A 282197-nucleotide genomic window follows, 5' to 3' on the forward strand; every position below is an offset into this window, starting at 1 on the left:
TCTACACGGAAAAACTGTGAATATTCCTATTTTAAGACTTCCACACGTGATCCTTGAAGTACTGAAGCCTTCAATATAACAACAGCATGATACAGGAGTAACTACAACAGCATATCCATTTACGTTTGAGACTGTCACTGTAGAATGTAGATTTATTTTTATGAGGGTCACATCACTTGAAGGCAAGTTCCAGAAAGCTCTAAAAGTGCAGGTTTTAATTGGCGCCTGTTCCATTTGCACGTGTGTATTTACAGCTTCCATTTTGTCACATCAGCATTTTGAGCCCTCTCGCTATAGTTATGGTGGGTCTGTGCTCCATTACAAACCCCATTGTCTATATTCACTAGGCCATAAAAATTCTCTTTAGGCTGACACTCAGCATATGAAATCTCATCTCTGTTTTGTTTTTAAGTTAAACGGTGACAAAAGCACAACTATTTTGTGGATTTACAGATGTTCCTCCCCTCTCTTCCTGAGGCTGCAATTCCACAATTAGCTCAGCAGAGATGGTCCTTCCACATCTCCACAATTTTTAAGATGAAAGACAGGCCATCAAATTACACTCTGAAATTCCCGCATCATTCTCAATATCTTTTGATTTACTATGCTATTGTAGAAAGACATCCAAGCTTGCTTTCAAGACTTGAAGTTCAGATTAATCCACTGCTTTCCTCAGCAAATACTGGATCCTATTATTCTTTGGTCTCCTTGTCTGTCTAATTATCTGGTTAATGGAACACTTCTTGACTGGAACTAGAACTGGGCACCAGCTTGCAGATGAAGAGCTTGTTTAGTTAAAGTAACAGACTCTAATACCTTCTGGAAAGGAGGAAGAGGTTAATCTCCAGTTTCTATTGATTTCAAAGTAACTCTTGTATAAAGCAGTAGTTCCTGTAAATCCTAGGTAGCATTTTCTTTTTAACAAAGTAGCACATGCCTACAATTTTATCATATATTCTCTGTGGAATTTAAAACAATGAATTTGTATTCACTACCTCATAAAGATGTAGATACCTTGTATACTTGGCCACTGAAGGAGATGAAAAGTCTTACTCAGGAAACAGGAAGAACTCCTACCCCACTCAGACAGGTCACCTCATCTGACGGTCAAAGAACAGAACATCTTCAGCTGTGGTGTGTTAATAGGAAGCCGTAAGGTGGGCTGGCCCTTTTCAAAGAAAGGCTGGGTTTGTCTCTGACATTAGTATTTTGTATTCAAAGGTGAACCTGGTGTTTTCTTCAGGTTTTGTGGAAGGGAGTTGACCATATCAATTTTTCTGTCCATAGTGATGAGCTAGAAATGTAAATTTGGATCTTGATAGTGGGAAAACTGGAATGACCTGCTAAAAGCAAGCAGAATCAGGAGCTCTAAGTGGAATGCTACTAATCTTGGGCTCCCCCTTCCACCACCACCACCACCACCACCACCACCACCCTTGCAGTGCTTCTATCTTTGGGTGTTGTGCAACTTACTGTTTGTAAAATATGTTTTTCTCTGGTGAAAAAGAAATGCAAAGTATTTTTATAGTATTGTACTCTGTACTGAACTGGAATGAATAAAATGGAGGTATGGGAGAGGGGGAAAAGATCCTTCTAAAGAGATGGGAGGTAAAAGTATTCAATGCATTTGGAAAGCTGTTATGGTTTAACCTCATTACACTTGGTTCTATGATTAAAGTAGTATCTTTAACACTATTTGATAATACCTAGACCAAGTTAAGGGCTCATTGGATGTATGTTTAGACTTAAAACAATACTATAAACACTATGCTTTATCAACCACTGTCAGCTTCCAATTACGTGCTGGGTATGTTCCTTTTGTATTACATCAGTGGTGTTCAACCTCTGGTCCAAAGGTCACACCTGGCCCACAGCCATGTTACCTGGCCTGCGGGGCTCCCCACTGGTACAGAAATTTGATGATAAGGAAGCGGTAGCAAAGCTAAGCGTTCCTAGAGCTGTAGCATTTAACACTGCTGCCACTGGGGAGCCCCACAGGCCAGATGATGTGGCCCTGTGCATGAGGAGGCTGGGACTGTAGCAACACTGGTATGTATGCTAAAGCAGCATTTATCTGATCTCAAACATAAAAGGAGTGCTCAGAAGCAGTACAGTAAGTCTATCACCTGCCATCTCAGCATGGTGAGACAAGTGAAAAGTCTGCTAGCCACCTTCCTGGAACAACTGAGATTTACAAAGTCCAAAAAACAAAAAAAAGGCAACACAGTGGGAACATCGCTCTGCAAGGCAAGAATTTCTTATGGAGATACCTATATTGGACCAGCTGTACAGGTGGAGTGGAGTTAGATACACTCTCTGAAGAAGAAAGTCTTGCCTAACTCCATCCTATCCATCCAGTTGATCCAATTAAAGGTATCACCCTAAGAAACCTGTGTCTCTCGCCTGGCTTCTGGCCCACCGCGGCTCCACCATCTCTCCTGCTCGACTCAGTATTTGAAATACTTAGTCCTCCCCGTGTAACTACTGTTATAATCTCATAGCTCTTTCGAACTGCAAGGAAGTGTCAAAGGCAGCTGCTATTAAGTTGAACCTTCCGCCCCGCCCGGCCGCCGAGCACTGGAGTCTGAAAGGGGAAGAGAAGTAGCGCGGAAGCCGAGCTGGCGCTCCAGATCCCGCGAGATGTCGGCGCAAGCACGCTCCGCTCGCTGCTCTCTCGCGAAATTTCCCGGCTCTCGCGAGAATGCGGAAGTGTCGCGCAGTTTGGAGATTAGCTATGGCCGTTGGGATGGCGGCAGCGGCCGCGGACTGAGGCCCCTCCCGCGCGGGAGGGGCCCGGCCGCGGGGGGCCGCTCGACGCGAGCAGGCACCTGCGGCCTGCCCCGGGGCTCGCCCCTCCTCCCTTCCCCGTCGCTGTCCTGCGCCCGCCTGCAGGATGAAGGCGGCTCAGGGGGGCGCTGAGGGTGAGTGTCTGGGGCCAGAGCGAGGCTGCGCCCCCAGTCCCTCGCTCAGAACGAGGCTGCCCGCGGGCGGGGGCGGGGAGGTGCTCATCTCCAGGGCAGGCGGCAGCCCACACATCCTCTTCCCTAGCAAGACAGCAGTTCTGTCCTCAAGTCCCCAGGGGGAAGAAGGACCGTCTCTCCCCTCCCAGAAGGTTTCAGGGCAGCATCCGTCTGTCGTTCAGGAGCATGTCAGGGACCCGTAGTGCATGGGTTGGTGCCCTGTCTGAAGCCATGGCTGAGGTGGCCAGAAGACAGGGTCCTGCTCTTTTACCTGCAGCCAGAATTGGGCACTGTGCTAGTCCAAACCCCTTGGTAGGGAGCACTTGCTGGTAGGTAAGAGGCTTCTGGTGTGTGCTGCTGCACCCGGATGGGAGAGGAGTGTATGTGCCAAGGATGGGGTGTTTCACCTGGGGCTGAGCAGCCTTGTGGTTTACAGAATATGAAGGTGCCCAAACTGTGTTGGTTCAGGTGACCGTGTGGCACACAAGCCAGAATATCTGCCTTGGGTTGAGATGGACCTTCATGTTGTGTGACTTGCAGTCTTATTGGCTGCACCTTTGCGAAAGGTGATGACAGCTGCCATTTGCCCCATCTTAGGCAAGTTGAGTAGATCCATTTAGTTGCTATCATGAAGTCAGTGCAGCTTTAAGTAGGGCAGAGTTTGGGAACATGTTCTGTGCAGTAAGGGAAATGGTTTCTAGAGCTTAGAGTTTTTATATCATTTGCCCCGTATACATCAAATAGGCATGGATTCATTCTGAGGGTTTCAATTCTGCAGTGTTAATTTGTTCAAAGATCTTTTTTAAACGTGTATCAGAAACAATGCACGGACATATTAAACACACAAATATAAGGCATATCTAAATCCAGCTCTTCTGCAAAACTAATAATCCCCATGCTTTCAATATAAATTAAAAAGAAGAACTAAAATTAATAGGTAGTCTGACAGACAGGTTACTTTTCTTTTCTTTTTTTTTTTTTTGGTGACATCTGGTACCAGCTGCTAAGTAGGGATAGTTGACTTCCTCAGTTTCTGAAGGAAATAAAAGACGATACTCTGGCTGAAATTCTGCTTCTGTTGATGTCAAATGCAGAACTTCTAGTGCATCCCGGTGGACCCAGGATGTCATCCAGTATCTGGAAACTTGTACCATCCATTTTAAAGAACTGTTTTCTGCATGTGGACCTACAGATGCGTTCAATATTAAGTTTACGGTATAATATAATTCCCAAACTTAGTTTTGAAATGCTCCTAACCTATTTACACAAGTAGAAACTTGTGCCATTAAAGTTTTAATCCTAGGTTTACCTTGAACCGGACACCTCAGTTGAAGTTGCCAAAACAAACTGGGATGATTTTGCTTAAACTCCAGGGTCTAGCTTTAGAGAAGCCTGCTCCATATCTAGTGAAAGGGACACCAACGTAACACTTTTCTAAAAATAGTTTTATCCCCAGTTTTTACAAATATCACAGAAGATACTCATAACTAGGGAGTAAGGAAAACTATTTTCTCTGTTGTTTCAGCTTGTTTACTTCATGCATTTGATCATACCCTTTGTATAGTCAATAGCAGTGTTTCCGCTGCATCATCAGTTTCTCTCTAGTTTATAAGGTTCTTTTCCATTGCAGTAATGAAGACCAAAGCATTTTTAACACACAGTAAAAAGGCACTGTAACCCCCACCAAATAACAGAGAAATTGAGATGCATAAAACTTGTTCCTTAAGTTTTAACATTAACAGAACCCCATGGAACCCTGTTTGCTGGGAAGTGAAACTTAAGTTCCCAGTTTCATTGTGTTGCAGTATGCAGCTTGCTATCCAAATTCAAGGATACCTCTGTATCCTGTAGGCACCCACCCACAGACGATGCCAATCCATGGGTCACTAGTATGACTAAGATCAGAATGCCTTTAAATCATAGAAGTCCCAGCTCTCTGCAGCAGTGGTAGTTGTTGGCCTGTGTTGCATTCCAACCCTCACTGCCTCAATCAGATCCTTCAGTATAAGTGGGTTCCAGCTGAAGTCTTCATAGGCTAGTGATTCACCCTTCACTGCATGTTATGAAGGTATTTTTAAAAACAATTTAGACCAAAAATGTGAGTATAATGGCTCTCAAGAGTTGGGTCCACAGCTTCTTTCCAGGTGGTCAGTCCACAAATGAAAAATTTTGAAACATAGTTAGAGCATGATTAGGGTTTTGGGAGTGAGGAGGAGTCTGTGCAGAAGTATTTTTGCCTTATAAAGTTCTCAGCAGAACTCAACAGTTGAAAAACAAACTGCATTTGTATGTTCAGTGCCAGGAGATTTAACCCCTCCTCTTCAAAGATCTGTTGCTACTTCAGGTCTTCCCCATGAGCCTTCAGCTGGTCTTTAAACCATTCTATGTCTGGAGAGATAGTGCCCTGTTAATTATATTGCAGTACCAATATTAAACAAGATGGACCATATGCTGCTCACGGATCAGACATTGGGAGTCTCACTGAAGCCTCAAGAAATCCTCAGTGTCTTAGTTGTATGGCCTGTTGTATGTTATTTGTAATATTTAACTTTTTGAAAGTGTGTGTGTATAATCAGCAAACAGATTTTTTAAAGTTGTGGTTTACCCTAACATTGAGATTGAATGGTAGATCTTTAGATGGAGATCATGGGAGTTTGTGCCTGTAAAAGTTTAGTGTTGTTTGAATTAACATTAAATTGCAGCAGGTCCTGACTGAGATGTCTTCTATAATTTGTCCCATAGAAGCAGAGAAGCTGAACAAGATGAGTTCTCTCTTGGAAAGACTTCATGCAAAGTTTAACCAGAACAGACCTTGGACTGAAACTGTGAAGCTTGTCCGTCAAGTCATGGTGAGAGTTTTCGAGAAACTGGTGATATTACATAGCCTTTTTATGATTTATACTTTGTTAGCACCTGGCAGCCAGTTATCTGAATGTACTTTACGAAGTATTAAACTTCAGGAGGAAGGATCCTGTTAGTAGTGCCCACGGGCCCCAAACAAGATTAGGGACCCTGTTTTGCTTGGGGAGAGCTTGTAATCTAAATAGGCAAGATGGCAAAGGGGAAGCAGAGGCACAAAGAGGTAAAGTATATTTATAGCACAGAGGGACAAAATGGAACATAGGTAGTCACATATAGAGTCTCACTTACAACCCCTGGAATACAGTCACTACTGAGAATTGAGGACCCTTAGGCAGATGGCTGTTAGCATGGTTGTGTAGCACAGTCTCACTTAGTCTTCATTTCTGATAAGAGTACAGCTGGTTTTGTGAAATAAAAATAAGACTATTTCAAATGTTAGACATGTTGCTCCTTTCTCAGTTGTACTTGTAATTCAGTGCCACAGCTCACTTGGCATGTTCATTGCAATGGTGGTAATGGGATGGAAAAAGTTACCTAGAGTCTTCATGCATTACAGAACAATGCATGCTTCACTGAATCTCTATTTCTTCCGGTAAATTCTCAGTTTTTGCAGTCCAGATCACTCAGCAGTTTAAGGGAAAAAAAGGGAATGTCTAGAAACCTCTTTAAGTAGGCTAGCTTCCAGAGTGTACACTACTCTCCTTTTAGGGATCTAATTGGAAAAGTAATTTTGAGAGAGGATTTAATTAACTTTAAATTGTCTGAATAAACAACATTTGGCACTGAATAATGGTTATGATGACTCCATCTCACTGAACATTGCATACAAATAGTTGTATTCCCTCTTCTGATTCAGGAAAAGCGTGTTGTGATGAACTCCGGAGGGCATCAACATCTGGTGAGCTGTTTGGAGACTTTGCAGAAGGCATTAAAAGGTTGGCAAATTCCTTGAAAATATAACTATACAGATATATTCGCATGTGGTTTTTTGCATGTTTCACAACAGAACATGGTTGAATTATTAAACATTAAAACAAAACCTTATCAAACTTGTTTCATTTTGTGTTTGGGAGGTATGTGTGGATTTACTTATCACACACGTTTACTTCTTCCGTCAGTCACAGTGCTGCATTGTGAGTACCGACATTATACTTAAGGTAAATATTTTATTTTAGACTATTGTGCATGGTTCCAACCCAAACTGACTTGTCTGGAAACACAGAAGAAAATTTGTTTCCTCTTTATACTTGTGATTCTGGGCAATAATTATTTTTTTTGTCTTAAAAATTGTTTTGCCTATATTTTGAATGTTGTATATGTATACACACACACACATAGATGTCATGTTGCAGGCAGATAATGTTTTGTGTGGGAGTGGGTGGCTAGCTGAGACTGAATTAATGCCAAAGGAGTACACTGGGGGAATATAAGCTCAGATTAAACTTGCCTTTCTGTCTTGTTCTAGTATCATCCCTTCCCGCCATGACAGATCGCTTGGAATCTATAGCTAGACAGAACGGGTAAGTCGTCTTTCATGGCCAAGGCATTTCCTGTGTATCTGTACAGGATCATCGTAATCTCACTGCTGTTTCGATTGTTTTTTGTGTGCATCTCATTGCAATTTTTGTTTTGTTTTGTTTTGTATGTAAGCCTTGGATCTCACCTTAGTGCAAATGGCACTGAATGTTACATCACTTCAGACATGTTCTATGTGGAAGTCCACTTAGATTCTACAGGGCTGCTGTGTGATGTCAAGGTGGCTCACCATGGAGAAAATCCTGTGGTATGTATTACCAATAAAAAGGAGATGGGTAATGTCAAAGACACAGTCTGTCAATTTGTCTCCCCTCAGTACAAACTCAGGGAATTGATTGTGTGGAATATGTTTCTCTTGTCCTAACAAAAAAAAAATCCCCAAAAAACCTATTCTCACTTTCCAGTAAAAGGTGAAACCCTTCATGGAGTAATTCCTTTTGATTCCTAACGGTGTTTATTTAAACTCTGTGCATCTGAATTGGGATTGCTTAAATAATAATAGTCCGTATTATTCTTCAAATTCCAGTATAATCAATTGACAAAAAAAATGCTGTTTTTTGTTGTTCGTCTGTTTCCTTTCATGAGCTGGGAGGATGTTTTCATTATAAATCAGAGTTTTGTGAATAGATGATGTATAAACATGGAAGCCTAGTGTTAGGTACATTAAAAAGTTGACATGATTTTTTCCCCCCTAGACTGCTGGTACCTGTATATTTTGTCTGAACTTCTGAAAAGCAAGACATGTTTTTTAGATGTGTATATATGGATATAGATGTTCAACATAAAGTCCTCAAGTTTGAAAACTGTAGTTTAACTGTAGTAGTAGCTTGAATTTGTGCTGGAAGTGGTTGACAGACAGGGCATTGGAAGCATACAGGTGCAGAGCAGGGAGTGTTAAGTTGCTTCTCAGCAAAAGATGATTTTCAGTAACCTCATTCTGTCCTTGTATTTTTTAGTCATGAAAAGATTTAAAGCAGATTAATTTGGAATGAATGCATTTTTCTTGTTTTTCTTGTTTCAGAGCTGTCCAGAGCTGGTGCAACATCTGAGGTGAGCTTAAACATTGTTCATTGCGTTCCTAGGATACTGATCAACAGCATTGTTTTGTGCCCTACACATTGTGGCATTCAGTAACTGTTTCCCCCCCACACACACACACATACACACAAACACACACGCTACCACCCCAAAGTCTGTGTACTTTACAAAGGGTTTTCTGGCTATATTTTGTTCTGTGATTTCTGAGTCAGATCATCATGCCTGCTTGTTGTATGATGCCACAAAATTGCCTTTGACCATTGTGCTTTGCAGAAAGATTTTAGGATAAGTTTAAAGGACCTTTTTTCTCAGTTACTTGGAAAATAATAATATCACTAAGCGAAATAATGATAGTATACTGCAAAAATTAAAGAAACACATTTTTCTCAAATTCCAGATAGCTCAAGTATATTCCTAACTGATTTAAGAACTGTTTATAAAGGCAATAATTCATAAAAAATTAAAAAAATCCTAATCTATTATAAATTACTTTAAAATTACCATTTTTTTTCCTTCTAGAGAGAAAAATTTTGATGAATTCTCTAAGCATCTGAAGGGACTTGTGAACTTGTATAAATTGCCAGGAGACAAGTAAGAATATAGCATTTACTATATTTAGTATTTTTATTATGAGTGTGCAACAGTTCTGCAAGCCCTTAATCACATGCTGTCGGCTTCAGTGGGAACATTTGTGTGTTTAAATGCATGCATAGGTTTGGAATAAAGGAGCCTAAGTTACAAATCTATAACACATTGTAATGTCATCTGTTTGGCAGTCCTTCTATTGTTTTGCACTAAGAGATTTGCAAACTGTTTTTTATTTTGTTTGCCATCTGTCTCCATGCATGCAGGAATACAGCATCTAAAGGATACTATCAAAATAACTATATTAACATACTTTACTGAGACCCCAATTCTGTTCTAATTTATGTATGTGAGGAATGCCACTGTGTACTAATATGTACATGTCTGCAGAATGAAGGTCCACATTTTTACTGAAGGAATCTTTGTCATCTCATTCTACGTGCATGGTCTGAATTTTCATTCACTTAATTTCTGGTTAAACAATGACGCTAAATTAATCAGTTTCACATTATTTTCTGTTCTGTTTTCTCTCTGGTTCTCACTGCTAAACAAGAGTGTTAATATTTTTTTCATTTGCTCTTAAATGAAAAAACAAAGTTTTCATGATGGGCAAAATTTAAAAAAAGCAAGCTGTAGCTCACACTCCTAAGTCCAAATAAGTGGCTTGGTTTTAAAAGTGCCAACTCTGGCACAGCTTTTGTTGACCTCAGAGAGAATAGGAAGTGCTCAGCATCTTTTGGAAGATAACTTAGAACCTTGCTGGTATAGTCATTAGAGAGTATTATGCCATTTTACATATAAGTCTATGCTCTCTTGATCTCAGAGCATTGCTGTCTAGCAAGGTTGCATCTTCTGGATGAACATATCAGATGAATTTATGGTGAATTACTAATAAACATAAACACTTTTTAAAATTTTCTGTACTGCTGTTTTGTGATTTTTTTTTTTTTAATTTATTTAAGAAGTGAAGATAGGTGCTCAAGTTCCTTTTTCTTACTTTTTTTCTCAAATCATGTAATACACAGAAGACAAATCAAGTATATATACTGACACCTATTTGCTTGATACCCCTTACCTGAAAACAACCATAACAATCAAACCTCCTAATATTTGAGACATCGTGTCATTCAGTTTTCATACATCTTTGCCACAATTTCAATGTAACAGTAACCTGAAAGAAAAATTGTATATTTTCAGTTGCTTTAATAACAGTACTGGGACAATTCAGGTTTTACTTCTAACAGTGGATTTAATCTGTAAAGCTGAGTAACTTTGAATTCTGTGTTATCTTTAAATGTTAAGGATGAGCTTTGTTAGAAAATACTAAAATTAGTCAGCTAGGAGTTCCCCTTGTTTGCCTGCAGATCAGGTTGTGTGTCTGAAGGTACTTACGCAGTTTCCTGAACTCTCATTTCTTTTTTCTCATTTTTTCCCCCAGCAAGCTTAAAACTAAAATGTACTTGGCTCTACAGTCCTTGGAGCTGGATCTCATTAAGATGGCCTCAATGTATTGGTAAGAACCTCTAAAATATGGATTTTTCTTCGTTATGCTATAGGTTTCATTGTCAAGTTCAGTCTCCATTATTGTTACTAGTCATTCATGAGCTGTATGTTGAGGAAAAATTATTTTGTATGGATTTGTGATATGGCAGTCAATGCCTGTTTATTCTGAGTTCCTGCTAAAACTGACACCAAGATTAAAACAATTCAGTACAACTGGAAATTGAGAAAGAATGCTCTAAATATTCATATTCATTGTTAGATTTAACTAATGACAATGTTTAACTACAGAATGAGCAGTTAAAATAGAAAGTGGAGTAGCACAGAAGTTTAGAATACAGATAGAAAAGGGGAGAGAGGGGAGAAGTTGACTAAAGCACTCTCTGACACAGCAACTTTGGCAGACATTGTTACTGGGGTGGGCATTGATTTCCCCTTCACTAATCCAGGGGTTGTCAACAGGGGTGTGCGTACCCCTGGGAGTACTTGGACTGGTTCTAGGGGGGGTGTGCAGACGGGCGGGGACAGAGCGCTACTGCCTCCCAAAAGAAGGGCCAGGGTGGGGTGAGGGCAGCAGCGCCCCTCTGTGGGGCAGAGAAGCTCGCATGCTGTGGCCACCTTCACCATACATCAGCCCAATGAGCTTTCCTGCCCCTCCCCTGCTCCTGGGAGGTGGTGGTGCTCTGTCCCCACCTGCCCACGCGCTGTCCCTGCCTCCCTGCTCTGTGTCCAGCCATACACACACCCCTCTCCACCCCCCCACCCCCCTATTGTCTAGCCACTAAAAAAAGGTTGAAAATGCCTGCACTAATCCATTGCAGAGGGGTTGTCAACAAAAGAGATTGGGAATCCCTAGCAGTCCTTGATGCATTCAGTGGACTGAACACCCCCTATGCTAAGAAGTGAAGTAATTCTCCTTTTTGCCAGTGCTTTTAGATACTTTCCAATTATAGTGCAAAGTTAAAGGAACTCTCTTTTGCTTGACTTTGAATTGTGTCTGTGTGCTAGTGTCTCCTTTAGGGTTTTAGATTTCAGCTGTGTTCTGGCATCTTATAAACCCGTGATTCTCTTTCTTTTTCCCCCCTCTCTCTCTTTTTCTGAAGGCAAGCTACCAACGCAAGTCCCCTTGACAAGATTTTGCATGGCAGTGTTGGGTATCTCACCCCACGAAGTGGAGGTATTTCTTTTCCTTCTGTTTAGCAATACCAAAGGATTTGATAGACAGTTTTTATTTGTATAAACTAGCTTTTATTCAAGTGTATGGATCCATTATAGGAGTCTCCATTGCCATCCATAGACAAACACTAATAATGGATAAGAGTTGTTACAGTGGAAGTGGCAGCGGTTGATATATTTGTAAGAATCTCATTGTCAGTTTTTTTGCCAAGTATTTGTCATCACACTGGCTTTACAATACACAGTTTCTCTTTACTGGCATTGATGTTTTCTGGATGGAGTCACAGCGTCATACTTTGCTGAGAGATGACTTTGGTATGATTGCTGGTGACTATGAATGTCAAACTCACTGGAGCCACCAGCCCACTCATTGACATGCCCATTTTCCACAGGTCACCTTATGAACCTCAAGTATTACATTTCCCCATATGATCTGTTTGAAGATGATACCGGGGGCCCCATTGCTCTACATGATAACAATGGTAGGTCTTAGAGGCTGCTTCTGGTTGCTGATTGATTATCATATGTTAGACACAAGTGAGATTTTTTTTTTCAGCTTTATTCAAAGTTTTTTGTTTACATATTTCTACGAAGTAGGTGGCAAGAATTTGTTAGAAGGAGGCAGCTTTCTTATTGATTAAGCAACTAATTATATATTTTATAGAATTTCCATTTTTTGAGAAGAGTGTATATTCTGAAGGTAACCATGTTTATTTTTCTGTGTAAGCATAGAACAAAAATGGCCTTAAGTGAAGCATTTCCTTTACATAGGAGAATTATGCACTGGATCTTTAGCTGTGTGATTTGGCACATGTGTCTTTGCTGGTTCCAAAAACAAACTGATCTCTTCCCCATTTGGCGTAACAGGAGAGAATGAATATGCCAGGAGTGTTCCAAGAGCAGGACAGATATGGTGAAGTAGACCTCCGGCATCTTTGATCATCCACTGTCAATGTCCATGGTCTTTTATGGACCTTATGGCAGTGACAAAAGTTAGAGTAGGCCCTCTGATACTCTAAGTCTTGTGCTGGGGTTAGCTAGGCAGGGATCAGGGAATTACAGCTATGCACTTGTCACTCTTCAAAATGAGAAAATCAAGTGGCTGAGGACTTTAATAAGTGCACAAGTAAAACCTGGCTTACTCCTCCCTTTTCGTGAATATAATTGCTCTTTGAGGCTAAAATTTACTCCTGGGAAGATGATCAGAATGAAGCCAATGCATCACTTAAACCTCAAAATAGGTCTGGTTCTTTGTGCAAGGATGTGTTTCATCTTGGATGTCCAACTGTAGGTTTATTTCTGCCCCTGTCTTGACAATAAAACGAGGGTTTGATAGCATCTAGAGAAGGTGAAGTGATTTCAGAAAAATGATACACTGGGAATCAGCCAAAAAATGATAAATGATTGTGCATACAGAAACATAATCCATGCTTGCAAATCCATATAAAAGTAACAAGTAATAGACCAACACCCAAAATATTAAAACAGAACACTAAGTAGCACTTTTAAATTAGATTAGACCGTAAGATGCTACGTGCACAAATAACATTTACATGGAAGTAGTATTTAACTCATAACACTCATTATTGTTTGATACATTCTCTTTTTTTTCTTCCCTCCTTTTTCTAGTTCCTCGGTCTTTAGGCTTGAATGTATCAGTAACAATCGAAGGAACCTTAGCGATGTACAAACTCCCCATTGCACCATTAATTATGGGGTCCCATCCTGTTGACAACAAAGGGTAAGGAAAGGAGACATTGCCAGACCTTTAATAGTGGCCTTCTACAAAATCTAAGTGTGTCAGTATTTGGGCCCTCTTACAGTCCCTGGTGCGACTGTGATGTCAAGATGACTGCATGGTGTCTTATCATTACTAATATGATTTTGATGTTGCCCCTACTCTAAGAAATGACCTGCAGTGGAGGCACAATTAAAACATGTTTTTAAGGTGCTAAGTTAATGTCTTAATTTTTCATAAGGCATAAACAAGTTACCTGTTTGGGGATAAAGAATAAAATTTGCACCTAAAATTCAAAATATTTGCTCACTCCAAAAATATTTTTTTTGTATGTATTGTCATACTATCCTGACTCGCACAGCCATCCAACCTGCCTGTAAGTCAGAACATGTGGTAGTCAGGGTAGATACATGCCTACTAATCTAGGTACAGGCAGTCCTCAGATTTGCGACAATTGGTTCCTGAAAACCACATCTTAAGTTAAAATGTTGCAACTCGGAACCAATTTTTCTCATAAGAAACAATGTTATAAATGGGGGATTCGTTCCTAAACCAAAGCCCGATACCGTATTTTCACCAAAAATACCCCAGAATTTTGTACTCGATCAGTTACAGATGAGTAATATAGCTACATTAATGTATTTATATTGTAAATAGCAATCAAATTGATTTGGAAGGACTTCTTTGAGGTGACTTTGCTGAACTTTTAGAAGGGCTCTTGGTCGCGCTTTTTGAAGGGCTCTTGGCTGGAGTCTTCTCAAGAATCTTAGCTGCGGGTTTTTCTGGAGTCTTGTCCACTTTCTTAAAGAAAGTGTCCAAGGAAGTTTGGACAGTTGTTCTCCAGGGATATGAGTGACGCAGCGAACTTGTTCGCTGGCATGGCGTCACATCAGATTAAGCATTGTAAGTTGAAACTGACATCATAAAGTTGAAACGGTGTCAATTTATAAACTTTGTAAGTATGAAACATTGTAACTCAAAACATTGTAAGTCAAGGACTGCCTGTACAATATAATTTTACAAAAATTCACTGTTTTAGGACTCCGTCCTTTTCGTCAGTGACCAGTGCCAACAGTGTTGATTTGCCAGCATGCTTCTTCTTGAAGTTCCCACGACCTATTCCAGTATCCCGAGCTTTCATTCAGAAACTTCAGAGTTGCACAGGTGAGCTACTACTTTGTTATATAATTGCCATCTTTTTAAACATATTTTGTGCATACTGTTGAGAATTGGATTATTCACCTAACTATTAGGTCTTTTCTTTCATCGAACACTGGTCTCTTTAGCTGTATGATTTGTTTGTTGTATTGTATTTGTGTCCTCAGGAATTCCATTGTTTGACACCCCACCAACATTTGTCCCCCTGTATGAGCTGATTACACAATTTGAGTTATCCAAGGAGACAGATTCTGTACCTTTAAACCACAACATGCGCTTTTATGCAGTAAGTATGTCATGATGGTTGGGGAAACTTGAAGAAAGCTAGAAATGCTGGGTGTAGAAACTATCAAGGACAATTGTGTCTGTGTAGTTGTTGGTTAGGGCATGACTTTTGTATCAGCATAATATTATTAATACGCTCCTACTGTAAACAGAGTCATACCATATAGTTAAAGTGGCACGATTTTTGCGTGCAGGCAAGGCTTATGTTATTCTAGCACTGAATGCTAAAAGCCCCACCAAAACACAGTACCACAGTAGCTAAACTAGAAAGTTGTTCTGCTTTGAATGTGGACTTCTCTTCAAGTGGACTGCCACAACAGTGTTTGTTTGCAACTTTGGAATGCTTTATTCCATTTGGTATCTCAAAAAGGTTGTGTACTGCTGTGTCGTACTGTTAGTAAAAATACCCACCAGGCATGTGGTCTGTGTTCGTTGGGTTTTCTTGTTCAGTGCTTCCACTTGGCAAAGAATCATATTAAAAAAAAAAAAATCTTTGGAGTGTATAAGCTAAATTGACCAGCGAATAGCAGCTGTTTGGTTTGATAACATTTCATAAAGTAACTCTTCAGGTTTGTACATATGCTCTTGGAACTGGTTCTTCCAAGGATAGGTTGGCCTTTTTAATTGTAGTTCTAGCTACTCGGTCCTCTCAAAGGTAGTCGAAATTATATAGTGTTCCATATGTTGGCTTTATATTAAATCACTAGATCTCAATATGTGACTGTTCTGGCTAAAGACCTAGTAGCTAATTTATGATGGTAAAAGATTGGCATCTGTGTTGAAAGATGTAGTTTGCATTGAGCTTGCCAGTATTGTCTCAAAATGGCCAGCTAAGGCTGCTTGCAGACCGGGAGGGGGAGGAATATGGCACTTTACTTTAAACTTGGAGTGCTTCCATGCCAAGCCCGGCACATGTCCAGAAGAGGTAGCACATTAGTTGCACACACCTTTCCCAACATCTGTAGAGATCAGGTGCTTCAGTGGAACTTCTAATAGCACCAAAAAGCTTTTCTGAAGTGCCCGATCTATACAGATGCTGCAGAGCCCAGTTGAAGTAACACACTGCTGCTTCCGGTAGAGCATTTTGGGTTTTTTCCCCCATATCTGTCAGCACTCTAAATGTTCGATATTAATGTGGAATTATTTGGGTTTTGAAGGACGTGAGAGTCTTACTGCTGTTCAAATGAACTTTGTGCATTTAGTGCAGAATGAGGGAGGAGTGACTTCTAGTTGCAAAACTGAAAAAAGCACGAAAATTCAAATGTCACTCTGGCCAGAAGAACAGAAGTCTAATAACAAGTGTCCCTGGATTCTTTGCATAGCCCTTGCCCTGTCTCAATCATGTGACTTTTAAATATGCTACTTTATCACTTGGGGTGTAATCCTGGCTCCACAGAAATCAAGGACAACTCTCACTGGTATCAGTGGGGATGGGTTTTCATTTTTTGTGCTTCTCTTTCCCCAACTATGGAAAGGACACAATATTAACAACCTTATAAGAGGGTAGTGAAGTTACTATGTGCAGAAGTGCTTTGAGATCCTCCACTGGAAAACACTATAGAAATGGAAAGTGATGTAATAAATTTCATGGCAGCACTCTCTTGTTCTGCCTGGTCAGGTCTGTAGTCAGTTTATAAAAAGGTCTTATTTTCAGAACGTATGTCCCCACCATTTATACTGTTTCCAACCAAAAAGGTAGCTTAGCATGGCAAGCATTTTGGAGCTGCGCTTTCTTTGGCAGATGTCTATCACTACCTTGTATCCAGCACCAATTGGAGTAAAGCAGGGATTGTTTCTCAGGCTCTTCCAGGGCAGCAGCACTGCTATTTCCTGAACAAGGATGCTCCTCTACCAGATGGCAGAAGCCTACAAGGAACCCTCATTAGTAAAATTGCCTTCCAACATCCTGGCAGGGTCCCTCTCATCCTCAATTTGATCAGGCATCAAGTGGCCTACAACACACTGATTGGTAGTTGTGTCAAGCGAACCGTTTTAAAAGAAGGTAGGTGTCGCTTTGATTTTATTTTAGAGAAAATCTTGTGTTATTTTCTGTTGGTTGTTAGTATCAACACTGGGGAGTGGGAATTAGGAAACCCGGATTGCTTTTCTTTAGTGTTTTCTTATTCCTTCTTCTATGAGGTTATTCAAGTTTGTGCCTTTGTTTATCACTTTTGCTGCATTTATTTACCAGCCTCCCATGTCTTTCAGATTCTCCTGGGATCCTGCAATTTGAAGTGTGTCCTCTTTCTGATTCCTGTTTTAGTGTATCCTTTCAGCATCCTGTGAATGATTCCCTTGTGTGTGGTAAGTCAGGTTCAATAAAAAGCATAAACGTGTTCCTAGATTGATTTTAGAGGAAGACAGGACTTTTCCCGTGACAGTCAGAAGTTTAATTTCTCCCAAATGCCTATTTCCTTGTCTTTCAGTGGTAATGGATGTGCAGGATTCCACACATGTGAACTGTAAACTATATAAAGGGCTCTCTGACGCTCTCATCTGTACAGATGACTTCATTGCGAAAGTTGTTCAAAGGTAAGCCATGCTTTTTTTATACTGCTATTAGAAGTTAGAGTATCATTTACAGAACATCATCACAGGATGCTGATTCTCCAGCTTTCATTCTTCAGAAAGATCAGATTGCCAACTCTTTTGGTTAAGCTACCGTCTCCACAGTTACTTATAAAATACTATAAAAGGTTTGGCCAAAAAGAATGCCTAAATTGCTGAAAACTTGTAGCCTACCAATATTGAATAATAGAAACTGCATCAAAAATCTAAACCAGGGATGCCAAACCTTTTTGCCCCCCTGGGCCAGATCAGCAGGTCTGGGTGCCAGTGTTGGGTCTGTCTGCAGGCTGGTTCTGGCTGGTGGGCCCAATCCAGCTCTGTAGCGCTTTAACGTTTGGCAGTGGGGAGCAGTAGCAGTATTGATTTTGATAATCAGTGGTCTGTGGCATTGATTTTCAGCCTTCTCAAATCCACATATAATAGTATTAAAACCAAACTTGCATTCTGTATCATAACGCTTTGCGAATTGCACTGAAATAGTTCCATTTTTGGGTGGTGTAATCCTAGGAGCAATTTATCCTCTTGTTTATAGATTTGGGTGGTGAGGAGAAGTGAGGCCAGAGTAGTATTAATGCTGGAACTAAGTTTCTGCTATAACTGTAGGGCAGCAACTACAGACCTTAATAAGTACTAATATTCTGAACTCCTGTCTTAGTTGTATTCATTTTCATGCCTCATACTGAAATTACTTTCAGAGTTTTCCACTGCTGGAGTTAAAAGGTCCTGATTCTGACACTTGAAAGAACCCTTTGGACCTGCCATTCACACAGATGTTTTATCACAGGGGTGTCAAATATATGGCATGGGGGTGCATGTTCCACAGATCCTGGGGCACCTGGAATAGGTGCATACTACACATGGTGCTTGCCCTGACTGGACTGCACCACATGCAGTGTCTACTCCAGCCAGTCTGGGACCCACCCTACACACAGCACCTGTGAGTGCCACATGCAGTGCAGGTTCTGGACTGGCTGGAACACGTGCCATTTGTGGTGCGGTTCCCAGAGTGGGTATCACATGTGGCACAGTTGCACTGGGGCAGGTACCACATGGAGTGCAGCACCTGCTCTGGCTCATCTGGGATCTGTGTTGCATGCAGCATGGGTCCCAGATGACTGGAGTCAAGTGCTGGATCCAAACTACTAGGGAAGTGGGGAGGAGGAGGGTCTGTGGTTTTGATCTGGCCCATGGACTGGCTCTGCACCATTCAACTGGTCCGCAGAGCCCAGGTGAGTTTGACACCTCATTTTTATCAGAATTATTCAACTCCAGGCAATATTGGAGGCATTTAGAACCCTACAAGTTGTTGTAATTATCTGTACCTATGAAGAAACTTTTCTTTGAGGTTCTCTTGTGTTCTTTATAAATATTAATTAATGAATTATCCACCTTCACGGGTGCATAGTATTATTTAATTTTACATGCGAGACAGCTTGAGGCCCAGAAATGGTAAATTGAGTTTGCCATGGTTAGACAATTGTTGGTAGCAGAGTGAGGAATAAAACCCCAGGTCACATTACTCATGCTCTTGTGTTTGAACTACAAAAACATTCCTTTTTCTCAGTAGGCAAATGTTACTCAGTCATTAATATATTAAAGTTAAATACTTGTAATAAGAAATGAAGGGCACTGTATTAATCCAGGTAATACAGAGAGGGACTGTTGTCTGCTGCCTGTAAATAGATACAGCCAAGCTTTAAACCCCTAAATTCCAACAATTCTTAACTCTCTTGCTGCCTTGTCCATTTGATGTTGGGCAAGTCTCTTTCCATTTGTATTAGTCTTGTCCCCCCCCCACCCCATCCTGCAAAATGGGAAGAGTTCCTACCTTGCTGGGCTACTACAAGCCCTTTAAAGGTCTAAGAATGCCTTACATGAAAGCTGCTATAGAAGCAAAATGCACGCTAAACCCTTTGCATCTTGTGTCTTGCAGATGTATGTCTATTCCTGTGACCATGAGAGCTATTCGTAGGAAAGCAGAAACCATTCAGGCAGATACTCCCGCCCTGTCCCTCATTGCAGAGACAGTAGAAGATATGGTGAAGAAAAACCTTCCCCCAGCCAGCAGCCCCGGGTATGGCATGACCACAGGCAGCAACCCAATGAGTGGTACCACCACACCAACAAACACTTTTCCTGGGGGGCCCATCACTACCTTGTTTAATATGAGCATGAGCATGAAAGAGAGGCATGACTCAGTGGGCCATGGGGAGGACTTCAGCAAAGTGTCTCAGAACCCAATTCTTACTAGTTTGTTGCAGATCACAGGGAATGTGGGCTCTGCCATTGGCTCAAGTCCAACCCCTCCCCATCACACACCACCACCAGTATCCTCACCAGCAAGCAACACCAAGAACCACCCCATGCTCATGAACCTTCTTAAAGACAATCCCCCTCAGGATTTCTCCACTCTGTATGGGAGCAGCCCTCTCGAAAGGCAGAACTCATCTTCTGGCTCCCCCAGAATGGAAATGGGCCCTGGGGGGAATAAGCAAAAGAAAAAAAAATCACGCATACCGGCAGACAAGCCCAAGCATCAGACTGAGGACGATTTTCAGAGAGAACTGTTTTCAATGGACGTTGATTCTCAGAATCCAATTTTTGATGTCAACATGACCGCAGATACACTGGATACCCCTCATATTACTCCAGCGCCCAGTCAGTGTAGCACTCCACCTACTACATACCCACAGTCTATACCTCACCCACAGCCCAGTATTCAGAGGATGGTTCGGCTTTCCAGTTCAGACAGCATTGGAGCTGATGTTACTGATATCCTTTCAGATATAGCAGAGGAGGCTTCCAAGCTACCCAGTACTAATGAGGACTGTCCGCCCATCGGTACTCCAGTAAGAGACTCTTCTAGTTCAGGACATTCACAAAGTGCCCTCTTTGACCCAGATGTGTTTCAGACAAACAATAGTGAGAACCCATACACTGATCCAGCAGACCTTATAGCAGATGCTGCCGTGAGCCCCAACAGTGATTCTTCAAACCATTTTTTCCCAGATGGAGTAGATTTCAATCCTGACTTACTGAACAGTCAGAGTCAAAGTGGTTTTGGGGAGGAGTACTTTGATGAGAGCAGCCAGAGTGGAGATGCTGATGATTTTAAGAGCTATGCACCCCAGCCTCTAAGTACTTTGGGAGTGCAGGTGTTGGGGGGTGATGGAGGAGAAAATAAATTTAAAGGAAGCAGTCAGGCAGACACAGTTGACTTCAGTATTATTGCAGCTGCGAGCAAAGCACTGGGGTCCTCTGATATTATGGAGCATCACAGTGGAAGCCAGAGCCCTTTATTAAGCACAGGAGATTTGGGAAAGGAAAAGCCTCAGAAACGGGTAAAGGAAGGCAATGGTTCTGGGAGTAGCTTATCAGGGCCTGGGCTAGATGGTAAGCCAGGAAAACGCAGCCGGACTCCCTCTAGTGATGGTAAAAGTAAAGAAAAGCTTCCAAAACGGAAGAAGGCAGACACAGAAGGGAAGTCTCCATCTCACAGTACATCTAACAGGCCTTTCACTCCACCAGCAAGCACGGGTGGGTCAAAATCTCCTGGAAGTTCAGGCAGATCCCAGACTCCCCCTGGGGTAGCTACTCCTCCTATTCCAAAAATCACAATTCAGATCCCAAAAGGGACAGTGACTGTTGGCAAACCTTCTTCGCATGGACAGTATACAAGTAGTGGCTCAGTCTCCTCCTCGAGCAGCAAAAGCCATCATAGCCATTCCTCCTCTTCTTCCTCCTCCTCTTCTTCCACCTCAGGCAAAATAAAAAGCAGCAAATCTGAAGGGTCTTCTGGCTCAAAGATGAGCAGCAGCCTCTACTCGAGCCAGGGTGGCTCTGGTTCAGGACAGTCGAAAAGCTCAGCTCAGTCCGTGGGAAAGCCTGGATCCTCTCCCATCACCAAACATGGCCTCAGCAGCAGTTCTGGAGGTACTAAGATGAAACCTCAAGGAAAACCTTCATCGCTTATGAACCCTTCAATGAGTAAACCAAACATTTCTCCTTCTCATTCTAGACCTTCAGGGGGTTCTGACAAGCTTGCCTCTCCAATGAAACCTGTTCCTGGTACTCCCCCATCATCGAAAGCAAAATCACCTATCAGTTCAGGTTCTGGAGGTTCGCATATGTCTGGGACGGGATCAAGCTCAAGTATGAAGTCTTCAGGAATGGGTTCCTCTGGATCCATGTCCCAGAAACCACCACCTTCATCAAACTCTTCAACAGCATCGTCATCTTCCTTTTCATCGAGTGGTTCTTCCATGTCTTCATCTCAGAACCAGCATGGAAGCTCCAAAGGCAAATCTCCCAGCAGAAACAAGAAGCCATCTCTGACTGCAGTCATAGATAAACTTAAACATGGGGTTGTCACTAGTGGACCTGGTGGCGAAGATCCAATGGATGGTCAGATGGGTCCGAGTTCCAATTCCTCAAGCCATACTATGTCCTCCAAACACAACATGTCTGGAGGCGAGTTCCAGGGGAAGCGGGAGAAAAGTGACAAAGACAAATCTAAGGTCTCTGTTTCCGGAGGATCTGTTGACTCTTCCAAAAAGACTTCAGATTCCAAAAATGTTGGAAGCACTGGTGTGGCCAAGATTATCATCAGCAAACATGATGGTGGCTCCCCTAGCATTAAAGCCAAAGTAACCTTACAGAAACCTGGGGAAGGTGGTGGGGATAGCTTGCGGCCTCAGATGGCCTCTTCCAAAAGCTACGGCTCCCCTTTGATCAGTGGGTCTACTCCAAAGCATGAACGTTGCTCACCCAGCCACAGTAAGTCACCAGCATATACTCCCCAAAACATAGACAGTGAAAGCGAGTCTGGCTCCTCCATAGCAGAGAAATCCTATCAGAACAGCCCCAGCTCTGATGATGGAATTAGGCCTCTGCCAGAATATAGCTCAGAAAAGCATAAGAAGCACAAAAAAGATAAGAAGAAAGTGAAAGACAAAGATCGTGACAGAGAGCGGGATCGTGACAAGGACAGAGACAAGAAGAAGTCTCATAGCATTAAACCAGAAAGCTGGTCTAAATCACCTATTTCTTCTGACCAGTCTCTGTCCATGACGAGCAGTGCTATTCTGTCAGCTGATAGGCCATCTCGGCCAAGCCCTGATTTCTTGATTGGGGAGGAAGATGATGACCTCATGGATGTTGCTCTTATTGGCAATTAATTTTTTTTTAAATTTAAAAGAGGTGTATATACGGCACTGACTGGGTTCTAAAGATAGAAAACAAAGAACCATTCATTTCAGACCTACCACGCTTACCTTAAAAGACAATGTTATAAACGGCAAAAAGTATTGCTGAGGATATCAAAAACCTAAACAGAACACCTGTGACTGCTGATCTGTGATGGCAAATGGCATCTCAGATGGCAAACCACTTTCCTGACTGTGGCCTTGGTCCTGCAGACACTTATACTCATGCTTAATTTTACATGTGTTAATAGTCCCCATGACAGTTAATGGGTACAAAATAAGCATGCGTGTAAGTGCAAGAGCAGACCCTAAATTGGTGCAAACACAAAAACCTAGGTTATTCTAGGAGAATCAGATTTTTACTGCCCCCCTTTTCCTGTTTCATCATAAGTTTTCTTTATTTTTAGGAAGTTTTAAGATAATTATTTTAAGGCATATTTTAATATTTGGGGCTTGGGTTTTTCTGTTATTGTGGGATGCTTTCAGGAAAAAAATTGCTTTTTAATTTTTTTTTTTTTTTACTTCATCATTCAGTCTCTGATTCTTTGAGGTGCTGAGGTCCTTCATGTTCCTCTAGTATCAGCATCAAGGCAAAATCAGACACTGTGTTCTGATGAACAGTAAGATTTTATTCCGGGTTGAATTGATGAAGGATATTTGTCTGTGGTGGATTTTCTTTGTTTTAGCTATTTATTTATGTCCATATTTGAATGCCTTGTGCTGCTCGTTTTCATGCAGTCTTTATGTTTTAATTGTATGATTTAGGGCTCAAAAGGGACTTAGGAAAGTGGGAGTTTGATTAGAATCTGGGGACTTGAAAATCTCTGCACGTGTGCAGCCACTGTAGCTTTGGTGAAGTTGGTAAAATCTCAGGCAACATTGGAGCAAAATTAAGTTGCAAAGCAAATAGTGACCCTCTGGTTTCTATTATCTTAATCTGAGCACTGTTTGATTTACAGCAAATTAAATTCCACAGAATCCCTCCTATATACTTCATTTAGACAAACAGCCTTCACAGCAATGTGTTTAAGGCTGAATCCTGCAAACACTTACAAATATGCTTCACTTACTCATTATAAAAGTCCCATTGAAGTCAATGGAATTATTCATGTGTAAGCATGTTTGCAGAATCTGACCTTATTTTAAAATATTTTTTCTGTTATAATGGTGCCAAGGGCATTTTTTAAACTTTGTGCAGTAGGTTTTTCATCATCAGCAGTGCTGTTAACACGCACAAGCATTCTCCCCCCACTTCTTGGGGGATTTTTAGTTCAGCAGTATGTATGAATCATTAATGCACTGGTGTTAGTACTTAATGCTGCTAAAAAGCAGACCAGCGTGGTCTGTTGTCTGTAACACTTCACATCAATATAAGCAGCAACTTCCCCAAGTGGTGAATTTTCCTCTTTCCTAAGATTTCAGAGCAAAGGGCAGGCAAGGTCTCTTAATCCTTTTCCCTGACAAGATAAGAATGAAGAATTTATTTTATGAACGAAAGCAGTTAAAATGGTGTTCATGGGGAGGAGATGTGGAAAAGCCTTCATGCACTCAAATACAGTATATAAAAAGTACTGTGAAATCTTCTCGCATTAGATCTCATAGGCAGTCACACAGTCTGAAATTCTGGCCCCACTGAGTTTTGACGTTGACTTCAGTGAGGGCAGGATTTCACCTGTGGACTGGAGAATACTCTTTTTGTTTGGATTGGCAGTATGAAAAAGACCTTATTTTGTAGGTTTCCTTCAAACTACTGAAACTTCTAGTCTTGCATATAGTCCAACCCCTTGTCAACTTTCAGGGCAAACAGTTTATCTTTTCTGGGTTTGTCCAAAGCCAGTGGAGCATATATTATTTTGGCAGAATGGCTTCTACTCAGCTAGTTAGTTAAACAAATGGCTTTTCCATTCTTCCTGTCCTCAATTTAATTTTGTGATATATGTTGAAATGCTATTATATGGAAAGCAGAAGTTGTGAATTTCTCTTAACACTTTCTATAACTGGTGATCTCTCCCTTCTCGTATTTTCCAATCTTCATCCCTTGCTCCCAGTGGTCTGCATACCATAGTTTCCCTCTCACCAAAGCTCCCATCTTCATTTACTGAGATGATAGAAAATAGTAAATAAAGTCTAAACCTGGAGCAAATGACATTATCTTATGCAGCATCAGAATCGTATGACTGAGGTGTCTGTGAAGAGGATGTAAGAAATACAACACCAGATGACTTTATCTTGAGACCCTGCTACAGCTGCTGCTTCTCAGAAAAAATACCTGTTCAGACTCCAACAGGTTGTCATCTGTTTTAATTTTGTCCCTCTCATTGAAGTTGCTTTGTTTTAAAAGAGCCTTTTGAATTGTTTTGGTTTGTGTGAAGGCTTTACAGAATCTGTTAGCACTTGTACAAAATTGGTGCAGGATTCGGGATTTCAAAGGGTGCTTAATTGGATTCCCATGAAACAAAGGAGTGATGTTTTAACAAAATGTAGAAGATTATTTTAAACAAAAACACTGTTCAGCTTCCCAAATCATACAGGTTTAAATTATAAGGGTATTTTAACTGAAATGGCTGAACATATTTCCTTCCCTGCTTACCCAAGACCCGAGTTCAATGTTCTAAATTGTTCCTGCAAAAGGTGAGCATTGCTAACACCTAAAGAAATACAGGGAACAAAGTTGCATCCTCTTTAAGCCTCTGTTGACATCAAGTGCTGCAAGAGAAACTGAGTCCCAACTGTGGTTATAGCAGGTAAACAAGGTTTTTGTAATCCATTGTACTGCACTATAATTTTTTCCCTTTGATTCATCATTTGACACTAAGTATGGGAGAAAGATAACTATTAAAAGTCAGACAACAGATGCATGATGCTTCCATTGCACTGATTAGAAATGAGGTACACGTGTCAATATTCCACAGACATTTTACATGTAAAATGCTTGGTCTCTCAAAAATGTTTTATTTTAAAAATATTTTTGCTTATTATCTACAATATTTTACATCTTTCAGTATTGGAAAGATATATGTATAAACAAAATAAAATAAGCCAAACCTTTTAATCTCAGGTTAAGAAATGTACATTGAGATTAAAAGAAAATGGTTCTTTCCTACATGGTCATTATGTAAATATGTGTCTTGAAGTTTGCTTTTTTGTGGGCAACTGTGTAAATATTTCCTGCTAATTTTTTCATTCTTTTTTGATGTAGAGTGTACTTTCAACTTTTTGGAAATATTGCAAAGAACATGTTTATTTACATGCAAATAAATTTCTTTGGTAAGAATGTTTGTGTCACTTTTATTGTTTAAGAGGACATTCTGCCTCCCTACAGCTGTTTTAAGAGAAATGTGTGAGTTGAGGTTGTGAGTTGAGTTCTCACATCATGGGACAGATGCTTTTGCCTCATTTAATGTTTGTGCTTTGCTGTGGCTATACCACCAGAATTCTCCTGTACCCTCAATATGCAAAGTGTAGGGTTGTCCCTGAAGTATCCTCCATGCAGAGGACACGCTGAGAAGAGGACAAGGCACTAAGCATTGGTAGATTCTGATCTGTGATAGTAACCATTGGTAGACTGATTTTATGCCAGGCCTGCAGTGGACAAGAATCAGTGGATGCTGCTACCTGTTTCTCATTTTCCAAGCTATCTGCTGTATTGTATATCCTGAAATCATAGCAACAGGTCTTGGCCAGTAATTTGCATTGCTTTTTCTTAGAATTGCATCCTTAAACTGATATCATAGCGGAATAAAGAAATCTTCCTTCCCTAATGATGTGCCACATTTGAGGCTAGCCCTTTCTTAAGAGAGAACTGAAGGCCTAATGGCATTTCCACCATTTAGAGGAACTTTGTTACTAGTTCTGGTAGAACATGTTGCAGCATGCTCTGTACATGCATGGAGGCACAGCTTCTGTTCAGGCTGGTTAAGAAAAAATCACTGGAAAGAAGATAATCTTTTTCCGATTTCTTAGTTGGCTGAATAAAAGGTATCATCTCTGAACCAAGAGTTCTAGAGTTTTGCATTTATTTTTTGTCTCAGACCAACATGGCTACTGATTACATCCCTGGAAAGGAACTGGCATTTATCCAAGTCAAGTGGCAGCTAGTTAGGTTTAGGGAAGCAATGCATCCCTTTCAAAAGTCAATGCATTTGAAAAGATCAAGTTTCTCTCTTAAATGGCACAAGGCTCTGTTGTGGTTGAAGGGCCACCTGCCTAGAGGCTTGTCAAGAACCACTGGATCATACAACTTGCAGGTGCAGGCAGATAAGAGTGCTCGAAGTATGTGCTAGTAGTGACCCTGTCCTGTTGTGTAAAGAGAACCTTCTGTAGGCCTCTCCAGTCTCAAGTGCTTTGTGGTCATAAGAGTTTACCGTTTCACATCCCAGTCATACAAGTTCAGTCCTGCAATCCTGTTGCCACAAGATGTGCCCAGCTGAGCGGGCTGCAGAGACTCGTCTGTGCCTGTTTCGCCTGTTTCTCCTGTTTGTAAAACGGAGCACGAAGAGGTGGCTTCTGCCTCCAAGCCTACGTGTCTCCCTGCTGCGGACCGCGTTCAACTGACTTCCCCCCGCACCCGCCTCTGCTGTGGTGCAAGCCCCGTCCTATTTAAATCCCCCACCACGCTTGATTTTCCCGCGGCTGTGACATCGTGTCGATGTCACATCCATCCGCCATCTGATTGGTGGCCGGCTCCTCCCGGAAACTGAACGGGGAGCGGAGTCAGGGCAGCCCCGCGGGGCGGAACGTGTCAGCCTGGGGTGGCTCCTCCGCTCCCCCCCACCCCACGGGCAGCGCTTCTCGCACCAGTTGGGGGAGCTCCCCCCCCACCCCATGCAGTAGCGCACGGGGCCGTTGTCCCCGGGGCGAAGCCCGGGGCGCGACTGACAGACGGGAGCAACCGGGAAGCCTGGGGCGGGTTGCGGTGTCCCCTCCCACTCCGGGGCAGCCCCCCTGCCAGCCAGCACGGCCGCCCGCCGGAGGAAGCTGCACCCCCCTCGTGTGTGGGCGGGTCGCACCCGCAGGCTAGTGTCCCTCGCTCCAGAGCGGGCGCAGCGCCCCCCGGGCAGGTGGGGGCGGGACGGCCCGGGGGTGCGAGCGCGCAGTAGCACGGCAGCCCCCACCCCGCAGCAGCCGCTGCCGCCGCGCCCCCCGGCCGCAGCCCCCCCGCGCTGCCCGGCGCCGGCCAATGAGCGGCGCTGTTGCTGGCAGGTGCGGACTGTTTTTGTTTTGGGTGGAAGTTGAGGCCGAAGGAGACGCGGCGGCGGCGGCGGCGGGCGGAGGCCGCGGACCCAGGCGCCTCCCTCCCCCCTCCCCCCGCCGGGCTCGGCCGCAGCCGCCATGAGGAGGGAGATGAACGGGGTCACCAAGAGCAGGTTTGAGGTGAGGCGAGGCCCAGCGCGCGGGGGCCCGGCCTGGGGCGGCGCAGGGCCGCGGCTCCCCTCCCCCCCCCCGCTCGGGGCAGGCCCAGCGCGGACCCCCGGGGGGGCGGCGGCGCCCGGGCGAGGGCCTCGGAGCGACCCGTGCCCAGCTCGGTCGCGTGTGCCCGCCAGTCAGACACACAGGGGAGGTAGTTGTGTGTGTGTGTGAGTGACAAACACGGAGGGGAGGTGGTTGTATGTGTCACAGGCACGCAAGGGAGGTGATTGTGCGTGAGAGGAACAGGAGATGGCGGGGTGTGTGTATGTGTGCGTGCTTGTGAGACAGTTGGTGGCGGTGTCTGTGACAGATGCGTGCACGCGCGCGCACACACACACACACACAGGAGGTTGCGGGGTGTGCGTACTTGTGACAGAGACTGCCAGAGTGTCTGAGGTTGCTGAGGGAGGAGGGTCCCTGCAATTTTAAGGCAGACGGTGTCTGCAGAAAGCACTTCCTTTTCTCCCCCATTCCGTGCCCTGTGGCATTTTCCCAAATCCTCAGTCACAAACTTCCTTTTTAGGGAGGGATTTGGGGGGCGTTGCTGGTCTGTTGCCCATGGGAAGGGGGGTGTTTCCTACTAAATTAATGCAGGGCCTGGTGGGGGACATCTTCCAGTAGATCGGCTGTGGACGTTGTGAGATATTTGATGTTTTGGGGGTGGAGTGGGGGGGCTTGGGAAGAGAAAGGTGATTCGACACTTTGCCTTTTGCTGTTGGTATAAAGTAAAAGCAATTGCTGAGAGAATGTGATTGCTGGGGATGGAGTGGAAGTGGGGAGAGCTGGAGAGTGCGGAAGGAGCACAAGAAGCACAGGGTAAACAATAAGATCTATTCAGAGAATATGGCACGTAATCAGTCTGATCTGGGATAACACAAAGCACCCTATCTGGCTAGGGTTGCTTCCAGCTCTTCATTGTTTTAACAGCTGTCTTTTTTCTCAAGTGGGGGAGGACTAGAGGTTGCTATCGGGAACGAGAGCAACAGCAAGGTTTAGCACTTTTCATTTTATGGGGCTGTTGCAAGGAATCAACTATCCACCAGTTTAATCTTTGAACACTGCAGCTCGTTGCTCCTCTTGCTCTTGGGAACAGCTTGAGTAAGAGGAAAAATTACCCTATAAAGGGACTGAAATAACAGTGGACATGGCTGTCTCCTTTTCCTGTTGAGGGGGAAGGTAAATGCAATCAAGAAAAAATTATCAGTTACTGTCAACCTGAGGAGTGTCTGGCCTCCATGAAATCTATGCAATGAAGAAAAACTGTTCGAGAAACTGACCAATGAATTGAGACAGGTACAAAAATAAGTTGCTTATAATCTCACATTTGGAATTTTTTTTTATACAAAAGGTGATACCAGTTTGATGGAGACATGAGAGTGACTAGTAAGGCTCCATGTTTATAGTGGCTTTAGGTTAGCTATCAAGTAGATAGCTGCTTTTCCATTGCCTCTGTATGATTCAAATATTGAACTGATCTTTGCATTTAAGGGGAATTCAGGGGGGGAAAGGACATGTGCTGAAAGTCTTAGGACTTTGATGTTTGCTTTTTGTCATTTTGATCTGTTCTTGGCCTGTGGTTCTTTATACCAGAGTAGCTTGTCCCATAGTGGAATTTTTTTTTCTCCCGTGCTGTAGGGACTCTTTCCACTTGTTTGTCCAACCTTTTGGTATTAATATATGTTTTTATTTTTAAGATAGCTTCCAGAAGGGTTGTATCAAAACAAGATTAACCTGATTGTATGTTAAAATAATGCTTTTATTGAAGAAGTCAGAACTTGAGGAGTATTTGAGACTTAAATTCACATAGTTTCATGTAAAAGAAAATCTACAATATTCAACAGAAAACTCAAAGACGTTTTGAAACTTTCCAGTGATTTTTATGTTTTAATCAAGGGCATGGACACAGTGCTGTGTTTCTTAGTCCTGGAATTGTGAATCTCTGACCCACTCACCTATATATTTCTACAGAGACATATATCTATGTCCTTGGGGGAGAGTGTGTATGTGTGCATCTTCCATAGAGATAGATGTATATATCCCCGAGGATGGATCTCCCTCTCCCTGAAAAGGAAAGCCATTTACATTTTCTTGAGGGTTTTTTCCCCTAAGGCTTTATACATCTCTGGTTTAGTGTATAAAATACAAAGCTACCCCACTTTCATTCTTTTCTCTTACATTTTTAGTTAGAAAAATACCAGAATTTGAAGTATAAATGATGTTATTTTTAAAGTGTTGTGAGTGGTGGGAAGGGCCTAGAGAGGCTAGAAATGAAGTGTGATAGCAAGAGTATTTTCTCTAGCAGTAATCAATGGCTTTAAGAGTAGAACTTACATTTGTTGACAAGAAAACACTTTTAATATAATAGTTCATATTTAATGTGGCATAAGGACAATTATGCAAAAATATGTTGAGACTGGAAGCTGCTATTTCCTATTCAACATTGTGGAATATTGTAAGATAGTACTGATTTGAATGCTTGTTGATTAGTACTCATCCTACATAGCCCTATTCCATACCTATAAGTTAGACAGAAATCTCTAATTGACTCTTCTGTAAGTGTTTTTCCTGACTCAGGACTGGTAAATGGGGCCTTTCAATGGATGAAGCTCTGTCTTAGAAGGTAGTATGTTGTAGGTAGTAAGTGTTCTGACTACTTCTTCAAAGTCTTAAATAGCCAATGAGTTGTTGACTTTCTGTTCACTTATGCAGTTTAATATTGTCTGTTGAAATGTGTAAGCAGTTTTCTGGATTTATTTATTTTTTTAAATACAGTATACTCTGCATAAAAAGAAATTGATTCCCATACTTTGGCAGCAAGGCATAATGATAATATATGGGCTATATTCCCTATATATGAATTTCAGATGGATTCTTCATACCTACACATAGCCAGCCATTCATTCCAGGAAGAATGGAACTCTTTATTTTAAATGAAAGAATGAACTCTTTGGCATGCCTGGCTGAACAAGGGCATATTCTAAATATGTCCCTTATGGGAGGTGCAGCTACCACAGTGAAAATAACCACTTACCATAGGAAAGCAAACCAGAAAATGAAAAACATTACCTAGATTGAGTCCTAATTTTGAGGGGTGTTTGTTTAATATAGAACATCCTATAATGGATCAGGATGCTTGCCCAAACTTTCTGTCCTGTTTCCTGAAGTAACTATAACTGATGCTAGAGGCATCATGCAACTAGCTATCTGCAGCCATGTACTAAGGAAGGTGTGGGAGAGTTCTTGCTGTCAGGTTGTATCCTATACTATGACTAGTACATATCCTAATATATAACTGTTAGCTGCTTGCCTGGCCTGGATTACAATTCCTTATCCATCCCTTTCTGCCTCTCAGCTTGATCATTTTGTGAAGCCCATGTCAACAAAAATATTGTCTCTACACAACATCATAACAAAAAATAACTGTTCAGGAGTGAATCAGTGTGTCTTGTGGTATTAGCTTGTTCAGGCTGTACCAGACTGATTAATTTTATCAGTGTTTTGCTGTTCACATGGCTCTTACGGTGCAAACAATAAGGGAGGCAGCAGCATGAGCTAGTCTAAGAGACTGTAGCAAAAATACCTACATCTGATCAACATTAGGTCTTTGACCATTGCTAATAGGAATGGGAGCTGTGTTGATGTTAACCCAGTGGTGGGAGACCTCTTGAACATCCATAGCAGAAGCAAGGCTTGAGTTAAGCTGTTCCTGGGCAGGGAGGGTCTTGGTGTGAGACTTGCAGGACTGTGAGCCACGCTGTCAGCACTTAAATAATTATAGCATTTTTTTCAGGCTACAAGTAAATATACTTAGTCTGCAACATATCCTCAAAAATAATAGCCAACCTTTCCAGCTTCCCCAAACCTCCAATTAGTGGGAGTTGGTTTTGGCCTTATAATCCTTCTTTATGGACTAGGTTATTGTCCTACCAAAAAAACGTTTCTATACATATATCCCAGTTTTTTAGAATATCCATAATACTTGAGCAGGGCAAGTACATCAACTTAATTCTCTTAACAACTCTTGTCTCTTAGTATTTAAGCTTCAGAAAATTATTCCTCCCACACATCTTTTAGGCCGTGCCTACAGTCCAATTTGATATGTGTCATTTTGCTTTCTATATAGCAGTTGCTTTAAAAATATAGTTGCAAACTAATAATTCATTCTGTCTCTGTCCAGAAACATATCTTAACTGAATAATCTGAATTTGACTTAATTACCGCCATTCCCTTTCTTCTGTGGCTCTTCTCTCCTTCAGAAATCTTGGTTTTCTGCTGTTTTTTTTCAGGACTTATCTTTGCTTGGTCTTTTTAAAGTCAAGAGCTAACCCCTTCATGGAGTGTCTCTGGTCACTGTGGCATGGCTTCCGTTCAGGTTTTGGTTGCATCCTCTCCCTGTTTTTAAAAATGAATTGTTCAGTGCTTGAGAAATCATTTTTTTCCCCAAACGAAAGACAGCTAACAAAACATTTCCCTCTTTTTAATATTTCCCTAGTTTTAATTAGGTCTTGGACACTGAAGGGACTTTCTAAGATCTTGAACAATATTCTCCCTTTCAGCAGACTAACACACTACATCCCAGACAAATTTAGCAAGGAATTTCAATAACTTAGGCTCCCACTGTGTTCCCCCTTGCTTCTCTACCAAAAAAACCTGAAACTGCTGTTAGCTGATGGTGTGCTTACCACTGCATTTTGTACTTCATAACAGAAAAAGAAAAGGGAAACTGCTGTTGACATGCCATCAACAGAAAGCTGAACCATAGAGTAGAAGTCAAGCCATTGTGTAGTGTTCCTGAATCACAGCAGCATTTTCTTGTGACAGAGCTCCAGTAAGAGAGCTCTTTAAATAGTGAGAAGAAAACACAGTAAAAGTAAAAACCGTGTTTACCAGGGCCTTTCCTTAAACGTGGTAGTTCAGTGCTGCCATTGCTGTTCTCTTTCCCTATATTTCTGTTACCGTGTGTACTTCCTCCTGCTTCAAATATAAACACTTAGAGAGCAGAGACACAGTTTGGATGGCATTTTATTACTTTTTTTTTTTTTTTTTTTGAGGAAGAGGAGAAGGGTAGAAAGGGGGTGGGTAAAGTGTTTGCAGTTAATGGATTATTTACCATCTTTTTTAAGTTCTTCTTTAGAACTTGAAACGTGGTTCTGTCCCTGGCGCAGTGCACTGAGCATACTCCAGTGGTTCTCAACCTTTTTTAGACTCGAGGTGCCCATTGAAAAATGCCAGCTTAGTTTGCACTCATTTTTTTGACTACAGAAAAATAATGGAGTGATTCTTCTGTTGCAAAGAACTTGGGCCACATTGGGTCAGAATTTTTTACCACTCAGGATTCCTATATGAAATGTCTGGTTTTATCATGTTTGATCCCCAACAGTGCTAACATTTTGTGGTACCCCACAACTCCCTTGAAAGGATCTTGAGGCATCTTAGTGCCTCAGTACCCTGGTTGAGACTCCCTGCCATATTTTATACTCTAGTGAAGGGAACAGAGGAATTTGACTAATTTAGAAGCAAAAAATCTATTCAGTTGAGCTAAAAATAATTCAGCATGGCTGTAGGAGGACTAGAAAGGATTAAGCAGCAAAAGTTAGCATTCTGCTGGAGGAGAGGGTAGTTGAAGGAAACCTGAATCACCCTAATTCATCTTCCTTAAGCAGCGTTGTTCTTACTTTGCAACACTGGGTTCCTTTAAAGGACATTTCTGGAGCCTAGGAATTGAATGTAATCCACATAATCCCTCCCCCCCCCCCCCCCCCCCCCCCCCCCAAAAAAAAAAAACCCAACCAAAAACCAAAAAAAAAACCCCAAACAGGTTTCTTAGTAAAGTTTGCACACACACCCAACATGCTTAAATCTTGCTTGAGAAGTTAGTCAACGTAGTTTTTGGTTTGAACTTGTTACGAGTAAAATCCTGTGACCTTTCAGCTTTGTTTTGCAGTCATAGTGGAGGAGTGGCCCTAAACTATACTTAGTATATCCCTGCTGTTAAATGATACACAATTGCTCAGCCTTCCACATACACAGTACAACAGCTTTACAGGTGGTGGGGACTTTGGAGTTACCCCAAGAATTCATTTGGACTTTGTTCAGGCTGGACCCAGAGTCCATGCATGGGGGTCTCAGGCACCTTTTGGCTCCAAGCTAGGACCGTCTTCTGCTGCCAAGAAAGATACTAGTGACCTGCTGACAATTGAAAAACAGACTGTAGTAGTCCATTCTTGGGGAGTAATGTATGCATGTGAGTAGTAGAGTGCAGGATTTAACTGCATAGCTGCACAGAACTGTGCTTTGAAGGACAAGGTTTTGTTGAGTTTGTTTTTTAAGGGTGGATTTTGATGTTTGTGATCTTTCAGAATTTCTTCTGTGCTTGGAAAGATTGCTTTTTTAAGAGGAAAGAGGATTTATATGTTGGAAATTAAGGTCTTTGACTGACTCAAGATAAAGTGAAGCACAGGCTTGTACAACAAGTAGGACTGTTAAACTTTAGTCTGGATTTGGTGCAGAGATGTTTAACACCTGATCTTGCTTCGTGTCTTATTTTTCATGATTCGTGTGTATTAATAGTCACTTTTCTTAATTATTACTGAAATGGTTATTCTCTATATGCTAAGATATCTGTATTTTATTTCTGATTGTTACATCAGAGGTTTAGGTAGATCGGGTAATTTATTGTTTTCACTGCTACCATTTGGCTATTTTTTTAAACTAATGCAGCTATATAAATGATCTTGACCATGCACTAACATACTGTATCATCAGTCTTCGTGTGGCCGACTCACTCATGTCCCTACCTCCACTTGTTAATCTATCAGTCTATTTTCAAATTCTTTTGTCAAACAGACTTGCCTGTTTCCTTGTGAAGGATGTTTACTTTATGAACAGCCTAACTTCCACTTGTTTATTTCCTAGAAAATGCATCAGTAACATCAGCACTTCTCAGGTAAAGGGATTGGAGAGAACTTGTGATCCTTCTGATGGTACTCTGTTGGCAGAGTACACAACAGTAGCCAATACAGAAATGGAGACTGCTTATGGTTTTGCATACTTGAAAGCTAAAAGAGTTGCATTTATGTTCTATCATTTGCAGCCAGTATCTAATAGAAAACCACTAGCATTTTCTTCTAATAAAATCTAAAAAGTAAAGGAAGAAAGGAATAACTCTCTGGGAGTTTAAATACTGTGACACGGTGGAAGGTCCAAAGCATTCTTTGTGTGGTAGCCATGTCCTTGTGAAGAGACAGGAAATTCAGTTGAAAAGGAGAAAATCAAAAAGAAATAGACTTTGGTTGCTGTCTTTATGGATTTTTCTGTATGTTTAAAAACTGTGGAGAAGGGTGTGTTTTTGAAATGTAATTGCATTTTAAACTGACTGGACAAAGTAGGTCACAGGATGCCCTAATGACTGCTGTTAAGGTGTGAGGTTTTTAATGAGGCTGAAGAAGAACTGGTGTAGAGGCCCCTAAACAGCTTTAATAAAGAACACTCTTATTTCCTGTACTTGATATTCTCTCTCCTTTACTTGAAAAATATAATGCCAGCCAGCTTTGCCCTCTACAGTTTTTGGGTATACCAGTTACCTTTGACATGTCTGGAGAATTGCACTAGGTATTCAGTGCTAGACACAGTTACTGGTAAAGAAAAAGCTGATTATCTGCAAGCTTATGCTTCCCTGATTTTTCACCAAGCTGCTTTGGATTTCAACCTATGTTTCTGTCTAGTAGACAACCATCGATCCTCTGGACCATGGTGTGAACACAGAAGGTCTAGTCAGATGCCTGATGAATCCATTTGTGGCTGACAAGCCCAATTCAGAGCAACACAGCTTGTTACAAGTTTCACAGATCCATATGTTGTCTGAGTTGGAGTCCAAATTTACAGCATGCTGCTTTCTTTGTTTTCACTTTGCTTCCATCCTCTAGATCAAAGCTGCTTCATGTTGAGCTGCACCCAGTGCCAGATGTTCCCTCTTCAGATGCAATGGATTCTGCATGTTTCCTCCAGCTTTCTACATTGATGTTGAATGTACTTCATATAATTTTTGCACACATTGTAGTACTGCCATAGAGGGTGATCCTGCTTTCTAGATTTGCAAATCTCACTATACAAAATATTCTTGGGAATGAAGTCTCTTCCATTCTCCTGACATGGCCAATCCATTGCAACCTTTTCTTCTTGATAGTGGTTTCTAAGTATGTCAGTCCTACATGCTCCAGTATTTCTGTGTTAGTATTCTGTCTTCCCACTTTATTTTCAGGATCTTATGCAGACATCTCATGTGGAAGCTGTTCAGTTTCTTGATATACCTAGCATATGTAGTCCACGTTTATGAACCATAAAGCAGGGATGACAGCACACAAGTCTCATAGATTTCATCGTCATCTTAGCTGATAGTAAATATAGTTCCATGCTGTTGACCCAAAATTCTTGCTGCTTTTCCTGTAATTCTGCCTGAAGTTCAGTCTAAAGGTCAAGATTCTTGCTGATCATATAACCCAAGTAGCAAAAACTATCAGTGACACCAAGAGATTTATCTTCCAGAATGATGCAGTATTGGTTCTTCCACCCCTTTGTACATGATCACAGTCTTCTTGAGACTAATTGCCATCCCAAAGCTCTTGCATGATTCAGAAAATCTCCTGAGAGATTTTGTAGGGAAGATTCACTGTGGGCAACCAAGGCCACATCATCTGCAAACAGGAAATCTCTCAGAACCAGTTCTTTCACCTTGGTTTTCTCTCTAAACCTTGCATATGTTGAACAAGCCTCCATCTAGTCTGGTTTGAAGATAAATGCCATCATTGCTGTCCTTGAATGCATGAAGAAGCAGGAATGAAAAGTAGATGTTAAAAAGCACAGGGCTAAGACACACTCCTGTTTCACCCTGTTGTTGATGTCAAAGGCATTTGATTCTTTGTTTTCATACACTACAGTTGCCTTCATACCTTGATGTAATGAGCAAATGATGTTCAACAGTTTGGAAGGACAACACAGTTTCTTCAGAACAGTAAAAAGGCCCTGTGTGTTGACAGTATCAAAGGCCTTTGTCAGATTGATGAAGGCTATGTACGGTGTGATTCATTTTTTCCTCTACATTTCTCTTGCAGTTGCTTGACCCAAAATACCGTATCAATGGTGAAGTGTCCTGAGTGAAAACCCCATTGACTTTCAGGATAGATTCTTTCACCATATTCTATCAGATTGCTTTCATCAGAATTTCACTTGACTTAAATTACACTTGAAACTATTTCTAGGAATATAAGCATATGAAGGCCAGGATCTATTTTGCATATAGAGATAAAATTGTGCCTGGTATTAAATATATCTTTATCTGGATTTTTTAGCCTATTTCTGGTTCTAGGTCAGGCTGCTCTCTGAATTATTTTTTAACACCTCAAAAAGGACAGCACAGCTGTACAAATGCATCTCCTTGATTTAAGTGCTGTTTACAATGTGTGCTGTACAGGCAGAGCTTCTAAATAAATATCTACTGTTCTCACATTTAGTAATGTAATTTTGTTAGAAATGAAATAGAAATTATTTTACAGTTAACTTGTGTTAAGTTCCCTAACCAGAACTGGAGATGATGTATTGGTTTGCTTTGAAAGAGTGTTACTAAGATATAGCAACAAAAACTTGTTATTAGACCATTGTAAATTACTTTTGTCTTTCTAGACTTGTATTTCACAAGCTAATTTTTTCACTGATACAGTCTGTACCAGACTTGTTTATTTATTCCATATGGTCCTAGAAGTTAAAGGTAGTATGAATGCTGGCAACAAATTTAAGTAATGCTCAGTTTTTGCATATGAGCCAACTATTATAAGGCTGAAGAGCACCTTACAAAGGACCCTCATACTGATGTCAGAATTGAAAACTATACTATTTTAATTTATTTACTCAGAAATATCCCTACAATGAAAGTGAAATACCAACTTTTTTGTTTTATAGCCTTGAAGAAATGTATCATAGTTTCTGTACTAGGCCATATTTTTTTCAACAGTCCGTTGCGTATTGTATTGTTCTGTCACTATCTGTGTTAAAACAGAATGAAGTAGTATAGCTGGGCATATGAATTAGAATCTACAAGTCCAAAACTCTTACTAACTACTGTTTTGGTAGTCATGTTTCAGTTCACAATCCACCATCCCCTTTTTGGCCAGATGGCTTTAAAAGAAAGCTCAGTGTCCTGTCAAATTCAGTTTCTATTGATTACATTTAAGAAAGCTACACCATTTTAATGGAATTGAGAATTTAATGGATATTTCATAGGGTCTCTTTCTGCCTTAGCAAAGCACAGTGCCTTAATATAAAATACATATCTAGACATCCAAAAGGCAATCAGAAAAAATAGTGTGCAGCATAGACAATACACATTCATAGAAATATATAATGTCTTCATATACTGTCCAGCCATCTGTTGCACTGGTCTTCTCCTTCTCCTGTTCCTTGAAGCTGTGCCCATATTGTTGACTCCTGAAAACTTAAGCTCCCCTTTCCCACTTGCCCTCACTCATACATATAGACACCAGCCTGCATGTGGTTGACTACTCCATTGTTTGTGGTAGGAATGCGCTACCTTCATTTTCAGTTTGTTGACTGCTTCAGTCTCTCTCTCTCTCTCTCTCTCTGTTGTCAGAATGCTAGAATTTGGCAGGCAGCCACTGTATTGTTTCTTAGTTGGATGAACATTAAGATGAACAACTACAGGTCCAAATGTGACAATGTAAGATAAAGGAAGAACTTGTCTGTTAGCTGTTAGGTCCGGAAAGCTCCACATAAATGGAATAGTTTTTTCTTCATGGAGCTTTTAAATATCTTGCTTTAGGAGAAGAACAGCTTTTAGGTTCAAGGTCCACATCTAAGCTAATATTTTGTGTTAGGTTGTTGTGTTTGGCACTGCTTCTGTTAATCTTACAGGCTTCTGTGATTTGTCTGGGGGGGGAGCCCCCCACTGATGCTGAAGGCAGATGTAGTCTCAGCTGACTGCCAACACGGCAGTAAACACCCCTGACCTTGTTGCTAATGTATTCAACAACTGGCTTGTACTGCTGACTGACTAGTACATGAACCCCCAAAGAGCTAATGTTAACTATTAATGCCTCATTTGTCGTATTTGACTAATTGAGCCACTAACTGAACAGTTTGTCAGAAGTTGTTTTTCAGCCTTTTGATCTTGGCGTACACTTGCAATAACACTTTTGTGTTTTCCCCTTTATGTATGGTGAATACTTTGTAACGTCACTTTAATAGAGGGCACAGAGAATGTTGCACCTCTCAGCTGATGTAGCCATAAAATTGGCATTAGATGGAAATGAACACTATGACCATTTATAAAAATGCACCGTATGCAGATATTGACTCATCTAAACCACACTCCAGTGATAGGGAATATGAATTTAATATTTTTTGCATGTTTGGGGTTTTGTCTTGGTTTTGAATGTAAACTGAAAAAAGTGAATTATTTATGAAGCAGAGACAATGTGGAAGGTTGCAGTTCCACCCTCTGGTCACATCCTGCATTTGTCAGCTTGGATGCTACTGTCTTATTGTCTTGCATATAGGAGAGAGGAGAATCTGGCTGCTGTACTGTTCTAGCTTTATTGTATGTTTTTAGCTATATATTTGGAAGGGTAAGTGAGGACACGCTTCTTTTCAGTAGAAAGTATTTGGTACTTCACAGTAGTAATCTGTCACATACTGAAGATGTAGGTAGTATTCTGGGAATTGCCTTAGTATTTAAAGGTGGTGATGAAAAATATATTTACTCGATTCCAAAACAAGGTTTTTTCCCCTATTTAACATGGAGGGAAGCCCCTTGTCTTGCAGTGGAGTACAAGGCACCAGGGGTGGATGGCAGGGAGCAGCTCTAGTCCCCACCCTACGTCAGGGCTGGACTTGCAGCTGTTATCTGCCCACCTGCCTCTTCCTGGGGTTCCCACCCCCAATCTGCACCCCTTGCTTCTTTGCTCGCAGCCCCCTCTTCTTTGTCTGTATTCTGTAACTTAATGTTCCCAGTTAAATTTCAGTAAACAGTATGAATTTTAAAACGATGCCTTACGACTTTTCTGTATTCTTCTTTTAAAAAGTCACAGTCAAAAGAAAAAGTAAGTTCCTTCTACTCCCCTGCACCTGAAAAAATGCTCATTGCCAGGTGCAATATTTCTAATAATTCTCACTCTTTTTGCCACAGTCTGGAAATAATTATACAGCCAGCTGCCTGATTAGAGTTGGGAATGTAGTTCATATTTTCCTTATTTTTTTGGATGATGTTCAGCTCCTGGAAGAGTGGACCATACTGGTTGTTTAGAAAACTTTCTTTGCATAAATGAGGGCTAGAAAATTAACTAGTTTATAAACAGGTATAAATTCTGTAGGAACTCACAAGCCCCCTTTATACTAAAGAAAAGTGTGTGTAGATTTTTTTCTTTGTGTTTTTTCCCCCCTCACTGTTCCTAAATGGGTAATTGCAGCATGTGAATCCCTCATGCTATATGGATAGAGATGCACATATTTCTGTATTCATGTAACTTTTCTCCAGTTGGAAAGTTAATTTTCAGAATATCAAATGTATAGTGTGCATTTGGCAAATGGCAACCTCATCTATAGGCAAACTATTATACACTTCAATGTGTGTGTGGGTCGGGGGAAGGTCAAATAAAATATACACGCCCATACTTTGGCCTCAGACTAAAATTTGCAGAACCCATAATCTTTCTGTACCCACAGTTTTTAAGAGCCTACCTATGGTGCTACAAATATAGTTTAAAAAGCTCTGAAATGAACTGCTATAATAATATGATTTTATATTCTAGTATATGTAATAATTCACCAGATAAAGATATACTGAGAATTCCTATTTATACACCTTTGTATTCATCATAGTAAAATCTCCCTCTTCACATATGTATATAGGTTGTATTATACACGTGTATTAACATGCATAATTATATGTTCAGATCCTTTTCAACACAAGTAGGCTAATTTTGGCTACAGGCTTGGCAGCACTGTCTTATTATCATGATACCGTAAAACATGACCCAATTTTAAACGTTATGCCCTGTAACAAATTGTTAGTACAGCGAGATCCTGAATAGCAACTTAAGCTTCTCTACATCTCCACTACATAGCAGTAGATGAATATGCTTACCTTGGCATGACCCATCATTTTTTTAAAACGATCCCAATACTGTCGGAGAAGATACCTCAAGTCAGTATGCAAAATCTTTATCATGAAGTGGAAGTTTGTGGGGAGGAGTTGTAAAACTAACTAGACAGTGAGAAATGGTTCACCTGTTACTAAGTGACCTCTGCATAAAACAGTAGTTTGTTTTTTTTCTTCTTTTTTTCCCCTAAGCTGGGTGCTTTCCTAAGCTGTGAGATTTAGATCTAGGTATACAAAGCCCATTCAGGTCTAAATCTGCTTGGTTTGAATGACTCTGACTACATTCTGGAAAACTGGGCGTATTTACTTTAATGTGTATTAGCCTATTTCAATGCTCATTAAAGCGTCACAAAAAAAAGTGCTCTTTAGCTAATGCACATTAAAATAGCCTAATACATGTTTTTCTAGTACCTCCAGTGTGAGGTACTAGGTTTAATGTGTATTAAAACACATTAATGAATGTGTAGACATGCTCACAATGTTTATAGTATCATTAAAATAATATTTAATAATAAAATATAGGCCTTAAGCTACTACCCAATGTAAAGTTCTAGTTTGGGGGTTCTTTATTACCATGGTTATACAAATGAACAAGGAAAGTTTTTCCTGAATTAAAGGGGCATCCTGCAAGCTTTTTGACAGGTGACTAGAGCCTAAAAGATCCCTTCCTTACTCCTGCCATTTATGGAATTGTCCAGTAAAGTTTTTGCTGAAATTGATATCCTTTGTGCACACATCAAAATACTGGGTAAGAAAAATAACTCTAATCATGAACCTAATAGGGTTAGCATTTTTCTTCTTATTCAATGGTAAATGTAGCTTGCAAGCCAATTTAAAATCTAAATATATTGTCAAAATGGTTGATTTAAGGATCAAACTGCACAGTTTAAAAGTGCTATAGGACTGTAAAGTCATGCTGTTAAACACACAATTTCAACAGATTGAATCCTGTATTTTCCCTTTTCCTGCCTGTCTGTTATAATATGGGTATTACTTCCGCATAGAAGCACTGCTAGTCTACATAGACCTAATGCCTGTGAAAATATTTCCAGAGCAGTGAAATGCTTTTGTATGTGAGAGATGCAAAACTGTTAGTTGACACATGCCCTGGAAAATTCCACAGGTCCTGCCAATTTTCCATCTTTGGCACATGAGCTGAAATATAGTTATGGGAAATGCAAGACACCCTAACTAATCAACAACTCCTATAGGTATTGTGATGTTGGCATGTAGTTCACATCTTGGTCATGGTAACAAAGGAGTAATTTCAGAATATAGACAGATATTGCTTGGAAAGTCTAGTAAGAGAACAACATATTTAAATCGGAACATTTTTCTTCAGTTATTTGCTTAGTGCATATATCCTGCTGAATGAAACGTTGCAGACTTTCACCAGGCAAATAGCAGATTCTAGCAGACTATACAGATTTTCACTAAACCCAGTTGTGGGTTGCATTGTCCATTTCATAGTGCATGTTCTAGGACAGTGGTTCTTAATCTTTAGCCTCAAGGCACCCCTCCATGACTGTTGAATGTAGCACACCCTGACTGAGAATCGCTAAGGTAGAATCTAGCTTGTGTTAGGTGAGGGTGGTGCTGTGCACCCCTTTCTCCACTGTCCACCCTTTCCCTGTCTCTCGTCTGTATTTGGGGTGGGAGGAGCGTAAGCCCTGTTCCCGCTACCAAAGCTATTCCTTCAGTCTTGCACACCAGCAGCCAGAGCCATCTACCTTCATGGCCCCTTCAGGCAGCCCTAGGAGCATGGGAGAAATTAGGGGATGCGTGAGACTGAAAACCGTAGTTCTGTGGCCCTATGTCTGCCTGTCTGCAACAAAGCATACCGCTTAGATCAGGGGCAGGCAAAATACAGCTTAGACCAGATCCAGCCAATTTCCTCTGGCCCACAGGTACCCACCAGCTAGTTGTACCCTACCCAGACCTTCTGCCCATGAGGGTGGGAGTGAGGCACCCACATGCTGCCCCCCCCATATAACCTATTGTACCTTGCTCCTGCCCTTGTGTGCAGAAGGGCCTGGCCCAGCCAGCACTTAGCTTCCAGGTAGGGCTGCTGCTGCCACTGCTGCAACTGCCAGGGGAACTTCTTGGCTTCCCTGGCATCCCACTTGCTCCAGGCACCAGCTAGGGAAGTTGGGGGCGGGGGGCAGCTGGGCAGGAGCATGGAGTATGGGGCTAGGGTTGGCAGCAGTACAAACCACGCCCAAGGGGGTGGCATGAGCATGAAGCTCAGGTGGGCAGCGTGGGGGGGTGGGGATCCCCTACACAGTTTGCCCCATGGCACATAGCCCTGCCGCTGACAGCAGCAGGTGGGAGCGCTTGGGGCACTTGTGCCAAGCACAGGGCGCTGCCACCTAGCAGCACCCAGCTCTAGCCAGTGCTGCACATGGGGGTGAGGGGGACAGCTTAGCTGACCCATCTCTAGCGCAGGGCTGCCTGGGGTACATATGCAGCTCCCAGCACTTGTGCTGCACCAACGGAAACCCCGTGTGATAGAACTATCTGCCTTTTGCCACTCCCTGCTGTGCGGGTCCTGGTACTCCGCCAGTAGTGAAGGGGAGACCTGCCCCCTGCTTCCCTATGGGCAGCAGCACCTGAACAGGGCACAAGCACCCTAAGCACTTACTCCTGCTGCTGCTGTCAGTGGCAAAGACTGTGTGCCATTGGGGGGGGTCCCCACTCCCTGTCACATACCCACATACACGCCCCAACATACTCTACTGCCCCCCCACACTACACAGAACCCCCTGCTCCCTCCACACGCAATATACAAGACTAAGACTTTATTTTTGAGTTATGCAGTCATCTCTATATACACTATACAAACAGAAATCATGACAAAAACATGTTTTGTAATAAAATTAAAATATCTTATAGTAGGTGTTTGACTTTTAGTATTTGATTTTTTTTTTTTTTTCTGGTTCCAGGATGACAACCCTCCCTTCCCAAAAGGAGTATTTCTGGGAGTTAAGGGGAGGGACTTCCAGTATCAAAAAAGTCAGGGGTTATGGAGTGGGACTTGTGGTCCCAAGGTGGCAACCAGGGGACAAAGCACCTGTCAAGGGCAGAGCCACCTTTTCAACCCTCAACAGTTCACCAAAACTCATTACGCTGCCCTCGAGCCAAAGTATTGCCCACCTCTGGCTTTGATTGTGGGGTATTGCTGGGTGGAAAGGGGTGAGGGATGGCAGGGGGAGTCTCTTGTAGAGCAACTGTGGACATTGCTTATCTGTGGGTGGATGACACAGACAGGCAGTGGATAAATGAAGAAAAGCACTGACCTCCTCATACATGAACCAGGCACCATGGCATCCTGGTTGAGAATAACTTTTCTAACATCTCTCGTGCAGTTATTTGTTGCCTTGAATCAAGTACTAGAGCATTGCTGCAGTCTCTCTGAAAATAAGCTGTATGGTCTTCTTAAGTTGAATTCTGTATACCAAATGTATTACGTACATCTGATTCTCGAACAGGGTACCTTGATATCCTTAAGGATGCCATGGGATGCTAGTGTTAGCACTGTTAGGGATGTAAACATAATTTACAGGATAATTCCAGATATTTCAAACAGGAATCTTTAACCTTAAAAATACTCTGGTCTACTTTTGTCTTCCTGAGTTAAATGCAACAAGAGAATTGCTCTGTTTTCTGTAGTCAAAAAAGGAGTGAAAACTAAAAGCTGGTGTTTTCTGAAGGATACCTTGAATCTAAATTGGTTGAACATCACTGATGTATGTAGTCTGTCTAAAAGGGGTGGAGGTGATTTTTACGTAATTCCAGTGTTTCATAAGTGCTTTTGAGATTCAGCCATTATGCTTCAAAAAATAATTAGAAATAGTGTCTGCAGAGATGTGTTACTGAATCATGGGCCTACTGGTCTGTTGAGGGGAGTTTGGGAAGTCATTTATGAATGCAGTACTGTCCTCTAATTTCCTGTCCTCTACATTATAATCTTGGTTTTATGTAAGGAGTGAATTGGGGTCAGAGATTTTGGTGGAGGGGTGGATTTTACAATGTACAGAGCCAATAAATTAACACTTAATAAATGCCTATATTTTCTTATGGTCTCTGGCAAAAAAAATCAATTTAACTAGAAAACATCTGGTGTTGGTCATTAAAACTACAAAGAATCAAGTCAAAAGATTTGAAATCTGGTATACACTTGTAACACTTTTTTGTTCAGGTATAACATTTATTCTTGAGGCAAGTTTGCAAGTGAGTCATTCCTCCATAGTAAAATTAATCTCTCTCAATAGCGTATGCATATGACCACAAGTCTTGTTTTGGCAGTAGGCTCTATATGGAAGACTGTAGATCAGTGGTAACCAACCTGGGGATCCCAACTGACAGGTAGATCCCGGAGCCTCTTTGGGTCGATCCTGGGCTGGGGGACAGCTGGTGCACACATGTGCACACCCGCTGGCCCCAACCCCGGCAGGTCAGTCTGTGGGGGAGGGAAGGGACAGGGGACAGATCAAGGCCCCTGTGGTGAGCAACTGACTGTGCAGCCCAGCCAGGGGCAGAGGAAGGTAAGTGGGGTCCCAGCCTGGTCGGGTGGTAGGAGGATTGGAGCCTGGGGGGCTCCTCTAGGGGCATGGGGGTGCTCCCTCCCCATCTCTGCAGGGGTGGAGGCGGCTGCTGCTGCGCCTTGAGTTCAGCTGCAGCTGGCCATGTGCAGGTGCGGCTCAGCTCAGCAGCAGAAATTCAAATGAGAGCAGCCCTGGTCCAGCCAGGCCTGGGAAGATCTGATCGTCCAGGGGCGTGGTGGGGGGTGGCTTCCACCACTGAGCACAGCCTGGCAGAGGCCTCAGGAGTCCAGCCCTCTTCCCCCACCTGTGTTCAGGGTGCAGCAGGCAGCCTGTGGCAGCAGCTGCCTCATCCTGAGCACAGATGCAGGGCGTATGGGCCCCCGGGGCCTCCACTGGGCTGTGTCTAGTGGCAGAAGCCCCCCTATTTTTTTTTATTTCAGTCATGGCCCAATCCCACTTATGGGCCACGACTGCAGTGAGCCACGCCCACCCAGTGGCCAAACAAATGTGGCATCAGGCCCCAGCCTGGCCAAGTCTGGGACTCTGTGACCCAGGGGCCCATAGTGTATGGAGGAGGCTTGCATTCCTAGGCACAGCCTGGTGGAGGCCCTAGGGGCCCATGCCCCGCCCCCGCCATGCTTGGGAAGACATGGCTGCTGTTGCGGGCTGCCCAGGGGCCTGTGCCCCCGCCAACGCTCCAGAGGCCTCGGGGGCCCATGTCCCCTCCCTCCACCTGTGCTCTGGATACAGCAGACAGCCCACAGCAGCTTCCTCCCAGAGTACAGATGTGGGGAGCATGGGTCCCTGGGGCTTCCGCTGGGCTGCACCCAGGGGTGGGAGCCCCCTTCTCCATGCGCCTCTGGACTGTGAAGTGTCCCAGACTGCCTGTCAGCTTGATGCCATGCTCATCTGGCTGCTGGACGGGTGCAGCCAAGGCACGAAAGTGGGATTGGGCCCCAGCCCAGCTGTATCTGGGACACTCCACAGCGTGGGGTGGGGGGGAAGGGGAGGAGTAGATCCTGGGGTGACCTTTACTATTATGATCTACCACTACTTTTGATGATCTTCACCATAAAAAGGTTGGAGACCACTGCTATAGATTCACTATATTGCAGGGGTGTCCAACCTTTTTGAATGGGGGGCTGGATCATGAACTTTTTATCACTCAGTGGGCCAGCAAGCCATATTCAAAGACCTCACAGGAAGTGGTATGACATCAGGAAGTGATGTCACGTGACCTTTGACACCAATGAAGTTGCAGGAAGTGACAATGAAATGGGTCTGGAAATGTGTTTTAAAATCCAAAATAACACTATAAAAGCAAGAATGAAATAATACCAAACATTTGACTAAGATGTGAGCTCTGCTCACTGCCACATACTTCAGCGTGCATGCATGTGTGTATGTGCATGTGTGTGCGCACGTGTGCCTTCCCTTGCATCTCCATCCTGGATGTCCCAGTCTGAGGGACAGATGCAGCCTCTGGGCTGGGCTTCTCCTGCCTCCCGCCCAGCCCGGCTCCAGCAACCACGCCCTGCAGCCCCGGCCCAGCCCCAAGGCGCCCCCAGCTCTACGTGGGAACTTACCCCGTGCCTCTGTCCACCCCAGCCCCAAGGCGCCCCCAGCTCCATGCGGGAACTTACCCATGCCTCCGTCCCCCCGGGCCAGGCCCGGCCCCGAGGTGCCCCCAACTCCATGTGGGAACTTGCCTTGTGCCTCCATCCACTGCACGTGTGGGCCATGCTGCAGCTCCCCCAGCCACGTGCCGGGGGCAAGGGGCGGAGCCAGAGAACAAGCTGCACATGCTGTCCCCAGCTCATCTAAACAAGTGCGGCTGGGGCAGCGGCGGTAGGACCGGGCTCACTGATGAGCCGGGCCCTGCGGGGGTAAGCAGCTCCCCTCCCCTTGTTACCGTCTGGGGCCCGCGGGCCGGCCCTGCCCACCTCGCCTCTGCCCTGCTGCCGCTGCCACACTGTGCGGCAGTGGCGATACCTTGGGCCAGATAAAATGGCTTGGCGAGCTGCATACAAGCCTGCTCTATTGTATATAATCTCTGTCCTTTCAGTTTCTGTTCCTTTCATTCCAGTTGCATATGGAAAGACTGGACAGGTTTTTTAACCTGAGGAATTAGTGTTGGTTCTTCTGTTTGTAATTTTTTGGCAGTATATCAGCATAACTTAGTTCTTGCAAGGTTATTTTTCCCTCTTGTGTACTCACTTAGTATATAGGAGCAAATGTTTTAAATACGTTGAAATAAAAACGTGGTACACACTTTTTAAATTAACTTCTAGAACTTCTGCATAGTGATAGAACTAGGATTCTAGCTGGCTTTTTCAGTCTCCCTCTGCCCTCCTTCCCCAGTCACTTTTAAGTACTATTCATTAGAAGAAAATATCTGGGTCTAGAAGTATACCTTTGAAAGGCAACAGTTTGGGACTCTTTGGGTTGAGGGAGTTCCAAAGCTTAGAATATTTAACAAGAGTTTCCTGTACCTGGTCCCATAGCATTTCAGTCAAGGGGCTCTACCCAGACAGCTTCTCTAGCTTTCCCAAGACAAAGAGTAGTTCCTACAACAGCCAGAAACCAAACAGTTTTTAGGACTTAATTGTTTTGCGTAATTGCCTTGAATTGTAACCAGAATGGTCTTGGAACCAAGTGTAGTCTGCAGAGTCCAGGTAACGTGTTGCCTATGGATCATACAGCAGTCAACTGCATTTTGCAGTAACTAGTTTCCAGGTGGTTTTGAAGCATAGTCTTAATAAATGACTGGATGTGATTGTTACATTGGTCACTATGGTGAAGTCAGAATCTAAAATAAATGTGTGGCATTAGCCAAGTACAGGGGAGGGAAGAGGAGGGGTAGGATGTTTGGCTGCTTCCAGGTCTCATCTTCTCTCTGTTTCAGGACTTTGTGAACCTTGGATAACCTTGAAGCAGGAGTCCTTCCTATAAAGCTGTCTTTCTGCTATCTGGCTTGTTCCTTTGAGTCCCCCTGCTCTTCCTTTATAAGCAGAGTATAGATGTGCTGGTTCAAACAATTTGGAGAAAGAGCACAGTTGCATCTCTTCACTTTTTGCTTTTTTCAATCTTACTTTCACTTCTCCATGAAAAAGATCTACCTCTGGTATTTTGCCATTAGGATTTCATACAGAATTTTCCTCATTTCCTGACTGGGCAGATGAGGCTTATGGTCTGGCAATATACTCACAGAATACTAACTGTATTGCTGCTTTGATAGTCCAGTCAGCCCCAAATTTACAACTAACATTACAGTTATCTTTAGACATCTGGTAACATGCATAGTAATATTTGCCTGAATGAATTTATCCAGAGGAAGACGTTCTTTATTTTCACAGGGACTGAGAGTTGGATTTTACTGAGTTACTGTGGGAGCTGGGGTAGGTCACAAAACTTATATGCCTTAATTTATCCTTCTGTAAAATGGGTTGAGCATTTGTCTGCCTGTTGCAAAAGGGTAGGATTTGCTTAATATTTGTAAAGCAGTGTCTTCAGATGAAAGGGTCACTGCAGGTGCAAGGTATTTATAGTATGTGCATATAAATAAATCTGATCCTGATGCCGCTGTATAACAAAGTAGACATAAAGGAACCTGGAAAACAAGTACTCCTTTTTTTAATCTTTTGGAAGAAAGTGAGGTGCTTGTATATACAGTACTTATCTTTGGTTCCTTTTCATTTTTATGTCAAACTTATCACAAAAAAAAAAGATAAAAGGATGATCAACAGGCATTTGGTGGTAAAAATGAGAACTTTTTGAATATTCAGAGCTCTTCATGTGTGATTTAGTTAAGTCTCTCTCAGCCACTTCATTTCAAAACATAGAGAAGCTTCTTGCATGTCCTCGTATGATGCTAATAAAAGACATGAGAGATATAGCCATTAGGGATAGATTACTGCTCCAAAACTTTTTGTTTCATTTAGAAATGTTTTGATGCTTAGCATAAAATTTTCAAAAGCTCATAACTTGGTATCTTCTATGGTTTGGTAGTGTTGAGGTGGTGATTTTGCCATGTTGGTCCAGGAAAAACATCTATCCCCACCATGCAGTTGGTACAATAAAATGTCACCCATAAAGATTCTTGCCTCTTGCAAAAGCACTTAAATAACTCTAGGCTTAAATCCAGTTTTCAGAAGTTATTGAGGCAAAAAAACTTGACTCACTGAATGTTAGTGAGATTTTTTTTTTTTAAATACTCTTGAAAATGTTATGCTTCAGCTCCCTTTTTGATGCTTGCTTATGATCAAGGTATATATATGCTTGACTTTATATTTTAGTTACAAAAAGAAAACTGTTTGCTGTGGACTTTATTTACAGGCCACCTTCTGCATTACCTCTTCTTGAAAGTGGTGTCTTTGGAATCTAGTGGTTTACTGTGCTAATGTATGACAAATGTAAGGATAACTCAGAGTGTTTCTAGTCCCTGGTAGCATTTTGTACCTTCAGATGTGGTTTTCATTACTTTGTAAATGAGTTGTCTTTATACATTTCAAGGAAAGGTATGATGTGCAGCTGTTCTTAAACACTTAAGATTTTTTGCTGTCCTTTAAATCTTAATCTGGTCCTTTGCCACCTGAAGTGACCTAGCTGATTGTGTGTTAATGTTGGTTTTATTTGCTTTGCATCCATGTAGCCAAACTGGTTCCAAGAAGACCTCTTAGCTGATAAGACTCAACCATTTAAGGTTGTAACTTCACTGCTCATCAGTCACTTTAGGCTTTGCATTTGAGGTACCTAATTTATACATACAACGTAGTCTTATGATATGTTGTGGGGGGGGAGATGAGAAACTTATTAATGAATGAAAAAACATTATTTTTAGACTTGTTTGCCAGGTTTGATACTCTGCTTTACACGGTCAGCTAAAAGTATGCTTCTGTATGGTTAGTATTGGAAACTTTAATGCCTGATACAAGGATATAGGCAATAAGGCTTCAGTGGTTTTGTGTTCATAAAGAGTTCATTCTTCTCTATATTGTACCTTTCCATGTTTAATTGCATTTTTGATGGCATGAAATATTAAGCATTTACAATACATGCAGATATCTTAGAAGATTCAGCCCTTCTGTCTTTAAGATGTGTTAGTAACTAGAAAATTTAAAATTGGGGTCATCCTCCCTTTATAACTGATGAGACTTTTTTAACTTTGATTAACTAGGCAAAGAGCTAGTTGATACTTTGGGCTGCTCTGTCATTAATGTTTAGTAATGAAAGTGTGTGACCAGCTCTAGTTTAATTTCCATTGGAGAGGAATGTAGTTTTTCCCCAGAGTCCTCTCCACCCTCTGACAGGGCAGGAAAGATACCTCTTTAGGCCTTGCTTTGTGATCCCAGTCCTGCAGGTGAGCATAGCTCACAGTCTTAAGCTCATAAAATTGCTTTTTAACCCTTTCACTGCAAGTATATGGGCATAGGTAGCACCCTTTCAGTTAGGCTACTGGATTGCTATTGATACCAACTTCTCACCTTCCCTCCTTCCAATTTCCTTAAGGAAGAAGGAGCTGCACGCACCCTTTCTGACTCTCCATCTTGTGTACATTGTGGCTGCCTGATTCTTCCCTCCTGTAGCCTTTCCTTCCAGTTCTTTTCCTGCACCCCCTTCTGCTCGTGGCACGTGGTTATGTTTGGTGCGTTGTTCTATTTTTCTCTGTGTTTAAAATGCCTGTGCTTTGATGCATCTTCACAGCACTGGAACGTGGATTGAAAGCCCTTATTAGCACCATGTGTGGTCAGATGTTTGTTCATACGGTAAGTTTCATCCTACAACACCTAACAACCCTCTCCCTTCTTATATCTACAGTTTATAATTAATTTCTTTTTATCAATCCATGAAGCATTTTTGGTCCAATTAAACAAAACTCCATTAGGCATAAAATGCCACCCATATGCTGCCCTATTAAACAGCTTGAACATTTAAGCACAACTTTTATTACTTTGAGAGTTTTTGATCAGATGACATTGTTGAAATTGTCTTGCTAACTAGCAGTTTCTCTCCTAGCAGTTATGGTTTGTGATGAAAACATGGGACTAAACAATTTAAACTGTTTCTGTTTGCAGATGTTCTCAAACAATGATGAAGCTGTGATCAACAAAAAACTTCCTAAAGAGCTGCTGCTTCGGTAAGCTACCTTCCAATTTGTGAACTCCAAGCATTTCTGTGTCTGTTTACCACCACTGGCTAATTTAGCTGGTAGCTCATAAATCATGAGCTTGGATTGCTTCATTTACAGAGCCATAAACAAACATGAAGCTGATCAAAGGTTTGCATCAGCAACAGGTTATGGTAAATATTATTAGTTTTTTATGTCCTTAGGAAATGTTAAATTAGCTCATTACCTTTTTCATAGATGACAACTGCATCTAAACAAACCTAATGAAAATAAGTGGTTAGCACAGGCTTGTACAGTATGCAATAGGATTCTGCCTGTGTTAAGTGAAACAGTTCACGTTAAACTAAACATTTAAATTCGCCTTTCCCGAATTCTTAAAATGTGAAAAGCTCTTGGATAGTGGCAGTCAGTCCCAGTTGTTGTAAATAGGACCCAGGTGCTTATCTTGCAGGTTGCTGTGATCATAGTAATATGGAATCTGGAATATTTTTCAGCCTGTTTCTTAGACATTAAGGTAATATTTGCAACCTATTGCTAATTTGCTAACATAGAAGAAGCTAATTTTTTCTTAACCTGAATGAGGTGGTGGGGAAAACCAAAGAACCCTAAAACAAAAACCTTTTTCCTTTTGGTTTTTGCCCAGGCTAGAACATAGCTTCATTGCTAGCTACCATTTGGTACAGCCTGTGCTGAATTCATCTGAATTATTAAAATGAACAATCATCTTAAATGCATGTGATGATTGCTTGTTGATATTCAACACTTAATGGAGGAAAAGGTCTTTGGAGGTGAACCCTGGCATGCAAAAACAGTGCTAACCTCATTTCAAATAAAATTAATAAATAATGCCTAATATTATAGAATGATCTTTGCTTTTTGCCACGTTCCTGTTTCCAAATCTAAATAGCATAACTAAAATGGGAAGGAAAATAATGATTTCTATGAAAGCCTTGGAATCAGAGGCTCTGAGTCCTAAACAAACTTTTCATTGCCAGGTAAGTTATCTACAATTCGTGCATGTGGCTTCTGTCACTGTGATATTAGAATTTAACCTCTGACTCACTTTTCTTGAAGGGGTAGCTGGTTTCTTATTGGTCACTGCTTGGAGTGTGTTCCCTGCTCAAAGAGAATTAACTCATCTACCTCAGCGCTTACTCTAATTGGGTTTTTATCAGATGGTTCACATCAAGAACCATGTTTCCCACAACTCTCTTCAAGGGCATCTCACACCCATCCCAGTCTCATCCCTTTGGAGATCACCTAGCAGTATAATAAATCTTGAACTGAAATAAGGGCTTATTTAAAATGCGTTGTTCTCAACTGTACTTTGTTCTTCATGTTCAAGTTGCTGATAATTTATTTTTTCAAATTGCAAGTAAGAAATTTAATAAATGGCAGTTCTTACCCCAAAAGTTTACAGTGTAATAGACTAACTACAATCATTGGATGGTACAAACTAGAGAACAGGAAAGGAAAAAGGAGTAACAAATAATAGGATGTCTTAGTACAGACTTTGTGTAGTTCTTGACCATTAATAGCAGTCGTTAAAACTCAGCACCAAACCCAAGCCCTTACCTTTGCAGGCTTCTGTATGTGTGGTGGAAAAGCAGAAGCTTAAAGAGGGTAAATGGTGGCTTTTTGGATTTGGCTAGGAATTATTGCATTTATAAGCATGAGTAAATGTGAACAAAAGGTTCATCGGGAATGCCGTTGCCAGTAAAGCAAAAGCAAGAATTGATCTCTTGGTAAGACAGTTTGATGGATAGACAGGCCAGGGCAAGTTTAAGAGCCTCAGTAGGACAAGCAGTGTCTTCGGTGGAAGAGGGGGATCTGGTGGAAGAAGTTAAAGGTGGGGCTGACATACTTAGCAACACTGAACAAATGGGCAAATGGTAAGTTTGCAGGCCCAGGGCCAGCAAGGAGGAGAATGATTAGCATTTGGATGAGATTTCTAGCATTATGATCAGAATGGAAGAATCTTGTGTGGGATCAATAGCCCTTTGAGAGCACAGGGAGATGGTATTGTATAGCATCCCGACTGGTAGTTATGGAATAGAAAGATTTATGCCATGTAATACAAGAAAGGGCTCTTTCTTTTTTGGTTATGTCTACAAGAGAATTTTTTACATACAGAATTTCTTCTTGTGTTAGTCAGTGCAAACTATAATGTAGACAAAACTCCTGGGGAATTAACACAGTTTAGGATGGAAAAACATAGCAATAATTAATTTTCTAATGCTGTTTATTGTTGGTACCTTCTAATGAATAGAGCAAATATTTAGTAGTTTGAACTTTTTGTTTTTAAAAGGGAAGAAGTAGTTAATAAAAATTTAAGTTCATAAGTAATGATTTTGAGAACTGGAATTTACTGTTAGCATACTGTGAAAATTAATTAGTGTAGATTGACAGTGTGGCCTTTGAAAGGGAGACTTGGATGCATCCATCCATCTGGGGAATCTCCAGTAAATGAATGTCACAGTCTACAAGACAAAGACTTTTGTGTTTGAGCACTGTTGCTTTGTAATGTCTTGTTCCCCCATTTGGCCATTTTTAGGATGACATTGACATCTTATGTACGTGGTTTTGAAGTGAAAAGCTGTACTTGAGCCCATTTAGTTGTGGAAGGATGTAGAATATGTAGACAATAGGCCTCATCACCCACAAGGTCCATAAATGTTTGACTTCATTAGCATTCTGCTTGACATGATTTTGGTGAAGACCTATACAACTTTATTCTCCAGGTTTTCCTTACCAACAGGACTTTGAAATACTGTATTTACTTGAATACAAGACAGTCCTGAATACAAGATGACTCCCCTAATAATTAGATTCTATATATGGAAAACTTATAAATTTGTTATAATTTTCTAGGTATATAATCTAATTATTGGAAGTTTGCTTTGAATTTGTCCCCATTCCACTGCCACTGCAGGGAAAATAAATGTGGGGGGTCAGGTAGTCCCCTTTGCCCACTGCCTTCTCCCAGCTGCTTCTCCCTGCAGCCCATTTCCCCACCCCGCTTATTGTCAGACCCTGCTGTCCATGAGCACATGAAAGTGAGGAGCAAATTTAAAAACACTGACCTCAAAATCAAACAGCTCTAATAATTAGACTTAACTCACCCCGAATTGATGCATTTTACCTTTTTTTGAAAAGGCTGCAAGTTTTAGCACAGGTACTCCATAAACACACTTTTAAGCAGCACTTTTGTACCTATTATATACCACTAATCATATACAACAGGCTGAGAGAGGGGTCAACAGAGGGATTCTGGATGAACTGTTTGAGGCCATTTGATGTTTGCTAGACATGTAAGGCTGGTGAAGAAGCAGGAATAATAGGAAATGGGAAAGAAAGGTGCAGCTAAGTTGTGGGAGTGAAGAAGTCAAAATACACGCAGTGTGGTTGCTCATTCTGAATTGAAAATGAGATGGCACTGAGGGGGGGGCTGCACTCAATGGCACTACCATATGTATTATTCAGATGGTTTGTACTAACCTTTCTTCCTGGTGGGTTCTCATCAGCATCTCAGCCTTTTTGGCTTAGATCAAAAGTAGCACATTAGGGCTAGCTCTGGCCCTCCCAGTGCCAGCCTCATATTGTAGTACTTCCAAACCCGGTGCCAGTTCCCTACAGAGGGAACCTATACCCATTTTTGAAAGGGCCAAAATAAAGGTTCCCATCAATACTTTTGGCACCAGGGGAGGGTATTGCAGTATCTCCAGGCCTGGTGCTCATTCCCTCCTGGGGAAACAACTGCCCATTTTTTTTAAGGGCCCTTTTTTTAAGGGCCAAAAAAAGAAAAGTGGGGGAGGGGACGTTTCCCATCAGCATGTTTGTCTGATGTGGGACATGCTCCATACTGGCTGCATTTTAACCAGCTTTATAGTTGCTTACCATTACTGACCAAATGCTGCTTTTGCCAGTTTAATGATCAGCAGTATATTTAATGAGGTTTCCATTTATGCAAATACAAGACGAGTGACTTTTTCACCATGCTGTTTGGGGGAAAAGCCTTGTCTTTTATTTGAATAAATATGGTATATAGGCATGGCTCAGTTCCCTCTCCTATAGATTAGGAAATGGAGGCAAAGATTAAGTAATTTGTCCAGGGCTACGCCAAAACAAATCTGGAATTTAAAAAGAGGTTCTAGTGCCCAGATATCTGCCTAGTTTAAAAGACTATAGTGATTTGAACTTGTTTGCGAAAAAATTTATTAAATTAAAAGAAAGGTTGATTTTTCTCTTTTTAACTCTGACTGGGCGATTTTAACAGTGACTAAGTGTTCCTGCAAAGGCCACATGGCCCGCAGTACTGCTGGAAATATAGTAGCCTGATTCTGCATTCTCTATACATACTTCTTATGTATGCTTGTACAGTTGGCTTCTGTTATCTGTCTTAATTTTGCTGACAAGCAAACTCTATTCAAGTTCCAAGTTGTGTTAACATAGGGCCAGATCTGTGGAAGTATTTAGATACCCAGGTTTCTGATGGTCTAGGTATCTAAATACCTTTTGTGGATCTGGGTCGTAATGACTAGGGCAGGGGTGGGTAATTATTTTGGGTGGAGGGCTGCTTAAGGAGGTTTGGTGAGCTGTCAAGGGCTGCATGGGTAGCCCCGCTCCTTGACTGTTGACCCTGTCTGGGGTTGCCATCTTGGGACCGGAAGTCCTAACCCCTGACCTTTGCGCCCCAAACACCCTCCCCGTGCCTCTCCTCCCCCTGACATACTCCTTGTGGCAGGGGGAGTTGCCATCTTAGAATGAGAAAAAACAAAATCATACACTAAAATTCAAGCACTTACTATAACATTTAAATTTTATTACAAAAATATTTTTGTCATGATTTGTGTTTGTTTACTGTGTATAGGGGTGATTCCATAATAACTTAAAAATAAATTATTAGTCTTTTACACTGTGTGTGGGGTGTGGCTGGGTATGTGTATGTATGGTGGGGGAAGAGGGCATGCAGGGCCAGACACAGGCATGGGTAAACCAGGAGGCTGCCTGGGGCCTGGAAGAAAGGCAGCCCCAAAATGGTAATTTTTTAATTATTTTTTTTTATCATCTCTGGTGAAAGGGGGCCCAATATTAAGTTCTCCTGGGGCCACCAGGAGTCTAGGCAGTGTGTGTGTGTGTGTGTGTGTGTGTGTGTGTGTGTGTGTGTGTGTGTTTGGGGGTGGGGGTTATGAAGTGGGCAGGTTTGCATATGGTAGGGTGTTGTGGGCTATGTATGTGTGTATGTGTTGGGAGATTGTGTGGTATATCTGGGGTGTGGAGGAGGTGTGGGGACCCCCTCATGCTCCCCTCAAGGTGGGGACACTGGTGCCTGGCTCTGGCCAGCGCTGCACGTCCCAGCAAGGAGCACAGCCCCCTGCTGAGCCGTCTGTATCACCAGCACTCCACACACTCGCACGGCATAGAAGGGAAGCGCCGAGCACTGCAGCCGGCTGCCTTCTCCGCCCCAGCCAGCTCTAGCACCTGGGGCTTCCCTCCTGTTTGCTGTGCCAGTGCAGAGAGTGCCAGGGATACAGATGGCCCAACAGGGGCTGTGCTTCTCGCAGCAATGTGCTGCAGTAGCAGGAGCCAGGCACTAAGTATAAGCACCCTGTCCTGCCACTGCTGCTGCCCCTGCTTCCTGCCATGGCTGTGTGCCGTGGGGGAAGTGTGGGAGGGGGGTCCCCTCATGCCCCACTCTCCCTCACACCCAAATCCTGCCCAGCCAAGCTCCATGCTGCTGCCACCCTGGGTGCAGGCTCTGCACTATGCCAGCTGTAGCCCTGCCTCCACATCCCACTTCCCTACCTGCTGCCCGAAGGGAGCAGGATGCTGGGAAAACCTTCAGCAGCAGCCCCGCCTGGTGCCAGCAGTCTGGGCCCTTCCACCCACAAGGGTGGGAGTGAGGTATAATAGGGTGCATTGGGGGCAGATGTAGGCACCTTGCTCCCACCCTCATGGGCAGAAGGGCTGGGCGGTGCACAATTCGTTGGTGGGTGCCACGGGCCGGATGAAAGTGCCTGGCAGGCTGGATCCTGTATTTTGCCCACCCCTGGCCTAGGGATTCTGTTGTGCCAGGCACTGTACAAACATAGAATATTAGAGATTCCTGCCCAAAGAACTTACTTTTCGCCTTTTTTTAAAAAAAATAAGGTGGGTTGGTGGATGTGTGCATGTGACATGGGGGAGGGCATGTAAGTTAAAAGCAAGGTAAATATTTGAATTTTGGCAAATGCCAGTGTTTCCTGATAGTGTTGGCTTTAATAATGTGGGGCAGGGGTTCTACTGGGAGGGGATCAACTGAAAAGACAAAGTAGAAAGGCTGTCGGAAGGGTGGAAGTGGGTATAAGAGAGCATAAAGGACAGATGAAGATAATCTGGTCTGTACAAGGATTCACATGGGAGTAAAACAGTCCACCAGCAGAAGCAAAAATGTCCAGAACACAGCCTTTTTTTTTAAAAAAAAAAGGCATTCTGATGACATCAGAGCCCTTGTTTCAGCTGCTTTTTCTTTGCTCTGTCCAATTGACTTCCTGGCTCCCATCAGATTTCTGAGTCAAGTTCCAATAGGTGGAGTGAGAGGTGAAACTGCATGAAACCCCGTGGGTAGTTCTCCCCTGCCCAGTTCTAGATCCAGGGAGCATTAGGGTTGAGAGAACCCCTGCTGGGTCCTCCTCCATGATACTGTTGTACCTAATTCAGTTGTTTTTATCTGCTGCTGCCAGATGAGTGTCTACAGTTCTGAGGGTGTAGGTTGTAACCATGTTGGTCTAAGGACGTAGGCAGACAAGGTTCTTTGGGTGAATTGGATATTTTTTATTAGATCAACTTAAATAGTTGGAAAAAGCTTGCTAATTTTTTTTTCCAACTATTTAAATTGCTCTAATAAAAGATATCTGATTCACCCGAAGAACCTTGTCTGTCTAAGGTTTTAGACTTCTTTAAAAATGCTTTCTGAATGAGTCAAATTAATAAAGAAAAAAATGCAGTTTACCATCCTCTCATTCAGCACTTGGCTGCTGGGTTTGTATTAGCAGTGAATATAGAAGCTCCATCCCTACAGATAAGCAGCTGGCATATATTGATACTGAAAGGTAAATTCATGTTTTGTTTTGGCTCCGATTGCCTAAGTCAACCACAACTATTTTGCCAGAAAAGGCAATGTGCCTAAAGTTTCAGTATTGTTTGCCATGAGAAGGGGGCATTCATATATTGAGGCAGATGGCCAATTGCCTTTTGAATGTCGGCCAAACTCCATCTGGAAGTCTTATGGTTTCTTCTAGATGATTAGTGGTCTCTACTAGTCTGCTAAGGAATTTTATTCTAATATCATACACCACTGTGGCCTGGTTTCCCTAGCTGCATGGAATCTGCTTCTTTCTTATTGCTTTGTAGGTTGGTTCAGTTGGCTTTAAAATCCTCTTTCGTCCTGCCTTGACCTCTTCAGTTCAGGGCCCATTCTTCTGATCCACAGTCCTCTGTCCCAGCACAGTCAATCACTGGCAGTTACTTTGTAGCAATCAACATATCAGATCTGGCATGTGAGCTCCTCTTGCGCATGCGCCTATCTTCACTCCTTTCGCACATGTTCCTTTCCGCTGTCTTGTCTCGCTCTTTCCGCTCTGTCGTTGTGCTCGCGCTGTCTCCCCTCTTTCTCACTCACGCTCTGTCCCCTCTCCCTCTTTCCCCTTGCTTGTCAGACCACAGGAATCAAATTAATAGCTAAGAAACATAAATTGAATGGTGATTCACTGTTTGATAGGCAGCGCCATAAAATGGCTGGTGTGTGGCTGTTGAGTAACTATCTTTGAAGTCCTCATCCAGCTCACCCAGAAGTCAAAGTTAAAACTCCCAGTGACTTCAGTATACTCTTAGGTTGTAATGTAATTAGGGTGGTGCTGGGAGACAGAAGAGGAATCCGTTCGAAAATCCTGATTGCATTTGAAGAAGCTGGAACCACAAAAATGTGCTAGATTGGGGCAGGCAAAATATGGACTGTGGGCCACATCCTGCCTTCCAGGCAATTTCATCTGACTCATGGGTGCCTACCAATTAATTATATCCTACTCAGCCTGTGCCACTGGGGGGAAGCACTGAAGGATGGAGCCAGCTGCCTTCCCTACTCTCTGCTGCCTCGGAAGCAGGGGCCAGGGCTCCCCACAACTTCCAGCAGAGTCCTGGCATCTGCACATGGTGGCAGGGAGCTGGGAGGGCAGCCAGCTCCATTGCACAGGGTTTTCTCCCCAGTGGCATGCTAGTGCTGGGAGCTGCACATGTGCTGTGGAGAGCCCTGCACAATAGAGGAAGGCCAGCCTGGCTGCATTCCGTGCCACTATGTGCAGCTCTGCCTGGAGTCACTGGGCAGCAATGTCTGCATAGGCCACGAGCACCCTAAGGAGCCACCACCTGCTGCTGCTGCCACCACTGGCACTGGAGAGGTGGCCTTCCAGCTGAAATAATTGTCCACCGCTGTACTACATGCTTCTTTCTAGGCTATATGATGGCTAATTGGCTTGTCTGAGGCCAGTGTTAACCAGCTGGTGACCCAGGGGTTGTGGATCTGGCTTGTTGATGTGATTGTTTCTAGCATGTCACATCATCTTGAGTCAGCACTGTGCACAGATACGTCAAGCTAGCTCTGCACATGCTACCTCTGGAACTGGAAGCAGCACAGCTGCATTCACTGACTAGCTTGGGCACAGCACCACGTGGACACATCTATGCTGTTTTCTTATATGCAACATTAGCATGGTATCTCCACAGCATGCCTGGTAACAGATCACAAGGGTACGCTGTGGGACCATGTAAATGGTTGAGGAGATCCAGACTGGCTGTGTGGTCTGTGCGTGATTGGGTACAGTAGATATTTTGAATAATAGGTTAGGACGTAGGGCAGGGGTGAGCAAAATACTGCCCGTGGGCTGAGGCTATTCTAGGCAGCCTGCAGGGCCCCTGAAAATTTTAGAAAATTAATATTAATCTGTCTGGCTCCTGTCAAAAATGACAGGAACCAGGGACAGTAGGACACGGGGGAAGCCCGGCGGCCTCCTGCAACAGCAAGGCCTGCCCGGCCACCCCCGCCCCAGCTGGATGGGGCTTCTGTCCTGGGACCATGTGACTGCACCAGCTGGAAACTCAGGTAAGGGGTGGGGGGAAGGGCAGGGGAGGATTGCAGGCAGGGAAGGAGCCTGGGGTTAAAGCATCCCCTCCCCCGCCCCATGGCCAGTGTTCCCTGTTGCAGCCACTTGCAGCTCACACGGGGCTGTCCTGAGGAGGCAGCCCCACACGGGCTGCAAGTGGCTGCAGTACAGGCACGGGGCGGGCAAGGGTCTGCTTTTCCCATGCTCAGCACCAGCTTGTAACCCGCCCTCGCTGCCGGCCTGGTCCCTGCACCAGCTCCGGGCTCCCCCATTGGGGCTGCTCACAGCAGCAGCAGCTGCAGCCCCCTGCTTGTCGCATCAGGCAGTGTGTTTACTGGGTAAGCGGCTGTCTGCCTGAAATAATTGCCCGCCCCTGGTGTAGGGTGATGGCCTTGGGGAGCAGTGGATACCACGGGGTATCGGACCTTTGAGTATAAGGTGCCGCTGTAGGATATTTGAGGTTAACCCAGTGGCAAAACAGGTGAGCAGCAGTATGTCTGTGATGGGGAGGGCAGCATCTCCAGGGTCTTGGGGCATGGATGTGGTGCAGTACAGGATAGTACAGGGGCAGGCAATTATTTCAAGCGGAGGGCTGCTTACTGAGTTTTGGCAAGGGATTGAGGGCTGCATGACAGGCAGACGGGGCAGATAAATATTAACTTTTTAAATTTTTTAGGGGCCCCACGGGCCAGATACAGTGGCCTGGAAGGCCACATTTGGTCCACGGGCCACAGTTTGCCCACCCCTGGGATAGTAGATCTGGAGTTGGAAAATAAAGGGGAAAAGAGAGGGTCTCAGCACTGGTTCATAGTGTGGTCTCTGGCAAGCGTGCAGGCCCATCAGCAGTACCCTTGGAGGCTGGAGGTGTACTAACTCTGACCTTAAAGAGTATCCACTGTAGAACAGGTAGCAGAGTGCATCTTTCCCTACCCTGTTATGATTGTACTTTTTGAGCCAGCCCAAGTCTGTTCAGCCCCTGAGTAACTGCTGAAAGATAATTTGTTCCCTGATTGTCAAGTTAACTCTGCCTTAGGAGGGGATGCTGCCTGGACAGTTTATCACACAGGTTTGCTGACCTTAGCTCTGTTGTTTAATGGTAGTCATATTAACTTTGCAGTGAAATGACCTAAACACTCTGACTGATATGATACAGATTTAGGTTAATGCAGATAATATTCAGCCAGATGTCTGTCTTCCTTCAGGGAGTGTTCAAACAAGTTAAACAAGCACAGGATGTTTTCTTCTGGTCGGTCATCTCTGAGGAGGAAAATGCCAAATGCAACAATATAGCATCAAATGTCAGTAGATTTAGTTTATTAAAATGTGCAGGTTGTTTAGAACTTAAACAAAAGAAGCAGCATGATGATCATTTGAAATGTATAGTGGATTCTTCTGGTCCTGTAAAGTAAAATCCAGAGTGTCCAGGTAACTGTTAAAAAAGTTGCTTTTTACCTGCTTGACCATTTTATTCCATCTGATTACTTAGTTCTTTATTAGTCTGAGTGATAATGTTGGGCTATACAGTTAAGTAGGAAAATGTTTTCACCATTTTGGCTGCTGTAGAACAGTTCAAAGAAGGGTGTCTGTCCTCTTCTCATTTTCTCTTTTTTCTTCTTTTTGTTTTTTCTAAATTACTGATGCAAAAAAAATAGGATCCAGGGCTAGCTAGACAGATCTTTTCCAGACTTTATGCCAACACAAGAGTGCCTCCCTGTTGTCAAGTTTAATTTTAAATGGGCCCTTGGATATTAATAAGAAATGTTTATTACACTTTAACTAGTTTTTGGTATATCTTGGTTCTGTTTTTACTGTGCAGACTGTGGAATTCAGACTGGTGTAAGGAGAGGCCCAGCATTTATGACCCATGCTGTGCTCCTATTGGAGGAGGAAGCAAGTTTGATCATTGCCTAGCCATGCAAGGCAACATTGCTTTATCTGTCTCCCTCCACTAGTCTCTGTGAAGAAAAGCCTCTCCTAGGGGGTATACTGAATGGAAAACTAACTTCAGGTCTATTCTCCTCGCAAGATGTTCGCTGTGCTGTTCTCTCCAGCAATTGTGAGATGTTACAAATTGAAGCAAAGTTCTGGAACAACCAAAATGATCAACAGAAGGGTTGACTGCTGCTGGGGAAAGAAAGAAAGAAGACTTTTGTTTTCTGGTTTTGCTGAGTCATTCTGTACTATCTGAGTGAAGAAAAGGATAGAGGCAGTGCAGATAACAGTGAAAATGTCTGTTTTAGCTTTTTGTAACAAAACTCATTTTATTTGTTGTTTAAGCATATGATTTTACCAATGAACCTAGTCATTATCAGACTCCCACTTCCAAGCAACCAGTCAAGTGAGGGCAGTTTGAAAAAACCCATGAGGAAGGCAAAAGGAGGCTATTGATAAAAGAGTAGCAGGGCAAAATGGAATGGCAAATTAAAATGAACACAGTAAGCCTCAAATATATTAAACCAGACTGTCTTTTAGGCATGTGAGAAGTTTTCCCGATTATTTAGGTATATCCCACTGAGGTCAGAATTAACATCCATGGTGCAAGAGGCAGTTGTTAGCCATGTTAGCATCCTTTTCACCAGAAGGCGGGAAGGTAGTGAATTTAATTGTAGTTCAGCAGCCAAAATGGAAGGATAGGAGGCTTATTAATAGTCTGGAATTTCTATGGAGTAGGAAGTATTTTAATAAAAATAGAGAAAATGAATCTGGCTAGTGACTTAGCTGTGGTCGCGTTCCTATGGAGATAGCTATTTGCACTCATGTAACAAAAATGTAGAGGAAAAGTTATAGTATTCCATTACTTCCAACATTTCCATAGTTATCACTTCAGTTCCTGTATGCTGACATTATACTGTAAAATAACATTTCATTCAAGGGAAGGCTTTTTTTTGCTTGGGCTCTATTAATAGCTTCTTAAACAATATATTGTATTGCTTTAAAAAAACAGAATTGGAGTCAGAGCTGTGTACAAACAAAATGCCTGTTGGGACCAGAAAAAGAGATTGAAAAGGTTCCATCTTCCTGTGTATTCTAGAAGTATTTGTCAGTGTTAGGTTTACTGTGTGCAGCTGCTTCATCCCATTGATCAGACTTTTAAGTAATGTCCATGGCCACTTACACGCCAAGTGCCTCCTTGTGCTGCTGCACAAAAGTATAGATTAGTCACCTTGGTTGGTTCACCTAGATTAGTTTTGTAGGGAAATTGTTCATTGTCCTTCACTGTTATTCTTTAATTTGGACATTTCTGCTCCTTTTTTTTTTTTTTTTTAATACATGTATACAACATTCTTTGTATGGTAGAGTGAAGAGTGAAGCACCATGCCTCTGTCACCATGGTAGATTCTAACCTCTCAGAGTGTCCTATCAGTCTTGTGATGGATTTCCCTGGGTAATACCCATACCCAGTGCTTTTTCTCAGTGGGGGAAGGCCACATCCCAAACAAGCAGTGTGTGTAAATCCCTCTTGTTGAACATTTGTTTGTCAAGGCACTATACTTCCTCACCTAATCAGTGTGATTGTCTGAGATCCAGGAGAGACATCCACATCCAAAGAGCCCAAAGTGTTGTCTTCAGTGAGCTCCCTTCCAAGCAGATGTCACGTCCTGGAATCCAGTGGAAAATGAGAGGTTGGGAAGAAAAATAGTCAGCATTGACAAAGTTACATCTACTTTCATGTACTACAGTGTCAGGCACCACTCTTCCAACACCATCACTGCCAGCCTCTTCTGCACCAGTACTGATGGATTTAGCACTAGCTTCTCTGATACTAACATTGTCCTCGAAATCACTTGTGCTGTAATGCAAGGGTGAAAGGGAAGTGTTAAGGAGAGACCAGGCCTGGCTATGAACTCAAGGCTACTCATCAGAGAGAAGACCTTGCTTCTCTAAGCGTATCGTGTATAAATCCTCTGCCAAGGGAGTAGAGTTCAGTAAAGTGTGCTAGATTCAGGTGTTAACTCTTGCCTCAACCATTCTCTCTGTCTCTCTGTCCTGGGTCAGGACTGGTCCATGGTTTTTGACTGGCAGAGTGATTGCTTCCTGCATATTCATCTGTGTACCCCTTGAGACTCACAGCAAGACTGAGCATTACCAGTACCAGATCCTCAGGGCTCCAAAAAATTACCATGTTCACCCAAAACCAAGACAACTTTCAATTTAAACTGGCCCTCCAAGAATTCAATTCCATACATGGAAAATGTTTACATTTTCATTATAATTTTCCACATATAGAATCTAATCATTGGAGGGTTGTCTTAAATTTGTCGGTTTCCCATCCCCACCTGCAGCCACTACAGTGGGAAAAGTGGCACCAGGGAGACTGGTAGTGAGGGAGGCTGGTGGGGGGGAAGGTGGGCAGGCAGTAGGAGAGTCAAGTAGCTTGATCCCTGCCTCCCCCCCACAATCTTGCCTCCCACCCCCAGCATCTGCCTCCCCACATTCTTTATCATCTGCATCTGTTACTAGGCTGGCCTGGGGCTAAAGGAAATGCATGTTCCTTGCCCTGGGCTGGAGTTGTGCTAGAGCTGGAGGAAGGGTAAGCAGTAAGGGGGCAGGCAGCAGCTGCAATTCCAACCACAACTCTGGGTCAGGGCTGGAGCCAGATCCAGAGCCACAGCAGCCATCTTCTCCCCCTACTGCCTTGTACTCAAATCCCAGATGAAGGGGGTTTTTTTCCTCCATGTTAAATGAGGGGGGGGAAATGAATCTTGGATTAGAGTAAATACAGTAGGTATGAAATGTGATTAGCCAGCAGCAGCAATCGTGACATATGTACTTTGTGTTCCTGTTCACTTGCTTGACCCCATTTTAGTGAACTAGAAACAAATCACTTTGCACAACTCTGGTAACAGAGTTTATCTGAGCTGTGATCAATTCCAAATGAGAAGAGGCATTACTGTGTAAGGACAGGTTCAAGTTATTAGAGCCAGTTATTCCTTAACTTGCATCAAAGCTGACTACAGAAGAACAAATTTGTTTCTCAGTGTTAAGTCTCATGTTGGCATGCATGTATAAGATGCTGCTTGCCTGATTTGACCTGTGTTGTTTCCAAGTCTATTTCTCATACAGTAGTTCTCAACCTTCTTAGACTCAAGGCACTCCTTGGAAAGTCCCAGCTTTTAACTTTCACACGTTTTTTGACTATAGAAAAAATCAGTAGAGCAATTCTTCTGTAGCAAAGAACTTAAAAAGATCACAACCGGTCAGAATGTTGTTAATGCTGTAGATCAGGGGTTCTCAAAGTTTTTAAGCTGTGGCCTGGCAAACCGTGGCCCAGCAGTCACAGCTGGAATTTCTGGCTGGCAGACAGGTAAGGTTACCCCCACACCCCGGGCAGGGGTGGTGGACCAAACCCTGTGCTGTTGTAGGCCCTGCCAAAGAAGCCATGGCCTCTCCACCTGGCTCCGGGGGGTCACACTTTGCCAGTCTGCGGCCACTGCTGGTCCGGCAACTGACCATGGTGTGGACTAGCAGCCTGTCGGTTGCAGCCCAGTACCAGGCTGCGGCCCAGGGATTGGGAACCCCTGCTATAGATTCCTGTTTGAAATCTCGAGGTCTCTTTTATGAGTCATGTTTGCATACCTAACAATGCTAACATTACATGGCACCCTTGAAAGGATCTTAAGGTATAGTAAGGTGCTGTGGCATCCTGGCTTGAGAATCACTGTTCTGGTAGGTCTATTCCCTGGGAAGATACCGAACAAAAAATTTAGTGCCCATTGTGTCACCTGTAGAGTTGGCTTGAAAGTTGAGTTCCATAAATACATGCAAAGGTTTCCCCACAAAAGATTCTGTTCACGTGTGTTGCATGGAGTAAGCAGTTCACTTGGACTAATATATTTGATTAGGTTGCTGGACAATATGGAGTTTCACATGAATGTCCTTGTGGACAGGATCTTTTGAAAGTCGGGCTTACGCAGATCACGCTCGCTTTAAAGGTCAGGCTTAATTTTATTAATAAGGTTTAAACAAAACAAAAGCAACTATGCTGGGTGCACCAGTGAGCACCCACTCACACTGGTGTTGTATCTCCGGGAAGGGTCACCGGGATCAGGCGGGTCTGGCGTCCTCCCCTCCGGCTGGCCAGGCCGAAGGTCGCTCCGAGTCGATTCAATCTGTAGGGTATGTTCCGTCGGGCGCGCAAAGACCCCAAAGTTCACAGTGCAATGTCTTTTATACTCTCTGTGATGCAGGGCGGTCTAATTACATGTGGCTCTTTCTCGTTGGCCTGGGGCGGTGACTGTCACATTATTGACAGGTCCTGGACTTCCCCTTGAGAGACCCCCGTGCGGAAAATTCCAGCCGCATGCTGCTTCCACGCTGCAGCCCCAGAGTCTCCCATCCACCCAGCACTTGTTACATAAACACTAAACACATGCGAACATGGCCACCTATAGCACTTAGCAAGTGCAAAATAATTACAACAGTCCTGAGCTCAGCTATCAGGACTGGCCTTGTACAACATTCAAACCTACTACCCTCTGTAATTTAGTGGTGCAAATCTTCCTAGACAGTGTGGTGGCTCTTCACCTGTGGCATTTTCACCTTGCAGTTGGCCTGCAGAGTTATGCAGATCCGTTCTTCTCTAGGAACAAGTCAGTGGAACTGATCCATATTGAGGTTTCAGTAGATGTAATCATAAAGGAAATTGATGAACTATACAGTAGCAAATTACCAGGACCCGATGGCGTTCACCCTAGGATCCTGAAGGAGCTCAGATGGGAAATTGCCAGACTCCTAACTGTAGTGTGCAATCTATCACTAAAAACAGCAGCAGTGGGATCCTGAGTCAGTCAAGGCCATGAGGGTGCAAACTCTCTGCAAGGTAAGGTACTCAGTTAAAGTACAGCTTTAATAATTAGGTATGTGGGAGTGGGGGTGGAGGGAGGAATGCTTCACATGGATGGGAAGACAGAGCATAAAATAAAGGTTTAAAACATCCTAACTCCTAACACTTCACTCTCACACCTGACCAGTCCCCAGCTGGTTCCAGTGGCAGGCAGGAGTTATTATTGTCCCTGCAGCATACTTCCTTCTCAGCCCTGGGGGTCTCTGCTTCTCTTTTGGGCCTCAACAGCTTGCCTCTGCCCTACCACTCCAACCTTTTCACCTGCAGTCCTCTCATGGCAGACTCCCCCTGCCTCCACTTGCTGGAGCTTCACACTGGATTCTGGCAGGCTTCAAGGTGGTAAAGGCACACACGTGCACACTCCTTTTTGGCTCCCCTCTCTTATCTCCCCTCGCCCCTTGCCCCCTCAGCTTCTAAAAGGAGCGTTAGTTCTCTGGAAAGTTCCTTCCAGTGCCATCCAAAGGGCAGAGTGCAGTTAGTTTGGCACCATCCAGCCATTAACTCCTTCCCCTCCAGAACAAAAACCATCCAAAAAAACCACTTGCAATAGGGCACATGAAAACAAACAATGCAACCATATAATCATCACAGTAGCTTTGGTACCAGAGGACTGGAGGATTGCCCATATGACTTCCATATTTAAAAGAAGTTATGGAGGGGTCCTAGGAAATTCAGGTCAGTTAATCTGACCCCTGTTCCTGGAAAGCTGGTAAAAAAAAAAAAAAAAAATTATAATAATAAAAAAGAATTGTTCATCATATGGATAAACATGATTTGTTCAGAAGGAATCAATAAAGTTTTGTCAATGGGAAATCATGCCTTACCAACCTACTAGAGTTCTCTGAGGGTGTCAGTAAGCAAGTGGATCAGGGTGATGCAGTTGACATAGTATATCTGTACTTCCAAAAAGTCTTTGATTATATCTCCCACAGGGTGGATTTGATTTAAATCAAGTTGATTTAAATCATTATTTAAATCATTGGTCAGGCAACCTCAGTTTAATCATTATTTTGTACAAAACGTGCATTCTTGTTGTTTGATATCCTTTATTCATTTAACTTCTTGAAACTGCACTTTTAGAGAAAAGTAAGGGCTTCACTGTGTGTACACAAACTTGCAGAGAGACAATAGGTGTGTTGGGAGCGTAATCAGTAGGGTTGTGCAAAACAGGCCCTATTCCATCTGGATTTATCCCGAATTGGGAACAGTGATTTGATTAGTTGATTCAGATCACTATCCCCAACTCAATTTGGACAAATATGAATCTGAAGATTCAATGCTGATTCAGAGAATCAGCAGTTCGGCCACAGACACGGCTTTAAATGTTTTTTCTACGTACCTCAAGGTACCAGGCGCGGCTTGCGAACACTGTGATGGTGGGATGGATGGAGTGTAAGCAATATGCCAGAATCCGAGATCAGTAGGGCAGCAACTCATTGACCTTTGTCAAATGTTATGGTTTGGACTTGGCCATGAGGTCAGCTGCAAAGTTCAGGAGAGTAGTACTTCAGTTGTTGTTCAGCTGATGAAGTCAGTTGTTGTCAGCTGATGATGCAGCTGGAATGCCTCATTTCCCACCATCCAGAGGGAGATACTGCTTGCTGGTAGCATACAATAAGACCCAAGCTGACTTTTTTTTCAAAGAAAAAAGAATGGTTATTTAACCTTCAGTGGTTAGCGTGCATCTCACAGGGGGAGAGTGTACTGTGTGCTGGGCACACCTGCAAATGCTCTTTTTTTAGAAGAAAAGTCCAGTCGTCTGTGGATGAGGCGTATGCCCTTTAGAATGGCATCTAAGTTTGCTGCAACAGCTCCAAGAACAACAGCTGCTTCAGGTTGAGGAACTATTTTTCAGCAACCTGTTGTGGTATTAATGCCAGCTAGGGATTTATTTGTTACCACCTTTCATATATAGATTTTAAACTTGGAATACATACCTAATCTGTCTAAAGGTAGCATTGTTCATGGTATGTTGTATTATTTTGGATTCTTTGAACAATTAGTCCAAAACTAAGGTAAGTGTTTGATTTCGTGGTTAGCTGTCAACAAATAGATTCAGAATAACTATTTTTTATCTGAGGAACAACATTTTAAAGTGCAAGCAAGCTGTGTTACCATGCATTGCTATAGCTGTGAACTGTTGTTCTAACTCCAGAGTGAGGGTAGGGAGGGAAGGGGGCAGGGTCAAAAAATATCACCTTTTTCTGGGAAATTTCAGGGTACATTTAGTTTACAGCTTGGCACTTTTCAAGGTTTCTGTCTCGGATCAGCTGTTCATGCAGCCCGTGTTGCTCCTCTAGTACAGGGGTGGGCAATTATTTGGGCCAGCTGTGGGGGAGGGAGGGAGGAAGGGGCTCTTGACCCAGCCCAGCCAGGGAAGAATTGGTTCTATCTGGGTGATCTGCTCCATTCTCCACATGTCTCTGCCTGTGGACCCAGAGCCTGTCACAGGGATGTGCCAGGAGCAGATCATGGCTTTGTCCTGGGCCTCAGCCCCACACTGTCCACTGCTCCACAATCCGAGCCGCGCTCACCTGTCCTGCTCCTGGATGCTGCTCCCTGTCTGCCCATGGCCCCAGCCCCAACCACCCTGTCAAGTGTGCTCTGCCTGCAGGGGTCATGACCTGGTCTCTGTAGAGACCCTGCTTGCCCCCGCACCCAGTGCCCCAAGCAGTGGATGCAAGGCAGATGGGCCAAGGTGCCCAGGCAGTGGTGTTGGGTCTGGTCTGGCAGTGGTACTAGCAGAAGCACAGGCAGCGGCAGCTAGGCAGAATGAACCACCACCACAGGTGCTGCCAGAAAGCCGAGTCCAGCTGCCAGGCTACCCCTCCTCTGCTGGGGAGGGCCAGTTAGCATCCCTTGACAGGCCAGATGTGGCCTGTAGGCTGTATTTTGCCCACCCCTGCTCTAATAGGGCCTTAATTAGAGGTATCAACATGATTTCAGATACTCTCCAGCCTAACTCCAGCATTGCTTCATGATGCAGTCTTGCAGGTCCATCAGTAACATTCTGTGCAGTGCCAGGTTTTAAATTTCAATTGAATAGCAATGGCAATGCATATCTGCATGATGGTATCTTCAACAGTTGACCTTCTAACACCAGACTGGTTAGGATGGCTTTGAGGGATGGCAGTGACCATGTGATCTTCCATGCTGTGGGGGAACTCTCATGACTGTGGTCCATTGATGCAGCTCCAGGGTAGACTCTCTGTATGGATCTCTGGGAAAATAAGTTTCAGGATATGGAAGAGTTTCTGCCATTGCTGGTCACCTCAGCACTCCACCACTATCTTGTCCCACTGTTTTATGGTCCCCTCTACACATGCAGGTAAATGTGCAATATGGTCTAATGCATAATCCACACAATCATGCCTTCTACCATGTCACATGTACATGGCAGGAGATGCAATTGTGGGACTGTGGATTAGATTCCGTTATGCTTTATTGCTGGTGCAGGGGAGCCTGATCTGGGGCTCCTCCTGCATCAGCAAGAAACAAACTCCTGTGGCTGGAATCCCCCTCAGTTGAACAGGAGTTTCAGGTACCCCTGAGCCCTAAGGATCATGATTTCCTCGAATCCTAAGGCTTGGGGGAGGGGTGGGTGTCACACGGGGCATGGTGTTCCCAGCCACAAGGGAGACCCAGCTATAATTAATTAAATTAATTATAATTAATCAATTAAAGCTTGATAGCAACCAGTTATAACGTTAGTATACATTTTTGAGGTCTGGTTGGAGCTTTTTATCATGTGATAGCTACTTTGCACTTGTAGCTGGTCATAAGGTATTTGCACAGTTAACCAGTTAATTGTGCAAAATCTGTAATGTGTAGAGGAGTCCAATGATACTTGGTAGAGCCCAGAAGTGGCGTTCCACTGAGAGGAGCTACTGTGGGGAAATGCACTATAAAAGTTAATGCTTGATTTCCTCCTCCTCTAGCCTTATCACTGTTTCCCAAGCCAACAGCCCTCTGTTTGTGTCTTCCTGTATATATGTAGTAGCCTGTTTCCATTGATGAGTCAGGATTGCAGGACTGCATAATGTTTCCTCCCTTCTACCTGGCACCACTTTGAAAATGACATTGATTTGTGTTAAGCAGCTACATTTATGGGAAGCCAGAAAAGACTGGGAGTTGATAAGTTTGCCTGCCAAGTCCCCAAATTCTGGTAGGCATCCCATAATGCACCATAAGAAAAAGCCCAGAATGTATAGAGGCTGGCAATGGTATGCTGCACCATGAAATACTATACAGAAGCCTGGGCATATTATTTCAGAAAAGTGCACAGCTCTGTGGGTGTAATGATTCACAAGGGAAGTAGCTTAATCCAGTATAAACAAAGCAGTGTGGATACATTCACACTATACTGATACATTTGTAATGGAAAGAAAATACCAAAAATATACTCAAGTGGAAAAGGCCTTTCATCCAGTGGTTCTCAACCTTTTTAGACACAAGGCACCCCTCAGAAAATGTAAGCTTTTATTTTTCACTTGTTTTTTTTACTACAGAAAAATGAGCAACTTTTCTGTTGCAAAGAACTCAGGAAGACCACAACAGGTCAAAATGTCTTTAACATTATGGATCCCTATTTGAAACCCTGGGTTTACCATGTGAATTGTGTTCTCATACCTAACAGCGCTTGAAATGATCTTAAGGCACCTGGTTAAGGATCACTGCCTTTAACCCCTTTGCCTGTGAAACACTTGCCTGGTGCTCTGCTGCTAACTCATTCTGTCCTACCCACACACTGTTCCCACCCTCCTTAAGAAAGGTACTTAATATCTACTGCAGAGTTACTGAGCATCAGAGGTCACAAGGTTAATGAAAGCAAGATCTTGAAATCTTACTACTTTTACAGCAAAGCTAAACAAAATGGTTAATGAGATGGCGGTCTTTGGGATGTTGACAAATGAGACCTCCACCAATGCATTGCTCCCTTGTGAATTGATTTTTGTCTCTTTCTGAGAACTGAATGTAATAAATAGCTTATTTCCTTTTGGGATAGTCAGCAGAGTGCTTTTGCTGATGATGATGTCAAGGTTTTTCAGTCTTGATAATGTTATTTGTTATAGCATGTCATGTCATCACACCCCTGCCAGTCTCCTTTCCTGAAAAACTGCAAGTCCATGGCTTGCTACTTACAGATTACATAGTGCAGTGGTTCTCAACCTTTGGTACCTTATGTACCCGCTGCTGATGGATGCGGCAAAAACGAAACTGAAAGTTCCACCATAGCACTTCTGGTTTTGCTGCCTCAAGCTGAGTCCCACTTTTTCCACTGTGGCCCAGGGCAAAGCAGCCTGCATGGGGCCTCCCTCCCTATCCCCCAGCACACTGATGCTGGGGAGCGAGAGCTCTGGCGCGTTGGACATGGCGGGAGGGGGCAGCAGCCGGAACTTCTGGCCCAAGCAAGCAAAGACCAAAATGCAGCACCCGCGTACCACCTGCCCATGTCTCTTGTTACCCCCAGGGGTACGTGTACCATGGGTTGAGAAACACTGACCTAGTGCATATAATTGTAATATCTGTGTATACCTGACACACACCCAGTTTTCATATACTGCTTTGTCTGCCTGATGTGCGTCAGCAGCAGCCTCGATAACTCCTCCCAGTCATGACCTTGTTGTAAAGAACAGTTTGTCATCAGTACACAAGATGTTTATTCCTTATTGTAAATGCCTCTTTCACCAGCTTTACCAGTCTGATACTATGTATTTATTCCAGGCAGTGAGTGAAATACATAATTTATATGAAACATTTTTAGTAATCCAGCAGTATGGTCTGCTCATCATGCCTATAAATCATGCAAGGAAGACAGATGCGAATGATGTCTTCCCAGCTCCACATTTTTCCCAATCTAGGCTTGCCCATCTCTTCCTTTTGGCCTCCTATCTTTCCCTCTCCAATTTGTAGGCTGTCCTAGTGTGGGGTGGACTGGATTTTTCAGGATGTCATGAAAGTTACTTATTCAGGGACTCACAAATGTGAATGACATTGAGAACAATGGACCCCTACAGCACCTGCCTCAGGCTTACTGGGCCAGGCGCTGTGTGTAGCATGTGAATTAACTCTGAGGGCCAGGGGTAGCACTGCAGGCCAGGTGATGGGGTTAGCAGGCCATATTTATGACACCCCTGATCTAGAGCAGCATTCAGCAACTTTTTGAGCTGTGGGCCAGAACAAACCTGCTCAAGTGTGAGGTGGGCCAGTGTTTCGACCTGGATACCACTTCTCCTTGCCCTCTGGCTGCAGTATGGGTGCAACTCCCAGCTACCTGGCCATGGCAGGAGCAAAGTCCTCCACCAGTGAAGCCCTCCAGCTCTGCATGAAGCCAGGTCCAGTTTATGGGCCATATGTTGCTGACTCCTGATATAGAACATTTATGTTTGAAGGAATTTTCAACCTTATTCACGGCACTTTGATACTGCACGGCGGAGCAGTTGCGTTGTCTAAACCTGCTAACCTTTATGCAACAGCTAATCGTTTAAATGTATGACATGTCCACCACAGAAGCAGCCTTAGTCTCTTGAGAGAAACTGAAGCATTCTCCTACAATTCTGGGATTTAGAAGCTGATTTGTCCTGTAGGAACAGCATATGATAGAACAAAAATTTAGGGTGAATTAGATGAAGTTTATTGCTAATATTTCCATCCTTTAAGAAGAAGAAACAACACTTTGAATTAAATTCAGTTGAAAATAATTTCTAAAACCCTGTCAAATGCAGGGAACACAACACCATGCCTAAGGTCAGGGACAGTCTAGTTGGGTAACTTCTGGAGGGCCTGGATGTGTTTAAATCAGCAGGTCCAGATGCTCTTCATCCATGGGTACTGAGGGAATTGGCAGAGGTCATAACAGGGTCCTTGGCATGGCTATATGAGTACTCGTGGTGCTCTGGCCAGGTCCCAGAGGACTGGAAAAGGGCCAGGGTGGTCCCCATTTACAAGAAGGGGAGAAAGGAGGACCCATGCAACTATAGGCCAGTTAGTCTCACCTTGGTCCTTGGGAAGACCGTTGAGAAAATTATCAAGGAGTACATCTGCGGGGGGCCTAGCATGGGAGGTAATGCTTAGGAGCAACCGACATGGGTTCATTGCGGGCAGATCCTGCCTAACTAATCTTGTTTCCTTTTACGACCAGGTCACAAAGTCCTTGGGTGCGGGTGTTGAGGTGGATACCTGGACATAAAAGAAACTAGGTGACTGCAGCATTGATGACTATGCAGTCAGATGGGTGGCAAATTGTCTCAATGGTTGCACCCATAGAGTGGTGGTAGATGGGTCGTTTTCGACCTGGAGGGATGTGGGCAGTGGAGTTCCCCAGGGCTTGGTCCTCAGGCCTGTGCTATTCAACATGTTTATCGGTGACTTGGAGATGGATATGGAAAGCACGCTGTCCAAATTTGCTGATGACACACAGATGTGGGGAAAATTGGGCACGCTGAAGGGGAGGGACAGAATCCAGCTAAATCTAGACTGGTTACAGAGATGGGAGGATGAGAATAGAATGGAATTCAACACAGACAAGTGCAGGGTGCTGCATCTAGGGAGAAGGAACCTGCAGAATACCTATAAGCTGGGGAACTCTCTTCTCAACAACACAGTGGCTAAAAGGGATCTTGGAGTCACTGTTGACTCCGGGATGGACATGAGCCACCAATGCGAGGAAGTGGTCAGTAAGGCTAACTGCACCTTGTTGTGCATCTACAGATGCATCACAAGCAAGTCCAGGGAGGTGATCCTTCGCCTCTATGCCGCACTGGTCAGGCTGCAGTTGGAGTACTATGTCCAGTTCTGGGCGCTGCACTTCAAAAGGGATGTGGCTTACCTTGAGAGGGTCCAGAGGAGGGCCACTCGCATGGTTGGGGCAGCAGGCCAGGCTCTGTGAAGATAGACTAAAGGGCCTGAATCTATTCATCCTCCACAAGAGAAGACAGAGAGGAGGTCTGGTGGCTGTCTATAAACTCACCAGGGGGACCAGCGGAAAATAGGTGAGGCTCTATTCTCTCGGGCGCCACCTGGGATAACAAGGAATAATGGCCACAAATTGTTTGAGAGTAGATTCAGGCTTGATATCAGAAGGCATTACTTTACAGTTAGAGCTGCCAGGCTCTGGAATGGGCTCCTGAGCGAGGTAGTGCTCTCCCCTACCTTGGGGGTCTTCAGGAGGAGGTTGGATAGATATCTGGCTGGGGTATTACATTCCCAGCTCTCGTTCCTGCCCAGGGCAGGGGGTCAGACTTGATGATCTGTTCAGGTCCTTTCTGACCCTTGAAACTATAAAACAAACCAGCAGATGCACAGTTCTTGTCCTGAATCTTTATAAATACAAATATTAACGTTTTCCACTTTCTGAAAATACTCTTTACTTCCACTCAATATTAAAGCTGACCTTTTACACTTAGGGGTATCAGGATCTATAATAATAAATCTATAATAATTTATTTTCATAACTTAATTGCATTATCTTTTGCTATAAGCACTTAACCTTGTGGTTAACATACTTTCATAATCAACATCATAGGTTATAAAAGCTTATTGTGTTAAATCTCTGTTTCAAACTCTTTAATCTTATTCATATAGCTTAGTCCAGGGCTCAGATATTGTTAATAAACTGCTTATTTCCTCAGGAGTGTAAAATATAGTATTTAAGGCTTTATATATACTCAGTAGGATACTAAATAGAAACACTAAGCCCCTTGAAAAAAGAATACAGAGTAGAAGTCTCTTTCTAATGTTCTGATAAAGAGGACAACAAGCAAATAGATTAAGCAGGTCTAAATACTTTTGGGTGTGCCCTCTTGCAAAGAGATGGGGTTTCAAATAGTCTGCTTATTCCTACCACACCTGATTTACACACCTTATACCACTGACACACTCTAAGTAACTCATCTGGCAAGATACACTTGTTCTACCTTTTCCCTGGGGCATGAGGAAGAGACAGCACTTTCAACTGTTTCTCATTTTGCTTATTCAATTATTTTTAATGATAAGAAATAATATATTGGTTTCTGAACTGGAACCTGGCTCCAGGATTTACTGAAGCTTTTAACTTCTTGTTATGCATTTCGGCAGCTGCTGTCAGAGCAATACAACTGTTGGGGAATTTTCACTGCTAAACAGACAGATTCTTTGTACAACTGTTCTCTTGTGTTGAATTGTAACTATTTATTCTGACAAGTCCTGAGCTAATTGATCATTTGACTACTGAGCTACAAGGTAGCATTAAGCATCTGTATTTTGATAAATAATCATTCAGTTTACTCTCTGTCAGCGAATACCACGAGGTATGAGATTAAAAATTTCACGGCAGTTCAATATGTGGGATTCTGCTTTCATTTATTAACTGCTTGGTCTGCACTTTTATTTTCAGTTAAGCTTCCAGCTGAATTACTGTAAAAAGAAGTTTGCTTTCTCCAACTTTTCTTTAAGTTTTCTGTATTCTCTTTATTTTACATGCAAATAATTGAGATGTCTTTGAAGTAAATGTCTTTACATTTTTATTTTCTCTTACAGAATATTCTCTTTCCTGGATGTGGTCACTCTGTGTCGCTGTGCTCAGGTTTCCAGGGTAAGAAATATTTTTTGTGTTTGTTTCCCACCTGCCCCCCTTCAGTGTTGGTAGATTTTAATTATTCATGTCTCAGTATGATTTTAGGACTTTAGGAGTTGTAGGTATTAGTAAGCTTTGTTTATAAGAATATCATTCTCCTTAGTAAATTAGTAATGCCAGGAGCTTCTGCTATCTACTGTACTGATGATTCTACAGTTCATATCTAAATATTTCCATTTGGTAGCAACGAAAGCCCTATCCATCTTAGAGAAAAGTAAGTTGCAACCATTAGAAAAAATTGCAAGAACAGTCTAGATGGTGTTGAAAGGCTGCACTGAGCAGAAGAAATGTATTCATCTTGGCTATGCTAGCTGAAGATAGATAAAATTACATTTTAAAAAGTAAAATGTTTTAGCTCAGATTTATCAAGTTAATTACTTTAATTTTTAATGCTGAGAGAATATCAATGAGCATTTTTTTCCTTTGCTTCAGTTTAGTCACTGCAAAGTGGTGGAAGGAAAACTAGGTATTGAATTCACTGTTTAACTGCTAAAGTAATTTAGGACCATGCAGTTCAGCCAGTGAAGTTCAATCCTAAAATTCCTTGGAAGTAAAATGGATCTTCAACTTCCCCCGTTCAACTGGAGCTTCCCAACTTGTTTTAAGAGCTCCTGTCCAGAATTTCTGCAAGTGGACGTACCACACAACCAACAGACTTTATGTTAATAATCACATTCTTTTGTATTCTGAGTTCTGTACTTACTAGTTTTACTTCCACAGTGTAGCAATAGTGACTAGCCCACATAGTCTTCCAAAGGTGTTTACTCATCTCATCTGCTACTCCCATTTTTGTCACACCCATCCCTTTCCTCAGGGCATCTGTGAACACATTAGATGCTTTGTGACACAGGCAATAAGTAGCTTCTTAAGACTGAGTCATTTGCTCAATCTAGTCTATATGCAAATATATTGTACTCTGATTGGATTCTGTATTAAAACAGGCACACTTCTTTTGTTCTTGCACATTTAATTACTTATTTTCAGGAAAATACAAACACTGAATAGGACTAATCTCCTGATTTGAGATTCTAAGTACCCAGAAATAAGATGATTCTGTTCCCTCAGCTATTGCAAACTCTCTTGCCTTGTACATCCAAGTTATGGCATTTTGTGATACTGTGGTGGTAACTTCAGTACAAGTGTAATTAAAAAAATGAAGTTACAGTTGTGAAGAACCATAGCTTTGCTTTTCCTCACTGCCTTTTTTTTTATATAAAGCTTAGTGGTGGTGGTATTTTAACATAGCTTTTTTGTGTTTAATAATCACAGACAGCAGGTCTTCAGTTCATAGCATAAGTAACAAATATTTGAATAGCTTGTTTAAACACTTAAGAAAATTATCCTCTGTTTTAAAGTGAAAATAGTAAACATACTGCTCTAGAAATGTTTTACAGAGTCCTTTGTAAGAATAAAATGTTTTTGTGAAACAGATAAAGAATCCATTGTCATGTGAGGGCTTTTACATAGTCTGATTTGCGGAATATGACCCCCCTTGTGTCAAGCTGTAAAACTACCTTGAATAACTTTTCCTCTTAAGGGATGGATGAGGTGACATCTTTACTGTGCTCTAAGGGAGAAAATCCCTTTTCTGTCAGCTTTTCCACTGTATAAAGTGACTGGAACGCATCTTTGTTCAGTCTAGTTTAGTTTGGTTTTCTTGTTAGAGGACTATTAAGTACAATTTAGCTGTGTTCAGCCTCTTATTGGGGCCATAAGCCACATAAGGGCTTCAGGAGATGCACCTCCTGCTTGATGATTGAACCAGAAGCTGATTCCTGTGTTCACTGCATCTAGCATCTGAGTAAAACTCTCAGTAGTCTGGCATGGTGTTTGCCATGTCATCTCTTTGAAGCTCCAAGTGAGCCAGGATTGCAAGCTCCAGGCTCATCTAGCTTTAGGCCCTACACCCTGCTGCTTCAGGCTTATAGTGAGTACTGAGACAAGGATCCTTTTGTCTCTCCAGCCTCAGCAGTTCCTTTCTGCCTTGGGCCCAAGCTGTGGATCTTCTTGTTCTTTTGCTCCAATCTAGTCCCTTGCCCAGTACCACTAATAACAGCTAAATCAAGGTACTACAGGCCTATACCTAACATTGCTGTAATAGTTTTTGTGGCAGCATGGAGTTACACTTGCGTTGACACTTGTTATTTATTTGGCACAGTGACCCTTGGCACTGACTCTGGACCTATCTTTCAGGATTGATTCTTCTTTCTTTGCATCACAAGTCCATGAAGAAACTTGTCAGGGTAGAAATGAGGAGAAAGTAGAAAAACATACCTGACAGTTATTCCAGAGAGAGCCTAAGTGTGGTGGATACTCTGGAAAGAATAAGACATCTTAGAGCAGGGGTAGACAACCCCCAGCACAGGTGGTAGAGCATGGCTTGTGAAGGTGTTTTGCTTGACATGCATCTTGGGGCCGACAGCAGGGAAGGGGCTGAGACTGTGCTGTCACAACAAGGATTAGGCCCCTCACAGCTCTACCACAGTCTAGCCTGGCACACCAACGTTTTACAAGTTGAGGTTGCAGATATTTTTGGCACTCTGCTCAGAAACATTGCTGACCCCTGTCTTAGAGGTTCACCAGGATGCTTCATGCTATCTACTCCCAGAACATGACAGATGGAGGAATATAGATCTGATTAGGCAAAACCATCAGTATGTATCAAATATTTTTTAAAACAAAAGAGCCTTCTGTGTCAGTGGGCTGCATCCTCTTAAGAAGTGTTTGAACTAGCTCTTTAATACTAGTTACTTTTTGAGATGCTAATGATGCCTGAGCCCCTTCACTTAAATGGCTTATTAGGAAATCAGTTTCTTTACAGTATGTGCTCACAGTCCAGCTAGAGCAGAAAGACCTTTCCTTGGCTAGTGTGCATGTACTGTGAATACAATGGCATTCTTCCTCTTTCACTCCAAGGTAATAGTAGCGATTTCAAGAATTTCAGTAAACATTTTCAGATAGACCTAACTGCACAGACCTCATCACATGTGGTATCAAAATTTGCTGGAAGCAACAACTGTTATGAAAAGTAATTAACACGCAAAAAAAAATATAAGATTCCTTCTGTGGATTTATTTGCTTTCTGAAAACTTGCTCTGTGCTCAATACTGGTATAAACAGCCTTGTCCAAGTATTTTTATACTAGTAACTTGATAGATTTTCATTCCCATAAATCTCAGTATTGCAGGCTGTCATCTAATGTGGGTTGGGCCATACTCTTATTTAAAAAAGGAAAAAGAAAAAGTGCTTAGTTCATGTCTGGGAATTGGATTATAGGAAAGCAAATCATCTCCTCCCTTCTGTCTTCAGTGAGTGTGTGTGAGATGGTATATTTACTGTTTCTTTAAAAAAGCAAATTTCTTTGTTTCACTAAATACCACTGAGCTGCTGATGTTAAACTTAGTGCTGTCTGGAATCCCACTAATACCTGGTCACCCCCTCCTGGATTTTTAATCCTGCTTAGACCTGATCTCTCTCCTAGCTGCAGAAACCCCAGTCCCAGCTGTACATAGGCTTATTAACTTGTATTACAGTAGTTCCCATGGGTCCCATTTGGGTCAAGGCCCTGCCATTTTTGTACAAATGCATGACAAAAAGATGGTCTAGGCCCTGCAACATTAAAAGGTGTGCAATGAGAACAAGTAGAAGCAAGAACTAAAAAAGAGGAGCCCAGTTAACTATGAGAGTTGCAAAACACGTAGCAAGCAGTTGCCATGTACCTGCTGGACTTCCACATCACAGGAAATGAGCAAATTTATCTGGTTCCATATCTTCATTTTTGTAAAAGTTGGACAACACCTCAGTTTAAGTGTCTGCCACAGGGAGGTTAGTTGGTAGTGTGAATGTTAAATAAAATATTCTGTTTGCCAGCACCACTGCTCCACTCCTCAATTAGGTGCCTGAAAATAACGTATGCCTGAAACAATCTTAGTTTCTAAATTTTAGTATATGAGAAGGTTGATTTATTTTTATAGTGGAAGTTAAACACCTGATTTTAAATTTACATAGGGGAGGAATTTCAGAGTTAACGCTCTGTCCTTGACCTATTCCTTGGCACTGTAATGTGTACATCTGTTACGGGGTGTATTTACTACCTGAGTGAAGTAAGGACAGCCTCACTCCCTTAATCTGAAAAGCAAGGGTATTCAGAGTTAAGTGAGCTCTGTCATAACCCCTGTGGCTCTTCTTTTTGATGGTGAAATGGCACATAATTTGGCAGTGAGCATAAATTCTAATGATTTTCATTGCATGTAGGATGGATTTGCCTTTTGTTACAGTGGCATGTTGCTTCAGAAATCAGATGTAATTGTACGTCATTGAGGGTTGTAAAGTGACTGGGTAAAAGGGAAATTGGGGAATTCCGAGAGCTGCTAATTGAACAGAATTGTTGCTGAGGAAGCAGAAGTGCTTTGAAAATACCCAGTGAATGGTCTTGTGTTTGGTCACAGGACCTCAAGGAGTCATGAGTTCTGGGTTCTTTTCCTGGCTGTGCCTGTGATATGCTGGGACCTTAATTTGCCCATGACCTGATTTTTTTTCCCCCCCAGAGGTGCCATGTACCTGCAGCTCTCACAGCCATCAGTGTAATCCACAGATATTCAGCAATTCTGAAATCAACAAACTAGCCTGTTGACCTGTCTAAACCTCTGTAAAATGCATACATATGCTTGGAAATAAAGCCTTTGGGTGTACACGTGCTCTGATGCATTCTAATTAGAATGCATTGGAGAAGACTTGCTTAAATTGAGTTGAATTAGAACGCTCCAGCATGTTGCAGCATTGCATGTATTTAGTGTCCCACACTTCAAAATGGTGGTCAGAGCATTTTAACTAAAACTCATTAAATGAGCTTTAATTAAAGCACCCCTTCAGCTATTTTGAATATAGGACGCTGAATACATATGTCTGTAGCGTTTTAATTAGAGTGGTTGTCTGGGAGCCAATCTAATTAAAACGCCCCTCGCCCCCACCCTGGAGTATGTTTATAGACACCATTTATTTTTAAAATGCTTTGAGATCCTTGAATGAGTGTTGTTAAAATGCTACCCCTGGATATATTCCCCAGTTGCAAAGTTTTTTCTAAGCACAACATAAGTTTCTTGTATGTCCTAAAAGTGAAAATCTCATTGATGCCTTAGACTTGTCTGCATAAGACTTCTGTGATGTACAAGGATATAGGTAGAGCATATTGTATAAGCAAATACATCCTGGCTGAACCACTGGTATTGCTGACCTAAGGGTTTCATCAGTTACAGTGTTATTTCTGAAAAGGACAAATTGTAACTAGGTTCCTACTGGCATTTTTTTTTTTCTCATTTTAACCACACTGACATTTTTTTCCTTCAATAAAGGCATGGAATGTTCTGGCCCTGGATGGCAGTAACTGGCAGCGAATTGACCTGTTTGATTTCCAGAGGGATATTGAGGTATAGTTAAGTGACATACAAACCTATTTTTCTCGTTAAAATGTAATTACAGCTTGGAATAGATTAATACTCCCAGTATAACCCTTTTTACCTTCTCTGGGGATAGAAATAATTAATTTCAGTACTTCTTAGCTTCAGGGAGCCTTTAAAGGCTTTGCAGTTCATTCAGCTTTTGAAAATGGACAATTATTTATCTATATCAGGGCTGAAAGGCATACATTGTATGTCTGTACTTGCATACATGTACACAGTAAGAAAACAGTTTTTAGTTTCCTGAGAACAGAGATAACAAGGGTAAATATGTTCTGTTGCTGAAAGCTTGCTGATAAATATCAGGCTCTAGATTTTTCTCTTCAATAAAATAATTTTTTTATGTAGTACATTCAAATTTATGCTATTACATTACAGTGTTTCTATGACAGAAGCCTGCTATGGCTTTTTCTCTCCTTTTTTGTACGCGGCCAAATCAAAAATGTGAACCGGGGGATGCAAAAGATCCCCAGTTCTGAGTTGCTTCTAAAACATCTGCCATGGAAATGCCTTGTACCTGTGGATAAATGTGTCAAAGTAAACTGTGAAGGCCATCCAAGAATGTCTGTGTAATTTGCTATTCCAAAGACCAAAAAAGTCTGTGATCCTGGCTAATAAAAAATAAAAAACAAACCAGGATTCAGCCCCTTATCAGATGCTATATTTCCTTTGAAATTCTATATTAGAGGAAGTATATAAAACTAAGATTTGAGGGTTTTGATGGAAGCCGAAAGTTACACTGCATTTTTAGAGGGGAGTATTTCAGTGCTCTTCGGGCCAGGCACATGTTTAAACACAAATTAGGATAAAGGAAATGGCCTGCAACACAGTAGCAGTTTGTGTGTCCTAGAGCCTGATCTAAATGCATTGGGTGTGAGTAGCCTGGGGTTTGTGTCAATGGAGTAACATGTTTTTACTTTCCTTAACAAACATTGCCCCATTTAAGGGAGAAAGCTAAAATAAAAGTATTCACAGCTTTCGTTAAGGTCTGTATTTGTATATGCCATAATTTTCCTGCATGTGTGGTAATATTTATTGGAGCTCCCTGATCCATGGTAAAGAAGAAAATGAGGATGGAACTCTTCAGCCAAGCTGCTCTCTCAACTGTATGAGAGAGAGGGGTGGGCAAGGATTTTTGTGGAATGAAATGAATGCATTGGATTCAAAAACTTGCTTAAGTCTATCCCAAACATGCAGTTGGTCCAATAAAAAATATCACTCACAAAAATCCTTTCCTCTCATTTTGAAACAGCTTTACATTTAAATGAGGTTTTCTGTTTTGGGTGCTTTTATATCGCTTAAAAAATCTGCCTATGAACACTACTATGTGCGTGAACATAGGGGCTGCATACAGACATTTGGGCAGGTTACAGGGAGGTTAGATTGGGTTAAAAATGGCCAGTTTAGCTTAGTTCGTCCAGCTGTGGACCTGGTGGATCTAAGTGCGAACTGTATAGAAATTCAGGACAGTTAAATTGGTCTAAAAATGGCCAATCCGATTTAAGTTAACCTTACATCTAAGGTACGCTCCATTTAGATCAGGTTGTCCATTTTTAGACCATTCTAACTGTCCCAGACTTCTGTACAGTTTCCAGCATAGCCCCAAGGCTGGGAAAACCCAGATGCAGGCCTCAGCTCCAGGGATGTGATTTTCCTACTTGCTCCTCTTCCCCTTTCCTCCCAGCACCGGGCTATGTTTAGCCCCCTGCCCTTCCCCCCAGCCCACCAAACTCCCCATTCTGCAAACCACTTCTGGGGTCACTTTTACTAGAATTTGCCAGTGTTGGGAGCTGAGCAAATTGGGGTGGGGGTTGTTCATCTGGGGGTCAGGGGCTAAAAAAAAATAGCCCTTGGTCAGGGGTTGGGGGGGAGTCCATAAGCCCACCTGTGGACCCTTTGAACCTCTCTGGTCCCACCAAACTCTCCCATGGATCTCACTAGTCCCTTGATTCCCCCTCTCAGTTGCCACCTACGCCCAGTTCCTCCCTGTGGATGCCATGTCCCCACCCCCGATCTCTCTGTGGACGCCCCGCCATCCTACCCAGAGCCTGCTTTCCTTCAATTCCCCCAACCCTCTCCACTAGTCCCACAATCCCAACTTATCTTAGATTGGGTAGCCATTTTTAACTTGATATAACCTCCCCCTAACCTCCCCAGATGTCTGTACACAGCCACAATTGTGCCCGAGTGTTAGCTTCCATTTTTAATACACGATGCTCCAATAAGTTTCTGTTCCTTGCCCTCAGCAAGCATTCTCAGACTGTCTAAGCCCTAAGAGTTGTTTATTTTAAAGGATACTAAGCCCTACATCTTCCCTGAAACTGTCCTTAAATATTTAAAGTGGCTGTTACTGCATTTAAATCCTCTGCAACCCAAGCACATTCGTTCACAGTCATGGTGAGGCTGCTGCAGAGTCCTACAAAGGCATACATTGTTTAAAATTCTTTAACTCTCCTCTGAAAATGCAGTGTGGATGTAGCCTTGATCCATTTTAGATAATGCAACACCCTTGCAGTGCTTCCAAGCTTCAGTAGCTAGCCTAATACTTGACTACATTTGTAGTTTGGGAAGGAGGGGCTAGAGAGAAAAATGTCTTAATCATAATAACATTTTTAGATACTGGTAACACATGATAAAGTGACTGACATCCATTTCACAGTGATCAAAGATGGAGAGCAAAACAAAGGGGGAGAACATATATTGCTAGACACAAACTATTGTGTTGGTGCAGTTGTTTGGTCTTTCCTTTTAAAATCTCACACTTCATCCTCTGGAGTAAAAAGCTTTGTGAAGTTTTTTTTGTTTTTAAGATAACTTTAAGAGAAAGATATCCTCTTGGGAGATTAGAATTCCCATGTACTGCCCTTCTTCTCCCTGTACCTGTCTAATAATAATAGTCCTTTATACTTCTTACGGTACCGTGTGTTTGTTTGTTTTTATTTTACCAAGTCCATTTTCCTTGTGTTGTATCTGACTTGTATACCTGCAGTAATAATGCTTTAACTTGCTCTGTTGAGCAGTCAGTTTCTGTTACTGGTGAGGATTTTCTTACTAGATAGCCTAACTTTCTTCTTTGCATTTGGGTAATTGTTCTTTGTTTCTCCATCTTCAAAAGCTGAATAGTTCTGTTCCTTCATTTTATGTTTTTACCATGACAGTGATTGCATTTTCTCAGTCCCTGTATGCTTATAATAGTATCCAAACTGCTTTTAATCTGCAGTTGCTGTTTTACTAGTAGTAGTAGTAGTAGTAGTACTTAACTTTTTAAACAGGAGATTATGAAAACTGATATTACCTTAAAAGTTATCATGGAATTCTTTCTATCTTTTACAGGGTCGGGTAGTGGAGAATATTTCTAAAAGATGTGGAGGCTTCTTACGAAAGTTAAGCCTGCGTGGGTGTCTAGGAGTGGGAGACAATGCATTAAGGTAGTGGTGTAGCTTCTTTTTCCTCTTAAATATGAAGTGAAGAAGGGTTGTTCTTTTGCCACCACAGAGGTCTGAAAGGAATAGTTTAAGTAAATATAGGACAATAAAATATCATTCCTTTTTGATGTGTTTTTTTCTAGTTTGAAATGTGAGCCTTTCTCAACCCTCTTTAGAAAAATAAATAAATAATGTTAATGTGCTGTACCACCAAACCCGATGGTGCCATCAGAGACATTAGCACTGGTCCTCAGACCCTTGTTTCTGCCTGGGGAAGCTTCAGAGACAAGATGCAGGCCTATAGCCCATTAATTCCCTGCATAAACTTTTATCAGTAAAAGCTTCAGCAGTCACTTGTGTGTTGCCCTGTCTTTGCGAAAAATCCTGACGTAAAAACTGAGGAATATTTGACAGTCTGCCAAAGACAGAGATTTATTATTATTATTATTATTATTATAATAAAATCATAGTTTGGTATAGAAGTTAAAGCATCCACTTTTTAAGTATTTGTAAATATTTGGTCTGAAAAAAAAGCGTGTTCTGTCTTTTCTCCAATGAAGGACATTTGCACAGAACTGCAGAAATATTGAAGTATTAAACCTGAATGGCTGTACTAAGATCACAGATGCGTAAGTAACATAGATTTTTCTGGGGGAATGTTGTAATGTTTATATCCTAGATGTGAATTCTCTGTTTTCAGAAAGGAAGTGGTTTAAATTCCATTTCACTTCCCTGTCCTTATATTTTCCATATCATTTGTTTTCAAAATGTGGAACAGACTAGTACCCTACCGGCAGATGGAGACAACTGTCTGTCACCTGACAAAATTCTGAAGACTGATTCATTCTTCAAGCCAGACTATACAACTTCTTTAAATTTAAGGTTTATGGGCATATTTCTATCTTAATCTGAGGCAGGTATGACTCATGTTACCAGGGGCAGAGAACCCTACAAAACCCACCTGTTTCAGAATAGTAAAGCTCATTCATTATTGGAACAGGTGATATTCTGTTTGTTCCTGAAAGTCCACATCTCTGGGAACAGTTCTCCTTTATTGCTGTATTTTCTTCTTATTATTGTTGTGCTTATCTTTCAATTTATCTCACTGCTTGATATATACAGTTCCCTTTTGATAGGTTCAAGATCTCCTACAGATTTTTACATTTTTGCTATGTGTTGGTCAGTTCTGAAGAAGCTTAACAAACTTCATCCTTTGGGATGAAAGCAATGGGTCTCAGAGGGAATTTGAATATTACTTCTCAGGGAAGAAAGTGGTGTCTATGTTGGATTTTTTTTTTTAATTGGTATAGTTTTTCAAAAGGGCAAAGCTATCCCACTGGACTCATGAGAAGGAAGAAAACATGATAGCGCATTGGCTCTGTAGAGGAATCTGAAAAGAATGGTCAAGAGCTTATCAGTCTGTAAAGGAAATATTCTGGTTGTGGATGGTACATAGAATCCTAGGGCATCTTTATACATGCTCTGGGGTGGCGGGGGGACTGTAATTAGAGTGTCTCTTGGAAGCCGCTCTAATTCAAGTGCCTGCAGTGTCTTGTATATTCAGCATCCCACACTTCAAAATGGCAGCAGGGGTGCTTTAGCTAAAGTTCTTTCGATGCATAAGACCCTGAGGCTGCCGGAGCTTGGTAATTAGCATGCTCCAACAGGCTCAATTATTTGAGTCTGCTCCTATGTGCTATGGTTAATCAAGTCTGCTCTGACGTGCTGTGATTACAGCACGTCAGAGCAGGTGTCCCACATGCCTACAGGCACCACTAGTAAATAGGGCAGAAAGGGACCTCAGGAGGTCACATCTAGTCCAACCCTGTTGAAACCAATGGTGCCAACATTTATGGCAGATGTGCCACAAATTAGTCCCTTGCCCTTCCCAAGTGTCAGTCCTGTCTGCTCCCCCTCCCTGATGTGCTGCTTTGCTTTCGGCTCCCAACCCTTTGCTGGTCTGCTGCTCCATTTTCTGCTTCCTTCCTTGTGCCCTCTGCTTGATCTGCTACTTCAGTTTCTGCTCCCTACTGTATCTGCTGACATGCTCCCTGCCCCCTCCCTGATCTTCTGGGTGTCACAAGTGGTGCAGACAGCTTCTTGTGTGTGGCGCACATGCCACTGGTTAGCCACCCCTGGTCTAAATCATCCTAAGCAACATGTTTTGTTTGATTTTTATTATTAGCTGAGGACATGTCATAGGACAATGTGTCATCCATAAAATGTGCTGGTTGTAGTGGTGCATGTGAAGCTGTAGTTTCTTGTTGCTGTGCACTGGCTGTTAGAGTAACATTTTTGCTACTCTAACAGCCAGTGCACAGCAACAAGGAACTACAGCTTCCATACACTCTTCGTAGATTTGTGTTTTTTCAAGGGCAGAGAGGATTTTGGTTTGCCTGGAGAAAGAGCTGGTTCCATAGCCACTTGTGTTCTTCCTTGATAAAGTGCTTTTTGTAGCATCTTACATCAGCATGTACTACTGGATTGAAAGATATCTCCATACTTCCTACAGCAGCTGTTTGTGAATTGTTTCAGAACGGTAGAGGCCTGCTATGTGTATGCACTTTCTGAAGATTTACTACAGATTCTGCATCTAAATGATACAGATTTTTCTCAAAATGAAAGTACAATGGCATAAAATATTCTTCCTAGAAGAACAGTAGGGAAATTCTCTAAATCATTTTGCTTGTTTGGGTTAAATAAGACCCTAGTAACTGAAAGAAGCATTAATTTAATGCTTTAATGCTTTTTATATGCCACAAATAGCAGCTGTTAAGAAAAGCTATATCCTTAATTGCTATACTTCTCTTACTTTTCAGCATTTACTTCTAACTATAATATTTTAAGACATCTTGACTTTCTGATGAATTTGGGATAAAGTGACCATTATTCTGATCTTACCTAAACTTCCCTTGAAATAGTTTTGGCATTTAGCTTAGCCGACAAGGGTATAGGAATTTATTATGAGTGGGGTAAACATGTCTTGTACTGTTAATGTTTTTAAAAATGAATATGATCTTGTTATTAGAAAAAAAGTATAGCCAGTCTGTGCTGTCACCCCCCCAGTAGAACCACACCCATTGACTCCACTGAAACTGCTTTTTATCTTAAGATACAGCATGTGCTTTTGACTTTAATTAAGGCCAGTGCACTCAGCACCTTGCAGGATTAAAAGCCCTTCCTTTGCAGTTCTTCCAGCTCAGTGGAACCAGATGAGAGGATCATAGATCAGATCTAGATTTTTTTTTCCAGCTTAGCTGTACTCCTGCTAGGATTTTGAAAAGGAGACTTGTGGCCATAACTTACAACATTTTGGTGGGGGGGGATTGCGAATCTTGTTCACAAAGTGTACAAGCCCACGCTGTGCTAGCTGAATAATTCTTTGGAAGCCTTTGCAAGAGGCAGCTGGTTTTCTCAGTGTGTAGTTGCCTACATGCTCAGCACTTCAGAAAGCCATATTTTGTTGTTGTTCCCTTGGAAATTAATCTTCAGATAGGCGAGATCACTGCCACTTGCATCAACTAGGTGGCTAAAGTGTGCTTCATTTACACAAGACAGCTGCCAGCATATAGCTCTTGTTTTTTAGCTTGGTCATCTGAGGGTATGGACAGGCATAACAGTTATACTGATTGAAAGGGAAGGGGCTTAGCACAGCTCAGCTGAATCCACTGTAAGTGGTTAAGTTGTCCACTCTATCTCCTGGTAAGTGGCAGGTAATCTGCAAAAAAGTATCTCCTGTATTTATTTGGGGTAAGTCATTGCAGTTTAACTCCACTTATTATTGCAGGGTAGCAGCAGATGGATGCAATATATCAGCTGATGTGTGCTTTCAAGTGATGAGGTACTCCCTCCCCGCTCTCTTGTTCATCTGTCCATGCCCAAATGTTAAAAACAATAATCCTGAGGATGAAAAAATAAGGAAGAGGGCCTCAATCTTTGGTGTGATATAGTTACTTTGATAACAGGTATTAGAAATGCCCCGTGAAATGGCCGTTTCCATTTTGATGCAAATGAATGCTTTTACATAAACTGAAATGAGTGGAAATGTGAAGGAAAGTTCTTCTATCTTCCTACCTGTTTGCTAACTACTTACAGATTCCTTTACTTTATCTCTGTCCTGATTGTATTTGTCTTCCTTCTTTAAGTGAGGGCCTGCTGTTCTCTTGTGCATATAGTGATCTTATGGAATAATATTGCATAACTATATGAAAATCATACTTCTCTGATAATTTCTATGATTCTATGACACATTTATCTCATGTGTTTGGTTTTTATTATCTTTCAGTACCTGTACCAGCCTCAGTAAGTTCTGCTCTAAACTCAGGCACCTTGATTTGGCTTCCTGCACTTCCATAACCAACTTGTCTCTAAAAGCACTGAGGTAGGAACTGAATGAGTGTGCATCCTATGCACCAGTTGATTATATATAGCTTGCCCCACTGCATTTCCAATATCTGAATTCTCTGCCAAAGACTGACATGGATTGATAGGAGCTGTGATCAGAAACTAGGCATAAGATATGAGTGCTTTGCTTTGTGGTTCACAGAGGTAGAAAGGAACTAAACTGAAGATGCTCCCAGTTTTGTATGCATCCATCCTGCTAATGGTTAGTAGCAGTAAAATAATTAGATTATATTAAAGAGGTTTCCCTTTTGAGTAGGAACAGGTGTAGATGTAATCTTTCTTTACGTTAGCATACCTTGTTAAAGATCTTTCAGTCAAACTGATGTTTGAATTGTACCATTACTGCTGCATGTATACCAGGTATCCTGTAGTTATGAAGCGAACATTGGCACATGATTGATTGTCTTTTAAAACTGCTTAAATCATATGCAGCCACTTAAACCTACTAAATGCAATTGCCAAGCAGTCTAGAAATGGAAGGGAAAGGCAGACAATGGTGAGAAGAGACTGGGACAGAGGAGGAGAGGCAAAAGAACACTGAGGATAATAATAGGGGTTGGGGGCTGAGAGGTTAAAAATAAGCTTGATGAAGTTGAATTTTAAACAAATGAATCTATCTGAAAAGGATAAAAGTAAAAAAAGCCTTCTCCAACACAAATAAAATATGAAAAGGATGTATCAAGGTGTTTAAGGAAAAGCACAGAATTGTAAGAGCAAACAAGGGAGATCATTTGCAGTTGGGTTTAAGCACTTTAAGCCTGAATGCATATATACAAGTATTTTAACCTGATCACTAGTTTTGTAGGATCAGGTTTACACCTGCGATTACTTGCAAGGCTAAATGCTAAAATGTACAGGTCTGTTTACCTGACTGCACATCAGATTTATAAATGTTGTTCATTGTAGTGCATGGTTGTGCAAAGTACAGCCCATAAGTCAAATCTGACCCACCAACAGCTTCAATCCAGCTCACAGGTGGATGACCGCCAACTCACTGGATCTGGTCTGTGGGTGGCCAGTGGCTCTGGCTGCTGGGTGGGCGGGTGGGACTGCTTCCACCTAGCAGCATCAACCCGTGACCCGATGGCATCAGTTGTGGACCCAGGCAGGGCTTCCACTGCAGCCATTGTGGACACGACTGGCAGGTTCAGGAGCCCAGATGCAGAACCTGCTGGTGGCATCCACAGCTGATGCTACTGCCCGCCTGGTGCAACAGGAACTACTGCCCATAGCCCCAACCCAGAACCTGCTGGCAGCCTTAGCTGTGGACCCAGGCAGGATTTTCTGCCATGCCAGGCAGGCAACAACATCTCTCTCTCTCTCTCTCTCTGTCTGTGTGTGTGTGTGTGTGTGTGTGTGTGTGTCGCTCTCTCTGTGTGTGCGCATCTGTGTGTGCACGCATCTGTGTATGGGCATGTTTATGTCTGTATGTGTGTATGTTTGTCTGTCTTTCTTCCTCTCCATCTAGAACGCAGCCAAAGCTGTAATTCTCCAGGAGCCCCAACACTCAGCTGTGAACCCAGGCAGAAGCTTCTCCACACTGGGCAGGCAGCAGCGGCAGCTGTCACTGCCGGAGGTTCCGCATCAAGGTTCTGAAACCTGGTGGCTGTGCCCACAGCTGACACTGACATTTGCCTGATCTGGCAGAAGCCCCCACCTGGATCAATAGCTGAGCATAAGGGCTCCTGGCAAACTTACAGCTTTGGCTGGGTTCTGGAGGGAGGGGGAGAAAGGGAGAGAAGAGAACGAGAGCAACAGAGAGACAGAAGAGAAGAGAGAGAGATAGATGTGGCCCTCAACAGGTCCCCAAAGCTCATTAAGTGACCCTCCAGCCAAAATAATTGCCTACTCCTGTTGTAGCAACTCTTTGCAAATGCAAAGCTGTATCTGGCAAATCTGAAGCAGTGTGTCAGACACTAAGCCCTTTAAATTTTATTTAACAGTTGTTTGCCCGAATCTCCACTTTGGATACCATAGATCAATCTTCTTTTCCCCAAGAGCTACAATAATGTCTCATTGGTGTCTGATCCTACTGGTGGAGAGCTCTTTTTTCTTAACTAGAGACTGTTTAATAAGCAAGTGGCTGTATCGGTGTTGGGTGTGGGTGTTACCTCCTGTGCTCACTTGGACTGAAGGGGAAGTTTCCTATGCTATGGCTTAAAGCAGGATTCTTTCAAGTTTTCAATCACTTTTTTTTCTTTTCTTTCACCTCCCAAGTGAGGGATGCCCACTGCTAGAACAGCTGAATATCTCTTGGTGTGACCAAGTGACGAAGGATGGGATCCAGGCTCTTGTGAGAGGATGTGGGGGATTGAAAGCCTTGTTCTTGAAAGGCTGCACGCAGGTATGTCCTTACAGAGGCCATGTCCATTAAACTAAGTAAAACCCTGAGTTTCTGATTGCTGAAACATTGTGGATTTTGTTTTTCCAAAAAATACTAGATCTTGAATAATTTCAGTTAGATACTAGTTAGAGTGAGCACTTCATTGAAGCTCAAATAGCTTTGAACTCGGCATGAGTAGCTGAACATAGATGTTATTTGTGTGGTATATTGGCAGAATTACTTTTTTTTTTCTTCAGGGACATAATGGGCAAAATCATGCGCATGTGGATTTTTTAAAAAGGGAAGATAACTTGGTTAAGTCTCTGGATGGAATTGACCCTTTTCAAGGCTCAGACAGTAATAGAAAGCTCAGCTGTAGTTGCATCTGGCACCACATGATCCAATACCATCTCCTTGCAAAGTGGACTCTTCCAGCCTGCCAAAGTAAAATTGGACTGTAAATGACTCTTCAAAGTTTTTTTTTCCCTGCAGCTGGACAGACAGAGTTATCATTTCCATATGTCATATTATTTCTCTAGACTGTTTCCAGACCAATATAGAGTAACATGTTATGAAGACACTCAGCATAGATGGGTCTCCAACCCTAATACATATGATTTTAAACTGTGAATTAGCTTTTAAGGCTGAAATATGTTACTCTTCTATTACATACCTTTTGTTATTTTGATTTAATTTTCTTTTAACCTCATTGGGCTGTGAAAGTACCTACCCCTCAATCTAGAATGAAATTTGCATAGCATTTTTCATGTGTTACATATCTAAGAGCTTGATGTGTTAAATATGGCTAATACTGTGACTTTATTTAGGCACCCCCTAACACTTGAGAATTTGACAGTAGCTGGCATCTCATTGAGCATTAAAGTCTCACACTGAGGATATGAACCTAACCCTGGAAAGCCAGAAAAAGGGCCAAAGAGACCAATATCATCCAAAGAACAATACCACCAAATAGTGTAATGTTTCCTTTAATATAGATTTATTTTTTAGCCTTAGAACAGTGGTGCTCAATCTTTTGGTCCCATAGATCAGATGTGTGGCATAAGGCCAGTCCATGGGCCAGATTGGGCCCTGCATGGCTTCAGCCAACCCCTTTATGCCCAGATTGGACCCCAGGGTTTGCTGCCACTGCTCCCCTGCCACAACATTTTCAGACCTGTGGGGAGACTCATGGGCCAGGTGACATGGCTTCAGGGACCAAATCTAGCCTGCAAGCCAGAGGTTGAGCACCTCTGCCTTAGAGTTCCAAGTTGTGGTGTGGGACTTGAAAGCACAATCATCCTTTACAGACAGGCAAGGCCCTGACTGAGTGAAACTAATGCTTTGGAAACTGGTATAATATCTACACAGATCTCAGTATGTTTATAAGCATAGGGATTTCTTTTTTAGCCACAGCATTTGAGCTGAGAGGTTGGTAGACAGGCTGAAAACTAGCATTCAGCTTGCTCAGCTGTAAAGGCAAGAGGAATTTTGCCAAAGAACTGATTTCCCATCTCTGTTTGAAAAAACAAAACCTAAAGAAGTGTCATGGCCACTTTAGCACACTAGCAGATAAAACTGAAAAGACTAAAACAGTGACTTTGCAGTAAATTATGTGGATCTCTGTTTCTCTAGCTTGAACAAGTAAGCCTGCTGTATTTCAGATTTGTGGCTCTAGGGAATCTTCAGTAGTTAACACTTAAGAGTTTAATCCTGCAGTCCATCTTCTTTGATGTACTTGGTTCTCTTTTGCCTGAATGTTGAAACTTGGCAGAGGGGGGTTGTTCCTCAGAAAGGGGTATCCTAATTCCATTTTCCCTCTCATGGACTTGTAAACTTCAATAATTAGTCCTGTTGTATGTGCAGGTAGAAAGCTGTAAAAGTTTTAGTATGTCAAACCACTGTGTGCAAAATAAGTCCAAATATTTGGTCTATAGCCAATAGTTTTTTAAGCTTATGTTATGAGATATTTTAATAGCCTGTGAAACATATACATGATTGTAGAAGAAGATGACTTGGTAAGAGGTTTAACAATCTGAGCCTATTTTCAGAATTCAGATCACTGAAAAAACAGCTTGAGCTTCTGGTTATTTATGGAACTCTGAAAAATATTGATAGGAATACAGCCTTGTTATCAATTATTTGCCATCTGTTCTCCTGGATATAAGAATAGCAGCATTTTTTTTTAGCAGTTAAAGGCAATTGGGATACCTTTTGTGGCTGGCTTTACTTTGGAAAAAGACATTCTTCAGAAAGCTTGAGAAGTGACTTGAAGATGTGAAAATGGCATTCACTTTGTTGACTTTCAGAGGAGCCCTAGGAAGCTTTAATTATCATCTTCTAATTATAGTAAATTGTATTCTAATTGCATCTCTTGGTTTGTTGGTAGTCAGTTACTTTTGATCAGTTCACAGTTCATTTAAATCAATAAGCTATTCTTCCAGGTTGATCTGGGTTGGAGATCTAGAACAGTAGGAAAATACCACTTGTTTACTGCCATGGTACATGTTTGTGAGCTGTGTGGTGCTTTTTGCCACCAGCACAAATCCAATTTGTATCTGTTTATACCTTTTTCTTTCAAGCCCACTTCAAATATAACAAATTGCTTCAGTCTCTAAGTGTTATTTTTCTTTCTAGCTGGAAGACGAAGCACTCAAATACATTGGTGCACACTGTCCTGAACTGGTGACTTTAAACCTACAAACTTGCTTAGTAAGTAACCTTTCATTGTGATTCCCAGGTTACATGTAATGTATGTGTAGATGGCATATCTGAATAGAAACAAGTTAAACATAGCTCTTAAAGCCTCGGTTATGCAAGCAGACTGGGAATGGCAACTTTTTAAGCATTTAAAAATAGCTTACAAAAATAGCTTTTTGGTTGCATTTGATATAGTTGTATGAGCCCCCAAAATAGCTTTGTTAGCATTTGGCTTGGCAGCATCATTTTGTCTGTCTTTGCCCTGCCCAAAGGCCTTTTAAGCTCATTTGCAAGACTAGCTGGAAAAATTCTTTCCATTGAGCTGGAATATTTGGTATTGCATCCAAATTTTACACTGGCTTAAATTGGATCAAGAAATGCATTTGCCCTAAGGAAAAAGGTTTTTGAACGAACCATTAACATTGCCAAAAATGTACATTTAAGCCAAAAAAGGTTGAACTGGGCAGGGCTTTTTCAGCTTTCTGACATGGAAACAATGATAGGGCTGTCCTCTCCCTTTCCACCAAAGTTAGCAGAACCTTGCAGAACTTCAGAACTTTGTTTTACTCGTTTGCATACTTGAGAAATATTTATATGCTGAAGTTCTCTCTGCAAAACTGTCTAGAAGCTGTGGCCAGCTATAATTTTCTGTGTCGACATTGGGTGCCTATGAGGAAATGGTTAGAGGAGATATGCTAGGGAGGAGTAGGCCTCTGTCTAGAATCTGGAATATGCAACTGGAGTAAAGGTGAAAAAGAAAAGACATTCTTGATCACCATAGTATGAAATCCTGTAGTGTGGTATTTTCCTTTCATCTCATTCCGGTGTTATCTTTCCAGTCTGCATTGTATATTATTCTTGAAAGAGTTAATGCCATTCTCTAGTACTTTTCTGTGTTGGAATCAAATTTGATCAAGCCATGAAATTCATTTATAGGCTTAGCCTGGATCCTGTTACAACCTGTTCTCCCCTAATGTATCTTCTCTCATTTTCTTTTTTCCACTGTGTACTTTTATCTTTATCCCATACATCTACCCTCTGGCTGGCAAGACCAAATTGCGCTCCAGAATGCCATTAGCTCTACTGCTACCAGCCAACATGTCACTCATCATTAGATGAGAGATTCTTCCTCAAGCATTGCCATCCCAAACTGGTTTGTGGAGTTAGAGACAGCACCCACTGTTGCATCCTCTTTGGACTGGGATGCGACACCCTTGAACCATAGCTAAATTAGCCATAGTCTAGGATTCAAATCTTTGTCTGGCATAGTGATTCCCAAAAGGTGCCACAACAGCAGTGAAAGAGTGCTGCGAAAAGTGGGTGGGGTCAGGTCCAAAAAAAAGCTTGCAGTGGGTATCAAAAGTTATGTTTTAAGCACCAAGACATGAAATGAGGTTTTAAAAAAATGGTTTGCAAATGTAAACTGTGCAGCTAAAATATGTATTGCATGGTGGCTGGTGTAACCTTTAATTTTCTAATATAACTGATGGCCAAGAAGCAGTTTTGAAAAGGATTGCTATCGAAATTAGGTGGCAGTTCTGTTAGCTAGGGCATCCCATAGTGCCCTACTCCAGAAAATACACACATCCTAGTTCCTAAAACACTTGCATGCATATAAAATAGAATATGTGCATGCTGTTTCTGAAGGGTTTCTACTGTTTCAAATGTTTGAGTAAAAATATTAGGATTTTTTTTGGTTGATAGTATTCTAGCTTGGTTCAAGCTGAATGTCCCTTTGCCCATCTCAGATGGCAAAATATGCAATGTGTTGCATCTCTACCTTCATTATTAAGGGTTGTGGTGGTGTGTTTTTCTTATAGCAAATAACAGATGATGGTCTCATTACAATATGCAGAGGATGCCACAAGTTGCAATCCTTGTGTGCCTCAGGCTGTTCTAACATTACAGATGCCATCTTGAATGCCCTGGGGCAAAACTGTCCACGGCTTAGGTAAGTTTTTGGTTGAGTCATGCAAGCTTCAGTGTCTAGATGCAAATAGGGTGAAGGTATTAGTGGCCTTGGTATTGTAACACTCTTACTGGTTTTGACTCTAGATGACTGAATGCTTAGTCCAATTTAGAAACCTCCTCTCTTACCTTTGGACTCAATTCCAGCTGTTCAGTGTAGGGAGGTTTTAGCTGTGTCCTAACTTCTGGTTCTGTTTATGTAATCCTGTATGAATGGAGGAATGGCAAGACACCTCAGTGCAGCAGAGTTGCATACTGCAGGGAGCCTTATATAGAATTAGAAACAATATCCTTTTTCAGTCATTATGTATAAGCATACACTTGGTTAAAACAACTGAAATTAGGCCAGAATGGTTTGTACTAGGTACTGGAAATAGAAGTTTGCAACTCCATAGTTTTTTCTCTCAAAAGCTAGTTAACGTGTCAAAAGGATAATTTTAGAGCAGGCGAAGCAAAGGTGGAGTTTGCGCTAATTTTCACTGTCAGATTGAGAGAGCAGGTTTCCAGTGCCATCCTTGCAGATTTTTTTTTTTTTTAAGTCTATAATCTATTAGGGCAAGCAGCTCCATAAAGATTAGCTGTAATTCAGAAAATGACATAGAATCATAGAAATAGGGTTGGAAGGGACCTTGTAGATCTTCAAGTCCGACCCCCCACCTGGGCGGGAGAAAAGACTGGACTCAAATGAGTCCAGCCAGGTAGTCATCAAGCCTCTTCTTAAAGATCCCCAGGGTAGGAGCCAGCACCACTTCCCTAGGAAGTTGGTTCCAGCTCCTAGCCACCCTAACTGTGAAGTAGTTCTTGCGGATGTCTAATCTAAATCTACTCTCTAATAACTTGTGTCCATTGTTCTTTGTCATGCCAGGGGGCGCTAGGGGAAACAGTGTCTCCCCTAAACCCTTCTGGTCCCCCCTAATGAGTTTTTAGAAAGTCACCAGGTCCCTCCTCAGTCTTTTCTTGTGAAGTCTGAACAGGTTTAAGTCCTGCAGTCTTTCAATGTAGGATCTGCCCTGTAGTCCCCGGATCATGCGGGTGGCCCTCCTCTGGACCCTCTCAATGTTGTCCACATCCCTCCTGAAATGGGACGCACAGAACTGGATGTAGTACTCCAGCTGTGGCCTGACCAGTGTCGCATAGAGCGGGAGGATCACCTCCCTGGCTGTACTTGAGATGCACCTGTGGATGCACGACAAGGTCCGGTTAGCCCTGCCAACTGTGACCTCACATTGTCGGCCCATGTTCATCTTGGAGCCAATAATGACTCCAAGATCTCTTTCTGCCTCCGTGCTCTCAAGATGGGAGTTTTCCATTCTATAAGTGTGCTGCTGGTTTCTACTGCCTAAGTGCAGCACTCTGCACTTGTCAGTATTGAAATGCATCCTGTTAATGTCAGCCCACTCCTGTAACCTATCCAGGTCTTGTTTCAGTCTTTCCCTCCCTACTAGCGTGCTCACCTCACCCCAAATTTTGGTATCATCAGCGAATTTAAACAGGTTGCAATTCACCCCGTCGTCCAAATTGCCGATGAAGAAATTGAACAGCGCAGGCCCCAGGACCGAGCCCTGGGGGACTCCGCTGCCCACTTCCCCCCAGGTTGAATATGACCCATCCACCACTACCCTCTGAGTACGACCCTTGAGCCAATCTGCAATCCATCTGACTGTGTAGGCATCAATGCCACAGTCGCCTAGTTTTTTAATGAGGATGGGGTGGGAGACAGTGTCAGAGGCCTTGCTGAAGTCTAGAAAGACTACGTCCACAGTGACACCTGCATCCATTGCCTTTGTGACCTGATCATAAAAGGCAATCAGGTTGGTCTGACATGACCTGCCCCTAATGAAACCGTGCTGGTTTGCCCTTGAGCATCATCCCTGAAGGCAGCCCATCACAGATGTGCTCCTTGAGGATCTTCTCAAAGAGTTTCCCAAGGATAAAGGTAAGACTGCCGGGCCTATAGTTGCCTGAGTCCTCTGTCTTCCCTTTTTTGAAGATGGGGACCACGTTAGCTATCTTCCAGTCATCCGGCACCTGGCCGGAGCACCACGAGCGCTCGTAAAGCCATGCCAAGGGCCCTGCAATAACCCCAGCTAGCTCCCTCAACACCCTGGAGTGGAGAGCATCTGGACCCGCTGACTTGAACGCATCCAGCCCCTCCAGAAGCTCTCTAACCCGGTCCTCCCCAACCTGAGGTCTGGAGGCGTTCCCCTCAAGTCCATCTGGCATCACAGTGGGCAAGTCTCGGTCCCTGCACAAGAAAATGGACATCAAGAATTGGTTAAAGAGTTCCGCTTTCTCCTCTGGTGCAACCACCAGATTGCCCAGCGTACTTTGCAGGGGCCCCACATTAGCCGGTGCCTCCTTCATCGTCCCTATGTATTTGAAAAAGGACTTTTTATTATCCTTGATCTTGGACGCTATTCCTAGCTCTATGTCCACCTTAGCTTTCCTGACAGCCCCCCTACAGGCCTGAGCAGAGGAGGTATACTTCTCTTTGGAGATAGCACCCCTCTTCCACCGGGTGTACGCCGCCTTTTTGGCAAGCAGGCATTCCCGGACGTCCTTGGTGAGCCAGGGGTGCTTTCGGGCACTCTTGCCCCCCTTGCATCTTGTTGGGATGGTCACCCCTTGGGCCCTGAGTATCGTTTCCTTAAGGAACGACCACTCGTCCTCAAGACTGAGTTCCGCTGCCCTCAAGGACCCCAGCGCCTCCCCCACTAGTCTCCTCAGCTTGTTGAAGTTGGCCCTCCTAAAGTCTAGGGCTGCTGTCTTGCTGCAGGCCCTTGGCACCCTGCGCTGGATGGTGAATTCCAGCAAGCGATGATCGCTATCGCCCAGGTGGTCAAGAACCTGGAGGCCCCTTACCAGGTCATCGCCTGTGGCCAGGACCAAGTCCAACAGGGCGTTTCCTCTGGTGGGACTGTGCACCTCCTGGATTAAGTGGAGGTCCTGTATCTCAGCTAGGAACCTCCTGGAACAGTCCATCCTGGCTGACTGTTCCTCCCAGACATGGTAGAGAAAGAAAAGGCAAGAATTATCTAGCATCTGTTACAGCTGGGGATCTTCCTATATGTTGAATAAAATAAGTGACCTCCAGAATAGAAATGGATTGTCTATAATAAGGCCAAAATTAAAGGATTATGGGTACGTTGGGTACGTGTGTGTAAACTGCATGTGTATGGAAAACAGCTTTGAAGAAGGAACGTTTAAAACATACTGTTACATCTGATAGACTTACGTAGTAATTTTAAATTCTATTGATCTTTTGGATAAAGTGCTGTGAAACAAAATGTATAGCATTTAGGAAAGTTCCACCTTAGTTTTTTAAGACTGGGGATAATGTATTGTAGCACTAAAAATTAAAAACTTGTACTTCTGCAGTTTTTTTATTTGGGCAGTCATGCTGCCCTAGAAGTGAGCATCTTGCTTTCTAGAAAATTTTAATGCCATGAGGGTTTAAATGCTTTATCATTATGTGCCTTGTCTATTAGGGTATCAGGAAATGCTGTTTAGTATCATTCACTGCTTGATGATGAACTCAGAAAATGAGGTAGAAGAGGACCTATGTGTGTACTGGTGTGTGGACTTGGAAATACTCCTCTTAGATTAAACTTAGTCACTTTTTTCCCCTGGGTGGATACAAGATTTTTAACAAAGCAAGATTATTTCTGTGATTATAGCATTTTTAATTCTTTCTGTACAGAATATTAGAAGTTGCAAGATGTTCTCAGCTAACAGATGTGGGCTTTACCACACTGGCTAGGGTAAGTGTTGCTTTCTCTTGTACCTGGAGCATGTGCACTTTGAATGGATACAAGAGGGTTAAGTGGATATCTAAGTCAGATATTTCCCCTTAACTTTTCAACACTTAAGTCATTTGACTCTTACTGTAAGAGGTGATGCTTATCTTCTTAATAAAATGAATTACATTTAGGAGTCAGCAGATACTTGCATCTGTTTGTTCTGTGCTCCATACAACAATGAATCAACCCTCTTTTTCTCTGTAAATTAAAGGAGAAGATAAGTTAAAGGCATTTTAACTTATCTTCTCAGATTTGGAAAGAACATTTAGTCAAGTAATTTTACATTTACTGTTTGGGCTTTGTATTTAACTTGATCTTGTGTATACTTACAGAATTGTCACGAGCTTGAAAAAATGGACCTGGAAGAGTGTGTTCAGGTAAGAGGTGTAACCCTCTAATGGCTCTTTGAAATGCACTGTTGTGTCACAGTAGGATGCAGATGTTTTCTGTACCATCAACATATGTAGGGTTTCTAGCAAAGAAAGGACCAGTCTAGAAGCACCCCTTCATCCCTCTGCCCCCCATTTTTTAAGGGACTTGTTCCAGAATCCCTATCAAGAAAAGCTGCTAAGTTTGGGCAAAAAAGAGACTTGTATTTTTATCATTTTTCCTATTTTGCAGTAGAGAAATGTATTGAAAATGTTAACAAATCCAAAGATCTAATCTGCAAATCATAGTCCTCTCTGGAAACCTGATTATTTTAAGAACCTCAAGCCCCAGAATGAGATCTTTTATTCTTGAGAAATGGAAAGGTCTCTGCTACATAAATATAGTAAGAAGAGGTCAATGAAAAGAATTTCCAAATATAAGATGATGTAGCTGAAGTGTTTGAACCATTACTTTGCATGTAAAGATGGGAGAAAAATAAGAAGAAGAAATAAAGGTGAGATGTCCTCCAACCAAAAATCTTTCCAGAATCTTTACCAGCCACTGACTCTGTTACTGCTGACTCTTAATAATAGCTGTGTACCATAGATTCATGCAGTAGTTTTTTTTATAGAAATGAACACTAAGTTTTGGAGTATATGCCCTCAGTCTGATAAAATTTTAAGGTAAGAGTTGAAGGATAAAATGTCTCAGTAATTTGAGGTAAAAAAGCCCATGAAGGCAATTTTGAATTAGAAATAGTTAGGAAATTCAGGTAATGGGGTTTTGCTTCCTGAAATGAGAAAATAGTCTGGCCCCAGTATTCTCTACTTCCCGATGTTTATAGAGTAGGGATTCAGAAAGGCCACAATAGAGGAAATTACAATAGTCCAGACAGGATGTGTTCTAAAGCTAACCTGACAAGGAAGAAGAAAACTTGGGCTGTGTCTTTTTAGGTGCTTTGTACAAAGACAGCCTAGCGAGTTTCTTTCTTAAGGGCCAAAGGAGGTTCCGCTTGCCAGAAGTCTGTTGTATTATGGCAATAAGATGCTGTAGTAACTTAAAAACTGACGAAGAGTGCAAACATTCAGAGCCAAGGGTGGAAGGGGTTCAGGGCTGTTTTACTAATGTGTTTTATCTTCAGTAGTAAATTAACATTTTGGAGAACTATTTTTTGTTAGACTGTTCTACCCTGCCTCTTTCATTGTGAGCTTGTTTTATCAAAAGCAAGGAAGAACCAACTTACCTGATATTTCAAATGGAAAGAGCAAACAGAAAAAGAGATTTAAAAACTCCTAAGGGAAGTGAGGGGAAAGAGCACCTACATAACATGTTAAAAATCTTTCTCAGGTTCTGTATTAAAGGATCAATATGAACTTTTACCTACAGTGTAGGCCCGCTAAGGACAATCTCCAGAAACGTTCAGGAGTTAGTAACTGTCAGTTTTAGATGATGTACAGGTTTCCCTCACTTCGTGCTATACATGTGTTCCTGGAAAACAGCATATAACTCAAATTTGCATAAAGGGAGCCCACTTTACAATGTAACAAAGAGATACGTTCCAAAATCTCGACTGTACTGACCCCCAGACCCATTTCTTCCACTTTTACAAGATAGTTTTGGTACTCAGCAAGAGCAGACAGTACACAAGCACAAGGCACTATCACAATGGGGATGGCAACTACAGAAACACACGTCACAGACAATGAGCGAGGAGCACAGATCCACACAGGAGACTATATCTGGATGCACATCATTTCCACAAAGCAGTTGACTGCAACCTTCCACCACACCAATCGAATAAGAGTGAATTTACCTTGCATATAATGAACTTTTGATATAAAAAGGGTTATCACATAAAAGCGATTTTGCACATACAGAACCTGCTTAAAGTGAGGGAAACCTGTACAGCAGAATGTCACTTTCATTTAGGCACAGTTCACATTAGAAAGAAAGTTGTTTTGTGAAAGTGCCAGTCTTAAAATACCTTTTTGTCTCTTCCAGATAACAGATAGTACATTAATCCAACTCTCCATACACTGTCCACGGCTTCAGGTTTTGGTAAGTGTTGTTTGTATAGGAATATTCAGTGTGTCTCTTCCTAAAATAAATGATCCTGCCTGTCAGAGATTTCCTCTATGACTTCCCAGGCATATGCTGGTTATACCCAGTCTGTATGAGATGAAGACAATGGCTCTTTTTCATCTCTAATATGGTGCTTGTAACTTGTGGCGACTGTTAGTCTTAGAATGCCCTGTTCTATTTCAGCTAGAGCTCCTGGGGAGTAAGGTATATAGTTGCTCTTTTGAATGCATCTTTTGATCCACGGATTATAGCTTAATCAATACATGCTGATCAAAGGAGAGTGTTGTAATTTACTTTCGTGCTTTGCTTCCCTGCCAAAATCCTTTAGGCTCCTTTGATTTTAAATTGGCATTGTACTCCCTCTGCTATTCTGTGAGGTTGCTACTACATTTTGATTCCTAAGATCTGCAGTCGCACATCGTGTGATCCAGTAAGGATTTTTTCTACATCTTATTACTGTATTGCTGTTTGCTATTTTGAGGGTTATTTCAGTGATTTCATGCTTTGTAGGGCCATTTTCAAGCCATAAGTTCTTGCTGCAGGATCAGGCTTGGGGTTCTACCTTTTTTCAAAATATCCTTACCATTTAAGGGCTTTTTTCCCCTTATTTTCTTTATTGTAACACTTCTCCTTGTCATTTTAGAAATCTGGTTAGTGTTTATCATGTAAATTTACAAATCAGTGTGAGAGTAGACAGAGATAATGACTCATTTGTTTGTTACAGATTTCTCTGGTCCAGAGGTGTATTATTAATGGCCTAGTGTCTATATGAATACGCCCTTGGAGAAAACAAGAAAGGAAGGATGGTTCCATGGATAGGATCCTAGCTTAGGACTTGGGAAGCCAGGGTTCAAGTCTCCCTGTGCATTTGTTTCCATGTATAAAGTGGGATACTAGTACCTATTAGTTCACAGGGCTGTTGTGAAATGGATAAATGTAGATCAGTCATTCTCAACTGGAGTGTGAAGACAATCAAGGGTGTCACAGAAGCAGTGGCCAGGTAAACTTCCTTGTGTGCTTCCCCCTGCATTGGGATTGTTCTCTAATCAGCTTCTGTTTCCGGAAGGAGTATTGTGGGTGCTGAACCAGAAAGAGCTGCACTGCATGAGGTAGCTTTTGCCTGCTTTAGGGTGGTCAGAGCCTTAGTATTAGGAGCAACATGCACAGCCCTTCCTGGGACAGCTGTGCAGGACAGGGCAGTTCCATTCCAGTTGCACAGCCCTTCTCAACAGCAGAGCCTAGCTAAGAAGCATTAGGGTAAGCTGAGGCAGCACCAACAGTGGTTCTCAGCTGGGGGAGCTGCTGACTGTGGAATCAAAAAAGTGGCAGTCGAGTGCCTTGACCCTGAAAGGGTTGAGAACCACTGATCTAGATTGTGAGGTGCTTAAGTAACAGAGTGATTGTTGGGGGGGATAAGGATCAAAGGTGAAAAACTGCCACCCTCCTTTCTTGACACTTATTTGGAAGCTGTCTTTGCTGAAAGGCAGTTAAATAAGAATCACTATCACCTCTGAGTCTAAATCCTACTCTAGGTGCGAGATGTACGTTAATACTTTTCTCTGGAGACCTACGAGTCCTAGCAGCCTTGGCTATACTCACTTACCTATAAAGGGTTATTCGTAGAATGAAGGGAGTAAATGACAGACCCTAATGAACTAAGGCAAGGAACAGAGGAATAAAAGGGTTCTCTTTGCTAAGCTTTAAAGAATGAAGGCTTCTGGCTTGTAACTGTTGGTACTCAAATTTAACTTGTGTGTTTTATAAGATTCAGTCCCCCATAATATGTTTTTCCAGGTTGACTGGAAATCTGCTTCATATAGGAATCAAGCACCTGCAAGTCAGATCTTCCTCACTATTAATATCTGTTCTTTCAGGGGGAAAGAGTGTGATAAAACACCACTGGAGGGTAGAGCTCACTGCAAGTGCCCCTGTTTTATCTGTGCTGTTTCTTCAAATTTAAATTTTGTGGCTGAAAGATTTTCAGATCTAAAGCCTTTGGCCAGGGTCTTCTAGTGTCATTTGGACTGGCAGGTCCCATAGCATTAAGGTTCTCTATATGCAGAGTTTCTCTGGGATCTTCTCCCAGTGTGTTCTCCCCTGGAGCAGCTCCTGTTTTTTTATCTTCTGCAAAACAGATGACACATGAGCTATAGAGATACTCCAGTGATGGCCTGAGCAGCATTTGAGATAGTTGAAGTTTCCCAGCTCTCCATGCAGTTCAATTTAACATACAAGAATATTTAAAAATAAGGGCAGCTCACAAATGGAGTGTAAATCTATGCCATTCTGATAATGCTAGTGTCTGTAGTTTCTCAAAAGTATTGCCACAGTTGCTGCACTTCTTTTCAGTATTTAAGGACAGATAAACTTCTGATGAGGGTATATCTTGTACCTGAGATTTGTTCCCTGTCTCTCTACAGTGCTTGGCTGTTTTTCTGTCTCTCTCTTCCATTAGCTCTAGATTTATATCAGTTTTCCCCTTTGGTCTCTAGAAATCTTAGGCTGTTAGAGAAGCCCATGGACTCTGGTTCCTAGAGTTCGGAGCTCAAAACTATCTCCAGGGTTAAACACCTGCAAATCTACTGTGTCAAACTTCGGGGCAAGTATGGTATAGTCTAGAAATCTGAGTTCATTCCATCTCCTCTCTAAGAAGCTTAGTAGCATGATATTATCCACAGCTGTACATCAGGTTGCAGCTCAAAATACTAACCCCTTCTCTTTGGTTGCAGAGTTTATCACACTGTGAGTTGATCACAGATGATGGGATTCGTCACTTGGGGAATGGTGCCTGCGCGCATGATCGTCTGGAAGTGATCGAGCTGGATAACTGTCCATTGATCACAGATGCTTCCCTGGAGCACCTGAAGAGCTGTCATAGCCTGGAGAGGATAGAACTTTATGACTGTCAACAGATCACACGGGCAGGAATCAAGAGACTCAGGGTAAAAAAACAAGTATTGCTAAAGCTTTGACTTCAAATTTTCTTCAGTAACTGCATTTCTTCCTAATAGGGTTTTTACATATGTTAAAGTCAGGAAGGGTTTGAGGACTGGACCCAGTGGTGATGCGTATGTGGTGCATAGGGGTGCATGTGCACCGCTTGAGAGCACTGGCGCACCCCCTGACTGGCCACACTTGCCACTTAGACGATGGGCGGGGGGGCAGGCCGGAGTACTGTTGCCTCCCCTGCAAGCAGCGGCCACAGCTGCTCCCAGAAGCAGCTGCAGTTATTGGCCGTCACGGGATCAGCCGCAAGGAGACCCATGCCCCCACTCCCGATTAATGTGGCACCCATGATTGGTACAAGTTCTTTAGCTTGCCTGAGAGAGAGGAAGAAGGACAACATTTAAGGAAAGGCTGAAGATGGTAAGCACTAGCTAGTGGGGAAGGAATGGTGTCTCTTCCCTCCAGTTGCTGTTCCAGCTGAGAAACCCAGTGAAGGAATATGGGAGAATGAGCTCACTGTTGATCACATCATAGACATGAGGCTCTTTCATAACACTGAGTATCTGACATCATTTCTCAATAAAAAGTTAGTACCAGAGTCAGTAATAGAATGGTCTCTTATATCAGTTGCTATAATTTTATGAAGTGTATTGTAGTAGACTTTAGACTGACATAGCCCTGTGTGCTGGTAAATTACTTGAGCAAATCTTTTGCATTTTTAATCTTTTGGAGACAGTTCAGTAACTGACCAGTAGGAAATACTAAGATTCAGGAGATCTGGATTCAGTTCCCAGTTCATTCCCTCCTAACACCTGTTTCCCCATCTGTAGTATGGGAATAGTACTACTGACTTTCTTTTTAAAATGTTTTCAGGACTACAGATGAAAAATGTTATATAAGAGCTAAGTATTATTTGACTACTGACAAGGAATACCTGAATCAAATGGCAATTTTTTGCTTACTGTTTTCAGTTTGTTTTTCCACTCGTTAGCTGAATCCAAGAGTTTAATTCACAATAAGCCTCTAAACCAGGGCCAGCAACCTATGGCATGCGTGTCCAGTGTGGCACACAGCATGGTTTTTATTGGCACGCGGGCTGCTTTCTGCCCCAAGGGGTGGGAAGGGGCATGCCCAAATTGAGCAGCACATGGCTGTCTGGGAACAGCCTAGCAGACCCAGGCCCTGGAACACCCTGACCACGCCGGCCAGGTAAGAGCCCCTGGCCCCAAACTAGCCCGGCCTGCCACGGGCCCCATCTTTGGCTACATCCATGCCCTGATGGCCCCAGCCCCAATCACGTGCTGCCGGCAGGCCCCAGCTGAGACCATCGCTGCTGCGGGCCCTGGCCTGGGCACATGCTGCCAGCAGCCCGGCCCCATCACTGCCGTGAGCCCCATCACCAGGCCCGTCCCTAGCCAGCCCCATTGCTGCCATGTGCCCCATCCCCGGGTCCAGCCCCATTGCCACCACAGGCCCCGTCCCTAGGCCTGGCCACATGCTGCTGGCGGCCCAGCCCCAGCTGGCACCATCACCGCTCTAGGCCCTGGCCCAGTGCCAGCGCCAGGCCGGGGCCATCTGCAGCATCGGGATGGGGCCCGCAGACCTGCACAGGCTCTGGCCCCATCCCAGCACTACAGACAGCCCTGGCCACATGCTGCCGGCGGGCCGGGCTCTGGCTGGCACCACCGCCACCATCTGCCCTAGCCGGGTTAGAGCCATCGGCAGCGCCAGGATGAGGCTGGGGTCCGGGCCCGTCTCAGTGCTGCACATGGCCCCAGCCACATGCTGCTGGCGGATGCGGCCCTGGCCCCATCCTGGCACTGTTGACGGCCATGGCCCCAGCAAGCACCTCCATCACCACTACTGGGCCAGGGCCATTGGAAGTGCTGGGATGGGGCCAGGGCCCAGGCTTTATCCTGGTGCTGCCGGCAGGCCCAGCCATGTGCTGCTGTTGGGCCTGACCCTGGCTGGCACCACCACTGCCTGCCCCAGCCCAGCACCGCTTCTGGTCCAGGGCCGTGTGCGGCACCCGGATGTGGCTGGGGCCCAGGCACAGCCCTGGCTCCATGTTGCCAGTGGGCCAGGCCTCAGCCCCATCCTAGTGCGGATGCGGCCCTGGCCGACACCTCTACCACCACTGCTGGGCCACAGCCATTGGCAGCACAGGGCCAGGGCCGGGGCCCAGGCCTGTGGACCTGTGCAGGCCCCGGCCCTATTCCGGCAGGCCCAGCCCCAGCTGACACCTCCACCGCCACCCAGCCCTGCACTGCTGCTGAGCCGGGGCCATCTGCAACGCCGGGATGAAGCCAGAGTTAGGGCCCAGGCCCGGGCCCCATCTTGGTGCTGCAGATGGCCCTGGCACTAGTCATGTGCTGCCGGCAGGCCGAGCCCCAGCCCTCAACACTGCTTCCGGCCCCAGCCCAATGCCATTGCCGGGCCAGCATGGGGATGGGGCCTGTGTGGGGCTGAGGCTGTGGACCTGCGCAGGTCCCAGCCTCATCCTGGCACTGCCAATGGCCCCAGTACTGCTACCTGCGCTGCCCACGGCCTGGGCCCTGGCCCCGGCCATGTGCTGCCAGACAGCCCTGGCCTCAGCCCCGTGCTGCCCTTGGCCCCAGCCCTGCTCCACACTCATTTTGTCTTTCTTATGTGCCAGCACTCCAGCACCTTTCAAGGTAGACATTGTGGTTTTTTCAGCACTCCAGCCAAAAAACATTGCCTACCCTTGCTCTAAACCATTGTTGTAGATTTGCAAAGTTTGGCTCCCTTTTTATTTCGGAGTCTATTTTAAAAAAAACAAAACATCAGCTCTACATATGTAATTTAGAAAAGAAAAGGGCACACAGCTATTATTCAGGACCATCACTGCCTCTGTCTAGTTCATTAGTGAAGCCATCTGATAAGGCTCTGAAGTTTTACTGAGTGAGGAAATACAGGTAGAAGAAATTTGCTAGCATGGGAGAGGTGGTAGTTTCCAGAGCCCCTTAGAAAACTGAAGTTGTAGATAAGGAAGGACTTGATGATAATACAGTAAAATGAAATTCTAAATCTCCACTGGGATCTGTAGAAGCCTTGACCCTTTAGTGAAGTGGGAAAAGATGCTTTTATTTAGACAGTCAAGTAAAGAAAAAAGAGCAGGTCTGTCAGTGTTCCACGTGCTCTTTTGCTGCTTGCCTCTGTTTCGCTGTCACTGCTGTTTTTTCTTTAAATAATGTGTTTATCTTTTCAGACCCATTTACCTAATATTAAAGTCCACGCCTACTTCGCTCCTGTGACTCCACCTCCATCAGTAGGGGGCAGCAGACAGCGCTTCTGCAGATGTTGCATCATCCTATGACATTGGAATTGGTCCTCCTTGCAAACTGAGTATTTAATTATACTTCTAGAATTATGGTGGACACCAGTATCTTCAAGGAAAGTGATCCCAGTGTCATTTGCAAGGGCCAGTGAAAAGGGGGCTGTGGTGCCAGGCCCCTGTAGCCACCCATACACACGCATATACACACACCACCCGTTCCAGCAAGCTGATGAACTCTGTGACATGGGAGCTGGATCTGTGTTGGCATTTCTGTAGGTGAATTGGTATAATTCTGAACCATTCCTACTGGGCATGCTCAGAAGAAATCACTGAGTGGGGGAGGGTGTGTAAACCCCAAATAACTGTTGCTGCTGCTGTTGATGATGAAATAGCAATGGAAACCCTTCAAAGCGGGGAGAGGGATTGAAATGAACATGCTTGAACCTTGCATCCACTGTCCAAAGAAAAAGGTTTTGTATCCATTCTTCAGTAAGGGAATGAAAACAGCAGCCATTGTGAGACATGATTTACTGTGCTTCTGTACTTCCTTGTTCCCATGCTAACCACACTGAGCATGCTCACATTGAAGGTTCATCAGTTTCTTCTGTGTTTTGTAGCATCCAACTCAGAGGCTTCCTAGATTGTTGTGATATAGCTTGAAATCTGTAATGTCAGGTTCATTTTTTTTATCCTCCCCCTCATTTTTTTACAGATTTATAATCCAGTAATTTTTCAAGATTATCAAACACAAAAGTTATGTATCAATAAAAAGAAGACACTTTTTACCATTAGAAAGCTGAGCCTGGAATTGCCTGTCTGATGGTAAGACCTTAAATAGACAGTTGAAGTCACAGGCTAGGCTCTCATGGGCTTACTTGCCCATTTTTACCAATTGCTGGCTCTCCAAACTTTTTGCATTTCAGGTTTTACTCCAGTGAAAATGTAGCTCACAATATAGAGGACACAGCTCTAGTTCACAGTCCAATTCTTGATTCCCTGTCCTTTCCCCAAAGAAGCAAAATCACATTACTCTTTATTGTCATGGTTAAGGAATAATGATTCACTAATTAAAGTGGAAAGAACAGCAGGCCTGAAAATCTGTTGCTGGTTATTGCCACATTGCTGTATACTGAGTTTGTAAACTTTCAGCAGTTTCAATGACTTCTGCATATTCCACAGGTAAGTGTCTTGCCCTGGAGTGAAGTGTGGGCTCACTGTATACCACAAGGACATATCTTGCTTTCAGTTCCTCACCTTTCAAACAAAAGGAATGTCCTTACCTGTTAATCAACTAGATCCATGTAGCAGCTGCTTTTTGGAGTAATTCAGGCAAATTTAACCCAGGTGCTGCTTCAGGTGAAAGTAGAGTCTGTGCCAGCCTCTGTGAACTTACTGCTGTCCTCAGTGGTGACACGTAGGGGATGCACAGGAGTGCACATGCACCCCCTGACAGGCAGCACTCCCTGCTTAGGTGATGGACGGTGCGGCAGGCAGGAGCGCTGGTGCCCCCCTGTGAGTGCCAGCCAGGGAGTGGGGGCACTAGGTTGAAGCACTGCTGGCACTTCTGGGAGCGCTGCTTGCACTTCCCAGTCAGCAAGATCAGCTACAGTAGGGGACCCCCCCAGTTGCTGATCGGTTGCTGGGGGGGCATGTGCCCTCCTACCCCCCCAGCTCAGGTGGTACCAGTTGCCTGTGGCTTTCCTGATGCCTGGAGTCTAGGTTGCCCAGTTACAAAACAGGCAAAGCAGATGTGCTGGCACCAAAGGCTTAATAGGGCAGAACTTGGTCAGACTGTAACAGGTTCCTGGAAGATGAGATCAAGTACAAATAATTGCTCTCCCTGCTGTCCGCACTTAAGGGAGAGAAGGATGAGTATGGATTTGTGAATTGGTCCCAACTGAAAAAAATAAAAAAGAGCAAGCATGGTCAGTTATCTTAATTGTTGAAAGCTGAAGCAACAATCCTCCATCTTTATGGAGAAGAATCACATCAGATGGGAAAGAAGAGATGATTTTCTAAAGTACTAGCAATAGATTTTAGAGCCCTGGGGGGTTATTTTTCCCCCTGTATGATTAAAGTGAGGGCAGTGTTGCCTCCTTAGGCTCTATCAGCATCTGAGTAATTCAGTCTGTTGAAAGGGTCATTTTAGCACCAGATGAGCTGTATTTTCTTCATGTACAGTTCATTTTTCCCAACCTCACAGTATGTTTCACAAGGTCTTGCAGACTCGAATCTTCTGGGAAGTCGCACAGAAGAATCTCAGTATGCCCATTGTTTAAAAGGACACTGTCTCCTTTTTCCTCCCGTATTGATTTTATTTTTAATCTGTTTTATTTATTAAGTCTTTTTGTAGAAGCGTGGATAATCTCTTCTCAATAACTGTGTTCTTATTCCATTTGCAAAACTTGATCCTTTCCCTTGCTTTCAGTGTGGCAAAAGGTGTTTATAGCAGCTGGTTTTATAACTATTACAACTTACTGACCTTCTGGGCAGGCTATGTGTATCATCAGTTTGTATACCAGCAACCATCAGTGTTAGCACAGCTCGAGAAAGACTCTCAGAGCTAGTCTGTTGAGGCAGGGGGAGAAATAATTTTGGTTTGATAAACCCTGATATTGCCTATTTAATTTCTTGGTAATGGAATGGTGGGTTTTGGACTCGATTATAGAACCCAAAGCATTTTCTTAAACAGGGTAATGGCATAAGGTAGCCCAGGCTATTTGACAGTGTCCTTTCAAGTAAAAAATTGTCTCTAAATGGACTCTTCCTTATGTGTGTATTTATAAATACCAATAAACAACCATTTTCCAAGTCTTGTCGTATTAGAGAATGCCTTTGTAGGGCAAAAGCTTTTACACCTAGTAGCGCATATGCTCTGCCTTCTGGAATTCTGTAATACGTCCCAGGTTCATCTCTCCTACCTGTGTGTTGACTAGGTATTAATCAAAGGTAGGGACTTGCTAGTCATTGGTGGGGGGGCAGGGTTAGATCACAATCCAGCCACTGCTGATGAAATTGTTTAATAGACTGGAGCTCAGGTATTTGACCATATGGGTATAGTTAGTATCAAGATCAAGGGACCATCTTTTTAAGGGTATGGGTTTGAGGGGGGGTTGTTTTTGTTTTTTCCAGGGGCAAATAGTGGAAAATAGCAGAACTCTTGAAAACTTTTGGGAGGAACAAATTTATCTTGTTTGAGTATCTGATCTAATTTGAAGACATTTACTTGTGCCAAATAAATTAAATCAAGAACAACAGACATCTCACTTGGTATCTTTTCCAGCCTTCTGGATCAAGCAATAGGACACTGGTTAGTGCAGCTCTAGAGTGTAAGTTGCCATTGACTGTTGTATTAATGTATTGGCCCCTTCCTTAGCCTCCACCAGAAATCCACATATACAACCCAAAATCCTGAGATGCTTCCATAGCAATCCATGTGACCAGCACAAGTATTGGTATGAGTTGGGACTGATCTTCTTCCCTTGAGCAGAAATGCTTTGCTGTAGCTCATATTTGTCTTTTCAATACTTCACTGATCACATGTTAGAAGCTACTGTTAATGTGTTCCATGGACTAACGTCATAGTTCTCTAACTATAGTCAATGCACTTTTGGGAGTGCTCTGGGAGAGGGGGCAAGAGACTGTGAGAAACCTAAGAAATGGGTAGAATGCTAGAGAAAATGGTTCACAAAGTGTAAGATAGCAGGAAAACTTCTGAACTGGTGCATTTGTGATTGTCCAGCAGAGGTGTTACGAAGAGATCTGATGCAACCAAAATACAAGGTTTTCTTCTTATATATTTTTAAGAACAGCAGCACTTTCAATCATGATTCTGTAACTGCTCCTGAAGAAATGGGGACAAAGCATTGCTGTTACAATGGATATTACTTCCCCCCCTTCTCCCCCCAGTCCTATTTTCTAAACATCATTGTATTCTTCCTTTTTTTGTTTTAATCTGAATGTGTTGTTCATGGCTGGCTGATGGTGTCATAAGTTTGGGTTTTTGTTTTGTTTGGGGGGGGAGGGGTTGAGGGAGGATGAAATGGTTGGGTAGAGGGGAGACCAGTATGACAAGGTTCTTCACTACAGTGTCTCATTTGGAGGGTGAGTGCTGGGCAGAAACAAGGGTTCAACTGACTTGTGATCCTTTGTCTGTAGGGGCGGTGGCTTTCCTTTTGATGAGGGAGTATCCCAGCTGACCAAAAGTCACCTCCCACTCCCTTTACTGATCATACTAAAATTCTACAGCTTGACACTGTGCTTCCCAATCCCATTTCTGGCTTTGGAAACTATGCAGACTGGGCCAAACAAAGATCTTTCAGAGCTGCTTCACAGTCCATGATCAGGGCAAAGATGTATCTTGCCACCTTAGCCTCTAGATTCAGTTTCTCTTGTCTTATGAGAACAGCCTCTTTTCTGGGTTACATGCCCAAAAGTATACAACCCCAGTATTGGCAACTGCGGTAGTATCCCCTCTTACAGAATGGTTTTCTTAGCATGAATCCACTTCTCTGCTCAAGTCTGTGGGTTTTTAAGTGCTTCTCATCTTGTTCAGACAAGGTTCTTTGTGTGAATCTGATATCTTTTATTAGACCAGCTTAAATAGTTGGAAAACAATTATTAAGCAAGCTTTGGGGTTCAAAAACCCTTCGTCAGGCTAAGGAAGTTTCAGCAGTTGGTGTGTGCTCTTCCTGGATGGAATGAAAAGTAAATAAGCCAGAGGCTGGCCTGGTATGCATGCAAGACAGGTAGTCAGTGAAAATGTAGATTGAGGAGTCAATGGGTGAAAGACAGGCAGGGGTGGGTGGGAGAGGGGAAGAGAGAGAAAGGGGATGAATAGTGGAGAGAGACCTAGGGAGTCAGATGTCAGGCAGGTTATAATGTGTCATAAATCCAATGTCTATATTTAGTCCATGATTTTTAGTGTCCAGGAGGCTGATGAAGTGAAGTTCATAGGCTTGTCTCTGGGAAGTGTTTTGTAAGTTTCCTTTGAGGATCAGGACTGAGAGATTGGAGAGAGAGTGGTTTTCTTGTGAAAAATGTGCCCCCACAGGTAACTGGGTATTCTCATCTTGTTTACACTCCATTCCAGATGAAGATCTACTCCCTTATCACTTTACAGCTGCAGGGAATACATTTTATATTGATAGGATCTTACCTCTTTGGATTCCACAGTGGAATAACTTTTCTAATATAGAACATTGCTCTCCTTTCTTGCAGCAAATGGAGGATGATATAAATGTTTCCATTGCAAAAATTAACATTTACTCATTGTTTTTACTTGAGTAGTGGGTTGTTGTTTTTTTTAAGGAACAAGGTTCATTAAACTGCCAGCATCAGCTACTCATTGCTTACTCTTGCTTACCCCTTAGTCCTGTTTACAGTCCTTGCTGAGACAAGTTTTCCTGGGGTCCCTCAAAGAAGCATAATCTCTCCAGTCACACTCAGACCATTCCTTTCAGGGCCCCGTCAGCTTTTCTCTCATGGGTCTGATGCATAGCTGTTCTAAATCAGTCTGGCCCCATGCATCCTGGCTGGGCAAACAGTGTCAGCAGGACTACCCACGCATTAGGCATGACATTTAGATTGGTTGTAGGGCCCACACAGATGAGGCCTTGGACACTCTTTAGTTCTTACTGAGAGACAATCCCTTTTGCACAGGCATCCCACTGAGAACAAGCCTGCTGTGCAGTCACCCCCTACAAGCCCCCACCCACCCCCTCCACCATTGAGGCTGTTCTTGCTACAATTAAATCTTTATTAACTTTCCTGCTGATGAAATGCCTGAACCAGCTTTTCAGTTTTTGTAGGGCAAGGTTCAGATTTGTTTTTCACCACTGGCTATAAGCCTTGTATTTCTGATTTTGAATTCAGCTCAAAGAAATCTTCTCATCTCTTGGCAGGAGAAGTTGGCGGGGGGGATGTTGTTTTGGGATTTTTTTTTTGCTTTTTAACATCTAGAGTTTGGATAACATCCTTAGGTTTTATCTCTACCTTTTTCTGACTTTGGGAGCAGTGCAGACTGGGCCAAACAAAGATCTTCATCCAGTCCAAAGATGCTTGCAATTTTGAATTTAAGTGTTCTTTTTCTCTTAAAATTATATGTGTTGCAAGGGGGATGGTTTCTGTAAGTATTTTTAATACATTTTTAAACTTTGATGGATTTGTCCATTAGATTAATCTTATGGGACATAGAAGTTAGAATTTTGTCATACACTCCCTTAATTATATATATAATATAGAGAGAACTGTAAAATAATATTTTAGTGATATTGTAATCTGTGCTTTCCATTTCCTGGAGACTAAAAGTGTGTGTGTGTGTGTGTATGTGTATGTGTACATGTACCTTTTTTGTCTGTGTGATATGCCCTGACATTAACTTTATGGATGAATTCTGGTAATTCTAGAGCTTTGAATTTTAAGGTGACACAGCAAATAACACAGGATCATCTGAAGAAGGCTCCTTAGTCTCATTCTCTTCCTTGGATAAATCAGGTGGGATTGTCAACAGTGACCACAGTTTAAGCCACTCCTGAGTGCTTCTGAAAATCCTGCAACTTGGAGATCTTCTAACAGTTGTTTTCGGGAATACTTGGCTAACATGCATAAATTTAATACTTTTCATCTTTCCCCGGATACCGACTGAACATCAAGGTTTTATATATTTATTTCTGGATCTACAAGCAATGTGCTGCATTGCTTCACCACATTGTACCTTTGCCCTCCCACAAAGCCATAAAATGAAAAAGATGGTTTTAATTTACTCTTTTAGGACGTTGAGTCTTAAGTTGTAAAGTTTCTGGAAATCCTTGAGTGGGATATGCGTTTGCCCACACTGATTGTCAGTCACTTGTGAGTCTCATCACAATCCTGTTCCCATTGTGATACTCTAAGACTTCCACTGTTTAACCTCCCAGGAGGATGGATGTTCTCACAAAGCCCTTATTGGCAAGTTTGTGTAGTCAAAGGATCCATAAATCTGTTAATATGAAACTTGCTCTGGTTACAGATCAAAATAGCCACACCCTGGAGGAGTGGTAAAATATTCAGTGCTCTGACTCATGAGTGCCATGCCCGTGTCCACTTTCAAGTAGAATGAACACCAGGGTGAAAATTAAGAGGGAGCTCAGGGGGGACTGACTCCCCCCCCCCCCGTAATATTTGAAAAGCATAACCTTGGGGGCTCTCCAATCAGATTGCTCCTTCACTTAGGTGGACTTGTTAATCAATGAACAGGTTTAATTTTTTTGTGCCCCCCCCCACACACACACACGCACATCTCACCGCCCCCAAAGAGTTGAAGTGTAATTCGAACCCTGATGAACACTGTCCTTCCATTTCAGAGCTGTGATGAGTATTTATATGTGGGCTGCCCCTGGGCCTTTTGTGTTCTTTGTAGCCAGATGTGCAACTATCATACAGGTCTGCTTGAGGCAGATGACATGGGACTAGCTGTGACTCCCCAGCATCCAGGAGGGAGAGGGAAAGACCACAAAGAAATGCTGTTTTTATCCTGTTCTTCAGGATACAGCTGGAGGATACATTAAGTCACGCAGGCCCATGTGTGAACACTGAGCAGGCCTGGGTCTAGTGAAGCCAATCAACTTGCATCCTAGCCAAGTGGAGCTGCTTTTGGCCTGTAGTGTGGGATGAACTTTGCAGGAAGCCCTGCAATAGCCTGTTATGTGGAACTGGTATTGCACTGAAGTCTGCCCCTTGCTTTGGAAGAATCAGAGCAATAGAAAGTGAACAAGACCATTTGTCTGCTCCACAGAGATATCAGCTCACCAGCTACTTACAGATGCTCAGCTCACCGCAGGCACAAGAACTGGTGGGGGACAAATAAGGATTGTACCTAGGTTGTATGGGCACAGACCTGTCCCACACTTCATTCATTACTTGTACTTACAGAACTTGTGTATACAGTTCTACCCTCTGATCAGCTTGGGACCAGCCAGGGCCATTGAAAAGACAACTGTGACGGTTGACCTAGGGATTCACTGTCAACTGCACTGAACTGGTTTCTGTAAATACAACAAAACTTTAAGTGCCAGGTTAGTTATGTTCTTGCCATCTTGCTCTCTTTTCTCCCCAACCCTTGGTAGACAACCTCTTTTTGTTGCTGCTTGTATGTCATGTATCCTTAACCATTGCAGTAGACTGGTGATTCTCAACTGAGGAGTCCTGCAACATCAACAATGTTATGTGTGGAAACACCTACACAGTTTGCAAGATTACACACTGAGATTTCCAATAGTAATCCATAGTGGCAAAATCATCCTGCCCTGTTGTGGGCTTTCTGAGTTCTTTGCAACAGAAAAAGTGCTCTTATTTTTAACCTAGTGAAAGCCAAAAGCTGGCATTTTCTGTGGAATACTTTGAATCTAAATTGAGAGCCACTGATCTAACCTGATGTGGTCCCTTATGTGACTTGCTTGGTTTCAGTTCAAGCAGTTCCCAGACATGAAGAGCAGTACAGCCTGGATGAGTGACTTGGAGAGGCCAGGGGTCTACTTATGGCACTGCCACAGCTACAGCTCTGGGTGCCATTGGCTAAGCTGTTCTTTTCTCCCACAGTTTCAAATCCCTTATCTGAAAATGGGGCTAGTCATGTCATGACCTTGAAATCAGTGTACCACTTATGCAGGTGAAATGCTGGGCATGTTGAGAGTCAGACTACCTACTCACCCCCAGCTCCTCATTCTAGTCCTACTTTCCTGATTGGCCATTTATAAGAGCACTGGATTAGTTCAAAAGTCAGAGGATCCCTTCATTTGATGAATTTGGACTGCCTAACGTGATGTGCATATATATACAATTGTTTATTAACTGTTAGTTTGTAACTGCTCTAATGTTATGTCTTTAAAAGTAGAAGTCTGGGAAGGATTTCCCATCCATCCCTACCTGCTTCCTCAAGCTGCATTGAACAGCTTCCCTTAGAGCAGTGGGTCTCAACCAGGGGGCCTTGAGAACCTTTCAAAGGTGCCACACAATTTTAAGACTGTTAGCTGTGCAAATGTGGTTCACAAGATAAACCCAGACACTTCAAATAGGAATCTGTAGTACTGAAAATATTCTGACCTGCTGTGAGCTTTCTGAGTTCTTTGCAACAGAAAAATGTATGTTTTATTCTTCTGTTGTCAAAAAACAAATGAAAGCTAAATATATTTATAGATTTCATAGACATTAGGGCTGGAAGGGACCTCGGGAGATCATCGAGTCCAGCCCCCTGCCCAAAGGGCAGGAAGTCAGCTGGGGTCATAGGATCCCAGCAAGGTAAGCATCCAATTTACTCTTGAAGGTGTTCAATGTAGGTGCTTGAACCACCTCCGCTGGCAGACTGTTCCAGACCTTGGGGGCTCGGACAGTAAAGAAATTCTTCCTTATGTCCAGCCTGAAACGGTCTTGCAGGAGTTTGTGACCGTTCGACCTCGTCATCCCTTGGGGCGCTCTGGTGAACAAATGTTCCCCCAGATCCTGGTGGTCACTCTTGATAAACTTATAGGTGGCCATCAGATCACCCCTGAGCCTACACTTTTCCAGGCTAAAGAGTCCCATGGCTCTCAGCCTGTCATCGTAAGATCTGTTTTCCTGACCTCTGATCATGCACGTGGCTCTCCTCTGGACTCTCTCAAGCTTCTCCACATCCTTTTTGAATTGTGGAGCCCAAAACTGGATGCAGTACTCCAGCTGCGGCCTCACCAAGGCCGAGTACAAGGGGAGAATGACATTCCGGGATTTGCTCGAGAAGCATCTATGGATGCAAGCCAGCGTTTTGGTCGCTTTACTAGCCGCAGCATCGCATTGCAGGCTCATGTTCATCTTGTGGTCAATCATGACCCCCAAGTCTCTTTCTTCTGTAGTGCTATCCAACGTAGCACTGCCGAGCCTATAAGGAAGCTGCAGGTTTTTCCTCCCAAGGTGGAGAACCTTGCATTTTTCGGTGTTAAACACCATCAGGTTCTCGTCTGCCCATTTGCTGAGCTTGTCCAGGTCAGCCTGGATCACCCGCCTATCTTCTGGCATGGATGCTTTGCCCCAAAGTTTGGTGTCATCGGTGAACTTGGCCAGTCCACTCCTGACTCCAATGTCCACATTATTAATGAAGATGTTGAACAGTATGGGTCCAAGGACAGAGCCTTGAGGGACCCCACTGGTCACAGGGCACCATGATGAGTGACTGCTATCAATTACAACCCTCTGGGTCCGACCACGGAGCCAGTTTCCCAGCCAGCGGATCATGGTGGAGCCAAGGCCACAACTGGCCAGTTTGGCCAAGAGGTGATCATGGGATACCAGATCAAAAGCTTTTTTGAAGTCAAGATATATGACATCAATCTCTTCTCCCTTGTCCAGATGATAGGTCACCTGGTCATAGAAGGAAATGAGATTGGTCAAACAAGACCTACCCGCAACAAACCCGTGCTGGCTGTCCCTTAGGATGTTAGCCTGGGCCAGTCCCTCAAGGATGGCCTCCTTAATAAACTTTTCTAAGATCTTCCCCAGGATAGAAGTCAGGCTAATGGGCCTGTACTTAGCCGGATCCACTCTCCTCCCTTTCTTGAAGATCGGCACCGCATTGGCCTTCTTCCAGTCTTTGGGCACTATACCAGAGGTGCCTGGAGTCTGAAAATTGAGTACCCCTGCCTTAGAGCATTTCAACCCCAAAATGAGCACCTCTTGCAAAAAGTGGAGTGAGAGCTAGATTCCTTTTTTCATATTTCACTCCCCACCACTTTTCCCTCCCCAGTCCATTGCTGTTTGTCAGCAGGTTTGGATTTGTAGCAGGGGTTGGGGGAGAGACATAGAGGAGATGTCAAAATACTGAAGCCCAGCAAGGGGAAGAACCAGTCTGTCTTAAACATGAGATTCTTGTGCTGAGCTTTTCCTAGGAGCTTTGAAGGAGCCAAGAGTTCTGTGCCCAGTTTCCATGCTTGCTAATAGATGACAGTCCCACCCTTCAAATTCTTTGGAAAATTGTAGGCTTGGCTAGTGGCTTTTGCACGTGAACGTCTGCAGCTGTTGCTGCCGCCAACACTCAGGCTCTTCAGTGGTAGAGCTAGAACTGGAACTCCAGCTACCCCAGTCTCAATCCAGTGCCAGGCCCATGGAGAGGAGTAGATGAATGGACTGCTCCAGCAGGCCAACAGCACCTCATGTAAATGTTCTAGCCAGAGGATTTGCTATGGAGAAATACCCAACCTTGTAGACCTATTATGAGCTGTGAATTTCTGCTTGTGAGTATTCACTCAACCCTGATTCAGAGGGCTCTGCTCATCCAGACAAGGATAGGGGTGTAGCTGGCTTTCTCTAGATATTTGTATACCCCTTATTCTTTCTTGGTGGGCACAGTGGCCCAGGCGGCAGAACCCTGGACAGGGAGTCAAAAGACTTCAATCTTATTCCTAAGTTAACAGTGACCTGCATGTGGCTTCAGACCAATTCACCCTTGTGTCTCTCTCCCTCCCAGCTGTTTCCTGCTTGGGTTGTACACTGTTTGGGGTTATGATTCCCCTGCTGTATGCTAGCAGAGCTCCTACCTTGACAGGACAAGTGATTTTAGTTGGGTACTTACATAGTGCTGATAATGTTCTGTAGAGGCTGTAGGTTGTGGCCATGTTGATCTAAGGACACAGGCAGACACGGTTCTTTGGGTAAATCTGATATCTTTTATTTCAAGTTTAAAAACCCTTTTTCAGGTGCTTCCTCAGCCTGACGAAGACTTTTTAAACCTGAAAGCTTGCTAAGAAAATATTTCCAACTATTTAGTTGGTCTAATAAAAGATATCAGATTTACTCAAAGAACCTTGACTGTAGAGACTGTGAGATTTTGGTCTGTAGAAGGACCTCCCCTCCCCTCTCTTGCCTCAACCTGGGCTACCATTTCTGTGCTGAACAGCACCTCTGCTCCCTCTGTCTGCTTCCTGTTCTCTCTTGCCTAAGTTCAAATTAGACCTGCCATGATGGCTTTTGGGATCTGCTCCACTTTAAGCCTTCTGGTTCCTTTTCCCCAGGGACTATTTACAGTTGGTCACATTCTCTCTTGCACTGCTTCATTGTCTGGAATCCCACCCTCTATGCTCCAAACAACTTCCTTTCCTCAGTCCTGGCTGAAAGGGGCACTTTTTTCATAACTTGCACTTGCCTTTTCCCTTTTGCCCAGCACTGCCTCCATCCAGTCTGTAGAGGTTACTTCCATCTTCACTACCTCAGTGTTATGATACTCTACTATGTCTTTCCTTTGCAAGAATTTTTCCTGAGCTAAGTTACATTGTGCCTAGCACTTATGTGATGGTGCCTGACCCTTTTTTTTTAAAAATAAAGGTCCCAGTAACCAGCTGCTACAAACAAAATTCTGAAAACAGTTGCATCTGTTTGCATCAGCTGAATCCAAATTCTGTTGCATTGATGGGATTTAAATTCTTCTTTCATTCTTCCCCAGTTCTTCTTTCACTGCCTTGGGATCTAATACCTTTTGTGGCTCTGTTTTAGACTCACATGGATTTCCAAACCAAACTGCACATCTCATTGTCTTTGTCATGAAGTTTAGAGTAGGAACTGTTTTAAGCCAGTTGCTACAGCTACACTTGCTATTACTGCACATGAATAAACTTAGCCATTTGAATACGTGCCTCAGAGCAATTAACTCTGAAACAAGCTCCAGAGTGTATTCATGCACAGCATGTGAAGCTAGGTTTGAACAGCCCTGACTGACAGGGGGCACTGCGTGTCAGTCTGCCAGCCCAGGGTGTTTCCCCCTGGCTCATCACGCTGTGGAGGGGCTGACTGGGGCACAAGGGAGCTTCAGCACAGGGCTAGCTGGCAGATAGCCTCACACTGAAGCACCCTCATGCTCCAGCCAGCTCCTCCAGCATCTACATGTGCACTGCTGTGGAGTAAATTAGTTTACTCCAGCCTAATAGGGGCACACATGTAGATGTCAAGACATTTACAGCACAGCTAATTAGTCTACTACACAGTAAATGTCTTGTAGATGCACCCACTGTTTCTCAATCAGGGTGGTGAGATCCTTTTGAGGGTGCCACAAAATATTAGTGCTATTAGGTATGGCAACAGCTACACATGGTTCACAAGATAAACCCGTGGATCCAAGAGTCTCACCTGGCCGCTATTCCCCCCCTCCTCCCCCTTTGCTTTAGCTGAAGAAACAAATGGAGTTACTGGGCTCCCCCTCCCTCTGGCTTCCCCTTCCACACCCTAAGGGATGTGGTTATGCAGCATGGTATAGCCCATAGGGCTGGGGGAGCCCAAGGCCTATGGTGCCAGGGAGCTTAAAGTGAGCTGGGGCACCTGGGCATGCAGTGCACTGTGGGGAGAAGGGGATATTGGGGCTTACAGTGCAGTGGGGAGATATGCAATGTAGTGGAGGGGCACATGGTGTTTGTCCCTGGTGGGTGTATAGACCCACTGGTGTAACCCCTGCTAACACAGCCCATGGAGTGTGCAGCCCATGACCACTTAGAAACTGGACAGCCGTGCCATAAGTAGATCCTTGAAAACGTCTCAGTCCTGACCCACAGCATCTCCTGCGATTTCAATCCTAGGGAGAAAGGAAGAAAGGAATCCTAGGCAGTTCTTTCTAGGGAGGAAGAACTGCCATCATACCTATAGGCTGTGGGGTGACCTTCTCAGCACCACCAAGGCAGAAAGATATCTTGGAGTCACTGTTGACTCCAGGATGAACGTGAGTCATCAATGTGATGAAGTAGTCAGCAGAGCCAATCACACCTTGTCATGCATTCGTAGGTGCTTCACTAACAGGTTTAGGGAGGTGATTCTCCCCCTCTATGCAACACTGGTCAGGCCGCAGCTGAAGTACTGTGTCCCGTTCCAGATGCCGCAGTTCAAGCAGGACGCTGACAATGTGGAGAGGGTCCAAAGAAGAGTCACTCGTCTGATTAGAGGCCTGCAGGGAAGGCCCTACGAGGAAAGGCTAAGGGACCTTAACCTCTTCAGCCTCTCTGGCTGGAGGGCCGCACCCAGAGGGTGGTAGTGGATGGGTCTTTCTCAACCTGGAAGGATGTGGGCAGTGGGGTTCCGCAGGGCTCGGTCCTCGGGCCCGCACTGTTCAACATTTTCATCAGTGATTTGGACTAGGGGGTAAAAATCACCCTGTTCAAATTTGCTGATGACACCAAGATGTGGGGGGACGTGGGCACACTGGGAGGATGCAACAGGCTACAATCAGACCTAGACAGGTTACAAGGGTGGGCGGATGAGAATAGGATGGGTTTCAACTCAGACGAGTGCAAGGTGATGCACCTCGGGAGGAACAACTGGCACCATACCTACAGGTTGGGGAACTCCGCTCTTGTCAGCACAGAGGCGGAAAAGGATCTTGGGGTCATCAATGACTCCAAGATGAACATGGGCCAGCAGTGTGGGGAGGCAGTTAGGAAGGCCAACCGCACCTTGTCATGCATCCACAGATGCATCTCGAGCAGATCCAAAAAGGTGATCCTCCCTCTCTATACGGCACTGGTCAGGCCGCAGCTGGAGTACTACGTCCAGTTCTGGGCACCGCACTTCAAGAGGGGTGTCGACAGCATGGAGAGGGTCCAGAGGAGGGCCACTCGTATGATCAGGGGACAACAGGGCAGGCCCTGTGAGGAGAGGCTACGGGACCTGAACCTGTTCAGCCTCCAAAAGAGAAGGCTGAGGGGGGATCTTGTGGCCTGTTATAAACTAGTCAGGGGGGATTACCAGGCATTGGGGAGTCACTGTTCCCCCAAGCACCGCCAGGAGTGACCAGGAATAACGGTCACAAGCTGGCAGAGGGTAGGTTTAGGTTAGATATCAGGAGGCGCTACTTCACGGTCAGAGCGGCTAGGGTCTGGAACCAGCTTCCAAGAGAAGTGGTGCAGGCTCCTACCCTGGGCGTTTTTAAGAGGAGGTTAGATGAACATCTTGTTGGGGTCGTTTGACCCCAGTATTCTTTCCTGCCATGGCAGGGGGTCGGACTAGATGATCTGCTCAGGTCCCTTCCGACCCTAGAAACTATGAAACTATGAAACCCCAGTATTTCAAATAGGAACCAGCATTCTCACCTGTGGTGGTCTTATGTTGCAAAGAGCTAAAAAAAAAAAAAAAAGACTTGTTTTTTTTGACTATGGAAAAATAAGTGAAAGCTAAGAGCTGGCATTTTCCTGGGGGTGCCTAAAACCTAACAGGGTTGAGAATCGCTGTGCTAGATCCTTGTAAGTGAAAGGTCAACTTCTGAAGAAACTTATTGTGCCTACCAGTGCCACATCAACACCCCATCTTTCCTTTGACTCCTGCAAGCAAAGTACCTGAACCTTCAGATGTGAAAGAATGTTAATATAGGCACATGTGATGGTGTGTGGGTGTTTGGCAATGCAGCACTAACTACCCTGTCCACCTTCCTTCCAGGACCTGTTTTCCTCCCTGGAGGAAGTAAACACAACCACTTGTAAAGCATTTGTTCCTCTTCTAGATGCCAATGTGATCATTGCAATGACAGGTTATGAGGGAGGCCTGAGTATATTTTAAATTGTAGTGTATCAAGTATACCTTAAAATAAAGCTAGTATAAAAGGACACAGGGATCTTTTTGTCTGAAGAACCAAGGTTGAAAATTTGACCTGAAGGTCTAAGATTAGTAACATTTTCCTACCTAACACCTGTCTCACTCTTCCCACTTGCCTTGGATAAGACTTATTCAGAATAAGACTAAGAATTCAGTAGCTTTTTGAATCACATTCTTCAATCAGCTGTGGGATTTAATAGGAATAGTAGTGGTAAGACTATTAACAAGTGGAGGCTGATACATTTGTGAACAGAATTGAATGAAGTGGGAGGGAATGAATGAATGCAAGGGACTGGATATAATGGCTCAGGAGGACCCAAGTCTGTCATGTAGGAATGCTTTAATCTCTGCGTCTGTCATTCATATCACTATAAGACATTTCCACTGGGCCTCACACAGGGGCCTGGCTCTGTCTGTATGGATCCTTTTACAGAACTGGGGGCTTAAGTCCTCAGCAGCAGCCTGACTCTGCTCTCATAGGTCCCAGGCTCCATAGGAGGAGCTGTGAGTGACAAGCCAATCCCATGTCAGAGCACCATGGGCTCGTTATCCATATGTATGCATGCTTGGCCTAAAAATAGTCCGTGGTGATTAGTTTAATCACTAAGAGCTGTCCCTGCTTGGTGTTGCGGAGAAGCAATTGAAATGCCATAAAAAACCCCTAACCCACAGCAGAAGGCACTAATACACCAAAGCTTCAGCTCTGTTTTGTTTTTTTTAATAGAAAAAGGATTAGACAATACAACATCCATATATAAATAGAATCCTGAAAAAAGAATACACTTAGTTTTCACTGATAATATTAACAGACCATACAGCATTTGAGAAAGTCCAGTAAACTTGGACTAAGGTTAATGGGGTTATTTATTTATTTATTTTTGGCAGGGGGGAGGGAAGAAGGGAATGGTATTGAGAGGAATATTTTAAATGACAAGCTGCATTGCAGATTGCAGTTCATCACAGGATCCAAAAGGATTTAGGCACCCAGTTCTTTGAGAGCTGAGTGCCTAACTGATTAGTTGCTTGGGAAATCCTACCCAGAATCCCTCTGTTCACAGACCAAGTATAGCACTGTTGGCAGCAGTCCAAGCTTGCCCATAACTATCCCCATGCTTCTCCTAGTCCAGTCTATGGCCCATTCAATCCTCTTGCTCTTATTTGTGTCCTCATCACTCAGGATGACCCCCGTGGTGCTAGGTGCTGTACAAATAGAGGTACCATTGCCACTCCAAGGAGTTTAAAATCTCAGTCTCTACAGACTAACTGGTTGCTATAATGGGCAATGTTGACACATGTATTGGGAAAGCAATGGACTCCCAACAGACTCAGTGCACACAGGCTACCAGTGATTAATTAGTTCTTATTGCCAGGGGCTGAATTTGAACCTTTATCCAGGGAGGTCTCTTCATAGGGGGACTTTGGCTGAGGGTGCAGTATTATTGAATACCAGCATAAAAACATCCATCCACGCTATCAACTAAAGGCATGGAAAGTAGAGAACAGTGTCCTTTTAAACATGGGGTCAGGGTGCTTCGTAAACACAGCTTTGAACTGCAGTTGCCTTGTTCTAGCTCCTTTCCCATGCTAGGAGGAGATGGATGGTGTGGTAGGAGAACCTTGCGGTAGTCTCTTCATCCCAGATAGTGATTTGGCACCTGCTGCTATCAGTGCACTTCTCCAGGCTGTCACATCCCAGGTGACTCTAAACTTATCTTAGTATTAAGTGGTAGCCTTCCGGGGCCTGCACTGAGGGAGGAAAAACACATGCACAACATTTGAACTGAAGTCCTAATGTTTCTCTCATTCAGCTTGCGAGACACTGTCTCGGTGCATTAGAGAAGGCAACTCTGTGAGCGGCATGTCAGGACACAACGCAGGAGGATGCTGGCAGAGGCAGTGTGTCACTGCATGAGAACCTGGAGGTAAGAAGCTGGCTAAATGCCTGTATAATTAATGCTAGAAGATACTTGCCGAGTGATGGCTTCATTTGCTTTAATAGAGCATCATGGGGGACAGGCTGGCTCGCTCATCTCCTGAACATCTTGCGGAGCAAAGACGATTATTACTATGAAATGCAAAGGCATTTCCTAGCAATAATGGCTGCGCCCCCAAAACTGCCTCTTGCCTCCTCAACAGATGGTGCTGTGTGCCACTTTGCGGCTTCCCCCACCACCACCCCAGAAGGGGCTTCATTTCAAGTCAAGCAGTGAGTTTAAAATAAATTGGGGGGGGGGGATTGGAACGGCTGTAGATACATCAGAAAAATTCCCTGCCCAACCCCGCTGCCTTCTGCCTCATTTTTCTTCTACCAGTGAACAGATCACTGTCACTCCTCCCTTCCAGTATCATTCAGTGCATGGGCAATGCAACTGACCATGGGCCAGAGTTTCCCTTCAGGGGGTTTCTTCTGCCACCTTGATTTCCCAGAGAAAAGGGCAGGGCTGGGAAGTCATCTTACCTTTGGTGACCGCTGCTATGAAGCAGGATTCATCTGGCAGGTTTCTGATCATCTGTGCAGCCCCACAGGGAAGGAAGAAGTCAAGGTTAGAATTTGGGAGGGAGGGAGTCAGTTGCTCCATCTTCAGAGCTGCTCACACCATTGAAAGAGGCATAAGTGTTTGGTAGATGGTGGGGAAAGCATTGCTTTTGGGTCATCTGTATGACAGCTGGAAGCACCGTGGAGGCCAGCAAGATGATCCTATCATACTGCCTGGCTCTTCCACATACTACATTTCATTTTTGAGCAGGTCTCAAAGTTTTTTTGTAGATTGGAAGGGGATGTGAGGGGCATCTAGTTCAATTCCTGGACCAGTGCAAGGCCTCAACCATACAAACCCCATACAGAGGCCAGTCCAGCCTCTTTTTGTGAAGGAGATTCTCCTCTGCAAAGCATTATTACCCTTGCTTATCAGATGGGAGAAACTGAGGCAGGGAGGGAGGAGCAGTTTGCTCGTGAGCTTCCCACAGGCTGGTGGCAGAGATGTGGGGATAAAACCCAGGTGTCCAGAGTCCCAGTTCAGTGTTTTGGCTTCTAGGTTGCAAAAGGCAGGGCACTCAATGCAATGTAAAGGAAATTGTTTTATTATTATTTCATTTTCCGTATTCCCAGCCAAATTAGCCAAAAACAAATTCCATATCCAAGAGTCAGTCCAGAACCACAGGTGACTCTACTACCAGCAAACATCCTCCACCCCCATCTGGAGCTTCAGATGTTTCCAAAACCTTTGGCAGGCATCCTACTTACAGGCCCAAGCCCAGAGGCTTGGAGCTCAGATGCCCCCAAGTTTTACTTGCCCTCAGCCGTAAGGCCTCAGGGGCTAGCCAGGGAAGACTCTCCCATTTCTGTAAAGCGGGTTTAAAGCCAAGACCTTACCACTCCTGTGGCCATACAGGAGGTTTACTATACATTACCTTGGCAGGTACTATCCCCATGCACAGAACCAGCTTTTTTTTTTTTTTTTCTGTTTTTTTTGCACTGGTCCTGGAAGCACTGCAATACCAGGTCAATGCATGGAGTGGATGGAACACGCTCCAGTTCCACCACCCAATACCAAAAAGAATCTGCTCAATATAGAGAGGTAGGGCACAGAGATGGTTGCCCCAAGAGACCTTGCCCCTTTTCCTTTGCCTGGCCGAGCAGCCTGCCTGCCAGCCTTAGCCCTTCTTCCCAGGGTAAGGGAGTGATCTTGTACTGAATGATGCACCCTGAACCGTTATGCCCAAGCAGGGATGGGACTGGAGGGGAAGGCAGAGCCCCAGAGCCAAGGCCCCTTACCAGGTCATTGATGAGGATGAGAATGCCTGTGGGCCCCTGCTTGGAGACCTGCAGGATCTGATTGGCTGGGAGGCTGAGCAGCTCAGCCAGTTTATTGGTCAGTTCCATCGCTGTGAGCTCCTCCAGATACACCTCCTGGTAAACAGCTGTTTCCAAAGAAACACCCCTCAAAAGCTAGTAAGGTCTTGCTGGCATTTTCCTCCTAGGAGCTTTCCATGGGCAGCTAAGCCCACTGGGAAGGCTCTGTCCAGATGTTCCTGAATTCAAATATAGACTCTGGGGCTGCCTTCACTCATACATGCAAGTATCTCCTGCTGCCCAGAAACAAGGCAGCCTCTAACTAATCCTACTGGAACAGCCTACAGCTTGATTGCAAGTTAAGCACTAGGTCCTCTGCTTGGGGGAGATAGGCTGACAGCAGGCTGCTGCCCATCTCCTTAGTACCTGAGGCCCTTCTATGGAAAATTGACAGCAAAGTCCTCTGTGGGCTCTGTGCAGCTTGTGGCGTGCTCTGCTTCTGAGGATGTTCAGAAGGAAAGGACCAAGGAAAGAAAGAGCAGCAAATTCATCTTAGAAGAGGGTCCCTTCGTGTCCATGGATCTCTGCAAAGCTCCAGCTGCACCATTGGGGTAGGCAGGTTTTCCTAGAGTTGGGGCCAAATCTGGAGGTGCTCCCTTCCCCCCCCCCCAAAAAAAAAAAACCAACAAAAAAACCAACTAGTGAGGTTTTCTGCAGGGTCTATGCCTTGAAGTGAAGCCTCCAGTGGCCCCTGAACAAATGATACACCAGGGTACCCATCCCTCCTGTCCCCTTATTCATGTCTCTTGGCTGTGCCATCACCCTCTCCTATGGGCTGCTGCTATGCACATACTTTATCCCCAGATAGCACTGCCACTCCAAGCTAGTGGAAAGACTTCCTGGCTTCACTATAACTTGGACTGGGTGCTGAGCCAGAGGCCCAGACTGGGGGAGTTACACACAGACACTGCAGGGTATGTTAGAAACAGAGCTATGATCCATGCTTCAAGGGTCTGTCCTGGAGTGGATCCAGAGGGGATGCAGCAGCATGGCTGCACCTCACTTTCTGACCATGCAGCAGGAGCAACAGGTGAGGACTTTAAATCCCCAAAGCAGGTAAGAATTCTCCCCCTCTCTTCTCCTTCTGGGCTCAGAGCCATATTCCCTTCCATTCCTGTCACTTTCTTTGCTGAGCCACAACCCCTGTGCAGCCCTGGTGGAGTAGATCTGTAGCTCCCCTCCTCCCTCGGACAGTGGCAGCAGCATGCAGGGGAAGGGATGTGCCTCTGAGCAGGGAGGGGAAGTGTGCGTGTGGAAAAGTTATTCTTACCTGCTTCGGGACTTAAGTAAAAAGTCCCCAGCTGTTGCTCACGTGGTGCAGTGTGTTCACTCCAGCTAGGGGGGATGGGAGAGACCCACCCCTGCAGCACCAGTTACTGTTCCCACACCCACCTTTGCAAAATCCTGGATCTGCTTCTAGGTTTGTCCCCCACCCAAGCTTAGCCAAACCCAGCCCCTCATCCCTAGAAGACCTAATCCAGGTTCTTTGGCTGCCACTCACCTGCCCAGTCTCTTGTCTTACCTGAATGCGACTCCTCAGGGGTCTCCCCTCCACTGGCCTGGGGCTCTCTGGAGATGTACAGAGTTAACCGAGGGCGCACACACCTACAGAGGGGACAAAAGCACCTTAACTCAAGCTTGTCTGGTTATAACTTATGAGCAGGGATCCTGGTTTTCTCTGATTTAAAAAAAATCCCTAATTTTTGGTTAAAAAAGTAACCCCAAATCACACTTTTCCATGACGAAAATTAAACATCACTATGTATATATCTATATATTAGTAGTGTTTCATTTAAATCATGGGAAAATGTGGGTTCAGGGTTACTTTTTTTAACCAAAAATTGGGGATTTTTTTAAATCGGAGAAAACCAGGATCCCTGCTTATGAGCCTAATTGTACTGAATCAGTGTGGCTGCAAGTGGAAGGCACCCCCTGCTGGCTGGATTCCCATTCATCCACCAACAGCGCCTGTCATCATCTCCCTTCTCTTCTCTTGTAGGGCAGGATCCGCCTTGGGCTGTCACTAACAGGAGCATCTTGACTGAATCAGGATCCTTGTGTGCTGGGCAGAGCACAGACTCAGCCAGGCAGACCCTGCCCCAGAAGGCTCATGGGCAAGTTGTTATCCCATCTTGCAGCTGGGTGAATGGAGACACAGAGCTACAGGTCTTAGAGGGCAGAGTTGCAGTGGTTTGAAATGCACAGCCACCCTCCTTCATTTCATTGGCATGCAGATACGGTTCCTAACCTCCAAACATACACGCCTGAAGCTGGTAGTGATCCACTTAAGCTGGAATCGATCTGCTCAGCATGATCCAGGCAGGGCAGGTTGATGGGGGAGTAAAGAATTTGTCTTCAGTGAGGCAGCTTTTTCCCCATGAAAGGAGGACTCCTGCCTAGCCAGAATTAGCAGGCAGCAGGTTGTGATGTTAGGGAGGGGGTGTGGGAGGTGGAAAGGGCATCGTCTGTCAAACAGAGTGAGGGGAGGAGATGGTATGTGCCAGACCTGAAAAAGGGGCTACAGTGCAGGCTGAACAACAAGAGACAGAGCCCTGAGAGCACAGTCTGGGAGGAGGGGGGAACGTCTGCCTAGGGAACGGACTGGCAACAGCCCTGATGCTTGGCATGTTTAGCATAGACCTGACAGACCACTAGTTACTGCAGCAGGGGCTGGTCCTGCACTGGTTGGGAGTGAAGCCAGCTATCCCTGATCACTGGCAGGCCCAGCAAAGCTAATCCATCCCACATTCCCGTGCTTCTGCCCTGGCCAGCAGAGCAGCCTACCACATCTCTGCCTGGGAATGCAGGCCAAGATTTTTACAGAAGCCTTTGGTGATGCTTGAGGCTAACTTGGGATTTTTTTAAAGGGGCCTGAAGTTCAGGGCTCAGGCCCCACCCTCTGAGAACTGGGCCTTTGAAGGGGATCCAATCTGCCTCCCCATTCCAAAATCATGGACTACTCCCTGAAATCAGAGTTTCTGCTTGTGTTACCTGTATTCCCCAACCAGCTCAACTGAAAGGGAGCCTGAGCCTCTCTTGAGCCAATTCTAAGCTAGGGAGAGCATAGGATTGGCATTATATATCCTAAAAGCATAGCTCTTATTTGCTTCAAAGGGATCCCCTAAGTGAATGAGGCAGGAGCAGTCTTTCTGCAGCACCTAGCATGATGCGGTACTGCACCATAACTGAGTTTCCTCACTACTACCCCAGGACAAATGACAAAGGGGCTTTGGATGTGCCTGAGCAGTCAGTGTAGGACCCACCCCCCACCTCCCACTAGCCCCCAGGCTTCTCCTTAGCCTTGGGTGCCTCCCCACAGGCTCTCTGACCCACCTGGCTTTCAGGGTGTTAGAGAGCCGGATGCCGTCGGCCGCACCACATATCTGGATGAGGTCGGTGCGGGAGAGCTTCAGGAGGTCTGCTCCTGGGGGGGAGGGAAGGAGGACAGGTGTAGCCCCTTCAAATCCCTATGCAGAGCAGCTCCAGGGGACTTCCTGGGGCACCTGCCTTGAGGAGGGAAGCCTCCTCCTAGCTAGAATTGAAGTGGACACATTGGGCTGTTTATTGCTGGGAGCAGAGAGAGGGCCTGAAGAGGAGCACCAGGTCCATGGGGGCTGAAGATACCAATCCAACATACCCAGCAGCCTGGGCATACCCTCTGCATCAGTTCACTATGATATCCAGGGCAGCAGGCAACGAAAGGTCCTGCTGAGGGGTGGCTGCACCACATCCCGTTTATAATCAGGGGCTAGTGTCTGGGATGTGCCAGTGCTGGGGTCCACAGGGCCAGAAATCTACCCCATCCCTCCCCACATCAGGGCCTGCTCTAGGCTTCAAGTTAGCTGGGTTTCATCCATGCATCTCAGCACCTCTCCAGGACAGGCAAGCGAAAGCATCTCCTTAGCACAGGGCCAGATCTATGTAGCTCAAACCAAACCTCAGCCTCCAAACTTCCCAGTGCTGGGACAGTCAGAGCTATGAAATCCTCCTCCCTCACTTCTGTTCCTCTTCATCTCATTGGCCCCAGAGGCCAGGGAGCAAGACCTCACCTGTGAAATTAGCCAACATCCGGCAATAGCCTGAAAATCGGTTTCTGTGCAGCCACTGCTGGGTTTCCAGGATGGAGGCGCAAGGGCTGAGAGCCTGCAGAGGATGGGCAGGGAAGAGCAAATATCAGTCACAAGCCTGATGTCTGGGGAGTGGCTTGGAAGAACATGGGATTGGCCTGAAGCACATGGCATGAGTTTATGGGTGCTCAACAAGCAAGCATCAGCCTAGGGCTTGCCTTGTACTGAGGGAGCAGTGGTGGAGGCTGCCATTCACCCTGTTGCGATGGCTCCAGCTCCACAGGTAGAGGCAGTGAGAGAGTAATGTTGGTAACCTCAAGCAACTTGTCATTGCCCCCTGAGTTTGTCCCAGCTGGGACAGGAGCCCAGAGCTGGATCTACCACAAGATGCATGAGTGAGGTGCCACCAAACCAAGGGACCTGCCCCTCCATCCTGCCCTAGCCCCTCAGGCAGGCCCTGTTTTCCTTCCCAATACCCTTGCTAGGCACAGCCTGTGTCATAGAGGTCCTTCAGAGGAGCATGTGGGGGGGGGCACTAAGGTTGACAGAAAGTTCAAGGCCACAGCAGGAGTGCTAATGGTGCAGCCCTATCAGATTCCAGCGAAATCTGTGAATTGTGCCAAGCACCTTGTTACAAGGACACGAGAAAGGAAAGGAACAGGAGCAGGGCAGGAGCGTTTGCTCCCCCAGCAACAGTCTGTCTAGCTGAAACTGCTTGGAGCCCGGGGCCTTTTCCCTGGTTGATACTGGGGTGGGTGTTAGCTTCATGTAGCACAGAGGTAGAACCAGGGACTGGGTTTCAGTGCTTAGAGATGGGGGGAGCAATCGGGACTCCTGGGCTTTCTGTCTAGCTTGCCCTCCCCTGACTGTATGCCAGGCTGAATCACCAAATCTCTGCCTCGGTTTCCTCACTTGCAAAACGGGGCTAATGCCTTGTGTGACGCTATTGTTTGGGAAGTACTTTCTATCCTCTCTCTGTAAGTGGCAGGGGAAGGAATTAGACCATATTGTATCCACTCCCCTTCCTGCCACCAGAGGGCAGCCTTACCCAGCACTGGGCAGGGGGGTTAACCCACAAACTGCAGCTGTGCTTAGGTGCTTGCTTACCTCTGCTGTGCTTTCTGCATGGCTGTCCAAGACACAGCTGGGGGTGGAGCATGCCCTGCAGGGGAGAAGGGATGTGCGTTTATGTAGCCTCCTTAGCAGGCCTTGCAGGAGGGTGGGTGCTTGCTGGGGCCAAGAGGTCTCTCCAGCTTACCTTTCAGGAGTCAGCAGCTTGAAGGTGTGAGGAGAGGGCAGGCTGGGAGTAGCTGGAGGGCTGTGGGGACTGCTGGAAGCTTCTGGCCATGGGGCACACTGAGAATAGGAGAAGAAGAGGGTCAGGGGCTAGGTGGATTGCTGCTCTCCAGCATCACCTAAATGCAGCTGCATCTGGGGAGGAGCAGGGGACCTGATGGCCCACTCCATGCATCTGCTTCCTGGATTTGTAGTGCTGAAGACCTGCCTCACTGGGGTGTGTAGGGCCTGTGGCTTGCTAATGGGCTGTCCTAGTGATCTCACAGCCCGAGAGCTTTAGGATCCTGACATGGCTCTTTCCCATTTCTCAATTCCCTGAAATTTTGGAGACCTCCTCCCTACAGCACTGCCCCACCCAGAGAGCTTGGGTGCCTCTGAAATCGCAGTGGCTGGGCCCCACCTCTGTCAGTACAGTGCTCTCGTAGGATGGCTGGTATTTCTCTCGCTCCTGCAGTCCCTGCTTCTCGATTTTCTCCCGATCAGTTTTCTGCTTCCTGTCTGCTCCTTTGGGCTGTGAAGCAAGCAGACACCACCCTGAGTCCACTCTCCATACCACCGTGCCAGCAGGGGTGGAGACACACATGTCACAGTGCCATGGACAGACAGGAGGGAGCATCCTCTAGTCTAGTGGCTAGAATGCAGGGGGGAAGGTGGGGGAGAGAGGCAGGACTCCTGGGTTCCCTTCCTGACTCCAGAAGCAAAGGAGAGGTATAGCCTCTACCTATATCAAGAGACAGAGAATCAGATGGCTGGGTTCCCCCGCCCCCCTTGACTTAGCCTTAAGATCCAGGGGGGAAAACTTGCCCCGGGCGTTGTTTCCTTAGTCGATGCTGCTTCTGTCCTGCCCCTAGGGCACAGGGAGCAGGCTGGGGCAGGGATTACCTTGAAAACCTTGACAAGGCAGCTGGCCGAGTGCAAATGCTCCATGTGCTCGCCCTTGTCATTGGCCTTGAACGTATCCACCTGGATGCGGAAGGGGACACCCTTCTCACCCCCATTCTTGCGTAGTGTGAACTCAGTACTGATGCAGTGAACCTGCCCAGAGGGGGAGCAAGGGGGAGGGGGGTAATCAGAGGAGCTGCCTGACCTTCCCCCAGCCTTCCTCCAGCCAGGCCCCCCTGCCCTTACCTGGACGAAGACAGACGTCCGCTTGGTGGGGTCCCACAGGAACTCCACCGTGTTGAGCAGCGTAGGGTGGATGTGTGGATCCAACATGCCAACTGAGAGTGGGATATCTGTGGGAAGCAGGCAGTAGGCTGAGGTGGAGCTTGTGCCAGGAAGAGGCAGGCAAGGGGCAGAGGGAGCCCAGATACCAAGGGGATGGGTGCAGAGCAGGTGCCTCCATAGAACATTTAGGGGCATATGGTGTGTGTAGCCAGGAGCCTCCCTGCCTGGCCCCTTGCCATGCAGTAACTTGGGGTTGCTGCCATTGGCCTTGGTTCTATCTGCCCCCCCACCCCACAGGCCTTTCCCACACCAGAGCCACTCAGCACTTCTAGGCAGCCCTAAATTAGCTTTGCAGCCTCAATTGGGGCTGTAGGGAAAGGGGGCATCCTGCCCCCGGGTCACAGCAGTGTCCCCTCTGGCCACCAAACCATGCTGCTTCCCCAAGCTAGGAATGGAACCCAGGAGTCCTGGCTCCCAGCCCTGTGTGCTCCAGTGGCTTCCAAGGCTAAAACCACTGTAGTCATGTCACTACTGGTTTCTTCAGCATAAGAAGAGGTAGCTTTTCCTGGGCTGAAGGCAGCATTTCCAGCACTTTTGCTATTCCACCTGCTCTGCTTGCTGCATAGCTCCCACCTTTTCATCCACCTTTACCTGGACAGAGGCATAAAAATTCTGCAGAATATGGACCAGGAGTCAAGTCAGATCCAAGTCACACAAACCCAGTATGGCTTTTCTGTGCCCCCAGAGTCTATTCCCAGCTACACACGAGTTCCAGTTCTGGTCATTTTCCTATCTCAGGGGAGCCCAGCCCTACCCTCAACTCCTATAGGGTCCTTGATAAACCTCAGAGGCTGCAAACAGACATCACATTGATCCTGGGATAATTTTAATTGTAGCCATTTTAATCCCGTTTTAGCCAATTCCAGCCAATTTAATCCTGTGAAAAAGTGCAAGAGTACAGACATCCATGTCCTTTATCCCAGGATAAATACTAAACGTTAGTAACAGTTTATCCCAGGATATAGCAAAGTACATGGGCACAATTATCCTGGGACAGCATCATTGAATCAAATGACAGAAAAGAGGCAGTGCATCCAGCAACTCACTAAACATTGATCAGAAGGGTATTGTATGCACATGACAATCCTGGGATATTTCTATTCTGGGATAAACACAGGCACTAAGTATTTCACCTGATCCCCATTCAATTTTTGTTGCACTGACGCAGCCCCCTGCTCCCTTTCCTGCTTCGGCTGATGCCTGACTCACCGATATCCAAGATGCGGTCACCTGGGCGGTTCCACCTCCAGCCCTCCAGCTGCTGGTGCTCTGTGTACTGCAGACGCCGGTCGTGGAACACCACACGCACCACACTCTGTGGTGGGAGGAGAGACAATGTTGTCAGCAGCCAGTGTCAGCCTCAGCTACTGGCATGGCACCTGGGATGTGGTCCACAGGGCTCCCCAGGCCGCAGCACAGGCCATTGTGTGCATGTGTAATGGAAACGTGGCAGCCCCAACTGAGGCCAGTCACCTCGCCAGGCTGGGGAGGACGTGGCCTCTGGGGAAGTATAAGAAGGAAAAACCCAGTGGCACGTGGCCATAACAGTAGGAAATCCAGAGCCCAGCCTCTGCCTGTCCCAGTAGTGGCATTTGCCTTCTCAGGGTCTCTTGCCAAGTGTCAGTTTTATGACTTCTGCTTTTTCCTACACAGCCAGACTGAAGCAGAGCCATCATGCAATGCCACCTGGAACAGACACTGCCCAGCTCCCTCCCTCCTCACCTTCAGCAGCTTGCGGCACTCAGAGAAGTCTCCCAGCTTGGGGTTGCACAGCAGCCGGATCTCATAGGACTGGCCTGGAAGAGACAGTACAGAGCTGAGCCAGGAAGCCAGGGCTGGGAACTCCTCACCATGCAGGTGAGCCAAGGGCCTTGTCCTGGGAGCAAAGGTAGGGCATGAGTCACAGAACCAGAGGAGAGGGTCCCTGGGAGAAAGTCTTCACCAAACTCTTCGCTGGTCTGCAGTCAGCTCAAGGCCTCCGAGCCCTTGGGCTACTTGTGATCCCCTTCAGAAGGATGCAGGCAGGCTTGGCTTGAACAGCCAGCACCACAGGGGTGCTCATGCACCCATGAGAGCCTTCACCATGAGGGGCAGGAAGAGGGAGATGCAGGACCCCCCCACCCATGCCTGACCACAGCCCACATCACTCACCTTGGTTCAGGTAGGTGAGGGTCTCCTCATGTTGCTTGATGGCAGGCGAGGTGGCAGCACAGAGCACATACTGGAAAGCAGGGCAATGCAGCTCCGCTGAAGTGGAAATGTTGTTCTGCTCCTCCTGCTTCAGAAAGGGCAGCGCCAGGGGCTCCCTGCCACAGAAGAGAGGGCATATTCTGGGGATGCTGGGGGAGGGGGCGCAGCTTCCACTCCAGGATCCCACCTCCCAGCACTGTGGAAAGGACTGATCCTAGGTGTGGATGATAGGAGCACGAGTCTCCCTTCCCCGTCTCCTACAGTGGGCACAGCCTGAAGAACTGAGCACAGGCCTGGGAACCCAGCAGTGTCAGCATCCTGATCTCATCCACTCAGGCGAGGCATGGATTTGTTCCTGTGCCTCTGTCTCCCCTCCTGGTAATGTGGACAGTGATCCTGACCCCACCCCAGCACTTGCTTCAGCCCTGAGCACCCAAGGAATGCTATCTGGGCAGAATTAGGAGCAAGGGTTTGGGCTACTTCACTTGAGTGTTGTGGACATGTCCCCCAGTCAGCATGGGTCCCTCTGCCCCTTCGCATTAGGTTGGGAGCCACAAGGGGAAGATTCTGCCTTGATTCCTGGGAGGGGGACAGGGTCTGCTGGTAATTTCCAAGCTCTGCTTCCAGCCTCCCAGAGAAGATGGTGGGTGCTTGGGCAGTGGTAGGTGGGGAGGTGAGGGGAGTCCACATGGCTTTATTCCTCTCTAGTGGCAAAGCCGAAAGGGTGGCAGCTGGCTCTGTGTCACTGGAGATGAAACCATGTGCATTCAGTTCTGGAGGGTACAGGCTCAGTTCATGAGGGGGAGGGGGAGCCTGCCCCTTAGAGAGGTCCCTGCTACAAGGTAGTTCCCCCTCCCCAGCCCATTTGTATATCTGTAGCTTCCCAGAGACCCCAGCACTGAAGCTGTGCGTGCATATCTGCTCTCATAACAGTCCTGTCTGCTTCTGAGACAGGATCTCACAGAAGAATTGACATCTCTGCTTCACAGAAGGGGAAACTGAGGCATGGTGGGGACAACTGGGCCAATGTCCCAGAGCTGGGAGTGTGGATTCCAGGTTCACCCTTACCTCACTGGTACTGGCACTGTGGGAAACAGGACCCCATCACTGGCTGGCACCTGGGGGAAGGTCAAGGAGGGTGGTGTGAGGGCTTCTTACCTGAGCAGGTTGTTGCCAGAGCATGGGTACATCTCCCCTGGACCTGGCCAGTAGTGCTCGGGCTGGCTGTGCCAGAAAAGCATGGCTGGGCTGAATAGGTGGATCCTGGGATCAAGTGGAGAGCAGGTCCTGCAAGGCTGTAGAACGCAGCCCCTTGCACCTGCCTTTATGCTTACCTGGTGGGTGTGTGCAGGGAGCTGCACTCTGGGATTGGCTGGCATCCAGACAGGGCTGAACAGGTACAGTGGGGAGGGAGTGGTAGGAGGAGAGGGAAGGGACCTGGAGCCTTTCCCCTGCTGCTACCCAGTGCCGAATTGTACAAGAGACGGGCAGTTGTTGCTGGGGTGAGAGTGGGCCATGCCAGGTGCCTCATACTCATGCTGAGAGCCAGAGACAGGCTCCCCTTCCCTAATGATTAACTTCAGGCCGTCGCCCTGGGACAGCAGGGACCCAGAGGGAGGTGGTGCAAGCAGGAAAACAACTCAAGGCAACTTCCCAAGGAGATTTTGCAGGGGCTGGGAAGGAGGGAACCAAAAAAGGTGTGGTGGTGGTGAACAATTACAGCTAGAAAGCAATGTAGGAAAGGGTCTCCCCTTCTTGCCCTCCCCTAAGCCAGCTGCTGTCCCTTTGAGGTCTGTGGTCTGCCCTAAACACACTGTGTGCATCTGGGATTCAGCTGGCCAGCCTGTGGCTTGTGCCATGATGTCCCCTGCTCATCCAGGACTGTAGGATATGCAGCCCCCTCTATGCCCACAGGTGCAGCACCCATGGGAGGGAGCCCCAGATGCCCAAAGCGCTGCTGAAAGCAACCAGACTTCCATGGGGTCTCCCTCCTGTCATGCACAGCCTGAAAATGTTTGTTCTTCTGAGCCTCACAGGGAGACTTTGCTGAGTCAGAAGCAAACAGTAGCTGGGTCAGCACATGTCCAGACCAAGCCAGGGCGTGGCTTTAGGGTAGCAAACAATAGAGGGTATTAGGCAGGCAGAGCCTGCCATGTTAGGCCCAGGCATTGTGCTGTTGACCTACAGAGCAGGGTCAGAAGAAATATATCCCCTTTTTACTGATGGGTGAACTGAGGCAAAGAACAGGGGAGGCCGGTGGCAGAGCTAGGAGTATGTCTCCCCAGTCTGATTACCTAAAACTGGGTGCTGCCTGGACCCACTGTGTACCTGCCCCTGAACCAAGACCTCCGATCCAAATCAGTGTCAATGTTCTCCTGGGCACCACCCCCTCTCTTTTAGTCTCAATTCAGGGAGGACACTTAAGCCCTTGCTCTGGTGCTGAGCACAGGGGTGGATCTGAGTGTGCCTTGCAGAGCTTTCCTGCCTCTGGGCTTTAGGCCCTCCCTCCATGCCCCAGATCAGCCCCTCTATCCCAAAGGCTCTGAGCCTTCACCTGCTTCCCAAGAGTGGGTATGCTGGGGGTTGAGAGCTCTGGAAAACCTGAGTCTGAAGTGGGTCTTCCTCCCCTCAAGGCTGTGGGACAGCTGGCATCTGGAAAGCTTTTCCAAGGAAAGTGTTCATCACAGGGTAGGGTGAGCTGAGAAGCAGGTGAAGAAAAGGACAATAGACTATGCTTAAAAGTACAGACACGGTGGGGTGGCCGGGCTGCCAGCTGGGCCTCAGCTGCACAGTCAGCACCAGCACAAGGGAGCATGTGAGCTTCGCCATAGCAGCTGTGGAAAATGCAGCCCCGCTGGGACTTGGGAATCATTAGTGCTCCTTGAACAGTACAGCTCAGGCCAGGTTGAGGGCAGGAGCACTTCACCTGTACCAGCAGCTAGGGGAAAGCTCCCCCGCGTACATGCAGTTGTACCAGCAAAGCAGTGTTTCTGTAGCATCCAGCTCTCCATGAGCACAATGAGCTGCCTGGAAAAAGCCCAGTATCCTAGCAGGGCTGCACTGGTCAGAGCTGACCCCATGGCCTGGTCTGCTGGATCCCTGTGCCAGGAGAGGCCTATGGTAGAAACCTGGCCTCCATCCCTTCTCTTCTGCACAGAGCTTTCCCATACCTCCCATCATACCAGGAAAGAATTAAAATGAGGAAGTGGGCTTGGGGATAGGGAGCTGCTGATCCTTCCACTCCTCCAGGAACCTGGTTTACAGCAAACACTTCCAAGAAGTTTGTTGTGAAAACAGGTGCAGGGGTGGGAGGGAAGGGACTTTTGTTTCTGCTGATGGGGCTTGGGTGTTTAGGGTGGTGCAGGGGGAGGGAGTCTGTGGCCCAGTCCAGGGGCTGGCTGCCTGACTGGAAGTGAAGCGAGGTGAGGGAGTGATCTGCAGGGCTAGGGTGGGACAGGCAGGGGACAGGGAAAAGATGGCTGCTTCTGCACTTTCCTGCCAGGAGCTGAAATTCTTCCATAAGAACTGGTGCCAGGGACAGGAGAGGCGCCCTGAGCTGGGGCTAGGGATGCCTCCAGCCTGATTTCCTCCCCACCTCCTCTCCACATCTGGGCAGAGGTTATAAGGCCCTGCACCCACTAGGCTAGGTTGAAGCAGCCTTGGGGGTACCCTGCCTTACACTCCTGCCATGATGGCCCTTCAGGGCTTTCATTGCACTGCAGAAAGGCTGGGGTGCTCCCCCCCACCTTGCTGTTTGCTCATTTCCTCCCATGTAAGGATCCCATCACACAAGGACAGGACCAGTACAGGGACATGCCAGTTCCCCATCCCCCATGCCAGTTCCTCCCCACCCAGGTGCACTGCTGGTCCATGGGGTGAATGGAATGAGTGCTCTCCCTGTTACCTCCTTCCACCCGCCCAGCCCAGCCCAGGCCTGGCCCTGGTGTTTACACTGCACACAGCCTGGACAGTAACAGGGTGTCCCAGAAGCCTGGAGACACACATGTTTGGTGTCTAAACATTGATGGGCGGGAGAGGAGAGCATTCAGGAACGTGTGCAGCATTTGTCCCACTCCAAGTGTAGGAGGGGGAATTGGCTGGGATCTGGGCAGATGTCAGGGGATTCAGATCCCAGGTAGCAGTGGGCTAGGTGTAGCTTGGAGGGGATCTTGGGGGATACCAGGCTTAGAGGGACCTCGTGGTCTGCTCCAAGGTGGGGCAGGGCACCAAAGCAGTGACTCTCGAAGGCTGTGGAGATGTCAGGGCACACATTCTCCTTTGGGGTGCCTGGCTTCCTCAGCAATTCACACCCCAGTTCCAAGGAGCCCCTGGGAATGGAGAAGCAGGGGCAGGCAGAGTACCAGTCTGTGCCTGGGGGTCACTGGGAGGAGTCTGTCCTGCTTCGGGAGGAGTCTGTCCTGCTTCATGAGCAGGCAGTGTTGAGTCTATGTGGCAGAGACCACCCAGTGCTGAAGGGAGGGAGGGTGAGTGATCCACATGCCCAGCTTGTTGGCAGCTCTCCTGGCCAAGCAGCAGAAAGCAAAGGAAAGGGTTAGATCATCTGAGACAACACTGGGGGCCTTGCATTGTATTGAGCCACACATCAGATGGGGGGAAGGGATTGTTACAAGCCATCTCTCATGCCAGGGACCCATGGGGTGCTCCCCCAAAAGGCCACATCCAGGGAGCTACTTGCCAGGGTGCTGGCACAGGACCCAGGTCTTATCCACCCCCCACCCCCAGTTCCTGCTAACACTGAGCATGAGCTGTGTCAGTCATATCCACGCCCTCCAAGAGGAAGGGCTGTCTGGCTTCAGGCCACTCTCTTAAGCCCCCCTCCCTACTGAGACCCCTTTCCTGGCTTTGGGGCATGTGGATCCTATCAGAAGTGACTGTCAAGCTGGGGCAAGACCTTTCCTGCTGGACACTCAGCAGAGCACTGGTCAATGGCAGTCATGTGGAGAGACCAGCCCCCCCCCCCCCCAACTGGTCCCTGTGGGGGTCAGAGCCCCATGGGGCAGAGAGCATACCTTGAAAGGTGCCTGCCACGGACTCCAGGAGGGAGCGGAGCGGAGGCTGGACCCCAAGCTCTTTTCCACTCAGGCCTGGCTGGCAGGTGGGTTCTCTCCTCCCAGCTGGCTTCCCCTAGCAGCAGTGACTCCTCCTTGGTCCCTCCAGGCTAGGCCCAGCCAGCTGTCCCTCTGGGTGGGGAAGAGGGAGCTGTTACATCATGACAGGCCCAGGGCAGTAACGGCGCCTGCCCTCTGTGTTTGCTGTACACAAGTCCTGCTCAGCTTGGCCCTGTTTCCAGTAAACATTCACCCTTGCAATGGTCCTGGGGCTAAGGGCTGGCACCTCAGGGCTTCGAACAATGCTTGTGGAGGGACCTGCATAGCTGAGGTCCTGGGAGCAACTTTGTAGGGAGCAGGGCTATTATTAACCTCTGATGGGAAGAACTAAAAAGTTGGCGAGGCAGGGCTGGGGCATGGCAGGAGTGTTTCCAACGGAAGGCAGCACAGGATGCAGGCAGGGAGGGGGGCAGCTAATGGCCCAGGAGAGTCTGGAGTCCAGAGGTCAAGGTTTGTTTTGCTCATTGTACTCCTTGCAGGACAGAAGAGACATTGCTAGATGCATCACTGCCTGCTCCATCCAGGATGCTGGACCCATGTGGAGCCTGTGGTTCTCTCTGTCTCCCAGACAGCCTGGCCCAAAGGCACCAGATGTGGCCCTTCTGTGCCCTATGATAGGAGGCTAAGCAGGCACCCTCCCACCTCCAAGTTTTCTCAGTCCAGACCCAAAGTCCAGTCCAGCTGGATTGGACTCTGACCTGGGTCTTGGAGAGGAGAAAACGTGGGGCTGGATTTTTGGGCTTCCTGAACCAGATGTAGACATTGATCTGTGAGAGAAGAAACCATGGGCCTAGAACTCTGTGCCAACCTGTAATGGATTCATTTCCCTGCCTCCCCGCATCCCCGCTATCAGGTATTCAGGGCAAGTTCTATATGCAACACTGTTTCGCACCATTAGCTCCTCAGCAGCCAGGATGCACTGGCAGCTGGCGGAGAGTTAAATGGAAACACTGGCGCAGAATGCGAGCAGCTAATTGGCAGTGGTAGTCCCCATCTGTGCAGGAAAATGCCCATGGTAGAGGGCTGCAGTTCTAGCCGGGTGAGCTCCAAGCTGGCCCTGGCCCCATCACCCCCATACCCATCTTCCTCATAGCTGCTGCAAACTGTAGGGGATCATCCTCTTTTATGTCTCCCTGGGGCTTTGCTGTCTGCAGACAGGCAATGGCACTGTTGCCTGCTGCTTCTGGTGCCAGTGCAGTGCCCATCCTGGTGCCACCCCAATACCTTTGCAGATTTGAGGCTGAATAACAAAGAATCTCATGTAGCTTGTGGGGGTCTTACCTAAGGGGCATGTGATGCACACGCCTTACAAGGCACCACCCCTAAGTGCTCCCCTCTTCTGCATCATGCTCTGCCTATCACCACTGCCCTGTGTTCCTCACTGCTGGACGCTGCTTCAGTGACCCTTAATTAGGAGCAGCTCACTGACCTCCCCTCTCCAAAGCACCAGTGCTTTCAGGCTCTGCTCTCTCTAAATACCCTTTGTTAGTGCTTTCAGAGGTTAGTGAGTGGTCATGCACCAAGTGACAGGGGTCGGGTGTCTGCCTAGGTCTTGATGTTGGATGGGTGGGAAGTGAGAAGGAACCTTGTGCGGGACTTACCTGAGCTCCTGTATAGCCCAGGCCAGAGAAGTTCACCAGAAAGCCCAGCACCAAGCCCAGTTTTCAACTGGGGGTGTGTGTACTGGATGCATATGGATGTCTGAGGTGAGGAGAAGTCCACGTGTGTGTGTGGGGGGGTGCACTCACACACCTACATGGCTCCTGGTGAAGCGTGAGCCATGGTGTATTAGTAGATAAGTATAAATGTGTGCATGCAGGGCTTTGAGTGTGTGGGTGTGTGTTTGAGCGGGTGTATAAATCCCAGCTGGGTTTGAGCTCTCAGTCGTTCCTTTATCTATTCCATCTTGATCCTGGGTGAGCAGGGAAGATTCAGATAATGAGCTCCAGTCTACTTTCAGGCCCCCCTCCCTCCCCCATGCTGGTGCAGCTGCATCTAGAGAGCTGGGCTGGAAATGGCACCTGGCATCTGGCTTTCCCTCCCCCGTGTCTCGCTCTCTCAGACAGAGAGGTGGGGGGAGCCGGTATTTTTAATGGGAAAAATAATTAAACTGAAACCACTGCTGACTTTTCTTTGCTTTACAGTTTCTCTCCATTGTTTGCAAGTTCCCTTGAGGAAGTGGAAATAATTAAGCCATGGGGAGTTTGGGTAGGGACAGCCTGTCTCTGTGTAGTACCACCAGGCTGTGGAAAACCTCTCTGATGGCCTGGACTTGCATGCAGGGCCTGGACTTTTGGGAGGACTGTCTACATGCCTGGAGAACTGTTTAAGTTAGCAACAGGGAAAAAGTGTGATTCTGTGGGTAGGGCATTGGCCTGGCACTCAGGACGCCTGGGTTCTGTGTTCAGCTCTGCTGCTGACCGAGCAAATCATCTCCTTTGTTTAGACTGTATGCTCTTGTGGGCAGGGCCCTTGCTGGGGTGGCACAGCTCCTGGCACATAGGGGACTCTCAGGGGTCCTGGGCAACAAGAATAAAGCTTGGGAGAGGCAGGGGAAGACATAAGACTACACCACATCCTCATGTTGCTGGGACACATGCTCCTGGATCTGCTCCCCATGCCCCAACCTAGTAAGCTAGTGGGGTGAGGCAGTCACTCTGAGATGTCCTCTTTGCAGCTGCTCTCAGCATGCCAGCAACCAAATCCTTGAGCCCACCGAACGACCCCCACCCAGAGGATGTCCTGAGGAGGACACGGGCCCTCTCATCTCCCCGCAAGATCTCTGGGTGCCACGTTAACAACACTTGGCCCCTGCTACCCCGAGCTGGCTTTGCACTAGTGACTGCAGGAATGGGCCTCCCACCTCACAGCTCCAACGCTTCCTCAAAGCTTAGGTCACCCTCCCCGCAGGCTTCCAGGCCTCGTCTGGCTTGGCCTGGTTGGAGGTACCAAGCAGCTCAGGTCACCCTCCCTGCGGGCATCCAGGCCTTGTCTGGCCTGGCCTGGATGGAAGTACCATGCTGCTGCTGCCTGGCCTGGCTTGCTGCCTTTTCTGAATTGATGCACTGGCGGTCAGTGCTGGAGCAGGCTGGGGAGACCTGCACCAATCCTGGGCCTAGTGTGCATTCCCTGCTCGCTGGCTCTAGCACAGCGCATGGAGGCAGAAGGCACGAGGCAACTCTCACCGACATGAGCCAGTGGTCAGCCTGCAGCCAGAACTGGCCGCTGCCCAGCCAACCACGACCAATGCGTGGGCCTGGCGAGCTCCCTGACTGGTGCTGTCCTAGAAGAGAAGCTAGCTTGGCTGTTACAGATTAACCTCAGTGTCCACTGAAGCACCTGCTGCCTCCGGAGACTGTAAGAGGAGTGAAGGTCAGAGAAGAGCCAAGAACAACACTGTTGGGCCCAAGCAGCCTCAGCCCCAGGTACTTCATGGTAACCCCTAGCCCGCAGGGCCCAGGATGGCTCCAGTAGTTCTGCTGCCCCTAGTGACTCCCTCACCCCAGCTGGCCTGTTGCTTCTGATCACTGTTCTCCATACTTCTCCTCCATGGTGGGGAGGCGAAGAGGCTTCAAAAGACCAAGAACAATTAACCTTTTGTGGGGTCAGTGCCATCCCTGTGCTTGTCTGTCATAGTATCCAGGCATCCCTGAGCATTGGCTTCATGGTTCACTGCTGACCTGCAGCTGGTGCACCCAGAGCACATTGCACTGTCTGTGTCAGCCTCAGCTCCCCTCCTCTCCCTGTTCCCTGACAGAGGAAGCTGGGGACAGCTGGCAGGGTTGATTAGCTCATCTCTCCTAATCCTGTGAAGCTGGTTCTAGTGGCAGGTGGATCGCATTGCCAACGATTGCTACATGGTCGCATGCTCCCTGGAGCTGGGGCCTCGCCTTGAGGCTGTCAGCTCTTTCCCTGGAGATAGGGAATGGTGTGAAGGCTGAGCAGATACGAAAGCTGCCGGTGGTGGCGATGCAAGAAGCAGCAGGTGAGGGGCCAAGCCTGGAATGTGATGCACGAGCAGGGTTGTTTCCCACAGTGCACCAGCCCCCGTGCAACGTGAGCTAGGTAGGGATGGAGCTAGGGCGCAGCCTTCTCTGTGCTTTTGGGGGTGAGGTCTGTTCCCCCTACCACTGGGCCAGCGCAGCCCTTTCTCTCCCTCTAGTGGCCACTGTGCTTGCAGACCTGGGCCTGCAGCCTGGGCACAGGGTGAGCCTCCAGGCTCCATCTGGGGGCTGGATGCGGCCCACCACACCATTCCATCTAACCCTCAGGGCCCCTAAAAAATTTTGAAAATTAATATTCATCTGCCCTGGGCTGCCTGTCATGCAGCCCTCGATGGCTTACCGAAACTCAGTAAGTGGCCCTCTGCCCAAAATAATTGCCTGCCCCTGGTTTACCCCCTGCAGCTCCTGGCTTGCTCAGGGGCATCCCTCCAAGGCATTGTGATCTGCTTGCTCTGCTCAGGAGCAGCAGGGCTCAGAGCAGCCAAGCAGCCCCAGTTGGCTGGGAAGCAGCCCAGCATGAATGGGGTCTGGGTTCTGCACCCAAGCCGAGAGGCTGCCAGGATTTGACTATCAGGCTCCCTCAGAGAAGCCTCCTACCAGGATTCCATCAGGCTTTGGATGAAAGGGCTGACACCCAGAGTCAGCCTACCCTTGGGAGCATGCAGAGGGCTGTGATTGATTTCCCCAGAAGCTGCCTGGCCCCACACTTGATAAGCAGCCCCTGAGTCCAAAATCATCTGGAAGAGAACCCCAGATCTTTCGCTTTCCACCAGACCTGGATACAGGCATAGGCGAACTGGGCATCGGCCCAGGACCTGGACAAAAAGGGGGCTCAAAAATGAAAAAATAATTACAATTGCAAAAAAAAAGTTTTAATATTGCGCATCTATGGGAATGGCAATGTTATCAACTGAGAACAAACTTTTTAAACACATCAATACCACAGATGTGATAAAGACTTTTGCAACAAGTCTGATTATTATTATCGTTATCTCTAGCAAAGAGAGGCCCGATACTAAAAGTTTGCCTGGGAACACCAGGAGCCTTGGTATGGCACTGCCTTCTACCTCTCCAGTGAGTTTCAGGGAAGTGGGGATCCAGGGCCTACAGCTGTTCAATACCCTTCAGCCCCTTTTCTGGTCCCCTCTGGCTCAGATCATGCAGTTGGGGTCCCCTCCAGGAGCAGATAAGAGAAGCATCTCCACAGGGCAGGAAAAGTGTCTTAGAAGTGGATGCAGCTGGTCAGTTATTTGTAGCCATAGGGGCTTTTCTCCATCTCACACACGCACACACATGCCAAGCTGAAGCTCATAAAGTGATCCCATTCTGGAACTGTTAGGCCCTTGGCACATGGGATCACTTGAAATGCCAGCCTGCCATGCCACTTGAAGTGACCTGCCCCTGCTATGCCAAAGCTGGGGGCCAAGCACCCTGTTTTTATTCACCCTGAGGTTTTCCAGCTCCTGAGCTGGGGGAAACAGTAGCTGGAGGACATGGTGATCATTTTGCTGGACCCTGCTTGCCTGGCACTCCCTGGCAATCAGGGAATCTGCTTGACTTGCAGCTTTCACACCCCACCACTGCTTCCAGCACATGGTTTTACTCCCGTGCCCTGGTGCTTGCAGCTGCCCCATAGCTTGTATGGCTCTGACAGGTAATGGGGGAGAGCCCAACCCCTTACAAAGCAGGGGAGTTGCTGTATTAATCATCACTCTATTAGAAGCAGTCACAGCTTTAAGGACTACGTACCTCACTGATGATCCATGCTTCATCATCAGTAGCCTTCCCACACTTAAAGGGACCTGCAAGAAGTGGGGAGGATGACCTTAAAGCTGCCTCTTCAAGTCAGGCTTGGAAGGTGAACTTTTCTTGTTGGCTTGGACTTTAGACCTGTGAAGGCTGCACTGGCCCTGGCTTGATAGGAGGATTCCTGGGAAGACTTGGATACTTGACTTTGGGGTCTTTTCCCTGTAACCAGCTCCCACAATCTCATTGTAAACTTCACTGTGTTCTCCTAGCCCCAGCTCCAGGGGACAGGGTACTGAAAAAATCTGCTTCAGTCCATCATGCCAAAGTCAGTGTCCGGTACTCACAGGGGCAAATGGCGGCTGAGAACTGGGTTACATATGGCTCAGAATGCCAAAACACAGATTGCTTAAGATCCCAGGGGTGGGTTGGGGGGGAATCCCTTGCCTCACTGAGGCCTTTTCTCATTCTCTCATCCTGATTCATAAGCCCAGGCCTCCCCATTTCTGACCTGATGATGTGGCCAAGCCCAGCAGTCTCAGAAAGGCCATGTGATTAGGCCTATGGGAACACAGAGCATGCAGGACTTATGCTCCCACCTTCATCCAATGCTGATGAGGTGGATTGGGAGCACAGTGGTCCAATGGGGAGGGCATGGGGCTGGGACTCAGGAGAGCAGTGCTCACTCCCAGCTCCTGAAGACTCCCCCCCCACATTCATGGAGCTCTTCTCCGGGCCTGGGACTAGTTCAGTGCCACCTCAGGGTTTGGAGGCTCACAATCATGGCAATCAGATGGTAAACTCTGGAACAGGGACTGTTTCGCGTTCTGTGTCTGAGCAAAGAGGCTCTCACCTCAGCTGGGGCCTCTGGGTGCTCCCATAATACACACAGTAGTTGGGTCTGCTCAGCTTTTCCTTCTTCTGCTGCCCTCTCTGTGGAATCATTGATACCAGCCCTGCGCTTAGGCCCATATGAAGCTCTCAGAGGAAGAATATGGGTTAATGGGGGGACACCTGTGTAGGTTGGTATGTTATTGTTGGTCTTAGGGGAGTGCTGGGGGTCAAGCAAGCCAGGATGGTTTCATAGTTTGTAGGGTCAAAAGGGACCTGAGCAGATCATTGAGTCCAACCCCCTGCCATGGCAGGAAAGAGTACTGGTGTCAAATGACCCCAGCAAGGTATACATCTAGCCTCCTCTTAAAGAACCCAGGGTAGGAGCCAGCACCACTTCTCTTGGTGTTGTGAGGGTCTCGGGTGTGTGGGGACTGGCAGGCTGGTGTGTTATTGCAGGGTCTCTGGGGAGCCAGTGTGATGGTGTGGGATGTTTGGGGATTCCTAGACCCAGCCAGGCTGGTGTGGTGTTGTGCAGTGTCTGCGGGGTGGGGACAGAGACCTGGCAGGGCGGGTGTCCTTCCTGAAGGTGCTGGGAGCCGCACTCCATAAACTTTGAGGGTCCTTGCCTGCCATGAGTGGAGACCCTTTTTTTCTCCCTTTCACATTACCTACGGGACATAGGTCCGAGTGCCTGGATCCCCACTGTTCTCCAGCCATTTTCTCTTGTGTGGGGGGCCGAGAGGACTCTGTTCGTTCACCTCTTAGCTCCCCCCTATTGCCCTGCTATGGCCACTCCCCTCTCCTCCCTTCTCCAGCTGCTGTCTCCTTGAAGCTGCATTGCAGTTTCCAGGCAGTGGGTAATAAATCCGTGCATGACAAACAGCAGCTAAATATAGTCTCAGCTGAAAGCTTTTGAGACCTACACACACCTGCCCAGCACAGGGGGAGGAGATAGGCATCATCAGAGGCCTGTGACGTTGGCTGTGATGTAGCCTCAGAGCAGCACCAGTGAATGACCCACTTCCATTCTCACTGGGCTTGGTCTATGGGGAGCAAACTGCACCCTCCCTCCCCTGCACCCAGGGAGGGGAAAGGGAGGCCCTGCCTGGTGATGGATGTCTTTGAGGTTTGTACGGGGACTTTGGAGCTGCGAAAGTGGGAGCTGTGGTTCCCCACCCCACAGGTTCCATTTGTCTGAATCCAGATCTGCTGGGCCTGGCTCAGTGTGCCTCTCCCAAGCTAGGCAGAATAAGGTGGGCCCTAGGCACTGTCCATGGGGGCTGAATCTGTGCCCAGGTCTGGGAAGAGGTCAGACAGCTCTAGGATCCCACCCATGATTCTCTGATTTCCTACTGAGGGAAATCATTAGCGCTTTCCCATCTTGAATGGCCCCAGTGCTTTCCCAGCTGCACAGGTTCTCTTGAGTCAGGAGGCCCAAGCTGCCTGCCTGTCCTTCTATCTAAGCCCTATAGCCATAGGAACCCCTCTCTCCACATCGGTCTCTCCATCCGTCACCAGATCTCTTTTCCTCCAGCACCAATGAGAGCTCTTAGGAGCTGGCAGTTGACAGTCCCTCATGGCAGCTGCTATGGTATCAATAAGCCTCAGCCTTTTTCCTCCTTGCCCCACTTCATCCCACTTGGAGGCCCAGCCCCACAACCCATCCCCACATCCATGTCATGTCCTGCCCATGGCCACCATGCTCTCAGCCTTCAGATGAGTAGTTTGACAGGGGGGTAAGGAGAGACCCACTCCTCACTCCTTGCCTGCACCTCAGAGCTAAAGAATGAAACCTACCTAATGGCCCTCCTTTCTGAAAACACAGAAGGGGGGATTGGAGAGCTCCTTAGAGGGGCAAATGACCTTCCTCCCTTTATATATGCATGGGTCTGGGCCAGTAGTTAATGGTTTTGGTTCACTGCCTGAACCCCAAAAGAATAAATCATGGAGCAAATCATGAAGCAGATCCTAAGAAATCCCTTTCTAAGCACTTGGAGGAGAAGAAGGTGATTAGAAACAGCCAGCCTGGATTCACCAAGGGCAAGTCATGTCTGACCAACCTGATTGCCTTCTTTGATGAGATGATTGGCTCTGTGGATGTGGGGAGATGGGTGGATGTGGTGTACCTTTATTTTAGGAAAACTTTTGATACGGTCTCTCCCAGTGTTCTCGCAGGAAAGCTAAGGAAATATGGGCTGGATGAAGGGACTGAAAGTTGGATAGGAAACTGGCTGGAGCATCAGGCTCAGAGAGTAGTAATCATTGGCTTGATGTCTAGTTGGCAGCCTGTATCAAGTGGAGTGCCCCAGGGGTAGATCCTGGGACCAGTTTTGTTCAATGTCTTCATCAACAACCTGGAAGATGGCAAAGAGTGCGCCCTCAGCAAGTTTGCAGATGACACCAAGCCTGAGGAGAGTATTGGATATGCTGGAGGGTAGGCCTAGGATTCAGAGTGACCTAGACAAATTGGAGGACTGGCCCAAAAGAAATCTTGTGAGGTTCAACAAAGAAAAGTACAAAGTCCTTCACTTTGGACAGAACAATCCTGTGCACTAGTGCAGGCTGGGGGATGACTGACTGGGCAGCAGCTCTGCAGAAAAGGACCTGGGGGTTACAGTGGACAATAAGTTGAATATAAGCCAGCAGTGTGCCCTTGTCGCCAAGATGGCTAATGGCATACGGCTGCATAGGTAGGTGTGTTGCCAGTAGGTCAAGGGAAATGGTTATTCTCCTCTATTCAGCATTGGTGAGGCCACATCTGCAGTACTGTGTTCAGCTTTGGGCCCACCACTACAGAAAGGATGTGAGCAAATAGGAGAGAGTCCAACGGAGGGCAACAAAAATGGTGAGGGGGCTGGGATACATGACTTATGAGGACAGGCTAAGGGAGCTGGGTTTATTTAGTCTAGAGAAGAGGAGACTGAGGGAGTATTTAATAGCAGCCTTCAACTACCTGAAGCGGGGTTCAAAAGAGGATGGAGCTAGACTGTTCTTAGTGGTGGCAGATGACATAACAAGGAGCAATGGTCTCAAGTTGCAGTAAGGGAAGTTTAGGTTAGATATTAGGAAGAATTTTCTCACAGGGAGGGTAGTAAAACACTGGAGCAGGTTACCCAGAGAGGTGGTGGAAGCTCCATCCTTGGGGGTTTTCAAGACCCAGCTAGACAAAGCTTTTGCTGGGAAGATCTAGCTGGGGATGGTCCTGCTTTGAGCAGGAAGGGGGTTGGACTAGATGCCCTCCTGAGGTCCCTTCCCACCCTCATTTTCTATGATTCTATAACTTTGGGTTCACCCAAACCCATTTTTTTTAAATTTTTCTTGGCAAAATGGGAACAAAAGCTCCATATGGACTGAGTGAATCATTTAGTTGACCCTAAGCCACAGCTTTTGTTTAGTCTCATTTTCACATATTTTTTTTTACACCTCTCCCATTTCATTAAATAAGAAGTGGAAATCATTCATTCTGGAAAATGTTGGAGGAAAAAATGTTTTTATTTTCCTGATTTTTTTTTTGGCCCAAATAATTTAGCAAACTTGATCCTAATGTAGGAATGGTTTTGTTTCCTCCCACAACTGCATGTTTTTACTGTGTAAGCTGTTTGGCACCCATCTCTATATGAAACCCTCACTAGTCAGTTCATTCTAGTGCTTAGGACAAGGGTAGCTTCTGTGTGTGGTATGTGGCAGCTCAGGGAGAGACTAGAAACCAAAGCAACCAGTTAGGCAGGGAGCATGGGGCATAGAGTAGAAAACGGAGTATGAGATCAGGCAGAAGAAGGGGATGGGAGAGCAGGGCTTATGCAGAACACCTATCAAAAAGTTGGCTTCTATGGTCTAGGAGAGGGTAGCCAAGCTGTATATCCCAAGTGGCACTAGTAGCCTCTGTGTAAGCCGTGCAGCGGACTGGGGAGGGAACAGCTGCAGATGGGACAGGGAGCACAAAACAGAGTGACAGATGAGGCATGGGGCAGGAAGCAGAAAGCAGAGCAGAAGAGGCAGCAGAAAGGTATCAGAGTGCTACTTGGAGACAGTGTAGGGCTAATTTGTGGCATGTCTGCCAAAAAGGTTAATCCCCACCGGTCTAGGAGGCTCCAGGACTCTTCACTGATGCTGACTAACATCCATTAGTATTGCCCCCTATTATCCCCATTTGGCTAGAGACTCCATGTCCCCTGGCAGGCAATGGAGGCAAGGGGCAGGCCTCCATTATATACACACTTGTGTCCTGTCTGGGATGGAGGGTGGCACTGCACCCGACCTGGGAATGCTTCATGGACAGGGAAGGTTCTGCTAGTGTGGGACCCTGTAGCATCTCTTCAGCAACCCAGCTACTATGAATATGTCACATTTACTGTCTGCTCCTCACAAGATAGACCATCATGTCCAAAGTCTTGGTCTTTCTCTTCAAGGAATTCTGTGGCCTGAGTCCAGGCACTCCATGGCCTTGCTGGCTGACTTCAGTGGCTGTGATGGTGCAGCAATAAGGGAGAAACAAGATCTGTGGGGTGAAGTAATACCTGTTTTTGGACCAGGTTGTATATTTGGGAGGGATGGGAGATGAGCTTTGAGGCTTCAGATGCCCTTCATCAGGGTTGGGAATGGAGCAGTCACTCTCCTGGCTACATACAAGTTCGAACACTTGCTTTAGTCTGGCCTAATTATGTTAACAAATCTGCCCACTTCTCTAGAAAAGGAAGTGGGCAGTTAGCACCTGTGAAGCAAAGAGAAGTTAACAGAGGAAAGGGGAGTTATATAACGAGTCATAAAATCAATGTCTCTGTTCCATCCACGGTTTTTGGTGTGCAGCTAAGTTATGGATTTTATTCCCAGGCCCATAGTGTGCAGGTCTGCCTTGAGGACAATGCTGGTGAGGTCAGACGGAGTGGGTGGTTTGTGAGAAATGTTTTTTCATCAGTGATAGGCCATTTCTATCCTCTCATTTTCCTTGGGGACTTCAGCCTGGGGCCTAGTGCTGGGCTGGTTTCATGCATAGGGTTTTCCAGAAGCTGTTAGGTGTGCTGGATGAGATTTATCATGCACTAGCACAGACAGGCATGTGTAGGTGCCACTGGTTCTGATGGCTTTCTTTGGGGAGTGTGGATCACAGTGGCAGTGAAGATGTTGTTGGTGAGGCATAAAGAGGAAAGTGGATGGTGAGGGTAGGGAAGATGAGTTGAATTGTTTTGCAATTGTTTTGGCCTAACCTGGTTCCCTTTGGTCTTTGTGTAGTGGAGAACATGCTTCTGAGGGTGAGTTTGGCAAGGTTGGGACAGTTGTTTGAAAGCTAGGAGCAAGGGATGGAATTTCCTGAAAACTGGCCCCCCATATTTCCCTGCACCCCCATCCCAGTTCACTGTCAAGGAGCCTAAGCCCATCTTCCCTCTGCTCTGACCCAAGGGCACCATATGGACCCCCATTGACCTTAGCCCCTGTAGGCGGGAGGGTAGACTGAGAGGACTTTCTGGTCCCCACCACAGGCCTCAGTCTTTTACTGGCCTCATGGCTGTCCAGTGCAGGGGCCTTCTGTGTATCAAAAGGTGAGGAAGCCCATGAGACCCTAAGGCATCCTGAACCAGACAGAAGAATCAGGGTGAGAGGGGGGTCCTGATAGGAGTTAGAGCAGGGGCACTCCTACCCTGTCTGCCCTCCCCTGGCCTTTCAGTTACCCTCATCTTTACCCCATATGCCCTGTTCTTCACCCACAGGCAGCTCTCATGCATCACAAGGGAGGACAAGGCCGAGGGTGCGGGGGGAGCAAATAGCCAGTCTAATGCTGATATAGAGGTCTGATCCCCTTACAGTGGGGGTTGCATCCTGCTGTGACTGGGGACAGAGTCAAGCTTTCCTCCAGCTCCAGCAAATACAGTCAGTACTGAATGAACAACCCAGGAGCACCAGCTATAGACCCAGCACTGCAGAGGGGGAGCTATGCCAGACAGGATGAGAAGCCGGCAGCAGGCTTAAAACTAAGGCTGGGGCAAGTCGGCACCAGTTCGTTCCTGGGACTGTCAGACTGTGCTGTTCTGCACAATGCCAGCAGGGGGTAGCAGTGCCCCAGACACAGGTAACTCTGGACTAAACCCTGGACCCATGCAGAAAAGGGCAAGCAAGGGTGGGTGAGTGGAGAGGGGCTTCCTAATGTGTGTAAAAGAGACTGAGGGCATAAGTCCCAGTGACCTTTTTGTGCCCAGTGCCCCAGTACTGCTCTTTGCCCTCATTTCAAGTAAATACCCCCCTCCCCCAGATCTCCATCCCTTGTGTTGCCCCTTTCAGGTGTCTTAATCTCAATTGACTTCTGAGGTGGGCCACATCTTAGAAGTCTCCCTAGCAGGGTTATGTTTGGGTACCTACCTAAAATGGGTTGGTGCAAAACACAGCCAGGGTGGGAGCTGGGGAGAGGGCCCATCTGATGCCTGGCTTTGCTGTGTTATGCATAAAAGGCTTTTCTTAGAGCCTCACAGCAGGGGGCTGCAAGATTACCAGGGAGCAAAGTCAGTGGAAGCTCTGGGCTAAGCCATCTCCTGTGAATGGGAAAAAAATGCACTTTGAAAAGCTGAAGCTGGGGGGGAAGGAACATCTGTGACCTCCAGAGCCCACAAGTGGAAAGCATTTACTACCCTTTGCCTTTTCACTCCCAGCAGGCTGGACTTGTGGATCTAGGATACCTTTAGCCACCAGATCTCAGCCCCCCAGCACAAGGTGGGAGGGAATCCATATAGCTCCCACCCTGAGCGGATTAAGGGCACTGCCTGTCACAAAGCTGGTGACCTGTGGAGTGAGTTTGACATCATGAAATCTAGCATGGATAGGAACATCTTCTTCATCCCAGCTTGACAGTATTTAAAGCAAAATGCCCTAGATTGTCTCAGAACTACCTATGGCAGCTGTGGAGTCTCCTTCACTGGGGAGCTTTGAGGAGAGGTGGGACAGGGGACGATCATGGAGCAGCCGGTCTGGCACCTGTGCAGGGAGTGAACTGGTAGCCTAGGGGGCCCAAGAACAGCTCGTACATTTCCCTCAAATGTAATGAGGCCCAGACCAGAACCCTGGACCCAGCAGGTTGTAATTGGGAGATCAGGGCAAGTCATCCCAGAGAGGCTGTGAAATCTCTATCCTTGGAGGCTTTTAAGGCCCCAATAGACAAAGCCTTGGCTGGGATGATCTGGTTGGGAATGGTTCTGCTTTGAGCAAAGGGTTAGACTAGATGACCTCCTGTGATCTCTTCTAACCCTAATTTTCTATGATTCTGTCCCCTGAACAGGTGCCACCTGCAACAAGCCCAGAGCAGCACCCTGATCCCAGCTTGACTGAGTGAGGCATTCAGGGCAGCCAGTTCTCTGAAGCCACAGACAGCAGGCCCCACATATGCCAGCCCTTAAAAGCCAGGCGCAGCCCATATTCTCCTTGTCCAGGCAAAGGTGAAAGCTCTTGACACTGATTTTCAGTGCATTTCCTTGCTGGTTTTCTGGTTCTGACTACTGCCATGTCTCCAGCTGCAATTTCTGAGCCCAACCTGTTCTGACTTTGGGTTTAGGTCCTGACTCCAGTTCTGGTGCCAGGCTCCTCCATACCCCCCAGCTCCCTGGAACTGGTCTAGACTGCACTCCTTGCTTCATATGTCTAACCACTAGGCAAGACCACCTGGTTTTCTGACAAAAAACAGTTGCTGTAAACTTCCGTGTGCATCATGTGTGAGAAATATGGTAAGAACAGTTTCTGTTTGTTATGGGCAAATGTGAAGGGAAAATCTGCAGGACTCATCGGGAGTTGCATAATGAGCAGGATAATGAATAATGAGTGCTGCTACTCAGTCACTTACTACAAGGGAAGACTTTTTTCCCTTGGTTCTGCCTTGCAAAAACAAAGTGCCCATTATATCCCAGGGTATGTTGTATGTGAGAAAATACTGCGTTTTCCCAGGAGAACATTGCTCGGATAGACATTGGCGCCTTCTGCTGGTTGGATTGTAAACAGGAGGGTAGCACACCATGAGCCAGCAGGTTCACTTTGCAATCTGCAGCTCAGAGCACACTGGCAGCCTGGCAAGCAATGAAGCATGTGAATAACAGCGGGGTTTTGGTCAGAAAGATGAGAGCAGAAATCTCCTAGCAGAGGCTTAACTGGCCAATTCTGTTCCATTGCTGTTGGCAGCACATGGTGCAGAAGCAGCAGCCAGGGGTTCACTGCCATGGGGGGATGTCACCTTCTTTTTTGCTTCCAACTTGTGTTGAGCAGCCACTTAAACACCAGCTTTTGGCAGCAAGAAAGGAAGGGACATCTTCTCCCATGGCAGTGACACTCCAGCCACTGCTCCTGCATCATACACTGCTGCTGCTTCTGCTCTGCCCTCTCTGCTGCCAGAGCCAGAGCTGCAGCAGGGAAGGTGAAAGGTGTGGAAGGGTAGGGGATGGGGAAAGGCAGTGTCCAGGGCGCATGTCCTGCTCGCCCACCCATCGTTATGCTGATGCCTTATAGTGGGAGGACACTGGAGCAGATTGTGCCTGACGAATGGCTGACTCGACAGACCACCCTTCCAGTGACATAGACAAGCATCATCCCTTTGGCTTCCATTGCCCCAGCAGAGCATCTGGTCCTGTGAATGAAGCTCCGATGATTGAGACTCCTCCAGCAGTTTCCAGGTCCCCAAAGCCACATTCCCAAATGAGGAGTTGGGACCCCAGCTGGGGCCATGGTACTGGCAGAAATGAGGGCACAACCAGTGGCAGTCAGGATTCTGCTGCCCAACATCACCTCTGGTGCTTGCAGTAGGGTTTCTGGGCAGCTCAGATAGCAAAGGGTGATTGTTTTGCCAAGGGCATTGCACCGCTCAGCTGTGATGGGCTTAGTGTTCCCACCCAGCCCTATTTCTGTCCTTCAGTTGGCTCAATGACCCCCAAATGTGAATTTTATATACCAGCAATGACCAATTCTTAACATCTGCTTCTGGGGTGGAGGAGGGTCAGGGCCTGTGCCAGTGAAATACGAATATTTATGGCACATGAATACATGGAGATGTGAGCACAGTGGGTGCTGAGCAGGCCCAGACTGAGGGCATCCAGCCCAGTGCCCTGTGTCAGACAGCACCTAGCACTTGCTGTTTCAAAGAAAGGTGCAACTGTTACCCCCCTTGTGGACTCTGGTGGAATAACCCACCCATGGTGAAGGTCTTTTATGCAGGATTTACCCAGCTCCAGGTGGGACCCCAGGCCTCTGCCTGTGCTGCAAAAAGGGGCCCTTGGATCCAAAGCCAATGACAGCTGTTGCCTTTTCTCTGGGAGCCTCTCTATGTCCAAATTTCAAGTACATTTGTGATGACACAAAGCATCAAAGCTCCATCCAAACTGAAGGTCCTGGGAGTCGTTATCATCCACAGCCAGGCTGTGAGCTCTCAAGGGGGTTGGATTTAGGGGAAGAAAAAGATTAGCTTGGAGCCAAGCCCACCTCTGCCCTCCAGTCTGCCAGCCCTGGTGCTCTCAGAGTGATGCAAGCACATGCCACTGTGGAGAGAGCAGGACAGCCAGAGGGAGCAGCCCAGATCTCATATCTGGCCCAGGGGCTGGCCTATGCTCTAGGAGAGGTGGCTGCATGGTGGGGTCAAGGTCTTGGAAAGGGGTAGTGCTCCCAGGGAGAAGTAGTGCCAGCACAGCAACTGGCTTCAGGTTCAAATCCTAATGACCCCTTGGTATTAGGAGTATTTGGCAAGTTCAGGCTCACATTAAGGTGCAAGTTCTGTGGATGCTGCAATTGCTGCAGCTGTGCAGGCACAACCCAGCTGGCTTGAACACAGCTAGAGGGTTAGTCAGAGCGAGCTTATTCCCCGGGGGGTTCTCACTCAGACACTTGGTGGCTTTGCAGTCTGTGGTGCTGTGGATATGCTCCTAGCAATAGCAGCCCCTGCACCCATTGTTTTCTGCTTATCTCAGTGCTATCTATACACCCTGTGGTCCACACACCCTTCTGTAGACAGGCCCCATGAATCAGATTAACTGAGGTGCTTAACCTTCTGGCTCTGCAGGTCAGATGAGTGGGACAGGGCTGGATCCCACACTCGGGGTTAATCCAGGGACTGGATCTTCAGAGGAACAGGAAGCCCTATGGAGCCCATCAGCAACAGTGATGCCTCTCTCCGCTTCCACTTCCCCCACCCTGAGCTCCAGGATGACGAGAGCTGTACAAAACCCTGCCAGTAACATCTTATAAAATGTTCCATCTCTGCTGTGGCTCAGCCAGGCCAGGGGGCTCTGGTGCATTTTAATTCTTTTGTTCCATATAACAAAGTTGCTCATAGCTGTCATTGCGGTAAATCATCCCTCTGTGGCGATGACGGTCATTCACTGCTGTCTCAAGCCGGTGGCCTCTGCATCCTCTGGCCCTGGTTCTTTCGGAGTTGAGAGATCTTGTCTCTGTGTGGGAGTGTCACCCCATGGGCAGCCAGGCTGGGCCTGCAGGGCTGTTACAGCTGGCAGCCACTGCCGTCACCACCCACCCTTCAGAAGTGTCACCAGGAGGGGGTACAAATGGGGTTACCTGACAGCCCCTGCTGGAGGGAGCAGTGCATTATGGGATGGCAGAGAGGGAATCTGGCAGAGCAGTACTGGTGGCAGCTTAGTTGGGGCCACACTGATAGGGTGCTGGTGTCTCTCCAGGGGGTGAGAGCCTTATGGCAAGGGTGCACAGAACAGATACATGCCAGCAAACACAGAGATCTGCAAGTGCAGCCTGTGGGCACAGGCCAGCCCCAGGTATCCTCGGCAGTGATTCACCTCTGAGCCAGTCTTGTGGAAAACTGGAGTCTCTCCATGGGGCTGATGGAGCTCCCCTGGGCCCCAGAAGGGAATTGGGGCCAAATCCTGTACCCTTAAAGCAACACGGACCATCTCACAGGGGTGAGCAGCCCCTGACTCTCGTCCATCTTGTTTGGGCTGCTCTTGTGGCTGGGGCTGGTGGGGAAGGCTGATCTGGGCAGAGCGCTGCCTGGCACAGCTCGGGGCTGGCTCAGGTCCAGGGGACACTAAGGAGAAAAGGCTTAAACTCATCACATGCCTCTTTGGCATTCATGTACAGAACAGACCCAGACAGGAAGGACTGGAAGACCAGGCCAGATTCATCCACAGTGCAACAGATCACAGCTCCCCGAATGCCCTGTTGGAAGTAATTGTCCCATTAACCGATGCTGCAGGGGGATGCAGCACTTAGACTCTGGCCTCCCAAGCCACATCCTAGATCAACAGTGCTCAACCCCTGGTTCACCAGCCAGATCTGGCCCATGGAGCCGCGTCATGGAAATCTGATGGCAAGGAAATGGTGGCAGCATTACTTGCCACTCCCCTGCTGCCAAATTTTTGGACCCATGGGGAGCCCCACAGATGATGTGGCCCTGCATGCTACATCACCATCCATGGTACAGCCAGCACATGGAGTGACTCCGTGGCCAGATCCAGCATGCAGGGTCAGGTGGGATCATACCAGCAAACTGACCCCGCATGCAGGATAGGGCCCACAACCTGGCTCTGTGCCACTCATGCAGCGCACCAATCGGGCTGGAAGGGTAAGCACCACTGCTCTAGAGAGGTGCCAGGAGGGGCTCCCTTCCCAAGCCCTGTACAAGCAGCCAGCACCCTAATGCATGAGTGCTGCTTAGCCCCTTTCTCATCCCCACTCCCCAAACTACACTGATCTGCCTCCTTTCCACAGTACCTGGTGATACTATTCTAGCACAGGGGTCTGGTGGATTCCTTCAACTTGGGCAGTGACATAGTCTGGGCACTGAGAACCGCACCACACCACAGTGGACAGTTTGGAAACAGTCAAGTGCAAAGCAGCAAAAATGATTACAGGCCTGGGAGGCAAAACGTATGAGGAAAGACTGAAAGAGCTAGTGTTACTTTGGAGAAGAGAAGACTGGAGGAATTTGATAACAGTTTTTAAATACCTGAAGGGCAAGTAGAGAGAGCCTGGAGATGGGCTTTTCTCTATGGCTGTAGGGACAAAACTAGGAGCAATGACTAGACATGTGGTGGAATTGCCATCCTTGGAAGTTTTCAAGAGCAGGTTAAACAGACATTTGACTGGGATGGTTTAGTCAGGGATGATCCTGCCTTCAGCAGGGAGCAGGACCAGGGGACCTCATGAGTCCCCTTCCAGCCCTATAATCCTATTATTTGCAAGTTACCAGGCAGCAAAGAGGAAGCTGGTGCTACCTCCCTTGGGCAGATCCATGCCATGCTCGCAGCATGATCTCTAGGGCAGGATCCCATGCCATGGCACAGCTGGGCAACAGGAAGCTCATTGGGATCCTTGTACCATGGACCAAGCAGATTCAGCCACATGGGGATGGCTCTGGCAGCTGGCAAACCTGAAGTGCTGAGACATGCTCTGTGCTGGCTCATGAGTAAAGAGGTGGGTAGTGGAGTAGGTACAAGAATAGCTGGGGTGAAGTCATCAGCCACCCTGTGCTCGCTCCCGGCTGAGAAATAGAAGCATGTGGCTAGAAGTGGGGGGAGGAGGGGAGGAACAGGGAGAAGGAGCCTGGGCAAGATCCCCTGGGAGGGGACATGGGAGCTGGGACTGGCAAGAGAGGAGCCGTGTGGCCCTGTGAACACCCTACCTAACTTGCGGGAGCCCCCTGGATCCCAGCAGCTGCAGTCACACCTGACAGAGGCTAATCCCTTGGCCCTTAACCCTGATCTCCTTTTCCCTGGACTAAGCCAAGCAGCAATGCCAGGCACCTTGGATGAATCACGGGGTTGAGGGGTAATGGCTGGGGACGGGGGGGGGGGGGGGGTGGATGAGTGAGGCAGGACTACTGCAACTGCCCTGGGAGCACTGCAGGGGGCTTTGGGGATTGTGACCGGCTCTTAGCGGGTCTCAGCCACCCTGACTGCCCTGAAAGGGGTGGGGGGAGGATCCCTGCTCCCCCAGGAGAGAGGCTGCTACCTGGGCTGCCCTTCACCCCGACTACGGGAGTCTGTGGGGGCCGCCGCTTGGCAGGAGCCCCCTCGCCCGAGCCGGCTGAACTTCGGAGTGGGCAAAGGCGGAGGGGAAGCCCCGCCCTTACTCCCCGGGAGCCAATGGGAAGGCGAATATTTGCATGTTATTAGCATAGCAAAAAAAAAAAGGCAGCAGCAGCCGCGGGGGGCTGGCCGTCCTCCTCCTAAATCAAACTTGGGCGAAGCGTGGGGCGCCCGCACGGCTCCCAGCGGCTCTGCAGGGACCCGGGCAGGGGCTGCTGGGCTGGATCCGTCCCCCGCTGCCGGGGCGCCTTTGGGAGGCAGGGAAGGAAGATCCCGAAGTTTGATCTGCAAGTGGCAGCGGCTGGCGGCGGGCGCTGCGGCTGGGCTCGGGCTGCGGGGCAGGAGCGGGCACCTCGGCCCCGGCGCGGCGGGGAGGGGGGTCTCCCCCTCCCCCTTGTCCCAGCCCCAGCCCCAGCCCTGCCCCAGCGGCGCCCGCACCATGACGGAGCTGAGCGAGAAGGAGAACGAGCCCCAGGGCACGGCCGTGCAGGCGTCCCCGGCCGCCCTCGACGCCCTCCAGGAGAGCAAGGTAAGTGCGCGCCCGCGGCCGCATCCGGCTGCTCCCCGCGCTGGGAGCCTGCGGGCCGTGCGGTGGGGAGCGGGGCTGGGCAGCGGCGCCGCTGAACCCCCTCTGCCCGCGCGTTTCGTTTTGTTGCTGACATCAGCTGGAACCAGCCAGTTTCGGGCAGGATCGCTCCTTCCTCCGCGCCTGCCGGACATGGCATCTCTCCCGGCGAGGCACGAGCCCAGCCTTTGGATGGAGCGGAGGTAGCCCAGGTGTCACCCAGCCCCTCCCCTTGCAAGGAGCCCGGCTCCCTGCCCTCCATCTCGGCTATAAATAATGCCCCAGAGACAGGTGTCGGGGGCTGGCCCCCCCTTGCCCTCCAGCACATGCTGGAAATAGGTAACTAAATGCCTTCAACTCATCCTCGGGTGTGTTGTCTGTGTGCATGTGTGTGTGTGTTCCTGTGTGTGCATGTGTGTGTGTGCATCTGTGCTGGAGGTATGCTCCAAATATCAGCCCTTCTGCAAAATAGCCCATCCATGCAGCTGGGGAGTTTGCAGCTTGGGTCCCCTCCTGACCTCAGCAGTTCACAAAGACAAATCGGATTTAAAAATAAATCAGCAGCTGGGACTTCACTGGTGTTTCTCATTCTGCCCTGGAGAAGAGGTGTGTGTGTGTGTGTGTGTGTGTGTGTGTGTGTGTGTGTGTAAGGGGAGGAGGTTTCTTATAGGAAAGAATCTGCTATCCATGGGGGGGCCGCTCTGGGTGAGCTCTGGTTTGATTAGCACATGCGAGCAGTGGGTGAGACGGGCAGGGGCAGTTCTGCTCTGGGTGCGTGCATCTATGTGTGTCTGCAGCAATGTGACTTGTTCGCGCACACACTTAATTGCAGACTTCGTTGGCATAATGTGTGCATTTTTAGCAGGCAAAGCAAAGAGGCGCCAGCACCTTTTCGCACTTGGGACCCAGCTTAGAGTGGGCACGCGCACACAAACACATCCAGAGTAAATGTAAGGTTTACACTTCTGAGGGCTTCGTAGCCTCCAAGAAGCCCAGGAGCTGAGGCTCTGAGCAGGGCACAGAGCACAAGGGAGAAGACTTGATGCATAAAACCTCTTCCCCCAGGTCAGGGCCCAGCTCCCTCTGGGGGTCCCCGTTTCTACTGTGGCCAGCATCCCCTGATTTCAGCAGTTTCCCCTATATAGCCCTGGAGTAGCGTGAAGGCAAGTTGGCCACAGGGGTCTCCATCTGAGCTGTAGCAGGCTTGGTCAGGGAGAAGAGGTGTGGGTGGACAGGATCAGCCCACCCCCTCCCCTCTATCCCAGATAAAAGAATGGTGGGAATGGGCTTTGCTCTCCAGCTGGTTTCAATCTGGAGCCACTGGTCCCCATGTAAATGGGGCCCAGATCATGGGTCTTCTGCCAGGGCTCCCACGAGCTGCTGGACTGCCTCGGGTGGTCGCTGGAGAGTGTATTCATTCCTTTCTGCAGCCCAGGCTGTGATACAGGGTGGGGTAGAGATTGGGCTTTAGTGCACTCATGTCATCACAGCACAAGGGGCTCTAGAGCTGGGAGCGGGAAAGAGGTCTGATATCACAGGCAATGGATGGGAAGGCTAGATGGTCCTGGGGGGGGGTCTCAGGCATTGGCTTCGGGTGATCCCTGTGCACATGCTGGGAAGACCCGTACTTAGACGTTCTCACTGAAAGTGGAAAGGGCTCAACTCGCCCTTCTCATGGAAAGTGTGTTTACTGCCCTGGAAGAGGAGACCTGGGTTCTGGGCTGGGCTCTGCCACTGACTTGCTTGGTGGCCTTGGGCAGGTCACTTCATCCCACAGTGCCTAGATTTCCCCTCCTGCCCTTCAGCTGTGTTGTCTGTGGACCAGAGCTGCTCTGGGGCAGGGGCTGTCTCTCCATAAGTGTCTGGGTAGGTCTCAACTCAACAGGGCTCTCACCTCGGTGAAGGCCTCACAGTGTAGTAAAGGGAACCACAAGATTGTGGCTCTGGGATGGTGCCTTTGGGGGCCCAGGGCACTGAAAGAGGGACAGGCTTAGGGTTGGAGCCCATGGGGCATGTGTAGGGCTAGGAAGGCATGTAAGGAGAAGGCATGAAGTGAATCTGGGCCTTCCCTGAATGGGATTAAATCTAAGGGAGCTGGGGAGATGTGATCCCTTCCCTTCTTCCCCCCTAGAGCTGCCTGATACCTCTGCTTTCCCAGAGCAGGGAAACTGCCCCCCTCTACCCTGTCCATCCCACCAGGGCCAATCCCAGTTAAAAAGATGGGAAGGGCACGGACTGAGAACCTCCATGATGGTGTTCAAACCCCCACTCTCTGCTCATCCCCAGCCTGGGGGCTGGATGGCCCTCGTGGGCTCCAGTGTGTCCCTCACACCCTCAGGGACTGTGCAATGGGTTGAGGGAGGCTGGATGGTCTGCCCTCTCCACCCCCAGCCTGCCCCATCCTTTCCCAGGCTGATTTCCCCCACCCCAGGGCATTCTCTTCTCCCTTTGCTCACCCAGTGATCTCCACACCTGATCCTTGCCCTGAGCCTCAGGGGCCTGGCTGGCGAGCTCAGCTGAGCCTCCTCTGCCCACCCCCTGGCAGAAACCACCTGCCCTCTCCTCGCTGTGGGTTCTACCCCTCCGCAGGCTCCAGCCCCTCAGCTCTTGTTCCCTGGCTGCAGTTCTTCCCGCCAGGCTGTAGGTCCCACCCTCCACCCCCTCCGTGTCTGTGCCAAGCTGTGCTGGCATTATGACGGGGAGGGGTGGGGGTGGGGCTGTCAGGATCTCTCCCAGCCCCCTCACACCTCCAATCAGCTCTAATTTCCATGTTTGCTGTGTTCTAAATTAGAGCCTTTCGAAAACCAGCCGGGGAGCAGGGCACGTGGGCATCAGAGTGGCACAGAGCTGGCACCCTCAAGGCCAGGCCTCCCTTACCTAGTGCACCAGGGGCCTTTGGGGCTACACCCCAGTGCATCTAACTCCTGCAGCACAGTGTTATTTGGAGAGGCAGCTCCCCCAGAGTTGCAAAGGTAGGGGTGCTACATAGGTCTTGCCTCCCAACCCAACCCAAGCCAGGCTGGAGATGGTTAATGGGGTGGAGTGGCCTTATGGGGATCATAGCTAAGACTAGCATTGATACAAAGATGTATCTGGGGCAGCATCTGTCCAAAGGAGAGGGTCAAGGCCAGGGCTTTAAGAGTCTGAGGTACAGTAAAAGATGGGCAGTAGGAGGGGGCATTCTGATTAAGGGGGGGCTGAGACCCCCAATGAGTTGTAACCCCCCCCCCCACCTCCTTTGTGCTCAGGGCTTCTCTGAGCTCTGAGCTGGGTAACCCTCCAGGGGGACCTGGCTGAGTCAATGGGCATCTACAAAGCTGGTACCCAGGGGCTGGAGGTTCTTCTGGCTTTACGGCCCCCAGCTGGGACAGGGCAGTGCAGGTTGCACCAGCTGCCTCTCCACCCTGTCCAGCTACAGTACAGACAACACAGCAGCTAGGGGTCCAGGAGCTGAGAGCAGCAGGGGGACCAGCTGCTGGAGGGACCCAAAACACTCAGCTCAGCATTGACACTGCTCCCAGCTGGGCTGCACAGGTCTGCTACGACCACAGGATGCTGGCCTCAGCATCCAGGGCTGACTGGGCCCCCACCACGCTGGGAAGAATTCACCTTCCCCCTCCTTTATGCCTCATCAGCTCACATGGCAGCTGGTGACTTCCATAATCCCTGCCCTACTTGGTTTTCCCTGTGGGAGACCTTCCCCTCCCCAGGCATCCAGCTGGGTTCCTCCAGAGGGGCTGGCACTGCAGCTGTTTCTGGGGGAGGCTTCTGAAACTGTTGCAGAAGGGACAGGGGAGAGTGGGTTATCACAGAGAGCTGGGACCATGCTAGGGGGACAGGGGCAGGAGCTGGTACAACTCACAGGGTGAGTGTGATCAAATCTGCATCAGAAACTGTACTGCTACCTTCCCTCAGCTCACAGATCAGACCAGAGCCCTGACACCCCAATCCCTGCCCCCTGCTCCCCTCCACCCTGATGCAGCCCCTGAATGCAGGCATGTGGGACAGCTTCTTTCATACTTGGCATGACCTGATGGTGTGGCAGGGAAACTCACACAGGCTGTAAGCCTCAGGCGGGTGCTTGCCCTGACACAAAGTGGACATGAATGGCTGCAGTTTGGACTTTCAGTGCATTTCAACTCCCTGATGGCTTGTGTGAGTGACTGTGCTGGTGGGAGGTAGGAAATGGGGCTTTCCAGGGGCAGGGGACAGGCCAAGCTCTGGGAAGAAGTTGGGGAACCCAACCCAGTACCTTGCTCCTGTTCAGGAGCCAGAACTGCTTCCTGAGCTGGAGGTTTCATAGCAGTTGGAGGGGAGATTGGGGCAGGCGGGTGGGCTGTAGTGAGCCAAAGCTTATCTCCAGGTCTGGGGCAGGAGGAAGGCAACAGGGTCCAGTTCTGTACAGCACCAGGAGCCCTGGGCAAAGTCACTGTGTGCTCTGGCTTCCCACAGGGGCAGGCTTGGGCTACAACAGCTTCCTGCTCATGCCGGATAACCTGCAATGGTAGTTGATGCTAGTGCCATTTGCTGTGGCTGGGCACAGGTCTGGCTACAGAGCCTTATGGGAAAGGGGCAGCTGTATTTTGACCCTGTGTGTGGAGGGTGATACTAGCAAATTCATTTTTGTGCTTTTCTCTATGGGGCAGGGAACAGGGAGGGGTTGGGGGAGCAGGGTAGGAATAGATGGCGCCCAGTGAAGCAGAGCAGCTGTGCTGGGGTGTGTCCAGTTCACTGCGCAAAACGCACTTTGCCTGTTGTTCATGCAGGACAACAGGCGCCCTATTTCCTGCTTGAGGAGACATGTCTCCAGGAGTGTCCAAGGTGTACCTCTATCAATGCAAACCCCCAGCATCTCTCCTCACTTACTAAAATGCACCCAGGAGATTTCCAGGATGCACCTCTGTAAGCAGAGAAAGCCAGGCAGGTGTTCCCAGGGCTTGAGGGGCCTGATCCTGTATAGGAATTTCTGGGGCATGCAGGACTGAGCCCTTTGATCCTTGGGAGCAGCTGCCCAGGGCAGCTGGAGAGTGTGGACAGCTTTGGGCAATTCGCACTTTCGCACCATAAAACCAATTGATGTCCGTTGCAAAACAGCAGCATGAATTATTACTGCCCTTTTACCATGGCTGCAAAGAAAGACATTTAGGCTCGACAAAGGGCACAAGCATCTATTTGCTTTCACTGTGTGCCACCATAAAAATGGTTATGGAGGCACAAAGGCAATGTCTGTTTCCAGCCACAGATAAACACAGGGGAATCAAGGGCAGGGCAAGCTGGACCTAGGGGCAACGTGGAGGTCGTGACATCTCCCCACTGCTTCATACACGTGATGTGGGGGCGGGTTGTTGCCAGGCAGGGACACTGCACTGGTTGGCATGGTGGATTTCATAGTGCCTTCCCTGGGGAAGAATTGGAAAGTTTCTGGCACCAGCTCTGACCCAGATAAAGGGCCTCATGGCTCGGACAGGCTGGCAGGGGCAGGGAGGCTCAGAGCCAGTGGGGGAATGGATAGGGGGAAGCACAGCACAGCACAGCTCAGGAACTGAACACAACTGTGGCTTTTTTTTCCACCTCCCCCTGCCTCCCATGCATTCTTTATCCCCACTGAAATCCAGGGACCTGGTCCCCTCTACCCCCTGCTGACAGCCATTGGGCCCTTGTGGGGGTGAGGGTACCCTGGGCAGCAGGGCTTGTTAACCCTCCTTGTGCTAGCCTGTGGCTGCTCCCTGCCCCATGTTAAGCCAAGTGCTCTGTGTTGGTGATATCCCAATGAACTGCTCTCTGCTGTGGGTGTGAGGCATTCCTCCCCCACCACAGGTGCTGAGTTGCTCTCTTGGGAATAAACGGGCTCCAGGCTTGGGGAGCAGAGTGTGAGACCACAAGCCTGATCCACAAATCTGGGGTTCAGCTCTGGGTTTTGACCCAGTCCTAGAACCTGGACTGGGGGGTGGGTCTTGTCCATGCTGGACATGGAGCTTGGCTTTGGGTCTGGATATCGCGAAGCCTTGATCCAGGTGCGAGAGCCCACCTGGAGCTGTGTGCTGCTCTCAGGGGCCTGTGCAAAGCCCCTCAGTGCCAGAGGCACAACAGAATCAAGGGAGCAGCAGAACCTCGGGGGTTATCCTGCCAGCTCTGGATATGAACTGACCACCCCCTGAGCCAGGGCCAAGACCGTTCCCTGAGCTACACTGCTGCTGTTCCATGATCAGACTCTTCTCCACAAGCGGGTGCTCCCAGGGACCTCCCCATCCCTGCCCTGCTGTTACATTGTAGCTGGTCGTGCAGTGCCATCATGGGCAGGTTGCATGCACCCAGCCTGGGATCCTTTAGGCCTTTGTGGCACAGAAGCAGCCCAAGTTGGGGTGTGGGGAAGGGAGGGACATTGCCCTCAGGGCTCCATGGTGCCACCTGCTCCTCTTCAGGGCACTTCTCAGCTTAAACTGCTTCCAAATCAAGGTCTTCCAGTCCCCCACAAACCCAAGGGCCCCTAGATACTAAAGAGAGGAAGATTGAGCTGGGGCTGGTCATGTCTGGGGTTTGCATGGGCTTGACCACCAGGCAGAGGAGGAAAGAAAGGGTCCCCCTTGGCCCCCCAGGTGAGCCCAGGGTGCCAGGATGATGCTTGCTTCTTTCCTATGCTGCTGGTGCTACAGCCATGAGGGGCCTGGTGGATGCTTTGGCTCCCACGTGGAGATGGGGGGGAGGGAGTGGCTCAGGTGTGCTGGGCACCACAGACTGGCAGGGAGCAGGCTGGCTGGTCTAGCTGGTCTGTTTCAGCACTGCAATCCCCACACTTCTGCCCCTACAGCCCTGCTGAGGAAGACATGGGGACAAGACTTGGCTAGGCTGCCTCCTCCAGCCTGTTCCCCAGTGCCTGCCTCAGGCCCTGGGGCTCCTAACTGCCCCTTGACAGCATGACATCCCAGCCCCATCTGCCCCACCTCATTGTCCCCTCTGCTTATTGCCCCCTCTGCTTCCTCTCCTCCTCCAGTCCAGGTACTGAGCACTTCTTGTCACCGACCCACATCTCTGCCCGCACAGCCCCCAGAGACCATCCTGAATCCCATTAAACACCCTGGTACCCTACGGCAGATGGGTTTTGGGCATGTGACCACGTCTCCCCCTGCTGGCTACCCCCAGCAATGATAATCCCCTGCTCCTGCTTCCCAGCCCTTGCTGGCCCCTGGCCCCAGTCCCCCATTGGCAACCATGGATCTAGGCTGAGAGTACCCTGGAGAGGGAGTGGTGGGGTGATACCAGGCTGGTCCTGCAGTGGCTTGGGGAAGGGGGTCTTTCCCATCGCCCTCCACCAGCCGAGGGGAGAAAAATCTACATCCATGAGGAGGTTTTACACCTGGGGACTGTCTACAGATAGGACCACAGAGAGTAGCTTGTGCCTGTTAGCACCTTGTCCCCGTGATCCAGCCGTGTCCCTCCCTGCCTCGCCTTGCTAAGTAAGAAGCATCTAGGGCAGGTTAAAAATAGACCTCAGGGTGGGGCTGCATGTCAGGGAAGAGCAAGATGCTTTTAGAAGCATCTTGGGGGGAGAAGTACAGGGGGAGTGGGCTGAGCACGAGTGCTCTCAGTCCTAGGTGCTGCCCCTCCTGGCCTGGCCTGGGTGGGGGAGGAGAGGGGTTGCTCAGGCATCCTCAGGAAGCAGCTGGCAGCCAGCTCAGCAAGCTGTTCTCAGGCACCCGGGCAAGAGGAATCAGCATCGCTCTTGTTATGTGTTGCCCTAAATCTCCATGCAACGTAGCAGCACATGCCCCTGGGGGACCTCAGGGAGGGATCCAGCCCCACGCTCCAGTGTGACCCCTCCATGGATGGGGAAGAGGAGGTATATTTTGGCCAGCAGTGAGTGTAGTGTGACCCCACACTGATGCTCTCTGGGTGGCCTGGCTGTCCTCAGGAGTGTGTCAATGGGATGAGCCAGGAATCATGACCTGAATGAGACTTCCTGCGATGAGAGCATGAGCCCATGAGTGATCAGGGGAATACAACCATGCACACACAGTGGGGACAGCTACATGCCTGCCGCCCTGTCCCCTTGGAAGTGCACAGACACCCTCCCCTGAGTGAGGCAGCCCACCAGAGGCCCCTGCTAATAACCCAGCATGGATCCCCCCCCACTCCACTCCTTAGGTCCAGGTGGGAATGAACAAGGGGGGAGTTCGCCCAGCCCCAGCCCAGTACAAGGTATGGCGGGGGTGAGACAAGTACAGCCAGTGTCTTGCACTGGAGGGGGGAAGGCTATGGGTGAGGACTGAGCCATAGGGAGGGAGCAGGTGGACGTTGGCTGTTAATGAAAGTGAAGGCTGAAAGCTGCCTGGAGTCGCTCACTGAGCACAGTGCAGAGTAGCAGTCAGAACACACACACACACACACACACACACACATGCATGCACACGCATGCGCACACACACGCACCTGGGCTCCCCCCTCCTGTACAGCTCCTCTTCTGCCTGACCTGCTGCTGTTGGCTTTCTTTGCTGGTGCACTTCAAGTCCAGCCCACAATGTATGTATGGGGGGCTGGGGGATGACTTTTGCTACATCATCATTTTTTACCCTCCATCAGGCTGGGCAATTTCTATCCATCAGGGCCCTCTTCTCCCAAAGAAAAGAACAGGCTATGGGGGAAGGAGCTGTGGGATCTATGCTGCGCTTTGGTGTTGAAGGGCAGATGGGGGCTGCTGAGACCCAAAGTAAGTAGGGATGAGATCCAGGGCTGTGCATGGGCTGGTGTTAAGGAATCAGGCCATGTGGGGTTGGGGTGGGGGAATATGGGATCTAGGCCCGTGCAGGGAGATCTGGGATCCAGGTGCTCTCTAGAATCCAAGTACTCTCTGCTGCGAATGGCCTGGAGTTTCTGAAGCTTTGGTGCATGCAGCTGGGGAAGAGTGAACCCCTCACCACTGGGCAGGCTATACCAGCTCAGGGTCTAGTCCATGGCTCTGATCATCATAAACATCCAGTGTGCAGGTCCCTAGACTGGAGGCACAAGGGGAACCTGAGCTAGAGAAGGCAAAGTCATAGGTACTTGGTCTCACAATTGCTTTGGCGTGGTTCCAGGTCTCACCACAACCAAATCTACCCCCCCAGAATGTCTGGCTTGGGCCTTCTAGTACCCCGACCCCAGTGCCTGTGGACTTCTGAGCTGGGGATTGGGACTGAACAGCTTGGGCAGAGCTGGGTGTGGGGGCCCAGGGCTAGGGTAGCAAGGAGCCTCTGGGTTGGGGTTTCTGTCCACACTGTCTCATTGCTCCCCTCCCAAGCCTGGGAACCAGCTTTTCCTGCTGCATCTGATTAAGATTTCTAATAAAGTCCCCTGCATGCTTGACTAATCACCTCCCCTTCCCTGAGGAGCAGAGAGGATAGGCTGGGATGCCTGCCAAGTGCCAGGACATTATCCCAGCCTGAGAGCCTCGGAGCATCCTGCCAGAAATGCTGCCTGCTGCTGCCAGTGCCAGGGCCCTCCCCAACCCCCACCGCACCATGTCCCAATGGATTGGGACTAAGTCAGTCTGAGTACCGTGACCTAGGGACTGCGGGCAAGCATCACATGGCACATGGGCTGCCTGCCTGCCCCACTGCTGCTCTTCTCTACTGGGGGTGGGGGAAGCCGGGTGACGCTGGAGAACTGCAGTGAGGGGCATGGGCAGAATGTTGCAGGGGAGGGAAAGAGAAAGATCTGCCTTTGTTGTTAAAGCTAAGGTGCCCCTACCCTTTGCAGCTGCAAGAGAAAAAAAAAAAGGTTTTGGGCTGCAACAACAGTGGCATTAAGTGTAAGACCCAGGAGGTGATACAGCCAGCCTACTCAGCACTAGTTATGCCTCATCTAGAGTGCTGGGTGCAGTTCTGGGCCCCACATTTAAAAGGGACATGGAGAAGTTAGAGAGGGTCCAGAGGAAGGCAACAAAAGGGATAATGGGCTTGGAAGGCAAGCCAGATAAAGGGATGGTGAGACACAAAAATGTTAAGCTTGAAAAAAATGTGACTAAGAGGTGACAGGATAGCAGTCTTCAAGTACCTGAAAGGCTGCAACAGAGAAGCAGGAGGACACCTGGAGGGACAGCCCTGTCTTGAACAAGGCAGGGGGGTTGGAGGGGCTGGGTCCAGCTGTCTGAGACAGACCTTCCCCAACACCCCGCGCCCACCTGGGCTGGGTCCTCAGAACAGCCCCTCCAATGGGAACTCCAGAGCCCTGCTGCGTCCTGCAGGGGGTTAGCCCCCCCAGCTCAGGTATACCTGGAAGCTCAGACCAGCTTGGCCTCACCCCCTTTCCCAACCGAACTGCAGAGCTCTCTGAGGGTAGCTGCTTCAGAGGAGACACCCCAGCTTGTCCAGGACCCCCTGGGTCTGGAGCAGGCTGGGGTTCCTAGCCCCTATGCATGACTTTCACTGGGTCCCAGTGCAGGGGAATCTGGGCTGGGCAGTCATCCCATTAGAATCCAGACCCTCCCTGGAGCTCTGAGCTATTTGGATGGAGGCAGGGGCACAGGTTGGGTTGGGCTGGCAGGCAGAGGTGGTGGGTGGGGGTGGGTAAGGTAGAAACCGCTCCTTCCATTTGTGAGTGCCTCCCCCACCACACACTGTGGGATGCTGAGCACCATGTTCCTTCTGCTCCAGCAGTCCCAGTGCAGCAGGCAGCTTCGAGTGAATTGGAGCTGAAACCTCTTAGCCGGGAGCGGGGAGCGTGCGGCTGGGCTTTGTGCTGGCGGAGTAAGCCTGCCCCTCCCCCCTGCCCTGCTGTATATGCACAGTCCCGCGTGCAAGTACACAGGTGCTGCACACACTCGCATGCCAGCATAATCTGTGCACGTGAGTCCCACCTGCTCGGGGCTGCTCACTCCCCAGGACACTGCAGACACTAATGCAGAGAGTGGCCTTACTGTTTCATCTGCTCACACTTGGACAGGATGGGGCCCCCCAGACAGGCCAGCATCCTCAAGACTCTGTGCCCCCTGCATGCCTGCCTACCACCAGGAGCCAGACCAAGGCAGGGGGTATGGTGTGGGGCACGGCACCATGGTTCTACTTCAGGGCATTTTCCAGTGCTCTTCCTCTTCCCTTGTGACTGGGGAAACTGAGGCCCAAAGCTGAGAGAAGAGATTTGCTTCACACACCCCCCCAGTGGAGTTAGGCAGAGAACCCGGAAGTCCTGCTGCACTATGCATTGCTGTGACCAGGCAGCACGGCCCCCAGTGTGGCTCTGGAGGGAAGACACCCACCTGCCTCTGCCCCAGCTGCAATTCAGTGAGATGGGGTGGGCATGTCCTAGCCCAGGGAGTCTGGCCTGGAGCCCAGAGCTCATGGCTGTGGCAGGTCAGCACAACATCTCTGTGCCTGCTTTACCCCTTGGCCGCTTCCTGTTCTACAGACTCTGTCACACCTTAACCAGAGGCTCCCTCTGCACCATGATTTCCCTGGCATAGTCGATTGCCCCAGCCTGAGATCCCATGCAGGAGGCCTGCTGTCTCCAGCCATATTCCCCCAGGGGTTGGGACATGGTAGGGGACTGGGATCCCCCAGGCATCCCAAAGCCCAGGGGGGGCCCTGGCAGGGCTGGTTAACCCTTTGCAGGCACCAAAGCACAAATGTGCATGCCCATGTACCCACAGCATGGTGCTGCCTGGACCAACAATAGTCCTGACCTTGGCTTTCAGGAGGTCAGAACTCAGAAGTCCAGGCCCCCAAGGCCATCCCAAGCCTGGGCTGCCCATTGCCCCACAGTGCTTGGTATCATGGGTGATTGGCAGCTCTCATGTGACCGTTCCTGTAAAGCACAAACCCTACAGGGCTTGGGAGTGCAGTTGGTGCAGAGGTTTAGCAAGAGCTGTCTAGAGATAGAGGGGAAGGGGCTGGAGCATCTGAACCGCCCCCACCCCCCACCAGGCTTCCCGGCCCAGAGCTCCAAACTAAGGGCCTCCCTGACTCCTCTGATCTGATGCCAATGGCCCTGGGCGCTCTCCGCACTGAGAAGCCCAATCCATGGCTAACTGCCTTGTTGTTGGCATCTCTCCCATTTTACAAGCCTGGCTGGCTGCAGTGTGGCCGAGGGGGATGGGCTGGGGCCTGCCTGCTACATGCAGCCCTGTGTCTTCTGTAGGAGCCGGGCTTGCATTACCCCATGTTGGGCAGATGTGCTGGGATGGGCCTATGTCACTACAAGGAGGGGGACAGGGGAACAACCCCCGGAGTGGCTGGAGGGTGCGGGGGAGGGAGGGGTGGCTGGAAAAATGGGTGTGGCTATGAGGAGGGGGTGGGGCTATATGGTGGGGGCAGAGCTCTCAGTGCTTTTGCTAGTATCCTTGGCTAGGTCTCAAAACAGTTTTGCCCCAGAGGGCATGTAAAGGGGAGGAGCTAATGAAAGAGGAGGGGTGTAACCATGGGGTGGGGGGAGGAGCTAAGGGGTGGGGGTGGAGCTACTGATGGCATCTCTATGGTGGCAGACCTGCCGTAAGTGGCACCACAGCTCTCCTGGAAGTTCAGGTGCTCTACCCAGCTGCCCCGTGGAGGTGGGGAGGGCAATAACACACACAGTGCAGGGAGGTGCTGGTGTCTCTGCAGGGTCAGAGCATGAAGATTTGTCCCTGGGCCCTTTCCCTACATCCCCTTGCCTCCCTCATCCATCCACCCTCCCTCTGGCTTTGCAGGGAGAGAGAAGGGGATTCATAGATGAAACAAAACCTTGCTGAAAGCTGGATTAAACTGTCAGCTGGTGGAGGCTGGGGGGAGACATGGTGCACTTCCAGCCTCCTGCTTATTTGTGCGTGAGGGCGAGACAAGGGCATCTACCCAGCTTTTCCCTCACCCCTGACCCAAAGGAATCCTGGGATTCACATGCACTGCACCCCACCCCCAATTCAGAGCACATTCGGTCTCCAGCTGACAAGACCAGGCAGGCATGGACAGAGAAGTGGCATTGGGGCGCCTCTCCCCACTGGGACAAGCCTGATGCCTGCCCATCTTACTGCTGCCTGCTACTACAGACAGGGTCTGCTCAGCAATGGGGATGGGGTCTGTGGCCTATTTTTGGACCCACCATAATGTCTCCCAGACACCCCCACCTCCAGGTCCCTGGAGCTCTGCATTCACCAGTGGTTACCAATGCCACATAGGATCTCCTAGCAGGCTGCAGCCATAAAAGGTGGGGACAGGTGACTAGAGAGGAAGGGCAAGGCTAAAACCTTCAGCTGCTGGGGAGTGATATCATCCCTGGGTCTGAGTACTGGTGCGGGGGTTGGGGGGGGATGTGATTCCCTGCCCCTCCCCAGTGAATCAGACTAGAGAGTAGGGCACAGACCTGTGCAGCTGGAGGGGGAGCTAAATGGGCCACTTTGCAAGCTGCAGGGGCAACTCCTGTTAGGGGGAGCCCACAGTGACTTCAGGCTGGCCCCTCTGTCCTCTGCAGTGTGGGGGGGGTGTAGGCAAGGGTGCTCCCCCTCATGCTATATGCCCCCACTCTGGGCTTCTGCTTCTCCCCAGCTGCAACGGTTCAAGCGCTCGCTGTCCCTCAAGACCATCCTGCGCAGCAAGAGCATGGAGAACTTCTTCCTGCGATCCAACAGCGAGCTCAAGTTCCCTTCTGAAGTGCTGCTCAGCCCCCCAACACCCCTTCCACCCCCATCCCCCCCACCGCTGCCTGCTGCAGCCACCCCGCCCCGGGCTGAGCGCTCGCCCAGCGCCTGCCACCGGCCCCTGGTGCCCCTCAAGCCGATGCGGACACACAGCTTCCAGGAGTATGTTTTCAAGAAGCACTGCCCATGCGAGCTTTGCCACCAGCAAATAGTGGGTGAGTGCTGTGGGCCCCAGGAAGGAGGCAGGGGGGCCTCGCTACAAACTGGGGTTGGGCACAGGGAGTCTTCTTACTACTTCCCCCCACCCCTGCCGGGGCTCAGACAGCCCAGCTCTCCCAACCCACAGCCCCATCAGGCTCTTCTAGCTAGGCCAGACCCTCCCCCTCAACACACACATATATCCCAGCACTACATCTCCCTGTTTGCCCAGTCCAGCCCAGGGCTTTATCCCATCTCCCTACTCAATGGAGGCTGCTTCTGAGCCGGGAGGGCCCCTAGAAGACTGCAGTGGCTCCAGCCTTGATCTCACCCCCTGGCCTGTAGTGCCCCTGTTCCAGGTCCTTGTGAGCCAAGTCCTTTTCTCACCACAAGGCCCTATTGGAAATACAGGTTTCCCTCAATTTGTGCTATACCTGCGTTCCTGGAGAACAGCGCATACCTCGGATTTGCATAAAGCGGACTGCTTTACAATGTAACAAATAGGGATAGGTTCCCTGGCAGGGAGGGAGGGAGGGAATGAGGCTGGGACTAGAGAAGGGGAAGGGGAGGGGTGCTGCTCCTGGGGTTGCATAAGACAGCAAAGCAGAGGGAACAGAGGGGCACTTGCCCCAGCCCTGGTTGCAGCAGCCCTGGGAGTGGCAAGAGACGGCTACCTGCAGCCACTGGGCTGCCACCGTGCTACGCCTGTCCCCCATGCTTGGGCTCTGCCTGTCCCCACTCACCTCTGCTCCTGGGCTGTGCCATACCCTGGTGCAGGCAGCTGATGTCAGCTGCTCCAGCACAGGCTGAGGTGAGTGTGGGCAAGCAGAGCCCTGGGTGGCAGGGGTGTAGCACTCACCCCAGTCTCTGCTGCAACAGCCCCAGGAGCAGCTGACACCAGCTGCCTGTAGCTGCTGGGCTGCACTCGGGCCTTTGCCTGTCCCCACTCACCCCAGTTCCTGCTGCGGCAGCCCTGGGAGTGACCAAAGCCAGCTGCCTGCACCAGGGCACGGTGCAACCCCAGAGCAGAGGTGAGTGGGGACAGGTGAAGCACAGTGTAGCCCAGTGGCTGCAGGCAGCTGGTGCCAGATCCTCCCAGGCAGCAGCAGCCGGGGCTGGGGTGAGTGGGGCCACGGCCCTTTCCCCTCCCCTCACAGACTTACCTGCTTGGGCAGGTGGGGCGTCTATGCTGATTGCATAAGAGTGAATTTACCTTGCATATAATGAATTAATGAGTCTAAATATGCTCATTGCATAAGAGTAAATTTGCATATAAACCTGCATAAATCAAGGGAACCCTGTATATTATGCCCCTCCCTGCCAGTCAGAGTTGGGCCCTCTGTAATGCCCCTCTGTGGTTGCCCGGTGTGTTGCAGGCAATTCGAAGCAAGGCCTGAGGTGTAAAACTTGCAAGGTCAGCGTGCACTTGTGGTGCTCGGAAGAGGTCTCACACCAGCAATGCCCTGGCAAGACGGTAGGTGCCTTCACTAGGGGTAGTGCCCTCCCCCACTCTTTCCTTACCCCTGGGTGAGCGTGTGCTCTCTGCTGTGTGCACGTCAGTGCACGAGTACACACACGGGTGCATGCATGCACACAAAGCACACTCCTGACCCATCCAGTGGCCTAGGTTGCCATGGTCACCTGTGGGCAGGAGGTTTGCACAGCAGCTTTACCCTGTCAATCTGAGTCCAGCAACCTTGGAACAGAGTTGGAGACAGCCCAGCCCTGCCCCTGCCCCTGCCCCTGCCCCTCCTGGCATGGATGGGTTGGGATGGTGAACTGAGGGCCAAAGCTGTGAGTTCTAGCTCTGCGGTTCCCCCCTGGCTGCTTGTGGCTACTGAGTCTCTACTCCCCCTTGCTCTAGGGGTGAAGGCAACCCCGGCTCTGCTGTCCTGGAGCGTCTAGGCTGGAGATGACCAAGCTCTGCTTCCTGGGGGCAGCTGAGGCACCCCAATCCTTCCTTTCCTATGCAGTGCGGGTATACACCCACCCCAGGGAACACTATGACTTTCAGAGGGTGACAGGCTGAGGAGCTTGTCCCCCCTCCCCCATCACTGTTATGGTTTCTGCCCCAACCTTTCCCTCCAGGCCACCTCCTTTCGCCGCAACTTCAGCTCCCCCCTCCTGCTGCAGGACCAACAGCAGGGCAGCTCCAAGGAGTCTCCCCCTGCAGGTGAGAGATCTCTGCCCCAGGGCACAGGGTGGTGACTGTGGAGGGATCTCTGGGCTGGGCTGGCAGAACCTTTCCAGGTGCTTTTATTTCAGGATGCCCCAGACCTAGCTGCTGTACTGGGGTGGGGGAGGTGGCTGGCACTGGGGAGCCTCAGGGCTGTTATTGGTGTGCTAATGGAAGGGGATATTGCCCTAGCAGGAGAGTAAGGTAGGGACCTAGCCATGTCTGCAGTGAGTTGCTGCCCTTGTGGGTGGCTTCTGGTGCAGCTGTGGCCCAGGCTTCCTGGGGCTGTAGACAGAGTCCCTGACTACAGCCCCCCACCCACCTCTGGCTCTGCAGGCCGCAGTGGGAAGGTGGATCCCATCTACGAGACGCTGCGCTATGGTACCTCGCTGGCTCACATGAACCGCTCTAGCTTCAGCAGCACTTCAGAGTCACCCACTAGGAGCCTGGTACGTTCCCTCCAACAGCACCTGGGTGGGGCTCATTGCTCAGAGCCCATCCCTGTCCCACAGCTGGGTACACCTTCCCAGGCCTCACCCCTACCACCACCTTTGTCCCCCAGTGGAGTTAGACTAGATCAATGCTTCTCAACTTTTTGTGTACCAGGACCCACTTGTACACATCACTGGCCAGTCCTGTCTCAGTGCCCCTCACTCACAACCCACTGCCCCCTGGCCCCAGCCCCCCAGTGTGTGGGGCAGGGGGCTCCAAGCAGCAACTTGCAGGCTGGACCTTTGCCACAGCTTCCTACAGTTTCCTCCTTTAAAGAAAAATCCATTCTTAAAGTTTGTTGATCTATTTTTAAAAGTTTGTTCGTGACCCTTTCATATATTCTTGCGACCCACTTTTGGGCTACAAACCATGGGTTGAGAAACGTTGGACTAGATGACCTCCGGAGGTCCCTTCCAGCCCACTTCTCTATTTCTATGATTCTGAGGCTAGCAGCATCCGTGGAGAGTTCACAATGGCCCAGCCCCATCCCTGTTCCTTGCAGGGGACCAAAAATCCAGTGGTACCCTGTGTGTGGGAAGGTGGGGCATGAATTCAGGGACCTCTGCAGAAGAGAGCAGTAGTACTTGGAGCAAGGGCCAGGGTAGAAAGATGCATAGCAGAGGCAGTTTGAAGCTGGTGCTGGGGAGTGGCAGGGGGCTGCTAGACCATGCCAGCAGGTATCTTGCCAACCCCCAGTATCTCCATCTTCCCTAGAATGAGAGGGATGAGGCTGCGGAGGATGCAGACGGAGGCCTCCAGAACAGTGAGGAAAGCCAGAGCGATAGTGGTGAGTGGGACCCAAAAGCCAAGGTGGGCACAAGGGCCCTTCTCTCTTGGGCAGGGGCAGCTACTGGATGGACCTTGCCCCCAGCACTGCAGGCTGGCCGTGGCAGGGAAAGCAGCCGCATGGTTCTTGCTAGGGGAAGGTGGGCTGTGCTGGGTGCTGGGCACAGCAAGGGAAGGGAGCTCCCTGGGCTGACCCTACCTGTTTCTTGCAGTGTTCACAGCCCCAGCAGAGAGTGATGGTGCAGCTTCTGAAGAGAAGAGCCCTGCGCAGCCGGTGAGATGTACTCCAGATCCCCACAACTTTTCCCAGCTTCCCTTATCTTGCCACAAGTGCTCTGACAACTCCCCCCCACCTAGTAATTGTATTACAGCAGATCCCTGCCCCATTTTGGGGGCTGTGTCCTGAGGTTTCCCTCTCCCCATACCCCTCAACTCTTGCACTGGTGCCTGTGTCCCTGTGGTGCCTTCCACTCCCACCAGCTGTATCAGGGCCCCCCCTTAGGGCTGGGACCGCACCCCCTGCCCACCTTGCAAGCCAGCAGCTGGCTCTGGGTAGCTGTGCTTCCAGTAACCTGCCCCCCTGCTTCATGCCCCTGCCAAGAGGGTGCAGCTGCCACAGACCCTTGGCTGGGATGAGTGTGTATGAAGAGGCATTGATGGATTGCTACATGAACTGGTCAGGGCACTGGGTAGAAGGGGCACTTCTACAGGAAGGAGGGACTAGTGTGAGTGTGTGTGTGACAAGGCTTAGGGGCAGAAGCATGAGGGAGGAGGGAGTGGGCACAGAGGCTTGTTCCTCGGGGATCTCCCTCCTGGCAGTAGGGCTGGGGTGGGGGCACGTACAGTGGGACACTGCCTCCACCTCAGCTGCTCTGACTCTGGGCCCCTTCCCTGCAGGCTGTCTGGAGCTCGTCGTGGAAGGAGATCTCACCCATGTACTCCTATGTAGCTCTCTACAAGTTCCTGCCCCAAGAACACAATGACCTGCCCCTGCAGTAAGTGCCCATCCCCCCAGGGGGCAGTCACATGGTGGAGGGCAGTGAGGAGTCCTCAGGTCCCCTAGCAGGGACTCAGACAGGCTGGGGGAAGGCTGCAGGGGCTGCTCAGGATCCCCGTGGGAACCCCATGGGAAAGTGGTGTGGGCAGGGAGCATCAGAGGTGCTGATGGTGGCCTGGGGGTCGTGATCTCAGGAATAGCTCGAGTTTCTTCTCTAAGCCCAGCTTTCCTGTTGTGTTCCCCTGCCCCTCCCTTTCCGTTGAGACCAGCCCCACTGCCTCCTGGACAGCTTTGGCTCCCAAGCCACCCTGCAGCCATGAGGGGTTGGGCCCTGAAGGGCACATCTGGGCAGATGGGGGTGGGGAGGCCTTGCTATGGAGCTGGCATGGTGTGTTTTCCTTCCCCATGTTAACACCAAGCTCCCTCTCTGTCTCTGCCCCCCAGGCCTGGAGACAGGATCATGCTGGTCGATGACTCCAATGAAGACTGGTGGAAGGTTGGTGGGGGCTGGGGGAACTCCAGAGAGGGGCTGGGGTAAGGGGCATCAGGTGGGGTACAGGGATGAGGGCAGGGAGGGGCCAGAGATCTCTCAGGTCTTGGAGGGTTAGGCACAGTGGCACCCCAAAGCCAGGCCACGTTCCTGCTCCTGTGGCAGCCCCAGCTGGAGAGCAGGGCTCTGCATTCACCACAGCAACCCGCAGCTGCTGGGAAGGACATAAACAGCCCCATAAACCTGTCACTGCAGCCAGTGGGCTGGGCGCTGCGGCAGATAGACACCATGCCAGGGAGGGGCTGCGGCAGCATCACATATGCATGCGCGTGCACACGCACACACACACACACATGTGCGCACACACACTCTCTTACACCCCCCCGTATATACATACACATTCTCCCTTGCGCGCGCACACACCCCATACACACATACGTGTACTCTTCCTTACAGATACAGACACCCCATACATGCCTACACATACTCCCTCTTGCGTTCTCACACACACACACACCACACACTCTCCCTTACACATACACATCCCCTGAACACCTGTCTACTCCTCCACTGCACAAGCGCACACATGCCCCCAACACCCACAGATGTGTGCACACGCTCTCCCCTGCATTCACATCCACATATATATCTGTCCCCATCATACCCCTTTACGTGCCTGTGTCAACATCACAGCTCCCAGCACTCTCAGGCTGGCACCCTGCACACACAACACTTCTGTTCCCAGTGCTGCAGTGTCTGACACTTGCATACTCATACTCACCTGTGTACCTACATGGTTACTATATACACACATACACTCCTACCTTCAAACACCATAGACCCTGACACGCACAAGTTCATGCCCTATACACACCATGGGCCAGGAGCTAGGAACCTGAACCTAGCTCCCTATGACCCTGTGCTTCCCTCACCCCCACACTTCAGTAGAGCTGCCTTCACTTCTGCAGCCCCCTCCATCTCCAATTGCTCTGGTAGGGCTGGGTCCTGTCTGGCCAATGCCTCCTGCTGTGCCCAGCCCCTCCTGGGCCCCTCTCAGTGATTCATCTGTGTATGAAGCAGGCCAGGGGTGCATAGCTTGGTACACTCATGCTCACTTTGCCCCCCCCACACATACGCACAGCCATGCACATGCACACCCGCAGCTGCTGACGAACCAGCTCCTCAGCCATGAGCCAGACACACGTCTGGCTTCCCCTCCCCGTTGCTGTGGTGACAAGTGCCCCACGTGATGTGGCAGCTTAGGAGGCAGCGTCAGGAAAATGCTCTTGCCCGGATTTTGCTGGCCCTTGCTTGAGGGACAGAGGAAGGCTGGCTAGGACTAGGGAACATAAATCCTGTTCTGGGACCTTGGTGAAAATCCTACCAGGGTTAGCAGGGGTAACCCAGCTTCATGTGGGCACTGCTGGGTGCAGGATCAGTTTTGTAGGCATCCCTTATTGTGTGCTTCCAGCTCTTCCCTGGCAAAGGCATCCCTTATTAGTGGGGTGTAGGAAAGGAGAGGACAGAGAGAGAGATGTGCATGTGTTGGAGAGTGCTATGGCTAGTGTGTGTGGGGTAGAGCACTAACTATGTGGTATGTGTGTGTGTGACACTATAATTCTAGTGTCCAGGTATGTGTATAGAGAGGGATCTATGTGTATGGTGTGGTGCACTGTGTCCACACACACACACACACACACACACACACACACACACACACACTCGAGACCCATATGCATGTTAGATGTGTATGGTGTGCACATCAGGGCACCTGTCTATGTGGTATGTGCATGAATATGATGGTGGTCTTACAAGTGGATGCAGAGGGCTTTGGGCATGTAGTACAGCATGTACAAATCCACAGGGGAAGTTCAGGTGCACATGGGATGTATGCAGTAAAGCACTTTGTGAAGGGGGGTGTTGATAGATTGCTACTGCCTGTGTGCTGGGATGCGGTCTGCATATAGTGCAGTGCAGGGTGTGCAAGACACATGTAGATCAGTGATGCTGAACCTACAGCCCATGGAGCTGTCATCCAGCCAATGGGGCTTCCCAAGGGTCTGGAAATCTGGAGCAGGGAAGAAGTGGCAGCACTGTTATTTGCCACAGTACAGCACAGAGCCACAGCAAATAACACTGCCACCGCTCCCCCACTGCCAAATTTCCAGACCCACAGGCAGGGTTGGGCTAGCACTCAGGGTCACATTGTAGCCAGGTCCAACACACACAGCTGGTCCAGTGTGACCGACTGCACACCTGGACCAATCCCACATGCTGACCCCACACTGGATCAGGCTTGCAGACCAACTCTGTGTCACTTATTTGGCCCACGTTGCTGGATGGGTTGAGCAGCACTGGGGCAGATCCTTAAAGGCATGGATGCTGCTGCTCACCAGCTTGAGAGCCCCATGTTCCCTGTGAAAGGTCCCTTCTCAGGGGTTGGTGACCCCAAGGCAAAAGGCTGCCTTTTCTCTTGGCAAAGTGATGCCAACCAGCACTTTAGGGAGTGAGGGGGTGACTGGGCAGGTTGGGATGGACCTGGATCTCAAGGGCTGGCTTCCCTTCCTGGCTGGACTTAGGACCTGCATATGAATCAGAGGTCAGGTTCTCGTCATTGAGGCTAAAGACCCAACAATGTAGGGGACTGGGCTGGGAGAAAGACATGCTCAGCAAAGTACCAAGCTCATCTCTCTGACCTCAGCAGTAGGATGCAGAGCCTCCTGCTCCCTGCTCTGTTCCCTGTCCAGCAGGACACTGCTACCATCTCATGGCTCTTTGATGGCCCACATGGGCCTCAGCCCCATTCTGGCACGGAGATCTCCATGCAACAAGGAGTTGGGAGCAGACAGGCAGGTGGACACTTGAGCTCATGGCCCCTCCTTTGCTATCACAGGGCAAGATTGGAGACAGGATGGGCTTCTTCCCAGCCAACTTTGTGCAGAGGGTGCGCCCAGGTGAGAGCGTCTGGAAATGCTGCCGAAACTTCCAGGGCAACAAGGAGCAGGGACAGATGAGCCTCAAAGAAAGCCAGGTATGGACTGGGGTGATCTATGCTACAGAGGGGAGGGGGCAGGACAGCAGAGAGTTGTACTGCAGTGGGATGACAGAGTAGGGCAGGGGGCCTGGAACAGCACAGGTGGCTCAATGAAGGAGGGTGTAATAAGAAGGCAAGTGGGTCTATGCTGTGGGGGAGGGGCCAAGCTAGGGGATGGAGGAGGGCAGAAGACAGTGGGTTTACACCAGCTGGGCTCTTGCCTTATTGGCATTCATGGAGCCAGTCCACATCACCTGGGCAAGGCAGGGTGGGGACTGGGCCTAGCAAGCCATGGCTGATCTCATTGCATGGCCAGGAGTGATTCATCATCCCCTCTCCCCTGGTGTTGCTCATGTGGTAAAGTGGCTGAGCTTTCCTGGGTCTGTCTGTAGCCCAGGGCATTGTTCATACTCCAGCAAGGGTGTGTCCTGGGTTTTAAGAATGATTCAGACCTCAGTCCACCATTGGGACGCTGCTGGCTTCCCATCTGACACTGATCCTTGACTGTCCTTGGCAGGCGTTGGCATCTGGTGGCATTAACTCTCCCCTTCTCTGCTTTCTGCTGGCATTAGATCCTGCCTGCTTTATTGTTGCTCCTGAATAAGTCAGTCTCACCCTGGCAAGTTTAGGTGGGATAGCAGGAGCATGGGGTTTTCCTTGGAGTTCGTAGATGCCTCTGTCTGGGATAGAAGCAGCTGCTGTCAAAGCCTGAGCAAGAGGACAGAGAAGCCAGGGATGGCTGGGGCAGACACAGCTGGGAGGTGTGTGTGGCATTGACCAGCAGATTGTCTTCCCTGGGCTTTCATGCAGTGTCACTGGCATATTCCTGCCCTGCCAGGCCGTGCCCTCCTTGCCCTGGTATGTGTCAAGTTTGCCTCATTTTCAGCAGAGGTCTGGGCCCCTCCAGCTTCATTCCTGACTCTCTCTCCCTCTCTCAGATCTGCGTTGGTGTGGGCAAGAGCAAGGAGAACGAGGGCTTCATCAAGGTGACCAGCGGCAAGAAACGTGGCCTGGTCCCGGCTGATGCCCTGACAGAGATCTGAGCAGGGCTGGGGAGCGAGGGACACAGAGGGCAATGAAGAAGTCCAACCCTTCTCCTCCCAGCGGGGGGATGTGGCCTCCCCAGCCCATCCCCACCCAGCTGCACTCCCAGGCTGCCCTTCACTGCTTCCCTGTGCTCAGGGCACCGTGGCTGCCGACACACTGCACTGGGCTGAAAAGGATTTATTTCAGAACAGATGCCCAAAAGATGCCACCCTCCCTTGTTTGCCCTACAGGGGTCAGAAGCAAGGTCTGGAGAGGGCAGGTTTGTTGCCACCCTCACGTTTTTTCAGACTGAACCTGCCTGATCCCACCTGTCTGGGTTGGTGCTGGTGGCAGGTGGGGGACAGGGTCCCCCACTATGGGAACATCAGAGAGGGAGCATCAGGAAAGTCCCCCAGCTGTGCCCCATCCTATGTTTGTCTCTTCCCTGGCAGGGACCCTCCCTGGAGTGCAATGTGGGCAGAGGAATGGCTTCATACTGAGCCACCTGCTCTCCCACCAATATGTCTTATCCTGCCTCCATACCTCCACCCAACCGACCCTGCCTCCCCGGCCATGTCGCATGCCTGTAATGTCATGGAAACCAAAATAGCTCCTGGCCTGGCCTCTAGGTTCAGGTGGGGGCATCGCCCATCTCCCTGTGCAGCATCTGTGTGCCTGTCTGTGTGGGTGTCGGTGTGTTAGTGTCAATACAGGGCCTATTTTGGAAACCACACGGGGTTTTTCCCTCGAACCACTCAGGACCAGGAGAGGCGACATTGGCTGTGCCCAAGGAAGGGCCAAGGCAACATCTTTTTCTCTAGCCGTGTGACCCGCCCCCCCACAGGTGGCTGTGTGTTGCTTTCCATGGTCTGTAGGAACTTTTCCCTATGTTGAGGCTCCATCTCCCAGGATGTTCCCTGGTTGTCTGGGACCCACAGAAGAGCAATTTTCCAGACCTCAGGAACCTTTGCCTGGATTCACACCATACTTGAACCATGAGCATTTTCCAGCCAGCTGCTGTTCTCCATGTGGACAGCTAAAAATGGAGACCTGTCAGTCCATCCAGTCTGGTCCTCCTTACCCAGCATCACCCCCAGCCTGGCGATTTGCCATCACTGCCCTCAGGGGGGCTGTTTGCATCAGCGATGTTTCTACTGGCTTGTACCGTGGGGGTGGCCACTGCTGAGGGGGCACATTGGGCAATTCCATGGAATCAAGGGGGCTTTTCTTTGTGCTTAAAGAGGCCAATCCTGATTGACCCAAAACACCCCCCCAGGAGCTTTGACGAGTGGCTGAAGTAGGCGTGAAACAACCCCTTCCCCACCCTCCATCCTGAGACTGCTTACCTGAGCAGGGAGGGTCAGAGCTGTACCCCCCTCCCCCCTTGCTTGCTGGCTCCTCATCCAGTCCCACTTGCTCCAGTATACTGGTTTCCAGACTCCTTTGGCTGCACCCCTGCCTCCTGCCCATTACCTGCTCGTACCCTCAATGTGGTTCTGCACATTCACCAATGTCAATGTACAGCAATGCCATTATACTCCCTGTGCCTTGACCAACCAGCAACTCTATTACCATGATTACAATTAAGGCATGTCCCCATTAGCAAAGCACTGGAAGGTGGGGGTACACATACCCCAGTTTGAAAGCCACTGCTCTGCGGTAAGTGATTGTGCTTCCCATACCTGAGCAAGCTGCCCCCTTTCTGCTCTGTATAGTACCCACCCCATTAACACAGCACTTCTTGCAGACATTGAGCCCAACCCCACTTCCCACTTGCTCTGTGTCCCTGTGAGCATAGCTCAGGGCTGGTGCATGGGAGGATGTCACGTGTAGTAGAGAAGCTGGTCTTTGACTCCTTGTGGCACTGGGTGTTTCCCTCCAGCCTGGGTCAGCACAGAGGGAAATCTGCAGGAAAGGGTTCCCAGGCTCGTGGCTTGGGGAGTTGCACTGTTCCCAGCTGTCAGTTCTGGCAGGGGGCAGGCCCCATGGCCAGACTGCCAAACTATCATAGATGCCACCCCCAGCTCAGTTTGCTTTGCCACATCTAACCCCAGCCCCAACCCCTCTTCTGTTTTATTTCTGTGGATCCCACCAGCAGGGACCATCGTCTCATCTATAACCAGCGCTCCAAGTGAGGCTCCAACAGCCTCGTACCCTACACCCCATATGCTAAGAGTCCAAAGCTGCAGCCAGGTAGTCAGACCAAGGGTACCCCCACACACCAGAGTCTTTAGCAAGCCCACTGCTGGGAACAACACTTGTTTCAGACCGACCCCAAGCCTGGCATCCATCTGATACTGCTTCCTACCTTGGATGGATGAAAGAGGGCTGGCTCATCACTCCCTACCCCTCTGCACATCCCCAGAATCATGTACACTCGTGTGTCCATGCACACGTGCACGGCTACTGCAGCCTGTTGGAAGGGGCTTTCTCCCCTACATTGGTTGTGATAGCAACTCCCCTAAGCAATAACATCCAGAGGCAATCTGGATGCACCGTAGCTAGGACTGTGGAGTGTCACTGTACATAGAGAATGCATGTCTCACCCAGCTGGCCAGCCACAGAGGACAGCCTGGCTGAAATGTTCCAAATTAAATGTTACCATGTTGCATCCATGGCTGTGCTGGGTTGTGTGTCCAATGCTGGCAAAGAACAGTCCTGCAGGGGGACCTCATGTCTCCCTTGCAGGAGCTCATGTTCTTGGATTTTGCGCTGTCTTCCTAGGGCCTCAACCTCCTTTGGCCTCTGACCAGGGCATGTACTTTCCTAACATCATATTTCCAGAGGGGCAAACTGAGGCAGAGAGAAGGGATGGGGTAGTTTCTTATGTGTTTCAAGTGCTAGGACCAGAACCTAGGAGTCCTATGCTTTTTCCTAGAGCAGGAAGTAGAACCCAAGCGTCCTGGTTCCCAGGGTCCTGAAAGCAGCAAGAGACCACTTTCCCCTTCTCTCAGGCCTGGCCATAGAAGCCAGGAGTCCTGGCTGCAAGCCCTAGATCCCCTTCTCCTATTCTCAGACTTGGCTATGGAAGCCAGGTGTCCCCATCCCTGTTCCCAGGCTATGCTGGCATAACTTGTTCAGCTGATTACTCTACCCCGCCGTGCCAGCTCTTTGGAATGACCTGGAACATAAGAGAGACAGGGACTAAGCTGGCTCTGCCACCCTGCACTGACTAGCAGACCAGAGGTCTTCTAACAGCTCCCTTAGGCTGCTGAGCCTAGTGCTAAGCAGATGCTACCCTGTGTAGCTGACAGCACCTCCCGCTGTGAAACGTGAGCCACTGCTTGAATAGCTGGGTGGATGCAGGATGGGGGAGAACCAGGTCTGCAGCAGCAGGTGAGGGCTAAGGCCAGGACAGAACACCAGCAGTGCCAGGCAGAGTATGCACAGCTGGCTGTGGGGTGGGATGACAGGGCCTTTGGTCCCTGCTGGGGAATTAGCAGCTGCCCTTCATGATCCCCGCTTGCCCGACAGCACACAAAAGCAGGCAGCCGTGATGTTGGAGGAACAATTGGGCCTGACAGATCTGAGTGAGCCTACGTGACCGGGTGAGGAGGGTTGGGCCTTACTGCGCCAGTGGCGTGCGCTTGGGCGCTGTTGCCTCTTCCAAGGTAATTTACAGGGATGCATGTCCATCTGTCATCCATTTAGCCTCCACGGCAGCCGGGACAGGCTGTTTATCAGGAGGGCTTTGTGTGAGCGATTGAGAGCACTGATGGATTGCAAAGCGGCTCAGCCTGTTCCAGGTTGCTGTATCCTCTCTGCCCTTCACTGTCAGGCTCCTGGTTTCTGTTCCCAGTCCTGGGCTGCAAGGAGGTTTGGTGGTGAGAGTCAGGCCAGGGGAAAGAAGGAACAGGACTCCTGGGTTCTAGCTTTTGCATCTGCCAGGGAGTGCAACGCTGTGCTTAGAGTAAGGGTCTAGGTAACAGAACTTCTAGCTTGGTGGATGACCTTGACCAGGTCACGTAACTTCTCTTCTGCAGGCCCAGTTCCAGAGGCCTCGATCCTCAAAGGTTTTTGGGGAAGCTAATTCCCCTGGGAGTTTGTGGAACAGCTGGGAATTGCACCCACATCTCCTGTGTCCCAAACCACTCAACCCCACTCCCTCCTGCAGCTGGGATTAAGATGCCTGGTCAAGTTTTCTAAGCACTGCAGACCCTTCCCAAAATGGATCCCAGGAGTCCTAGGAGCCCATCCTCCTTGTCAGCTATACTGTGGGCAGGACAGGGGGGCTGACAAAGGGCTCCACAGCATGGGGACTCCCCCAGTCCCCAGATCCAGCGCAGGAGGGGGCCGGGTGCTGGGATGGGTCTCTCTGCACACAACAAGGATACGCTCCTTTGCCCTGCAGCTGGTCCATCTAGAGAGCCCTCTTCCTCTCAGCCTCCCATCGGGGGGGGCAGGGCTCCCTCCAAGGGGCTCTCTATGGACATGTTGTCACACCCTAACTCCAGCAAGCTGATGGGATTGCACGACCCCCATCACACTCCTTCCTCAGCAAGGTGCCCCTCACACTGGGCGGCTGGGGTAGCAGGGCAGGATCTGAGGGAACTATTTATATTGACTTGAGTTGCTGAATTGGCTTTGGAGTGGGGTCAGGGGCTGCCCTCTGGGGGCTGGGGGCCACAGCCCTGTGGATATAGCGCAAGACTAAGGCTCAGGGGAGCAGGGCTCTGGCACTGACTCTGCACAGTGAGCATTTCACTGCTCAGTGCCTCAATTTCCCCATCTGGGATACTATTCTCATCAATGCTAGGCCCAACCTGGGACTGCTGTAGCTCTGAGTCCTCAGAGACCACGATAGACCTCTGGTGATTAAATACAATGAAGCCAGGGCCTGCCCCACCTGCTCCCCAGTCTTACAACCCTGCTCAGGACCTGAGTCCATGCTGGGTTGTTAAGAGGCTTGAGTCAAAGCCCAGGGGCCACTTCTCATTTGATTTTGGATCAGGCTGTTGCATTTGAGCCTGAGGCAGAATGTCGCCAGAGCTTGAGGAGGGGGCAGATTGTGCCTGGCCTCCTGGCACTGAATGGCAGCCAAGGGCTAGACAAAAGGGACCAGTCTGCCTCTGGGAGCCCCTGAGAACTGACTGGGACAGTAACCTTGAGGATGGGCTCTGGGGAGGCTGGGGCTTAGATGCTCCAAACTCCCCAGTGCCAGGTAAGGAGGGCAGAGAGCACCTTGTTGTGCATCCACAGATGCATCACAAGCAGGTCCAGGGAGGTGATCCTTCCTCCTCTATGTGGCACTTGTCAGGCCACAGTTGGAGCACTGTGTCCAGAGCTGGGCGCCGCACTTCAAGAGGGATGTGGCTAACATTGAGCGGGTCCAAAGGAGGGCCACTCGCATGGTCAAGAGGCAGCAGGGCAGGCCCTACAGGGAGAGGCTAATGGGCCTGAACCTGTTCAGCCTCCACAAGAGAAGGCGGAGAGGGGACCTGGTGGCCTGTTACAAACTCATCAGGGGGGACCAGTGGGAATTGGGGGAGGCTCTGTTCCCCTGGGCACCATCGCGGGTTACTAGGAATAACAGCCACAAATTGTTCAAGAGCAGGTTCAGGCCGGACATCAGGAGACATTACTTTACAGTTAGGGCTGCCAGGCTCTGGAATGGGCTTCCAAGGGAGGTGGTGCTCTCTCCTATCTTGGGGGTCTTCAAGAGGAGGCTGGACAGATATTTGGCTGAGGTGATGTGACCCCAGCACCAGTTCCTGCCCAGGACAGGGGTAGGACCTGATGATCTGTTTAGGTCCCTTCCGACCCTAAGCACTATGATACTATGAGGAGACATAGGACTTCCCTCAGCACATCATGACATTGGCCTTTCCACCTGAGGCAATGTCACAGCAGCCCTAGAGAGCCATCTCCCAGACCAAACACCCCCTCTGCTGAACCAGTGGCTCTTGAATGGCAAGGGTGTCAAAGCCTCCACCCCACACCACAGTCATCTGCAGTAAGGTGTGGCTCTGAGTCCCTCACACAGCCCTGAGGTCACCCACTTGCTGCGTGAGTACACAGGGAGTCCTCAGCAAGGTGTCATCAGGAAGGAGCGTCCTTCTCAGCCAGAGAGGCTACAAACCTACCACTCTCACCTCACAAGAGAACGTCCTGTCCACCAGGCTGTCAGCTGGGGCAGGAAAATGAAGTTCCCATGCCATCTCTTGGAGGTGCGCAGCCAGGACAGCAAGATTCACAGGCCCAGAAAGGGAGACCCTGGCTGGGGGGGGCCTCCTGCATGATTTGGGGGTTGGGTGCTGGTCTTCTATGTGGGTTTGTGCTCCACATTTGCTCCTGATTGCTCTTGGGCACTGGATGGTTAAGGTAAAACACAGAAGTGGTGCAGACAGCTGGGGGAGAAGGATCTGACCCATCACAGGTAGAGGAGTTCATTGAGCTCAGGCCATGGCACACACTTAGAAGACTCAGACCCATGCCTCTGTGGTCTAGGAAGGTGTATACCACGAGGATGGCAGCCAGGCTGCGCAGCTTCTGTCTCTGCACCACCCCTTGAAGCGTTGCCATCTGTAACCAGGAGGGACAGACTCCCAGGAGCGAGAAATGGTGACCTATGGGGTCTCGCATGTTCTCTTGCGTTGTCAGAATTGGGAGTGTAAATCCTGTCCCTTCCTTGTCTGCATCTACATTTTTAGCCTAAGACTGTTGAAGGTAACATATGCTCAGAGAAGCTGACACCTACCTATAATGAAGGAAGCCTCATGGGGGAGAAGAGCCACAGTCAGCTGAGACCAAGGCAAGCACTGAACCCATGGCTCACACCACACTAGCATGGCTCCTTCACCCCATGACACCCTCTTCCTCCTCTTGAGCTCTGGCACTGTACAGCTCCAAAGACAAGCCACAAGGGGCCAGGATAAGAGGCCACCGGCCAGCTCTTGCCTCTGTAGCCCAGTCACTTGGCTCTACAGCATCCTGACAACTCTGGGATGATGAGTGCCTGCTTCTTGCTCTTCCCACTGAGGAGGCTGGGAACTGGCCAACCTGGTGGCATGGCTGCAGCACAGGAAGAGATGGGCTTGAGGTATCTCCCCTTCCTTGGACCACCTCTGCAGTGACCGGGAAGTGAAGGGGCCTAGTGACTCCTTGTTGGCCAGAAACTCACCTGCAACCCTTTGAGATAATCACCACCACCTTGGAGAGGGACTGGGATCTTGGGAAGCTGGGACTGTAGCGGGGATTGGGAGCTGGAGCCTATTCAGAGAGGACAGTCCAATTGTCCTCTATTGATACAAAACCGGATGCCTTTATGAATATCTTTTTTGTGAAGAGAAAAATAGAGGACATAAAAATGTTGTGTTTTGTATCAATAGAGGATAGAGTAGCAGAAAACCAGAATGTCCTCTATGATGGCCACTCTAGGCTGGGGTGTTGGGGTGGGTATGGGACCTGAGACCCAGGCTCAGCCAGGAAAGCCAGGATGGGAAAGGGAGGGTGGTGAGAGCAGCCAGGCAGCTGGTAACAGAGCAGTGATGACTTTATTAGCCCACATAATTTGCCCTGTTCCAGCACTAGCAATGGGAGCAGGATGCTGCAAACACTGGCATCCAAGAGCACGGCCAGATGGGGCCATGTGGGGTGACTGCAATTCCTTATGGCCTTCTCCAGTTTCTGAGCATATCAGTGCCCAGAGCCTGGCCTGCCACCAAGGAGGAGGGAGTGCTGGGCTTCAGTTCATGCCTCTCTGTCCCTCTCCTTCTTGGTGTGGTCTGTGTTTTCTTGGGTCCTGACTCAGAGCCATCAGTGTCCTAAGCATGGGTTTGAAACACTTGCCAGGCCCCAGCACTTCGCAGTTCAAGGCACTTTCTACTCATCCCTTTAAATATCTCTCAATCTGCAGCACCCTACATCCTCCCAAAACACACTATTTAACCATCAACCCACATATGCTTCCCTTCTGTATAGCCCCTGACCCACCTGTCTCTCTAACCTGCCCGTCCCCATAGTCTCTGGGAGTCATTAGCTTTCACCTGTTACTTCCAATGACCAGCTTCTCACAAATGGCCCTGGCTCTGAGGATTGAAAATCCAGCCTAGGCACAGAACTGTACTCTGCAACTCAGCTCTAAGGTAAATTAGAGCTCCTCTCTCCATCCCCAACACTGGATCTGTCAGATCTGGGGTCAAGGGCATCACAAGCCACCTTTGAAGTGTGCAGCTTGACTTTTGCAGCTGGGGGAACTGAGGCAGAGTGGGGGAGGGGAGGCATTCCCCAGGGCCCCCTCTGGGGGCTACCAGTAAGTCCCCCCTGGTGTTGGATTTGCTCAACCAAAGCAATGTTCCCTGAACATTTCACCCCCAATGTAACAAGAGAAATCCCTTGAAGCTGCCGCTTCCCTGCTCCTGTATGGAGAGATCTGAGGGCTCCATCTGTCATGCTGCCAGGAGAGTGCTCCTCTCCCCAGGCTGGGACACGTGCGCCCTGCAGAAAGTAGCAAAGAACCTGTCTCAGGTGATGCCTTTGAGAGGGAGATGAAAGAAGTGTGGGGGAGAGGAAGCAGGCAGTGCCTCTGACATGGCACGGGGCCAGGCATGTAGCTGGATGCTGTGCACACGCTGCTCTGAGCAGGGAGCACGTGTGCCTTGCCTGCTCAAGTGGCTAGCATTCTCACTGTGGATGCACTACACCCAGGCTCTTCAGCTGTGACAACACTAGCTGAGGGGAACCAGGGCCCAGCTGTGCACAGGCCTCAGTTCAAGGATTACAAATACATGCAGACCCCTTGCTGGGTGTGTAACACCTCAGGGAGCCCAGACTCCAGTGTGCACACACGATGTTGAGGATTGTGGCCCCAGCTGTGGGTGTATCATGCACTAGAGGCTTCTGGACCCAGCTGTGTATCTGGACCATGCAGCTGTTGCTGCGTGATGATGAGGCTCTGAACCCTGCTCTCCCAGCAAGAAGAAACACTAACTCCTAATGGTGATTACAGACCAGGGCAGGGGCTGACACTTGGGGGACTAAGAAGTTAAGGAATAATACCAGTACAGACATGTACAGACAGAAAGAAGGGCGAGGTGGCACCTTCCAGACTAACTGGTTCACACAGACATGAGCTTTCTCAGACAACAGCCAACTTCAGCAAATGTTAGGTCAGTGGTTCCCAACCTTTTTTTGCTGCAACCCCAAATTGGCCACCAACAGGATCTCCCAACCCAGCACCGTGGGGGCTCCTGGGAGCAGAGTGTGGCTGCAGCGGTCTGGGGCTGGGGGCGTCGCCATTGCCCCCTTGTGCACAGCAGCCCCGCCCTGCCAACCTGCCACTCCCAGGTCACACATGTGAGTGTGCGTGTGTGTGTGGGTCCTTTGCGACCCTACTGGGGACCCACTGTGACCCTGATTTGGGTCGCGCTTCAAGGTTGGAAACCAATGTGCTAGGTATAGATGCAAGCACCTGCAAATAATGTCAGGAACACACATGGATCTCAAGCACACAAACACAACAGCATATCAGTACGCACATGAGGCCCAGTGCACACCAGCACCCAGCAGGGGCATGCACAATGCACACTCATGCTGATACACTTGTACCCACAGGAGCTGTTTAGAGAGAATATGGGTTTTCCTCTTCTTGTTTCCTAAAGCAGTGTGAGAGAAGCCACTGGGGAGTAGGTGATTAATAATTCAGTATTAATTACTGCTGCTTTATTTGGCCTCTTTCTATGTGTTATGGAGAGCTGAAGCCGCAGCCCTAGTTTGCAAATCTGGGCCTAGAGCCCAGCCTGCCTCCCTGCACATCCCATCTCCACCACGGTGTAGATCAAGGGCTAGTCTAAATCCCTGGACTCGTCTAAATCCCACTTCTGGTACTAGAACCCCAGGAGCAACAGGATTATCAAAATCTCGCTCTTGTTTGCTTTCTCTCTAACCCAAAGCAAGAAGCAGGAACAGCTTCATTTCCCTGCCTTCAAGTCCAGTAACACCATACATCACAACAGGGAAATATATGCTCTTAGTGACCACAAGGGCACCATAAGTGGAGATGTTTTACTCCAAATGCAACTCCATAGCCACAGGGGTGTAGGTTGTAGCCGTGTTGTCTAAGGACATAGGCAGACAAGGTTCTTTGGGTGAATCTGGTATCTTATTCCATAGCCAGTGACTTTCAACTTGTAGTCCATGGAGCCCTGAGGATCCGCAGACTGTCTAAGAGGTCTGCAAAAGATGACTGTGATCAATCAAAAGCATGGGAATACCCACACTTACAATTCAAAGGGGTCCACACCTCCATTCAAAATTTCCAAAGGAAATGAAAAAAGGTTGAAAACCACTGCCATCAGCTGTATCTGCTCAGTCTTGTCCCCTGGCAGTGAGTGCAAGGCAACAGATGCATTGTCAGGGGTAGGGGAGACTCTGTGAGTGGCCCCCCTCTCCCCACTTTGCCCCCTCCTCCCCACTACACCCCGGAGCAGATGTGAGACTAAGGGTGGGTGCAGGGTCCATTCAAATCCTGCCCTGCTTGGAGTCAATGTCACTTCAGTGGAAGCAGGATCAGAGCAGATGTGTTATTACAGGGCAGCCATAGGACACCAGAGGATGGGGAGTGAAACCCTGAGGTCCGGAGCATAGATGCTGACTTTTATTTTTGCTGGGGGGTGGGGGTTGCTAAGATGGTGGACATATGAAAAGCTCTTATTTGATTAAAGGCATTCAATACTTTTCAGGTGTAAGACCATGTATAACACGGTGGGTCTGTGAGGCAGGCAAGGTGTGGACACAGGCGATACATGGGGGGGCAGAAGGGGGCACAAGCGATGCAGGAGGGTGGTGGGGGGCATGTGCACCCATAGTGGGGTGTGGAGCTGCAGCCAGGCCAGACCAGGTCTGGGCAGAAGCTGCCTCCACAGCCCAGCAGGACCCAGCGAGGGAGGGAGCACCACACCACTATGCCATGGCTGCCACACTTCACCTTGACAGCCACAGTGGCACAGCACTCCATCTCATGCCGGTCCCAGCCGCTGAGCAGCAGAGGCAGTTCCTACTGGGAGGTGGTCTGACCTGGCTGCAGCCCTGTGGCCCATGTCCTGCTCTGGAAGCAAAAATCTGAAGGGGCATGTGCCCTCCCCCTCCGCACCATGTTGCCTTGGCCCTCCCCAGCCCCTCTTTGCCACATTGCCTCTGCTCCCCTGTCCCCTCAGCATGTTGCCTGTGCCCCCTCCCCATGCCTTTGACATGTTGCCTGTGCCCCCCACCGCCATAGATATATCTGGAGGGAGCTGCGGGAGCTGCTCTCCACCACTGCTTAGCTGCTACATGCAAGTGTGTGCGCACATGCACATGGTACCCCCTGCCTCTGATCACCCTCCCTGCTTCCTCCAGCCCCAAGCAGTCCCTTGCAGGCTGGAACTCTGCCAGCCTGAAAGGAGAAACCTGTGGTTTCTCACTTTTTTCTCCATTAAAGGAGAAAATCCACGTTTTTCCATAGCGAAAGGAGAACCTGGATCCCTGATAATAGCTCAGGGCCTCAGTCATTGTTTCAAATCACGTCACCTTACATTCAGCACACTTAGCATAACTGAATCCATCTTTTACAACATAAAATAATACAGAAATATTATGTACTTTTCCTCAGGTTTGGGCCCCAACAGCCCTCTTTTCCCAAGGGGGATCAGGGCCCTTAGGCCCCCATGTACTAGGCACCAATGGTCCTGACAGCAGCGATGGACTGTGCAGACTCCTGCACTAGGGGAGAAACCCCATCATGGGGAACAGCCACTTAATAATCATGGGATAGCATTGGCTGGCACTTTACAGCAGTAAGAACCAAAGTCACTCAGCTCCCACAGGCTCTTCCAGAGCAAACTCCCTGGGGAAGGAGAGGCCTCAGGACCTGGGATGAACTCCAAGGTCTGGGAACTTTCAGGTCCTAGGGTCAGAAGCCCCCAAGATGTGCGCTTTGGCAGAGCTTTGGCTATACCAAGATGCTCTGGTCCTTTCGTCGGTGCCTTGCTGTCTACCTGTTCTTCAGGTTTGATTATCCACAGTGCCTCCCCCACAAAGCAAGCCATTCGAGGTCCCTTCCAGCCTTAATGTGTCTATGAAATCTATGAAATCTATGCCCCATGTATGAGGTCCTGTTACCCACAATACCTTGCTGCCCGACTCCCAGTATATCAGGTCCTGCTTCCACATCCCCATTTTTTGGGTTGATTAATAACAATTCCTCCCTTCCCCCCACCAGCATATTATGTTATTATACATAATGCTTCACTACCTCGCCAGCAGTGGAGGCTGGAGTAGCCAGAGTGCCTTGCTGTGCCTCCCCTTAGTGTTTCAGGGTGTTATCCACAATGCTGTATGGTGCACGGTCCCCAGACTCCTTTCAGTACTTGGCGTGATCCCTGCAGCAGGTCTTCCACTCAGCTTCCCTGCTGACTCCAGTCTTTTCCAGTCTCTGGGGACTGCTGCAGCTGCCTGACCCACTTCTCTTCTGCTTATGGGAAACACGTGGCTGCCTGTCCCCAGGCTGCTTCTCTGCAGGCCACTTTGGAGAGTGAAGGGCTCACAGGGCTGGCACAAAACATCCCACCCTATGCAGTGCCTGCTCATTGCTCCCGGCAGACCCCCAGCCTACCTGCCAACTCCTTCCACTTGCTGCACTCCTTTGGAGTGAGGGGGAATCCAGGCCATGCCAGGCAGGACAAGGAGCTGAATCTGAATGGGAAATTTGTGACTGACCAAGACAAGTGCGTCAGTGAAGTAGCTAGAGGTGGGCTGTGCTGCATCAACTATTCATTCCCCCTTCAACTCCTCCAGCTGTCCCAGCCTGAGACTCCATACCCCCTCCCCAGCTTTGTTGACACTCCTCTATCCCAGTCTGCCACCCCCTCAGCTATTCCAGCCCTCATGATGCTCCCCACCCAGCTCTGCCAATGTCTCTCAGTCCTGACCAGCAGTACCCCAGCTACTTTTATCCTGTAGCCCCCTGCAGCTCTGGCAAAGTCCCCCAACTTCAAATCCCTCTACCCCTGGAGCAGGACCTGCTTGCCCAACACCTCTGCTCAACACATGTGTGTGTGAATGGTGACAAAAGACCATGAGCAGGTCTATTATGCCCACTCATGGGTGCCTGCAGATGCCCAGATGTCTGGCAGTGCCCAGCTGGGCTCTCAGGGCAGGACAAGCCATGTTTCTCCTAGAGAAGGTGTTTCCCTGTGGGCAGAGCTGCAAGTCTTGCCCGAGCAATGGAAAAATACCAGGAGCCCAGGATGCAACATAGGTCTGTCAGGCTGTGTTAGCATGTTTGCAGCCCTGGATAGGAATTTTCCATAGTATTGTGTCATAACATGGTGATATTTGCTTCCACACAGAGGACAGGGGAGAAGAGTTGCAGGAAAGCAACTTCTCTCTCAGCAGCAGCTGTGGCCTGGGGGCTGGGCGGGGGGGCAGATAGGCATGAAGGCCAGTGGGAATGGCACTAAGATGTCCACACAGCACCCTCAGCTGGGCCTAGGTACATGGGGCAAAAGCGCTGCCTCCAGGGTGGAGCACCAACCAGCTAGCAATGGCTGCAGGTCCCCTGCCTGCATCACCCATGCACCAATGGAGCCAGAGTGACTGCAGTAATCAGAGCGTCTGGCCTAGCACAGACACTGGGCACCATACGCCCTGCACTGGGTGCCTGTGCGGCTCCAGCAGGGCCACTGGACAATATGTGCACTGTGCTGGGAGCCATCTTTTTCTTTTTTTAGTTTTTTTCTTTTTTTCTGAAATTTCGTGTCTCAGGCCAAATCAGCCAAATCAGTTCTGAATTCTATTGACTGAGCAGAGCTCAATGGTTCAAATCTGTGTGGTGCTACCATCAACAAGTTTCCTACTTCCCAGACTTCAGCCTGGGGCTTCAGATACTCCCAACTCCATGGCAGGCATCCTATGTGCAGGTCCCAAGTCTTGGAGGCCTTGGAGTTCAGATGCCCCCTAGTCTCACTTGCCCCTAGCCAAAAGGCCAAAGGATACTCCCACCAAGTGTGCAATGTGCCATGGGTAGCACAAGTGCCCCACCAAGGCACTGCCTCTTTCTGGATGCCATTACTACCCCACCTAGATCACCAGGCAATGCCTATGCTGCAGTGCATGCCACCCACAGACTCTCCCGACTGTACGCTGGGCTGAGTGCACAGCTACAACTCATACTGCCCTGGCAGCCCAGCTGGTACTGCCTGGCACTATGTCCATTGCACCCGTCTTTGCACCCGGGGGGCTGGACTCGATGATCTCCCGAGGTCCCTTCCAGCCCTAATGTCTATGAAAGTCTATGTATCCTGGGCACAGACATATAACCCCATTCCCCACTGCTCTGTCCCTGTCTTGGCGATTGCTGCAGCTGAACTGTGAAGCTCCCAACCAAATCCACTGGAGACATTTTCTTTCCTGGCATGTCATGCAAATGACTTCAGTTAGTATCGGCCAATCCCAGCCACTGCCTGGGCAAAAGCATCCAGAGATGGAGAAATCTGAAGAGACCTACAGGCTCCTAGACCAGGTGCCTGGGTCAGTGAAGAGCAGGGCTGAGACAGAACCAAGGCCAGGAGTTTGCAAGTGTGTCTCTGTCCCTCATTAGTAGTGCAGATAACAAGGGGTCTGGGCCTTCCAGCTTCCAGACCCATTGCAAGGAGCCAGTGATGGCATAAGAGGCCAGGGCCAATAACTTAGCACCAATAACAGGCAGCCTGGCTCTTCTTTGCAGCATGCACAGCGCAACCTGCTGCAGGGAGAGGTCACTGACTCAGATACCAGTGGGCTGACTTGATGTCTATTAATATCATTTGCAGCCAAGCAGGACCAGGCTAGCACACATTGGAGCAGATCTCAGGCTTCCTCCTCTCCTGGCTGTTGGCCACAAGAGGTCAGAAAGGAACTAATCTTCTAGCTATGTGCAGCGTTGTGCAGTTGGCACTGTGGGCTTTTCTGAGGGGTGAGCAAGGCTGCTTTCCTCTGTGCTACCAGCAATAAAAGTAGTGGCAGAAGGGAGATGGGCCCATAGCACTGCTCTGGGGCTGCCCAGCTGCATGGACTCCCTGCTCTGCTCTGGGGCAGCAGGGTAGGATCTGGGGTAGGTGGAGGGCCGGTGAGGGTTTCCCCTGTTTCAGCACAGGGCACAGAGCTGATGTTCCTCCTCCCCCTGCTCTTTTGTGAGCACAAACTCAGTCAGACTCCTAATGAGGGTCCCACAGCTGGAAATGGAGGTCCCTTTGGGCACTGGCATCTGCAGTGGACAATTCAGACCAGTAGTGTACGGCACTGGCCCTGAGCCAGGGCTCAGTGTTGCACTAAGGCCACGCTTTCACCTGGAGGAGCTGGAAAGCATCCCGAGCTGTCAGGACACATGAGGTTCAATGCTCCTGCCAGGCAGGGACAAGCACATCTCAGCTGGGATGCAGCCGTGGGGGGTGGGGAGTGCTGGGAATAGAGATAGCTGCTAGGAGCTGGGCCAAGACAGATACCCTGGGTGCTCTGCTGGGCCCTGAGCAGGAGGGTGACAACTCCACAAGCCTCAGCCACTGGCAGAGGCAGGGGGTCCTTGTGGGAAGGGAGGGCTTTATCCTTTTTTGCTACATCACAGCATCTCCCAGCCCAGAATGCAACCTTGGGGGAGCAGGCCACATGGTTTCTTGTGCCCTCCCAACCTAATCCGTGACCCTCTATGCCTGGGCAGCTCACTAGGGCACTGGGACCAGCACTGCATGCCAGGCAAGAGTGCCTTCCACTTGCTCCCTGCAGCTTCGCATGTCCTAGTACTGCACTGGTGCATCGCAGCCTGACCTGACCCAGAGTAGGGCTGTGCCTCTCTATGCAGCGCAGCACCCCCCAGTGCCACCTTGAAGCCATCACTGACACAAAGGAAAAAGCACTCCCTTTCCAAGCCCCCCCTCCCTGCTCAAAGGTGATCCCCAGCCCCAGCACCAGCTGAGCAAAACCACCTTAAAACCAAATGATCCAAGCCAAAGCCTTGGACTCCCATCCAGTTCCTCCTTAAAAAGGACAGCGAAGCTGCCAGTGAAAACAAGCGAGTGCTGAAATCATTGCAGCGTGCTGGACGGGTGATTTATGCTCTGGATGCTGCACGTGTGCGGGGGCGGCCTTGCCAGGGCTAGATGGCATCAGCCTCTGCTGACAGCCCCTTACCCTGCTCCCTTCAAGGCCAGTTTCTCCCTGCCAGCCCCCGCAAGAAGCAACTGTGTATAGAGAGATGGTGTGGGGAGCTGGGGGAGGCAAGGGGAGGAGGGCAGTACAAGGTGGGCCGCAGCAGGAAGGGGGGTGAGTATGGAGAATGTTTCTCCTGGGGCATTTCCTCTGGGATTTGCTTTGGCTGAATGACTACCCCTGTTGGTGGGGCTTTGGTAGCACAGGAAGGGAGCATTATTGGTGCTGTAAGAAGACTGAAAGACTGTGCACATCTAGGGGAGGATGGACAAGCAGTCAGATGATAGCTAGCTAGATAGGGTATAGGGCCATGGCCAGATAGACAGACACTTATAGGAGAATAAAAGCACACACTGAGGGTTTGAGCCTCTCTCTGTGGACTTTGTTTGGCCCTGAATGACTTTTTATTGTAGGCCCTACAGCTCCCTGCCAGTTCAGTGCCCCCCCTGCCGCCACCCATGCCCAAGTGCTGTGCAGCCCCAGAAGAAGGGAGATTGAGGTGTCTGGGGTGAGAGAGACTGCAGTTCTGGGCTAGGCTCATCACTGATGGACATCTGTAATAACTCTGGCAGCCTCAGCTCTAGCTCCTCAGGCCAGCACCATGGAGCTGGCAACTGTTCCTTTGGAGCTGGAGTGCTGGGATGGCAGGAGACACTGCAAGCAGCAGTGAGGGGAGCAAGCTCATGTGCCACTCACTGCCTACCTCCATGATCCCAGCTCCTCAGATCAGCACAGCTCAGCCGGTGCACCTCAGGCCTAGCTTAGCAAAGAGCACAGTGACCACAAGGGGTTAGAGCATTGCATACCCCCTAGGAAAGGGCTGGATCAAGGTGGATGTAGGGTGGAGGGCAGGGTGGGGCCTTTTTCCAAATGACTGGGCAAATATTGGGTCCATAAGCACTGGCCACAAAGGGCTGCTTATCCAGGAGCTGCCTGTGCTCCTACTGCCCATGGCAGAGAGATTTTCTTCTGCTACATGAGCTCTACCTCCCAGTGCTCGCTCCACTGACACCCCCACCACACCCTCACAATCACACACACACTCACACCTGCACCCGCACACACACACAGAGACACTAGTGCTCCTCTCATGCACATAGACACCAAGCGCCCCAACTTCCCACCTCCCTGTTCTCCAGCTCTCCGGGCTCCTTGATTCCCAGGGAGAGTGTTTCCCCTTCCGTGAGTGACAGCCACCTGCTGGACAAAATCCATTTCCTGGCTGGTACACCGCCATCCCATGCTCCCTCCCCTGAAGCACACTCCATTGGCTACTATAGCCACCCACTTCCCATCCCATCCTGGGGTCCCTGTCCACACTTCACCAGGTGTGAGCTCTGCCCCAGAAGAGGCTGCATTTCCATGCTGGGCATCAGGAAGAACAGCTCCTGCTGTGTTCTCTATGTGGGATGCTTGGAGAACAGGCTGACGCCTGGAGCAGCTGATGACCCCTCCAGTCCCTGCCTGCTGACAAGAGCCAGCTGCTGCTGACAGCAACCCAGATGCAAGTCAATGCCAACTCAGCACAGCAGCTCCCTACACCACAGCTGCTCCTGATGTGCTATGACTGAACAGAGATGGGAAGGGGAGAGGGGGGCCCAGAGAAAATCCTGCCTGATCTCCATATTCCTGCCCTTGCAGGATCATAAACTAGGCATGGTCACCCCAGAAGATCCCCTGTTGTCCAGAGACCTGGCACGCCCTTTGGCCAGGGAGTCAGGAGGGTAGGGTACACAGGGGAGGGGCAGGCACTGGCTCTCTGTCCACCAGTGGGCCAGTGCAGAAACTAATCCACTGACCCCAACAGGAGGGAATGGTGCCTAGCTTGTGCTAGGTCTTTACCCCTAGAGGCTTGTTTGCCCTGGGAGCCACACCAATGCCCCAGAAGTGAGACAGGCTTGTCCAGCAGCAAAACCCAGGGGTGTGGCTGGCTGGGTGATAGTCCCACTTGACTTCAGGGGGCCAGGCCTCAGTTTCCTCATCTCTGTGGTTCATCTAGGGAGGGCAACCAGGGGATGCAGATTAACATCACTGCCTTGCCAAAGGAGCTTTGTAAGCAGGACACCAGAGGTCGAAGAAAGCCTTCAGCATGTGGGATGTGCTGCCCCACGGTTGTGTATGCCGAGCACGGGGGAGCCAACCACCCACCAGTGGGCTGATTTATTCCAGGCTCCATCATGCCAGGAACTCACAGAGTCTCTGCTCTGGGGAGAGAACGTTCCCTGCTGCCAGCGCCCAGCTGAGGGAGCTTCATTGAGGAGGAATGCGTCAGGATGACCGATGAGAGCAGACAGCTCAGCAGCTCTGGGGTGGGGAGCCATGTGGGCTGGGAGAGGAGGGGAACTGAGGGACAGTAGCAGAGCTGGGGCAGCAGGGGGGTGTAGGGTAGGATGGAGGGACACTGGCAGAGGCCAGGGGCTGTGGGTTGGGAGTGAGGGGCATCAACAGAGCTATATAGGGCAGGTTGGGCCTGAGGAACACCAGCAGGGCTGGAGGTCAGGCTTGACGAGCACCAGTTGAAGTGGGGCTGGCACAAAGGCATTGGGTTTCTGCCTAAGTGGCTGATAGAGAAGGGGATGAGATAGGAGGAATCTTTGCAGAAGGAGAGGGTTGGGTTCAAGACGGCAGCCCCTGGGAGCAGCCTGGCTTGGTGCAGAGCCCACTGCCCCAGAACTCAGCTTAGCACCCATGGCTTGCTAGTGCTGCTGCATGCCCATGGGTACATAGCAGATTCAGGACTGCTCACTCTCCACTTCTCTTTTTTTTTCTCTTTTTTTTTTTTAAATGTGTGTGTTCCAGGTCAAATTAGCCAGATCAGGTCCAAATCCATTTGAATCATTCAGGAACCATATGTAGCCCTACTACCAGCAAGTATCTTCCACCCCAGCCTGGGGCTTCAGATGCCTGCCACAGGATTTGGAAGTAACCTACATGCAAGCCCAAGTCCAAAGGCTTGGGGTTCAGGTGCCCCCACGTTTCACTTGCTCTCAGCCATATGGCTGCAGGAGCAAGCTAGGGAGAAGCTTCCCTTTTCCACAAAGTCTGTGTAGCAGGAAGCCCAGCAGCCATTGGCTTGCTCTAGGGGTAAGCTGAATGGGCTACTGTGGACAGCACCATGGAGGGAGCTTGGTGCATGGATAGGGTGAGACAGAAGCACAGTGACAGAGCCAGTGAAAGCCCCTTCATATCCCAAGCTGGAGAGGACACCGCACACACACACCAGACCCCACCAAGCTCGTTCAGCACCCAGCCAGCTGGAGAGGGTCTCCCAGCCCTCTACAAGCTGCAACCCTCACCCATCTCAGGCTCCCTCACAGCACAACAGCATGCACTTTTATGACCAGCTCAAATGAAAGTAGAGTACAGTGGTTAGAGCAGGACATCATGAGCCAGACATGGGTTCTACCCTAGCTGAGGCTAGAGGACAGTCCAGGATGAGACTAGGGCGTCAGGAGTCCTGGGTTCCTTTCTCACTTCCATCACCAGTCGAGTGGGCAAGTAGCTGCCTAGTGCCCAGGACCCTCATCTCCACAGTGTATTTACCATGCCACCCCCCCCACCCCAAAACCCAGACACACCTCTTCATGGGGAGTGGGTTGAAAGAAGGCTGGAGAGCCTCCAGTGAACGTGGCAAAGAGCTTGCATCACAGGACCATAGGAAATTAGGCCTGAAAGAGATGTAATGTGGTCATCTTGTCCAGTCCCCTGTTCAAAGCAGGATCATCCCTGACTAAAGCATCCTAGCCAACTGTCTGGCCAACCTGCTCTTGAACATTTCTGGGGACAGAGAGCCCACCACTTCTCTACGTAGCCTATTCCATGCTTGGCCACCCTTGTAGCCAGTCAGAAAGTTCCCCCTAATATCCAAACTACATTTCCTCTGCTGCAGCTTGAGGCCATTGCTCCTAGTTCTGTCCCCTGTTGCCACAAAGAAAAGACCATCTCCAGCCTGTCTAATCACCCTTCAGGGCACCCTGTGGCCTCAAAATGCAGACACATTTTAAAAGGCCATTTCAGAAGGGAAGGGGTTAAAGTGACTGGTCCTTAGCTCTGTAGTGGAGAGGACTCAACTCAAGTTTACAGCTTCCTTGTGCTGGGAGCAGGAACAAACCCAGCAAGGACAAGACAGCTCCTGCTCCAAGCCTGGCATTAACCCACAGCAAGAGTGGCAGCCCAGCTCCCTACTCCTGCTGAGATCACAAAGATGTGGGGACTCCAGCACTGAAGGATTTATTCACTGTGAACTAGCAATCCCTGCCGCCAGTCCAATAAAGGAAGGAGAGGAAGCCTACAAGCTAGGACAGGAACAGGCCCCAATATCAAACTGACCCCCCCTTTCCTGCCCCTCCCCCAACTGCTGTGAGTCAACATGAGTCACAGCTGCCCCAGTGCACTGAGTCACCAGCCTTGCGAATGGCATGGACATGGGAAAGGGGAGGGACACGCAGGTTGGGGAGGGCTGGGAAGCTACTACTTCTTTGGACACGATAACTAGCTTCCAGTAGGAGTGAGGAGAAGAAAGAGAAAATAGCTGGAAGTCCTAGGCAACATAGGGGCTGAGAGGATGATGGCTGGAAAGACAAAGCTCCAGGTTGCTGAGAACCAGCTCAGCACAGTCCCAGCCTCATCCACCCAAGGCACCGCAACAGCTCAGCCCTTCCTCCAGGCAGCTGCCTTAGTGTTTTGGGTTAAGCCACAGCCTGGGGAGGGGCAGCAAGCAGACTGCACCCAGTACATGACAGAAAGCACCAGCACTTTCCTGCCATGGTAGGGGGTCGGATTAGATGATCTACTCAGGTCTCTTCCAACCCTAGAAACTATGAAACCGTTCCCCACCACAGGGTAGATGTGATGCCCTCAAGTAGATCCAGCCCTGGCCCCATTGGAGCTTGCTGGGTGCTCTCTGGTGGGACTGCAAGGTTCCCCCTGCTTTCAATGAGAAAAGTGTGTCCAAGCCAACACTAGTCTTCACTCCCCCACCCAATCACACCAGAGAAAGCTGGGGTGGGGGAGTCCAGTACTGTGGATTAGGATCCTGGCCCTGAGGACCCTCAGATGCTCCAGTCTATGCCTGTGGCTGACAAAAGATTCCTGCCAGCTCAGCAGATAATCTGCTGTACTATGCTGAGTGCACTATTTTTTAAGTGACTCCCAGAGCTGCGTACCTCTACTGCCCCCAGCTCCATGCCTGATGTAGCATGGCATGCTAGTCCCAGTTGGAGCTGTGCTGACTGGTGAGGGCACAACAGGTAGCAAGAAACAGAGCTGCAGCGGTGGGCTTCCCAGGGAGCAGGAAGGAGGGGAAGAACAGCACCCCCCTTCCCCCTCCTAGTGCAACAGAGGCCATCCATAGCCCACCCAAACAACAGCCTTTCCATGAGGATGTTAGGAACCGTGTTGACTGCTTAATGCCTGACCTCAGAATGGCTCCAAGCCCAGCTTGGGATTGTCCTCCACCCTAAGACAGCTAGCCATGGAGCTAAGCTGCCCCCTCCCTCCACTAGCCCTGGGATGTTACCCAAGACAGCAGAGGGGCTGGCTCTTATTGTTCATGCCCAGGGCAGTGGTGGATGTTTTAGTCTGAGCAGTATTTAGGTTTTACAGAATAATAGTGGAGGGTCTTATAGCAGCTTTCACCTTAGTCCACTGTTAGTGAGGGAGTGTCTGCAGTTTAAAAGGAAGGCAGTTTTAAAACAGAACTAGGACTAGTCTCTTCTACAACCCCCTTTTCCACAGCCTACCCAGGAAACTGCTGCACACTGAGCTGGCTCTGATGCAGCAGCACCATCTCCTGGCAGTATTGAAAGGGGCCCTCCAGCAGATTTCTTTTTGGGGCATGCAGCAGCCACATAGGGCTAGAGAAGGTTGGTCACAAACTCTAGGAAGCCCTCATCCTTTTGTAGGCCAAGGCCTCAGAGAAAGTAGAGCACACAGGACACCAGCTCAGGAACTTGCAGCTATTTTATTGCTTATGAACACCAGGAAGCATTTGGTACAAAGTTTCTTCTCTTTAAAGAAGGGGGAGGGGAAAAAACAAAAACAAAACCCCCACCACCACTTTCTAGAGCCATTATTAGGCTTAGTATTACCCCAAGGAACAGAGTCACTTCAGAAGCCCTAGTGCAAGGCTTTTTGGAGGGGGAAAAAGAGAAAAAAAAAAACAAACTTAAGAGCATTATAATCTAGCCAGAAGGGAAACCAACCTCTCCATCCCCACCCAACAGGATATGGCTTCTCTTTCGCCATACTAAAGATAAAAATAAAAAAAAAAAAAAAAAAAGTTATATAGCTTTGATTTTCTTAAATGCTAATAAGAAAGTAAATTCCACAGGATACAACCCTGCAAGAACAAGCACCAGGTCCTATGACTTTTCACCTCTTTTGTCCATGACCTGTGCTCCTGGTGCCCAAAGAACAAGCCCTCATTTTGCCATGAGGGTGGGAAGATGGATGGCATCCCCAATCCTGGAAGATACAGGTTTTAGGCCACTCCTTCCACCTTGCTGTCCAGGGGCAGCTGGAAGAAGGAGCTGAGGTTCACCTCTGCTTCCACCTCATGGCGGTAGTGACGTTCATTGAAGAGCCCCGAGAGATCACTTTCCAGTTTAGCCTTGAAGCGTAGGAAGAACTGGAAGCCGCCTGGGCTGGTCGTATGCTCCCGGCGCCGCCACCAGCTCTGCTTGGGCCGTACAAAGAGTTTGTGGCTGAAGAGGCTTCTCAGGTCATCCTCCACCCGCACATAGCTCTGCCATTGGCGGCCTATGCGCTGCTGCCACTTCCTCCGTGGCCGGTAGTTCCTGACCTGTCAAGAGGGACAGGTCAGGGCTTCTGCACAGCCCTGCTCCACCTCCAGCCACTCAAATCCTGCCCGAGCCCGAGGGCAGAACAGATCAGGCCATCTCCCCCACCCCAAAAATCTGAAAGTTTGGCTCTGGCTTGCAATGCAGGGTCCTACCTAGGTCCTGCCATGCTCCCTTTAGCTAGCATGCCATCCCCAACCCATTTTGTGAGGGTACTAGCCCCAAAGTGCATGCCTGAAGTCCAGCAAGCGTTTTTGCAGCTTCAGGAAGCTCAGGCCAAGTTTACCTTTTGGTTAGGTTCAAGAGACCAAGATCATTACCTTCCGTTTTTTCTTTGTGGCATCATGCACTGTTAGATGCCGCTGTAGACTCTCCTGGAAGAGGGATTAAAAGAAGAGCAGTCATAGACAAGCTAGGCTTGGGTCAGGAACAGTTAAGAACGTCCTGGGGTTGAAGGAGCACATGAGGTATTCCACCCTAGGGCAGTACAGGAGTTTCAGTAGATCTCTAGATAGGAACAAGCTGCATCTACTAGGATGCAGAAATCACCTCAGGCCAACTGGGGGGGGGGGGGGGGGGCGGGCCTTATGGCAAGATGCAGTCTAGCCAAGGAGTTCGCAAGGGGGGAGAAAAAGAAAGAAGGTCACCTGCCAGAACTGGTTAAGTGACTTTAAATTGGGCAGAAAGTTGGACATTTCCCATGATGGAGAGAGCTCAAGTTCTTCATAGGAGTCCAATGCAAGTGCCTCCCTCCCACCCCAGCTAGCTCTGTGCCATGGAGTTTCTGCCACTGTGGGGAGATCTCTTGGTAGGACTGTCTGCAATCCCTGCAGCCCACAGCCACTTCCTCAGTGCCCAGAGGGAGAGTCCAATGCCTTCATACCTGCATGGCAAAGGCCTTCTCACAGCCAGTGAAGTAGCAGTGGTATTTCAGCAGCTGCAGATGCACTTTCTTGATGTGGCTCTCCAGGTTGAAGACCGTGGTAAAGCAAGCCCTGCAGTCCATCCTGGGACACAGAAGTCTTGGCTTTTGCTTGGCATGGGAGGGCTTGTGTCTTCTCAGGCCACTGGGTTTCTTGAAGGTCTTCAGACACAGCTGGCACTTGTACTCCACTAGGACAGAGGAGCAGGGGTCTGAGCCCCAACCCCCTTCCCTCAGGTCTTCCATAAGCTCCAACCCCCAAAGTTAGGATGGAGCAGGGAGATCAAAATCCCAGGGTTTCCCAAACCAAGTTTGGGCCCTCACTTTGCATAGAACAGGACCTTCCCTCCCACCAATCACCCATCAGACAGCAAATGCAGGGGGTTTGGATGCTACCCATGCAGGGCATGCCAAGAGGAATGGGAGCAGATTGGATTTAGGGCATCTCAAGATGTTCCAGGCCATGGCAAATGTGGGCCTGTCCATCTTCCTTACCAGGATGCTCCTTCAGATGTTTCTGATGCTCTGTCCAACTGGGCAGGACAATCTGGCAATCCTCCCTGGGGCATGGGTATCCTGGAAGGAGGACCAATGGGCTAAAAAAAGGGGAATCTCTCTCTCAGAACACACACACACACACACACACACACACACACACACTTAAAACTGGGAACCTCCTGCCAGGTAAAACCTGGACTTGACCCAGATTTTCAAAATCTGAGTATTCCCAGGGCACCATCATCCTACATCCAAGGGTTGACCATGGTAAAGATCTAGAGCTGTCAAAGAACCATGGACTTTAAAGAAGGAGCAGCCCAGTGTCACCAAGGGAGAGGTGGTGACAGCTGAGAGGGAGCACCAGAGAACAGTCAGCCTGATGGACACCAGAGACTGCAAGGGTGAGATCAGACAGCCAGATTCCATTTTGCCTGCCAGCCCTGTAAAGGAGAAGCCATTCATGTCTTTCACCAGCATGTCTCTTCTGGTGAGCTTTCCTCTTGGCAGCACTGACAAACTTCATGCCACATCCTGGCTCTTGACACCTGAATGAGGCAGAGAAGGAGAAGTTACACCATGCTTTCTTCCAGGCTAGGCAAGAGTTCCTAGGGATGCTACTTCATCCTGGAAAGCAGAGGTATCCCAGGGTTTTCCAGAGAGACTAAGGCAGCAAGACATCTCACTTGGAACAGGCTAGTGAGCCAGTTTCTCCTCCCACTTTAAAACAAAAACAAAACACCAAAACAAAAAAACCCACAATCCAGAGAAGTAAAGCTGATGAAAGCACAGGCCTACCCAGCTCTGAGATCTGGCTCAGAGCTAGCAGTTGCCAAGCATCAGTGGTCTGTCATTTAAAAAGTGAGAGTGCCAGATTTCAAGACATACACATGAAGAAGTCACCCCAAGGTCCCCTGGTCAGCTCCTTCCCTTTGCCAGAGGACACTTACACAAATGGCAGCACTTTGGTATGTTCAGTCCAATGCATCTTGAGAGCTTTTTTTTTCCTGAAGACCCTCTCACAACCCTGGTGGCTACACTGGAGGGAAGAAGGTTAAGATAGTTGACCTGATACAAATCGAGAACAAGCCTGCCCATGCCCCTTTCACCAGCTAGGACCAGGCATGCCAGAGTCTCCACAATACCATGCAGCACCAGCAGGCTTGCTGCAGCCCCAGGCAAGTACACACAGGGGCACAGCCAAGGAGTTTGGGGGAGATCACCACTCAAGAAGGGACCAGCAGAGCATGTTTACATGTCACTGGAAGCTGTGGTATAAGAGGTTTGATCATCCTGTGCACGCCCACCAGGCTGAAGATAGATGGCACAGGCAAGAAGTAGTTCATTAGCTGACCTGATCCAACTATCAAAAGCAGCTAGGAGTTCTTCTCCAGGAGTTCCCATTAGACAGGAGCCATATACCATGCTGTGGCTTTCTGCTTGGCCCTGCCTCTTCCCCATCCCCAGCACAGCACTGGCCCTTACCAGAGAGAGCCACCAGCACCAGAGGCTCAAGTTCTCAAGCCCCCTCTTGTGGTCAGAACAGCTTCCTCATTTCAAGCCCTGGAAAGGGCAATACCAGTCCTTGCCAGATGCAAGGGCCAGGTGAGAGGGTCCCAAGGGTCTCCCTTAGCCATACCACTTACTGCTGCCAAACTCTCCCTAGTTTGGATTCAGTAGAAAGTGGCAGCCTCTACCAGCCATGAGGCCTCCAGGTGGGACAGCTCCCCACCATGGTATTTAGGCCTGAGGGCATTTGGTCACAGGTGGGCTCATCTCAAACCTAGTGCTCTACCCAGCCTGCATTACCTGGAATGAATTCCTGTTGCCATGCTGTGACCTGCAGGGTTTTTGTAGCTGGTTATTAGTCACCAAGGCAGATTCACAACCCACATCCAAACACCTGTGGAAGAGAAAACCCTGCAGATCAGCAGGTCCTAGCTTAGGAGCTGCCCTCCCATTTGGAAGCAAGACAGGCTCAGCATAACTTCCTTGCAGCCTGGGCTGGGGCATATCAAGGTACCCATTTCCAGTCCAGCTTAGGACCTTTCTGTGCATCAGTTGCCATGCCTGACAGAGGGCAGCAAGTCATCATTCCTATCAGGGTGAGGACTGCCTCACTGGGAAAACAAGTCAGAGCTCTTGGTCTTAGCTGGGAGCTCAACAGCCCCTCCTCCCACAAAAGGAGAAAGACGAAAAAGAAGCAAAGTACAGCTGCATGAGCACTGCTGGATACTGCCCCCCCCCAGACTTATTAGACCCCACAAAGAGCCCAGGAGCTGGGGTCACAGTGGGGTGAACACAAAAGAGCCACCTCACTGCCCCACCTACCAGGCATCACCATGCTGCAGCTTGTGCTTTTGCAGAACATCTCCATGCTGGAATTGCTCTCCACAGCCAGCCTGGTCACACACCAGCTCCTGAAAAGGAAAATGTCAGCAAGGACCTCCAGCATCACCTTCTCCACAGAGTCCCTGGACCCTACTCCCCCCTCCCCATATAAATGGGCACTATATTAGCCAAGTTAAATGGAGGCAGAGATAAGTCCCAGGTCCAAGGCATATTGCAGGGGAGGGCTGGTACTGGGCTTTCAATATTACTCAGCACACTTCAGGTCACAGATTTGCAACTCAAGCAACACAGCCCACATTAAATTCATCTGTATCATCCCTGGGGAGGCAGAGTCCAGCAAAGGAGGCAGGCAGCTCTGCTCCATGACATCTATGCTCTGGGACTCATAAGCCCTCCTCTCAAGGCACAGAGTCCACCCATCCCCACCAAGGCCCTTTCTCCCTCATGTAGCTCAGCCCCAGGTACACTCAAGCAACAGAGTTTCTAGGTGAGCAATCAGAAACCCTTAGAGAAAGAATGAGCAGAAAATTCATGGCTCTCATACTTTTCTGGAAGGCAAGGCTCTCCTCAGAGCCACCCCCAGCTCTTACCTCCTCTTGGGGTACAGCCAGAGCTGGACCCCAGTCCTTGCAGGGACAAGAGGAAGCAACAACATTCCCAGAAAAAGGACTGCTCTCCCCAGGCTCTGCCATACAGCAGAATACAGCACTATGTAATACACCCCACCCCAAACCAAACTCAACTCCCAGATATCTGTACACAACACACCACTGCCCCTTCACCCTTACCCAGTGTGCTCCATTTATAGCAGAGATGGATGCAGCTGCTGTCTATCAGCTCAGTAATAGGCAGTGCCCTGGTCTTGGCTCAGGATTTTGCTATTAGCCTCATTATGGGGAAAGGACACTGGGGAGTTTGCAGAGAAGGGATTGGCTTCATCCTGGTATTTCCTTGGATAGGTGTGGGGAGGGTGGATTTAATCTGATGGGGCCCAGGCAGCTGAGCTCTGATCTCTCTCTGGTATGTGCAGCCAAGTCAGTGATTTGTCTCTCTGCCTCAGTACAATCTACCTTGTTAAGGCCCCTGCCAGCTTGGTATCCAAGACTCCGTTCTTCATGGTGTCTGATGCCCTTTGAGGTCCTGGACTGAAACTCCTGGGGGTACAATAGCCCCAAGCACAGTACCCCCCTCTTCCCTCTCCCCTTCCTGCTGATCTTCAGGCTCAGGGAGAGCTGCAGCCGTCCATCATTATCTGTGCTACTGCAAACCCATTGCAGGAATGGTCCCTGGGTGCAGTGTTGGCACTCTGCTGTCACAAAGGAGGGGCCGTGACAGCTGCGTTGTAGAAGCTGAAGCACATTCAGCCAGGACAGAGTTTTTCCAAAACACCATGTGATCCCAGTGGAAGGCAAATATTTCTCTGCTCCCTTTTCATGGAGGATCAGGCTCTTGCATCCACCTGGAGCATACTGCAAGGTGAGGGCCTTCCTTTCTAATCAGGCCAGTGATTTTTCCTTTTAGAGGGTCCCTCTAAAGCAGGAAGAACTAAGTTCTCCAAAGTGATTGCTAAGAGACAGGCCCTAGTCAGTGTAGCATTAGACCTGAGCTCAGCTCAGGATCCAGACAGACTGAACTGAGCCCTCCAGATCCAAGGCAGGGCTGGGGTTTGGATCCTGGGCCATGGAAGTTCTGCAGCAGGGGCCCATCATGGGGGTGAAGACAGCATGGACTGGTGGGTGAGGGCACAAGGCAGGGACTATGGACACCTGGGTCCTGTTCCTCAATTTGCCCCTGACCTGTGGCATGGCTTGGAGCAAGTCCCCAGGCCTTGCTGTCTGCCCTCCTGACTGCTGGCACAGGGGCCGCTCTTAGCAGCAGCCCCTAACACAGCTTGGTGGGTCTCTAGGTGCTGCTGTAATAACCATGATAAAGACCAAGGTTGGAAAATCTTTGCTATGGAGACAAGTGCTCTCTGGGGAGTCTCCCCTGTCCCTTTGTGATGTCATATAGGGGTTGTTGGCTCCTTGGGCTGAGGAGTAGAGGAGCAGTTACCAACAACAGCTTAGTGGTGAGTGGAGGAGGGAGGCAGTGGTTTGGATCAGCGGTTGCTGTGAGTTAAGAGGTTAGGGCCTGAACATACAAGCTCGGGGGCAAAGCAGCTAGCAAGTTGTTTTCCCCTTTGTGTGCAATTGGGTGGGTGGGAATCAGCTCAGTTTCCAGCTGTCAGGTAACTGCATCTCGGAAGCATCCCCCATGCCAAGGATTGTGTGAGTCCTGGATGCTGAGGCTGAGAGGCCTGTGAGTGGGGGCTGCAGAGTTTGTTCATCAGCTCCGCTATCCTTTGATGCAGCAGGTGAATACAGCCTATCTTCCTTGGGGAAGGAAGATGAGGTTGTTTGTTCCAGCCCATGTTAAATCTCTTTGTCTTTAACTCTACAGAACTATATGACCTTTATGTGCTCCTGGAGCACAGTGAGGAATGAGCAGCACTAAACCTCACCACAGCTAGTGCCTGGTGGAGGAAGGCAGCTACGTTGGACATGGATCTGGTAAGGAGCTTGTGTGGAGGCATCAAAGCAGTTCAGCCCATGGCACTGCTGAGGCAGAGGACAAGAGCAGCAGCGATTTTTCTGCCTAAGTCAAACCTTGCTTCCTCCATTCCATGTCCTTCTGTGACACATGGGAAAACTAAGGAAGAAACCGCCCCAGACTGGGTCAGCGCTGGGGCAGGAACCAAACCTTCATTGCAGCTTCTCCTTTCTGACCTCACGTCTCAGCATCTCTGATGTCAGAGGGCAAAGTTCACAGCCTGATGGCATCAGTTTAGAAGCACCATGTCCAGGTATCAAAGCCACCTTCCTGGCTGCAGCTGCTGCTTCTGAACAAACTTTTTAAGCTCCCTTTAGCAGCCACTCGCTCCCCTGATCCCTTCTCTATCTGTTCTGTCCTAGTGCACAGAAATCCAGGGCTGAGTGCTCTATTCTAGATGAGGCCACCCCACTAGCCCATCTCGTGGACTCATCCTGTTCTCTGGGCTGATTATTCACCCTGGGACACATATGGGCCACAGGGCAACCAGTGTTAACCTGAGCACCACAGTGACACAGAAACCTCTCATTAAACTGGAAGAAGCAAGGACCAGTGGAAAAGCAAATATTAGTTAGCACTGGTGCCACAACTGATAGAAAGCATGTGCTGCATTATTCATGAGTGCAAAAAAGGCAGACCCATGGCAGACAGCAAACTGAAAATACCCAGTACTGTTTTGTGCCTGTCTACTTAGCTCATCATCTATCCACAGGTGATAAGATGAAAAGCCACAAGTGGCTCTGGAGCCACAGTCTGGGCACTGCTGTCCTGGCCCATTCCTCATGTCCTTCAGTGCTTTGCTTGCATTCCCCACCCCTGCTGTGCCCATAGCAGATGTGACGAGTGACATCTGAGTCACTTTCACAAATGGTTCCAGCTAATTTAGGACTGGGCAATGAGCATGAATAGTCCAAATGACTGCTTCCAATGCTCAGGGTCATGCAGAGAGCTGAGAACTGAAGCAAGATCGCACAAGCACCCAGGCGAATGCACACACACTTTCTGAAACAGTAGAATTGATTCTCCTTGCCATTTTCCCAGTGAGGTGTTTTCCTTGCATTTATCAAACCTGAATTTCATCCAATAACACACTACCTATTTGCTAAGCCTGCATGGGTCCCAGAACTCCTACCTTCAAGCTCCCCTCCTCCCCACCCACCCCTGGCGCTACACCTTAGAAGCTGAGATCCTCCTGCCTCCCTGGGTCTCCCGATCTGTAGTTCTGCCTTGGTTTCTTCTCCCCCCTCAGACTGTGGAAGATATTGAAGACATGCAGCTAGATTCACAAGGGGAAGTGCAAGCAGACAGGCCCAAACTGATTAGCAGCTATGACAAGGGCATGAGCATGATAGTGCTCACCTTAAATGGAGTAGAGGTGGAGCCCATCACCCCAGCAGGTCCAGGAGAACACCCACTGAATAAGGGCACAGACCAGATCATGGAAGTGATCTGTGGCTTCTTGGGAGCTGCCCCAGGTCACACAGCACAGATGTCAGAGGGGCTGATCCAAGTCATGAATGAAGACAGCTGCTGGGGTTCAGAAGGGACAGGCCGTGAACCTAAGGCAAGAGGACCAGAGTCATCATCTGTGACCACACCCAATAAATCACTGCTGTGTATGAAGGAAGAATTGCTGGCCAGCCTGGAGGAGCCTTGGGAGCTGGGGAAGCAGAGGGGCTACAAAAATATCAAGTCTACAATGGGGGAAAAGACCCATTCCAGGGTTGGTGATGACACTGAGGGCAGCTGTGAGGGAGACCAGCAGGAGGTGACTGAGCAACAGGGCAGAGGATTATCACCTGGTACAGACACTTTGCTTGAGCATCAGGACAGAAATCTGCCCAGTGAACTGAGAGAAGAAAACTCCCTCTTGCTGCAGGATGGCAAGAAGGAGCGAGAGAGCATGGAGGTCAGCCTGGAGAAGCTGCTGGTCCCCATCCTTAGGAAGTCGGGCCTGTGCCAGGGGGCTGAGTCCCAGCACTGCTTGCCAGGAGTGGTCACTGTCACCTGTCTGGCTGAGTCTCCCAGCTTAGATGCCTCTGACAGGTTGGAGTGCCAGCTCCCTCCCAGCTCTGTGTTCAAAGCCTGGGCAGGGTTAGGCCCTGGCTCCTGGCTGGGCCCTCCCCTGGTCTTTCCCCACAGGGAGGATGGCAGGATTCACTGCATCAGGATATTCCCTAAGGGCTTTGGGCTGGAACTGGAAGAAGGGATCAGGCAGAAGCTCGGTAGTTGTACAGGCTGGGTGGCCAGTGCTGGGACTTTCTTGTGCAAGGCCAAGAAGCTGTTTTCTAGTTATCAGCTCCACTCAGCTGAGGGTGCCCAGGCATCAGGAGCACAAGAGGTGAGGAACCAGGCAAGGAACTCTCTCATAGGGTCAGCACTATAGATGTTGGGTGACTCATAGAGCCCTAAAGGGACAATAGGGGAGGGTTCATTTCTTGGCCCTGTCAAAGATTCCTTGTGAGCCTTGGTCAAGTCACTTAGACTCTCCATGGCTCAGTTCCCCACCTGTAAGATGATCCTCCCTTTCTTCCACCCTTGGTCTTATCTGTTTAGATGATGGGCTCTTGAGATAAGGATTCTTACTCTATTTATATATAGTGCCTGGTGCAAGAGTGTCCCCAGTGTGTATGTGTGTGGGTGGAGGTGTCCTTTGTACATCAAGTTCCCTGCCTATAGAATGGGGATGATCATTCTTTATCTGTCTCATCTCTTTATGCTGCAAGTTTTTTAGGACAGAGCCTGGCCTGTCCAGTCCCTGATGCAATGGGACAACCCCCCCCCCCAATCATTTAGGCCCTCCAGGCACAGACATACAAACAATAACAACAAAAGAGGCTGTGATAGGAACAGTATTTGTGGAATATCATCCATCTGGTATGTTCTAAGTGTCTTGCAAATGCTGACGGGCTTTAGCTGGGTCTGGGGTCTGAATGAGGGACGGGAGGAAAGATGAGGCACAGGGGCAGCTGCAGCTTATGCAGCAAGTCAGTGGTAAGACCAAGAGCAGAACCCATGGGTCCCCACTGCAAGTCAAGTCATATCCAATGAGGGTTGAGTGAATTCAGAAACAGGTGTGGAGGAAGCATCCACAGGGGAACAGCTGGTCTGGAGGGGCTATATTGTCCATTTCCCTGTCTAGAAAAGCCTAAAGGAACATCAGTGTCATAGTTTTAAGTCTATAAAAGGCATATTCTGCTCACCTTGTGTTTCAGAGACCAGTACATTTGACCCAGTGGTTCCTGCCTCAAGCCCAGATTTCTAGAAAGGAGCATACCCAGGTTTGTCTATGCAGCTCCCAGACACTGGCTCATGTGCAAAAGATATCCGTCTGGCATCCCCCCTGGCAGTTGCAGGCAGGCTGTGATGGAGTCACCTTGTAAATAAACTAAATAGCTTGAGCTCCTTACGATTCAGGTGCAAGTCAGCTTCTGACCTGTTGCTTTCTCTGAGAAATTTGAGGCTGCTTCCATTGCTGCCCTTCAAAAGACAACACTGCCTGGTACCAAGCCCTCCATGCACCTGGAGTGCCCACCTGCTACCCAGGCTGTGCCTGTTCAGCCAAAGCCTGGGGATCTCTCCCCTTCCTACCTCCAGCGGGTTATCCAGAGACTGAAACTACTGATGTTGGTGAAGAAAAAACCCTCCAGTTCCTAGCAGACACTCTCCTATCTATAAATGGCTGCCATCCCTATTAAAAGGAGTTGTCAAGTGTGCTGTGGGTTTGGGAGTCTCGGCTGTGCTAGACAAAGCCTTTGCAATACACAAGGAACGTTTTCCTGGGTCTTTGCATAATGGGCTTCTGCAGTTCAGGTGCTGGAAAGCTCAAGGTGATGGGCTCAGGGTGCTCCATCTTGGTGTCTCTAGGTGCTCACAGTGTGATTCACTGTCATAGGAAAGCTTAAGAAAAAATTACTTTGTTGTGTAATCTGCAAGGGTATTTTACTGCTTTCCTCAGCTTCTGTATATCAACAATTCTTTGTAAAGAACTGCAAGGGCTCTTGGGGCTTTCCTTGGCAGCACAGGGTTGACTTAAATTCAGAGATGTCAACATCATTTGGTCTCCTAGGCCAGGACCATGGGCCTCCTTATGGGCCAAATCCAGATCCACCTCTGGCAGCAGGGTGAGTAGCATAAAGGAGCTGCAGGGCCAGGGAACACAGACATTACTCATCCCACCACTATCAAAGCACAGCCCCAATGGGGATTCATACCCCAGAATATAGCAGTAGGCCCCATCTCCAGTTATCCCACCTCAAATTCCCAACACCTCCAGGAGCCCTATGGACCTGATGATAGCTCCACAGGCCAGATCCAGCCACTGACCATATCTTTGAGGCCTTTCCTTTGATCAGGCAGGAGTTTCTCAACTCTGTCAAGTGCTGAAGTGTTTGGCAGCCTGATGGGTGGTGCTCCGTACCTACAGAGCAGGAGTGAGCGAGACCCAGGCACCCTCCAACAAACAATGTCAGAGCTTCAGAGGCTGCAACAAGATAACTCCCTAGCCCATCATGTGTTGCTCAGTACCTGATATAATCCTAGTATTTTCCAGCATGCCCAGAACAGCAGATACGTGACATAGATGCTTAGTGTCCTGAACAAGCAGATGCTTTTAAGCACATCATCTTGGCATTCCTCTTCCTTTTACCTTACAAGTCAACTTTATGTACCATTTCCTTGAAGCCATCATCAGCAGGGAGCTGGCAACAGCCTGATCTATCCCACCACAGTTGTCCAGGTCCACTGCTGTTTAATCTGTTTAAAACCAAGGCCCTCTGGCTCTCAGGAGGGAGAAGCCCCTGCACATGACTTTGCAGGAAAAAGGGTTTAAGTTTATACTCAGTTGTTCACAGACCCAGGAAGCCTTTCACTGCCTGCTTGGGTTGCTAAGTAACTGTCAGTCTGGCTGCTATTAAATCTAGACCATTCAGCACGTACAAAATGGATTCAGCCTCACTGCTCTGCTTCCCAGATGACATGCCATTAACAGCACTGCTCCCAAACCAGCTACATTTCCCCTTTCAAGGGTCCCTGGTGCACTTTACCAGACTGCAATTCAGAATGAGACAGAGAGGAACATTATCAGATTTTAGTATGTGCCCTGCACTCTGCTTTTGGTAGGGGCAGGTAGCTCCTCTGCTTTGAAATCCTAAGGGAAATCTATGCCCTTTGCCAAGGAGTGAAGTCAGCTTGAACAGTTGCTAGTTGCACAGGCAATCATTAAAAAGCTTGACTTGTTTCACATTTTCACGCACAAGTCAAGCGTTCACAGAAGGCCTCTCTTCTCAAGGTAGCAGGATCCTTGCAAGGGGGCCACCATCTTCTGCTCTATATAACTAGCTATTCCATGATGGGCAAATTCTTACCTGACACTCATGTTTACCCCACATTCCCTCCTCCATCTTGGAAGATATAGTGATATGTGCCATGCAGGCCCTGCTATTCTCTGAGGGCATTGGGGTAAAAGGGTGCCTTGTATGGTACTCAGGATCCCATGAATAAAGAGGACAGTCAGGCTTCTGCCTAAACTATCATTCCCCTGTGAACATGCCTTTAATTAATGCAAAATGATACCGACTGCTCTCAATGGCTGTGAAACTACACTACACTACAGGGTGAAGTTACTCAAAACTGAGACTTCAAAAGCAGCACCATCTGACTACAGAACTCAGCTGAGCTCATAAATCCAGCTAAAATCTCTTCCTGCATTTTAAAGCCATATACCCAAAACTAAACCCCACTCATCACTGTATCCTGTCCACTACTTGCTTTCATGAACAAGACAGAACCCAGATTCCAGATGATATCCTTTGCACTTGCCCTTTGATCCTTTAATTCCAGCCACAGTAGGCAAGATCTCTAAAACCAAGAGTTGTCAACAGGGCTGTACTGACTATACTACAGACAGCTGTGCTCCATTTATGCATATAAGCTTCTGATGCTCAAGTAACTGAGCCCTAGCAGACAAGGATAAAGGTTGTCTCTGACCTCTGAAAATGCTGTCATGCATGATGGGCTTTCTCCATAGATCTAACCATCTATGGATACATTCTCAATCATAAGATGGGGAGGAACATGAGGTCATGACTAAACTGGAAAGTTTTTACCCAATATGCAGCTGGAAGCACAGGTATCAGAGGTTCATAAGCATGCACCCAGGCACAAGTGTGCCAGAAGCATACTCCCTTCTACTCTTCCCCATGTACTGTAAAAAAGAATGCAGTGCAAAGATCTCCTTAAGTGTCCTGCATACAAGCTTTAGATTCATGCAACAGGTACCTAGTACCCAGAGGAAAAGCTGAAATCTAACTGCTACCCTAACATGACAAACTGCACATTACCATTTTCCCCAGGAGGATCTTTCTTCACAAGACCTCACATCAATCTTCATTTGTGGACATGCCCTTGGCCCCAACTTCTTCTGACCCTAGCTACTTCCCTGCCAACATGAGACGCCTCCACGGAGGGATCAGTCGCCAATAGGTGTCTTGCCACAGGAAGTCAGCAGCAAAAACTTCTTTGTAAACCTTTGTCCTAAGCTCCAGGGCCTTCCTCCAGCCAATGAGCTTCTCACTGCCTGCCCCTAGATGCTAGAGATATTCTGTATGTGCTGCTCACACTTTTAATGCAAGCCACAAGTCATTAGACCCCAGAGCTTGTGTAATAGAACAGAGGTGGCTAACTTGCAGCTCAAGTGCCATATGTGGCATGGGCAGCCCATGCGTGGCACCTAGCAGATTGGGGTGGGGATAGGCTGCACTGGCTAGATAGGGCAAGAAGCAGAAAGCAGGAGTAGCAATCAGGTAAGAGGAAGGAATTGGAGTGGCACTGAGGGAGGGTGCTTGCCAAAAGGCAGCCTCCACTACAATATCTGCAATGAACGACTTTTTACTTTGGAAAAGGTCACTCCTACAAAAATGTCACTCCTTCTGAATCACCACTCAGGTCAACCAATAAAGGAAAAGAAGAAAAAAAAAAAAATCAGATACAAGCAAAACACTCTGTATGTGGAAGGTTTATTGAACAGCAACCTTTGATGGAAAGCACTATGTACACACAACAGCCAAGGTTTACTTCTTTGTTTCCTCCTCCTTGGAGAGGGTCTTAATGATTTCTTCCTTCTTGGCTTGCAGACGTTCTTCACGACGCTTACGAGCTTCCTTGGTCTTGGACCTACGAGCTTCAGCCTGGTCACTAGGGAAGAGATTACGTTTCATCAGCATACAGAGGTCAGCACAAAGGCCAGCTGGCTCTTTACTCAACTCCCTGAAATTCCCTACTTGGCTGGACTCGCAAGGGCATATTCTCGTTAATCTCATTAGACCAATGACTAAAAATTAGTTATTCTAGAACCTGGAACCTAGTCATCCTTTAACTGAATTAATATCCCCTTCTCCCAGGGGAGAATTTTATCCAATATGCAGCTAGAAACATAGGATAAGCTAGAAATTTTGGATAGCCAGGGCCTGGGACAATTCTTCAGGGGATGTGCAATTTCCATAGCAGAACAAACATTACTACTACATTACACAGCCATGAAGGGGAAAGCTTGTTTAAAAAGTGTCATCTAGTTCTATTGTTGAAGTCTTCAAGCCAGACCACTTTATAATACCCATACACAAAACTACATGAGTGCTAAAAAAATAAAGTCCACTTTGTCTTAAGGGTCTACACTTGGAAGTTTTGCTGGTTCAGCTATATTGGGAAAACTTCCTAACAACTTGAATGCAGTCATAAATGCATGTAGTGGCACAAGCTACCAGGATAGCTTGTATTGCTTTCTATTCACATGAACATTTATAACCATGTATCTGCTTGCGCGACTGCAATTGCATTTCTACCAGACATCACTATAATCAGCATGACTATTCTAGTTTAGACCTGGCTCTGCTAGTGAAGAGACACTGATGAATTTCATGCCTCTGGTCTCTCTCTATACTTTCATTCAGATTCTTTCCCACTGCAGCCTGCTGCACTCTTAACATAAGCACAAAATGGAATGACTACAACTGGTACTGAGCTCTATCACAGCCCCCTCCCTACACGTCTTCAGCCTACACACAAGATGGTTAATAGTGACAAGACTTACGCCAGGAGCTTCTTGCGGGCCTTGTCTGCCTTAAGTTTGTGGATGTGCTCCATCAGGATCCGCTTGTTCTTGAACACATTACCCTTGACCTTCAGGTACAGACTGTGATACCTACAGGGGACAGGACAGGGGAGGAATGAGCAAGCCTGCTACGCTGCAGGTAGTACCTGGTGCAAGACAGAAATGCAAGCTACTGCAGGGTTTCCACAATGGCCTCCATTACACAACATACAGTGTAATTCTGTCTGTTTGCAGCTGACGCGATGGCTTCAGTCGCCTTCATATCCGCAGGCGGAAAGGTGCTGTACTACAGTTGGATTCATTAAAAAAAGGTACCCTCACACACAGTGCCCTTTCCTAACAACAACAAATGGGGCGGGTCTCATGAACCATTAGACCCAGGGTCATTCTGCAGTTTACCAGCTTTTTTAACCTACAAAAATGGTATTTGCCATCTTCTACATAAAGAACCCATTTAATCTCTCTCAACTTTGCTCTTTGGCATTTGTGGGTTCACATGTAAAATGAGACTGATGCTAAAGTTTTGCACAATAAAGGCTGCAAATAGGAGCCATAAATTCCCCCCTCCCCCATGTGTGCACACTAACAAAGTAGTGCAACTGTATTCACTAGGCTTTAAGGCTTACATATGGCGATCGATCTTCTTAGACTCCCTGTATCTACGAAGCAGACGCCTCAGAATTCTCATTCTCCTCATCCAGGTCACCTTCTCTGGCATACGAGCATTGGCTGTACCCTTCCTCTTACCTGGGAGCAGGAGAGAAAGATGCTACAGAGCTAGAACACAGTTAAGTACAACCGAATGTCCTTGCCAATGTGCTTAACAACTCCGCTTCCTCAGGACTCTGCTTTGTCCTTTTCTCCCATGCCCCGAGTACACAGGTTTGTCTGTAAATCCCATCTGTATGAAATTCAGAGTACTGCTAGACATTTAATTCTCCCTCCAGCTTTTTTGGGTGGGGAAAAAAGGAAGCCAGTACTTACCAATGCCCATGTGCCTGCCCTTTCGGCGGGCTAGGGTATTCTTCCGGCATCTGGCACGTGAGTGAACAGTTACAGGTTTGCGGATGATCAGACCATCTTTGATCAGTTTCCTGATCTGCTGACCTGAAAAAAAAAAAAAAGAAAACATCTGCATTCAGAGCCTCAAAAGAAAGAAGATTGATAGGAGAGTACAAGTTAAAGGAGAGTGCAACATCAAGGATCTGCCCAGCTAAAGTCCAAGCAAATGGAAGGAGAGAACCTTCAACAGAGTACACAGACAGATTAAAAAGCTGCTTCCCTGATGCCCTCCTCTTTGAAGGACTTGTGTAGACTTCACATATCCAAACTTGAAAGCTGGGGTTGGCCCATAATTTGAAGTAATCTATGTTAAATTCAGTGGAGCAATGGGAGTTTCTCTCCTCGAGCCCCTGTTTCAAATCTGATTTTGACCTTATTTACAGAGAACCCTTTCCTCAGCTGGACATATTGGCACTCCTACAGTTCACCAAAAGAAACAGCCTCCTAGATACAGCAATATGGATTTCAATGAAATAGTGACCATTTACAGGATGTTCTACATGTTTAGCTTCTGCCTTTCTTCTACTTACTGGAACTGATAGCCCAATTGAACAGTGAGCTTGCTCTAAGCAAGGATATACTGCTATTCCCTACTGTTTTTACATTAACTGTTACATCACCTGTATTTCTGGTTCTGGAGCATGGGCCTCAACCCAGAATATCTTGAACATATACTGACAACATTTCATAGAAGCAGGACATCGGCTGCCCTGGTTCCTCTAATTTACCTCTGGCAGGTTAGCGTATGAGGTCTGTGTTGCATCAGGGCTGACAGTAGTCTTATGCAGAGTTTAGATTATGGTTCAGATAAGATGGTTTGGATGGAGATGATCCTTTAATAGCAGGGGGCTGGATTAGATGACCTCTGAAGTTCCCTTCCAGCCCTGCCTCTCCTACTTAACACCAAGTGTCAGCAGTCTCCCTGCTGGCCATCTGTCTTGGGAGAGCACTGCTAGGCCCTCACTGATGATTCAGAAGAACCTCAACAAATTTAGCCTTTTATCATTTGCACTTCACATGGGAAGGCAACTACTACAGGCTCCCCCCACCCCCCCAGTCAAAGAAGCCTTTCAATAAAGCCTAATCTAAAATAACTTGTGAAGAAATTGAGCAACTGGACTTAACCACCTCTTAAAAACTGAACCCTGGGGAAAAAAAGCCCAGTCACACCCTGTTCACTCTCTCTTTCAGCATCCCTTCTCTGCCACCATGCAACATAGCCTGTTTGATGAGCTGCTCCAGAATGCGGGCCAAAGGACCCAGGAAGCGATATAAGCCCCCCTCCCCCCTGAAGTGGGCCACTAAGAGCACACTACTGACCACTTGGGACAAATAAAAGACAAAATAGGGACAGGAGTGAATGGCATAGATTTAAAACAAGTGCACCAAGCTGGGGATACTGAGCTGGGACACTGCACAAAGCATGCCAGCCAGAGTGCCCACTGGCCCTCAAACAAGTCTGAGGAACCAGCAGACACTGCCCTACAAAAATTCTGTCTGGAGACATGAACAGACAGCAAGATGGTCCCATCATCCTCAGGGGTCATAGAATCACAATTAGTTAGGGTGGGAGTTAACTGATCCAACCCCCCACTCCATGCAGGACCATCCCCAACTAGATCATCCCAGCCAAGACTTTGTCTAGCTGGGCCTTAAAAACCTCCAACGATGGAGAGTCCACAGCCTCCGGGTAACCTGTTCCATTGTTTTACCCCACTCCTAGCATCCAACTTCAACTTCCTTTGCTGCAACTTGAGACCACTGCCCCTTGTTCTGTCACCTGCCACTACTGAGAACAGTCCAGCTCCATCCTCTTTCAAACCCCACTTCAGGAAGCTCAAGGCTGCTATTAAATCCCCTCGCAGGCTCCTCTTCTCTAGACTCAATAAGCCCAGTTCCCTCAGCCTCTCCTTGTCAGTCACATGCCACAGCCCCCAAATTATTTCCACTGCCCTCCTGGCCAGAGCCTCCTTCCAGGTCACAGCTGAAGACCTAGTTATTAACCAGCTACCTCATCCCTGTCCCCGTTTTTGCTGTCCCACGTATTCAGCTGTTGTGTCCCCAGCGGCCTCTCTTATTCAGGGAGGCTTATCTTCTCTGTGATGGGCCTAGTCCCACAACCATGTACCGCACACCAAATAGGCCCTCCAGGCCCGACAACTCTCTAGCTTGGCAAGGACCAGGAGGAGGCTGCCTAGGAGGAGGTCCTGGTGGTGCGGATGAGAGGACTGAGCCCACCCGGGGCAGCTCTACGTCATGCCCCTGAAGCTGTGCGGCAGGCGAGCAGGGCACTCACGCGAGTTGGCATTGGCGATCTCATTGGTCTCGTTGGGGTCGAGCCAGACCTTCTTCTTGCCGCAGCGCAGGACGCTGGAGGCCAGCCTCTTCTGGAGCCGAAGCATGCTGCGGGGCGGGGGGAAAGGCGAGGGTCACGGCGAGCTCGAGCAGCCCGCGGGCCTGGGGCAGGAGATCGGGCAGCGCTCGCGGGTCCCGCGCACTAGGAGGGGGTCCCAGGGCGGCCACGTGGCGCCGCAGCCGGGAGTGGGGGAGTGAGGACAAGACCAACGGGCCCTGCCGCAGATGGAGGGAATCCCAGCGCCCCCCTCCCCGCGCCCCGATCCCAGCGGGCCGCTCCCATTCCACACCCCGCGCGCCGATGGGGAGGGGGATTTTCTCGCCGCGGGCCCAGGCACAGCGCACGCCCTCACCTCATGGCGGCGGCGGCCCCAGAGCGGAAAGGAAGAGACTGTAGCTTCGGCCGCTCCCACTACCACTGCGCGGAGGGGGGGAGGGGGATGTACCATTGTGCCCCAGTTTTCCCTACCCTTCGGACCCGCGTTGGCCGCCTCCCTCCGGAACCTGGTCCTTGAAGACGAAAAAGGATGAAAGCCCGTTCTGAGTGTAAGGGTTCAACCGGAACCAGGAGGGTCAAACCTAGCTCCCCCACGAGTTAAGGCATGGTACGGTCCGAGGAAGACCGGCGCATGCGCGATGACCACGTGGTGGGCCTTGTCCGGACTAGCCCAGTGTTGACTGCGCCTGCGCACTGAGGGGTGGTGAGCTCAGTGTGTCACGTGGGTGTTGTGCTGTTTTGTGCAGTGCCGGGGGGAGGGCGTTGGAGGTTCCTGGCCACGCGGGGGCGCGGCGGGCTGGGCTGGGGGCAGCTGGGGTTTGGGGGAGCAACCTCAAGACCTGGGACTGTGGGGAGGTGGAGGGGAAGATATTGGGGCTCAGCATTTTTACACTCCTGGAAGATGCCAGCTTTTTGCTTTGGGTAAGTGTAATATCTTTTATTAGGCGAACTAGTTGGAAAAATTCTTCTTTGCAGGCTTTCCGGCACAAATGCCCTTTGTCAGGCTAAGGAAGCACCTGTAGTTAGTCTGTGCCCTTCTTAGATGGAGGAGACTAAAAGCCAGAGGCCAGTATGCATGTGGGAAAGCCAGTCAAGAGACACTGCAAACTGAGGCAGGGAATGGGTGAGAGACAGGAGAAGAGAGGAATGTCGACCTGGTGGTAAGAATATAGCTGGCAAACAGTAGAGAAGTTACCTGAGGTGTCAGATGTCAGGCAGGTTATATAGTGTGTCATCAATCCAATATCTATACTTAGTCCATAATTTTTTGTATCTGGTAGTTTGAAGAAGTGAAGTTCACAGGCTCCTCTGTGAAAGGGGTTTTGTAAATTCCCTGTGAGGATTTGAACTGAGATTGGAGAGAGTGGTTTGCTTCTGAAAAATGTGTCCCCACCGGTAATTGGGTCTTCTTGTCTTTGATCAATTTTCAGTGTGTGTTCATTCTGGTGTGCAGTTGTTGCACATTTCTCACAAGAGAACCCCTCTCTCTCCAGTCTCTCAATTCTAATCCTCAAAGGGAATTTACAAAACACCTTTCACAGATGAGCCTACAAACTTCATCAACCTACTGTATACAACAAATTATGGACTAAACATAGACATTGGATTTATGACACATCATAACCTGCCTAACATCTGACACCCCAGGTAACCTCTCTACTATTTACCAGCTGTATTCTTATCACCAGGTCTATATTCATTCCCCTTACCCCTTCCACCCCCAGTACCTCAGTTTGCATTCTCACCAACTTTCTTGCATGCATACTCTCCTCTGGCTTCTTTTCTGTTCTATCCAGGAAGAGCACAGGCCAACTGCAGATGCTTCCTCAGCCTCATGATGGGTTGTTTATACCTGAAACCAAAGAAGATACTTTCCAGCTATTTTAGTTGATCTAATAAAATATATCGGATTTACCCAAAGAACCTTGTTTGCCTATCTTCTTAGACCACCATGGCTATAACCTATATCCCTGAAGCTCTGCTTTCACTCCATTTTTTGATTTGGCTACAGAAAAATCCTAAAGCAGGTCTCCTGTTGCAAGGAGCTGAAAGCCTGCAGCAGGGTGGAGTGGCCTTAACCCCGAAGATCCTTATTGGAGCAGTTTAATCTTGTGACTTGCATGTGCACACCTCACAGTGCTACCATGACGTGGCACTCTGCAGCACCCTTCAAAGGATCTCAGGGCACCCTGAGGTGATGCAGCACCCAGTTGAGAATCCCTGGGGTCAGATTTGAGGGCAGTCAGGAAGCAGGCCGCAAGATAGTCCCTGCCAAGAGTGGGCACAAGCAGAGTTGTAGCTGATCAGTGCTGTGCTCTGGGAAGTATTACACCCTGCACCTTCCCGGTTCTGGCTGTAGCAGCAGGGAAGGCAGAGCAGTGGTCTCAGCACAGGAGAAGTGACTGGAGGTTTGTTGCTGCTGGGAGAGATGTCACCTTTTTTGGCTGCCAACATGCATGTCAAGCAGCCAAAAACCCACTGATTTTCAGTGGCAAAAAGGAAGTGACATCTCCCTTAGCAGCAGCCAACCTCCAGCCTCTGCTTCTCCGCCTTTCTTGCTGCTAGAACCAGAGTTGATGCAGGAAAGGTGCAGATTGCAAGGGAGATCAGAGGGTGAAACCCCAACCCCAGCTCCATTCGCTCCTGGGGTTCATGCCCAGTTCACCCAGCCTTTGTTACGCTACTAGGCATGAGACATGGCAGGCTCAGAGGGGCAGATTGAGGAGAGGTATTAGAGGGTCAGATTCATAGGCCTGGATAGGGACAGAGTGCCAAAATGATAAGGCAGTGGGTACTGGGATTTAGGGACGAAGTGGAGCTACAGGCACTAAAGTTGTGCAGGGCTGTGTGATGCCAGGGTAGAATGATTATGCAGGGCTTCAAGTGAGGCCCTGTCCTTACTGCTTTGTGTCCTGTGACTGTCACACAATAAGGAAGCACTAAACACCACTGAGCAGCTTGTCCAAAGTGGCATTTCCAGCAGTTGTGTGAAGGATCAGATATAGTGACATAAGCAAAGGGCTCTAAGAAGTGGGACTGTCCATTAAAGATCAACCTAATCCTGCATATATTTAGCTTGTATTTCCTTGGATATGGGTGATCACCTGAAAACAAAACTCAAGCAATGTTAAACCTAAAAATGGAACGTAAGAGTTCTGAGACTCTTCATACAGCTAAACCAGCGGTTGTCAACCAGGGGTACTTGGAAAGTCCCTAGGGGGTATGCATGGGCAGGCAGGTGGGGACAGAGCACCACCACCCAGCGCCACTGACTCCCAGGACCAGGGGGGCAAGGGCAACAGCGGCCCTCTGTGGGCTGCACAGGCGCCAATGGGGGGGGGTGGGGGGGAGCTCAGATGCCGCAGCTGCCACTTCCGCCCACCGCCCCACGCTGCTGTCACTCTGCATCTGGCTATGCGCCACCCACAACCTCCCCATCTGGCCATGCACCACCCCTGCCCCCCTGCATCCAGCCATGTGCCAACCCCCCCCACCACTCTGTGTCCAGCTGCTGGGGGTACACTTATTTAAAAAGGTTGAAAACCCCTAATCTAAACTACTCACAGCCTTTCAGAACAGCTACTGTAGAAATCTGAGAAGAATGCACTGCATTCAAAACCTTGTCTAAGTCTATCCCAACCATGCAGTTGGTCCAATAAAAGATACCACCCACAAAAATCCTTGCCTCTAGCATACTGTAGGAAAGATTTTTTTCCCCTGACGTTTAACTCCAGTTTTCCATGTTGTTACTTGAAAATAGGATCTTCATTTCTCCAACATCCATCCACTGTAGCTCATTACTCACCAGGGCTCTCAGTGTCTGATGTCACCTTAAAAGGGTATGGTGCAGTCTAATGGTTTGAGCAGGGGGCTGGAATACAGGACTCTAGGGTGTAGCTTCCATCTCTGTGTTTGGAAGTCCCATCTTTTTTGCTTGTGGTCAATGGAGTGATGATGATGATGATGAAAAAGTGGGGATCCTATTTTTCATGTCAATCCTGCTGATGGTAATGGTGCTTTAATAAGGATTGGTAGTGTTAGAGTGATGTTGTAGCCATGATAGTCCAGGAATTATGTGAGGCAAAGATTTTTTTCTGTGGTATCTTTTCTGGAACCAACTGTGTAGTTGGGATAAAGTTAGACCAGCTTTTGAATACCAGATATTCTTCAGGTGTTAGGTTTAGGGCCACATACGGCTGTGGGTACTAAGGTTGTGCAGGATCCTGACATCCAGGACAGGGTGGTTGTTCAGGGATTGTGAGACCTTCTGCTTACTTTGTGTCCTATGACCCACATCCAGTAAGGAGCTATTAAACAAACTGAGCAGTTTATCCAAAGTAGCATTTCTAGCAGGAGTTGTGTGAAGAATCAGGTATGGTGACACAAACACAGGACTCTGAGCCAGGAACTGTAGGATGAAGAATGTCTTTCATTTGAAAACTTGTCTAGCTGTATCCCAACTAGGCAGTTGGTCCATTAAAAGATATCACCCAAAGAAATCCTTGCTTCTCACTTGATAAGGATTGGCATCTGTGAAGAGCTTTGCATCTTCACAGCACTGTGTCAGCCTTACTTAATATTCACAAGTCCTTTGTAAGATTGATAAGTACCAATGCAACCATTTTACCATGGGAGAAACTAAGATAGTGAAATTGTGCGTGCCCCATCCCTCCTTATAACTGTCAACCCAGAGGGTGTCCACAAAGTCATAATGGAAGAGTGGAATCACGGGGGTCAGATTCAGGCTCGGAGATGATAGCTGTCTTTCCTTGATTAAGGAAGATATAATGCAGAAAGGTAAGAATTTGAGATACCCCTCCAGGATCAGAAAGTGAAGAATTCCTGAGGGGAAAAAAAGGGATAAACTGGTACAAATAAAATGCACAGATAGGAATCATGCTAACAATTACAAGGGATTCTCCAGTTGTGGCATTTGCAACAAGTGATATAATAGAGCTTCCCCTTGGATACAAACTTCATTTTGTTGCTGTTGTTTGTTTACTAAACTAGATATTATAAAGCACCAAAGTCTGACATTTTTGCAACGGTTAGTTTGTGTTTTGTGTTTTTCCCATCCCTTAAAGGACTGAAATTTGGAAGAAATTACCAGGGGAAAAAAATTATCTGTGCCTGCTTGTTAAGTATTCAGACAAGTTTCTAACAGTTCATTTTGTTTCTGGCTGATGTAAAATGATCAACATATGGTATGAGAAGGAGACCTGAAAGGAACAGATTTTTGGTCCATTCTGAGAGAAAAACACGGATAAACACAGATTTTTTCTGTTTAAAAACCAACTCCTCGTTCTTATAAAACAAACACCAAAATCTGGAGTGTCCTTAGACAGGGGAATGTCTTTGGTTGGGACCTTTGGCCCACCCCTTCCAGGACTCTGTCCCACTGATGCTACAGAGAAACACAAATAGAAATACACATCCATGACACTCAGAGCCAGTTACATGGGGCTTGTTCAGAGGAAGGTAAATATTTTTTCATAACCCCTGTAGAACAGGGCTGTGCAGCTGGTGACCCCTGGGCCATCTAAGGCAGCTGAGAGGTTAATATGCAGTCCACACAGATACTCCTGCCCCCACTGCTCCAGTGGCTGGAGTGACCAGGCTCCCCACCCCACCTCACCTTCCTTTAGCTTCTGGTTCTTGCCTTTGCTCCTGAGGATGGGGCCAGATGGCAGGAGGGTGCTGCGTACATGGTGGAGGGTAATCTGGGCTGCCTATGCTGTAAGAGGTGAGTCTGTGCTGCTTGTGCTCCATGTTCAGTGGGAAGAAAGTGAGCTGCCTGGACAGCGCATGTGGTGGGGGAGGGCCGGGTTGTGCACACAGCTACAGGAATGCTGGGGGTCCGTAGCCCATGTGGCATGCAGAACCGCCACCATCAAGAACCTGGACAGCTCTGCTGCAGGAGAGTGCTGCTGCACCCTGTGCACCCTCCCTCATGGGGAGGTCTGTCTGTTTTATTATTTTCCCTTTGTAGCACCTGATGAAGTGAGCTGCTGCGCTTATGGAAACTTACGCATCTCTGAATGAGTTAGTCTGTAAGGTGCAAATCCACCTGCCTTCTTGCCTTATTTCCCCCATGAAATAAAGGGGCTGGAATGCAGCTCAGATTTGGCGTGGCAGCATTTACACACACTGGAGAGGGCAGTCACATTCTCTTTGCCCTGACTCCATAAGGAAATAAAATGGACTGTCTGAACTCCATGCTTTTCAATGTCTCCATTAGCCCCTTGCACCAAGTTTCATTGATCCAATGGATTTTTGGTAGCAGAAGGTTCCCTGCACCACCCAGAAGTGGCTGCATTTATTTGCAAGAACTTGGGTTCAAAAGATGTTGACTCAATATTTGATCTTGTATTGTTTCAGGGATAAAGCTTGTGGCATCTAGTAATATTGTTAGCATCTGGGCTAGGCTTGAGCCAAACCTGGGCTGCCCCATGTCAGCAGTCCACCAGGGCACTACTGTTGTACCACACGCTCAGCGTTGCAGTGTTTACTACTTGGATGCAGGGGTGGGGAGCCTGCCTTGTGAGGAGAAATGCTCTGGCAGCATAAAGGAAGAGGGATTGTAATTGCATTACACTCCCACGCAGCTGCCTGTGGTTTGTGCATTCATTTCCCTTCCTCCAACTTGCTGCTGCTCTGTCTGTTTCCCTTCCATTCCCTCTGACCTTCCATACCTCTCTACCTCCTGATCCATAGCACTCACTATTTATCCCTGCCATCTCTCTCCCACCATGCCAGTCCCTTGCTTGTGGCTCCCCACAGCCCCAACTCTTCCAAGCCGGCTTCTTTTCACTGCCAGGATCCCTTGGAGAAGACCAGCTGTTGGTGTGGACTGGGGTGGGAGGGGGTAACTTAAGCCAGCAGAATAATATCTAGGAAACAGCCACAGCTTCCCAAGATGCTAAGCACATTGCTCCTCTCAGGACATTATCAGATCAGCTCTGCACAAACAGACCCATGCTGGAGAGGGGAGCCAGACTGAGGTCTGGTGAACTCTCTGGGGAAGGAGAGTAGCTTCAGTGACAACCATCTCTCTTCCCCTAGCAGGATCTACAAAGTGTTTCCCTAAAGGGCTGCCTTCTCCCAAGGTCCCAGCTGCAGTTGGTCTGGGGAGATCACTTCACTCCAGCCCCCATGTCAGAAGATGACGAGTGGGGGGCATCTCCAAGAGCTTGGAGCTGCTTAGATCTGGGTCTTTGGCTTGAACTCATCTCTAGTGTCCAGTCTAGCAGGGAGGGGAGGGAAAGCAAGCTTCTTCATGCAATGGGAGGGTCACATCCAAGTGAAGTCACCAAACTGTGGTGGGGCTGTGTCCAGATCACCACGTTCTCCAGCATTTTTTCTCTCCCTAGATGCCTGCTTCCAGTGGCATTGGTGCTCAGAGGGATCAAAGGAATGTTGTAGGGTCATAATCCTTCTGTACATGGGGGATCTTGCAAAGAGACAAGACAGGAGACAAGATCAGGCACCTTGTGCTTCCTGCTGGGGCAGAAATTGCATGAGAGCTGGCTGCTCCAGCTCCTTCCCTCTCATCTGGGAGCAAGAATGCAATACGCAAAGGGTGAGAAGAAAATCAATGAACCTTGATTGATCTAGGGTTTGAAATAAAGGATCAAGGGTGGTTCTGATGTCCTCCAGACTGGATCCTCACCCTCCTATACTGTGGGATCTAGCACTGAAAGCCTGTCAAGACTTCAAGGCTGTATTCTTGGCCCTGCCACTGATCAGCTGCTTGACCTTGGCCAAATCACTTGTCTCCCTGCCTCATTTCCCCAGCCTGTATGGCAGAGATGAAGCATGATTTGGTACGTCAGTGCTGCAGACACAGGCACCTCTGACTGTCAATGATAGATGGGTTCTAATAATGGAAAAATCTGTCTTGCGTTGGATGTCCTGAACTCCCAGATTGTGCTGCCTGAAGACAATCTATCTGGGGAATAAGGCCAGGAAAGAGACAGTTCTTAGGAGGGGTCCACCACTCTCAACAGCAACAGAGGGATCAGTTTTGAGCCCCCTGTCTGGGCTGGAGAGTGGGGTCCTCCCTCCCCTTTGAAACTGGGATTAAGTACTGTCTCTTCACCTCAGTCTCCTTGCCCTGCAGTCATGAGCTAACACACCACAGCTACTTCTCCTGGATAGTGAACTAACAGGGGTGATGAGACATGGGGGGCTTTTGACAGCTGCATCCAGCTGAGTAGTTGCAGCTAAAGGGAATTGCTGTCTAGGGCTGTGCTGGGAACTGTGAGAAGAGCATGGGTTGGGGTGGGTGTCTCAACTCAGTTCTGATTGGATTGTGAGGATAACTGTGGTGACAAACTGGATCAGTTGCTGGTAGACTCCCAAGAGACCTCACATGAAGTTGCGTCATCATGGAGAGAGCTATGAACCATTGATTGAGAGGAAGCAGTGGGGAGAACCTGTCACTGATCCATTCATCCAAAGGCTTCAGGCTCCAGGGATGCCCACCTAACACCATTCCTCAAGCCAAACCAAGCACTTGAAGGCTCATTTGGTACACTCATCCGGTTTCCCCAAACCATGGCCAGAGGGAGCTATTATCTTGGTAGCCAATGCAAGTGGGTATCTCTCGGTGCTACCATTCACTAGTCTGGTGTTGGCACTTCTTGATGCTTAGCCCTTGGGGCTGAGACAACAGAGCAAAGTGGCAGGGCAGTTAGGAGAGAGAGGCTGAGGAAGGGCAGATGAGTCTCATTCCAAATGAACCACAGATCCCACCAGCCATGTGAGTTTTCCTCAGCTATCTCAAGGTGTGAATGCAGGCTCATTTGGTGTCCTTTCCCATGATGCTTTGCACCCACCATTATTCCCCAGTCTGTGCTGGGAAACAGAGGCTCAGAGGGAGCAGGAGTGAACCACGGTGAGACATGGTTTGTTTAGAAAAACATTGAGTCCCCAGAGATCCCTAGAGGAGGTAGGGTGCTCTCAAGAAGGTTCAGGCAGAAGAAACAGGGTGAGAAGAGGTGGTAGAAAGGCTGGCGGTCTTGTGCTCCAAGAAATGGAGACCTGAGCTAGCTGGAGCTACATGTGGTCATGCCACAGTACACACAGTCAAGCAGGGAGGTGGAGCTGTCTTGAGTACGGAGAGCTGCCTTGGGGGCCAGTACCATTCCCAGCCATGCCTCCCTGGCTGTGCATACATCCTGGGCAGTAAGGTATGGATGCCCACGCTGGCTCTGTTGGGTGACAAGGTGATCCAGTCCAGCTGGGAACCCCTTTCTGTGCCCTCAGAAGCATCCCTCACACAACACAAGGAGGCAGCCACAGGTGCCCCTGCTTCCTGGGTATGAGGGGCATCCCCAAGTGTGGAACCCATGGTAACCAGGATGCTTGGGACCACAGGGTACCAGCGAGCATCCCACCTGCCCCAAACCCTTAGCCCTGGGGGGAGCCCAGCCTGGCACACCTGAGCGGATCCAGAGCCACTTTGCCAACTGTGCCAGCAGGGTGTGCTGATCTATTACATCCCCAAAGCCACTCCCATCCCCCAGGGGGGAAGGAAAGAGGCACCCAGCCATTGGCAAGCCCAGAACTTCTGCCCAGAGGGGAGAAGAGACAGGGGAATTGGAGGAGCCTTGGTCCCAGCGAGGAGCTGGACAGGGAACAAGGACGGTGCCTTTATTGTAGGGAGGTCCCCTCCCATAAGATAACCCCAGCTGGAGGCTTGGCCTGGCCAGAGCTGAGGGCCCTGTGTGAGAAGGGCCCTCCTAATGCCACCACCCCTCAGCCGAAGCAGGGCAGCCCCTGGGGCCCGTGCCATCCACTTGCCAGCCGGGACATTGCCCCCACAGGCAGGGGGTGAGGGCGGCTCTGCCCACCCTGGCCCCGAGGGGACGAAGCCAGCGCCCCCAGCCCCGCGGCGCCTGCTCAGGCCGCCCGGCCGGGGGTGTGGCTCATTGTGTCTGCCGGGGGAAGGGGCGGGCGATGCTCCGGCTCGGGCCGCAGGGAGAGGGCGCAGCGGCGGCGGGAGCATGAGGCCGGCGTGAGCGGGATCCCAGCCCCGGGGATCAATGGTGCAGGACGGCAGCATGTCCAGGACGCCGTGCAGCTCCAGCCAGGACATCCAGATGGACGTGTTCGAGCACCCGGGCCTGCAGGTGACCGCGGGCGGGCGGGCGGGCGCGGCCCCTGGCGTTGCTGCCGGCCGGCCTCTTTCCTCGGGCGGCTGCGGGGGGAAAGGGGGCTGAGGCGTGTGAAGGGGACCAGTGTGTATGTAAAGGGTGTGTGTGTGTGTCCAGAGCCCCCTAGTCCAGCGGGGCTGGGGGTGGAGAAGGGAGGATTTGACCCATTGCTGGTGGGGGTGGCTGGGGACTAACCCCCTCCCTCCCCCCACCAGGGCTCCACCTTGATGAAGAAGCTGCTGGATTTGCCCCTCCTCTGCCAGGCCGAATTGGGGTGCCCCCAAGGGTGCAGATGTGGGTGGAAGGAGAGGAGTCTCAAGGCACCCTGGGAGATGTGGTGCCCACCTAACCCCCCCTTTGCAACAGGTAGCAATGGCACACGGGTTGGTGCCGCGCGCAGGAGGGGGAGTGGGCGCAGAGCCCGGGAGTGTGGCCTGGTGGTCAGGACACCTGGGCTCTAATCCCTGCTCGGCTTCCGGCTTGCTGTGTCACTGCTCCATGCCTCAGTTTCCGCATCTGGAAAATGGGGCTGACTCGCTGAGGGAGGCTGTGGGGCCAGTTGGGGTTGTGGGCAAGGCAGCTTCTTCACCAGGAGACTGGCATTTAGTAAACTGTCCCAGAAGTCACCATGTCCCCATCATGCCTTGTTTACTGGCAGCATGGGGTGGGGGGTTGGTTGGGTCTAGTGAATGGGCCAAGACGACCTCACTGATACGATGAAACTCAGCACATCCTTCCCATTGGCTCTGCCAAACGATGCCCACACCCAGCTCTGAGCCTTTCCATGGAGACAATTCCAACTTTGCTTTAAACACAGAGGGGCTTTGACACGGAGAGACTTGGGGTTGTGAGTGCGGAGCAGGGACCCCAAATGTACCTTGACAGTACCAGTCCTAAATGGGGAAAGAGACCCAGGACGAGCCTCTACTAGTTCAATGGGTGGCTCTTTAAATGGCCGTGATTAACCCTTTGCAACCCTCAGAGCTTCCCCCTCCCTCCTCCTTCCTCCCGGATGGTGGAGCCTAGCCACTAACTGCGGCCACAGCAAATGTGAGCCCTGGATGTTCCCTGATTAGAAAGACCGGAGAGGGGGAGGGAGGAGGGAGGAGGAAGTTCCTAAAAATATCGACTCCTGCCCTGTTCAGGGACCATGCATCTCCGGGCTGGACAGCAACTGGGCCCAGCTGTCCCTCGAGGCGTGCCTGGGAAGCGGCTGCCTCATTCCGAGACCAGCTCTGCCCTGACACGTCCTAACCGTTCTCCATGCATGGAAGGTCCTGACCTTGTCAGCAGCTTCCGGGGGAGCCCAGCCCAGAGCAGAGGGATGTCTTGGGCACTGTGATGACCCTCCGTCTCCCTGGCAAGGAGGTTTAGCAGCAGAATGGTTCAACCACCAACCTCCTGGCTCATCCAGTCCCAGTATCCTCCAATAGGAGGCAGCGTAGGAACTGGTGTCAAACTGGTTACTAAGCCCAGTGGGCTCCTTCTGTCCAAGCCCACTGAGGAGTGTTTGGAGAGAGAAAGAGCCTGATAAATGTTTCTATTTGAAGAGGAGCCACTAGGTTATGGGCTGACTCAGTAGGAGCAGGTGTGTTGGCCTGCTGCATGCATGCTTGCATGCATGCATGTATGTGTGTGTGTACGCATACACACACTTGCCTGGCTGCAGGGGCCTGTGTGGGTGTGTGGAGGGAGAGGACTGGTATGCATGGTGAAGGGGGAAGTGTGTGTGGAGGGTGTTGACAAGGACGGCTTCTGTAGTGTGTGAGCATAGGAAATTGTGTGTGCAGCTCTGTTTGCAAGGGGGCAGGTGTGTGTATAGCTCTGTGAGTATGTGGGTGTAACTACACAACTACAGGTTGTGACATGCGTGCAGAGCCAGGGGGTAGGAGCCTGCATGTGTGCACACTCGGAGAAATGTACCCTGCACTGTGTGCATGGCATTGGGGTTGTGACTGGTTCAGGTCCTTCCCTTACCAGATACAGACTCCCCTCACACCCTCCCCACAAGGGCTGGAGCTGTCTGTGCTGTCCCAGGGTCTCTGGAGATGGGGACAGGGTGACTTCCACACAAGAGGAAGCTGCTGTGGGTGCCCAATATGGGGAGGAGGGGGCACAGAGTGTTCCCTTTGAGGGGGGGCAATCTCTCACTCCAGTATTCAATCAGACCAGAATGGCACCACCCCTTGAAGTGTAGGCCAAAGGGTGGTGAGGGCCTATACTGGGATCCCTTCTCTGGGCTCTGGATCCCAGCTCAGCAGTGGACGATCACTGTGCTGTCTGGCAGTTATAAGGATGGGGGGGAGCCCAGCACCCCATTCAGCAGGGACTGGATCCAGTCGGCCCCACATCCTCACTCTCTCCATGGTGACTAGTCCCTGTGTTCATGCCTCTATTTCAGTCCCATGCCCCTAGGGATGATGTTGGCTGGGGGTAGAGTGGGGAGCTACTCTGTGCTGATTTAGTTGCCTTGCTTAGCCTGGTTGGGAGCAGTGGAGCCCAGGAGTGTGTCCCCTGAAAGAGTTAGCTGCCCGGGTCTAGTAGCCCTCCCAAATATACTGATGCAGAGGCAGAGCCTACCCCATTCCCAACCTTCTTGGGACAGACACTTAAGCACGTAAGATTGCAGGACATAAATTAGGAGCAGATCTCCTGGTCTCACTAGAGAAGCAGTTCAGCCCCAGATTATTCCACTACCTCCATATTTGTCACATCCTGCTAGAGCTCAGCACCCCAGCCTGGCTGCCAGCTCTAAATAAGCATCTGCCTTCATCTTCCTTATAGTGAGCCTTGCAGCAAGCATGACTGCACACACCTCACTCTTTCCCTCAGTACAGGGCACTGACAGTCAGCCCAGGGTATCACCCCATATACATGCACCTTCCCTCCCAGGGGGGCCTCCACCTGCTTCCCTCCTCTCTGCCTTGATTAAGCTACTGACTCCTCTGTGCTGATCCATGGGGGGGTGCCAGCAATAAGCAGGCTGTTATCTGGGGGTGCCTCCCACTCCCAGTCCGTTCCCAGGGCCAGGGCAATGCGGGTTCTCCAGCAGCCGCTGCAGTCAAGCCCCTTAGATCTGGTGTCATCTTGCCTTGCCTGCTGCACCCCTCCCTGTTTCCATCGGGGTGAGCTGACATGCCTGGCATTGTAATTAGCTCTCCCAGTAATTAGAGGCTGGCTGTGGCACTGCATGGAGCCAGATTGGTTGTGAACCTGGCAAGGATATTAAAGCCCTGGAGCAGCCAATTGATTGGTGCTTGTATCAGATGACCTGGCAGCGCTGTTTGCTGCCAGAGGCCTGGATGGCATATTTGGCTGAGTTTTAGAGAGTGATCTCTGCCTGCTTTTAGCCCTGTCTCCCTTCTCCCCACACTCTGAGCGAGTTCACAGGAGCTACCAGTGTTGCCTGCTCAGTCATGGGGGTTGCCTCAGAGGGAAGAGGATCCTACAGGCAGGCCTAAAGAGAGAGAGATATCCTCTGGGGACCATGCTTCGGGTCTGCTATAGAGATTTTTCTAGCAGAATAGATGCTCTCAGACCAGCAGGCTCTTCTGGCCTCCTGCTCTGTTTCCAGTGGAGACTGGCACACAATACTGGAAAGACATCTTCCTGTCCTTTGTGTTGTGATACTCAACCATAAGAGGAGGGGTTCCTCCCTAACCTTGCTCAAAGGATGCTCTGAACTGTGAGTGTGGATGACTCTTGCCTGTCTCCTGTAGCTTGCATTGCTGCCCTTTCCCATATATGCCTCCAGTGTGGTCACAGAAATAGCTTATAGTCTGTAAATTGGAGCAGGACTCCTGGGTTTTGTTTCCAGATCTCCTGCTTGGGTGGCTTTGGGTAAACCATGCTGCTATGCCTCAGGTTGCCTCATCTGTACCTTGGGATTTAGGACACTGACTTGCCTCCTAGGTGGTGATGGGAGGACCATCAGACTAAAAAAGGCCTCTTGGACTCTAGAATCTAGTGTCTTTCCACTTATTCAAGGAATCTCCAGCATCACCGCTTGAAACCCTCGCCCACAACTACAAGACACAATACCCGAAACACTGCCAGCATCCTATAATGTGCCACAGAAAATAGATAGCACAGAGACAGGGGCACTGCCAATGCCCTGCCACTGCAAGTAGTTGGATAATGTATGTTCAGGAGCTCCTAAGAAAAGGACCATGTCCCATGCTACAGAGGAAGGCAAAATACCTCAGTCTGCGCCAAGCTGACCTAAGAGAAAAATTCCTTCCCACCCCATAATGAGGTGATGGGTCTGACTTTGGGCTTGAAGATTCAGTCGTGCTTATCAGAACACTTCAGGAGTCTTCAGCGTCCTTCCTCGAGGAGTGCCATGAGTTATTTATCCTCTGCAGCCAGTGCCTGCTCCCCTCTGCCTGTGGGGCCCCATGTACTCGCTAACCAGGCCCCCTTCTCTCCCCCAGGGGAAATACGGCAAGCGGAAGAGTCGTTTCAAACGCTCGGATGGCAGCACCTCCTCAGACACAACTTCCAACAGCTTCGTGAGACAGGTACAAGCAGTGGGCAGGGGTTTGACTAGCTTTGGTGTGCCTTTTCTGAGTAGCACTGGCATGGAGCCCCAGGGGTACTTGTGTGAAAGGTTCTCTCCAGGGGACTTGACATGTTTTTCATCCTTGATCTGGCAGCAGGTGGTGATGGCAGGTTGCTGGAATACAGCAGCAGCAGGCAAGGGGGACAGCTCACCCCTGGCTGGCCATCCCCAGTGACTATAATAACCTCCTATCTAGTCCCAGCTCAAGAAATTACTGCTTAGCAGGGCTTTGGTTCCTGCTCAGACCCATCTCACTGTGTCTCCAAACTCTCATGTTTTGCAAAGAGCAGAGCCTGGACCCCTTTGTGTTAAAGCAACAAGAAAAGACCAAAGTGAAGTGTCCATGGGAGAGTGTGTGGGGTGCGTGACACCCTTTGTAACCCTGAGACCAAACCCAGTGCCCATCTCTGCCTGTGCAGTACAAATTTTAAAGCTGCAGGACACTGAATCCAAAATGTCCCTTCTGAGACTCTGCAGTTTGGGTTTAAATGACTGGGGTACTTCAAGCGCAAAAATGACTTCTTAGCAACCAGTCCATATATAGTCCCCTCTGGGTGTGAGTGGTGTGAGCACAGAACTGGAGTCCTGTGAGCCCTGCCTCGTGGGAATCGGTGTAGCTGGGTGACGATGTTGTTCCCTGGCCATCATTGGGGGCACAACACTGGCAAGACCTCATCTGCTTTGGTTCTGTGGCCCCAGGGAAAGCCTCAAGCCAGCTCCTTCCAGCCTGCATCTGGGAGCAGGGAAAGGTTGCAAGAGCTTCAGGAGGGCAGGGATCAGAGCTTGAAGGCCTCTTTTTATTCTGGATCCACTCTGAGCTTTGTTGTTGCCCGTGGCAACACTGCTTAGTTGTAACCAGGTCACTGCTGTGGATGTGGGTTGCTCCATGCAGTGGTGCATGCTGCTAGGGTGAGCTGGACTTGGTGGGGGCGGTGCTGGGGTTGGTGGTGCTGGCAGGGGCATTGCTGGAGCCTCTCTCAGCAGCCCAGCACAGCTCTGCCATGGCTTCTTGGGGCTACTTCTCCTATTGGGTTGTTTGAGCTCTGTCAGCAATCCTGCCCCATCCCTAAAAGCTGAGGTCTCCTTGCCCAGCCAGTGCCCCTTGCTGGGAGAGGCCACAGTGGAGCAGCACTGGTCTTTCTGCTCCCCCCCACCAACTTCTTCAGAGCCGTTGCTCCTCCCCTCTGCAGGGTCTTGCTGAGGGAAGGAGAGAGCCAATTATTAATCCAGGAATGTAGCAGCTTGACTCAGCAGGGCTGGAGCTGACAGCTGGGTAGAGCCTGCAGCAGCACCCCGCTCCCACCCACCACCACTGCTACCACGCCTGCCTCGCCTCTTCCCTCCACAGGCACATGCATGTGCTCAGGGCCAGTGTCGGGCAGCAGCCCCTCTCCCCCACTCCATTTTAGTTGCCTTGGCTCCAAGCCCCCAAGACGAAGTGGCCTAAAAAATATCTCCTCAGCCTTCCCGGGAGTGGGGAGTGCAACAGTCACCATAGCAACCCTCCCTTCCTCCCTTCCACGGGGATGGCCAGCCTGGAATAGCATGTTAAATGATGAAACAGCTGAGTCCTGGCCTGTGCTGGGTTGGGGGGTCTGCTGGGGGGCAGAGGGACAGAATGAGGGGCATGGCTCCCCCTGTCTATTTAGAGCCGAACGCCTGTGTCTCGTGTGCTGGGGGGAGCCCCTGGGGACCCTGCTCTGGCTTCTAACCCCCCTACCCCCCGCCCCGAAGTCAATGGGGATGGGTTCCCTAGGCTGCAGGGGAGTGTCAACCCCCACCCCCTTCCACCAGGGGGAGACAGGATCACATGGGGCAGAGCAATAGGATGCAAACAGCCCTCTGGTCTTACCCGTGCTGGCTAGTGGGGTGACCTTGAGGCACAGCAGAAGCCGAGCAGCCTGAGCAGTCATTTGAGGCTGGTGCGGGGTCCTCTAGGGGAGCAGCAGTCCTGCTCTGCCTTGCTCCAGGGGGGATGGCCTAGTCGCCCCCATTTCTGGCCACAGGGTGAGGACTAGGGGGCATGGAGCCCTCCTTGCTGATGCCTCTAAATCCCAGCTAGAGGGAGGGGTCCTGTGATCTGATCCCCACTTCACCTCCCTTCCAGCAGATGAAGGGAAGGATGGCAAGTGGTTGTCATGGCAATGACATGGGAAGATGCTGGGGGTGGGGGGCGGGGCACTTAGATGGTGAGGATTCCTGCAAAGAGTCCCCCGTGCAGTGGGAATTTAAAGGGCCAGTTTGTCTTGCATTAGTGCCACACACAACCAAGGGCTTTTTGACTCCTGTGCCCATCCCAGGGGAGCAAGTTGGTGTGGGTGTGTGTGCTGGGGTAGGAAAAGCTGAAAAGGTGCCTTAAGGTAGGTGCTGGGCCTGTCTGATGACTGCAGCTTCCTCAGTGCAGAATGGACTAGACTGATGGACACACACCCAGGTCTCATGGGCTTTGCTCCTTGGCCAGAGCTAATTCATCAGCTCCCAAAGACCCATCCACCCTCCTCCTCTTTGGGGTCCCCTCTCCCGCACCACCAGAGATGGGCCTGTCGGGATTTTTGGCTCAGACTGCCTATCCTGTCTTCACACCCATCTACCCTTGAAGCTGGGGGAGGGAAGCTTCGGTCAAAATCACTGTAACCTGATGGATGCCTTCAGATGTGGGTCTCAGTCCAAAGTCTGCCCCTGCCCCAGGTGAATGGTGGGGAAGAAGGCTGCTTGGGTGCAGGGCGAAGTGATGGAGCAGGGGATGGGTTTGGGAAAGGGTGAGCAGGGGAGGAAGACTCTTTAGAGCAGTGGGGTGTTTTTAGTCCAGGCCAGGGTGTGTCGGAGTGGTTTGGGGAGGAGTGTTGTATGGGTGGGGATTTTCAGTAGCCTGCAACTCAGGCTGATTCATGCAACCCTAGGCCTGGGAACAGGCCTTCCCAGCTGTACCCAGCAGAGGGCAGTATGAGCTCATGATCCATCATACCCCATGGAGGGGCAGCCCCTTGGCATGCTCCTCTCCTCCCCGCTTCAGGGGTGCTGCACTGTTCATTGTAGAGCAAACCCCACCGGATGAGAAAGAGGCAGGGCTGTCTCCAGTGTTGCTCCCAAGGGTACCTAGTGCATGGTAGGTTGCCATGGGATACATACATCTCCCAGCAGCTATCCCAACAGGGAATAGGGGAGCCTCAAATGGGATACTACCTGGATCAATCGGGATGCAGAGCTCAGCTGAGACTTGGATTGGAGGGATGTTGTACAGGACCCCCTCAAACAATATTAAAGTGGAGACCCTTGCAAGCTTCTGTTTTGTGGGGCATTGGAGAATACAGGGGCCACGGGTGTGTGGGGCCGACTCCTGTGCTATCTGAGTGTTGAGCCTGTGTATGTGGGAGGGAGAGGGTTAGGGGGGCTGTGGCATCTGGAGCTGTGCTGCCCTCTGGTGAATGCTCTGTGCAGAGATGTGCACTTCCTTCAAGGAGAGGTCTATTCAGGTCACTCCTTGGAAAATTCAGAGGGGGCCAGGACTGCCCAGTCCTGCAGCTGAGTGAACTGGGGCAGGACCCATGGAATCAGAGGGCCCAGAGGTAGCTGCAAACCCAAGGGCAGAGCAGCAGGGGGCAGCCCAGCTGCCTTAGCCAGAGAGTTGGAGAATGGGGCTGGATTGGGAGGTGTGGGGGCTTTTAGCAGTACTTTATTCCCATTGTCCTCCAGCTGGGGCCTCAGGGCCTGGGAGGGCTGTTGGGGTGAATATGGGGTAGTGGTCTGGATAGAAGGGTCTCAGCAACACTGGGGGGAGGGGGAAGAGTTGATACCAGGAGGGTTGTGAGTTGGGAGTGAGGGCCATTGGTAGAGCCACTGTCAGGCAGGATGCCAGGCAGGCGTGACATTGCTCCAGAGCCCCTAAGACCTCTGCTAAGCTTGGAGCACTTAACCAAAAAGGCTGGCAGGACCCAGTATACTGTGCTCCCTGCCTGGCCCCCTCCCTTGGCCAGAGCAGAGTGCTATAAAGTGACCCTTGGCACAGACCAGCCAGCACCCCCCCAGCCTGCCCACTGGGCTAAATATACCCCGGCAGGTTGCGAATGTCGCACTCTCAGTGTAACCTGAGCCCCATCAGCCCAGCAGCAGGGCAGAGCCGCCCCTGCTGCCCACTTGCACCCAGGGCCCAGCCAGCACCAGCAGCATGGAGACACCCAGCAAAGACCACCGCATTGTCCTGGTGAGCACCCCACCCCTGTTGACCCTCTCTGTCCCCACCTTGTTGCTTTCCTGCATCCAGGTCTCCTCAGGGGTTTGCTGCCCTTTGCCTTTCCTCCATGCTCTGTTTCTACCTGCCCAACCCCCTCTGGCACTCAGGGGGACCCCACCAGTTTGGGGGTATCCCTCCACTTCTGCCGCCCATGGGGCCCAGCTGGCCTGGCCTTCAGGGGTTTGAGGTAGCTTTTCTGAATGTGACCCAGCTGGCGGGACCCACTAGGGATGGTGTCTGTGAGCCTCGTGTCCCCCAGCCTCCTACTTTACCCCCAACCCTTCATTCCATTCCCTTGTCCCCCTGCATCCTCCACTACCCCATAGCCTCTCTGATCACCACAACCTCCCTCTCTATCCCTCCCTCTTCTGCTCAGATGGTTTCCTAAAATTACCCTGAGAATGAGCCAGGCCCTGGGGTGGGAAGGGAGAGGGTGTTTCTGTCTCTCTCTCTCTCTCTCTCTCTCTCTCTCTCTCTTGCACATGCACGCACATGCACACACACACTCTTTTACCCCCTTCCAGGAGGCTAGGGGTGGCAGCTTTGGGTCAGGGAAGGTCAGGATGGCTTGCAATGTGGGGAGATGTTGGGAGGGACTCCTGCTTGGGGTGGGACAAGTAGGGTTGGTGTCCTCCCCCAGCCTGGGAGAATGAGCTAACTGGGGCATCACAGTGTGAGCTGTACAGGGGGAATACTGGTGTTTGGGGGGCACTGTGTAGAGCACTGTAGAAGGTCTCCTCTCTCAGTTTGTGCTGAACCCCAGTGACCCAGCATGGAGTGAGTGGGTACTAGCAGTGGGGGAGGCTCAGGGTGCTAAGGGGGCACTGAGATTCAGGGGGTAGAAAGAGGGGTTTGTTGGGATGGAGGGGGCTTCCCTTCCACAGTGTGCTCCAATAGTACTTTAATGGGGTGATATATGTCAAGGGCAGGGTCTTTCCCCACCTCTCCCCTATCCTCCATTACCCTTGAGATTAATGGATGCTGTGCTACAGGATGGGAGCTCAGTGGAGGGTGTTGTCCCCTCCACTAGGGATTTCCAGTGGCTGTCAATGCTGACCTCACTATCCCAGCATGGCGCTAGGAAGGAGGGGGGACTGTCTTTTGATGAGATGTCAGACCAAAGCACTATTGGGCTGTCAAAACTCCTGTTGACTTTGTTCCTGGGTGCTTTGAGGTAGCTATCTTGCTTCACCTTAGAGGTGGCTGCATGTCACTAGTGTCACACAGCAGCAAAGTGCACTGGGAGTCTTGTGGCTTGAAAACTGGGAATATTAATGGCTCCTCCTTGGGGAATTGCCCTCTGGAGCCTGTGCCTCCTAGAGCTGAGCCCAGCTACTTTTCCAGGTGGAGATATTTGATCCCAGATCAGCAATCAGTTCAGGCTTCAGATTTATGGATGGGTGAAACGCAGGAGAATTTGGGATCTCCTGGGATGATTCTACAGTGGGTGGGTTTGGAAAGTATGATGTGGGAAAGGAGTTGTAAGAACCAAGGGAGCAAAATCTATGCATGAGCAGAGGAGGAATTCTCACCCTTCCAGTGACAAGAAGGCAGAAAGGCAGGCAGAGGTTGTGGTTAGGGAGTGGGGCTGCAAGATCTCTGCTTGAAACCCAGGGTCTGCCACTGACTGTACAGCCTCAGTCAAGTCACTTGGACCTGATTGCCAGGGTCCAGTATTTGTGGTTAGGGCTTTCCAAGGGGCCACAAAATTGCAAATCCACCCCTGAGTTCTGGAAAACCTGACCCTACACTTGCCTCTGTGGCTCGGTGTCCCCCTGGGGTCCTGCCCCTACTTTGGCATTCATTAGTACATGGTCAGTCCTTGAGTTCTGTAGGGTGGTGAGTAGCTCAAGACAGCCCTGGTGGCTTTAGTTGCTCCCCCGCTTCCACCCCAACTTCCAGTTTTGCCTCCATCTGCTTGGATCTGGCATCCCTGGTACTAGCAGATGTTGTTACTGGCAAAGTGAAGGGCATGCCTCTTGACGTTTGGGCTGGGTGCCTTCCTGAGCCAGGGTCAGTGGGGAGAGCTCTCTCCTTCCCACTGTAGGTCCCAGCAGGCTCTCACTGGAATGGCAGAGTTTGTCCCACCAGTTGTTCCCTTAGCCCATCCTGCTCCCTGAGATTGCTCCAAGATGGGTGGGTGATTCTTCTCCCCAGTAGCACTCACTTGTTTCCCAGTTCCCCCCACATTTTGCAGTGTTCTGTTTCTTAGTGGACCACGCACACATACGTACCAACTGGGCCACATGCCGATTCTAGTAATATATGACACTTGCTCAGCACCCAAGCCAATCACGTCCCTGCCCCACGTCACCGGCTCCTGGCTCTCTCCAACTCCCGCCTGCCAGTCCCTGCTGTCCATCCGAGGCAGGGGAGTTGGGCCGCACTGCCTCATAGAGATTGTGTCCCCTAGGCTGGGGGCTCCCCTTGTGCTCTTTCCTGGATGGGGCAGGGAGCCTCTAAGACCCACCACCGGGCTCCTACACCCTCCATGCAGCCAGCCCTGCTGGCTGCAGCTGCCTCCCCACCTGTGGAAGTCGCCCGTTAGCTGCATCTCCCGAAGCCGACGTGCCCCATCCGACCGGGGCCCCTACTCCCAGCAAACTGCCCCTCCTTAACGTCCCCCGGTCCCAGGCAGGATGTATCTGTATGGGCTGGATGACTCGGAAGTGGTGAGTACAATCCAGCCTTGGCTTTGGCCCCCATTGATCTGGACTGACCCTTTTTGGCAGCTGCTAGATAGACTCAGGGGAGGGGCACACTGGTTAGTTGCCTGTCTCTAGGGGTGAGTACCTCCTGCTCCCCCACCACCACCTCCAGCCGGGTCTGGCTGATGTTAATCCCAGCTTGGAGAGGTCTGTCCGTAGCACTTTTATTACAGCACACGGGCTCTGCTTGGAGTGGAGGGGGAGGTGGGGTGAGGAGGGTGCTTCAAAGGGGAGTGTCTTCGGAGGCTGGGGCTGAGGGGCCATGCTTCCCTCCCTGTGCTCCTGAGGAGGCTTCTTGAGTCCCGACCAGTTCTGGATGCTAGTGTAGGCTTGATTTCTCCCTGGCTGGGCAACAGTTGGGAAAGGGGGTCTTATTATCCAGTTCCTTAGAGCAGTGCCCCATCCAGATTCCCAGTGGGTTGTGCACTCTGTGCTGGCAGGGGAAGGGGGTCTGGGCTCTCTGCCTTGCTCCCCCCTGCTCTATGCCCCCCTCAGTGAGATATCCTTGCCCTGTCTCCCAAGGTGTATCTTCAGAGCTTATAAGATACAGTCTCTGTTATATATCAGTGTCCCTTGAGACCCACAGCTTTCTTCCCACCGGTTTGTTCCCAGGAGCCCCATGAGGGGCAGGTCAGCCTCCCAGCTCTGTTAATTTTTGACTGCCTGCCTGAGGCCCTGCCTGGTGCTGGAGTCCAGCTTAACCAAGCTGGTGTCTCCCAAACAGGAGCAAATTCTGGCTGAGTGGCTCTTTCCTGGTCCCGCTCTTGGCTGGTCAGGTCTCATGCCACAAGGGGGTGACTTGGATTCTGCTGAAGGTTTGACAGCTCTGGGGATGGAGAGTGGGGAGAGATGCTCCCGAGGGAGCTCTGAGAGTAGCACAGCATTGCAACCATCTTGTGCTGTTCCCCATCCCCAGTGACACTTGTTGGCTCCATAGGGTCACGAAGATGTTGATGTCAGGGAGGGGAGATGCAGGACATTTGTCCCGTCTCTGCCCCAGCAAAAACAGCAGCAGGGATTTAGAACCCAAGTCTGTGATTAAAGGGGAAGACCCCTTCTGTTCCCACAGCCCCGTGGAGCTGACTGCCAGCTGGCCATGGGGCAACTCCAGCACAGCCAGTGTGGGTAGATAAACATCCTGCCAGTGGGAATGCCAAGCTGAGCTTGAGAGTGTGCTGTCTGTGAGCACTGACATCTGGGGGCCTGAGCAGAGGCAGCTGGACTGATGGGGGAATGTTTCTCTGGGCTGGTGTCCCCCTCTGGGAGGGGATGAGGAGGTGCCCTGTGCCCTACCTGCACATGGAACCATGGGGTTCCTGCTGATGCCATGAGCTGAGCTGGTCCATGAATAGAATGAGTTTGCTGGTCCTTATGTCCCATTAGGTCCAGAGTCCCAAGTCATCTGGGTTCAGGGATGAAATAGCTAGGGGAGGGGCATTGTCAGGTCGGGGGGGGGCAGGGGGCAGTGCAGGACTGGTGGGATAGAGGGGTGTTTGGGGAATACTGCAGAGACCTCTCTATACTGGGCCTCTCAAATTACACCCCCCTTTTACTTTGATGCCCTTTCTTTACTGATCAGGTTCTCTGAATGCCTCCCTTTGCCCCCTGCCCGGGCTATACCTGTGGGGCTGGGGCAGCCCCAGTCTGCCAGCCCTGCTACCCTCTGAGAATGCTCTATGCTGGTGCCACACAGCCCTGGTGCCTCTGTTGACATCTGCTGCCCCCCATGGATTATTCAGAGTACCTGCCAAGGCTAGGAAGACCCATCTTTTGTAGCCAGGGGCTGAATTCTGGCCTACCCCCACCCTCTGCCTCCTTCTCACATCTCTGCCCCATGCAGGGGTGAGGTCCTGGAACCACCAGAACACAGAGGCTTATCCCCACAAGGGCTGTGCACCTCCCCCTTGACCACAGTCCATCCCACAGACTCTTTAAATCTTCCCTCCGCCGGATTCCTGGGTCATCCTGCTGCCTTGGGATCACCTGGCTTCATCATGCCTTGCTGCTCTGCCACCCACGCCACCTGGGAGCCGGGTTCTGTCCTGGGTTCTGTCTTTAGCTCTGGACAGGGAGTGGGATCTCACAGGTGAGAGTGAGAGGAAAGTCTGGGATCAGGACAACTGTGTTTTACCTGCAGCTCTGGGAAGGGAGAGGAGTCTAGGCAGAAAAACCTGGGAGAGAGAGAAGTGGGAAGAGAATAAGAGGACTCCTGGCTTCTGTTCCCAGCTCCAGCACAGTCCTTGTGTGGAGCTGTCCTGCCCTGTTGTGATTTGCTGTCCTGTTTCTGTACCCAGCTGCTTCACAACCCCTTGAGGGGAGGCAGAGCAGTCTGGGTGCTTATCAGCTGAGCTGTGCGGGTGGGACCATACTGGGGGTGTGAGACAGTGCAGAGATCTGACTCCCCCTCTCCTCCATCCCCCACATCCCACGATGGCTCAGAAATTCATTGACCAGTGTACGGCATTGCTCTTTTGGAGGCTGCATTTGTGGTTCCCAAATTGCCTCAGACATAGCCTGCACAGACAGACTGACTGAGAGATACTGCATGGTGTTTGGGGAACTCATCCTCCAGGCCAGCTGCAAGGGTCTAGAGGTGCCTCACTCCATCACCTCCTGGCCTGGGGGAAGCCTCTATCAAAGGCAAACTCCATCATTCAGCTCCAGGGGAAGGGAAGGGCAGGGACACCCCTTCCCCCCCACTCCAGATGGCCCCTGGAATCTCCTCACCCATTCCCCCATCTCCTGAGGCACAGCCTGTTCCCATTCAGGAGAGAGCTTCATGTGTGTTTCTAGCCCCCACTTCCCCCATCCCTTTTCCTGCCCATGGTGGAATGTCTGTTTCAAGGTCCACCCCCCCCCCAGCCCCCACATCAGGGGCCTACTTCTTCTGCCAGTGGCATTGCATTCACCAGGTTTAACAAGCCCCCCTGCCTCGGGGAGCCTGAGTCGGGGCTGTCCTCCCCTGCCCGTGCTATCACGTTCCATCCCAGAGCTGTGGGAACAGCTGCGTCTGTCCTGGGGAACTGCTTTAACTCTCACAGCACCAGCCTGTCAGAACTGAAGGGGGAACTGAGGCACAGAGACAGACTCCAGGTCACCTGATGCCACACAGGGAGTCAGCAGCTGAGCTGGAAATAACCACCCCCATCCCACTTCTCACCCGCTTCCCCCCACCAAAAAAACCCTAATCTAGGAAAGAAGGGATGCACCTCTCTGTAGCAGCCTTTCTGTAACCGCTACCCTAGACCTCACTCCCATCGCAAAGTTGGAGGAAAAGCCTGGAGGTTCATTAAGTCTCCCACTGCTACGGTACCTGCAGGCATGGTGCCCCTGAGGCCTGAGCTGTGCCCTAGTTTTTCTGGCTCAGGCCACAGCAGTTCTGCTCCAGGGGCTGGGCAGGAAAGAAACTGCTGACTGGGGAAGGCAGGAAGCTGTCGCAACAGCCCCAGGTGGATGGTTTCATTCCAATGCTCCCAGAATCCATGGCAATGTCTTGTTACAAACTGTAACCAGAGGTGGGCTCTAGATCGCAGGGCATTTTGTCTTGGGAAGGGGGCAGTGGGACATTGCTCCAGCTCTAGCCTCAGCCCTTGTCCTGTGGCATGGCCACAGATAGGGTTGTGCTCCTGCTGAGCTTACTGGCCATTGGACCATCCCCTGCCCTTCCTGGGGATAGTTGTGTGGGGAAGAGGGCTGCAAAGCGCGCTGACTTCCCTGACTCTGGTCTACTCCCCCAGGGCTCTGCGGAGTCCTACACCAGCCGCCCCTCAGACTCGGATGTGTCCCTGGAGGAGGATCGTGAGGCTCTGCACAAGGAGGCTGAGCGCCAGGCCCTGGCACAACTGGAGAAGGCCAAGGTAGGACCTGAGAAAGGGGAGTGGTGGCCATGGCTGCTTCTCTGTGAAGCCTGGACTGGTAGGGTTCCTGTGCCCATGCCATGGGGCATTGGCATGGGAGCTGGGCATGGCACTTGCCCATGCCCAACTCCCCCTGGCCCATCTGCCCAGAGAGTTGGGCCAGCTCATGGCACAGAAGTCACAGAGCCATTCAGCTCATGCAGGAAAGGCTTGTGCATTTAGACCCAAACATTGCCCATTCTGATGGAACACAAGGGCATTGCATGCACCCTCCCATCCTCACGCTCCCCCTGCAGCCATGTGCAACACCAACCCCATCCTCCAGCCAGATCCCCTGGGCTGGCTTGGCTGGAGACCTCACTGGAAAATACAGCTTGTTCCTGGCCAGGTGGCTGGGTACAGGCCCTGGCTGGCACAACCTATGTGCCTGTGCTGGGCCACTTCATCCACTTCTACCTGTGTCTCATTGGCCAGTGCCAGCTGCCCTGCTGAAAGGACTGGAGCACCCCAGTTGAGAGTCCCTCCCTGCTGTCTCTCAGGTCCAGCCTGCAGCCTTTTCTCCACTAGCATGCACACAGCCCTGCTCTTGCCCCGCAGTCCCAACTCTCAAGTCCCAACCTGCCAGCTTCCTGTAAGAGTCGCTGCATTTCTGACATAGTCCAGCTGTGATGCTAGGATCCCCTGCTCTTGTCAGTTCCTGAGCCCCATTATAAACCCCAGCTGGGGCTGTCTTCACCCTTCCTGGCCCAAATGTTCTAACCTGTCTGGTTGTTGCTGGCCCCAGGCCCAGCACCACCCATAAATCACAGGAAATGGACAAGGTCCTACAATCAGTTAATTCATTTAGCTAATCTTGATGAAACGTCTCATCGACCCAGGCTGGGTCAGGGACAGAGCACCGGTGCCAGGAGACTGCGGGCTGGCACTGCCCCACCTGGCGGCATCCCAGCCCTTCCATTACACACCTTGGGGCCAGCCACCAACCAGAAAATGCTGCGGAATGGGGGAGGGCCCTGCCCTGCCCTGCCCATGTGTGCAGGAGGTATACTCTGAGTAGAGGAAAGAGGGGATGCACCTCTCTGTAGCAGCATGTGCAGAGGGGGGCTCTTGATACCAAGGCAAGGGTGATGCAGAGCCCCCCTAAAGCTTCTTCCAAGAGGCACTGGACCTTGGGGGTGGGTCCCTGTCCCGTAGAATGTTTTCATCCCCTGTGGCAGGGAGATGGGATGCATTGGCTGGAATCACTGTCTCCATTCTTAGATGTACCCCACCAACCAAGTCCCTGTCATCTCTTCCTGAGGCCCAGGCACTGTTGGGTCCAATGTGAGGATATGAAAGCTACCCCTATGGGAGTGGTGTGGGGTCCAGCAGTTACAGCAGGAAGGGGCTGGGTGCCAGGACTCCTGGGTTCTGTTCCCAGCTCTGTGTGGCCCGAGACATACCACCTGTTCCTTTGTGCCCCCCTGGATCCTAAGCTGAGCTTGAACGTGCAGCCAAGTAAAGCAGCCCTTGATGCCCCAACTCTGCCCCCACAACTCAGTCCACTAGCTGAGTTCCCCCTGCCATATAATGCCCTCTGCTCCACATGGCCTGCCAAGCCAGAGCAACAATCTACAGGAGGGAGGAAGCTGTCAGTTCTCAGGAAATGATCTCTGCCTTGGCTGCACAGACCCAAATGTTAACCAAAGTAATTAGCTAATGAGGTTCCTGCCATTCCCCACCTCCCACCCCACCCCCTTGGCACAACAGGCTTCCAGGGCACTGCAGCTGCAGTATCCCAATCCTTAGTGGCTGGCACACATCAGAAGTGTAATGTCCATTAGGACCCATGCCAGCCCCTCTTGTGGACAGGGACTGCTGCCATTAAGACAGCTCTGCATGGGAGTGGATCCAGGAAAGGCTGGGCCGGGGGAAGTGGAGGCCTGGGGCCCCATGAAGAGTTCTGACATTTTGGACTGGGGGTCCATGCTTGGCTGTGTCCTGAGAGCCCTGTGGCACCTCACATTGAGGAAAGGCAGCGGCTAAGCAGTCCCTTAAAGAAAGGTTTTTGTCCCTGATCTCAAAGGCTTCCCCTGGGTACTGTCTCTGCCTGATCCTGGAAAGATCCCCTGAGACGGGGACAGTTCACTTTTCCAGTCCCTGCTGACCTAGCAGTTGTGCCCAAGAGCTATTGAACTCATCACTCTTGCTTCCCCCTCTCCCCATCACACACGTGTGACAGTGCCACTGCCTCAGTGCTAGCTGGACTGGTTTCAAACTAGAGACCTACTGGGGACCAAAATCGAGCTCCCAGTGCCTCTGAGCCAGCCAGGAGTCTGCTTCATCCACCCCTCACTCCCACATGCATGCTTGTTTTCAGTCACTGTCCTTCAGCTGGATCTCAGGGAACAAGCAGCTGGGACACCATCCTGGGCTTCGTATCCTTTGACCCACAGCCACGGGGCGGGGGGCGGCATTATTCTGGGGTAAGGGACCAGGAGAGGCATTCAGGCCTCTTTGCTAGCTCGAAGGGGCACAGATGGGCTAAGGTTTCAACCTGTTCCAAAGGAACTGCATCACAGTGCCCAGCCCTGCGACAGCTAGAGTAGAAACAGGTTTCCTGATACTTTATGCAGTTAGCTCTGGTCATTCCCAGGAGGTGCAGCCAGCTTCTGGCTGCAGACATCCTACCCCCAGCCACATGGGACTGACCAAGAAGCAGGGCCTTGTCATGCTGCTGCAGACCCCCCAGAACCTCACTCCCCTTGGTGTGAGGAACCTGTGGCCATGGGGAGTCCATGCCACTCACTGAGCAGCAGGGCAGGGAGCCTGTCCACCTTGATTTTTGGGGGTGGAGGAGGGAAGTGCCAGCAGGGACGGTTCCACATGCTTGGGGAAAAGGGTGAGAATTTTGGCAGCTTTTAAAGGTCAGTGTGATATGTTCTGTGTGGTGGGACACATGAGATCCTTCGACATCCTCTTTCCTGCCTCCTTTACCCCATTGCTAAACCTTGTCTCCTTAACAGACCAAGCCAGTAGCATTTGCAGTGAGGACAAACGTGGGCTACAACCCATCCCCTAATGATGACATGCCAGTCCAGGGCATGGCTATCTCCTTTGAACCCAAAGATTTCCTGCATATCAAAGAGGTAGGTGGTGTCTGTCCAAGGATGAGAGACATATGATGTGGGCTGGGAGGAGCAGTGTAGCCAGCTGAGGAAGGCCCTGGCACCACATTACAGATACTACTTCTCTCCCTACTGCAGAAATATAACAATGACTGGTGGATCGGGCGCCTGGTGAAGGAGGGCTGTGAGGTGGGCTTCATCCCTAGCCCTGTCAAACTGGAAAACATGAGGATGCTGCAGGAGCAAAAGATGAGGCAAAACCGCCTCAGTTCAAGGTGGGAACATAGACTGGGAAAGGAGGGGACCGCTCTCATCACATAGCCTGGAGCTGGGTGCACTGGAGGGTAAAGCCATTTCAGAACAGGGAGCAGTGGGCAATCAACAAGGCCCTGTCATTAGATGTGTGGCAGGTGGGAAGCATGCCACTAAGCTAGATGGTTGCCTGGTCCATTGGCACTGTCCTGGTGTGGTGGTTCCAGATTTATGTTGTCTCCTAGGATCTGGGTGCCAAAGCTACTCTCCCATTGCTCAGAAATCCCACCCCCCCAGAGATTTGATCCCCTTCTGAGGTACTTACCACCTTCCCCTTTCTGTTCTGTGCAGCAAATCAGGGGACAACTCCAGCTCCAGCCTGGGAGATGTAGTGACGGGGACCCGCAGACCCACCCCACCTGCCAGTGGTAAGACCATCTGTGCCCCCAACCCTGGAACTGTTTGAAATGGGACAGTGCCCAGCTGGTCAGACGGGGGCATCAGTGTCAGCAAGCAAGGAAGGGATTACTTCCCACTATGGCCTTGTAGCTGAAATGACAGGTCCCTTCCTCCTTTCATCTCTTCAGATGCCAGTAAGCCTACCATTAAGGCACCTTTACTGCAGCTGACTCCCTACCGATCTCTCACAGGGTGAGGGAAGCCCAGGACAGATCCCCTCTCTGCCTAATGTTGGGGATCAGCTAAAGCCCCAGCAGCTTGAGGTGGAAGTGCTCATCTAGAAGTGGCCAACACTTATCCCAGGATCTACATCAGGATTCCTAAGTTCTCCCCACCCACAAACGTCCCTCATCCCTTTTGGCCCCAGTACAAGGCAGAGATAAGGGTATAAGTGTAGGGGAGTACTTAGCACACATGGACCTATGAGTCAACACACAACAACATAGAGTAAGACAGAGGACAGTGCACCCAAGGGCAGCTGCTCAAGCAACTCTTGCAGTGTGGCAGACTATTGAGTCCACCATTGATGCTAGTACACACACAGAGACATGGTCTTCAGTTAGGCACTTGAGTTTCTGACAGAAGGTTGAATGTGCATCCCTGCCTTGGCACATCTGCACAGGCAAGGAGAGGGGACCTGCCACCATCTATCCCAGTGACCTGGCAGGTGGAGACACTAAGTCAATCCCAGCTGGGCTGCCAGACCATCCTTTCATCCCCAACCCAGCCCCCTCTCTACCCTCCAGGAAGCTCTAGTTTTACTTCACCCTTCTATCTCTTTCATTTGCCAAATCACTCTCCCTCCTTGAGCACATCTTTCATTTGTTTTCTTTCTTTTGATCTTTTTAGCCATTTCTCGTTTTCTGTTTCTACTCATTTTGCTTTGCTCCCTCCTTTCTTTTCTTTTCTTTTCTTTTCTTTTTTTCTCCCCTTCCCCATGGCCCTCCCTAGGTACTCTGGACATGACTAACTTAGCTTATGACCCTGATGCCCTTGACTTAGAAGATGAAGAGGCCGAAGGCCTGGAGAACCACCGCTCCCCTAAGACTAGTGCTAGCAGTGTCACCACACCCCCCTCCAACATCAAGCGCATCCCCTTCTTTAAGAAGGTAAAGAAGCCCGGTTCAGGGCATGCTCCCTGCTGGGGTTCTGCACCCGCCTGCTGCACCTGTGCTCCTGCCTGCCTTTAACACCCATCATATGCCCTGAGTGTGAGGCCGGATGCCTCTCTTTGAGAGATCTGGGTTTGTCGAAGGAGGTGTGGGGATGGGGATGGGGATGGGGACAGGCACAGCTTGAATCTGGTCTGGTCATCATTCAGCTATTGAACTGGGTTGTGGGTCCTGGCCACATGAGGTGCCATAAAGCATGCTATGGGGCAGGAGAATCATCTGACGAAAGCCAGCATACCTTGTCCAAGTGGAGGTACTCATGAGGGCCAAGGCGGGATCACCCATGTACGTGATGTGTGCCAGGAATCCCCACCTCCAACATGGCCCAGACAGGTCCAGCAACCTCTGTGCTGCCCTCCCAGTGCACCAATGCACACATTTCTGAGGCACGTGAATGGTATGTTCCAGTGATCACACACTTAAAGCATGAATTAAGAGCATTCTGGCAGTCAACCTCCCCCCCCCCCCCCCCCGTGAAGCATGGGAATGGAATGTTCCAGCACGGCTCCCTCCCATGAAACATGGGACAGGTACATTCCAGTGGTTTTGAAGGGGGAGCAACATGAAGCATGGACCGTTGCCCCCCTCCATGATACCCCCCGTGAAACATTAGAGTGGAACATTCCAGGGGTATTTTGGTTCACCAGCGATCAATTTGGGAGATCTAGTGGGTGATCCCCAAAACTGGATCAAACCGACTCATTCCACCCGAACCAACATGGAAATGGATCCAGTGTTTCAACAAATTGGAAAGTTGTGTTTTGGGTCAGCCTGAAAGTGTTTGACCCAAAAGACAACAGGATGGTTTTGTTTTGGAGCTATTTAACCTTTTATAACAGGGGTAGGCTCCCCCCGGCACAGGTGCCAGAGCGTGGCAAGTGAAGGCATTTTGTTTGGCATGTGTGCCTTGGGTCGGAGGGGGAGAAGGGACCAGGGCTGAATTGTCATGATGAGGATTGGGCCCTTTGCAACTCCCCCAGTGTCCGTCCATGGCACACCAACATCTTACAAGTTGAAGTTGGCACTCTGTCCAAAAATGTTGTTGACCCGTTCTATAACCTTTCTCACTTCCCCCTTTATTTTATTTTATTTTTTTGGAAATGCAGGTGCAATTTTAAATGCCAGTGCTGTTTCAAGCTGGAAAATGGCAGTGCTTTCCCCAAAATGCTTCAGAAAAGCATTTTGGCATTTCCAAAATCAGGCAATTCCTCTTACAACACTTGATTCAGAAGGCTTTGGGGTTCTCCCCGACCTATCATTTTTAGTTGTAACCATTTGCCAAATTTATTTATGGATAGTTTTGTTCTTCTCTCCGCTCTGAAATGTTAGTTCTTGGGTGAATTTAGTATTCACCTTTTTTTTCCCCCAAATTCTCCCAGCTGTGTCCACAACCCTGTTAAAAGCATGAGAATGGAATGTTCCACTAAGGCCCTCACTGAGAAATATGGGAATGGAACATTCCATCCATCCCGGGTTAGATGCTGGGGAGGTGGACCCTGTGGGGTACCAGTGGCCTGCAGGAGCAGCCAGGTATGAGGTTTGCAGGCAGCTACCCCACTGCCCCTGGGGTTACACTGAGGCAAGTGAGTAGAGGGGAGCAGCAGTCTGTTTCAGGGCATTCCTCCCCAGGGTTTTACAGGGGAGGAATTATTCAGGGTAGGGCAAGTGGGGAGAGGCAGCAGGGGCCAGGGAGCTGCAGGGGTAACAGCCAGGGGAGGATGCTGATGCCAAGGTAGGAGAGGGGCTGCATGGAGGAGCTCTTTATTGCCAGGAGGCTCTCATAGGCAGGGACCGAGATGGCATACAGAAGAGAGGCTGGAGCAGAGGGGTACATCTGCTGTTCCCAACGGGATGAAAAAATCTTATATGAAGCAGGAGGCAGGTGCAAAATACAGGAGAAAGCAAGGGGTGGGAGCTGAGCTGTGCTGGGGGACACGCACCTGGGCCTCAGCTGCCCCCACTGTAGGGGAAAGCTGAATTAACCCCCTTTCCCTCTAGAGTCCTCCACCTTGCTGCCTGAACCAAGTTCCAGCAGCCCCTCCTGCCGTCCCCTGCCTGTCCCCATTGCCTTTTTGCTTCCGCTGGAGCGATCTGTCAGTAACACGCATGCCTTGTTTATCTCTCTCGTCTGCCCTTCCTCTCCTCACCCCCCCCCCACATTAATGGCGATCACTGGACATAGCCAAGCAGAAGCAGAAGTCGGTGAGTACTACAGCTTTACTTGAGCTCCCTTCCAGCCAGAGCATCCTGAAGTACTGGGTGGGAGGGGTGCCCATAATGGCGGGGGGGAGGGGGGGGGCGCTCCTCCCTCCATCTCTGCCTCTGTCGTTAGTCATGTTGGTGTGGCCCCTGGGTCAGACTGTGTTGTCTTAAATGTGGCTCCTGGTACGGCCACCTGGCTCCCAAGCCACAGGGCTGGCAGCATGGGAAGGGCAGGCCACACCCAGGTACCCCTAGGAAGGTTCAGCCCATCCACCCCCAAGGTCAGGAACCACAGTTTCTAGCCCTGTCCCAGAGACGCCAGAGCCTGCAGCCCCACTGCCCTCCTCCAAGCTGTGTAACCTCCTGCCCACTGCATCTCTTCACAGGCAGAGCACGTGCCCCCCTATGACGTGGTACCCTCCATGCGGCCAATCATACTTGTGGGGCCGTCCTTGAAGGGGTACGAGGTGAGGAGTCAGGAGCAGGTGCTGGGGATGGGAGGTGCAGAATTTCCTTCAACTTCCTGCAGAGCAGGTGACCCTGAATATGCCCAGCATGTGCTGCATGCTCCCCTCCCCACAGCTTGTTTGTCCATCTGTCTGCTCAGCCATCTCTTCCCCTCCATTTCTTGACCATCCACTCTCTACCTGCACACTCAACCCCTCTCACACAGCAACTGCTCTCCCAGCACCTTCACTCCTGTCCCCCTCAGCACGTGTCCATCTCCCCACCACTCCTCTAGTGCTCACCACCCTGCCTTGCTCTCCAAGTAGCCTCTTCCATGGGGCAGGAAGTCATATTGGGAAGAGCTCCTTGTGCTTTCACCTTTATCCAGGGTGGGGATTGTGCCTGATGAGCCAGTGGCATCTGACCTCCCGGTTCACACACATGTGCACAGAGTGTATGCCTAACTGTATGTACACTTGATTTTCCTCCCCATGCCCATTTACCTGTAAAATCCCCTCCACACACACTATACCCATGCATGTAAATGCCTGACTACAGGTATTCATGCATGTCTGACTACACACAAATGTACACACACCCCCATACTTGACTGCACACACATGTGTGCACTATCTGACCTCCCATGCACAAGATTTCTCACATGCATATTCAACTTATCTCTTTCTTGCACACATGCACACACTCCCACCCACCCTTACACCCCCCCCACACACACACGCTCCCCAAACCCACCGACACACACACTGGTGTCATGAATCCCCACCTGCTCCAGGGTGCCCAGCTCCACTGTGTCCCTCTCTTCCCAGGTGACAGACATGATGCAGAAAGCTCTTTTTGACTTCCTGAAGCATCGCTTCGATGGCAGGTGAGGGACATCTCAGGCAGACAACTTAAGCCATGAGAGCATTGGTTGGGTCTGTGGCTCTCAGGCTTAGAAACTGGGTGTTGGGGGAATGCAAATAGGATGTGGAGGTTAACCCTGTCTATCACGCCTTCTTTATCCGGAGTCACACTCAGAATCAGGACTGCAGAACACTGTGGTGGAGTAGGGGCTGGAGGTGGTGCACCTTCTGGCTACTCTGTCCTGTCCTACTGGAGGTTGGGCTTCAGTTCCCAAATGTGTGGGCACAGTTGGACCCAATTCTGCTCCCCTGGACATCTAGAGACTACTGGTTCACTTAAATCCATGTTTCCTGGGGCAGCCCCATGCCCAACAACCATGGTGACAGGCTCACTGAGAGACAATAAAATGAGAACCCAGTGCAGTGGGTCACATGCTCTTCCCCCAGCCGGAAATAGGATGCCACCTTCCAGGCAGAAACAACTTTTTGCCGTCCCTCACCCTTTCCAGCTGAGGGCCTCATGGGTATACTGCAGGCAGGAGTGGAATCCCCCTGGCAGTATCCTGAAACTCATTTTGCAGGTGGAGAATCTGAGGCACAGCAATGAGGAGGCAGCTCACTCAAAATGGAGCCCCCACTTCCATTTTGCAATGCAGGACATTGAATACATGAGATGCTGTGGCATTTTAATTAGAGTAGTTCCTGAGATCTGCTTTAATTAAAACGTGCCCCATCCCAACCCCAGAGCATGTGTATAGGCACCCCAGGAGTCCTGTTCTCTTGTTGCCTTTCCTGTATGAAACAGGCAGCAGGAAGCAGTGCAGATGTGCAAGGAGAGGGCTGGAAAGAGAGTTCCCTTCATAGGTGACTGGGATTTGTATCCCCAGCACTGGGCTACTGTAGAGTCACCTTATACAACCTCTAAGCGAGGGTCCCAGCTGTTAGGGGCAATGGCTAACCACCCATCCTCTCTCTTTCTGTCTCTCCTTTTCACACTCCCATCCCTCTCTCCTACACACACCCCTTCACCCCCCTCCATGTGCATCCCAGGATCTCCATCACGCGGGTGACAGCCGACATCTCCCTGGCCAAGCGCTCCGTGCTGAATAACCCCAGCAAACATACCATCATTGAACGCTCCAGCACGCGCTCCAGCCTGGGTAAGACAGGGGTGACTCCTGGGAGGGTGGGGAGGGAAGAGCCATGGATCTAACCCTTCCCACCCACCTCCCCCCTGCATGGTTATTTTGGAGGATGGTGTAGCATTAACCTCAGTTGCTTGGCCACTGGCATTGCTTTGAGGGCTTAAACCTTCAAAGCCTGCCTGCCTCCGATCTGTATCAGTTGGGAGCTGCCTGCTTCCCCCTTTGCCCACCCCTGGAATTCCCACAATGCCTTGGGGCATGCCCCCCACCTCATGCCCTGTTGGCAAGGAACTCCTCACTCATGGTCCCCTCTTTGCCCACCCCTGGCCCTGGGCCAGGCCTTCCAGCTGTGCTCTTGCCTGCTTGTGCTGGGCTGAAAGAGGGACTGACGTAGAGATGCCACTACCTTGGCATTGCTCATCCCCCAGGCATGCTGTGATGCTTGGCAACACCAGGGCAGGCTCCCCCAGTGCACACTGGGATGTGATATGCCTGGACTGCCCCCCTTCCAGCAGAGCTGGGAAGCGGTGGGGTTGTGTGCCTCATGGGAAACAATGCCATTTTTGCTGCCGTGCAGAGGGGGTGACTAATATGACTTGCTGATCTGCTGCTCCTGTGAGCCTGGCTGGGCGGGGGCAGGAGTCTGCTGCTCCAACGCCTGGGACCATCTTTGCTACTGACAGTCCATTCAATTCACTCCTCTTTTTCCCCCCCTCCCTTTCTTTTCTTTATTTTTCCTTTTATTTTTTTTCCTCCCCTCCGCGTGGCTTCCTTCCTTCCCTGCTCCTGATACAGATGTCTTGGGTATGTAGCCTTAACCTCTCGGGCACAGCACTCTAACCCTGTATGGGAGCCATTGCCAGCCACAGCATGGCAGGGACTGATGGGTAATACCCACTTCCCTAGCCACCGGAGAGTGAGATCTCAACCTGCTCCTTTCCCCTTCTCTTCTGGGATCTTCTCAGAGCACATAGCTGCTGGCAGTCAGTATCCCACAAACTCAGGGCAGCCAGAGCTGGAGTCTTGCTCCTTCCATGTGGCCCAGAGCCTGGGTGCTGGAAGGCAGCTGTCCCTTCCCTGTGGTCCTTCTGGTCTTGAAGACCAGGGCTGATCTGAGGCTCTAGAGTTAGAGACAAGCCCAATATGCTCAACCCAGGTACAGATGCCCCAGGGTCTGGGTTTTAGTTTGTCCCCTGCTGTGGTTCCTCCCCATCTCCTGCTCTATATAGCAGTGCACTTTCCCTGCCCAGGAATACCCAATGGACACAGGTCAGGTCTGTGTACTCCAGGTCTCCCCTACTGCCCAGCCTGTGGCATAGCTGGTGCAGCATCTGGGCTGTGGTGGGACTATTCCCAGCCATGGTGACACAGGAGCCACGTCTCACCAACCAGGAAGGGGAGATGATGCTGCTGCATGGAAACCCAGGTGTCTCCCTCTGTGTCTAGCTGACACCACTGCCTTTGCCTTTGGGGTACACGGCCCCCAGTCTCTGGCTCCATGACTAGCCCCTACAACTGTCCCCCTCCATCTCTCCCCATGCCCTCCCCATGGTCCCTGCCCCAACCCGTTATCATACCTGGCTCTTCCAAATTGCTCCCCCCCTACACAAACATTGTACCTATTTCCTCCACCTCTCCATACTCTCCCTAGCCTTTGTCCTGCTCCCCCCCAAGCCCACTTCCAAGCTTCTCACTGTGTCTCTGCTCTGACAGCTGAGGTGCAGAGTGAGATTGAGCGCATTTTTGAACTGGCCCGGACCCTGCAGCTTGTGGCTCTTGATGCAGACACCATCAACCACCCAGCCCAGCTAGCCAAGACCTCACTGGCCCCCATCATTGTGTACATCAAGATCACCTCCCCTAAGGTGAGTGTGTTCCTCCCTGTGGGGCATGGAGCTGTGAGGCCCAGGACTCAGTGCACAGTGCCATTGGAATATGCACTTGCAGCCCCCAAACTGATGATGAGAAGCCTTGAAAAGTAAGAGCTGGTCAGTTTTGGAGCTGCTGATATCAGCACCCACAGCTGCTGTGTGGGTAATGAGAATTGTCTTCACCCCTGTGGTATGAGCAGCTTTGACATGGATAAGTTACCATCCACTTCAGGGCTTCTGGTGACAGGTCTTGGACTGGGCCTTTTCTTCATTGTGCCTGACACAGTTAAAGGCACTCCAGTTAGTTACAAAGCTGTCAGTCTCAGTTACAGTGAGTGGGCCACTGGTTCTCAACCTCTTAGACTCAAAGCAGCCCTTGGAAAATGCCAGCTCTTCACTTTCACTTGGTTTGTGCCTATGAAACAATAATAGATCAGCTGTTCTGTTGTAAAGAACTCAGGAAGCCCACAGCAGGTCCGAATGGTTTCCACACAGTGGATTCCTACTTGAAATCTCTGGGGTTATCTTGTGAATTGTGCATAGGTTTTTGCACACCTAACACTGCTAATATTGCACAGCATCCTTAAGAGGCTGTCACAGCACACCAGAGTGCTGCAGCATCCTCACTGAGCATCACTGGAGTGGGTAGATCATCCGAGTACAGTTAAGTTACAAAACAGGCAGTAGGGATGAAAGCTGCTATGCGTGTAGCCAGTTAAAATCAGAAATGGACCAAGGGCTGTGGGCACACCCACACCCCCTCTGGCTGTGTGGCCCATGCACAGTGAGCTCTCTGAGCTCAATGCCTTGTCAGCATGGGCCTTAGCTGGAGCCACTGATTTTGCACCTCTCTGGAGCCCAGGGGATGAATGCCACCACTGTTCACTTCTTTCCTTCATCCTGACTGAATTCAGTGACAAAGTAAAAGTGGAGATGAGGCAGCATTTACCCCCTGGGCTTCTGAGCCATGCAAAAGCAGAGTCCATGCTGACATACTGGTGAACTCATTCTAGTGACAGGCTGTTTACACAGTGTTTGAGGGCCATTTGTGGCTCGCAAGCCATAGTTTCAGCACCACTGCACTTAATCTGACGTACAAATAACTGGTGTGGGAGACCATGTCAGCAGAAGACAACAAAGGGGGCTTGGCATTGTGTGAATTATGTACCTCTTGGGTATGTACATAAGCAGAGTACACAGGTGTTTGCTGCCTGGATCAGACTGTGCCAGGGAGCCAGGGGATAGCAAAGAGGAGATCCCCTGCTGAGCCTTCTGTATGTCCCAGGAAGTGATGGGGGGGTGGGACTGTGCTGAGGCATTTGGCTTCATGAAATAGCTCAGTCTGCATTTAGATCAGTGGTGTGGTGAGTTGGAGACTTTCAGGCTTGCCTTCCAGGTGATGTTCCTCCTCATTGCTGCATTGTTTTTTAAATATAAGAGAGTAGCTTAAGACTCAGACAGCCAGAGCAGCTGTGTGACAGGGCTGAGGGACAAAGCAGAGCTGTGCCTGTCAGAGCCAAAGGCTGGGATAGTGTAGGTTGCAGGTTAGGAATGAGCGTATTGACAGGGCAGAAGAACCCCAGGTGGGGATCACAAAAGGATGAAACAGTTTTCCTGCCCGATCTCCAGACTCAGCCCCTCCACAGAGCAGCAGCCTCCAAGGAGAGAAGGGGCAGGCAAGGCAGCATCTCCTCAGAAGCCTGGTGTCCCCTCATCCCTTCCCCAGTGTTCACCCTTCTCCCACCACAGGTGCTCCAGAGACTGGTCAAGTCCCGGGGAAAGTCCCAGGCCAAACACCTGAATGTGCAGATGGTGGCATCAGACAAACTGGCACAGTGCCCTCCAGTGAGTACCTGGGCTCTGCCCACCTGAGCCCTCACCTAGGTTGGTGAGGCCCCACTCCCTCAGCTCAACTGAGTACCTGCCCCTGATCGGCCACCCCTGCTACCTCACACCCCCCAAAGTGGGCCATGGCTCTGCCCCTGGTCCCACCCTATCACCTCCAGCTTAGCTGTGGCTCCGCCTTCAGCCCCGCCCCATCACCTCCAGCTGGCTTCCCGGTGCCCTGCCCCTCCCCTCCCTATCTCTTTGTTTCTCATTGCAGGAAATGTTTGACATCATCCTGGATGAGAACCAATTGGAAGATGCCTGTGAGCACCTGTCTGAGTACCTGGAAGCCTATTGGAAGGCCACGCATCCACCCAGCAGCAACCCACCCAATCCCCTGCTGAACCGCACCATGGCTACCGCTGCCCTAGCTGCCAGTCCCGCCCCCGTCTCCAACCTCCAGGTACAGGTGCTGACCTCCCTCAAGCGCAACCTGGGCTTCTGGGGCGGGAAGGGTAGCCCAGAGCTGGGGCCAAGGGCCCAGCCCAAGGTGGAGGAGCATGCGCTGTAGCTTTAAGAGGTGCAAGAGGAGGAGGCAGTGCCTTCAGTGAACACGGAGAAGGAAATGTACTTTGGAAACCCCAGCTGATCCCCACCCTCTGAATGCACCCCTGCAAGTGCCTGTGGAAACTGCTTCCCTCTGGCCCCGCTGCCCTCGGTGCCCTGCCAGTGGAAGGGGCTCTTCAGAGCATCATCTGAGCCAAATGGGGGCTGCCCAGCTGTAGCTCTAAGGCTCAGGACCTGGGAGCAGTGTCACCCCCTGGGGAGAACAAGGAATCTTCCCCCCCAGCGCCACCCAAGAGTTGCAACCATGCACCCGGAGCCGAGCTCTTTCCAGGAGGTGCCTTGCTGACACCCCACCCCCTGCTTTGGTGTAAAGGCTGCCTCCCCTCTGCTTGGAGAGCTGGGCCAAGCCCCACAGGAGTCATGGAGTGCTGGGCTCTGATGACCTGTTTTGTGCCTTTGGAGAAGTACATTCTGGGAAGGCCCCTTTCCCAGACTAGGTGCAAACCTTCTGTGTAATTGCCCAACATGAGGCTTTGCACTACAGGACAGTCAAGAAGGCTGGGGCAAGGGGTGACTTCCTACCTATGTCAGAGAGTGCTGTCAACAGGCAGGCCTGGGGTGAAGCGCAGGTACAGCTGTTGAGTAGGGGTCAGACATGCCCTTGTCTAGGAGTTCATTGTAATGCCTTTGCCACTAGTACAAAGACCCCTCTGGCAAGGGGCTTGGATCCTTTCTTCCAGCTCCTGCCCAACCAAGAGCATCCTTCATCCACTGGAAATTGAGATACAGTCCAGGCTCACTTGTGGCCTGGCTAGTAGCTCAGATACCCTGAGTCATTCTGGTGCCATGAAACCCAACAGATCATCCCATTTGGAAGAGCCCATCTTTGCCCCTTCCTGGATATCCTGGCTCCTGCCCCAAACCAGCTAACCTTGGTCTCCAAAGGCTTCTGTGCCATTGCACTGTATCACCCAGGGGCTGGGGCTGGGGGTCTCCAAGCAGGACTGGGATCTGGCATTACTTGTCCTTGTGTTTGCTCCTGACCTTCTTAGGCTGTTGCTGGTTGAGTGGGTTTCTGAGTAGTAACAGAGGGTCTCCAACTGGGCAGACCCCTGTGGGGATCCTGCTTTCGCTGGCACCATGCCCTGACTTGCCCAGGCTGTGGTAGGGATGATGTCGTGCATTGCTAACTTTCTTTGACTTCCAGCAGATCTCTCAGCCCTGGCTTTGTGCTACCAGGGCAAGTTCACTCTTGCACTTCTGCTGGTACCTCTCAATCCTGGCTTCCCACCCCCGGCCCTTTCCAGCCTAACCCTCCCTACCCTACCCACATAGTTGTTCTGCCACCCCTCAGGCCTAGCTTGCAAGCCCCCATTCCAGCTTTCAACTCCACCTGAGAAAACCCTGTTGATGAATCTGTAATACAGGTTTGTTCCCTTGGATGGGTTTTTATTCAAGCATGGAGCTGGGCTAAGACTCGGTAACTTTGTTTCGCTTGTGTTGAGATCACACACCAGGTCTCGGCAGGCCAGAAGTGCATGTGCACTGATCCCAGATGCAGTGCTTTGCTGGTGGTGTGTGTGTATTAACTGTACTAAGTGGCCACCAGTGGCCCCTAGGGGGCAGACTAACCCTGTCTTATCTTCTCCCATTTGCATGGTGTGCTGCTGCTTCTCCTAACCAGGGCCCCTACCTAGTGCATGGGGAGCAGACGCGTGAGGGGGAGCGTGCTAGCCTTCATGACTACCCAGGGGAGCCGGCCACCCACGGCCAGGGGCGTCCAGGCCAGCCCCATGCCCGCCTAGTCAACCGTGGCCTATCACGCCAGGACACCTTCGACTCGGAGACCCAGGGCAGCCGTGACTCGGCCTACACAGAGCCGGGCGATTCCTGCATGGACATGGAGACAGACCCCTACGAGGAGCCTGAAGCTGAGCCACGCAGCACCCCCGGTGCCTACCACCGAGGGCTGGGCCGCCACCACCTCCACCTGCACCAGAGCTCCTGGGATGAGGATGAGCCAGATCGGGAGAACCACAACCGGCAACCTCGGGGCAAGGGACGAGACCACTACTGCCAGAACGAGGAGGAGGCCATGGGCATGAACAAGAATGACATGGAGGCCTGGGGGCGGGACGTGTACATCCGCTAGAGCCAGGGCATCTGCCTCAGCAGGAGAGGGGTGGTGTGCGGGGATCTTTTCCTCCCCTCCCCAGACCCCCTGACTATGGGGCTTCCCTACTTTGGTTGTTTTGGGTTGGGGTGGCCCTTGCCTCCTTGACCAGGGCTGGCCTCAGATTGTACAGTGCCCCCATCCAGCTTGGATGAGGGCTCCCCTGCCTCCCCCCAACCCCATATGGGGCTCCCTTGCCAGCAGTGCCATGGGGACCCCTTTGCCAATGGTGACACAGGCCCCCCCCAACTCAGCACCCAGAGGGGGCCCCTCTCACCTCCTATAAGATTGTGAATATTCACCTCCACCTTAAGCCCCTCCTTGGCTCTGTGGGTCCCCTGGGTACCCAGAGAGGAGGGGCGCCCTGGCGTCCACTGTTGCCTCGGGCCATCCCTGCCCCCAAAGGGAGTAAGTGACCAAATGGATCCAGCCAGCTCCCATGCTGCCTGCCATGGCCCTGCCCCAGTGGGTGGGAAGCCTAGAGCTGGGCACTGTCTGTCCCCACTCCCTGGGGAAGGAAAGCATGTTCAACCCTGGTCTGTAACTAATCACTTCTGGGGCTGTCTAGGGGGGTGGCCTTCCTCCATCTTCCTCTTCCTCACCCCAGGCTCAGCTTCTCCCCAGTTTGCATCCTTGCCCCATCCCATCGTATTTCCATGGTGCTCTTGACAACCCAGCTGAAGAGGGAAGCTGTGCCACTACCCCTGGTTTCTTTAGAGAGTTCTGATAGCTGGGGAGAGTCAGTCTCTGCCCAGCAAAGAGGAATCTCCTCTTCTGTCCAGTGCCTATGATTATGTCCAGCCCTTTGTACAGACAGCCGTAACCCCAGCAATGGTGCCATAGCCTGCCTCCCATCATGGCTTGACCTGTCTCTATTCTCCAGTGCCTCAGCCTCCAGCCCCCCATGGATGTATTTCATGTGCTAAGCCACAACAGGTTTGGGGGTGAGGATGCCTGCACTCCAGCCTGCATGCGTGTGTGGTGTACTGCTGTGGGTGCACCCCAGGCCAGGGCATTGAGGGAATGAAGGGGGCTAACCTGTTTGGATCTATTTGGACTCCTAGTTGATCTGCACCATGCTGACTCAAAGCATGGGGGGAAGCTTGTGTGTGATGCCATAGGCTGGGCGTTCTTCTGGTGGACTGAGGGGACTCGGCTGAGCATGTCAGGGCAGTTCCAGGACATCCCAGTCCCATGTGACATCAAAGCAATCCCCCTTGCTGGGGGCACTCATCTTCACCAGTGATCCTGCCTACTGCCTGAGGAGAGGAGGTGACCCGTAATGGCGTCTTGGCCTGGGCTACCCTCTCCCTGGGGCCCGGCCTGTTTGGTTTTCCCCTTCACAAAGCTGGTGTCATCAGACTGCAGGTGCTTTGCGGGGTGTTTCCATTTGAGGAGCTTGGGCTGAAATGAAGGCAGGGAGACAGAGTTTCTGGCAGAACAGGCTATTTTTGCAAAATGGTGTCTGGCACCCCTTAGTGGGGGAAAGGGGCTCTTCCAGAAGGGTGCTTATACACTGTTCATGAGGAACATGCTTTAATTAGAGCAGCTGTAAGAGCTGCTCTAATTAAACCACCCAGAGGGTCACGTGTGTCAGTGTCCCTGCACTGAAAAATGGCGGCGGGGGCATGTTAACTAAAGCTTGTCAAATGAGTTTTAGTTAAAGTACCCCCACCACCATTTTTCAGTGCAGGGATACTGACATACGTGACCAACTGCAGTCTGCTGGAGCTCAGCAATTACCACACTCCGGCAGACTCGACTAATCAAGTCTGCTCCAATGTGCTGTAATTACAGCATGTTGGAGCAGCCTCGCTGCATGTGTATAGGTACCCAAAATGTCCCTGAGTGGGGGAGGGGGAAGGGAGATCATTTCCACACTGGGTTGGGGGGAAGGGGGTGCCTAATGTGAGTGGTTTGTATACTAACAGCTTCCTCAGTCCTGGCCTGCCGTGTCACCTTGTGCCATGCTAGGGGCAGCAGCCAAAGTACTCAGCCCCTTTGTTTGTGGACCTCAGGTGAAGGGGTGGGATTTTTACCTGGCCAAAACCTTCAGCCCCTCCCCAGTCATCTCCTCTTTCTGGGCCTGTAATATCTGCCCAGAACCCTCCAGGCCTTTCCCCTCCCTGCCAGCTGGCACTCTGCCCCTTTCGCCCACCCCTGGTCCTGAGCATGAGGAATCTGGCTGGATTGAGCCCAGAGAAGGTGTGCCTGACCTGTGACCCTCACTCCCCTACACTCCCCTACACTCTGCCAAAACCTGGCTTTGGCCAACCTAAAATGGGTGAGGTTGCCCAGTGCCATTTTCCTTGTCTCCCCACCCCCTTCTGGGCAGTGTCTCTCTGACCAACAGGCATTTGGTCCTTTGCTGCCCATTCATGCAGTACCTGCGTCCATGTGTGCCAACATGTGTCCATCCATCTCCGTGCCCCTTGGGAATGGGCTGGAGGTTGTCTCAGCTGCTTCCCCCCCTCCACTGTGAGCTCTCTGGGTTTTGTCTGTCTGTACCCATACACCCTGCAGGGGCTGGCACCTCCCTGCTCACCTGGCTTTGAGTGGTGGCTTTACAGCCAGGGGCCCTGCCTCACCTTGCTCCACCTGACAGGGTGTTAAGCTTTGCATCTGGTTTCAGTGGGGGCCAAGACAGCCCCTGCTCTCAGGTACTGCTAGGAGCTACTGCCTTTGACCAGAGCGAGGGGCCTTTCTAGACTAGTGCCGCTCTGTCCTGGGTGGGGAGAAGGGGGTGGTAGTGGTCATCTTCCCCATGGAGGCTGCTTGATGGTTTCCAGCCAGGCAACTTAGCTGCTACAACAGGGGATGGCAATGCCGGATTTCTACACCCACCTCTGTCATGGAGCCAGGTCACTCTCCCCGTGTGTGTGCCTCGTCCTCCCTGTCTGTGAACCCCGGGGCTAATGAGCACCCATCTGTTAAGTGCTTTGAGACCTGCAAGCTCCAGCCACCTCAATGTGTTGTAACCATCACGTGTCATGGCTGTCTCTATGCTGCTGCCCCACACCTCACAACTGCCACAGGCCCTCCTGCTGCCAGGCCAAGGAGTAGAGAATCCCCCTCAGCAAGGCAGGGTCTAGGACATGCCCATGGCCAAATCTGCTTTCAGCCAGCAGGGGGCAGCGGGGTGGGGGAGGATTGGGAAGGTGTCTTCAACACAGCCCTAGCCTTTTTGCAAAGCAACTTTAAAGGAAAGAGATGTCCTGTATTTCCGTCATTTAACAAACTATTTAAAAGAAGTGTATTTTATTTATTTATTATTGTTTGTTGAGGGAAGGGGGGGGAAATATTATCCCATTTGCTTGATTCTTTGTAATAAATATTTCACTGAGAACTCTGACAGCGACTCCGCAAGGGGTGTGTGATTACTGGCCCCATGTGCTTCATGGTCGGGGTAGGGGATTAGTGCCTTTTCCATAATCACATCTTGCCTCTCTCTAGTACAGTCCATTTGGGGTTGGTTCTCTGTAAATCAATGCATGAGAGGCTGGCTCCCTTCTGCGTCTTGCCCTGATCTACTTCCGATCTTGGGAACCCTCTGTTGTCCCTGCTGTGCAACTGTGGAAACTTGTAGAAGAGGTCACTGTCCTGCTTGCTTGTCACATATCAGTGCCCCCAGCCAGCCCAGTGGGGAGGTGGGTCTGACCTAGAATCATGGCCATTGTTAAGCCAGGTGAATGATTATGCTTTCAGCAAGAAACTAAGAAAACTACCTTCCAGGAGAAAGGGATCGCTGTGCCCCAATACCATTCTCACGCTCTACAGGGTACGGAGCAACAGGGTGCCCCGGTTCTGTGTCCCTCTCCAGGGAATGATGATCTAGTGTTAAGAACAGAGTCAGGACTCCTAGGTTTTTGTTTTCAGCTATGCCACATACTTAGTACGTGAGTTTGTGCAAGTCACTTCTGTCCCCTGTACCTCAGGTTCATTGTCTCCAAGATGGAGGTGATCATGCTGGCTTTGAGACCTAGAAGAGAAAGTCTTCTGTGCTGGTCACTGTTCTTTTGTGCCCATGTTGGGAGGGTGAGGAGTTGATTTGCATACACAGTTCAGCAGTGGAGGCAGCAGATTTCCAGGAGTCTCTTTGTGCACTCCTGTCCAGCCAGGGCATGGAAAACAGCCTGTGCCATTGACCTAGTCAATTTCACGCAGCCTATAATTATTTGACCCCAGCTCTTGCCCCATGGTTGGGACATTTAAACCAGGGGGTGACAAACACAGTGGAACCAGTAGGCTAGATGAGAGTCTCTGGACCAGTCTGTGGGCCAGATTGAGCTTTGCCAGAGCCAGCGGGCAGAGCCAGTCCAGTGGGGCACTGCGGCCACTCCATTCTGGCTCCCTGTGCAATGGGCCGTACAGTGCTTGTGGCACCAGGTCCAGCCTACACGCCACAGGCAGCGCAAGCTCCAGCATGGGGCTGGCATGCACTGCACTTGGCGCTCAGACTGGACCAAGTGCTAGTGGCACAAGGAGCTGGCACAGGGCACATGTGGCACAGCCCCACCAGAGAGCTTTGTTCCCTGGCTCTGGCATGACCCAATCCACAGTTCACACCCTGAACCAATCCCCTGTGCCACAGGTAGTGTCTTGCCAAGGCACAGATCCAACCCACATGCCAGACTGGTTCCATATCTCACATGTGGGCTTGATTTGAGATCCATGATCCAGCCCACAGGCCCTGTACTCAACCCCTCCTAATTTAAAGGGATCACAATGAGGTTAGTGACTGTAAATTCATTCTCCCTTTTAATTCTCCTGTTTAATTGCACAACATCTCTCTCCCCTTCTCAGAGTGAAATGGGACTGTCCAGGCAAGCAGTACAGCACACGTGTGCTTGGAATTTGAACATAAATGAGGAGCTGAGTCCCCTGGGAGGCCTGTACCCCTTGTGTCCTCTCCCTGGAGAGGAGGAGGTTAACCCAGGCAGGCGGTGTGATACTGTCACCTGCTGGCTGTCATGTGTCAGGCCTGTTTTCCAACCAGGCTCCCCACAGATTCCCAGGTCTCAAATATATATTCTGGAATTGCAAGCTTCATGCTTTGCTGCTGGAATGCAGCTGCCTCTGGGGCAGCATGTGGTGGCTGCCTGTGACAACAGCCCCCTTCCCCCCCACCCCTGCCAAAAAAACACAGGGCATCCTGTCAGGAGGCTGGGGGAACATCCCAGGTGAATGACAGCACCCTTAATGGGCAGTGGCAGATGTCTGCTTTACAAGTGATCTACCAGGGCTCCAAGTTCATATGTTCACCCCTTTGAAACAGAGATAGAGCTGAGGCCTGGATCCTGTACCCAGCTCTGCCACTGCTCTGCCATGTGACTTTTCCTCTGAACTTTGTTTTCCCTTGCTGCAGAATAGGGACAATGAGATTGACTGATGTGAAAAACTGCAGAAGAACTAGGTGTCATTATTACTGCTGACCTTGTTACAGCTCATTTAGAAGCCAGGTCCAATCCTGACACCTCCCTTGTCCCCATTTTCCCATTAGAAATGTAAGCTTTGTGCCAAGCACTGTTAGTAGGGAAAGGACCAGGTTCCTTCACTTAGGGAATCTTTCTGGAAAAGGTTAGATTACCCCCAGCTTAAGCCTCTTTCCAGAAGCCATCACCAGGATGCCTTGGAGTTGTATATCCTCACTTACAGGCTATGATTCGAAGTGCCGTATTTTCTCACAGGCAGACAAGGTTCTTTGCATAAAAGTGATATCTTTTATTAGCCCAACTAAACTATTTAGTTGGGCTAATAAAAGTACCCATATTTACCCAAAGAACCTTGTCCACCTATGTCCTTAGAACAACATGGCTATAACCAATACACCTGAAATATGGAAGATATTTTCTCACATACATGTTTTTCCCAAAAATTGTGCACGCACCCCCACACCCCAGAATTGGTGTGCATGGTTTAAACAGGGAAATTGACTTTCTGACTTAGACATATCCCTGCTTTGATTCCTGCTCCACAGTGTAGCAGCTGTTGCATTACTATTCAGGCACCTGGGGGAATCAATTGATTTATTGGCTCATTGTTCTTCACTTCAGAGGTATTAACTCTCTCCTGTTTAATGGTCTTGATGTTCCACCCATCAAGCTAAACTTTCTTAGGGTAATCTTGCTGCCTAGCTGTCCCTGGTCTCTCATCTCCTGTTTTATAGCCTTGGAGACTGTAATCCCACACATGGAAATGAGACTTCAGCAGTAGCTAGGGTTTCAGTATTAGTTGAGCAGGAAACAAAGGGTGAGTTAGCTGAAGACTAGGATGTTTCCCTGCTCAATACAGTCATAACTCTGGAAAAATCTTTTCTTCTTCATTCTGCCTTTCAAAAATAAGGTGTGTATTATATTCCTGTGCCTGGTACATGTGGGAAAATACAGCATTTAAAAACAGGCTAGTTTGGGGAAAGGCAAATTAATAAAAAAGCATGAGGAGAGACTGCTACCCCCATGGCTGTCTCAGCAACTTGTAGTTGGAGCAAGGCATCCACACCTGATCTGAAGGTTGCAAGGCTTGGAGAAACTACCATGTTCAGATGGCTAATTCTCACTTGTAAACATTTGAGCCCCATTCCCAATTTGAATGTTTCTAGTACCAGCATCCAGTCAGTAGAACCTCTTACTGGGTATGATGGGCGGATCTAGGATTGTGAAAAGGGGAGTGCAGATAGTGTCGTGCATTGTCACATAACACACTACATGTTTTCTCCAGTTAAAAAGAAAAATAGCAGCTTTACTAATGTGATAAGGGTCTAGCTCTATACTATTCCATTTAACATCAGAGCAAAAACCAGTAACTATTGGAATGTGCACTGATTTGCCAGATTATATATAAAGCTTCAAAAAAACCACAACAAACCAAGCAAAATGGTCAAAAATATTACTTCATTAGTCCTATAGTCATTACTCACTACAACTAAATGTACATCTCTTAGTCAGATTTGTAAAACAAAATCTAGTCTTTTTGAGTGTCTTTACAATGCCTCCAATACTTCCGTGTCAGATACTTCTACACCCAAGTTAATATTACCATACCTGAATTAAGGTTTTTAGCTAGAGCTAAAAGCAGTCTAATACTAGGGCTGTGAAATGAGAAAGACATTACCAGCAATGGCTAAGGGGCAGCTAAATTACAGAAGAAAGGGTAGTATGAATAGTGGAACATCAAGGCCATTAAAAAGGAGAGCGTGTCGTTAACACCTATGGAGTAGAGAGGAATTAGCAGGAATCAGGTAAATAATAATGAGGCAAAAAGCCAAGAAACTCCCCATCCGCACTGCCTGAATAGAAATGCTGCTGTCCCTCCAAGACAGGGTTGAATTTTAAAATTTGGGTGAAGCAAGTAAAGAGGATGCAATTGTACCACTGCACCCTCCTGGATCTGCCCTTGCTGTCTACTATGGCCTTTAGTACCTGAAATCCCCTACTCAGTCATCATTTTGTTAGATGCTTAGGCAGGCAAGTTCAAGGTCCCTCGTGCCATCACTTCTTTCAAAACCCTCATTGGCAAAACAGCAGCTTAAATTCTGGTGGTTTTAGAGGCTAAATTTCCCTCACATCAGTGAGCACACAGTGGAAGCTGCAGTAATTACAGCACTGATAAGTAAAAAACTGAACAAAGTTCCTGTATTGCAACACCACACAGACCACAAAACCCTTGCTCTAAAACTCTTCCTCCCAAGGGATGGAAACAAATCATTTTTCTACCCCGTCAGCACTTTCTGTGCTGTCAACAGTCTCGTTCTCAGATGTCACATGGATGTCTGGTCCCAGCCAGCACGGAAAGGAAAACCGGCCTGCAAAGGGAACCATGGGGATTGTAGTTTTATAGTGCTATTTTTTTCTCTCTTAACAAAGCACCATGGCTACATGCTGAAAATATTTATGAGCATAGACACTATTGGATTTATATGTTTTAGGGCCCAGAGGTAAGGTCTTGAGATGAAAATGGCAGTTCCACTTCTCAGAGCTGCTGTCTTAGACTGTCCATAGTCTCAGGAAACCATACCCAAAGTGGGAAAGCTGCTCTTCGCTGCCAATAACGGACATTTTAAGCAACACAGGGCAAAGCTGGGATGCTGTAGCACAGACAAAAGGCAAGGGATGGATTCCAGGCCAGACTTGTGGCAAGATCCACGTGACCTCTGCATACCTAGCAGCTCTTACCAGCCCCAGATGTTCTACCCCAGGCCTATGCAGCTGATATTCACTGGCCATTCCTTCTCTTATTAGTGGGTAGATTATGTTAGTTAACTAATTACTTATGGCATAACCACTTCCATAGCATGGGTAAGCAGGAAACATTCAAGTCCTCTGGGCACAAGACAAGGAGTTAATCATAAAAGATCCCGATACAGGGCGACAAGCACCCTGGATTCCTGGGTTCCATTCCCAGATGTCCCACCGACTCCGGGCACGTTGCTTGCTTGCAGCTGTCCTCCACACAAGTACAAATTCCTCCAACTGCTCACTATGGGAATTTTCAACCTTTCTGGATCAATATACCCTGGCAGCCAGATGTGGAGCAGTGTATGCCCAGTGGCCAGACACAGAGTAGGTGGGGGGGATGCTAAACATGGAGCAGCAGCAGCCACCACCTGCGAGCTTCTCCTGCTCCCTGCGTCCAGCTGGGTCGGCAGCACCTGTGCAGCAGTGCAGGATGGTGCATGGCAGCACTCTGTCCCCGCCCAACCACACATACCCCCCTGTTGACAACCCCAGCATCTGGAAAAAGTTCCAGGCAGTGGTTTATTCATAGATCTCTATTGGCTTCTGTTTTCATTTTTCTTTCCACTAATCTCTGTGCAATGCCAGGGCACCCTAGCTTCAAGCACAGACTAGGATTTCAGCCTATCAACCTGCATCAAGTGCTTCAAGATCCCTGCTGGGAGGGGCAGATGTGACATCCGTGAACCTATTCCAGCTGCCTCTTGGTTTGGTGCGCAGGTTATAATTGCAGGCTCTTGACTTCCGCTGCGCGCGTCTCACCCAAGAGCCATGAGTCAGTGGAAAGCCAAGCTCGCAGTCAGAGCAAAGAGCTCTTCCTGTTTATGTCCTATTACGTCAGGGGTTGGCCACCTCCCTAAGCCGTTATGGAGCAATGAGAGCATGGGATTTCCCACCATCAGGGAGAGAGCCTCTAACAGTGGTTTTCAACCTTTTTTGTACCAGGACCCATTTGTAAACATCAATGGCCAGTCTCAAACCAGTGCCCCCCACTCCTAAACCACTGCCCCTGCCCACAGGCCCAAGCCCCTCCCTGTTATCCCCCCATGTATGGGAGGGATAAGGGGGATATGGGGGGCCCCAAGCAGCCTGTTTCAGGCTGCAACTACACCAGCCCGCAAAGGAAAAGCCACAGTTTCCCATGTTTTTCTCCTTTAAAGGAGAACCCACTTTTAAAGTTTATTTGAGACTCTTTCATATATTCTTGCAACCAACTTTTGGGTCTCAACCCCCAGGTTGACAAACATTGTGGTTTAACTCACAGAACTGCATCCACCAGGACCTGCTGGAGACTTAGCTCTTGAGGGAGCAAAGCTCAGTCCAGCCCATCAGTGTGATGATGGCAAGACTGATGGGAATCTGGCTACCAGGGGAATGCCCCCCGCCACACACATCGAAGCAGCAGATAATGCCCTGAAACTAGCTACCAGCTCCGATATGCTGCAAAGCACTTACCCTCTCGTCACTCACCAGGTTCATGACACAGACCAAGGGACCCTGCCTTGCACCAGCTCATGGGTACCCTTCATAGGGTGCCCAGCCTATGGGTGAAGTAGAAGGTCTGCACATAAAGCACATATTCCCCTTTGGGGCTTTGCTGTGGTTCACCCTTTGCCCTGTTCCTTGTTCATTTTCATCCTGTGGTTCTGAAACCAGATTTTGACTCGTTTTTCACTCAGGTTAAGGAGTCTGGCCACTTTGTGTCTGCAATCACTGGTGAGGTACATATTGAACAAAAACTCCTTCTCTACTACCAGGATCTGATATTTCATATAGGGGCATTGTTTTTTTTCCTAGAGGAGCAGGCGTTAATAATTAAATTAATTAAGAATAAATAGTATCATGCATGGGCCAGATCAGGTCCATGTGCCTCCATGCTTTCATACCAGGAACTATACATCTGTTTGCCTCTCCCCCCGCACATCCCCCCTGGAGGCATATGGCCATACACACAAAAAGAAATGCCTACTAAGTTCTGTGCTTGCAAAAGAGGCCACATGGAAAGCATGGATGTTTTATGCAACCTGGTATATATAAGTGTGGAAGCACATGGCTCCAATCTGACCCACACATGAGCACGTGGCTGGACTTTCCAACTGCATGTCTCCCCATAGAATCGAGAGTGGGGAAGCTCAGCACGTGCTCAAGTGTGGCCAGGATCAGCGTCTCCATGTGCGTTGCTGCATGGCTTTCTATCCTATGAATGCAACATCTACATAGAACAAATTATGCCTCCGCAAGCATGCAGCACTGGCCATGACATTTTTTTTGCACAGATCTGTCCATCCTTTCCTACCAGCATATATTTCAGGGTACAAAAATATACACAGATTACTTCTGAATAAAGCCTTTAATAAATCATAGCCCAAAAAAAGGGACTAGTGGCAAGAAATAGTCCTGCTACAATAAGGGCTCAAGGACTTCTTCCCTGTGATCTGGTCAGGATCATCAAGAGAGCACATGTGATCCCAGCCAGCAGGGAGCAGGTTGTCCTCATGGGACACCCCACCACCAAGTGCCCTTCCATCAAAGAGTATCCAGAACTTGGAGCGGTTTCTTGCCCATGGAGGGTTGAATTGCAACAGGGCTCCAGAGCTTTAAGGAAGGTAAACCCCAAGCAGCAGCATACAGGAGCCTGGGAGCTCCACTTGCTCCTGCAGCAAGAACTAAAGTGAGATTTCCCCCAGCTTATACCACCCATTTGTGCTGTAGCTGCATTCAGAAACCTGGACGGTTGGACCTTAGCTGAGTCAGAGTCCCTAGCTGAGTCAGATCCTAGTCAGAGTCTCACCAAAATTTGCACTGCACATCAGGGCTGCTCAACCCAACCTGTGGACCAAATCAGGCTCCTAGCACTGCATCATTTGGCCCACAGGACTCCCCACAAGTATGTACAGAGCCCCCCATGGGCCATGGGCTCATGTGCTAGATCAGGCACCAAGGGCAGCATGAGGACCAGTCCTAAGGCATGGGGCTGGGTGGAAGAAGTACAGGGCCCCAGGACTTGATCTCAGTGCATCGGGGCAATGCAGGATCCGATCCAGCCTATGGACCAGTCCCACAGGACCAAAACACTGAGCAACATTAGTCTAAATGAACACACCCAGTGGGGAAACTGAGGCGGACATTAAACAACTGGCCCAATAACTCAAGTCTATAAGGGCTAGAACCTGAATTCAGCCCTTGTCAGTCCCAAGCTAACATCTTCACAAAACCATCTTTTCCTAGAGACAAACACCTGGGCTGGGCTGGGCTGGGCTGGGCTGGGCTGCGCTCATGAGCCCCTCTGGTCTCCCACCTCCCCAACCCTAAAAGCGACACAAGCCACTCAATCCCAATGCACATCCCCTGCTTCCAGTGGTCCCAGCTGGTGGCCAGAGCAAAGAAATCCCCTTTGGCTGAACAGAGGGAAAGCTCGGGGGATAAAAATAGCTGTAAAACTTTGTTTCTCTCAGCTGCTTCCTCTATTACATCAGCTTCCTTCAGTGCTGTTCATCAGTCAGCCCCAAAAACTGACATATTGTGCTCCATGCTGTGCTTATTAAAAAATAATAATAATAAAAAAAAAAAAATACACAGCCTTGCACTCTCCCCTTCCCCAGTACAGAGGAACATTCCTGTTACTACACCATGAAATATCCCAAGCCATTAGATTTCTGCAGGAAACTGGTGTGTAGTTAAACAGGACTGTGCTTCAGTTCCCAGTTCCAGGCAATCAACCCCCTCCTCCCGTCTGACTCCACCCTGTTTCTCACCCTGCAGCAGATTTCCCACTTCCTTCTTTTACTGCCCTGTTGACTGGGATCCAAAGTTCTTCAGGTCAGGGGCTCTCTCTCCCCAAGTCACCTCCAGCTTAGGCCTCAATCTTACTATTATGATACAAATAAAGTGATTGCATTCCAAGATACCTCAATTAAATGAACTCCAGGTGACTGGGTACCATGATATCTTTATTTTAACCTCTCCTGCAGAGTGTGTGTCAAAATAAAACTGCATAACTGGTCCCAACCCACACCAGCTCCCCAAGAGTCCCTTCCCAGCTGGACACTGCAAAGGATCATGGCAGAAGATAAAGGTTGTTAATGGACACTGGTCAATAGATAGAACTACAGGATTGAGCGTTTTCCCTTAAGTATTTTCATTGAACTTTCCTGCAACTAACCAGGACTCTGAATATGCCAAAAAGATGATAGGCACTGCCTGAGCTCTGCACCGCTGCTCTGGTTTCCAGTGTTCAGTAATAAGGCATGGGAAGTGCTCACATCACAGCCTGAGGTGTAACAAATGCTGAATGCAGTGGGCAAAAGACACAGATTATTCTTATGAATCCAAGGATGCCAAGACCCCAATATTCCTATAAGCCTTTGGGGGCTCTGCTTGGTGCTGGAAATAGACAAATTATTCCAATTTCAATATATGGTAGAGACCCCCAGTTGGGTTTCGGGCTCTGCTATGCCAGGCACTTTGAACACAGCAAGACTGTCTTTCCCAGCTCCTCCCAGGGCAAGATGCACTGCTGTGAGCTGGCCACCTCTAATGTATAGCAATGTACAAAAATACATTATAAAATGTTTTCCAAAATGCTCCACCGCACATGTTTAGTACGCACCTGCCAGATGCTGCCCATATGTTTAAGAAACGGCTGGACACACTCAAGTCTACACCATAAAGAATATACAGATAAAGAAAGACTTATTACCCCCTTACACCACCACACAGTGATCTGGGCAGCAAATGGCAAAGCTCAGTGAAGACCAGTCCCCAGACCCCTTCTCTGCAAAGGAGGCGGTAATGCAGGCAAAGCTGCAGATAGATGACAAGACAGTGATTTTTCCAAAAAAATTAAATAAGGGCAGATTTAATCAGGTATAAAATACAAATGTTATAAAAATACAGAGTGGGGGATTTAAACATCATCTTGGAAACACTAAAAAGCCCCACTGGATGCCAAGGTGGGAGGCTGCAATAAGAGGGCTAGGCCTCTGTGAGGGGGTTTGTGCAAATTCACAGGACAGGCATAGGTCGTTAAAAGCACTT

The 282197-nt window shown here is 48.9% G+C and overlaps 9 protein-coding genes, 2 long non-coding RNA genes and 1 pseudogene across 26 annotated transcripts in view; 7 read left to right on the top strand and 5 right to left on the bottom strand.

The window, feature by feature from the left end:
* Positions 1-2719: 2719 nt before the first annotated feature.
* On the top strand, positions 2720-25878 carry MED1 (mediator complex subunit 1). Of its 2 annotated transcripts, none has more exons than XM_090044532.1 (17): positions 2720-2921; positions 5703-5809; positions 6679-6757; positions 7288-7342; positions 7473-7605; positions 8380-8408; positions 8916-8987; positions 10420-10494; positions 11585-11658; positions 12050-12139; positions 13287-13398; positions 14435-14559; positions 14721-14839; positions 16639-16840; positions 17047-17142; positions 17265-17370; positions 19340-25878. In XM_090044532.1, exons 1-17 carry the CDS (start codon positions 2894-2896, stop codon positions 22581-22583), a joined length of 4746 nt encoding a protein of 1581 aa, XP_089900658.1. In that variant the 5' UTR covers positions 2720-2893; the 3' UTR covers positions 22584-25878. The 2 variants fall into 2 exon arrangements, with proteins under 2 accessions (XP_089900658.1, XP_089900659.1); XM_090044533.1 differs by lacking the exon at positions 2720-2921 and adding an exon at positions 6941-6979 and having other exon boundaries at positions 5750-5809.
* Positions 25879-27373: 1495 nt separating this feature from the next.
* FBXL20 (F-box and leucine rich repeat protein 20) lies at positions 27374-113031 on the top strand. Of its 4 annotated transcripts, XM_090044536.1 has the most exons (17): positions 27375-27983; positions 50383-50479; positions 51435-51496; positions 51806-51867; positions 77356-77410; positions 82804-82878; positions 86242-86336; positions 86894-86962; positions 90619-90714; positions 92955-93081; positions 95695-95769; positions 97578-97708; positions 101426-101486; positions 101858-101902; positions 103896-103952; positions 106706-106918; positions 110152-113031. In XM_090044536.1, the coding sequence occupies exons 3-17, from the start codon at positions 51470-51472 to the stop codon at positions 110257-110259; spliced, it is 1296 nt and encodes a 431-aa protein (XP_089900662.1). In that variant the 5' UTR covers positions 27375-27983; positions 50383-50479; positions 51435-51469; the 3' UTR covers positions 110260-113031. The 4 variants fall into 4 exon arrangements, with proteins under 4 accessions (XP_089900660.1, XP_089900662.1, XP_089900661.1 ...); XM_090044535.1 differs by lacking the exon at positions 50383-50479; XM_090044537.1 differs by lacking the exons at positions 27375-27983; positions 50383-50479 and adding an exon at positions 28813-29312.
* Positions 113032-126489: 13458 nt separating this feature from the next.
* On the bottom strand, positions 126490-139728 carry LOC149866969 (transcription factor CP2-like protein 1). 3 transcript variants are annotated; one of them, XM_090044538.1, is made up of 15 exons: positions 139579-139728; positions 138382-138536; positions 137953-138026; positions 137440-137545; positions 136132-136238; positions 135886-136038; positions 135404-135514; positions 134966-135063; positions 134815-134869; positions 133690-133783; positions 132974-133064; positions 131163-131245; positions 129563-129708; positions 128246-128297; positions 126490-127533 (listed from the first exon to the last, which is right to left on the bottom strand). In XM_090044538.1, exons 1-15 carry the CDS (start codon positions 139659-139661, stop codon positions 127496-127498), a joined length of 1446 nt encoding a protein of 481 aa, XP_089900664.1. In that variant the 5' UTR covers positions 139662-139728; the 3' UTR covers positions 126490-127495. The 3 variants fall into 3 exon arrangements, with proteins under 3 accessions (XP_089900664.1, XP_089900665.1, XP_089900666.1); XM_090044539.1 differs by lacking the exon at positions 135404-135514; XM_090044540.1 differs by lacking the exon at positions 129563-129708.
* Positions 129253-129380, bottom strand: LOC149866970 (U2 spliceosomal RNA; annotated as a pseudogene).
* On the top strand, positions 131256-157826 carry LOC149866971 (uncharacterized). The gene is made up of 4 exons (XR_016441963.1): positions 131256-131758; positions 137888-138087; positions 157395-157551; positions 157668-157826. It is a non-coding gene; the product is annotated as an uncharacterized LOC149866971 (long non-coding RNA).
* Positions 157827-163278: 5452 nt separating this feature from the next.
* STAC2 (SH3 and cysteine rich domain 2) lies at positions 163279-189098 on the top strand. The gene is made up of 11 exons (XM_090044541.1): positions 163279-163675; positions 177199-177505; positions 178865-178962; positions 179577-179661; positions 180001-180113; positions 180871-180943; positions 181155-181216; positions 181840-181937; positions 182384-182435; positions 185323-185460; positions 186402-189098. The coding sequence occupies exons 1-11, from the start codon at positions 163586-163588 to the stop codon at positions 186504-186506; spliced, it is 1221 nt and encodes a 406-aa protein (XP_089900667.1). The 5' UTR covers positions 163279-163585; the 3' UTR covers positions 186507-189098.
* A 20024-nt stretch (positions 189099-209122) lies between these two features.
* On the bottom strand, positions 209123-213908 carry LOC149866973 (P43 5S RNA-binding protein-like). Its single transcript, XM_090041205.1, has 9 exons — positions 213807-213908; positions 213196-213284; positions 212674-212767; positions 211815-211903; positions 211339-211412; positions 210865-210945; positions 210331-210560; positions 209768-209821; positions 209123-209449 (listed from the first exon to the last, which is right to left on the bottom strand). The coding sequence occupies exons 1-9, from the start codon at positions 213906-213908 to the stop codon at positions 209129-209131; spliced, it is 1134 nt and encodes a 377-aa protein (XP_089897331.1). The 3' UTR covers positions 209123-209128.
* Positions 213909-215756: 1848 nt separating this feature from the next.
* LOC149866974 (uncharacterized) lies at positions 215757-219462 on the top strand. Its single transcript, XM_090041206.1, has 3 exons — positions 215757-215765; positions 217055-218146; positions 219268-219462. Exons 1-3 carry the CDS (start codon positions 215757-215759, stop codon positions 219460-219462), a joined length of 1296 nt encoding a protein of 431 aa, XP_089897332.1.
* Positions 219463-222802: 3340 nt separating this feature from the next.
* Positions 222803-227829, bottom strand: RPL19 (ribosomal protein L19). Of its 3 annotated transcripts, none has more exons than XM_090044543.1 (6): positions 227686-227829; positions 227274-227380; positions 224900-225022; positions 224542-224662; positions 223895-224005; positions 222803-222999 (listed from the first exon to the last, which is right to left on the bottom strand). In XM_090044543.1, the coding sequence occupies exons 1-6, from the start codon at positions 227688-227690 to the stop codon at positions 222876-222878; spliced, it is 591 nt and encodes a 196-aa protein (XP_089900669.1). In that variant the 5' UTR covers positions 227691-227829; the 3' UTR covers positions 222803-222875. The 3 variants fall into 3 exon arrangements, with proteins under 3 accessions (XP_089900669.1, XP_089900671.1, XP_089900670.1); XM_090044545.1 differs by having other exon boundaries at positions 227802-227826; XM_090044544.1 differs by lacking the exon at positions 227686-227829 and adding an exon at positions 227623-227646.
* Positions 227830-228153: 324 nt separating this feature from the next.
* Positions 228154-229398, top strand: LOC149866976 (uncharacterized). The gene is made up of 3 exons (XR_016441607.1): positions 228154-228251; positions 228761-228977; positions 229127-229398. It is a non-coding gene; the product is annotated as an uncharacterized LOC149866976 (long non-coding RNA).
* Positions 229399-237289: 7891 nt separating this feature from the next.
* Positions 237290-272281, top strand: CACNB1 (calcium voltage-gated channel auxiliary subunit beta 1). Of its 8 annotated transcripts, none has more exons than XM_090044546.1 (14): positions 237290-237463; positions 241921-242007; positions 252725-252844; positions 255850-255972; positions 256090-256226; positions 256555-256631; positions 257614-257771; positions 260423-260503; positions 261311-261369; positions 262397-262506; positions 264205-264356; positions 266112-266207; positions 266467-266652; positions 268441-272281. In XM_090044546.1, exons 1-14 carry the CDS (start codon positions 237377-237379, stop codon positions 268906-268908), a joined length of 1941 nt encoding a protein of 646 aa, XP_089900672.1. In that variant the 5' UTR covers positions 237290-237376; the 3' UTR covers positions 268909-272281. The 8 variants fall into 8 exon arrangements, with proteins under 8 accessions (XP_089900672.1, XP_089900677.1, XP_089900674.1 ...); XM_090044551.1 differs by having other exon boundaries at positions 268585-272281; XM_090044548.1 differs by lacking the exon at positions 257614-257771 and adding an exon at positions 260017-260036.
* Positions 272282-281068: 8787 nt separating this feature from the next.
* ARL5C (ARF like GTPase 5C) overlaps positions 281069-282197 on the bottom strand; it is a 12904-nt gene continuing 11775 nt past the window's right edge. Inside the window, exon 6 of the mRNA XM_090044555.1 lies at positions 281069-282197. This exon is cut by the window's right edge and continues 1496 nt beyond it. The gene's annotated coding sequence lies outside the window, so the exon portion shown is untranslated.

This window comes from Crocodylus siamensis, chromosome 4 (assembly GCF_052110815.1).
Source record: "Crocodylus siamensis isolate JL-2025a chromosome 4, ASM5211081v1, whole genome shotgun sequence".
Lineage (NCBI taxonomy): Eukaryota > Metazoa > Chordata > Crocodylia > Crocodylidae > Crocodylus > Crocodylus siamensis.

Bases quoted from the DNA above. Each gene is read 5' to 3' on its own strand.
- MED1 (XM_090044532.1), top strand. From the start codon at position 2,894: ATGAAGGCGGCTCAGGGGGGCGCTGAGG. The intron at 10,495-11,584 runs GTAAGAACCTCT...CTTTTTCTGAAG, and splicing joins AAGATGGCCTCAATGTATTG to GCAAGCTACCAACGCAAGTC. The intron at 12,140-13,286 runs GTAGGTCTTAGA...TCCTTTTTCTAG, and splicing joins TGCTCTACATGATAACAATG to TTCCTCGGTCTTTAGGCTTG.
- FBXL20 (XM_090044534.1), top strand. From the start codon at position 27,942: ATGAGGAGGGAGATGAACGGGGTCACCAAGAGCAGGTTTGAG. The intron at 51,868-77,355 runs GTAAGCTACCTT...TTTCTCTTACAG, and splicing joins CCTAAAGAGCTGCTGCTTCG to AATATTCTCTTTCCTGGATG. The intron at 82,879-86,241 runs GTATAGTTAAGT...TATCTTTTACAG, and splicing joins ATTTCCAGAGGGATATTGAG to GGTCGGGTAGTGGAGAATAT.
- LOC149866969 (XM_090044538.1), bottom strand. From the start codon at position 139,661: ATGCTTTTCTGGCACAGCCAGCCCGAGCACTACTGGCCAGGTCCAGGG. The intron at 131,246-132,973 runs GTGGGTCAGAGA...TCCCCTCTGTAG, and splicing joins TCTAACACCCTGAAAGCCAG to GTGTGTGCGCCCTCGGTTAA. The intron at 128,298-129,562 runs GTAAGGGGCCTT...GGGGCTGCACAG, and splicing joins TCATCCTCATCAATGACCTG to ATGATCAGAAACCTGCCAGA.
- STAC2 (XM_090044541.1), top strand. From the start codon at position 163,586: ATGACGGAGCTGAGCGAGAAGGAGAACGAGCCCCAGGGCACGGCCGTG. The intron at 180,114-180,870 runs GTACGTTCCCTC...CATCTTCCCTAG, and splicing joins AGTCACCCACTAGGAGCCTG to AATGAGAGGGATGAGGCTGC. The intron at 185,461-186,401 runs GTATGGACTGGG...TCCCTCTCTCAG, and splicing joins TGAGCCTCAAAGAAAGCCAG to ATCTGCGTTGGTGTGGGCAA.
- LOC149866973 (XM_090041205.1), bottom strand. From the start codon at position 213,908: ATGGCAGAGCCTGGGGAGAGCAGTCCTTTTTCTGGGAATGTTGTTGCT. The intron at 212,768-213,195 runs GTAGGTGGGGCA...TCTCTTCCACAG, and splicing joins CTGCAGCATGGTGATGCCTG to GTGTTTGGATGTGGGTTGTG. The intron at 211,413-211,814 runs GTAAGTGTCCTC...TGCCTCATTCAG, and splicing joins ACCAAAGTGCTGCCATTTGT to GTGTCAAGAGCCAGGATGTG.
- LOC149866974 (XM_090041206.1), top strand. The intron at 218,147-219,267 runs GTGAGGAACCAG...GAGAAATTTGAG, and splicing joins AGGCATCAGGAGCACAAGAG to GCTGCTTCCATTGCTGCCCT.
- RPL19 (XM_090044543.1), bottom strand. The intron at 225,023-227,273 runs GTGAGTGCCCTG...TTTTTTTTTCAG, and splicing joins GATCGCCAATGCCAACTCGC to GTCAGCAGATCAGGAAACTG. The intron at 224,006-224,541 runs GTAAGCCTTAAA...TGTCCCCTGTAG, and splicing joins AAGAAGATCGATCGCCATAT to GTATCACAGTCTGTACCTGA.
- CACNB1 (XM_090044546.1), top strand. From the start codon at position 237,377: ATGGTGCAGGACGGCAGCATGTCCAGGACGCCGTGCAGCTCCAGCCAG. The intron at 264,357-266,111 runs GTGAGTGTGTTC...CTCCCACCACAG, and splicing joins TCAAGATCACCTCCCCTAAG to GTGCTCCAGAGACTGGTCAA. The intron at 266,208-266,466 runs GTGAGTACCTGG...TTCTCATTGCAG, and splicing joins AACTGGCACAGTGCCCTCCA to GAAATGTTTGACATCATCCT.